This window comes from Rattus norvegicus, chromosome 9 (genome assembly GCF_036323735.1).
Source record: "Rattus norvegicus strain BN/NHsdMcwi chromosome 9, GRCr8, whole genome shotgun sequence".
In the NCBI taxonomy this organism is placed as follows: Eukaryota; Metazoa; Chordata; class Mammalia; order Rodentia; family Muridae; genus Rattus; species Rattus norvegicus.
The window spans coordinates 25,929,523-26,217,880 of record NC_086027.1 but is presented as its reverse complement, the minus strand read 5'-3'; the positions used below and the strand labels follow the sequence as shown (position 1 = coordinate 26,217,880).

Sequence of the window (288,358 nt, the reverse complement as noted above, 5' to 3'; positions counted from 1 at the left end):
AACCTACTCCCATAAGCTATGAACGCACACACACACACACACACACACACACACACACCCCACATGCACACATATACTCACACATACACAAGCATACATGGACATATACACACAGGCACACACACACGCACACACACACACACACACACACACACACACACAAATGCACACATACACTCACACATACACATGCGCCAGGAAGCAAACTTTACCAGAGGGACCTTTGACTGACAAAATCCAAAATAAATTTTACATGCCATTTAAAAGTATATATATAATCTTAAACCACAAAGAGCATTTAAACCTATCCTGACATATACTGTAATTTCTATTACTTTTTCAGAGAGAGGGAAACAAGCACTTAATTTAGTTTTTACTGTCCTATTTATTATTGAGTAAAACATTTGTTATGTGAAGCAAGAGCTTCAGCATCTCTTGATTCAAAAATGCACATTGTGATGATAAGCTCTACTGTTGGCAATTTACAGACATAGCCTCTGCTTTCCATCTGGTTCACCAGGGAGCTTTAGAGCTGGATTTCCAGAGAAAACTTCCCATGAACACTCAGTACCGGAGATTCAGTTTAGGAAGACACAGATTGAACTTATGCTTGAATGAGCATAAGTCTATAGTCATGGTTGCCCCTTCCCTCTCAGCCTTTTCTCAGGACCAAATGAAGAAACAGGATTGAAACATTTTTATTTAATCCTTAAATGCTGTTTATTTCAACCTATGTGTTATGGTGTCTAAATAGGTTTTATTTATAAAGCACATAAAACTCTTGATTTCTACTTTGTTACAAGGTGTTATTTGAAATAGCTTGTACATATTTAATCATTTAATGTTCAAATTGAGGGAGTGAGGAAAGCAATAATCATTCACACTTTATAAATAAGAGAACTGGGGTGTAGATTGAGTAAGTAGCTTGCCCCAAACTGTCACAGTTTGCCTGGAAATTGCCCAGTGATTGAGCTGATGTGGGGAAGCACAGACACAAAGGCTAAGACCTAAAATGTTTGAAAAATCTCCAGGGCGGATCCTGTAAATCTACCAGTAGAGGATCAGGCATAAATTGCAATCTCAGAGTAGGCCAGTCCTCCCTGTTTTGACCAGCATCCCATGCTTTAAAGATCTATCTCCCAAGCATATCTTCCACCTGGAAGCATGCTACCACATGTCTCAGAGAGTTTCCAGGAAGCAGTAATGTAACCCAGGGCAACTGCCTTTTAGATCATTCAAATCCCATGGTGTGGATCTGACCTTGCCTCAAACAATAACATAAATTAAATAAAAAAAAAACAATAGCAAGAGTACTTGAAAGGTCAAAGATAAATGTTTGATCATTAAAGATCATTAAATTTCTCAGTGCCAGAAAGAAAGACACAAAAGTAACTCTAAGTCATAATCAAATGTCAGCATCAAAACCAGGAAGAAAAATGAAGTCAGTAGACCTGGCTGCTCAAAATGAAGGTGTGGTCAGGGCCATGTTACTCAAGTAGACGGCTGACCTTATGCAAGTGTATTTTCATGACTTTGTAGCTATTATATTTTAAGACATGAGTCATATACTGATATTCCTAAAGCCAATGAGAAATATTGCAACTTGCAGACAGGTTCAAGAATATAGCATTATAATAATTAAAAGAAACAGAAGAAACAGCCTAGTCCATTGCTGAGCAAGTGCTGACGTTGCCTTTGTTGTTTCCAGTGTGGGTCTTGTTCTCATCCTTGCTTCCAGTGGATTTCTTTACCTTTGTTTAACATTAATAGAAACTGAACATTCCCTGAAGATTCTAATTATGCAATGACAAAAGTAAAGCCTGAAAGCCTGAAACCTGATTTCTATGTGAGTCAACAGATACGTCATTTTTATGGTTCTCAGATTAGTTAGTCTCCAGGAGATCTACTTCCCTTCTCTAGAAGATGCTTGCAACTCACAAAGAGGGCATCTATTTCAGTTCCTTTTCACCACCAAGATTTGAAGACCATCATAAAAAAGAGGGCAGAAAGATTAGAAGATCCAGAGCTCAGGAAAAACAAGAGTCCTTCTGGATTGAGAGGACAGCAGGTTTGTGAACTCACCACAGCTTACATTTGCCTCAAATAGACTTGCACAGGATGCATCCAGTTAACCTTCCAACAAAAAGTGGGAGGAGATTATTAGCCCTGGTTTCTAACTGAGGAGCAATGATGGCTTCTTAGGGAAGGGAAAGTCAGTCTTAGTGATGAGCCCTCTGCTTGGTTGTCCATGGTGTAGTGGATGATTACAAACCTGTGAGTCCATAAACAGAAAAAAAAACTGGAGAGGAGTTACAAGAAGAGAGAAAAACAGAAGACACAAACTTAGGAGAGGTCACGGGCTATTATCTGAAAGGAGTTAAGAGGAGAAGTGGTTGTAAATATGATCAAAGTACATTATATGCATGTATGAAGTAGACAAAATTCAGGCCAGAGAGATGGCTCAATGGTTAAGTACACTTGACGCAATTAAAGAGGACCTTGGTTCGGTTCCCCACATGCAAATCATAATTGTCTATTACTTAAGTTCCAGGGGATCCCTCTTCTGGCTTCCACAGACACTCCATACTGCTGGTACACATATATGCTTGCAGTCACATAAGCATTCATACATATAATTTAAAAAAAGAAAAATTCTCTCCCTTTTGTTCAGTATTTTTGCTAATATCATCCCTGTTGGGTCCTGGGATGCTATTGTTGATGCCAAGAGTTGCTTGCTGACATGAGGCTGGTATATCTGTCCTCTGAGAGGATGTGCCAGAGCCTGACTGATACAGATGTGGATGTGGATGCATGTAGCCAATCATCACACTAAGCACGTGGACCCCAATGGAGGAGTTAGGGGAAAGACTGAAGGAGCTGAAGAGTTTTTCAACCCCATAGGAAGAACAACAATATCAACCAACCAGACCCTCCAAAGCTCCCAGACACTAAACCATCAACAAAAGAGTACACTTGGAGAGACCTGTGGCTCCAGCTCCAGCAGAGGATTACCTTATCTGGAATCAATGGGAGGGGAACCCCTTCCTCCTGTGGAGGCTACATGGCCCATCTAGGGAAATACTAGGGCGCTGAGGGGGGAGAGGGTTAGGGTGGCAGGAGTACCCTCATAAAAGCAGGGGGAAAGGAAAAAGGATAGGGGATTTAACTTGGAAGGGGGATAACATTTGAAATGTAAATAAATAAAATAACTAATAAAAATTTTAAGTAAAAAAAAAGTCAAAATCCAAAACAGTCATTTTAATTCATGCCTCAAGAAAGTAAAGAACCCTCCCATTGAAAACACCTCAGGACAAAGAACAAAAGTCACTTTTGTAAAAGGTTTGGAACAGTAGGAATTACCAGGTAAGACAGATGGGAATGAGGAAGGCAAAATGTAAGGAAAGAGAGGTGACATTTGCAAACTGTGACCCACTTGAACATTGGTTTTAATCAGTAGGGTAATTATGCAAAAACCAAACCTCAGGGATTATAGTGTAGGGGATTCTAGAACAAGCTCAATGTAATCTGAAACATGAAAGGGCTGCATCCTCAGAGACACAGCTCAGACTGTAAAAAAAAAAAAATAAAGTTTTGGTTTTTTAATTGGGTTTGCCTAAGCCATGTCCTAGACTCCTGAGAGGCCTTATATGCAAGTATTCAGGCTACTTTTGCCCTGGGGGTCCACAGGCACAAGGAGTAAGGGTGAACCAGGAGTAATATGGAAACAGGATGCAATCCTTTCATTGAATAAAAACACAAACAATAGTGTTTAGCATACTATAAGGTACAATGGGAAATTTAAGATATAAATACAAAATTGGAAACTATAGAAAAATTATTATGAACTTGAAAACACTTGCCTCTTGAGAAATTACACACAAAATAACTAAAGGTTAACTTCTAAAAAGCCCTAACCATAGCTTATCAGGATTGCAATGCTGGAATCTGGGGACAATGCAAACACTGAGGCGATAGTAAGCATCTACTGGAGAAATATTATGAATCAAAAGAATATCCTGGGGCTGAGAAGATGACCCAATTGTATGATAAAGTGCTTTGCATAAGCATGAAAATCAGAATTCAAATCCCAGCTCTCATGTGAAAGCCAGGAAGGATGCTTAGAATGCAAGAACCTGAGAGGCAGATGCAAGATGCTCTCTGAGGCATACTGACCAGCTAATTTATTGTTGAGCTCTGGGTTGCATGAGAGATGCTGTCTCAAAAAATAAAGTGAAGAATGAATTGAGGAAAACATCTCAATGTCAGCCTGGGGCCCACACACACATGAACAACTGTATTCACGCACATCTGTGTCCCACACCCACCCTCTCAACATGTACATGTATACAGATATACACACACAGTGGATATGCTATTTGTCTTTTGTGTGGATTTTCAAATGATATCCTTGCAAAAGACAATGCCCGATGGATATCTATTATAATATTCATTCATATATATTTTGGTAAGATTACATTATAAGAAAAAAGACTGTTTATAATTCCTGGCAGTCACACTGACCAGGGAAGCAAGTAGGTAATTTTCCAACCTTTGTTCTCTCTCCTCTCCTCCATATTCTATCCCCTAGTCTCATCCTGGGGTTCTCTCCCCTTTCCCTCTGCCCTCATACAGATCCTCTCCTACAGCCTCCCTCACCACACCATCTTTGTCTGAGTCACCAATGTCACACAAGCATTCCCTGGGAACATGCCAGACACACCAGCCAGGGAAAGAGACAGGCAGTCTTTGAATCTTACTTCTCTTCCTGCCCCTCCAGAACTGATCTGTCTCCCAGTCTCATCCCTAGCTCTGTAGTAGTCTATCATCTGTGGCCACTCCCCATCACTGTCCCAAATCAGAGGTCCTAAAATGGAAATAATAACTCATACGTTATTCATTTTGATGGCATACCCTGATTTCCTCCTGCAGAACACTCCTCAGTGCCTCACTTCCTAGCTCATTTCCATCTCTTAAGTATCAGTATCTAATACGAAGAAAGACATTCATCCATTAGAAGTCCAAAGAGGCCACTCCTGGCAGGATTTCAGAAGCATTCCATAACACAAAACCACTACACTCTCCTATGAGCCAGAAAAGAAAAAGAAAGAAAGAAACCAACAAAAACAAAAAACAAAAAACAAAAAATAAAAAACAAAAAACAAAGCAGACATTAAGGATCCATATAGCCCCCAACAAAACAAGACCAGAAATCGCCACTTAGAATTACAATCATCCCAAATCCACATGGCTAAATGGCAGTATAAAAACACAAACAATAACATCCAAGCAAGTATGTCTCCACTAAAGGCAAGGACTACTATAGTAGTCCCTAAGAAAGGCAGTAGAGCTGAAGCAAAAGATAAGGACATCAAAACAGATTTATCAATGTGTTAGAAGTCTTCAAGAGGAAATTAACAATTCCTTAAGAAATGTATGGAAACCTAAGTGTTGTTGCAAAAATATAAAAAATAAAAAAATGTATTGGTGTCTTTTAACTCATTAGGTTTGGCACCACGGTGCCCCAAGATATCTGACTGATAAACTCTGCCAAGACAGGGTGATCAGCCCTTCAAAATCTACACTTCAAGAGTCTGTCAGTTGATTTTGGGCCAGAAGGCTGAAGACTTTGTGCTTACATGTTGCTAACAGGGGACTGTGCTAGTGGAGATTTGTCTCTACAACCTCTCAGTTCTAGAAGCCATGTTAGGTTTCCTATGTGTATAGATATTTGGTCATTCTCAGATTTCTGACGGGGTTGAAGACTGATTATAGTCTCATAGCCTATCAGGCTGTTTAACTCTAAATATATATTTTATTAGATAGTTATCAGATAGTATACAAGCTAGCCAATATATAGATAGATAGATAGATAGATAGATAGATAGATAGATAGATAGATAGATAGATAGATAGATAGATAGATAGATTTTGAGCCTTTCTTAAGCTGGAATGGATATCTAAATGTTCTGTTTAACTGATATAGTGATGGACTGGGTGTTGAATATATCTTATGCTTTACAAATTGTAGAATGGTAATAATCGTACTCAATTTATATATAAGTGAAAAGGCTTTTTAACTGGACAAAAAGGGGGAAATGTTGTGGTTTGCCCTGGAGTTATCTGTATTTTGATGTTAATTCCACTGCCCCAAGGACAGCTGCCTAGTCACATACTCAGGAATCGGGTGACTTCACCAGAAACTTCTCCCCATTGAATTTGTAATATACAGGTGAGGGGCAGGTACAGGATAAAATGAGGGCTGTCATTGGAGGAAAAGGAAGGATGGGTGGGAGAGAAGTTGGAAGGAAGAGAAGGAGTCTGGAACAGAAGGCAGAGAGGAGAGGGAGAGAGAGAAGCCGTGGCAGGACAATATGGCGGGTGACATTAAGATTCCACGCTGTACCTTTGCAGGTTGTTACAAATGTTCTTAAGGGATGGATGGTACTGGGCTTTGTATGTTAGTATCTTACCAATTGGGTCAAAGATTATTGTGTTGTGTGTTCTTTTATGTGATGGTTTGAGTGTAGGAAAGTGTGTGGCGGCAGGAGACACTGGGCCACCAGAGAGTTGGGATGTGTTTCCACCAAGATATCTTGGAGACATCTTGAGGCACCGCAGTGCCAAGCCTAATGAGGTAAAAGACACTGATACTTTTTTATTTTTTATATTTTTACAACAACACCTAAGTGAGGAGGAAGAAATGAAGAAACTAGTTCAAGACATGCACATGGAAATGGAATCAATAAAGAAAACTGAGAGAAAGCTGGAAATCGAAATTTGAGGAACTTGAACAGGTGACTCAGAGTCAAGACTCAGCAACAAAATACAAGTAAAAAGGGGAATCTCCGGCATTAAAGACAAGATAGAAGAAGTGCATATTGTGGTAAAAAAAAAAAAAAACAAGCAAACAAAAATCTTTAAAAGTTTCAGCACAAACATCCAAGGAACTACTATGAAAAGACCAAATCTATGAATAGTTGGAATAGAGGAATGAGAAGAAAAACAAACGAACAAACAAAGAAACCAAACTACATTTTCAGTGGAGACTTTAAATGTCAGAAAGGCCTGGGCTACAAACTCTAAGAGACTGTGGGACAGTGAAAGGCACCCTGGTTCCTGGTTGAGGAAGCTTGAACCCCCAAGACCCTGATGGGATGGTAGGCATTTCATTTGACTCCTAGGAAACCAGGCTGGTCGCTAGCCTTCAGCCCTCCATAAATTTCTGGACATCATTCGCATATGGGCAATGTCCCAAGCTCCTCTACATGTGGACGACATAACCACAGGTCACATTAGCTCAAGACAGACTCCATTATAACAAGGTACCTGAAGGCTTAGCCAATAACCTTTCCTTCCCAGACACTCCTCCCTACAAAAGATATTTAATCTCAGGCCCACTCTGAGAAGTAGGGTACGGTTTTACTCATCTACTTTCTGCCATGACAATAAACATGGACTGAACTAAAAAATATCATCCTGAGTGAGGTAACCCAATCACAGAAAAACACACATGGTATGTACTCATTGATAATTAGATATTAGCTCCAATGCTCGAATTACCCAAGATACACAGACCACATGAAACTCAAGAAGGATGACCAAAATGCAGATGTTTCATGCCTTCTTTAAAAGGAGAACAAGAACACCCTTAGGAGGGGATAGGGAGGCAAAGTTTAGAACAGAGACTGAAGGAACGGCCATTCAGAGCCTGCCCCACATGTGGCCCATACATATACAGCCACCAAACTAGATAAGATGGATGAAGCAAAGAAGTACAGGCTGACAGGAACTGGATGTAGATCTCTCCTGAGAGACACAGCCAGAATATGGCAAATACATAGGCCAGCAGCAAACCACTGAACTGAGAACAGGACCCCCGTTGAAGGAATCAGAGAAAGGACTGAAAGAGCTGAAAGGGCTTGAGACCCCATATGAGCAACAATGCAAACCAACCAGAGCTTCCAGGGACTAAGTCACTACCCAAGGACTGTACATGGACTGGTCCTGGGTTCCAAATTCATAGGTAGCAATGAATAGCCTAGTAGGGGCACCAGTGGAAGGGGAAGCCCTTGGTCCTGCCAAGGCTGGACCCCCAATGAATGGGATTGTTGGGGGAAGGGCGGTAACCGGGGTGGGGTGGATGAGGAGGGGAACACCCATGTAGAAGGGGAGGTGTAGGGGCTAGGGTGATGTTGGCCCTGGAAACCGGGAAAGGGAATAACATTTGAAACGTAAATAAGAAATACCCAATTTAATAAAGATGGAAGAAAAAAATTTAACAAAGAACAAAAACAAAAAACAAAACACGGATTATCTCTTTTCATCGGGATCTGTCATGGGGAGCCACAGAGAAGGCCTTTGCTTCAGAGCCGCCTTCTAATCTCTCAAAGAAAGCCTCCCTGTGCTCCCAGCAGAGACCACCAAGCTCAAGCTTGCTGCTGTCCAACCAAGGTCTCCCCAGACCCACCACCCAACCCTTGTGGGACCAGCCTTTGCTTCCCTCCTCTGTCCGCAGGCCCTAGACTAGATCCAGCGCTCAGACTCCACTCCATTCTCAGCTCTTCTGCATCATCCCAGAAGCTCCTGGATGCCCAAGCGGTTGAGAACAAGACTGCCTCGGCCTCCTTGCAGGCCCAGGGACCCGTGAGCCAGCTCTGGCTGTGTCCCGAACTTAAACTGTGCTTCCCTGCCCCCAGAGAGATGTTCCAAGGCTTTTCACAGCCTGGCACCTGCCCTGCAATGACATGGGGTAAACTCAGTAAATGGCTCAGCCTGTGGAGGAGCTGATGAGGGAACCCACAACTAACCTACAAGAAACCACAGATGCCAGCCCAGTCTATTATACCCAGCAGAACTTTGAATCACAATAAATGGAGAAAGACATTCCATAATAAAATCAAATTTAATCAGAATCCATCCATTAATACAGCCCTACAGAAGGCACTAGAAGGAGCACTTAACATGAAGAGGCTAACTACAACCAAGAAAACAGAGAATGAATAGATAGTATCAGGTAGAAAAATCAAAAGAAAAGAGAAGGAAAGATCCACACTAAAATAACGGAAAGCAATAACCACTGTTCATTAATAAGCCTCAACATCAATAGCTTCAATTCCAGAAAACAAAATAAAACCACAGAATAACAGAATGGGTTTGGATAGACTATCCATCCCTCTACTGCATCCAAGAAACACATTAACATAACGGATAGACATCACCTCAGGGCAAAAGAATGAAAAACGTATTGCAAGCAAATGGACCTGGGAAGCAAGCTGCTGTAGCTCTCTTCATATCTGTCAAAATATACTTCAAACCAAAATGAATCAGAAGTGATAAGGAAGGACAATACATACTCATCAAAGAAAAAGTCCACCAAAGGATATTGCAGTTTTAATATCTCTGTACCAAACACAAGGATTCAAAATTTCATAAAAGAATCACTACCATAGCTTAAATCACATATTGACTCCCACACACTGCTTGCTACTGAGTGACTTCAATAACCCCTCCTTGTCAATATACAAGTCACCCAGAAACAATTAACCAGAGAGATGCTGGAGCTCAGTGAAATCATAAACCGTATAAACCTAACAATTATTTATAGCACATTTTCCCCAAGCACTGAAGAATACACATCCTTTTCAGCACCTTATGCAACTCTCTCCAAATTTGACATGATAGTTGAACACAAATGACTGTAAATAGATTCAAGAACAGTGAAATAACACCCTACATCCTATCTGACTACCACAGTTTAAAGCTAGGTATCAACAACAACAACAACAACAAAAACCAACAAGAAGTTCACAGAAACTGAACAACTCACCAGTGAATTTAAAAATGGGTCAAGAAAGGGAGCTGGGGATTTAGCTCAGTGGTAGAGCGCTTACCTAGGAAGCGCAAGGCCCTGGGTTCGGTCCCCAGCTCCGGAAAAAAAAAAAAAAAAAAGAACCAAAAAACAAACAAACAAACAAAAATGGGTCAAGAAAGTAACTTAAAACTTTCTAAAGTTGAATGAAAATAAGAGCACAACGTAGCTAAGTTTGTTTGACAAAATGAACATGGTTCTAAGAGGCAAGTTCATAGCCCTAAGTGTCTACAGATAGATGATAGATAGATAGATAGATAGATAGATAGATAGATAGATAGATAGATAGATAGATAGATAGAGATTAGATATATTTAGATAGGTGTAGATATAGGTGACATAGATACAGACATAGTCATAGACATAGATATAGATATAGATATATAGATATATGTGAAGAAATCTCATATAGTAGTAACTTAACAGTACACTTGATAGATCTGAAACAGAAAGAAATCATACCAAGAATAGTTGTTGGCTGAAAAAACGTCAAGCTCAAAACTAAAATCAATAAATTAGGAACAAACAAAAACCAGTACTACAAATCAGTGAAACAGAATTAGTTCTTTGAGAAAATGAAGACAATCGATAAACCCTGGCCAAACTGACTCAAAGACAGAGGGAGAAGGTCTAACTTAACGAAATTAGAAAAGACAAGACATAACAGACACAAAGGAAATCCAGAGAAAGGATTCATATCCTATGTATCATAAGGACATACTTCAAAAGCCTGCAATACAATATTGGAAAACCTAAAAGGAATGGCTAATTTCCTCGATATATACCACCAACCATAGCTAAATGAGGATGAGATAGCAATTTAAACACACTATAACCCCTAGTGAAATGGAAACAGTAATTAAAAGTCTCCCAACCAAATATTAAAGCCCAGGGCCAGATGGTTTTAGTGCAGAATTCTACCAGACTTTCAAAGAAAGGTTAACCCTAATATAACTCGAATTATTTTAAAACATTGCCCAATTCTTATTATGAGGCTACCATGAACCCCAAACCACAGTAATACCCAGTAAAGAAAGAAAATTATAGATTCTTTCTCTCATGACTGTGGTTACGAAATTTTCTCAATAAAATACTTACAAACAGAATCTAAGAATATATCAAGAAGATCATCCACCACTATCAAGCAGATTTCATTCTACAGATGCAGGGATAGCATAAATCAACATGTGTGAATCGTCAGAGTAGTCCACCATATAAACAGACTGGAAGAAAAAAAATATGATCATTTCATTAGACGCAGAAAGTGACTTTGACACAATTTGATTCCATTCATAATAAAAGTCCTGGAAAGTATGAAGACAAAGGACTCCACTAAAATCAAGATCAGGACAAGGGTTTCCCATTTTTTCCATACCTATTCTATATAGTACTTAGCAAAATAGCATTTAGTTTATCATTTTAAAAAATTTAAGGTGTGTAGGTGCATGAGTGCATGTTTTAGTATGTTTGCATCTCTGTCTCTCTCTGTCTCTCTCTGTCTCTTTCTCTGTCTCTCTGTCTCTCTGTCTCTCTGTCTCTGTCTCTCTCTGTCTCTGTCTCTGTCTCTCTCTCTCTCTCTCTGTGTGTGTGTGTGTGTGTGTGTGTGTGTGTGTGTTTCTGTGTACCATGTCCATGCAAGTGTCCTCAGAGGCTGAAGAAGTTATGATACTCTGTAACTGGATCTACAGGCAGTTGTGAATCACGTGAAACTGAAATTCTGGAAACTGAATCCAGTTTCTCTTGAAGACAAGCAAGTGCCCTTAACCATTAGGCCATCTCTCCAGGACCCAACATACTCTCTCTTGCTCTCTTGCACTAGCTGCACAGGTCTCTACACAATCTAGAATTGGGCTTCCTGGCTCTATTGTTATAAATTGTGAACTCTACTTACAGCCTTCTTTTCATAGTATGAATTCAGCAGTTCAAGTAATGCCTTGTTTCATATCAATAATCCCTCTTTTGTTTTTCTTCACTTAGAGAACTAGGTGGGTGATAAAATTATCTCGTCTTTTTTTCTATCCTGTGGAATGATGGAAAGTGCTATTAGAATTAAATAATCTAGTAAAAACATGGGTAGAGTCACAGTAGTTAATCTTCACAATATAGAAAGTTACAAAATTAAAAAGATAGATGTGCCATTTGTCCCTAGTAATTTCATCACCTGTAGCAGTTGATATTTCAATATCACTCTCTAGGCATTTGAAAATGGCAAGATGTCTTAGCTCTGTGTCTACAAACCAGGACTGCACCTCTTTAACATGTTAAATATCGTGTTAACTATTTTGATCATCGATTTGTAAGCCACTGTGTGACAGTAACTGAGGGACTTTCATGCATGAGATTTTGAGCTATGCATAAGGCATGATGTTTGATGATGGTGCTGCATCTGGCCAGATGGTGTTGCCATGGTACCCTTTCTCTTTGAGATGTAGCCAGAGAGTGCATTACATAACAAAAGACTGGTGTCCCAGCACTTGGGTTGGCAAAAGTTGTCTAGGATTTTCAAGTTTTTATGTTCTGATAGATAAAGCCCTTTTAGGTCCCTGCATTGCCCAAGAACACATTATACATTTAAGCAATTCTATTATCATGTGCTATAGGTTTAAATGAATTAATGTAAGAAATAACATTAAAATAAAACATGACGAATATCCATTATGGATAAATGATACTTATGTGGATGTAACAACGTCTTAAAATGAACACATCCTTGCATCTGGAGAAATAGCTCAGCCATTAAGAGTAACTGTTTTTCTAGAGGATCTGAGTTTGGTTTCCAACATCTATATCAAGTAATTCAACACCTCTATAACGCTTTGATTCCAGAGCATCTGACACCCTGTTCTAGTCTCCTTGAGCACCAGGACACATACATCATGCAATCACCTGCACACACTCATAAATATGGGAAAAAATCAATAAATGATGGAAGATACCATTGTGGAATTGTGTGTGTAATATATATGTAATATAAACACATGATAAATATGACAACACATAATATAAAATACATTATGCATTTACATATTATATATTAACATTATATATACTATATAAGCAGTATATAATATATTGCTTTACTTTATTAATGTATAATATTTTAAAATTTCTATATTATTGTTGGTTCTTACAAAAGTGTATGAATCCCCTTACAGGGGATGTGAAATACTTAGGTATTAACAACTCAAGAAATCAATCACCATAGATAAGGTTGAGGACAAAGGTAGAGAATGATTTTCATACCAGAACCATGGTATGAAACCCAAACATGGCTATGGCAGGCTTGCCCAGACCTACCTAGCAGTAGCTTGACCACAGGCAGATGAATGCAGCACCTACCAATGGCACTGTAGCAAGTGATAACAGAGTATAGATAGTAAAATCAAATATCATTCTACATTTCTGTTAGAATTCTCATAGACTAATTAAAATTGAAATCTAAAGGGAGTGGGCTCCAATATCAGTCTCTTAGTCATCACAGGAAGACAGAGCACAGATATAGATAGATGGTCACAGACACATAAACTTTGCATGTTTTGAGGGTTCATCATCATTAATAATACCTACCATGTATTAGGCCAAGAGCATTCAACAGTGAATGAAATAAATATGCTACCTCCCTAAAACTAACAACTCTATATAGTGAAGACAAAGCAAGATAGCATTGAAAAAGTACTTGTTAAGCACAAGGCATCCTGTGAAGTTTTCGTGTATATTGCCTTAGTAGGTAATTGGATAGCACCAATTCGATATCATTTTTCTTTCCATTTATTCTTTTCTCATATAATCCATCTTGACAACAACCTCCCCTCCCTCTACTCCTTCCAGTTGCCCTTGTCTCCACCTTCCCTTTCCCCCGATCCACAGTTCCTCCATTTCCTTTCAGAAAACAGCAGCCCTTCCAGGGATATCAACCAAACAACATAACAAGATACAATAAGACTAGGCACAAGTCTTCATATCAAGGCAGGCCAAGGCAAACTAGTAGGAGAAACAGGATTCTGAGAGTATCAGAAGGGTCAGAGAAACCCCCGCTCCTACTGATAAGAATTCCACAAAAACCCCAAGCTAAAAAATACTCCACAGCATATATGTAGACATCCTATCTCAAACCCTTACAGGTTTTGAGATTGCCCCTTTGGTCTCTCTGAAGTCCAATAAACCCTCTTTAATTGATTTGCTGAGCCATGTGGTCCTGGTGTCTTTGGCCTCTCTGGCTCTTAACCATAATTGAATGACAGAACTGGGGCAGGAATAAAGGACTGCAGACTAAAGCATCAAGATCAGTATGTAAGAGGACAGCATGCAGAGGAAGACTGGAAACTCTGCTTCACCTGGCCTTCATCTAATGAACTAAGTGCTACAACACCATTCAAGACCCAGTAAAGAAAAGCTGTTGCCTCTTAGCCAAAAGAATGGAATGTACCTCTAAGTCTAGCCAAAAGAATGAAATGTACCTCTGAACAATGATGTCCCGTTGTCTACTCACTTAAGAATTAGCCCAGTTAAGCCAATAATGCAGCTAAGGGACTACCTTGATAAAGTCAGGTTCACTTTTAAGTCATAATAAAGAGGTAGGGGGAATAATTAGCTTTTAAAGAGATATTGTATTTTTCCACACCAGAACTCGACTAAACTTTTCCTTCCCATCATATGGTTGCCTGCCGCCAGGTGGTTGCCCACCGTTCTATCTCAACTCAAATGGTATGTTTTTTTTTCTTCCTTCCTTCCTTCTGTCTTCCATTTGCTTCTGAGAAGCTGCTGAGACTGTTGACGGACCTGCCCTGAGGTGCTTCTTCTAAAAGCCAAAGAAATTGGCTGTGAGCTTCTCTTTGAGTCCATTCTTAAATCCTTTTATTGCTGAATCTAATAATCCCAAGAGGGGAACTCAGTTTCTGTGGTATCAAGCACATGTGTGCGAAAAGCCTGAGAAGCACATGTGCAATCAGGCTGGTTCTGTGCAAAGGTCTTATGAAAGACCGTGTCTTCATTGCCCATTACTTCTGAGGGCTCCATTCCCATAGATCACTAGCTCACACTTACTGTCAGAAGTGACTTCTGTCTCTTAACAAGCTGTCCATATTTCTATCAGTATGGTTTTTTCCTTTTTCTTCCCCTTATCATTTTTTTAGATACCAATCAAAAGCCAGAGAATGCTTTCCTTGACACTCTTGGATTTCTCATGGTTTCTACATGGCTTTCTCTCCATGTCCCTCATCCTGGAGGCAGGAATATTTTTTTAATTTATTTATTTATTTTAATTAATTTGTACACTTTGCATACTGTTTGTGCCCCCTTAGTCTCCTCTCACACAGTCCTCCCCCGGACCTCCTCTGCTTTTCCTCTGAGAAGGTCCCCTGGGTATCCCCAAACTCTGACACATCAAGTCTCTGCAGGGCTAGGCATATTGTCTCCCACTGAGGCCAGACAAGGCAGCCCAGTCAGGTGAGCATAGCGAGCCAACAGCCTTAGGATAGTACTCACTCCAATTGTTGGGGGATCTAAAAGAAGACCAAGCTGCACATCTGCTTCATATGTGCAGGGTGCCTAGGTCCAGGATGTGTATGTTCATCAGTGGAGATATGGAACCTGAAAAGGCCACCTGGGGTAGCCAGGCAAGAACTTTAATGAAGGGATAGGGACACTAACACACCCACAAAACTTTCAACCCAAAATCCATCTGTGTACAAGCAATGCAGGGGAGGGGGATGTAGGAGAGACTGATGGAATGGCCAATCAATGACTGGCCCAACTTGAGACACATCCCATGGGAAGCACCAATACCTGATACTATTCATGATACTGTTTTGCTTGCAAACAGTAGATTAGCATGACTATTGTCAGAGAGGCTCTACCCAGCAGCTGACTAAAACAGATGCAGAGACCCACAGTCTAATGTTGGATGGAGGTTGGGTACTCTTATGTAAGAGTTGGGGGAAGAATCGAAGGTCCTGAAGGGGATAAGAATGCCAAAGGCAACCATGATTTCTATTTTGTCCACCATTCTTAAATTCTTTATTAATGAGACTAAGGACTCAACAGAAAAATCTCGAATTTCCCTGGTAGCATAAGTTACTTTTGCCCCATTCATGGATGCTACTAACAATATCAAAATGAATATTCTTAGGCATCCTTTGTGCAATGAAATAAGCCTTTCCAGACATGCAATGACTAACTCAAGAAGAAGGTATTGCATTGATGTTAACAAAGTCCATTCCAATGAACAGCACAGCATAGCAGTCTCCAATGAGATTTTCAGTCTCTCCCATCCCCCTGCAATAACTGCTCTAATCACGGTTTCTTTTTTCTTCCAAGAACCTAAGCAAGACATGACACATATTGTCTTAATTGGGTTTTTTCTAGATATTCATGAGCTTGAGTGAGTCCACTTACAATCATTAGCAACTAAAATTTCTAATTTTCTCTTCAACTATCTATAAGACCACTTCTACTGCAACCTAAAATAAGTTTGGTCTGTTCTACTTGAACTAAACAATATGATGTTTGTTATGCCTATGGACACGATAAAGACATGATTATAGTCAAGAAAATGAAGAATTTCATCATGTGACATAGCCTGTAGAAAGAATATTTAGCCTTAAATATTGTCTTATTTTGTCTTAGGGAGCGTCCATTATGGAGTGTCTCCATTTCATGAACTACTGTCATACTATGTAGCAATCTATTATTCCTGCAGATGTATAGTCTTCTATCTTTGACCCATATGTCCCTCTCTCCTCATCTGACACTTTAATTTCCTCTGCCATGGTGGCTACTGTTGGACTGTTTCTGTGTATTTAAAAACAAAATTCACAAATAATTGAGATCATACGGTGTTTTTCTTTCAGTGCTCATCTACTCCAGTTGTTACGATGTCTGCTACTTTAACATGTGCAATCACAAATGTCAGGAAGTCTCTCTTGCTAAAGGCTAAATTGCGTGCTACATTTTCATGACTTATTCATCAGCAATACTTGGACTGAGTCCATAGGGAGATGGTTAGATCATATAGTGGTCATATTTTTAATTATTTAGAAACTAGCATATGATTTAGCATCATAGGTGTTCCAGATCATATTGCCAACAGAGTGTAATAAATCAATATATAATATGGAATGTGTGATGTGTGATATGCGACATATAATAATATAGATATAATATATAATACGTATAATAGTTATGTTGTCCACTTTCTTGCCCGATCTCTCTTTCTCTCTGTCTGTCTCTCCCTCTCTCTCTCTCCCTCTCCCTCTCTCTCTCTCTCTCTCTCTCTCTCTCTCTCTCCCTCTCTCTCTCTCTCTCATAGACAGAGATAAAGATAGATGAAGTGTGGGTGTATATGTGTGTGTAAGAGTGGAGAGAGACAGAGAGAGAGGTCATACTTCCCCATGGTTTGTATTTCTATTCTCTGTTGGTTAGAGATATATAGCAGGATCCAGTCCTGGAGAAAGAGAAAGGGGTGAAGCAACTAGGAGACAAAAGAAAGGAAGCTGTCACCTCCCATTACCTACAGCACTCCCTGCAGCATTGCCAATGAGAGAAAGACAAAAGAGAATGCCCAAATCAGATGGGAACTTGATAGTGACTTAAGAGTGGACTGGATTGTCTGCGTCAGGACTACTTGGTAAATTAATATAAACAGGAATCATCTATTCATGACGAACCCAATTTATTGATGTAGAGGAAAGTAGAAGAAACAGCTCCACTGAACAGCTGTGAATGATGACTAGAGGTGCGTCCTATGGATCCTGTTTCTTTGGGCACTGTTAGATATGCTTGGTCTGGAAGCTTCTGGGAGGACATGGTGGCATTTCCTGTTACCATGATGTCTTCTACTGCTTGTCCCCATGTAATTCATCAAGTTTTCTTTGTGACCTTTAAACTGATGCCACCAGAAGAATAACGGCTCCTGACGGCTGCCTGTAGCAAAATGGGCTTTGTGTTTGTGCCACATTGAAATGGGCCTCTCTAGAAAATAACTCATATGTTGTATACTATTTTGTTAATATTGCCTCAACTGTGGTTTTTTCCTTTTTAATTAGCATTCATTAATTATACAAAAGAGCACTTACTTTTTGTTATCTTTTTTAACTTGAGTATTTCTTCTTTACATTTCGATTGTTATTCCCTTTCGTGATTTCCGGGCCAACATCCCCCCATTACCGCCCTCCCCCCATTACCGCCCACCCCCATTACCGCCCTCCCCCCAGTACAGCCCTCCCCCCATTACCGCCCTCCCCACAACAATCACGTTCACTGGGGGTTCAGTCTTAGCAGGACCAAGGGCTTCCCCCTTCCACTAGTGCTCTTACTAGGCTATTCATTGCTACCTCTGAGGTTGGAGCCCAGGGTCAGTCCATGTATAGTCTTTGGGTAGTGGCTTAGTCCCTGGAAGCTCTGGTTGCTTGACATTGTTGTTCATATGGGGTCTCGAGCCCCTTCAAGCTCTTCCAGTCCTTTCTCTGATTCCTTCAACGGGGGTCCTGTTCTCAGTTCAGTGGTTTACTCCTGTGGTTTATTCGCCTCTGTATTGCTGTATTCTGGCTGTGTCTCTCAGGAGAGATCTACATCCAGTTCCTGTCGGCCTGCACTTCTTTGCTTCATCCATCTTATCAAGTTTGGTGGCTGTATATGTATGGGCCACATCTGGGGCAGGCTCTGAATGGGTGTTCCTTCTGCCTCTGTTTTAAACTTTGCCTCTCTATTCCCTGCCAAGGGTATTCTTGTTCTCCTTTTAAAGAAGGAGTGAAGCATTCACATTTTGATCATCCCTCTTGAGTTTCATGTGTTCTGTGCATCTAGGGCAATTCAAGCATTTGGGCTAATAGCCACTTATCAATGAGTGCATACCATGTGTGTTTTTCTGTGATTGGGTTACCTCACTCAGGATGATATTTCCAGTTCCATCCATTTGCCTATGAATTTCATAAAGTCATTGTTTTTGATAGCTGAGTAATATTCCATTGTGTAGATGTACCACATTTTCTGTATCCATTCAAGAGCACTTACTTTAAAAATAAAATTTACCTCTCATTTTCCATTTGTGCTTTTTGTATTATAATCTTTTATTTACTTATTTCAATGCATTCATATATAGCATATTCATGTATTCATGGAGGTCATAGGATCATTAGCAGTAGCAACTCTTTTCTTCTAACACGTGAACTGAATTAAAGTCGTGAGGCTTGGAGGAAACCATGCTGACCCACTGAACCATCCTGAAGTCACCCACTAATTAGTGGCTATTTATTAAGGATATGTCCCTTAAAGCAGCATTTATGTGTTGTATGAGTTATTTTATTTTTATTCTTGCTTTCTCCCCTTTGATTTTTTTTTATACCAGCCAATGTTCTCTAACACTTAGAAGAAAATTTTAGGCCTTTGTATATCTTTTCATTTCTTTCAAAATATTTTCATTATTCATTTTATTGTTACAGTGATTTTGATCTAATGAAATAGAATACTAAATTACTTTAGGCAATAGACATCATTGATTCTTGACAGTCAAGGCATTCTGCCCATGGACTTCAAATTGGTCCTGTGTATTTTTAAGTGAGATTTTCACTTAAATTCACAATACTAGAAAAACATGTGCACATGTTTGTATTTAGTCTGGTGCCAAGAAACAGAACAATGAGAGAAGCACACGCGGCCTTAGTATTGGCAGAATGTCAGAGCTTAACCAATGGCAGGGAAACTGCCTTCTGTCACCGAGCTCAGCTTATTCTCTGTGGCATTATTTTCTGTGACTTTTGCAAATTTTGTCTAGTGATAGATTTAGGTTCATAATCTTTGACTACAAATATGAAGGTGAACATGGTAAGATGATATGGCAGAAAATAATTTAGATGTCTCTAATTTTGAACATCTTACATCAGTAACTGTCTCTTGTAAATTATATTCTCCACTATTAATAGAGAAAGAAGCAAAGCCCTCATGTGGCTACCATACCTCACTATTGGGGGTCAGATCGACTTCTTTTATGGATTAGGCACTTTAATTCTTAAAAATTGTAATAGAAACACTGAAGTGTAGCTATTCATAGTTGATGGCTTCTGGCAGAGGTCAGGGGAAGGAAGGACTAAGTTTTCTTTAAGGGGCAGGCCACTAGGAGTTTGGTCATGGTCCAGTGAGTATATAGGCAATCCAATTTAGACTTCTTATTTTTTCTTCTCCTTCTTTGTCGTCTTCTCCTTCTTTGTCTTCTTCTTCTTCTTCTTCTTCTTCTTCTTCTTCTTCTTCTTCTTCTTCTTCTTCTTCTTCTCCTTCTCCTTCTCCTCCTCCTCCTCCTCTCCCTCCTCCTCCCCCTTCTCCTTCTCCTTTCCTTCTCCTTCTCCTTTCCTTTTCCTTCTCCTTTTCTTTTCTTCTTTTCTTCTTCTTTGGTTTATGGTAGGTCACAAGTTTGGGGTGTGGACCTTGGAGGACTGAGAATTGAACATGGTCAAGGTATAGTATGTGAAATTTCCAAATAATCAAAAATATTATGACTAAAAGATTAGTAACTTTATAATATATGCATATTGGCATAGACTCATAGATAAGTCTCTCAAAGCCACTGTATCTGATTACAAATGCCCCAGAAGTCTCAACTGTTTTGCTTTCCCCCTCTTCCACATCGTTACTTCAGGGTAAAAGTTGCAGCTTGTTTCTGATTGCATCTAACAATGTTGGTTTTGCTTATATTCTTCTTGGTGTATTTATTCTCAGTAAGAGAAATTTTATCTGGGTTTAGCTCGCTATGGAAAAGCATTTACCCATCCCACACTGTTGAACCTCATTACCTATGCTAGAGGCAGATATTGCTTGTAGGGGTTCTAATGAGGTTAGTGGTAGAAAATCTACTTAGAGTAGATATTTGTTTGCATACGAAGCATGTCCTCAAATACTCTGGGGCATATTAAGTCTATATATAATGAACTACATTTTACATTCCACAGTATGTAATTCAGAAAATGCTACTCACAGCATACCCTAGAAACTCAAAGAAGCCAAAAGTTTTGCTTCAGATATGCTGGAAGAGAGTGAAGGGCTTGGATACAGAGACTCTGTCCTCAACATCAAAATTATTTTCCTTGGCTTTAAACCTATAAATACACTGTCATAGTGCAGAAAACATGGCTGAACATAAGTCGTTGTCTGGGATTCTAAGGTGGCTAGGACTGTAATGATAATCTAATCTACATTTACACCCCATTGGTTTTCCTTCTCGGTGAGCCTGCTTCTCACACAGACTTCAAGTTGTAGTTATCCTGTACAATAAATACTTGGATGGATGTTACTATAGAATTGATATCTTGATCACAGGGCATGGATTACAGAAGCAAGCAGCTTTGGGTTACCCCTATAACACAAGAAATACAGTCATTTTTGCCAACTCCAGAAAAATTTGAAATTTTGGAAGTGTTAGGAATTTCTGCTGCATACAGAGGTCCCTCAAATGGCCAGCTTACTAACAACTGATCTCACAGAAAGCAGGGATCTCTTTAAGGATTGAAATCCTGTAAGCTGGCAACCACTTACCAAGACCCTGCAGCTCTGAGAACCCTCTCTAAAGGCAAGCTGGAAATCTGGACCAGGACCATGTTTGTGGTGCCAACCTCATTACTACCAGGAAGGAAGAAGCTTCTCAAACAAAAGGAAGAGAATAAGATTCATACCAATTGCAGAAGAAGGAGAAAATAAATTTTAAAAAGCTGTCATGCTTTTTAATAACAAGCAAATTACTTTGGACCTTGAAAACGTTTAAGTTTGAGAGTTTAAAGACTGCTCGTCTATATAAACCTTCAAAACAGCCCAACACCCTGTTCTACTGAGAAATTTCAATGGCTCTCTTTTTGTTTTTGTTTTTGTTTTTCACTCCAATAAGGACAAGAACTAGATATCTACAGTTAACAAAATCAGAAATGAATTTTGTTGGAAAGAACATCTTCTACAGAAGCTAGTTAGCAGTATGTAGTATTACCATAGCTTAACTATAATTCTAGAAATATTAATTTCATAGTCATGAAATTCTAGTAGTTGCTTCCATCCAGCTATCTGGCTTCTGTTTTCAGTGACACTAATGTGACTCCTGCTGCTATGTACCCAGCTATACTTCGTGTTGGGAAATATGAAGTTTGTGCTACTTCAAGATATCTTCAGAAGTTGCCCCATGTTTGAGACTGTCATCTGAAATGGTCATGGCTACCACAAATGGGGCTATTGATCATCCTCACTAAGGCTTTGTGACCTGCTGGATTCAGTACAGGAACACAATGACTAAAGTGGCTAAACTAGTCTTTGAGTCTTTGTTTCCTTCTGTCTTCGTCTGAAGAACATATTGAAGGATACTTTTATCCTCTCCCTGCTATTCGGCTTGTCTGTGCTATTTCTTAGATATCCAGAAAGGTAATCCATTAGTGTGCACAAATGGAAGAACTTAACTTGTATAATATAACACCTTTCTGAAGTTTCCCTATTACAACTGGACTACATCAAATCCCTTTGTTTGCAACAGCTAGCTTCTAAGGTCTTCCCCCGAGAGAACAAGGGCTATGTCCTATTCTCTGCCAAGATGCTAGACAAAGAGGTGTCAGCAGTCAGGGAAATTGCTTGAACAAAGCAATTCAGAGACCAGAGTTTAAGTAGATTGGAGAGAACCTGTTGTGTAACAGTTTTCTCTGAGATTGAAATATTCCATTCTGCAGGGCGGATGTTCCTAAGGAAAAAAAAATAAAGAACTCAAAATACCTTCAGGAAGTCCCTGAAACTGAGCAGATTCACTATGCCTTTTCCCTCCCAAGAGTGAACAACAAAGAATGTTGACAGTCACTCTCAGACAAAACAAGGTACAAAATGGATTCTCAGATAAACTGGGCTACAAAGAAAAAGCTGAGATCAAGCCAGCTTTCTAAAAGATGCAAAAACTAGGTGGAATGTCTGTAAGATGCTTAGGCTAATGGAATCACTTGGAAAGGACACTCTTTAGATGACTACAGGCTGTGCACTGTGCTCCAAATTTCAGCTTTTATTTTCATGCTTGGGAAGGGGGTACTTTGATTGTATGGCTACCTCTTAGTAATCTCTTCTCCTATAAGTAACCTCCATACATAGCCCTGTAAATAACCCAAATAAAACTCATTAGTTCACCAAAGTTAGATTTTGGTGGTATGCATTCTTTAATCTGTGGTAAGCTAGGTAGGTTACCACTCAAGCTGGCTTGAGTAGACATGTGTTATATCTCCCCAAGAAAAGTCTCATCACACAACAACCAATACCTTAAAATGTTTCTACTCTTTTATTAATCTTTTCCCTAATTTACTTATTCATTGGAAAAAAGTGAACCTGCTATCTTGATTTTGGTTGAATTTATTTCTGTTTTTCCAAATTTACCACTAATATCTGTATAAATGAAATATCTTTCAGGTAGACTAATGCTACCTTTTAAAGAAGGTGTCTGCAAGAATTACACTCAAATCATAAAAACATGTTAAGAATTATATTTGTCATCTCTGACAGGAATTTCTCTCACATTACCAACAAAAATGTAATGTTCCAATCTTAGGTTAGAACCATGAATACTTTTTGTAGTTTTCTTAAATATTTAGTTCTTAATACATCTTGAATACTTATTCAAGCTACATGATTTTATTGGAAGCTTTCGATTGTAAAATTGAGTCCTTTTCATGGTCACATTGCTGCAAGCAAAATCCTTCTAAATGATCCAAAATTAAATGTAAATTTGTTTCTAGCTGAAACAAATTGACAGGTGAATGCATAGGGATGAGTTCCACCCCTTTCTTGCCACCAGTGAGGATTAATGAAGACAGTCCTTGGTTTTCTAGGACTCTGAAAAATTTTAAATCCAGTGGATATTTAAAGTTATTTACAGCTCTAGTTGGGAGTGGAAACTGGAGGAATGGACCCTAACAATGCACAGACTAAAATGTCAAACAATAGGTAACTTTATGGACTGGAGAGATGGTTTAGCGGTTAAGAGCACTGACTGCTCTTCCAAAAGTCCTGAGTTCAAATCCCAGCAACCACATGGTGGCTCACAACCATCTGCAATGAGATCCAATGCCCTTTTCTGATGTGTCTGAAGACAGCTACAGTGTACTCATATATAATAAATAAATCTTTTAAAAAATAGGTACCTTTATTCAGAGCATCAGATGGTTTGTACCCTGAGGATTAAGAAGGTCATAGGAAGAGAGAGTGTATAAATTCAACACATATAATCAGATGTACAAGCAAAAACATGTTTTTGCATACACATAAAAATAAATAACAGTAGCCAGTTGTGATGAATAATCTAAAGTAAACTCATTCCTGTTCCATTACACCTAGGAAATGCACAAAAGCACACTCCAAGAACAATTCCATGTTTTGAAGCAAATGAAGTCACATAATTCTTGTATTGTTTTCTTGGAGTTTTCTCACAACCACTCAGTATTTCCCTAGCACAGCTTTCATCTTGGACCATGTTCTAACACTAGGTCTCTAATTTTATAGCATTTTTCTTACAATTCTGAAGATTAAAGACGAATTACCACTTTATTAATTTCAGAATTGTGGCAGAAAACATATATCTTGACATCCAATTCAATTCTGTTCAACATAGAACTGTGTGTATGAAAAAACAGCTGTTTCCACACTGGTCCTTTTAAGTCTTTTTACATGTAGATAAAACAATTGTTTTGATGTGCTCTTGAATTCGGTTTGCCAGAATTTTATTGAGTATTTTTGCATCGATATTCATAAGGGAAATTGGTCTGAAGTTCTCTTTCTTTGTTGTGTCTTTGTGTGGTTTAGGTATAAGAGTAATTGTGGCTTCATAGAAGGAATTCGGTAGTGCTCCATCTGTTTCAATTTTGTGGAATAGTTTGGATAATATTGGTATGAGGTCTTCTATGAAGGTTTGATAGAATTCTGCACTAAACCCGTCTGGACCTGGGCTCTTTTTGGTTGGGAGACCTTTAATGACTGCTTCTATTTCCTTAGGAGTTATGGGGTTGTTTAACTGGTTTATCTGTTCCTGATTTAACTTCGATACCTGGTATCTGTCTAGGAAATTGTCCATTTCCTGAAGATTTTCAAGTTTTGTTGAATATAGGTTTTTATAGTAAGATCTGATGATTTTTTGAATTTCCTCTGAATCTGTAGTTATGTCTCCCTTTTCATTTCTGATTTTGTTAATTTGGACGCACTCTCTGTGTCCTCTCGTTAGTCTGGCTAAGGGTTTATCTATCTTGTTGATTTTCTCAAAGAACCAACTTTTGGTTCTGTTGATTCTTTCTATGGTCCTTTTTGTTTCTACTTGGTTGATTTCAGCTCTGAGTTTGATTATTTCCTGCCTTCTACTCCTCCTGGGTGTATTTGCTTCTTTTTGTTCTAGAGCTTTTAGGTGTGCTGTCAAGCTGCTGACATATGCTCTTTCTTGTTTCTTTCCGCAGGCACTCAGCGCTATGAGTTTTCCTCTTAGCACAGCTTTCATTGTGTCCCATAAGTTTGGGTATGTTGTATCTTCATTTTCATTAAGTTCTAAAAAGTTTTTAATTTCTTTCTTTATTTCTTCCTTGACCAGGTTATCATTGAGTAGAGCATTGTTCAATTTCCAAGTATATGTGGGCATTCTTCCCTTATTGTTATTGAAGACCAGTTTTAGGCCGTGGTGGTCCGATAGCACGCATGGGATTATTTCTATCTTTCTGTACCTGTTGAGGCCCGTTTTTTGACCAATTATATGGTCAATTTTGGAGAAAGTACCATGAGGAGCGGAGAAGAAGGTATATCCTTTTGCTTTAGGATAGAATGTTCTATAAATATCTGTTAAGTCCATTTGGCTCATGACTTCTCTTAGTCTGTCGACATCACTGTTTAATTTCTGTTTCCATGATCTGTCCATTGATGAGAGTGGTGTGTTGAAATCTCCCACTATTATTGTGTGAGGTGCAATGTGTGCTTTGAGCTTTAGTAAGGTTTCTTTTACGTATGTAGGTGCCCTTGTATTTGGGGCATAGATATTTAGGATTGAGAGTTCATCTTGGTGGATTTTTCCTTTGATGAATATGAAGTGTCCTTCCTTATCTTTTTTGATGACTTTTAGTTGGAAATTGATTTTATTTGATATTAGAATGGCTACTCCAGCTTGCTTCTTCTGACCATTTGCTTGGAAAGTTGTTTTCCAGCCTTTCACTCTGAGGTAGTGTCTGTCTTTGTCTCTGAGGTGTGTTTCCTGTAGGCAGCAGAATGCAGGGTCCTCGTTGTGTATCCAGTTTGTTAATCTATGTCTTTTTATTGGGGAGTTGAGGCCAATGATATTGAGAGATATTAAGGAATAGTGATTATTGCTTCCCGTTATATTCATATTTGGATGTGAGGTTATGTTTGTGTGCTTTCATTCTCTTTGTTTTGTTGCCAAGACGATTAGTTTCTTGCTTCTTCTAGGGTATAGCTTGCCTCCTTATGTTGGGCTTTACCATTTATTATCCTTTGTAGTGCTGGATTTGTGGAAAGATATTGTGTAAATTTGGTTTTGTCATGGAATATCTTGGTTTCTCCATCAATGTTAATTGAGAGTTTTGCTGGATACAGTAACCTGGGCTGGCATTTGTGTTCTCTTAGGGTCTGTATAACATCAGTCCAGGATCTTCTGGACTTCATAGTTTCTGGCGAGAAGTCTGGTGTGATTCTGATAGATCTCCCTTTATATGTTACTTGACCTTTTTCCCTTACTGCTTTTAATATTCTTTCTTTATTTTGTTCGTTTGGTGTTTTGACAATCAAAACAATCATCCACCATGATCAAGTAGGCTTCATCCCAGGCATGCAGGGATGGTTTAATATACGGAAAACCATCAACGTGATCCATTATATAAACAAACTGAAAGAACAAAACCACATGATCATTTCATTAGATGCTGAGAAAGCATTTGACAAAATTCAACACCCCTTCATGATAAAAGTCCTGGAAAGAATAGGAATTCAAGGCCCATACCTAAACATAGTAAAAGCCATATACAGCAAACCAGTTGCTAACATTAAACTAAATGGAGAGAAACTTGAAGCAATCCCACTAAAATCAGGGACTAGACAAGGCTGCCCACTCTCTCCCTACTTATTCAATGTAGTTCTTGAAGTTCTAGCCAGAGCAATCAGACAACAAAAGGAGATCAAGGGGATACAGATCGGAAAAGAAGAAGTCAAAATATCACTATTTGCACATGATATGATAGTTTATTTAAGTGATCCCAAAAGTTCCACCAGAGAACTACTAAAGCTGATAAACAACTTCAGCAAAGTGGCTGGGTATAAAATTAACTCAAATCAGTAGCCTTCCTCTACACAAAAGAGAAACAAGCCGAGAAAGAAATTAGGGAAACGACACCCTTCATAATAGACCCAAATAATATAAAGTACCTCGGTGTGACTTTATCCAAGCAAGTAAAAGATCTGTACAATAAGAACTTCAAGACACTGAAGAAAGAAATTGAAGAAGACCTCAGAAGATGGAAAGATCTCCCATGCTCATGGATTGGCAGGATTAATATAGTAAAAATGGCCATTTTACCAAAAGCGATCTACAGATTCAATGCAATCCCCATCAAAATACCAATCCAATTCTTCAAAGAGTTAGACAGAACAATTTGCAAATTCATCTGGAATAACAAAAAACCCAGGATAGCTAAAACTATCCTCAACAATAAAAGGACTTCAGGGGGAATCACTATCCCTGAACTCAAGCAGTATTACAGAGCAATAGTGATAAAAACTGCATGGTATTGGTACAGAGACAGACAGATAGACCAATGGAATAGAATTGAAGACCCAGAAATGAACCCACACACCTATGGGCAGTTGATTTTTGACAAAGGAGCCAAAACCATCCAATGGAAAAAAGATAGCATTTTCAGCAAATGGTGCTGGTTCAACTGGAGGTCAACATGTAGAAGAATGCAGATCGATCCATGCTTATCACCCTGTACAAAGCTTAAGTCCAAGTGGATCAAGGACCTCCACATCAAACCTGATACCCTCAAACTAATAGAAGAAAAACTAAGGAAGCATCTGGAACACATGGGCACTGGAAAAAATTTCCTGAACAAAACACCAATGGCTTATGCTCTAAGATCAAGAATCGACAAATGGGATCTCATAAAACTGCAAAGCTTCTTTAAGGCAAAGGACACTGTGGTTAGGACAAAACAGCAACCAACAGATTGGGAAAAGATCTTTACCAATCCTACAACAGATAGAGGCCTTATATCCAAAATATACAAAGAACTCAAGAAGTTAGACCGCAGGGAAACAAATAACCCTATTAAATAATGGGGTTCAGAGCTAAACAAAGAATTCACAGCTGAGGAATGCCAAATGGCTGAGAAACACCTAAAGAAATGTTCAACATCTTTAGTCATAAGGGAAATGCAAATCAAAACAACCCTGAGATTTCACCTCACACCAGTGAGAATGGCTAAGATCAAAAACTCAGGTGACAGCAGATGCTGGCGAGGATGTGGAGAAAGAGGAACACTCCTCCATTGTTGGTGGGATTGCAGACTGGTAAAACCATTCTGGAAATCAGTCTGGATGTTCCTCAGAAAATTGGACATTGAACTGCCTGAGGATCCAGCTATACCTCTCTTGGGCATATACCCAAAAGATGCCTCAACATATAAAAGAGACACGTGCTCCACTATGTTCATCGCAGCCTTATTTATAATAGCCAGGAAATGGAAAGAACCCAGATGCCCTTCAACAGAGGAATGGATACAGAAAATGTGGTACATCTACACAATGGAATATTACTCAGCTATCAAAAACAACGACTTTATGAAATTCGTAGGCAAATGGTTGGAACTGGAAAATATCATCCTGAGTGAGCTAACCCAATCACAGAAAGACATACATGGTATGCACTCATTGATAAGTGGCTATTAGCCCAAATGCTTGAATTACCCTAGATCCCTAGAACAAACAAAACTCGAGACGGATGATCAAAATGTGAATGTTTCACTCCTTCTTTAAATGAGGAAAAAGAATACCCTTGGCTGGGAAGGGAGAGGCAAAGATTAAAACAGAGACTGAAGGAACACCCATTCAGAGCCTGCCCCACAGGTGGCCCATACATATACAGCCACCCAATTGGACAAGATGGATGAAGCAAAGAAGTGCAGAACGACAGGAGCCGGATGTAGATCGCTCCTGAGAGACACAGCCAGAATACAGCAAATACAGAGGCGAATGCCAGCAGCAAACCACTGAACTGAGAATAGGTCCCCGTTGAAGGAATCAGAGAAAGAACTGGAAGAGCTTGAAGGGGCTCGAGACCCCAAAAGTACAACAATGTCAAGCAACCAGAGCTTCCAGGGACTAAGCCACTACCCAAAGACTCTACATGGACTGACACTGGGCTCCAACCTCATAGGTAGCAATGAATATCCTAGTAAGAGCACCAGTGGAAGGGGAAGCCCTGGGTCCTGCTAAGACTGAACCCCCAGTGAACTAGACTATGGGGGGAGGGCGGCAATGGGGGGAGGGTTGGGAGGGGGACACCCATAAGGAAGGGGAGGGGGGAGGGTGATGTTTGCCCGGAAACCGGGAAAGGGAATAACACTTGAAATGTATATAAGAAATACTCAAGTTAATAAAAAAATTAAAAAAAAACAATTGTAATATCTTATTTTACAGTGTCTATTGTATATCAAGTCTATGCTATATATATTGTAATTATTGTTTCATCAAAACTTTATAAAATCTTACAATTTGAATTATACTGATATTCTTGTTGGGCAATAAAGAAATTATTGGAATCAAATAAATCACTTAAAGTTATCATCCTGCAACTTTCATGATCCGTGTTAAACTCAGTCCATCCTCACATGAAAGTCCAGGCTGGAACAGCACCAAACCAGGAAATTGTGTCGATGTGTTGGATATCTCAGTAGTCTTTGAAAATTTCAAGGTTAATTAAAAATAATTAAAAATCTGGCTTCATTCAGTGAAAAACATTTTTCCATATCTAAGGTTTATACTTTATAACTGGACTCCATCTGGAATTTGGCTTTTCAGTTTCATTTACTCATGATCAATTATGATCTACAAATATTAGATAAAAAATCTAGACATAAATTATTGATTAAATTAGAATTATTCAAAGAATATAATCAAATCTCACTGCCCCATCCCATCCTAACCAGGAAATAAATCATCTCTTTTTCCAGTGTACCCACATTTTATATGATACCTGCCTTTTAGTCATTTAGTAGCTATCTGAATCTATATATTTGCAATACTGTAGTCACCAAATGAGCTTGAGATCCAATTGTGAGTGGTTGGTTGTTCCTGGAACAGTCATACCACTAGTGCATCAGACGATGTATCTTGTCTGTTAAGTCAATACTGTTGAATATTGACTCACTTTATGCCCAGCAGATGTGTAACACCTTCCAATGCTTCCAATATTAGTTGGCCAGATGCTTCCAGATCACTCTCAGCTTGGTTTCTCCATGCCTAATATTCAAAGAGGGCATTGCCTTTAGCAATAGGCTATGGTAAACAACCAAGAGCAATGACCACACCATTTATTATTTGGGGATTCTATGGCAGATCTCTGTCAAATATGTCATATATTTATCTCCCAAAATGAGGCTAAATTTAGTTAATATTTTTAAGGAGACTTTCTGATCCATGGTAATAATATATAAGCAAACTTTTATAATAAATAAAGTTTGAAACCCTTGGATAAATATTTATCTTAAATTTACCTAGATTTATATTGAGAAATCATTCAATAGAGAATAATATTATAAACTTTTAACTCTACTTTTGTATCATTTTTAGTTATATCACTCCAATTTTATTGATTATAAAAACATACATTTTCATTAAAGTAAAGGATAAAATAGTGGTTTCCAGAGCCTATAAAGTATGGGGAGAAGGAAAAGATGGACACACAATATTTAGCAATATAGGGACACTGTTGGATATGAGTTCTATGGTCTCTGACATAATAAAACAACTATAAATGAGAAAAATAATGCATATCTCAGGATAGCTAGTAAAGACTATTTTTAATATTCATACTACAAATGATACATATTTGTGATGATAATTATTGTTTCTGATTATTAGTAAGCTATTCATATATCAAAACATCACACTCTATGTTATAAATGTATTCTGTTATTATTAATCAAAAATAAAAAGCAATTTTTAAAATGTCAACCATTTAATGGTTCTTTTTTTATATTAATTATTTAATGCATGAGTCAACTTTTACTAATATGGTACAATATATATTCATGCTAGTTTTACATTCATTATATACTTTGTATGAGTAAAGTGTTTCAGTTATGTCTAGGTTCCAATCGTATTACCGTACTGACATGCTAAAGACCTCTGTGCCAAGTTGACACGGCTGTAGAACATTTTGGAAGAGGGAATCTCAATTGAAAAACTTCCCCCAATAGATTAACCTGTATAAGCAAGATTATATTGTCCCTTTTTAAAAAAAAGTAGAGAATGGGTGTGGGAAAGCCCAGCTCACTGGTGATGGTGCCCCTGATGGGCTGGTGGTTCTTGGTACCATAAGAAAGCAGGTTGGGAAAGTCAGAAAAGCAAGTCAGTAAGCAGCCTTGCTTCAGTTCCCAACTCCAAGTTCCTGTAGCTTTGATTCCCCTAGTGATGGAGTACGACCTGATAGTTGCAAAGTGGAATAAACTCTCTCCTTCCCCAGGTAGATATTTTTGGCAGTATAGCAAAAGAACAATCATCCAAACTGATTTCAGATTTATTTCCCCATGTTTGCCCTCTCCTCTGAGCAAATTGAATTTCATGGCATATCCCATACACTGCCTTCTTTTGTCTGCTTGTCTTCTGCACAATTCTTTAATAATCAACCTGCACACTCTTGTCACTGTTAAAATATTTCTTTTTCAAGAACCAAGGGAAATGTCATCTCCTTGTTCCTCAGAGGAGCTCCAACCCTCAGCACTCTACCTTCTTCTTTTCATGGCGCTCTTGTGAGATTCCAGGCATCTCTTAACCGATTTGCTTATCTTTCTACATATGTATCAATTTATCATGTCTCAAGCTTCTAGGGAGAAGAGACCATATCCTACTTACCTTTGAAACCTCAAAACCTTGAACAGCTTGAACAAAAAGATATCGTAAATATTTTTCATAACTTCATCTTTTCTAGCGTGTGAAATGTAGCATAATTTCATTCCCATGTGTGTGGGGAACTCATATGAGTTCTAATTCCATGATCAGATATTTACCATCAACAGGTGCATAGCCTTTAGGACCAATGCACTGCAGAATTCTTTAATTCATTGAAATGAAACAGTTGTACTCTTTGGTAGCCATCATTACAATTTAGTTTCTCTGTTTGGCATTAAGAAGAGAGAGACCTGTTTTGGAGAGTCAGACACTCCGAAGCGCTACCCAAGGATGCATTTGCTAAAACTACCACACGATGTGCGTGCAATAGCTTTAATACCCCACATATTATCTTCTTTTAAAATCTGCTTCACTGTGTGTGTGTGTGTTAGAGAGAGACAGAGAGAGAGAGAGAGAGAGAGAGAGAGAGAGAGAGAGAGAGAGATTTAACATGTGTATTTCCAAGCACATGGCTGCCTGTTTAGCACTGGGGAAAAAGAAGATAGGGAGCATGCCCATGAAATGTTCCTTGTGATTCATAATAATGCATCCTACCCTGTGTCATTCCCCAAGCAATCACTAATGCAAGGTCTATCCATATTATTTCATTTGGCTTTGACTTTTGCAGTCAATACAGAATGAAGGAATTAGGAATACAACCATGCTATTATGCATCTCAGTAAGAATCTCCAAAATCCCGTCTTGCTACACCCTATTATGTTCACCTTTTATATTTAATTATTTGTTCATAGGATCCTCTATTTACCCCTGTGTTATTTTCCTAATAGAGCCTCACACACAGCCTGTAAATCAGAAATCTACCCCTGCGCTATCTTTGGAGATCCAAACTTCTAGATGTGTTCATACCTCTCAGAAAGGAAGGGTTTGAAAAGATAAAACCTGAAATATGTAGAGAAAGAAAGTCAGTCTTTGGACGCTCAATTCCTAATGTGTTCGAGTGCTCTGCCCTTGCCTTTCTTGCTTGATTCCATTACACAGGACACAGTGAGGCCTCTGTCACCCTGTCTTCTAATTGATCTCAGTACCTCTGTAATGTAACCCTATTTCCCATTTCTTCCCACAATTCATCAGCTCAAGCAAATGTTTTCAGTCTCCTAAGTGAGTTCCCTCAAGCAGACTTCGCCCATTGTCGCTGGCCCTGACTCATCCCCTCATGTCCTTGCATTAGGTCTTTATGGGAACCATAATGCTACCACTCACACATGGAGCAAAGAAAGTGTATGATGATTCAGCTAAAACAAGTTTTATTTGGGAATGTTCTTTCCTGCTCAACTCATTTTTTGTCAACAACTATTTTTCCCCCAGATTCATTTTGAATTATTTTCCTTACCTATTCCAGCTATAATTTGATTGACTATCCTTTGTATGTGCTCTCATTACAACTTTTGTTGGCCCTATTATTATATAGCATTATTCATTCATTATATAATATATGTTGTATAAAATATATACATTAATATATAATATATTCAATATATTGTATAAAGTGTATACAATATAATGATGTATACCATTATATAGTCATTAAATTTGTGGTAAAGTGTTGTAGTCACAGGACACTCTTCTGTGGCTTATAAGGACTCAAGTGCTTGAAAAATACTTCTATGAGATGGTCAATTAATTGCATTTCAACATCAGTGCAGCTCTCTGTTTTTCTTTAAAATAGATATAAAACTCCCATGGTGAGCAGAGTCAGGGATTGACAGTCTCTTCATGGCCAGCTTCCAACTTCTCCCAAATTATTCTACCCTGAAAACTGACAGATAATAATGTGAGGAGACTATATTATGAGAGTGGGCTTAGTGTTTTAAATTAGAAGAATAGTTATCAGATTATTTTTAAAGGACTCATGTCCTTATTTTTTTTCATGACTTGAAACTAAGTAGCATCTGTACTAGATACTTTTCTGTTGCTGTGATAAACCCCATAACCAAAAGCAACTTAAGGAAGAGGGGGTTTACAACTCCAGAGAGAAAGAGTCTACAATGGTGGAGAAAGTATGGCATGGCAACAGGAGCAGGAAGCTGGCTGGTTTTCATCTATACACAAAAAGCAGAGAAGGATACTAGAAAGTAATATGGGGTTATACATCCTCAAACCAGGCACCAAGGGCATACTTCCTCCTGTAGTCTCCATAGCATCCCCAAACAGAGCCACCAACTGGACATCAAATGTGCAAATATATGAACGAATAGGATACATTTATTATTCAAGCCATGAAAGTATCCAACCTTATTTTACCTTTACTTAACAAAAATATTGACATGTTAATTTACAAACTTACTTCTTCACGTTACCTCCAACCATTTATTAAACCTCAAAAGGTAATTTGTGACATTCCAAGCTAATGATGACATTAATAATATATTAATGACATGTATCATGCAAGAGAACCTTATACCATTTTGGAGGATTTCATCTGGTCAATGAGCTAAGACCGCAATTTCACTAAACTGATTAATTATACATGCCCCTTGTCCTCTAATTAAACCTACGTCATAGTCCAGTTTCCTATAGAAGTGCTCTGGGTCATGGAACTTGTATTCGTTTCTGTTCAAAATGTTAACAAATGAATAAAATTCTCTTCCCTGGAAAAATGAAACTTAACATTTTATATTTACAGGATTTAAAACATAACTCTGTGGCTTAGAATGATTAATCTGACTCAAACTTACACTCCTAAAAAAGTGCTCTGCTTGAACAAGTCACTTCCCCTTTGAGATTTCAATTTTTCATCTGCAAAAAAGAAGGGGTTTGAAGCAGATGATGGTTGAAGTTTCTTTCATCTCCAAGACTCCATGAATCTGTGACTTTATAAAATGTCCCTTGCAGGGATTCTGAAAAAAAAAATAATGTTTTTGAAATAATTTAAGACCTAAGGATGAAAGGTTTTATGCTCATGCCAAAAACTATTTTTATTAAATGAAGCATGCCAGGGAAATCTGTTGTGCCCGGGGACAGCTGCTGTCGGTGGCATTCCCCAGTGTTGTCTGTGTCCAACACAGTTCCAGAAACAGAAAGAGGAACAAGAAAACCACCAGGAGGCCAGAAACCACAGTGAGTGGAGAGGAAAAGCATTCCTGAAATTCAAATCCCATAGCAACAGCACACATGTGCACATATGCAAACTTGCCCTAGTGGTCTTATTAATGACCTTTCACACGCATACTTATGTAAGTGATTGTCCAGCCACTAATTTTTATTTCAAGACTACTTATATGTTATTAATCTATTTTTTCTGATTTTGCCTCTGTTCATAGACAATCAAAAATCACAGTTGATGCATAATTAGCTTGTGACTAAGTAGCAGGTCTATAATTCATAGCCAGTGTTTTTCAACCACAATTTATTGTTTTAACTTTTTTTACATTATTGCCTCTCATTAATTACTGAATTCAAATAATGTAGCTGCTTATTTAACAAAAGACCTCAATGTTTTCATTTCAAGTGTTAAATGAAGGTTATAACCTAGTATATGTGTATTAAGATATTATACAGTAATACTGCAAGAGCAGGTATGAATTGTTCCTCACCATGAGTTTTAAAAGACATTTACTTTTGTGTGTGTGTGTGTGTGTGTGTGTGTGTGTGTATGTGTGTGCGCGCGCGCGCGTGTGAGTGCAGTACACAAGATGGCCAGAAGTGGGCACTATATTGCCTAGAGGTGAAATTATAGATGGTTGTGAGCAGGCAAACCTGAGTGTTGCCTAATGCTGCTTTTGCTCTGAGTTTATGGGCGTAAATATTAAAAAATATAACGTTTGAAATACATTCATAAGATATACAAAAAATTAAATGTTTGCATTTACTTGCCTGATTCTTCGAATTTAACCTAAATGATAACGATAATTTTGCTGGAATTTATCTTGGCATTACAGAGTATCCTCCCAGAATGAAATGAACAGTTCATTCTCCTATTATAAATACTGCCTCAAACTCTTACTATAGGATTTAAGAAAAATAAAAAGGAAATGATTATGTTAGAAATTGATTAATAAGTGTGAGCTTGTAAAGTTTTGAATAAATTAAAATTGTGAAAATGGCCATATTACATATAGTGAGCACTTTGTCAATAAAAGAAAGACTGGACATACATTTGCAACTTTGTTTCTGGCACAAAAGAACCCGTCAAACTCAATACTTACCAGGAAATAGATGAGCATACAAATCTTTAAGTGATTTTATGAGTTTTGAACTGACCCTTTTGCCAGTGCTCATTCTATATTAATATTATTGTCCGTATTTTTGCATGGACATACACTGTGATAGCAAGGAATTCTATGTCCATCGGCAATGTCATTTCATCATGGAATAGATATTGTCCGCATACGGAAGTACTCATGCTTGTAAAGAGCAGTTATAAGCTTTGAAAGAGATACATTTCAGTTTGGGCACAGGTACTATTTATTAGAATGAACGTTTTCGAAAAACAACATCAAAGGAAGAGATTTTCCAAGAGGAGAGATTGTATTATGTGGAGAAGGAGAAAGGGGGAAAAAGAATAATGGAGATGGTTATTATGGAAATAGGAGGACTTTCAGGGAGGAAGAATCCAGCTAGAGGAGGGTAGGAAATGGTAGAGGGTAGCAGAGAGAAGGGCTTACAAAGCAGTATCTGAAGATACATGTGTGAAAAAGCCATAACAAAACATGTTATTTTGTATGGTAACTTGAACAGTAACAAAGAGATCTACTGGGAAGGGTGCTGTCTAACAGAATGAGCACAAAGCAAGCTAAAGTACTTTAAAGGGAAGGAGTCCCGCAGACAGGAGCTTCCCTGGGAACAACTTTTCCTCCGGACAAATACCCATTAATCACCTAAAAATAACAGCTGTCAACTTGTAAATATTAACCTAAAAGATGGTATACAGGGAGGGACAGAGGGATTTATGTACATTTCTGAACACATTTTCTTATTTTTTCCACATTTAAAATAATTTCTAACATCAAATATATTACCTACTCTCAAGTTTAAACAGACAACGCTGAGTGTTTATCAAATAGGTTCTCAATTAGCTAACATATATTGATATATAATAATCTGTAATGATATAATATATTAGGAAGTAATCTGAACTGAATAGCATCCATGTAATAAATATTGAAAGTGGAGAAACTTCCCTGAAAAACTAAGAAAGGGCTGATGGACACTGAGGGAAACAGGCCAACTGCTCCTCTTCCAAGCAGAATTTCCTATAAGAAGGTGGAAATGATGAAAGAAAAAGATCAGCATACAAAAATGTGAAAATGCAAGATAATTTGATAAAAGTCCAGGATTTGAGTTAGTAAAAATCCAGCATCGACCTGAAGACAGAAGACAGGGAATAATGTAGACATGGAATTCCTGTTTAAGACACGCGAATCCGGATTCCCAAGGTTACTGACACTTGAAACAAGGGCTGCTACAGCAGGAGCTTTTCCACGTGTAACAAGAGAGCAGAGGGGATGATGTGGAAGCAGGGAAAAGAGACCAGAAATGTGGGAGAGAAGGCAGGGAAGTTGGTGGGTTGGAAAGATTTTTTAAAAATGAAAGAAGAGTATGCTTGAGACTCTCATACTGTATTAACTTCTGGTGAGACATCCTTGTCAATACTCGCCCCCCTGCTCACACACAGCCAGTGGGAAGGAGTGCAGTCAGACACTGTCTCCTGGACGTGGCATGGCTCTTACACTTCTGCTATCACAGCAGCTGAGGTACAGCTGCAGAAGATCAAGCCAATCAGAATCCCAGCAGAGATGGGGTAATGGCCCCACTCCTACCAGCAGACCTATTGGTGGGAAGTAGAAGATGATGGAATGATAGTTCCTTTGGAGTGTGGCTATAGTAGGTCAATCTGCTTTATTAGATGACTCCGTCCATTCACATACAGCACATACGGGCAGCACTAACTAGATATACCATTGGTATTTTAAGCACACACACACACACACACACACACACATACACACACACACACACACACAATGTTGGGAGGAAGGTGAGTTGGGAAAATATGGTGGGAGTTGGAGGGATAGCTGTGGGTATGACCATCATACATTGTATCCATGTATTCAATTCTCAAAGAAAAAATAAATTCTGCTAACTTTAAAACATTTAAAAATATTTTTCAACTTTCTGAATATCTAGTGAAATTTATGAACAAAATTACATTAAAAATCAAAATCCTGTGTAATAGAAAATCATAACAATGGCCTTTGATAATGTTTAAACATTAAGTTGTATGCTAGTTTTCAAAAGGCTCATCATGGGATTGCAATCACATCTATTATGAATATCATTCTCAGGTGTCTTTTAAATGACCATACGATTAAATGCATTAAAACGTGTTGATCTTTTTAGTTTGAGTAATTAGAATCTATTAAAAAAAACTTAAAATTGTTTATGGGCTTAGTCAGAGATGACGCTGTGGCAAATGGAGACAGTCTGACAGCTTTTATTCTGTGCTAGTTAGTGGTATTCTCCGCCACCACTTAATTAGTGGCCCAAACTTCCTGAAACCTCGAGAGCTAATATTATGCAAATTATGAAATCAACAATATTCAGTGTGTCCTTAAAATCATGTCTGCGTTGGAAGAAGGTTGCTGTTAGTGACCCTGCCGCCATGGTATTTAATTACTGCTAGTGTTTGGGGATTTCTGGTGCTGCTGCTGTTAATTTCGCTACACTGTAGCCTGGCATCCTTCCGTCCTCAACACCAGCAAGCTTGTTTCAGTTTGCCCATCCTTCCTGTTTCTTTAAACCAGAGATTTGGGTGAAGCATCTGTATTGGTTGAAATGATAAGTAACTTCATCTCTGTGAGATTCCCCACTGAGCTAACAGCACAATCTTTTAGGCCCTTGCACATTAAGTGGCATTCTTGGAGGATATACTGGCTTTTACAGATATTTCAGAGCACAGCTTTTAAATGACAAATCGCCTTCAATAACTTCACCTTCCCATGAATAAAGTCACTCAAATGTAAGAGCATCCGTTTCATATGCTGATTCTGTTTCATCTATTCCCCAGCTATGCTTAGCGCCATTGAATAATATTCATTAAACAAATAACGAAATGTCAATTTTATGGGAAAAAAGGAAGAAGAAGCATCACAAACTGCAAACCACATTTATTTCAGATTTGGGGATTTCCATAAAATGTGTTGATCTAAAATTCACATGTGTTTTGAGCAACCAAATGTGCTTAGAGGGATGAAAATTAGTACAGATCAAAGGGGCTCCACCTTCCTAACAAGACACATGAAATATGGCCTTCTAAAACTGATAGTTTTCTTTTATATTTTATCATATCTATGAGCATCTCCCTTGCTGATGACAATGCAACATATCCACTCCAAAATTTGACTTTAAAATAAAATGCAATATTGTTGGTCTACGTTTCCATTTATGCAGTTAATCAGGCTGTCTGTGATAAAATGAAGCTTATAGTATTACTGAGGCATAAGTTGTTTACCGTGTCGATGGGATGCCTGGATTATATCCCTTATCTGAAATGTAACTGCTCAAGTTCTGCCATATAACCATTCTGTTTGGAATGTAGATACATACATGCTATCATTGACTTTGTCTTGATTGGATAACTCATAACACCTGGATTCTGTAATAAACCGCAGTTACCGTCACCACTAACAAATTCTTTTTGGATAGTGACAGCTTTTCCCTTTGTCTCATCGCTTTGTGGGTTTGGGAATGACACACTTCTGGATTTGGATCCAGGCTCTGCCATCTAGTGGCTGTTAAGACCTTAGAGAAGCCATTCTTTTTCTAGCCTCAAGTCATCAAGCTAATAATGCTAGTTAATACTATTGTGCACCCAGGACTTCTGTAACTATCAAATTAAATAAGCTAGGGTCTGTAGAGACTTTGGCTCCTAAGAAGGTCCCCATAAGCAGTCATTAGTGTGACCAACATCCTTAACATTGTTACTGACAACTTGATTTATCAAATTTGATTTTTTAATTACTGAGAAATACGGTTACAGGTTTGAACATACGTCAGAGGGTTATTTTAAAAGTAGATAACATAAAATATCAGTATGGGTGATCAGATTGCTAAAGTATTGAATAGCCCCCAAGGAATAAATAATGAGAGAAGGTCACACGAAGTTAGGAGGTTTGCTCGTCTCAGGTTAGTCCTATCCTGAACCAGTATTGTATGACATCATGATGTGAGGAACAGGCACAGGAACAGGAGGAGAGGGTGTTTAATGGGAGAGCTGGCAGATGCTCCGTGTCCACCATTTCATTGTTGTAAATTTCTCACTGTGGCACCTTGGTTTTCAAGTCCACTTTGAACAAATGGTGCTATAACATTTAATTTCAACAATATAATTTCACCAGTGTGGTAACTAAAGATTTATCATGCAAAAGGGAAGCTTCATATTTTTTTTATCTTTTAGAAAACAACAAATAAACCACACGTAGAGGTATGTACTTGGCTCAGTGGCTTCGCAGGCTCAGGGTGGAGGATCCCATGAGCCCAGAAGTTCAAGGCAAGCATAGGCAGCAGAGAAAGGCCCTGCCTCAGAGACAAACAACACGATACGAGGGACAAAAGAACCCCAAAGCAACAAGTTATAAGTCAAATTTTCATATTTGTGAAACAACAAATCTCCTAGACTGCATGAAATTATTAAGTATGTTTATATGATATAAAAGTAAGCACAAAACTGTCCAGGGAAATCAAAGAGCACTGATGGGGGGAGGAAGTCTTTTCATAATACATTATGTATATGAATATATAAATGTCCCTCTGAAACCCATACAATGTATATGAATATACACCTATTAGAAAGAATATTGACATTTTTAAAAGCCATAAAGGATGTACAGTGGAAATGATTTATTTCTTTTCACAGGTGTTAAATTTTCTCTACAGATGTTCTCTCACCTTATTAGTCTGAAGCTCACTCAAGATTGAAATAAGAAACACTAACGGAGAAACTACAAACACCACTTTTCATTTACATAATTTTGCTGTCCCCTGCTCATAGCAGGCATGGACATTTAGTTCATTTGTGTTGGTCTAGAAGATACCTACCCGCCCTTTTCCTTTCACATCTAAATGCCCATTCTGTCATGCCATTTCTGACTGAAGAATATAAGGAAAAAACAGCAAATTGGAAAAAGAATTTAAATGTAATGTAGAAATAAACCTTCAGCCTAGAACCTGCAGACTAAATTCAGCCTGATTGTTGTAAATAAATTCTGAGTTAAGGATAAATTTTCCTTTTGTAAACTGACAGAAAAAAAGATTTAAAGTATGCCTTGTGAAAATTGGCATGAAATTCAAATGTAAACATCCATAATTAAAGATGTATCAGAGCGGGAGTATACTAGTGTTTTGCACACTGCCCATAGCTATTTGGTGCTGTAGCACAGCTGGGAAATTGTGACAGTGTCCATAGTTGGCATCCTGGTGCTTAGCACGGGTGTGTATTTCACAGCAAATCACCCGAACACAGCCGCACTGCCACAACACCTCCCCTACCATGCACAAGTCGGCATCACTCGCTTCATTGTTTGGGATCAGGAGGAACAGAAAGAAGAAAGTAGATGATACATTGTAGTGTTAGGTGCAACGTGTGGATTAACTCACTGTCGACTTTGACAGTCAAAAAAAAAAAAAACTTTTAGAATCAATGGTGCCGAACAGATATTAAAAGAATAAAATGTCAACAATTCCAAGTTAAGTTACACCACATCTCTGAAAGACAGGGATCAGGATGAGCAGGGATGTTGAAGCGATGGTCTCTTCACAACAGACTCTCCAGGAAATAAAAGGCAGAGATGAGGCCACAGCTAAACGCCTCAGCAGCTCCGAGGCGATCTGCATCCCTGTGCTGACATATGAATCACTAGGATTATGACCGTTGAAAACACAAATAGAGGGAGTAATTAAAATTATTAACCTCTGAAATTACTTCTTTTGTTTTTTGAGATTATAATTATATCACTTCTCCCTTGACTTTTCTCCCTTCAAATACTACCATATACACCAGCCTTTTTTTTTTCAAATTCATGGCCTTTTTATTTCTTTCATTAAATATATATTCATATATTATATTATATTATAATAGTGTGTTATATAGTATATATTAATTATATTGTATATCATACGGTATTATTGTTATGTATTATAAATTATATGTTATATTTTATATAGTTATATTTTATATTATATGCTTTATATTTTACTTTATTTTTTATATTATATATATACATATATGTTCAGTCCACATAATGTAAATTACATTATGTTTTTAATGCTGACCCTTTGGTATTGGAAAGCCAACTTTAAGAACCAGAGGGTCAGGGAGCTTGCTATGAGACTGTGTCTCCTAGAAATAGCTGACACTACCCAAGTAGTCACATAGACATTAGTGCCTGAACATGCGCTGAGCAAAGGTAACATCAATAGATGTGCAAACAGCAGGAAAGACTAGGAAGCCTCAACCCTATGCAAAGAACATAGACACTGAAGGAGAGTGCTGGAGAGTGAGAGAAATGGTTTTCCCCGGGGAGAAGCACAGCAGTCATTTCTAATTTCTTGGCAAGAGTAATTTCTCAAAGTAGTGAAAGGAATAGAATGGTCCCAGTAGTCAGTTTAAGAATGAGGGAAATCATTATGGTGAGTTTTCTAGGCTCTTATGAAGTAAGATGTGACCCACATCTGTCCATTATTGTTCGAGAAGCTTGGGGGACAGTTCAACAGGAATGACCCATGGACATTTATCAACATCTGTGCAAAAATAAAAGTTAACTGAGGATATTTTCAAACAAAGCTGAGAAAACACCAATCCAATACCACCTAGTGTATCATCTAATAGGGTGGTGAGATTAAGTGTGTAACGCCAGAGTCTTTGCTGTTTACAAGTTTGCAAAGTTTACAGAAATGTTAGCTGTTTAAAACCTGAACTATTCACCCTATTAGTTATCAGCAGTAACAAGGCAGAAAATATGTGAATGTCTGCTGGGCTAGTAATGAAATGGTAATGTTGATAATAATGTTGAGTCAGTAATGCAGTTAGTAAAAGTATCATGGGCTTAACCATTGTGTGAGCTTGAGATCAGCTCCCAGACTAAATGTTCTCTCAACACTTATTCTTAACACAGTTATAAAACACTAAAAACTTTTGATACTGGGTTGGTGATATTTTCCTTGCCAACTCAGCAATACTCCTTAATGAGAAATAAGAAAGAATAACACTTACTTTAAAATATATTTTATTAATCATTCCCACAAAAATATTTTTTGTTTGGATCACACAGTAGAAAATGCATGGGCCTTGTGTTATCAAAAGTTAAAACAATCATCCAGTCTTCATTTTCACACAAGTTGATAGTGGCTTAAAGTACAGTTCTGCACTAAAACAAAGTTTCAGTAGAAATCTCCTCGCAATGATGAAAACATCTAGAAATTTTTGTGTTTCACAATCCAGTTACCCACTCAACCAAAATACCTTCTCATAAACTCCTATTGGAAGTGACTAATTTGCATGGTAGCTCATGTTACAAGTCAAGTATCAACACAGGTATCAAATAGACTCTAGCTATGTCTTCCAAGGCGCCAATATGTTGAACAAATTCATATGTTTTACACATTGAGTTTAAACAGTGTGTAAGAGAATATTTCCTAGATTAATTAAGCAAAACCTAATTCAAGATAAACATTGATGAGCATTTGCTACCAAGGTGATAAATCAGAACACTAAATCCGAACCTAGGGGTGTTTTCAAAGCATCGCTATAAGAAATTACCACCAGATTGATAATTTTACAGTGTCGCAATTGAAGAGATTGCAAGATTATGATAGGTCATCTAAACATATATGTTGAAGCTAAATAATTAAAACTTTTTAAAGGAGAGTATAGGAGGGAAATAAGAGTCATGACAACATGATCCATGACATGACAGATAACATGACATGACATGACAGATAACATGAATCAGAGGGCATATAAGCACGGGGAAAGGTACTGGACAGAGGAAGAGTAGTTAGAGACGGGAAGGGTAAAACAGGCGAGGAGTGGGCAAAGATGGCCAAGAGCAAAGTATGTATCTCTGTGACATAGTGAGATCCATTATTTACCATGGTAAAGCAGAGCATAGACATCTTTGTTTTGTTCTGCTACTTAAAAACATATAATACCCTCAATTTTACCTGGGACACCCGTGATCTGTGCTCTACACACCAAGAAACAACATTCATTCTACAAGAAAAACAACTTCATGTAGAAAGTCGAAAAGCAAAAACAAACAAAATCTCAAAATATGCCTGAGAATGCATCGCTTTGTCCCACCGTGCTTTTCTAGGAGTCTGTGTGTGTGCTTACATTTGGGAACAGTGTTTGCCTATTCCACAACATTAACAGCAGCAGAAACACAAAACTAAGCCAAATATGTAATAAGGGCATAGTTGAATGAATGAAAGAAATCCATTCGGCATAAAATTACAAAGAAAAGCATTATTGGTTGTGCACTTGATGATTTCATCAGGCATAAATATTATATCGAGACAAGAAATATAATTAGAACTGGCTTTATGGAATTGATTGCATTCTGTGGGGACAGTAAAAGAAACAATAAAAAGCAATGAGAAAAATGGCCAATCTATGAATAGAGCTCCAGAAACATTGCTCAGAAATGTGAAGCAGTCTTCACCTACAAAGGAAGCCCAATTTCTGTAATACTACCTCACCTTTACGATGTGCAGTCCTCAGAAGTGGCAAGCTTTTCATTTGCCGAGGGAAATTATAATTGTTCGATAAGTCTTTGAGAACTGTGCTGGATGAACTTGGCCTCCAAGTTCATAGTCTCATACTGGCTCATTGCTTCAAGAATCTTCTTTTGTTAGTCATTCTCTTGAATTTACACACTGGCTATAATGAACTTTGTTTGGATCTCAAAAATTACCAAGAAAGGAACCAGTTACTGGAAATATACAGGAATGATAAGCACTAAGCCCAAGATGAGCCATCATCACCACAAAAGCTGCAGCTGTTGGCAAAGAAGGAGAGAATGCCAAAGATGGTGGAGAACACAGGTGTGATCACAAACTGGTACAGGAACCATATCATGGGCCACAAGAACTAAACATTCAAAGTCAAAGGACATCTGTACTTCTGTCATCTTTCTTAGATTTGTCTAGACATATGTCATTTGAGGAGACTGAATCAATTATGTAGCTATTTCATTACTGCACATTACTACTACCTGCCATTTTTCCCAGAACTGAAGATTTACATTGAATAGGCATTGGCTCCATTAAGCCCAACCCAATGTGTTACTTAGCCCTTGCTGCCTATCACCACAGAGGCTATGAGCAGAGACAGGAACGGAATCTTTACGTGCCACTCACTTAGAGAAATAGAAATCTAAGAAGAGAAAATAGCAAGCTAATGCCTTAAAAAAACTACCTTCTATGTCATCTACAACCAGATAATTATATAGATAGATGGCAGTGGAAAGAAAGCTAGCCAACCACTCTGGAGCATAGTCCTGCTTTTCTGGTCAGATGGTCTACCATATTTCTGAGAGTGGTGATATCCATGTCTCCTTTGCACTAAGCCATTGTTCAGTGATGCATGGGCTCATGCACTCCTCAAACCCTTGAGTCTATTTACTTTCTACTAGTGTCAGCCTTGTACCCCTTCAAGAACATCTGTGTTGGTTTAATTCAAAACAAGCAAACTATAAATAGCATGTGTGGTGTGTCCATAACATATAACATATGTGTAGGTGTATGTGCAGATTTCTTTGTAAAATATAGAGTACAAATGTGATTGATAAAGTATAACCCTTTCTTTTTCCTGTCTTATGTGAAAAGTAAGCATAGATTTCTTTAGTACACTAAAGACTGCAACAAATTTTCAGTCAGTTCAGCAAAGGAGAGATCCTTTCCAAAAGATGATTTTGACAGAAAGAAATTCCATTACAATTTTTGTGTGTATTGATTTTCCTGTGTCAGCAATATAACTAAATATCCATTCTTAGTCTATGTGTTTTGTCTACTTACATAAGAATAGTTATGTGAAATTCATTTTTAAATGTTCCCATTTTAATATGAGTTGATGTTGCTTGAAATGCTTTTCCTAACTGAAAGAGTAAACTATCTTCCAAAGGTCAACACAGAATTCCTCTGCTTGATTGACAGGCTAACGGCCAAATGTTTGAATGTCAAACTTTGTCTGAGTTTGTCTGTTGTCTAAAGTCATTTATTTTACACTATTTCTGAAGAAATCTGTTTTCTCCAGTGCAAAAGCTCTATTTGAAGCAAAGCCACAGATTTTGTATAGGTTTGCCTGAACCAGGACTCGAGGTCTTCCATTTCTTCTACTTCTGTGCCCTAAAGAGACAAAATCATTAGAAGTGGCTGGGCGAAAAATCACAGGTTGGGCAGTGGAGAGATTGCTATATTTAATAATATGTGCCCTGTTTCCTGAAGAGTTTGACTTCAAGAACTCATAGGGCAGCTCATAAGCACCTGTAACTCCAGCTTTTGGGAATCTGATTGCCCTCTTCTGGCCATCACAGGCTACTGCACACACATGGCAGCAAGTAGACACACACCAAAATATTTCTAATATATTAAGTCAAAAACCATTTTAGAGGAGTTGGAGGGAAAAGGGGAGAGGAAAATGACATAACTATATATGCATATATACCAAGCTATCTACGCGTGCATATCAAGGTATTTGTGCATATATAATTATTAAAATCTGTAACTGTTTCTTCCGTCATCAACAGTGAATTTAATCCTTTTAACAATATGTAGTAGTATCAGAAAGAAAGTACTCAGAAAACAGTCACAAGTTTTAGGGGCAATGATATTCCCTGCATAGAAAGGGTTGAACTGCGGGAACACTGTGCCTGGGTATAAGTAATAATGTCACTAGTTACAAAACAAAATAAATAGTAAAATGGTGGAAAAAATCTGAACTGTTTTTACAATAATTACATACTTTTATTTCCATAGTATCAATGATCCTATGTTCTTCCCCACTGGGTTAGAGCTGTCTGTCTAGCCTCCTCTCTTTGCTTTTGAATGAGGGCATTTATAACCAATGTCACAGCAATCTGAACATGAATGATGATACTTCATAAGGAAATAGTATGGAGCTTGGCTCCATCTAACACAGAACACCTCTTTAACATAGACAGATACCTACTTCAGTTCAAGCAATGCCCTTGCTAACTTGGATTTCAAGGTTCAAATGGAGAGCCTCATCAGTTGAAAAGTCCTCCTTTTCAGGGTGAAAATGGCACATGTATACGCACAAGAATCCCATCATAAAGGAGAAAACATCTCTCTGGACGTGGTGAACACCACTGATGGCCTAGTTTGCTACACAGTATAACTTTATCTGAATATGCACGTTTATGAAAAACCATGTATAGTTTTGTTGGCGGTATGTCAAAAATGTACCCATGAGTTCATCCAGGAAAACAAAATATATTATACAGTAGTTCAAATAAAATTCTCTTAGAATTCCAGGGAAGGAAAGTGAGTTCTATCATAAAGTTATAAAGGAGAGGAAGAAAAATGTTGAAAATAAATTATTTTGAATCTAAAACCGAATGACTTCTATTGTGTTCTTGCAATCTGGGATGCACTCAGCCCTTGCTATCATACACAAGTCACCAGCGAGGAAAAACAAAGGTAGACTGAGATTCAAGCAGGGACCAACAGTTGCAGTTGGTTAACATCTGGGAAATTAACAAATTAGTGCCATAACTCAAACTCCAAAGTGTCCTGAGGTCAAAGCTGGAGGAAAGTATTCAAGCATCTAATTCAACCCCATTGCTTTATCCTGGCTTACAGATATAAGCTGGAGTTTACTTGCATGGAATGGTTGGGCCAAAGCGAAACAGTAGTGGTGCAGGTCTAGATGCTGATCCTTAAGGGAAAACTACATTTGATTGACTGGTATCTTTTCCAGAACATTACTCACTTTCTACCTTACGAAAAATCATAGTTCAGGGGACAAGAAGATGAGTCATTAAAGGAAGAGCTTGTTGGGGCTTGTGTGATAATCTGAGTCTAAATGTTACCCTACTGGAGAGAGAGAGAAAGCCAGAGAGATGGAGAGACACACAGACAGAGATAGAGAGAGAGACAGAGATAGACAGAGACAGACAGAGACAGAGAGAGAGGCAGACAGACACAGAGAGAGACAGACAGAGACAGAGAGACAAAGAGAGTCAGAAAGCAAAACAAAGAGACATGCAATGTGTGTGAGAGAGAGAGGGGAAAAAAGAAGAGAGAGAGAGAGAGAGAGAGAGAGAGAGAAAGAGAGAGAGAAACACCAGGTGTAGTAGCTTGTATCTCCAACCCAATCATTGGTAAGTAAGAAATAGATAGATCTCAGAAGTTCACTACTCATTCAGTCTATCTCAGTCAGGTTCAGTGAGAGATCTTGTCTCAAAAAATTAGGGTAATGGCCAGCTAAAGAAGGCATTTGGCGGGCTGGGGATTTGGCTCAGTGGTAGAGCGCTTACCTAGGAAGCGCAAGGCCCAGGGTTCGGTCCCCAGCTCCGAAAAAAAAGAACCAAAAAAAAAAAAAAAAGAAGGCATTTGGCATTGACTTCTAGACTGCAAACACACACACACACACACACACACACACACACACACACACAATTCTGTAAAAATATTTATGCTCATAACTCATGAGTCCGCTTGTTCTTCCCTCCTTTTAAAATATCTAGCTGAATAGTTGCTATGAAGTTTAGTTTGTGTGTTAAGTATTTAGATGAGCTCCAAGGATCTGCCTACCTTCAAACCTCCCAAATCTGAGATTACAGACATTTGTAGCCATACTCACATTTTGTGTGAGTGATGCACATTTGAACTCAGGTCAACAGCTAATGCTCTTACCCACTGAGCCTTCTCCCCAGCTCCAGATCCTATTCAAATCTCGATAAAGACAAGATATTTGTAGAGACTCCTTTTATCAGTAAATTCTCTCATGTGCTTTCCAAAAGAATATGTTGTATATCATTTATATCATTTAAATAAACAGACTTTCTATCCTAATATAAAACTTTGCAACAATGACAAAAAGGAAATTAAAATGAATCAATTTTTCCCTTTTATTCACCTCAGAAAGCAGGATCTCCTAGAACAAAAAGCTTTGTGCAGAAAAATCTGCTCAGAGGTTACTGTTAAGATACAAAATATCCAAACATTCACATCCATAGTGCCATGCTTCTTCCTAGAGAAATATTGGTCTAAAGCAAGACACACCCAAGATAAACTTCACACGTGACAGCAAGCTCGGGGATGAAGCTGGCCCCATTCCCAGCCCAGTAAGAGTCCAGGCTGGCCTAAGCCAATTACCGTGCCATCATTTCTCTTACCAGTGATTCATTTAGACATCGGCATGGGAAATAATGCTTGCGAGGAAGTCCGTTAGGAGCCTTCTCAGAAAGGCTTCTTTACCTCGTGAAGAGCCATACAGGCTGAAGCAGTTCCTCCTTCCTCTGAACCTTGTTTTATCGGCGTGTCTTGCTGGGAAGCAAACACCAGCTCAAAATGCCAATCCACAAAGAGCAAGAGGATCTGGATTCCTAACAACGCCTTTGAATTTCTGAAGCAACTAGTGCTGTAACTGCCATTCCTTGTACTATTCTCTTGAGTATGTGAGATTATTAATTGAGCCAGCCATAGCTGGAGACATCCAAAATACTGAAGATCAGAATTGTCTCATAGATGTAGATAGATATAGACGTAAATAATCATATATCTCATATATGTATCTCATATATATATATGTCATATATACATGTCTCGTGTGTGTGTGTGTGTGTGTGTGTGTGTGTAAAACAAACCCAAACAATAGGTGTTGATAATCTTAGGAACAAACATTCCTTGAAACCACCACTGAAGACTAGAGTTTCATAAAGCTCATGGCCAGATGGGTCCTGGTTAAGCAAGTCCTGGTTGAACTGTCCGAAGGGGGTCAAATGTTAGTGTAAGTACACAGCCGGGAGTTGGAGTGGGCAAGGCAAGAGAATATAGAATGATAAGAGACTTTGCTTCCTGGTTCTTGCATCCATTGCCTCTTTTGAGACCCATAGCTACACTGTGTCAGAGAATCTCCCAAAGAAAATTAGGTAGCAGTCTGAGAAATGTAGCAAAAGAGATAGCTGCCACTCTACCCAAGCCGGCACACCTCCCTGATGTGTTCCTCCAAGCTTGCGTCCCTTTCAGCTGCGTGGCTAGGAAATGACCTTGAACATCACCAGTTGGAAGCAAATGAACATAGAAGCATGCGGCCAACCAAAAATATCCAGAGTAAATATTAACTTCCAGCACCATATAAAACTCTGCTTTGTAACTGACGAGATTTTGGAGGCTTCTTATAATTGCTACTGTTACAGGATTAGCTCAGCAGAGCTGCAGCATTCTGGTGAGTGTTCACCCTGAGTAAGTGGGTTAATGGGATTCCGGTTTACAAATAGGGAAAAGCGAGCATCTGAGAATCGAGTATCTCACCTAGAACAACCAGGAAGTGAGTTCAGGAAACATTCTGTGTCCCCTTTCCACAAAGAAAACACCACATACATTTCAATCTGCCTCTCAGTCTTGAAAACTAATATTGACCAACACATTTAAAACAAATGAAGGCTGTGTGAATTAAACATTATTGATTATCGTGTTGTTACTAATATACCTCTAAATACAATTGCTTTTAGCTTTCTACTAAGATTTATTTTTAAACATGCTTATAAGAATTATCATGTGACTGGCATCTACTGATGTTTTTAGTTTTCTATAGATTGATCATTTGCAACATTCTTCTCTCTTACATACAATTTGTCTTTCTAATAAATCCCTGATAGCTTTTAGTGTTAGGTCCTCAAAAGTATCAAAATTAGGGAAAAGGAGGCTCTTTCTTCTTGTTGTAAACATTTTTCCTAATAAAAATTGATACATTTTGCCATATTTGTAAAAAAAAAAGCAGTTTGAAAAATCACTTCAAAGGCCGGGTTTTTTACTGTGGAATTCTGGTTACAAATTAGCAAGAAAAATGGACTACTGTGCTCTCTTTGGTACTATACTAAGACAGGATGCATTAATGTAAACCGTTTGTGTTAATATGAACTACTGATTTAACATAGAAACAAAGAACATACCTGTAGAATACACACACACACACACACACACACACACACACATATTCTGAGAGAAGCTAAAAAGAATTGTAATCAGAAAGTAAACAGCCAAATCTTTGTTTCTGATATGATTTTTAAAACAACACAAGCAAAACAAAAATATTCAAGACCACTAGAAAAGGTATCAAAGGTATCGAAATTTAGGACCAGTAGTGAAAAGACATAAGGTGAGGCTAGAGCATCTTATAAAATTATGAAGTAATGAATGCTTTTCTGAAAGAGAGAAAAGGGGCCCCCTATAAGAATAGGGTATGTCAAATGTATACAGGAGTCAAGGGGGACACTGAAAGTGTGGTCAACAGCTAAACTCAGAATAATCCAAACAATCAAACTGTCTATAATTATAATGCAAAGTATAAAAAATCTATAGGTTAATATTGAAGTAAATAGTATAGTAATGTAAAATAGACCTGTATCCTGCACAGAAGAATTTCAAAGGATTTGAATACCCAACTTTAAGGCAGAAGGAGGCAGAGCTAGCTCTCCAGCCCTCTAGTGTAGATGCATGTATGAATTTCAAAAATATAGTATGGAATATAGTTAGTTTCACAATGAAGAATGTTGACAGACAAGGTCAGGCAAGCAGTTGGGTTCACATTAAGAGTCTCATTGAACACACCCTGGATAGGATACAGAACTGGCATTTTGCCACTGTGTTCTTCCTTCATTAAACTCCATCTCTTCCTGAGAAAAAAATACCCTATAATTCCAATTAGGGAAAAATCGTAAAAAGACCCCATGAATTCTCTCCTCCAAACATTCCAGGTGATCAATCAAAAGCAAGGACTCTCTGAGACACTGTCACAACTAAAAGAGACCAAAGGGAACACGGCCACTAAATGTAATGTGGATTTGCAGGCAGAATCCCGGGATGGAAAAGGAATATGAGTTAGAAACTGAAGAAATCTAAGTAAGTGTTTATTCAATTAATAACGAAGCGAAGTTAGTTCGGTAATTATATCAAATATGCTGTACTGATACAGTAACCATGGAAGAAGTTATACAATGGTTAGATTCAATGTCCTGTACTTTCTAAAACTTTCTGCAATCAAAGTGTCATATTAATTTTGTCACCATCATTTTCATCATCAAATTATAAATAGAAATGTTTTAATGCCATTTTGATCTTTTATCTGTGCCTGCGCCTTTATCTTCCCAGGTGACGTCATACTGTATATAATTTTCACTTAACGGTGGGTAAATGTGTTTCCACAAAAAGTAATTCTACATGATGTGTAACCTACCTATAAGTCATTTTGGCAAGCCATTATACTTTACACTTTTAGCCAATTACATACTGTAATCTTTTCCCCCAAATTATGATGAATCTATTAGGCAAGGAAATTATCGGGAGTGCAGAGAGAAAGTGGAGATGAAATAATTAGGACATACTTGGGTATTGTGAGAAGTGACATGGATATGTACTGTGGGCGAGAGGGCAAACATGATAACCCAAACAGAAAATACTATTCAGGTACCAGTCCCAGCTTCAGTAATGACTCTCAGTGTGTCACCTGAAGTCCCCTAATCTCCCTACTCTCTAGGGTCCTTGTTTATAAAATGGAATAGGGAACTTATTCAACAAGCCCTTTCCCAAATCTTGCCATTATATTTCTAAGACAGTTTCTTAGAAGATTTCATACAAAGAATATGACCAAGTATATTTAACATAATAACGATACTGAAGAAAATCGTTGCTATTTTAATACATATTGTTTAAGATTTGTTCATTTTATGTGTATATAAGTGGATTTGCATATGTGTGTACACATGCATGTGCACCATATGTATATCCGGTGCCTGTGGGGGTCAGAAGAGGCTGATGGCTTCCATGGAACCAGAATTAAGGAAGGTTTGGGAGTCACCGGATGGGTGCTGGAAACCGATCCCGGGGGTTCTGCAACAACAACTTCTCTGAACTCCTAAGTCATCTCTTCAACCCTGATGTAAAACCAAAAGTTTCGAATCCCGTGGCACCAATGGAACACATTATAAATGGTATTATAATCTGATAGTTGAAAACAAACAAACGAAAAAACAAAAAGGCTTCCCACTGGAGGAGAGAGGGTGTGGCAAACGCTTGAGTTCAGCTGAACACAGGTGGCTAACAAAATAACCTTCCTAGAAAATTAGAAAGGCCTTAGATTTGAAGAGGGTTGTAGCTTGGACTGGCTATTGAACCACCAAGGATATTTCAGAAGCTATTTACCTAAAGAGACATCAAGATCATTTTTAGTTTTATAAAACTGGAATCTTTATGTAATCTTATTTACACAATCCTATAGATTCTGGTCCATAAATGGTATCTTTACTCCTAAACTAGGCTTTTTTTTTTTCTGCCTTAGCTGAGGGATCACTTCTAATAAAGAAAAACAAATGGATAAATAAAGTGCCTCTTTAGAAGATAAGCCAGTTAGCTGTTTGTATTCTGAGATGTGCACCCTTCTAAGCATCCAAAGGAAAATGGGTCCCTGGTTGTTACTAAGAAAGCGAGCACAAAACATCCATTGAGACTCTGTCTTCTTTATGGAAGTCATTCCGAACTGGGGAAAGCAGTTCACAATCAAATTGCACAATTTGTTCTCAGCATTTCTTCGTCTTTTTGTTTATTTGATTTTGTGTTTTTCCCACACAAGAACGTACGAGTGCCCCGGCAGGTTTAAAACTACACATGCATGTTTGACATTGATCTGGCCCGCTGGCTGGTGGGAGTTTCTGGCCTGGACATTTTGGAGCAGGGGGGAATTTTCTTTCTCCTTGATGGAGACTTAAGTGTTTTCTGTAAGATCTGAAGTATGTTGCCCCCTGCCCACCTAGAGCCTGCTGTGTCTCTGAAACTTTTGCTTCTGAAATTCGCCTGACGAAAGAAAATAAGCCTAAACTGTATGTCCTGAAGTGGCTATGATAAGTAGGCAGACAGTTGGTGGGTTAAGGGTGTGTGTGTTGGGGGAGGGGGAGAGGGTAAGATAAAGAGAGGATGCAGAAGCCAATATTAGGTCCTGAATCCTCAGAGAACATGTGTGTAACACTTAGGAAGAAGTCACACACACACACACACACACACACACACACACACACACACACACACAAAATCAATGTTTCCTTCCCAACCTCCAGAGCAAGGGAAGGATCGGTAGAGCCCCAAGCACCAGCATAGACTGGGGTTTCTGGCAGACCTCAGCTCAGGGGACCAGTGTGTGGTCAGGCAGCCTGGAAAGTGTTGCAAGGAAAGCCCTTGCATGCTTTGTGGAATGTTAAAAATGCAGCATCATCCTCTCTGCTCCCTTTTCTTTGGCCAAAAGACAGAATTCGAGGGCACGGGGCATTAAGAGGAGCTTGAAATCTGCCCCCTGGAGGAGGCGTGGAGCCACTCCCTCCTGGGTTCTGATGGCCCCTGCTCCAATGGGCCAGCAGCGCCTTCACCCTGTACGTCTCCCATTCATTCCAGCCAGGAGGACAAGGAAAACAAAACTCTAAAAATAACTGTCAGCATCTTAAAAAGAGAAAAGCTTCGCTGTCACCACCACCCCCCTTCTTCTACTCCCGCCCTCTCTCCGCGCCACGGGGCACATGTCTGCTTCTTACAACACCGCGAGGCACATGGTCCCAGTTAGACACCGAACCCCATCGCGACCGAGAGGAAATCCACCTCTGTGGGACGCTCCGCACAGAACCGCCACCTCCAGCGAGGGAGGCCGGGGGACTGCAGCGGCGACATGAAGAAGGGCTAGAGCGAGGGGACGCGGCTCATGCGGTGAGAGGCAGCGCGCGCGGCCAGCCAGGGCGCGGGGAGGCCGGGGACACCGGGGGGGCCCGCCACTCCCCGCAGCGCCCGCCGTCCGGCCCCCACGCGCGCTCCCGAGACTTGCCGGCCTTGCTGCAACTTGCTGCAGTGTTTGAAAGAGTAGTAAGAGCGCATGGAGGTGGGGCCGGGGGAAGACCGGGCGGAGCGGTTGCGGGGTGTGCGCGGGGAGGGGGCGGGGAGGAGGCGGCGGCAGAGGGGGGTGCCGGAGGGGGGGCTGATCCCTGGAGGGAATGGGATGGGGGAGAGAGGGGTAGCCCCAGCGCTTACACATGTCACATGTGCTTTTTAAGACGGCCGGGAGCGCCTGCGAGCTGGATCTGGTGGAGGATGCTGCGGCAGGTGCTTCGCAGAGGGCTCCAGTCATTCTGCCACAGGCTGGGCTTATGCGTGAGCCGGCACCCGGTCTTTTTCCTCACCGTGCCGGCAGTCCTGACCATCACCTTCGGCCTCAGCGCGCTCAACCGCTTCCAGACCGAGAGCGACCTGGAGCGCCTGGTTGCTCCCAGCCACAGCCTGGCCAAGATCGAGCGCAGCCTAGCCAGCAGCCTTTTCCCCCTGGACCAGTCCAAAAGCCAGCTCTATTCGGACTTACACACCCCTGGGAGGTATGGCAGGGTGATCCTCCTCTCCCCACCCGGGGACAATATTTTGCTCCAGGCTGAGGGGATCCTGCAGACCCACCGAGCCGTGATGGAAATGAAGGTGAACCACAAGGGCTATAATTATACTTTTTCCCATCTGTGTGTGTTGAGAAATCAGGATAAGAAATGCGTGCTGGATGATATTATTTCAGTGCTAGAGGATCTCAGGCAGGCTGCCGTCTCCAATAAGACAACAGCCAGGGTGCAAGTAAGGTATCCCAACACTAAATTAAAGGTATGCTCCTCCTGCATGCTTCAGCCACTTAAAAGAGGCGGCACTTCATTTCTTGCCCTAAACAAGCAAAGAAAATGCAGAGGTCTCATCCTTAAGGCTCAGAAGCTAAGGCTTCTTTCATTTCTGGAGGGGTGGAACGGAAATGATGGGCATCCGAGCAAAGAAAATGGGCAACAAATGGTATGACTAGATAAGAAGAAATTCAAAGCCAAATCAAATGCCCAAAAAAAGAAAAAAAAAAAAGAAAAGAAAAAACAAACAAAAAAAACAAAAGAAAAAGAGAAAAAACAAAAGTTTCTGAGACCCTGCAGTTACATCTTTGTTCAGGGTTAATAAATCAGTGGATGGAAGGGGGTGGGGGGTCCTGAACAACTGGGGGATTTCTTCTCATAATGGGGCTCAATGTATTTCTTATTACTGATTACACATCCACCTGGTATCATGTCCATCTTTTCTCATCTTCAGCCTGGCTTGATTTTTGACTGGGATAGTCATGGAATTTTGCAGCCCTGTGGATTATGTCTGTGGGTTATGAATGTGTCAGGGATTCCAGGAACTCTGTGTGTGTGTGTGTGTGTGTGTGTGTGTGTGTGTGTGTGTGTGTGTGTGTGTTTGCATAGTAAAGGAAGTGGGGGGATTTCTATGAATTTGAAGAGGGATGTGTGTTTAGTGGATAGGTTAGTTTACCTAGTAAGCCCTTCCTTCCCCATAAAATACCCCAAACACAAAGAAGATTGATTCTAGCTGCCAAGCAACAAAAATGGAAGGGGAAAAGTCTACCATCAGAAGAAAGTACAAGGCGCTTCAACATTACATGGAGTCAGCTCTTTGGACTCTCAAGTAAAATTGTGACACTCAATGAGATTCCTAAACTCGTTCTACACGGTCAGGTCTAAGATGGTGCAGCCAACGAGGTCTGCAGGTGACATGAAGTCTCAGGGACAAATGTGACTTCCAAAGGACTCACTGCACCATTTGTGTGCTTGACCCTATGTGTACTCAAAAGCTACCCCTCCAAGAGCTCTCAAGACAGGCATTGCTCTAGAAGAAACATAAGAGTGTGGGGCCGTACGTGCTCCCTTATGGAGATAACAGAACAGAAAAGACCTCTGCAGAACATCAAAATTCACATTTATTGATTTTTACAGGTCACCAGTATATAGATTCAAATAACTTCTTCAGGACATCTAAGAGACATTTCTCATTTCCTGACTAAGTGACAATTTAGTAGTTAGAAAACAATTTTTAAAAAGACAAGCCTTGCCTCTTTTGAGCTTGACACTTTGTTTTCTGGGATCCGGTTGCTGACACTGGTCTTAGCTGTACCAAGTTGAGCAGCCCTCAGAGGTCTAGGGAACACAGACAGATGAGTCAGTAGCTTTAATTGGGTGAGGGGCTTGCCTGCTTTGTGTGCACTGGTGGAGCATGATGGGTATCTGTGATTGGGCAGCATGCTTTCCATTTTCCCAGCCTTTGCCATCACCATTACCACCTGCTAAGGAATGGATGTGGTGGAGAGGTAGTCTTTCTCCCCTGTAGTCCTACCCCAGTTCTGCCTGGTGTCAATCACATACAGAAACATTTGCAGCTGTGTCCTACTCACCCTTCAGCTTGTTTTTCCTATCGAGTCAAGTTCGCAGGTCATTAATGTACAGAATTAGTTGGACCTCAAGGGCCTTGATTCAGCAGAACTCTCCAAGGGGAAGAGTGCGGTCCAATCAGCAACTGCAGGCATTTTGTTTGTGTGGCGAGATCATCTTGACACTCACAATACAAATCTCTCTGGTATATTCCTTCTATTCACCTAACAGTTATTAGCTGTGCCCGTGTGACGTGTTGTGTAGTCTTCTAGGCATGAAAGACGCAACAGGCAAGGTAAATATTCTTACAGTGAGTTTCAAGGTAGTAGATGTCTGGATTGTCATTCACCAAGACAAGGGTAACGTGCCAGCAGGGGCTCTGCAGTTGTTGGGTACACGCTTGAACAGTGACGCCACGCTGACTTCATCTTCCACCTACACCTTCTGACTGACTAGTTGGTTGATAGACAATTAGTTCGGACTCTATGAGTAATCAGAAAGGAATGATGTAATTCATTACAAAGTTTGCTGAGTAATAAAATTAGTCTGTTACCCATAGAAGGAACAAAGCTATTACATATGGACCAGCATTCTTATTTATCAATATTCCATCGTTAGTCTTTCCTCAAATGTGCTGGCTTGAATCTAAAATCATGGCTTCAATGAGGAGGTCTTTAAGCTATTTTAGGGTAAACTTTCTGAAGGCTAGACGTAATCTCACAGGTGCTCATGCAGTATGAAATACAACTTCAAAACTGCCACAGAAACCTAGAATTCTGCCACAGAGACTCTGGGAATCTCAGGTACAGAACTTTCTAGGAGAGAACGAAATGAGCTGGCCTTCTGTTTTGTTCGGGTGTTATTTTTCAAATGCTTTTACTTTGTGTGTGGCAATATCTGTCAGGTTGCATCTCCATGCTGTTTGGTACTCAAAGTTTGATAGGTGTTGTTGCTAAGGATGAGAGGTGAAACTTCATACGTAGATTTTAGGTCTTTAATTCATTTTACTCCGCTCTGTTTTGAGAGGATCCCCACCTCTATCCAATACAAAAAAACTTATGTGCTGGGACAGCCCATCAGAGAAGAATCACACATTTAATGAAATATCAAAATAAATAGTAATACCGAATAGCGTGAATTGGGATCGTCAGTCATTTAGCTTGAAAGGGGTGGTATGTGAGACCTGGGAGATGGCTTGAGGTTGAGTAAGCACTGACTGACAGAGAGAAGTGGTTAAAGACCTCAGTTAGGATGGTCGAAGTATTAAAGCAGCTGGCTCATCCTGAATTCAGAAAGGTTTAGATCTGGTGAGCGTCATAATCCTGATGACGTGATCCAGACAAACTTGGGGGTCACATAAAATTGGCCCAAATGGAAAAAATCCACCTAGGAGATCAAACATACCCAATGTGACAAAAGTGCCTCTTGGCCCAGAATACTACAGAGGTAATCACATGGATCCAGGCTTTCAAAATCTAGGCATAAAAAGTTGCAAAGTCAGAAACACATTCTGCCATCTTTTTTTTTTTTTTTCGGTTATAACTGCACATTTATTGAATTCCACCAATTTTGGAGGAACGATATTTTTAAATTTTTTAATTAGATATATTTCTTTACTTACATTTCAAACTTTATTCCCCATCCTTATTTCCTTCCTTAAGCCCCCATTCCCTTCCCTCTCCCTTCCCCATATGTGTATCCCCTATACATCCCCCTTATTGTTCACCACTATTCCCCTGCACTGCCCCTGGAACATTTTCTTTATTGTTTTTTTTCCCTTTTTTTTTCTTTTTTTTGAGATTATATTTGTGCTTTTCTTTTTTTTAATTTTTTTTTAATTTATTTAATACGTAATAATAATTCTTTGGTTTCCCAGTAAACATCCCCCTCCCCCCTCCCCTTCCTTATGGGTGTTCCCCTTCCAACCCTCCCCCCATTGCCGCCCTCCCCCCAACAGTCTAGTTCACTGGGGGTTCAGTCTTAGCAGGACCCTGGGCTTCCCCTTCCACTGGTGCTCTTACTAGGGTATTCATTGCTACCTATGAGGTCAGAGTCCAGGGTCAGTCCATGTATAGTCTTTAGGTAGTGGCTTAGTCCCTGGAAGCTCTGGTTGCTTGGCATTGTTGTACTTTTGGGGTCTCGAGCCCCTTCAAGCTCTTCCAGTTCTTTCTCTGATTCCTTCAACGGGGGTCCTATTCTCAGTTTAGTGGTTTGCTGCTTCTGCCATCTTGTTATGAATTCTATAATCTGTACTTCGTACTGATCTTCGTGGCACAGCTTCAAAGGATGACAAGGATCATGTATTATTTCCTTTGTGCAATCCTTTTCTCCCAACATTGATACTTTCATAAAGACAATATTTACAGCAAATGCTGAGTGATTATTCTCTCAAATAATTGATGCATTCATCCGATGTCACAAAATTTATTATTAATCTTTGTGGTACGCTTCCGTTCTAAAGATATTATATATATACATATATATATTTCTCTAAAATGTTTTTACCTCAGTAATTGAAATACTCATTTTTAACACACACACACAGAGAGAGAGAGAGAGAGAGAGAGAGAGAGAGAGAGAGAGAGATGAGCAAATACAACAGTTAATGTACTACATTAGATAAAGTAGAACAATGTGGCCACACTGTAGTTAAGTAAAATTTTTGTATATTTCCAAAGCATTCTGCTTTTTTTTTAAAAATGAAATGGATACTCAGGCCCTGTAGTTATGGGCTGTTCTAGATTGTAATAAATGTTTCCATTATCATTTGGGTACCTTGGGTGGTGACAGATAATGTTTCCCTGCTTCTTGGACAAGTCTTCATAGTTTCACCTTTCTCAGTGTGGAAGTGGCAATTCTCACTGAGCCCAAACCCCTGACAATGAAAGCAGACATAGTGTAGAGAAAGCAGGTGAAGTGGACCTATATCCACTTTAAAGAGAAGTAAGACAGGTTGGATCTCTCTGCAGCACGTTCTTCCCATTAAATCGCACTGACTTCCACACATCTGGACACATTTTAAAATCAGTATTACATCAGTATACCACATTTATAAACAGGAGCAAGATCGGCATTCGTAATCATTAATAGAAGACACTGCTTCTTAAGTACATCGTCCATGTTTGGAAGATATTACAGTTAATTATATTGTTCTGATCTTGGTGGAAGGGGGATTAGAGCCAACTGGAACAGCTATGGTCAGCATCTAAATTCATCCTAAGATTATATATATAATATATATATATATACATTTTCATATATTTTGATTCAAGTTTAACTTACTAATTCTGCCTTTCAATAGGAAAAAATGCAACTATATTGAACATTGTGCTCATAAAGGTCTCCAGATGTTACCTTCACACTGTGCCATTTCACTTATATAAAGTTTTAAATTGCATTCCCACTTCCCAGGGAAAGACCAAGTTGCTTCAGTGATTTCCTTGAGCTCTTCAAGCTAGTGTGTATATTCAGGGTCAGAGTTAAACTCGGGTCTCTCTGGCTGCAAAACCTAAACACAACACACTATTGGTCTTCTCGACACATCCCCTTCTCTTATATTGGACTCTATAATAACATTAGCCTTTCTTACAAAAGAAGGAGCAGGAGGAGAAGCAGGAATAGGAGAGGCAGGTTTTCATACCATTTCCCTTGCAGACTGGGAATGACTGGCACAGGTGAAACTCCAGTCAGGGCAAACACCTGCTATCTACCTAATATGGCAGCTGCTACAAGTTTAGCAAATTCCTCTTTGGCCTATGACTTCTCCATTGATATCCTTTTCCCTCAGTGCAGAACAAAAGAGAGTCCGGCTCTAAGATCAGCTGAAAGTAAGAAAGCTGAAAGGAACCCAAGGTTTTGAGCCAGGGTCTTATGTGTCAAGGAAGCTTCAGCTTTCTTGGCTTGCCCTGGCACTAAGGGAGTGGGAGAGAAGTATTGATAAGAGAGCATGAGCTCATTCGATGCACTTTAAATTGAGAGATATTCAGGAAAGACCTGCGTTCCTGTGTTAATTCTTTAAAGACAAGTTAGTGGCTGACTGATCTCACCATCCATTTTGGAGTCAGCATTTTTTTTAATATGGAAAATTGACAGAGCCAGACCAAGAAATGGCATGAATTTTTGTCAGCAATCGAAGTTCTCTTATTGGTGTTAAGCAACATTCCTATGCATAGCATGTGTTACCCCAATGGATTTAGAGTAGATTTGGATGATGCTATTGAAAAACATTGACCCTGGCTCCCTAATAAAATTACTACATCTGAATCCCAGCTACCAAACCAGAAATTTATTTGTTCATTAATCTGTGCATACACAGATTATACTCAAACTTCCTCAGTATTGGGGCCTGCTGCTTGCTTGTTGGCTGCATTAAAGACCGACTTTAAATCAAATTAAATTATATTTCTATGTGCTTCTTCATATTGCTGTTTTTAATCCACTGTGCTTTTATAAGAATAAGTTTAATTAGCATGCAAAGTATTAGATTTCATTATGGCACTTCAGAAAAGTCTGTTTATGTGGGTGCTTTTCTCTGCTTCGCTCCCCTGTGACCCCATCTACCCTCTTGTGCTCTTACACCTTCAGTAGTCTCCTTCCTACTCTGCCACATATGCCTGCTGTACCCCACTCCCTCAATAAAGCCTCCCAAGTCCCCGGTCTAGTTTCATCGTCTGTAACATAGCCCCACCCTCTTATAAAATCTTCGTGTGAGAGGAATAAGATCCCTGTCTTTCTGAGTCTGAGTCACCTTGCTTAACAGGGTATTTTAAAGGAAGATATTAAAAGGCATTTGCGCTCCTACATCCTTCTTCTCATTTTCTTACTCTTGACTGATCTGAGAAGGCATTCCTTAAGGTTTCAAGACACCAAAGGCTAGGAATAGAGGAGGGATTGGAAGTCAGGGTGATGTGACAAATGTGTAAGAAGAGACTAATACCTCCCATCCCCTTAGAAAAGACTCCCATCCCTCTTCTGCTACCTTAAGACATACGATAAGTTTTCTCTTTCCACTTCAATTTAAAAATTTTTATTTCAGCTAGGCTTTAAAATACATTTGGGTAACATCTGGCATTTTTAACCTACCGGCTATTGCATCGTGATTAGGACACACTGAATTTAATTCCATTTCAGAATTAATCAGCGTATGTTCAGGACTTATTTTAGTTACGTTCAGACATTTATGAGTATGTTCAATATAAGCGTTTTGAAGAGGACATCTGTAAATAGCAAACTTCTAGGGTACCCCTCCGAACCATCAACTTCCCTTCCATTTTTTCTCTGTATGCACTTCGGAGTTAGAGATGATCCTGTCTTAGTTCTAGGATGGGCCTCAATTCTTCTAACTCACAACTGTCATGAATTTATTTTAGATCAAAAACATTTAACAGAAAATGGGGCAGTGGAGGAGACCACCAAGGAAATGTGTGGCAGATTATTGAGTAACCGTTCTATCTTGAAAAGCCCTCGCCTCCATCGCGTATGCTTGAGCCAGTCACTGGCTGAAATGTAAAACTGATTACAGCCATTCAGCAAACCCTGAAAACATTGAAATTAGATTTAACCCTTTTTAAAGGGAGCATTTTGCAAGCTCTTTTTGCAGGAAATGCACAGCCATCTCAATGCTGAGCTCCTGTCTCCTACATACATTAACAGCATCAGAGAACACAACACATACGTAGGAACAAGAATGTCTGAGAGAGGCGATACATAAAATCCCGTCAGGATGCGTTGTGGTTAATGCTGTCTTAATGGGGTATGGTAATCTGTGAGCTTTCAGATGGGATTATTATGGGTTCCTGAACATAATCAAGACTCATTTTTCTGATGTGCTGAGCAATCCAGGCCTCTGAAAGGTTCTTAACGAGCAGCATTCCAAAAAGAATGATCTGTGCTTAGGTAAAGGCTATGGATTAGAACAGCCAGGTTTCCTCTCAGGAGCTCCCAGCACAATGAGAGAACTCACCTATGGTCCTCTGACTCACTTCTGCTGTCACAAAAACTGCAGCCAGAGTGAGCTCTCTGAGTTCAAAAGTTGTAGATTTAACAAGCCCTGAAGAGAACCTTAGGACTTTTTTAATATTCATTATTCCATAAACAATGTGGGTTAACTATTTATGTAGCACTTATACTGTGTGAGCTATTTAAGTCTTCTTTAGATTATCGAAAGCATATAAATAAAAAGGAAGCATAAGAAAATGCACAGGAAGATGTGTGATGTTCTGTAAACACAGAGTGCCGTTTTATACACAGAACTTGAGAGAAAGGATTTCGTTACTGGCCAGGGATCCTTGATTCATAAAGATTCTAAGACAAGGCTTGGGGTCCTGGGAAGCCAGAAATGTTTTTCAAGTATTCTCAGAGCTTCAGAACGCCCCTGATGAATATGTGAATATTTTGGACAGGTGTAGGTATCCCAAGATGTTTAGAATTTAGCATCCAGCTTTATACCACTCTTTGAGCAGTAGCAGGATCTTTCAATGACTTCGAGAATAATATTGCTTGATTCAGTAGTTGGTATTGAACATGTTGATGTGGGTGAGGTATGTGTTACATCATGTGGATAAAATCTAAAACCGTTCAAATACATGTTCACCCCGGTACATACTGTGTCTTTTCAGTGTCAGGCACTGTGTTGCCCACCGTGAGTTTAGCAGGAAGCAAATCAGATGTGGTGCTGGCTGCCTGAGAGAGACAACATTACACATATAACTCATAACTGCGCTTTACTGTGGGTGAAAAGTACGTGACATTGTAGCGATAGGTATCAAGTCCTGTGGCACTGAAAACTACTTTCCGAAGAAATGACTGAGCTGAACTGTGAAGTGTAAGAGGGAGTTTTCATGAAAAGTGTGGCATAGATGGTAGAGACAAACACTTGACTGCGAGATCATGATACTTTAGAAGCACTGAACAAAAGCTTCTTCCATGACTGGGAGTGACCAAGCGACAGCTAAGAAGGTGTTAGGGACATAGTTATAATTTTTGGAGATGGGTTTGTGGACCCCGGGAATACCTATGTATATATACTAACTCTACCTTCATTAAAATTATGACTTGAGGTCCATTTCAGCCTTTCTATAACTCGATTTCCTCGTAATAACCTATGCCTCTTGGTATTAAATACATAAACTGAGTTGGGAGTACCTTTATGAGTGCTTCAGAAAGTACAGTTGTCACCCGGGGATATTGATAAATATGCATCTTCTGCTTCAGAGAGCAACTTAAGACTGCTAATTCACAGAGGTGCTAGTGTTTCTCTTCTAAGAAGCATAGCTCTGGGAAGGAAAGGCATAGTGTACTTCCTGTGGAAAGTGCTGGGACCCCTGTAAATTCTTAGCAAGCGCCATCATTATCCAGAAGACAGGTAGAGTTTGCTAAGTGGCTTTCTTGAGAAGCAATTTTCAAAAGAAGCAACCCTCTTGATTTCTTCTCTAGAAGTTTACAGTTGCTCTCTCTGACTGGAGGCCTCACTATTGCCCTAGGATGTGAAGTGTGACTGGGAGCTCTTGTGCCTTTCGCTCTGTGAATCTGGACCTGCCTACAGCTCATCATCCTGAATGTGACCTTTGACTGAGAATAAGAAAAGTGGGAAAAAGACAGTGTCAGACCTAGGACGCTGTGTACACCTAGGTCTGAAAATACCGTGAGGCTTTTATTCATATGACATCCTCAAAGAGCTAGCCTTAGCCACTCTGCCAGTTCCTGTCTCCTGCAATATTATGGCTCTTTGCATCATAACAGCTCACTTTGCGATATGTTTTTCATATTATGATTTTTCCTCATCAAAAAAATCATATTATGATTTTTTCTCATCCATCCAAAGAACTACCGTATTTATCCATATGTGTGAATTTATCATAGTTTTGTCATTTTGCTACTTACCCAAACTCAGAGACTCAGCCTTCTATGATTAACTCTTCTGTCTGCCTCTCACAGCTTGCCTAGTTATATACACTATATTAACTGACTATCTGACTTCAAAACTCATGAGCTCAGCAAGCCCTCAAAGTATCAGGACATTTCTTTTTTTTTTTTTTTCTTTTATTTTTCTTCTTTTTTTTCTTCTTTTTTTTTATTAACTTGACTATTTCTTATTTACATTTCGAGTGTTATTCCCTTTCCTGGTTTCCAGGCAAACATCCCCCTAGTCCCTCCCCCTCCCCTTCTTTATGGGTGTTCCCCTCCCCATCCTCCCCCCATTGCCGCCCTCCCCCCAACAATCTAGTTCACTGGGGGTTCAGTCTTAGCAGGACCCAGGGCTTCCCCTTCCACTGGTGCTCTTACTAGGATATTCATTGCTTCCTATGAGGTCAGAGTCCAGGGTCAGTCCATGTATAGTCTTTAGGTAGTGGCTTAGTCCCTTAAAGCTCCTAAAAGTAATCTGTATCAGCCTTGAATCCTGAGGTAGTAAACTCTTTATCCAGGAGTGTCTGGGGCACTATGGCCTTAAATATCTCCTCTAGATTCTATATGAGATAACCAAGGTTGAGGACCAACATCTCCTTCTCAAGCTTCCTTTCCTCTTCATAATAACAACCTCCACCTTTGGTCTTCATTGCCTTTGGCCTACTGGACTTCTGTCTCTGCTTCTGTCTTAATGACTTCTCAGACAAACTAGCCTGTGTAACATGGTTCTATGCCTCTCACAAATGTATGCTCTCTTAAGCACTACACAAAAGAGTCTGTTAAAAAGAAACTCCCATCTCCTGGCTATGCCTACTGTACCTGTCTGTAGTGACGCCTCCAACCTCACTTGCAGCATCAGATCACATTGAATCATATGGCGGTAAGAAAGCAAAGCCTCAAACTTTCCTGTTTTCCTTACTTCCCTCAGATTGTTTCTTTAGCTTGGACTATCTTACTTTCACAGGGTCAAAATTACACATGTCCCTGAAATGCTAAGTCCCTAGCTAGCCATCTTCCCCACTATGGAACATTGCTAAGATATTTAGATGCATAAAGCACTTTTATGTACTTTTGGGAATTCTCATCTCTATCTAATTTGCATTATGGGCTTAAAGTGAGTCTGTATGTGCCTAGTGAACTAATAGGGTTAGAAAGCCTCTTTATATAAATTAATTTGCCTGGAAGAATCTAGTCAAAATGGAAGTTCCCACGCCAAGCCCTCGGGGAAGTTTATAATAAAACAGGGAAGAGCTCATCCAGGTCAAGCTAACATCCTGTAGCTATGGGTGAGCTCTGAAGAGAGATTCTACCTAAAGCACATTGAAAATGACCTTCGGGAGTGATTGCAACGTACACAAAGAACAAACAGCATAGTTTTAGATTTGGGAAGAATGCCAGAAAGAGAGAGGGAAAGAAATACCTTCCCATTCATCTATGTGGTTTCAGCTCCAGGGAGGCTGGAAAGAACAATACATGGTCATAACATTAGATAAAGTTGCCAAATTTAGCAAATAAAAATGCAGGGAAACTTACTAAATTTTAGAGAAAAACTTAATAGGCACTTACGGTAAGTACCATGTAGTTTGAATTTATAGAACCATATTTGGGGTACTGGGTTGCCAGAACCAACTCTAACTTTTGCATGAAAGGGTTAAAGCCCCTGCTATGGAAGCAGGAATGCATGCCCGGCTATTTTATACCTGGCATTGCAAGAAAGTAGGCCACTCTGGACCTTCCCATTGGTTCAGATGAAGAGCTGATTTTTTTTTCTTTTCTTTCCTTTGTGGTTTTGGTTTTGGTTTTGGTTTTGGTTTTGGTTTTATTAGTGATCACTGTCCAGGGAATTACAAAGGTAACTGTAACTGGAAATGAATAAAAGATATTCCCCAAATCTCCAGAAATGCACATATAAAAGTCTGAAAGGACCAGAGTCCTATTCAGTTAGGAAAGTGAGCAAATGAAAGCTAACTTTTAATCTGACCTCATTTACATAGTCTGGCCTCAGAAAACCCATTACCTTTATTGTTCTACTAATACTGAGAGACTTTACTGAGTGAAAAATACCACTTAGCCAAAATACCTTTTATCATATGTTTTAACTTTTAAACCTTTTGCCAAAACAAAGGTGATACATGTTCTGATTATGATTATCATATACATATATTATGATTATATATATATATGTATATATATATATATATATATATATATATATATACCATTTAAAATGGGTTTCCTTTCCTTGGAACTATAAATGTTTTAAGGTTAGAAGTCAGATCTTGCTCATATATGTAGCCTCTCCACATTATTGAAAGAGAGTCATATATATATGAAATATTTCATACAATGAAATAAATGGAAATATATTTTTAAAAAGGGGATTCTCGTTGACCGCTGACTTGAGTTCCCTGGAACTGTCTAATAGTGTTTACCTTTTTTTGCCAGTACTATCCTAATAGTCAATGTGGAACCCTCTGTGGCACTCATTGCTCGTGGCAAAAGTCCAGCTTGTTATTTCTCTCCTACCAGGATTCACCTTCCCATGCAATGGGAATGTATATAAATGTATAAGCTACATAAATGTAGAGAGTGAACTTATCTGAAGCACAGATTGCATAACAGGTCACAAAGACAGAGAAGATAGGACCCATAACAGGGTTACAAGGACAGAGCATATAGCCTTGGGGACAGATGCCTTGCTAGAGCTCCCTGGGGGCCTTAGAGAAGGTCAGCGTCTGAACTAGTTTCATGACCCCCTTTCGTAGATAGTACACCCTCTCTCAGGGAGTAGCACAAAAGGCTAATATTAGCAACCTGACACTTGTTTTCATTTCATCCTTTTCAACCATATTTTATTATTATTATTTTAAGGATTGTTTTTAAAGGAAGTGGATTTCTTCTAGGTTGTGAAACTTGACACCATGTTCTCTAAAAAATACCTTGTCCAGGTTTCTTTTTCTAAGTAATATTTAAGTATTATACTCTCAGAGCGAGTTTGCCTTCTGCACTGATGTTATTTTTCTATCAGGCAAGCCCCTGATAGAATAGTTTAGTAATTAACAGCTACTCTGCTAAGTGATCATCACTCCCTAACTTTCCCTGGGCTCAATACTTTGATTGTTTACTGAATGCCTTAAAGTTGTTTATACCTGGCAATATAGTCTACCCAAAACAATGAAGTCTAAAGCAGCAGTTGCTTTTATCGAGCCAATTCTTTGTCTTCAGGAATTAAAATAGGGAACCAATTGAAACTTGAATCCCCCTCCTAATTTTTTGTTTGTCTGTTTGCTTGTTTATGTGAATTGGAGTCTTGTAGTCCAGCCCAGCCTTCAACGCATTAGGGAACAGAGAATGGCCTTGAACTTCTAACTCCCCTGGTTTCATGAGTGTAGTAACCGTAGGCATGCACCACCATACCCAGACTCCCAGAGTAGTATCTAAAATAATGAAGGAAAAAAATGAGAATCGAGCAAACTTACGTTTGATTTCATTCTTAACACTGTGTAACTTTGAATGTGTTACTCGACCTCTTTGTCCTTTCATTCTTCTGTGTAAAAACAAACAAAAAAATTAATCCCCACTAATACCTACCCTTCAGTTGAACTTCTAACACCTAGTACTTTCTTGGTCGGCTTTAATATTTTTAATTAATTATTTTATTTATTTACATCCCAAATGTTGCCCACCTACCGTTCCCCCCTCCAAGAGTTCTTCATCCCATGCCTCCCTAAACTGCCAACCAAAGAGCATCACTGGCTGGTCGAGCCCATGGCGCAAATGCAGCAGAGTAAACGTTTTCATTTACATAAACTTGAAATTACAGTATCATGGGAATATAAGAGAACCAAATGGTAAGCCATTCACCATCCCATTCACCAAGCCGATTTTTAAAAATCAAGTTTTAGCAATGAAATACAGTTGTTATCATAGAGGAAACACGTTTGATCCTATTTATTTCCACAGATTCTGTAAATGTATTTGTCATATTGTCTTACTGATTGCACAAAAGTTCAGTTGATATTACTACTCCTCACTGAGGAACACTTCTGTCTCTCTCTGTGTGTGTGTGTGTGTGTGTGTGTGTGTGTTTGTTTGTTTCATCCTTACCAAGCATAAGAAAGCAAGCAAAATAGTCTGCCTCATCATTAGGAGCCTTAGACACAGAGCGTTTTTATCTGACTTAGAAGGCTGCTTTTGTAAGTGTAACTTTTTTGTGAACGTGAAATAGAAATATAGGTCAATAGACTCTGGGGTAGCATTATCCCAGAAGAAACCTTTGATAGAAATTTGGAGGACCTAAGTTATTTATAAACCATCTTGAAACGCTATATATCTTTAAGGACCACATCCAAAATTAAGCCTCTAAGAGTACCTTGTGGCTTATCAAACCAAGAGTTAGTTTCCACTACTTTGGTGAAACTTAATAACTCTTGAGAGAAACACTTTAGACACTCTACAGTGAACTGATACCTATAGCCTCTCCCCAGGTCCATTAAGTCAGAATCTATGGAGAAAGAGCTGGACACTGGTATTTCCACATTCTTAAATGATTCTAGCAGGCCATCAGATTGGGAGCCTTAGACCTAACAAAGATTCTGACATTTTTTCCAGATCTTTAGCAGACAAAGTAGGAGAATTAAAATCATCAGTGAGCTGGGCAGTGATGGAGCCATCTTTAAACTTGGCACTCCAGGGGATGAGACGAAACAAGCAGATCTGAGAGTTTGAGGCCAGCCTGATCAACAAGAGTACCAGGACAGCCAGGGCCATACAAAGAAACTCTATCTTGAAAAGTCAAAAGTGTGTGTGTGTGTGTGTGTGTGTGTGTGTGTGTGTGTGTGTGTGTGTGTGTGTGTTGGCGGTGGAGGAAGCATTAGTGAGGGTCTTTATATCCATCTTGGGGTTTCACAATGGGGAATGAATTCCCTGAACATACTGGTACCTTTCCCTTCTAGGTAAGCTGCCTGCCCAGGATCTGTGTATCTAATGGAGGTGACTTTATCCTCTTCTATACTTACCTAATCTGAAATTTCCTGAGCAAAATGGAACATCTCAATCAATTGGTCATGCGCCAAAGATATCCTGAATTGCTTATCTCTGGGAAAATAGATCATTTATACTATGGAAGACGTGCGTATTTAATAGATTTATACAAGGAGATTAATTTTTAAAGCTATGGTTGTACGGTAAATATTTACTGCCATGGTGGTATATGTAAGTGTGATAATTCTTGAAGTTCATGGGAGTAATAACACCAGAGCTCGAAGAGGACCTTTGGTTTTTATTTCATTGCTATTATCTCCCCAACTTAAATAAAGATCATCTAAATCATACAGAGCCTGAGGTGACTAGTGCCTGCCAGTTAGAAACAAATTTGCAAACACTGTCCACTTTTAAAGCCAACTTTATTCAGAACATCGGACAGTTTATACTCTGAGGGTTGAGAGGAGTCACATGAGTAAAGTGTATCCTGTCCACGCTTAATCAGTGCTTTTGCTACTCTGATAGAAGAAAAAGAAATGTTTGTCCAGTGAAAGGTTAGATGGATTAACTCTTAGCATTTTTAATTTACGCTTTGAGTATGGGACGCTTCATAGTAAGAATTTAAATGGGACAAGAGTGGAGCTCAGTTGGTTACACACTTTCCCAGTAAGCACAAAGCTCTGGGAACAATCTCCAGCATCATGTGAGCAAGCTTGTGTGTGCCTATAACTCTAGCCCTTGGGAGTAATGGCAGGAGGACTCGAGGTTCAAAGTCATCCTACGAATATAGCAAGGAATAGCAATGTATTATGTACTTAGCAAGCTTTAGTAGTGTACGTATGTACGTAGCAGTCCTGGAGTACATGAGACCTTGTTTCAAAATAGATAAAAAAAAAAAAGAAGTTCCACCAATTTCTATTTAAATGGGATTTAGTAGAAAAATCTTCAACCAATTCATACATCTTTTTTTTCCCTCCTTGTCTGTGACAACAGTCATAGAATTCTTCCTTCAGTACATTTACTCTTTGAGACGCATAGCTAACGCATATAGGTGCCCTGGCTTCACCAGGAAGCGTCACCAGGAGGCTCATGGTTGCAAGTCAACCCCTCTTAAAACAGCATTAACAGGATGTCTAATTAAAGAAGAAGTATGTTCATTAATCTGTAATGAATATTTAAAGTACTTCAACTACATAGGAGCCATAACAATCTAAGTGCTTTCTTTGAGTCACTATAATGCCTTTCCATTAGCTTTGCAATGGACTCACAAATCACACCCTCACTCTCTTATTATTTTTAAATGAAAGTTCTAAATCACTTGATACATGGGTGAGTGGATGTTTAGCCAGAAAAGCCGAGCAGCGTAGGGTTCGCGGCAGGCTGTTGTGCATGGCATGCATTCATACATATTAAGTACTTTATTTTTGACAAAATGACAAAATCAATGAAACTGCATGCACATCCACATTATATTTTTCAGGTATATATATATATATATATATATATATATATATATATATATATATATATATATCCTTTTCTCCGGGTTACACTTTCAAAATGTTAAGTAGCTGTGATTACTTGAAGAAACATTGGCAACATAGCTTTTTAAATATATGTAAAATTCCTCCATTATTGTCTCCCTAGGAAATATCTCTCTACAAGGAAATTATATTCATCATATTTATTTAAAACAAGTATTTCTAATGATTCTTTCTCCAGGAGAGAGAAGGACCCCGATCATAGCCATGTTTTTTCCCTAGATTAAGGACTTTGTTGTTTGATGACATTCGCCCCCATACTAACCTCTCTTGTTCTATAGTCCCCCGTAGTTAAGAAGTAGTTTTTGCTTTTATTACTCTTTACTAGACTCCACATATGAGGGAAAGTGTGTGATACCTGTCTCTGTGAGTTTGGCTCACATCCCGTGGCATAATGGTCTCTGGAGAGATCTGGTTTTCTGCAAACAATACATTTCCTTCTTGAACAATCCTCTACTTGTTGGAACTTGTAATTGTATTTTCTCATCATTCTCTTCTCTGCCCAGAGAGTCTATTACCCGCGGGCCTCAGCCTTAGCCTCTTGCTCACCTTTGTTTCCGTTCTTTAAGGAGGAAGCTTTTAAGTTCGGCACAATGCTGAGTAGGCTAAGACTTAAACGCGTGTGGTGTGTTGTTATAAAGCAATCAGAATTCTTTTCCCTGCTCTGAACTTTCCTGTCCCTGCATTTATTTCAATGAATAGCTCCTCTGACTAGAGACTTATTCTACACTTACACTGTTAGACGTTCGGTATTTGGTGTTAGTATCTGGATATAGCCATAAGTTATAGGCTTTTTCAAGAAATAACACAGTCTAGTCAGGAAGGAAAATGCATAAATGGGAGTTTAGCAACTCAACTCTGGAGCTTCAGTATAAGAGACTAATTCAGAATGATCCAGAACTCTGAGGAACACAGGTCTGAGGTTAATCCAAAATAATTCAGACTGTGAGAAACACAGAGCTGATGGATCTTCAGTTTCAACTTCCTCAAGAGCTTTTCTCGCAAACTGGTTTTCGTGAAAGGATATTGCTGGTGGGGACAAACACCCACAGAGGCTTATTTCCATTGGTAATGAATGTTTTCCTTTCAAAAAATGTATTCAATACAATTGAGGTCAGTGGAAATCTGTTCCCTCCCTGTAACCAGAGAAATATTTGCTATGATCATTCTTTCTGACGGTTCTGAAGTCAGCAAAAAAAATCAATAATTTTAAAGATAGAAAAATGAATAAAAAAGGTGGAAGTTTTTGTGGGTGTAGGCCACGGAATATGAAGTTAAAAAGCACAAAGGTCATTAATCATCCACAGGACATGGCTAGAAGATTGTTTCACAGGGAAACTGTCTATGAGCTCCCCAAATCATCCAACCTTTGTCCTTTCTCCCACATTATGGGGTAACTGTTTAACTCTCCAAATTGAATCATGTATACAAAGTGTCTTTTATAAATTATGAAACATTCATGATGGAGGTGGAGAAACCATGAAGTTTCAAGTTTGAACATTTTAAAAAAGGACAGAGCATAAGGAGTGAATTTTTAGGTTGTTTTATATAACACCTGGTTTCAAACCCGTTTCTTAAGGTCCACTTGAATGGTAAATCATCATTTTATTCCCACTCAAAAAAAAATGAATCATTTCCATAATTTTAATTAAAGGTCACATTAATTAGCCTTTATTAAAAAATGGCTAAAATTTTTCTACCAACAATATCACGTTTGAGTAACTGAAAGTTTTTGTAATGTATTTTTCAGAGAATTAATGTTTATAAATCATAAGTCTCTGAGCCTCTGAATTAAGAAACAAATGGAAGAAATGTGCAGATGTTCATATAGATTCCTTGTATGCATTAACTGTGAGTAGTACATTAAATAACCTGTCATCACAGGTAGGAAACACAGACATTCTTACTTAACTGTCATATGACTCAGTTCTATTTTTAACAAGTCTCCGGAATTCAGTTCTCTGTAATAGATATCTACTTGCTTCCTTTAACGCAAGCATAGTAAGACTATAGGTAGTGAGTCTCTTTCATTAGATATTTTGAAGGCAGAACTATCCATTCAATCATGATGAATGACTCTGTGTAATGGCAGTGTGTGTTCCTGTGGACCAAGTACTCCATGCCATTTGTATCACGGCCTGTTCTAGATAAGCATGCCTGAATCAACTTAGTTATGTCTCACCACTATATTCTCGTTTTTCATAATGGGAAACTGAGGCACAAAGAGTCAAGTAATTGATCAAAGTCTACTAAAGTGGATAGAGCCAGTAATCTCATTCATTCTTATCATTACTGGCCATGGACCATGACACCAGTCTCTCAGTTTTTCCGTGGGCTGCTCACACCATCTATAGCTATTCCTAATGGTTTCATAGAAAACTCAAATTAGAAGCTGAAAAGTATTCACCAGATCATTAAACTCTCTCATCCCTAGAACTAATAAAACTATGTTCCCTATAGCCCCCTTTCCAGAAGTAATTTAGTCATTTTTATTAAGTGAAATTTATGTGCACCCTATTTAATTGATCGACTTTCTGTCACTTTCCTTGGAATACTCTTCCACAGAACTAATAAACCTGACTAATAACAGGACACTTCATTATTATAAAACCATTTCTCTTTATTATGATTTTTTATTGTTCCTCTTTCCATTAACAGTATAGAAAGACCTTAAATAATTCTTCTTATTCTAATAAGTCATGCTGATGTCTCACTTTGTAAAGGCCAGAAATCAGAGTCCAATGTGATTTTGTAGTATATTAGCCATTAAAAACAAGGATGCATTCAATGTAGCTTTGTGAACACTCCTTTGTAACACTCAGAGAAATTGACATCCAAATCTGTTAGTGTCCATCATTTTTGAAGGTATGCTGACTAACATTTATGGAGTCCTTTCTTTGTGCAGGATAATAATAGGTTGTGTGTTGTCAAACCAATATGAAGTAGAAGCCCAAACAGCGAGGAATTTATGATCTAATTGACCTGTCTTTCACATAGATACAAAGCATCTAAAATACGATAAATGCCCAACAATGGAAGTAGACATTGCTGTGCTGTCTATATTGTCTACTGTTGATAGAGAGGTTAGTGGGCAAGTGATCATTTTACTATTCCCAAAGGCCTTTAAGACAATGGGGGATTTGAGCTGGTTCCAAAAACAAGCACTAGAATCAAGACAGAAAACTAGAAAGAAAGCATTTTGGTAGGGAGAGCAATATTTACAGCATTCCTCCTTGGGTGGTAAAGCAATATTTTCATCTTCAGTAGACAAAACAGGAGGGTGGTTTCATTTTGTGAAGCTATGTTCAGTCAATGAATGAGCCATAGAAAGCCTTCAAGTAGAAGTGTGCCTTCATTTAAGTGATCTCAAATATTATGTAAGTTCTTTATTCAGGATAGGGTTTCCTAACCTTTATTGATTTTTGGAACCGAAAACGTCTTCCTCTGAGGGAGATCTAGCAGGGTCTCTGCCACTTCCCATTAGATGCTGGTAATATTTCCTTTCTGCCCCAACTTGGGACAAGCTAAAACAAATCAAAAGATTCTGCCAAATGTTCTCTGAGGTGTGAAATAGCCACCTGCTGAGCCCCTCCATTTTCATCCTTTAAACTCTCAGGGAATCCATTCCCACAGATCTTGCTCCTTCTATAAGGCAGACCATCAGAAAAGTGCTTCTGGTCCCTAACCTAAATCTCTCATTTTGCTAGTATGGTCAATTACTTTGTCAGTGGTCTCAGAGGTGCCTACCAGGAAGCCTGACACCACTCTAGGCAGAATATCGAAGATGTCCAGTGAAAGCCACTGAGAAATACTCACAAACACGTCTTTCCCACTGCAGAAAACCTCTCTAGGCTTCATCACTTGTCAACACTGTACTCCTGTTTAGATTGAAAACCGATTTCAATTGTAAATTCTGCTGGTGAGGGATGCTCAGTGCCATGGAAGCAGCAAGGTTTCCTGGATGGAAAATAATTCATCTTCCTTACTTTAGAGAGGGAGAAACAGTGAGTCATGATGTTAAATCCACAATGTAGTATTCCAAGCCTGGTCACGGACAGTAAGGATAGAAAGGTGTACTAAATCACAGAGGCCTTCCCACCACCTAAAAGAAGCCATGAAAGGAGCCCTATTTACTAACTTGATTCTCCCCAGTTTGGGAGCACACACAAGGCAGGTCGTCCTGGGAGAGCCTCAGAAAAACCAGCTAAGAAGAGGACATCCTTCATACACATTCGAGATGTTGGCAGACTTGTGTCACTTGTGCATGTGGCTCATTTTCTTCCAATGAAATATTTTGACCTCTCTAGAAACCACTTTTCCCCGGGAACCAGAAGGTGAGCAGGAAAGAGGGAACCAACCATCTGTCCAAGTGTAGTCCAAGCATCTGATTGGCTGCTTGGTGACAGATATTTCTCCTTGGAGTTTCTCTTTTCACATTTGGCTTTTTTTTATTGCATAATCCATTTCAGTCCAAATCATCCTTGTATCTCTTCAAGCTTGTCTAGGGTATCATGTGATTGTATAAACTCCTCAGTTTCACTGACAGCCTGCTTTGGGTGTTCATTATCAGGATTTTAGGTAACTAGTATTCTTAGAATGTCTATTTTTATGCTTTGAAAAGAGGTTCTGTTCTCATCAGAATGGTCATTTTCCATAACAATAAATTATCTCCTCCACACATGGCAAGGTCCTTATGTGTTGTAATATATGTATATTTCTGTCTTCGTCTCCTAAGGGTGCTCTAATAAAGTCAGAAGAGGGAGAGAGAGCGGTTTAAATAAGCACAATTTATCTCTTTCAGTTCTGCACATTGACAAGTCTAAGATCAATGTAATGAGAAATCCTTGCCTCTTGATGGCCCACTTTTTGGTCTGTAGACCAGTCTCTCTCCTTCTCCCTCTCCCTCTCCCTCTCCCTGTCCCTCTACCTCTCCCTGTCCCTCTACCTCTCCCTGTCCCTCTCCCTCTCCCTCTCCCTCTCCCTCTCCCTCTCCCTGTCCCTCTACCTCTCCCTCTTCCTCTCCCTCTCCCTCTCCCTCTCCCTCTCCCTGTCCCTCTACCTCTCCCTGTCCCTCTACCTCTCCCTGTCCCTCTACCTCTCCCTCTCCCTCTCCCTCTCCCTCTCCCTGTCCCTCTACCTCTCCCTCTCCCTCTCCCGCTCCCTCTCCCTCTCCCTCTCCCTCTCCCTGTCTTTCACATAGATACAAAGCATCTAAAATACGATAAATGCCCAACAACGGAAGTAGACATTGCTGTACTGTCTATATTGTCTACTGTTGATAGAGAGGTTAGTGGGCAAGTGATCATTTTACTATTCCCAAAGGCCTTTAAGACGATGGGGGATTTGAGCTGGTTCCAAAAACAAGCACTAGAATCAAGACAGAAAACTAGAAAGAAAGCATTTCAAAGAAAGAGCATCTCCCTCTCCCTCTCCCTCTCCCTCTCCCTCTCCCTCTCCCTCTCCCTCTCCCTACTCCCCTCTCTGTATCCTCACACAGTGGAAGGGGTTAAAACAAGCCCCTGTGACCTAATCCCCTCTCAGGGACCCACCTCCACAAACATCGCATGGTTATTAGATTTTCAACCTACCCTTGGGGAGAGCAAAACATTCAGTCTACTGTAGGTCAGTCTAAGCAAGGCCCATTGCTTGTCTGTTCGTAGTGACAACCTATCAACATAAGTAAGCTTAAATCATGTATGTTTTGTGACCAACTTATTTGAACAGATAACTATGATACAAAAATCAAAGCAAACATTTCTGTTGGTCAGACTTTTCATTTTTATCTTTACCTCTACTGGGAGTCAATGTAGAACAAAAAAAGTAACAAAATTCTCCACACAATCAAGGCAATATGCTATCAAGGTAATTCAAGCTTCTATGTGATAATTAAATTCTTTATCTAGGGGATTTTTGCCCCCTCCCAGAACATCTATGTGGATACACCACCACCACAACCACCACCACCACCACCACCACCACCACCACCACCACCAACAACAACAACAACAACAACAACAACAACAACATTGACAAAACTAATTTCTCACCTGGAAACTCTCTAGGTGTAGTTTGTACAAATCTAATCCATCAGAAACAAAAATAAAGAGCATTGCAGTCATTTGAGCAGATCAGAAAGAGGGAGCATTCAAGCAAACAAAATCTTCAATTTCAGAACAATTGTTCAACTCTTTTTTTTTTCAATTAAAAGAACAAAGAATGTAAAGAATCCCAGTTACGGGACCCATGAGCCATGAAACTCAATATTCAGGCTCTGATAATGAATCCCTGACACTACAAGCAACATTCAGCTTCTGGTATTGGTGCTCAGGGGGATTTATGAGCATCTGCAAGATTCTCTCCTTTAGAAGTTAGGAATATAGAAAGTGTAGATTCTTTAATACACAGGTGTCTTTAGCACACCCCAAAGGACAGCATTTAATTCGTTTTATGTTGCTTCCTCTGGAATCTTCTTTGAATTTTATTTCATTTGAAAAGTTGACAGGTTGTATCATACACCAGATATTCTCTTGCATATGTTATGTGTAACCGATAATTCTAGGACTTTCAAATGTCAGAACAATTGAGAAATGTATGATAAATTTAGAAATACACAATGAAATAAAAATAGAAATTTCAGGAGAAGACTGAAATAAACATCCCGAGAGAAAATGTAGTCAGAACAGTTAAACATGACAATATTGAGCATTACAGCTAAAAACAAAAGGTTAAAAAATTACCCCATACTATTAATTGCATATATGTTTAATTGATTTCAAGTGGAATCAAGAGTTCAGAACATGCTTAACATTTTCATATCTGTCAGAATCTCATCCAAAGGAGATTGGGAGCACAGCCCCAGTTTTGTAGTAATGGGGCTTCCAAACAAAGTTCTCACCTTGAATAAATTTGTTCTGTAAGGGAGGACCTCAGAAATTGTGCCTCGACTTAGGGCACTGACTGCTATTCCAGAGGGCCCCTGTTCAATTCCTAGCACTCACATGAAGGCTCATAACTGTAACTTCAATTACAGGGAGTCTCGGCACCCTCTTCCGGCCTCAATGAGCACTGCACCCACAGGGTGCATCATCTCATATGCAAGTTAAACACCCTCACGCATTAAATAAATAAATAAATAAATAAATAAATAAATAAATAAATAAATAAATAAATAAATAAAAGTAGTCTGTAGAGAATCAGCTCCAAAAGAAATGATCATGGAATTAGGAGTTAAAGCCAGATAAATTTTTGGAAGGTAACGACTCAAGAAGACAAGCGCAAAAAATGCTTAATCAGAAAAAAAAGATAGTTTATGGCATTCTGAACTAAGCTAGTTAAAAGAAGGTCAACTTTAGGGTTGTTTTCTGGTTTAATTTTTCTAATAATATATTTGTTTCATAAAACTATTTCATTTTGGAAAGTGACTACATACCTCTTCAAGTTTCCATTTTTAATGTTTTTTTTAATGTATTATTCAAACAAATTGTGAGTTCATGAAACTCAATCAGAACATATCGACCACTAAGGATATGGCTTCTTGTTATTGTTATTGTTGTTGTTGCTGTTGTTGTTGCTTGAAATGATGTCATACTATGTAGTCCTGGACTGCCTGGTATTCACTCACTATCTAGAAGACAAGCTTCAAACTCGAAGCATGTGTTACAATTGCATGCATGCACCACTCTGCCTAACTCCATAGCTAACATCACAGTATTTAAGCATCTTAATGCATGTAGACATTCATCCAATATACACTGTAGTGATAATGTCCTCTTTACCAAAATCTATCACAGATTCCATTTCAATGAGATTTAAAACCACTATGATAAGCAGTGTGACCAAAATTAACTTAGGGAACAAATGGTTTGTTTTATTTTAGAGTCTACATTACATCATGAAGACAAATTCAGGGCAGGAAGTCAAGGAAGGAACACAGAAGCAGGATCCAAGAAGAGACTGTGAAAGGATGCTGCTTCGTGGCTTGATGCCCGCGGCTTACTCAGCCTAATTTTCTAGACAGTCCATCGCTACCGCTCCATACATAACACCACCCACAGTGGGCTGGGTTCCCCTATATCAGTATTAGTCAATGGAATACCTTATGGTCTTGCCTACCAGCAATCTGGTGAGTGCATTCTGTTGGGTGAGTTTCCTTCTTTCCAAGTCACTCTAGCAAAACTCTAACCAACACAAACCCTGAAGGAAATGAAAATGCAATTGATCCAACCACCACTCTTTGAGCTTCAGTAATTGATGGGCAAAATCCTCATCTGTGGAAACACATTGACTGAGGATCGCCTTCTGACCTTGTGATGGTGGATAAAAGACCGAGGAACTAGATGTATCCTTGAAGGGTGTATCCCCAATGACCTACTACTGAAAACCTGATGATACTTTACAGTTATTACAGCTTAAATATTTTAAATGGGGTCACTTCCAGATTAGAGGAGGTAATGGATTCAAACTATGGTAAGGCAATGGCCAAAGGAAATATTCTAACTGTAGATGTTGTTAGTAAAATTTATCACCCCCCAAAAAAAGGTATTTTTAGAAATATGACATACACCTGTCTCCTCTAGATGATTTGGATGTGGGGCTGACTGGAGTCAGAGGGTGAAATCTTTAGAATCCTCCTCTTCATAACTGATAGAAGCAGGGATGGTATGCAAAGTTGACAACTTATAACACCATGGCTAAGATGGTAATGGCATATTACCAGGTCCAGGGAAATGCAGCCATGCATCTATGAGAAATAGCATATATCCTGTAATTTGGGGAGTTGTGTAGTCTTTTAAAGGTTTAATGTGGAAAGCTGAAGGTACAAATTTTGTTCAAAAACACTGCTTAAAACCACAATGCTTCATTCTAACAATACTATTGCAGTGAAGTCCACTGACAAGTTAGCTAACACAATTTGGTTTGAGCAGAAATTGTAGACATAATACAAATTTGTAGTATAATACAAAGGAATCTGTGAGCAAATAAGTATGGCTGTGTCCCATTAAGATTTTATTTTTATAAATGGAGGAGGGGCTGATTTTATAGATAGGTTTTAATTTGTTGACACTTGGTTTATATTTTTAAAAGAAGAAAATGAGTATTGTTTTTGAAATGAATGATTCTTTTTTTAAAAGAAAAGAGTATAAAATTTCTATTGATTCTGATGAATAATTCTTACATGCTTCTACTGGGTGTCATATTTCACCAGCCACAAAGTTGGTTTCTGTGTCTATCTAGCTTTTCTTTCTATTCAGAATGCACACTCTATAACTAAACTTTAACAATAAAAATCCAACCTTCATAGGGTTGACCACTTTGTATTAGGTAATCAGCCAGCACAGGTAGGATGGGGTAGGGATGCTCATTCCTGGGAGAGGCTTATTCTCCCATTCTCAGAAGTCATACATATAACAATACTAATCAAAGGGGGAAAGGCTATTAATTTGAGAATGAGGAAGGGCATAGAAGGGGGATGGCGAGAAAAAAAAGTGAATTGAAAAGTTAATGTAATTATATTTTATTTACAAATGTAAAAACAATTATTTTAAAAGAAAAGCCCAATTCTACAAAAAAAACATTGACAAATGCAGGCTGTTATTCCATATCTGTGTCCAGTTGAGAAGTCATTTGTATGCCATAAAGAGGAATACTTCATAATGACACAAAAATACCCTCGTGGTAATGTATTAAAACTTCCTGGAAGAAAATGTCAACTTTTTCCTTCTTTGTGTATAAAGTTTTTTTCAGCTGCCTAGAGATACAAACACAAAATTTAAAACATTAATGAAACTACATAAAATACCAGCATTCAGCTACCATGGAGAAAGGAATGTACAAGAGTTTTACAGGTCTCTGTAAGAAGACACAGCGAGGAAAAACAGGGACCCTACTCTATTCCCTCCACAAATCCCTTCAGCTTTACACAATACATCTCATCTACTGTAGGCAATTTTTACTGTGGACTTTGGATCTAGGGTGTAAGCCTAAGAAGACTGTTTCTGCCTCTGTGATGAGTGGCACATCTTCCTTAGATCTTTTGGAGCCCTATATAACTACTACTATCCTCATAAGTTTCATTCCCACCCACCACCTACCAGAAGGCAGAGAACCTCAACTTTATATATAGTCAGCATCTGGAAGCACCTTTTCATTTATGAATATCATTATGAGCTAAGCACCTATTTTGGGTGACATTTCTTACAGTTGATTTACATGAACCAGCAACCACAAGCGTTTGAACTAAGAGTGATGATATTCTTAGATTTGAGATCTTATCCCCTTCTTGCTGTTCAGATCAACACCTTGTGGCAAGCCTGTAGAATAAGCTGTTCTGTTAATGACATAAACTATAACTAAGGAAATTCACATAGAGGGAAGGTGTGCATGAGGGGTTGCTTGTGAATGAGGTGAGTGAGGAAGTGGACCATTAATGTTCCAAGTCCTCACCTTCTGAGTGTGAAAGTAAAAAGATGCCATTTGTCACCATAAAATGAATAATTAAATAGTTGTATGTAGTGTAGTGAGAGTGATATTTATCATATGGGTGGGTTTTCCTCTCAGGTTGGCTTTAAGACATTGCTTATGTTGTGACTGTAAAAAAAAAAAGAACAGTTCACACCAGTAAAATTAAATTAAATTGAATTTTAAGATAAGTACTATGGGGAGCTATGGGATGAATAGGATGAACGTAGAGAAGTTTGGAAGGGCCTCTGTGCGTCCATCTATGTTAAAGCTCCACTCATACCTTCCTAGCAATGGATGTGTTTGATATGTTTATCTCTCCGGACCTTTTCTAATAAGACTGTGTTTCTTTCACCCTACTCTAGTATTTGTTACCCTGTAGTATCAACTTAGTCACTGCCTTAGAGTTTATATAACTGTGATAAAACATATAACCTGTGGCAGGAAGGGTTTGTTTCATCTTACCATGTATAGTAATCATCCAGAGAAGTTAGGGCAGGAACTCAAGACAGAAATTGGGAGTCAAGAAATAAAGCAGAAGCCATTGAGGGATGTTGGTAACTAGCTTGCTCGTCCATGGTTTGCTCAGCCTGTTTTCACTTAGCACCCAGGACTACCAGCCTAGAGATAGTACTACACAAGCTTGCGTGCGTGCACACACACACACACACACACACACACACACCACACACACACACACACAAGCAGTGATGATTTGGGCTCTCCCATATCAAACAATCAATCAATCATCAATTAAGAACATCCACTACAAGCTTGTCTACAGACTTCGCAAAATACGGTGGAGACATTTTCTCATGAGAGTCTCCGTCTCCTGAAATGACTCTAACTTGCATCCAGTTGATGTAAAACTAGCCAAGATACTTTCTGTCCTGTATATTGTAGGAAATCAACAATTGTGTTTGGCATATCTGCTGAGGAGCTAGACCCACCACCACTGACAGGCGTCATTCTAGTTTTCTGTGAAGTTCTATTTCTCTCTGGCTACTAGTTTATGGTAAAAATTAAGCCAATAAGAAAAGTCAGGCATCTGATTAAAGTGATGGATTTTTCCATCAGTTGTTTCTAATTAAGCACTTTGTGGATGAATACATTTCTTAAGTTCCCACCGTATGAGATACCTACCCAATGTTTTGAATTAAGCAAGACCTAGAAAACACAGAACTGGGAGGCAAGAAGAGAAGGAAATTGAAGTACAGTTGGTGGACAGGATGTCTCCAAAGATCAGTCCACCAAGCACCCTCTAGAAAAGCAAATTGGGTCACAGAATTGGTTGGAAAGGGGAACTGGGAGGATCCTGGTCCATTGCTCTGTCCAGAGTGCTGAGCTGTTATTCTGTAGCGTCTTTCAGTCTGTCTAATGGATTCACCTTTTTAATGAGTTGCAGGATGGGGATGTCTTTCTCCAGCCCTGAATTGGATTTTACATTTTTGTTCACTTTGCAAAGAGGGCCACTGTACTATTCAGTATTCTGTTGCATGCAATATATTGCTGTAGGATCATTTTATATTAACAATAATTTCATGGATTTGTTTCTCAAAGGGCACAAAGGAGGAGATTAGCATAAATCTAACTCCATATTTAAGAACTTCTCCCTTATTTACTCTGCACGCTGAAGATGTGATGGAGACGTTGTTATTCCCATGTAGACGTCCACTATTTGGAGGTCATGATTTATACTTCAACTTCAAATTCAGATATCTTTTCTGGATACTTTATAAGATTAAGAAAAGGCACAAGCCTTTCATTAGAAATAAGTTTTTCTCCCATCACTGAATCACAAATGATTAATATGTTGATCAAAAATGCCAAGGACATTTTTAAAAGCACAGAGGTAAATTATATGCAGCTTTGGCTGTCATTAATCTATGATAAAAATGAAGAGAATATCAGTAGAACAACTTAATAGGGAGTGTTCTAAGAGTGGTAAGCTGATATGGATACTTGTGTAAATCTCTTCCATTTAAATTGGTGCTGGAGAAAGATTTTAGCATATCCCATAGAGTGGGTGTGCAGCACATCCTTTGATAGCCTTACCACGGTTACTTTATTTAGCTGACACTTGGCAAGAATTAGATTTCAAGATGTTTGAAGTGAATTCTCTGATACGACTCAAGAGCTAATGTCCTATATTGCTGATAGATGTATTGGCCACATTTCTTGTTGCTGTGACAAAATAGCAGACTCACCACGACTTCTGGGAAGGAGTGGGCTTTTGTGCTCAGAGCTTGGGGGCACAGTCCATCATGTTAAGTAATGTGGGCAACAGGAGTTGAGGCAGTTGTATCTAGAGTCAGGAAGCAGAGAGAGATGCTCAGTTTGCTTTTCTCCTTTTACTCAATCTAGGACCTGGCCTATGGAATGGTGCTACTCATATTCAAAGTGAGTCCTCTCTGCTCTGTTAGTGCTTTCTTGAAACACCCTCATATTCACATTTAGAAGTTCATTGCCATGGTGATTTTAACTCTAGTCACGATGACATGAAAATTAACCCTCACATCATAGGAGGTAAATTTGGAAATGGAGAAAAATCAGAAAAGACATGGTTGATACACCATTATAAATGTTGTGAGTCTGATTGGGTTCTTTCTGGATTGACACCTGATTAGTTTATATATCCCATGCTATGCTATGAATCAGTTTCCCACTAAGCTGAACTGCTACTGCTATAGAAATGAGTTTTAAAACAAAACCCGTCTCACCGTAATCTGTAGAAGTTGGTAACTAGTAAGTAAGACGTTAGCTGTCATATTTATTCTGTTACTACAAAAGAAAAAAAATACCACAACCAAAACTAACTCATCAAGGAAGAGCTTACTCAATCTCACAGTCAGCCATTCAGAAAAATCCAAGCAGGAACTCAAGGCAGGACACTGGAGGTGGGAACTGATGGAGACACCATGGAATATCATCCCTTACTAGCTTGCTCCTCGTGGTTTGTTCACCCTACCTTCTTACAGTACCCAGAACGACCAGCCAAGGGCTGCAAGACTTACGGTGAGACCTCCCATATTAATCGAAAGTCAAGAGAATGCTTCGTAGGCGTTTATATACCACAAAACAACAAGATTACCTCCTTGATATATAAATTTGATAGTAACTGTAGATATTAGGTTTTATGAGAATCTGCTCAATGTTTTTGTGCTGCCCAGTTTTATGTCAACTTGGCATAAGGTAGAGTCATTTGGGAAGAGAGAATGTCAACTGAGTAAACGGTTCTCCTCTATAAGTCAGCCTTTCCAAAAAGAACCCTAGTCACCCACAAAATATAACCAACAGTCATCAAGTTGGGCTTCATGAAATTACAAAGCTCCTACACTATGAAAGAAATTTCTAAATGACTAAAGAGACAGCCTACAGAATGGGGGAAAAGCCCTTGCCAGACACCCCAATTAAAAAATGGGCTAAGCAACTTAACTGAGAATTCTCAGAAGAAACACACCACAAATCAAATACCTAATAAGTATTTTTGAAGAGGTTCTTCATGCTTAGCCATCAAGAAAATGTAAATTAAAAAACCTTGAGATTTCATCTTATCCCAGTCAGACTGACTATGATTAAGAAATCAAAAGGTAATAAATGCTGGCAAGGGTGTGGGAAAAGGGGCACACTCGTGTACTGTAGATTGGAGTGCATCCACTATGGAAATCAATGTGAAACTTCCTCCAAAAACTAGAAATAGATCTATCGTATGACTCAACTGTACCACTCCTAGGCATATTCTCAAGCACTCTACATTCTACTACAAAGACACAGACTCACCCACATCCATAGCTACTCTGTTCACAATAGGACATGAAAATAACCTAGATGTCCATTAAATGGTGAGCAGATAATAAAAGTATCGTACTTATGTACAATGGAATTTCACTCATCTGTAAAGGAAATGAAATATGAAATTTGCAGGTAAATAGATGGAACTGCAAAACATAGTGAACGAGAAAACTCAGACCAGAAAGACAAATGCCCCATGTTCTCAATCATAATTGATCCTAGTGTTAAATCTTTAGATGTTTGTGTTTGACATGGAATATTTGTAAACATAGAAAACAGAAAGAAACAATTAGTGCAGTGGGGGAGACAAATATCAAGGGAAGGATAATAAACACAGGGAGATAGGAAGGGGAAAGTGAGTGTGAGGGACTTTTAGATGTAGGGCAGGGATAACTAACACTAAGATGTGGTAAATGATACAGGCAGAGGAGCAGGAGAAGGGAAGAAGGAACTTTGATTGAAAAAGTGGCTGGATCAGATTGTACTACAGGCATGCTGGGGGCATAGTCTTGATTGGTAATTGATGTAGAAAGGTACAGTTTACTCTTAGTAATGACATTCTTAGACGGGTTCTCATAGGTTGTGTAGCATAAGAAAGAGAGGTAGAAGATATAAAGACAGAGAAAAACAGACATGCATACATGTACAGATGGGGTGGGATCCCAAAGACCTTTTGCTCCCTTGCATTGGAAATATGATAACAAAATGCCTTTTCAAAATATTTTTTATTGGGTTGGGGATTTAGTTCAGTGGTAGAGTGTTTGCCTAGCAAGCGCAAGGCCCTGGGTTCGGTCAGGGAAGGTGATTCCTCCAGTTGTTCTTTTATTGTTAAGAATTGTTTTTGCTATTCTAGTTTTTTTGAGTTTTTTGTTTTGTGGTTTGTGGTTTTTGTTTAGTTTTTGTTTTGTTTTGCCTTTCCAGATAAATTTGAGAATTGCTTTTTCCATGTTTTTTAAAGAATTGTGTCGGGATTTTGATGGGGATTGCACTGAATCTGTAGATTGCCGATCCATGAACATGGGAGATCTCGCCATTTTCTGAGATCTTCGATTTCTTTCTTGAGAGACTTGAAGTTATTGTCATACAGATCTTTCACTTGTTTGGTTAGAGTCACTGCGAGAGAGAGAGAGAGAGAGAGAGAGAGAGAGAGAGAGAGAGAGAGAGAGACCCCTGTAAACACCAAGCCACTGCTAGTAGTTCAGCATCCATCTGCATTAGTCACACTGCGACCATTTCCTTCTCTCTAATAGTGATGACAAAGTAAACCTTGCATGATAACCTCCTTCTCCTGTTTTCCTTTATGGTTTTTCCCTACTAATCATACATCTCTAAATAATTTGTTCAATTTCATGAACGGGGTTCTATGACATGCCTCCCTTGCTGTGTCAGTGACTCAACTATGTGTTTGAGTCAACCATGTTCTTCTGTTTAGCTTTAACATAGGTTTTTTTCTTTGCTGCAGCATTTTTGGTATTGAGTTGTAGCTTCATAACTTATTCTTTCTTCTGTTTCTGAGCTTTTATGTTCTTTATTCTTTGAATATCTATCTCCTCGCTCCCCACCCCACCTCCTCTGTTTGTGTGCACATGCATGTGTGTGTGTATGTGTGTGTGTGTATGTGTGTGTGTGCGTGTGTGTGTCTGTATGTCTGTCTCTGTTTCTATATCTTCTACCTAACCTTCTTATACTACAAAACCCAGGAGAACTCGTCTGACGATGACATTACTATTAGTAACCTGTGCCTTTCTACATGAATTACCAACCAAGACTGTGCCACCAGCATGCCTGTAGGATAATCTGATCTGGCCACTTTTTAAATTGAACTTCCTTCTTCCCAGTTGACTCCAGGGTGTATCAACTTGATAATAGAAATCAACTAGGACAGTCAGTCTCCCTGGTTATGTTCTCATGTGAGAAATGAAAGCTCTGTCACTCTTTGTAAGAGCCTTTTTCAGGTGTAGCTTGAAGAAGCCCAGATATGCTAGGCCTTCCATAATTCTATGGCATATAAACTTCTCTTCTCATTTAAAAGAAAACCAAGTAAAAATCACAACGCAAGCACTATTTTTCATTTATGCTTTAAGTTTCCCACTTTAAGTTACTATCCAACCCTTCCCTGATATTCCAAAGCCAAAACAAAAATCAACCTTTATATACCTATGAGTTACCTGTAAGAAACTCATTTTCCTCTTTTTTATAAAGCTGATACTATACCTTATTATCACCAAGATTCTGATATGCTGCTTATTCTCTGTGGATTCATTAATATCACTATGGATAAGTCAGTGTTTCTTCAGGGTCTTTTTAGAATATCATTTGAGCAATTAATCCAGATTAGAAGATGTTTATAATTTAAAGTCACTGTTTACCAATGATTTTATCACCTTCTGATCTATTCCCAGCTTCAATCCTCAATCCATATATTCCTCACCTCTCACAGTTTTTGTAGTTTTTGTGCATGTATGTGTATATGGGGTCCATAAATATACTTACATGTGTGTACACATGCATGTTGAAGCCAGAGGTCAACCTCAGGTATCATTATTAAAAAACTCTTCATCTTGGTTTTTGAGACAGGGTCTCTCATTGTCCTAGAGTTTGTCAAGTAAGTCGGGGTGGCTTGGCAGTGAGTTCCAGGGATTTGCTTGCTACCTTTTCCTCAGCTCCTGAATTGTAAACATATTTGTCCTTTTAAATGTGTTCTTGAGGGGGGAGGGTGTTGAATATAGGTCCTCATGCTTGCAGGGTAAGAACTCTACCAACTGAGCTACTCTCTGCCCTCACATCTTTATCATAGGAAAGAAACAAAAGACCGAAACCACAATCTGCATCTTTAGTTTTGCATTTACTCAGCCATTAAGAATTACATTGCTAGTCAAACAACTGAGATCATTTCATCTCTAAGCTTAACCCAAGGAAGGAATAACCACACAAAACAAGCCTGAGCAGCGAAGAGCAATTTACTATACTTTTAGCACATGGCCATTTGTTTTAAGTTTTGCCACTGAACACAATTCTCATAGATCCACATTGTCCTTAAAATGTCTGTTGTTTTGTCCTTTGGCCTTCCTTTTGTTAAGTGTCAAGATCACTGGAAACCATGGGTCAATAGGTTCTAAGGTTGTCCTGCTCTCTCTCCCTCAGTGGAACTGCTTATTTTTGCACAGTAAGAACAATGTTCTTAGAACATTTCTAACCTTTGGCCTTCTGTTTTCGGTCCTCCAGTTTTATGACAACATTTTCTTGTTCAATGTTCTAAATTTCCCATTCTAAAGGTCACAGTGTCTTGTCTAAGCACAAGCTTGATGAAAATGAAATTTTTAAAAAGAGGTGAAGACAGCTGTCTGTATATACTTTGTTTATGAAGACAGAACCCTGGCTTCTGGAGTCTTGCTTAGTAATTAACTGACCCTCAGACTCCTTCACTAATCATTTTCATTCACCTGCCTGTCCTACTTCCATTTCCTTTTGCTCAGTCCAAATACTCTGGCAAAAGTAGCTTAGAGTATGGGTTTACTTTGTATCAAAACTCCAGGTAACAATCTAACTGTAGGAAAGACATGGCAAGAACCTGGACCAGCTAGTCACATCCAGAGTCAAGAGCAGAAACAAATGAATCCAGTCATGCCTATCAATCAATTCACATTTTCTACTCTTCCATAGTCCTGGAAGATATTATCCATAGTCCAATCCCAGATATTATCCATAATGGGCTGGATCTCCCCACAATATTTAATGTAATCAAGACAGTCTCCTACAGAAATGACCACAGGCTAACCTGATCTAAACCATCTCTCCATAAATGCTCTTTCAGGGTGTCAAGTTGACAATTCCACATTGTGTCGAGTTGACAATTAAAACTATCACATTTCTATAACCGTCAGTGTGACTTCTTTGTATAATCTCTTCCTTCTGCCAATTTTGTTTCTTTCATTATCTTGGTTTAGCCATCTCTTTCCTTACATGTGAAGTTTTAATGTCTCAGGAACCAAAACCAATTGTTGTGCCATGTTTCTCATATCAATTTTGACCCATTAACATTAAACTGACATTGCAAGATTTGGAGAAAGATAGCCTAGGGAAGTAATCCTCAAAACTCAAGTGTACATCTGCTAAAGACACAATTATTCAATAACGATGTTGAAGGATGGTAAGGCGGACTGTTTCAGGCAGCATGTCATGAACAGATATTGGGACCCCAGTAGGACGGTGAACAGTAACAGAAGAAAGACTAAAATCAGTTCCAAGTATTATATAGGAAAGTGGGGATTTATAAGTCAAGGAATAGAAGAAAGGGTTTTTCAGTAAAAACCACAAAGAGGAATGTTGGGTGCCTAACTAAACTGACCTGATCAGATTCTTGCCAATCAGTCATCGTCACAAGAGAAAGTTGAGAATGGAGAACCGAACCAGATATTCAAGATGATCGTATGTTGAGAAGAGGGCTTCCTGGATCAACTGACTTTGATACATTCTTTAAAATTTGCATGTAGGGCATTTTTAAAACTCTAATAATTGTATGCATTAGCATAGATGACCAAAATACATGCTCTGCTTTTAAAAGTTGCTCAGAACAGAAGTTGGAATACAATTCTTTCAAGGAGAAGATCTTTGCCCACCTCAAACTCATCTGACAGTGTAATAAACCAGTTCTCACTGAGCTCATCCCCTGAATTTCTGATTCAGAGAATTGAAAGTTAGTGAATTTAATATCATATTAGGTTTTTCAGGTCATGTTAAAGCTGTTAATCCAGAGAACACACTTCGTTATGCAGTGGATTAAATACAGGATTTTGATCATGCTAGACAAGCCTTCTACCATTGAGCTATACTCTATCCTAAAGGGTACCATCTGAAGACCACTACATTAGAAATATCTGCATTCTATGGAATATTCATATTTCCAGTTCATAGTGAACCCATCCTCATGCATTTCTATTGTAAATGAAGGAGTTTAAACTGTTGCTGTGGATTTGTGTACTGTCATCATGCAAGCAAACATTTTTATGGCCCATTCTAGGAATAAGGCATGGTGACCGAATGCATTTCTCTGCAACATGATGAAGTTCTTACTTATCTACCGTAGAGATAATATAGGAAAGCAATGTGACATAAGGGAGGAAAGCAAATAGTTTATATTTTGTACTTGAAATGCATGTAGAGTCATAGAACATTCTGGTAAAATAGTTAGAATTTCATGAGAAATTCATCTCCTCCTTTTTTTCGGAGTGATCTATAAATTCAGATCCCTTGTAAGGCCAAAGGGTACTGAAGAGAATGGTGCTCAGCTTTCCCTGTTAAAGAACAGTGCTCAGCTTTCACTCTCATATACCAGATACCATCAACCAGAATTCTTTTATTATGCACTGTTCAAGACATATCATCTCTTAATCGTCATGTGAAGAGTGAGGTGGTTAGGAAGTAAATGCAACACTTTCATCGACTGCAAAAAGAACTGGGTCTGATAAGGGATGTAGCCTGTGGCAATCAACTCGGGAGTAATGGAGCTGCTGACAGATGCAGAAAAGTTGCAATGTGATTCAGGCATAGATGAACAAAACCGCACCAAAACAGAAAGGCTGTAACTCTGAGAACATCACCACTCCTACTTCTGCACTCTCTCTCTCTGTATTTCTGAAATGTTTCTGTGTAAGACTTCCAAGTTCTATTTAAATATTTACACTCTAAATCCACAGGATCCTAAAACACAAAGAGTATTTGAATATTTTCCTACCAGTCAACTGTGTTTCATGAAAGTATTAGCCAAATTGTTCCCATATAACCTTCACTTTTCCAGAGGAGGAAGCATGCAGTAGTAATCTGTTGTACATAGCTTTATTCTACTGCCTTTTGCTTCAGGAGGGGCCATGCACTACCAGCCCCTCCCAGCTTCCTTTGAATCCACAGATAAAACACACACATACACACACACAGACTCACACACACACACACACACACGCGCGCGCACACACACACAGTTTGTTCCTTTACAACTTCCTTCTTGGCACAATTGCTGGGTGTTACTGTCTCCCACCTGGAAAAGCATGCACTTACCAATTTATTACCTCTGTCTCTCCATCTGTCCTAAATATCAGTGACTAGTCCCTCCTAGGCCCTGCCAAACATCCATGACCACCTACTTGTAGCAACCACAGGCCCAAGCTCCCTCCCACCCCACCCCACAAGACCTCCATGGTTGCTGTGTTCTTCATCTTCTGAAGCACGGCAGAAAACTCCTCCCCACTTCCTTGGGTCTCCTTTTCCTCCTGGGACCTGGAAGTCCCACCTGTACCTTCCACTCAGCCCTTGGCCCCAGCTTTCTTTACTGACAAATCAAGAACCAATAGGGGAACAAGACCTCAGCATAAGAACTGCGTCAATCAGTAATCATTAGTTATTATTTTTTACATCTATTCTCTCATTTTGGTCTCTCATGATGAAGTCCCACATCCCAGCTCTGACAACCGCATGTAGTTACCTGGCAATGACTACTCTTATTCATCTCTCTTTATCTACACATGTCATTATTGAGGGATCAACCTGCAGAGTTAGAACCTTCTTTGGTAAGCTAGGTGCACCTGTTTGTATGAAATAAACACATATCAGTCGTGTAATTGAAATGGAAAATAGCGCAGCTACCTTTAGTCAGAACTCTACAACATTCTGAAGTTCCTTCTATTTTTCAGTGTTTCCTTAAAAAGTCAGTATCTGTTATGATTCAAAGCACTCATCATGTCTGACTTTTCAAAATCTGTCTATTTAGTGGGTAGCCACTTCCAATAAAATGGTTTCTCCTGCAGGCGATCTTGATTATGGGGAAAATGCATCATTCAATTATTCATGTCCACCAGCATCTTTTAACAGTGAATTCTCAGATAATGTTGTTAAAACACTTAGTAAAATTTTCAGAGACAAATAAGAGATGAAGGCAAAATTACAGCTATCAGTACAAAGGTGGAGTTCAGAGAAGGCATGTAAATATGCCTGAAGTCATTCTAATTATCAATTTGATATAAAATATTAATTACATGGACCCCATCTGTCTTCTGGAAACCTTCATTGATACAGTCTGTGAAGAGGCTCAGGCCTGGGAACTACATTGTGGTTTGCAGTAGAAGTCTACACAACCCACAGTGAATCCAAAGTAAATGATGGAGACCTGCACCACTCAATGAAGAGGAATAGCCAATGTAGTGTCTCTGGAGACATTTGTTGCTGGGAGTTTGAATGGAGGCAGGTACTCACAGAGCTGATCTTGAAAGTCAGAAATACAATACAGCACTAGGCTGCAAAGGTGACCACACAGGGAGGAAAGAACCCAAAATACTGCATTCCCCTACCCCACAGGCCCTAGTACTGCCCCAGTACACTGAGATCTCTCCACACTAAAGTTGACAGATTCGGGGTTGGGGATTTGGCTCAGAGGTAGAGCGCTTGCCTAGCAAACGCAAGGCCCTGGGTTCGGTCCCCAGCTCCGAAAAAAAGAAAAGGAAAAAAAAAAGATGACAGATTCCCTGGATGATACCATTCCAGCCCTGCAAGTGCAGGTTGGTGGGATTTGCATAACAATGGAAGACAGTTTTTGCACAGTACCTTCTGAGAAATGCTTCCCAGTGATGACTGGCAGCAAGTTTCCAACTTTGAAATTCCATATGCTTATTGAAAGCTAACTGGTTTCCTTCTGTACCAGACAGTTACCTTTTCTATTCAGAAAAACAAACAACACACAAAGAAAATACTTTCAGCTAATGAGTCAATGATGACTCTGTTTAATAGATAACTCTTGATAGAATACTCTATAACAGACAATTTTATATTTATAAAATCACTCCTTTGTTCTGCTTTCAAGGCCTTCCCAGTAAGGACAGAAACAAAAGTCTTTAAAATGGCATATAATACATAGAAATGTTTCCTCTGAAGTTTCAGGCTATTTTCTGTGTCATTTCTATGATATTTCTATGTATTATATAGAAATGACACAGAAAATAGCCTGAAACTTCAGAGGAAATATTTCTTTTAGCTCGTGTTTACCAAAAATATAGATTATTTATAACTTTGTTGACTATCCCACACAGGAAGTCCTCAGACCAAAAAATAAATGATTTATATCATTGGGTTTTATAAAAGTGCTAGAGCATTAATGTTCATATTAATCCAACTTGATAATCTGTTTTATTCTCATAGAAAATGTATTAAGTTGTCAAATTGTTCTCCACACAATATGCTATTGTTTTGTAAACAAGAGATCATTTTATTAATTCTTTAATGCTTAATTTTACTTCTGTCTTCCAAATTGTTTTCATGTTGCGAGGTTCAAATTTTCAAAGTATTCCCTCTCATCACAAACACATATGCACACATGTATACAAACATTGAAAGATCCAGAGACAGAGATTGCCAATTCTCATTGAAAATCTATCATAGACTCAAATATCTCTAAATAAACAAGCTACCCATTTGCAAGTAATTCTTACACATCCCAGACCTAATCTAACACCATTCTTTTTTCAACAATAGCTCCAGCTTTCAAGATTCATTGCCATGAAAAAAGAAATCTGTGAAATCACTTCTACCAATACTCTTTATGTTGTACCAAGGAGAATATGCTATTTTTTGAATATTCATTTTATTTTAACTATTTTTTACTATCTAAGATAACTTTTTTCAGTATCTGTTGTTATTCTATGCAGTATCTGTTGTTACTATATGCTGAGCACAGGATTGTGAGAAGTCCTTCCTTCTGTACAAAATAGTACAGTCAAGGACAGAATTATGTCCTTCTAATGAAATGCAAATTTCTCATTAAAAGGCAACTCCTTCCTCTCAGAAGGTTTTATAGGATACAACGTAAATGTGACTGGTGGGAATTCCTTATGAAGAGTCCTGAAAGAATATTCCAATTGGAGACAATGTAGGATCCAAGTTACTTTCATTTTAATGAATTAGAAAATGTGAGTGCATTTTCTAGTCCAGAGCCAAGAAACAATTATTCTGAGATAGCTCATCACATGTTAGCCAATGAGCTGACATCAAACTCCATTTCCTTTTTGTTTAATCTCTTTTCCCATCCTTTGCTTAGTATACTTATGGGTGAACTAGTTCATTAATGGAGACTACGAGCCAATGCTAAGTGGCAACATTATTTTGTTATAAATTTTCTCAGTATTATGTGTCTTACTCCTGTGAGAGACTTTCACAGCAACCACTACCCCTGGATAATTATACTCTCAGATGGTAATATGTCTTAGTTTTCACTTAAAAAATAATCACTAAGGCCAGGCTGGTAAGCTAAGACTCAGGAGGCTGAGGAAAGAGGAACCCATGTTTGAGCCCATGTGAGCTACATTGTGAGACTTATCTCAGAAGCAAAATAAAATGTTGGGCTTAGAATGTAGCTCAATGACGGAGTACCTGTCAACCATATGTGAGAACTTGAGTTAAATACCAAACATTTATAAAAATAAAATAATTATTCATAATCCAATTAAAGACAGGAAGACACTCTCAAGGGCTCTGTTACAATAGGCATAAGGACTACTGCAATGGCATTTTGTAATAGGGAAGTGAGGGTAAATTAGCTTTACATAGGATGAGGAAACTGTGGGTTTATGTCTATAATCATGGAGCAGGTTAATGGGTGAGAGATTATTAGGAAAAACATTAGGAGCAGATGGCAATTCTACCTTAACCAAACTATCAGGAACTATGTTGACAAGGCTGTGATCAGACATTATCCATGGATGATGCAGGATCAACACCTCAATCTCATTTTGAGGGTCAGGAGTTCTGACTAAATCTTTCTAAAACAGAATTTATAAGGAAATACACAAAGGGCCTGAAAAGAAATTCAAGGCTGGATTAAAGTTTGTTAAAGTCAGGAATCTGTGTAACTTTCCCCTCTTGGAAAATAGTAGGCCTGTTTTCTACTTCTCTTACTTTTTGTTTATAAGGACCAAATGAGTCATAGGCCGACCCACAGATAACTAACAAAGCCCACTGTTCTGAATGTCTGAGTCCGAGGTGGTTACTTGAGATATCAAGATTCTGGGTTTGAAGCACCGTGAACATATGGAGCAGTTAAGAATTGGCAATGTGTCTTAGCTATTTTTCCATTGCTGTAAAGGGACACCAGGACCAAGGTAACTCGTGTACTTTTTTTTAAAATCCTTTAATTGGCAATTTGCTTTGCAGTTTTAGAGGGTGAGTCCATAACCACAGTGGTGAGCATGGTAGCAGGAGGACAGGCATAATGCTAGAGCAATTTACATGTTGAGACAACAATCATGAGTCAGAGAGTAGGGGGGCGGGGAATGCCTGGCATATGTTTTCAAAACCCACCCCGACTGACATACCTCCCCCAACAAGGCCACACCTCTTAATCCTTCCCAAACAGTTCTATCAACTGTGAACCAAGCATCCAAATACATAAACCTATAGGGCTATTCTCATTCAAACCACCACACAGAGATAATTTGAGACATTCTCTGGTTTGTAGTTTGATGATGTCATTGGGAGTCCTGGTAAATGCCTCTCACATATCATACAGCAGCAGACATGAAAGCTAACTGCACGTGATTTGTTTTGATAGTGCTTTTGGATTTTATATCGCGTCCTTCAACTTCAGCTTATGGAACTTTGAAAAATGGGAAGTTTTAAGTTCAGTGTTGTTGTTGCCCCAAGTTAAGAATATATAAGTAAAATGAAAACATTTTTTTAAAAATTATATCAAGATAGGAAACTAGAATTTAAACTAGCTCCAATAATGGGTGAACTGAATCTTAAGGAAATGAACAGTACTATGATGTCTTACTGACAAGAAACTGCTATAATTGATTTGTGAAACTACCAGACTAGCTTGGTCATTCAGACTTATAATTCTAATTGCTTAGAAGGATGAGCTTGAGGGATAATAGGGACCAAGCTGCTTAGAGGCCACAGGCAAAGTCCAAGGCCTGAGTGGGCAAACAGAGTGATATTTGTCTCAAAAGACAAAATACAAGGAAGGAAAGGGGAAAAACCAAAGACAGAGATGGTGTTGGAAGAAGAGAGGAGGATGGTAGAAAGAGGAGGCAAGGGGAGACAGACAGGAGGGAGACTCTCTGAAAGTCAATCCTAATTCTTTCAGTTATCTGGTTTGAATTTTGATTTTCAGTTATGGCAGTTTATTAAAGCCTTGGCTAATATAACCAAGTTTTTCCAATTCTCTCCTGATAGATAAACAGGTTATTATTTAATTAGTGAATAGCTATCTTTCTATAAAAGCAAAAGCAGTCATATAGAGTTCCTGAATTCTGTAGGGACTAGGTTTTAACTTCATTCACAAATATATTCTTGACTAAATTATACAAAAGAAAAAGGTTGTTTTGGGGTGCGTGTGTGTGTGTGTGTGTGTGTGTGTGTGTGTGTGTGTGTGTGTGTGTGTGTGTGTGTTTCCTAGAATGCAAAACTTCCAAGAAGCAGCCACACCTCAATCAGTGAAGCTGTTCAAGCTCTAATCTTCATGGTCAGCAATGATTAACTGTTTTGCTTGAATCTCAACAGACATCTTTGCAAATCCATCAGCCATTCTTGTATCTTTGGTAACTCTAGCAAGTCTGCTCATTTTAGAGTTCCGAGATTCTTGCTTTTCACGTTACACGTCAGAGTATTTCCCATGCGTCTCTTACGGCTCAGAGCTCTCCAGGGCTATCCAGAGGAAAAGCAAACAAACAAATAACACTAAGTAGGTAGAGACTTAGAAAGGTTGAGAACAAAGGTCCTATCAATAAGACATTTATTTAGTTATGTGAATGCAATGTTTGCAATAGTAGCTAGAATTGTAAATAATAAAATGATGCAGAATATATCAAATTTCCATTCCCCGAATAACCACCAGGTTTCTGAGAAATAAAGGTGGTTCCATTCAACTTCTTCCTCTTTGGTAGGATACTAAGAATTGAAGCTGGTGCTCATCCTCTCTAAGCAAGGGCTCTGCTACTTAGCTATGCTTGCAGCCCCGTTTTATTTGTCCTTCTTGTCCTTCTTGTTTCTCACATATTCAAGAACTCTATTCATTGGGCTTCTTAAACATCCCTTTACTAACTCATTTTCTCTTTTGTTTCTTGGCACTTGCCTAAGTTAGGGCTTATCTCTAAAGCAGGATATCTGCTGTGAGCAATTCATCCATGTTCTTATTATTACTATTAGTGTAAAAATTTCAACGTAATCTCATGGAGACAACTGCACATACATTGCAAACCACTGTTCACGCTGCTTCTAAGAGAACTTCTCGAACATGCATCTCATTACACAGCAGAAGATTTTCAGTGGCAAACATTACTTAGGAAGGTGCCGAAGTGTCAGTGGCTGGGCGGGGGAGGGGGGTGAAGGACCTCACTGCTGGTCAGCTTCAGGAGGCCTGTCTTTGGAAGCACACTCAGTGTTCCAGTATAAGCAACTCTGATGAGATCCAGGCAACTGCCAGCTCCAGTTCTGGGGGAGTGTTGTTTGGGGTACACACTATCACTGGTATTTTTAACAATGCATTGACATAGAATTCGAAAGGCCTCCCCCTAAATACCTGCTTATGTAACTAATTACAATGGCTTCAAATAGCCCTGAGCTTTCAGTCAAAGCAAACACCCACTTGCAGAGTGAAAGTGCCTCTGTGTAAATGAAGAATGTTAGATTGTTTTCTTTATATAATCTCTTTAAAGAGGAGAACCTCTCTTCCTATTCCTAAGGGTAACACTGTCACCTTGAATTGCCTGAGTTCTTGCAATATCTAAGGGAATTACTTATCTGGTACTCAGAGTAAAAAGATAATGTATTTAGGAACGACGGGCCACATCAAGTGCCTGTCAAAGAGTTTTTGCTGTACCAACTGCTTTGTAAAAGCACTTCTTCATCAGAAGCGTTGAGAACGAAGTCTTTTGTATTTGCAATTCTTACTTTGTATTTTTCAAAAGCCCACTGTACTCTAAGCAAGTCATTGTAATTACTATATCTACTAATAACGGACATGATGCTGCACATTAAATTTATACAATGCAGTCCATACTCTGCTCTTGGCATTCAAATATTCTATGTCTGTATTATGTCACAGAATATAAGAGAGAGCATTAAATATATGCAGCAATGGACTATTGTGCTCAAACATGTATAAGGAAAGTTTGCCGCAGAGTATCTTGATGAAATGTATTCTTCTGAATAATCTAGTATAGTTGAAATCATGAAGTTTCAAACACAAGGTGAAATATTCTGTTCACTTCTCGACTTCAGCATACTGTGTCTTATAAATGAAATTAAACATAAATATTTTTTAAGACAAGAGCTCCCTATACCAGCAGCCTTCCTGTGGGTCACAAACCCTTTGTGAGTTGAATGACCCTTTCACAGGAGTTGCCTAGCAGATATCCTGCATGTCGGATATTTACATTATGATTCATAACAGTAGCAAAATTTCAGTCATGAAGTAGCAACAAAAATAATGTTATGGTTAGGGATTGCCACAACATGAGGAACTGAATTAAAGGGCCGCAGCATTAGGAAGGCTGAGAGTCACTGCTCTTACATAGTTCTGAGTGCCCCAGAACTTACTATGCAGACCAGGCTGGCCTTGAATTTATGATCTCCTGACTCAATTAAAATCTCCTGCTTGATACAAAGGTGAATGCTTGCAGCCAACCATTGAACTGAGAACGGGGTCCCCATTGGAAGAGTTAGAGAAAGAATTGAAGGAACTGAAGGGGTTTGCAACCCCCTAAGAACAACAATTCCAACCAACCAGAGCTCCTAGGACCTAAACCATCATCCAAAGAGTACACATGGACAGACCCATGGCTCCAGTTGTAAATGTAACAGAGGATGGCCTTGCTGGGTACCAATGGGAGGAGAAGCCAGTCCTTCCAAGGCTGGACCCCAGTGTAGGAAATGTCAGGGTGGAGAGGCAAGAAGGGGTGGGTGGTTGGGTGGGGGAAAAGGGATAACATTTGAAATGTAAACTTAAAAATCCAGTAAAAAAAACTGCTTGGATTAAAGGTATGTGCTACCATGCCCAGCAAGGTAGATAGGTAGGTAGGTAGGTAGGTAGGTAGGTAGGTAGGTAGGTAGGTAGGTTGATTTCCATATACATGGAAACCATGAGAAGCTCCTTTACGCCTCAGCTAATACTTTTAGTTAGAAGACTATTTGTTAGGGGGACTTTCAATTACAGAACACTCCAATAGGGGAGGCTTTTAGTTACAGGACCCTCCAGTAAGAAGAATTAGCTATCTGATCCCCTATTGGTGGGAAGGGGGACTTTTAGTTACAGGACCCTCCAGTGGGGGGGACGTTCTTACAACCGTGGAGTCAAGTTTGGATTTTCCATCTTGACCTCTGGCTTCCAGAGCCTACTGTAGACTGCAGACATTGCCTCCCTGTGGAACCTGTCACACCCTGAAGTCCCATCTGCTTAGCCCCTGAAAGAAAGCAGATGGCAACCCTGACAGGTAGCTCCGAAGCTAAGTCCCAAGGGATCCTGGGATCCCTGCCATAACGGAGGAGAAACCCCCAGCTCTCTGAGCTTAGTTGCATCAGCTCAGATAACAAATTGTCTTCCAGGTTTGAGAGAGTCCCTGTCCAGGTGGTCACCCGAAGTATTTACAGGGACATTTGAGCTGTCTTCTTTGTGTTTCTCTTTTAAAAAACCTGAAACATACTGTCTGTCCTGCAAACTTTTCTGTGACCTAGAAGCAAGCTCTGTGTGATATGAAAACCACATCTCCAGGACAGCGTCAGGAATGATCTGGATCTTTTATTCCCTGCTTTAGCTGAATATACTCTCCTTAAAGAACCCTGGGATCATCCTTTGTTTGTATTGCAAGCTGGCGCTGATGAAAGGATTTTGGTGTCAAGGGCCATGGTCTGGTTTAATTTATTTTATTAAGACCAGTAAATCACCCAACCACCAGTTTCATTTCTTTTATTTTTTTTTACTTGAGTATTTCTTATTTACATTTCGAGTGTTATTCCCTTTCCCGGTTTACGGGCCAACATCCCCCTAATCCCTCCCCCTCCCCTTCTTTATGGGTGATCCCCGCCTCATCCTCCCCCATTGCCGCCCTCCCCCAACAATCACGTTCACTGGGGGTTCAGTCTTAGCAGGACCCAGGGCTTCCCCCTCCACTGGTGCTCTTACTAGGATATTCAATGCTACCTATGAGGTCAGAGTCCAGGGTCAGTCCATGTATAGTCCTTAGGTAGTGGCTTAGTCCCTGGAAGATCTGGTTGCTTGGCGTTGTTGTTCATATGGGGTCTTGAGCCCCTTCAAGCTCTTCCAGTTCTTTCTCTGATTCTTTCAACGGGGGTCCTATTCTCAGTTCAGTGGTTTGCTGCTGGCATTCGCCTCTGTATTTGTTGTATTCTTGCTGTGTCTCTCAGGAGAGATCTACATCCGGTTCCTGTCTGCCTCAACCACCAGTTTCTAATTAGACAACAACTATTTATACAGCTTGTATAAAATAAGACACAGGATGCTAGCCCTCTTCAAATACCAAACTTGACTTTGCTAAAGAGCCTTGTGAGCCCTCTATCTCCAGCTTACAGGTGAAGAAGAAGAAGCAGAGCATGTGAACGAAGTTGAAAAAGCCAGAGTAGTAAGTAACACATGATCAAACGAGCATCTCAGGCAAAATCAATTGAATTTTAAAAGCATATCACTCTTTCCAGTGGCATTGCCTGTGAGGACAAAGTGGCCTGCCTTCACCATTACAACCATGTCTGGGGACCTCTATAGTATACAGTGTGGACCTTCTGAGGAACAGGGAAGAGACCTTAGCCCATTTCCTAGCACTTTATAAAAGCAGGTTTGGAAGAAAATTTTTATTAGTTAATTTACATATTTACTCACTTTACATTCCCACTCAAAGTCCCTTTTCCTCCCAGTCCCACTGCCTCACATGGTCTATCCTTCCATTCCCCTCCCCTTCACCTCTGAGAATGGGGAAATACCCCCTGGGTATCAACCCATGCTAGCATGTCAAGTTGCTGCAGAACTAAGTATGCCCCCTCCCACTGAGGCCATCAAGAACTCTTTATGCTGAAGTCTTATCCTTTAAAAAGAACAGTGATAATTTGTTGAAGAGAAGTATTGATTGTCATGTTATGAGAAATTAAGCCACGAGAACTTAAAAGCAAACAGAGGGAGGTTTCATTGATCAAAGTGTTGGCAGCAACCCCTGTGAGCTAGGACGGTGGTTACATCAGGATGACACAGTGAGGGGGAATATTTCTGTGCTACTAGAACGAGAAGGAGTGTAAATGTGTAGAGTGAGGGCGATAAAGCCCCCATGGCTACGGTGAAGGTTGGGCTGCTCACTATCTGCCTTGTTTTGATTATTACTTTCACAAGACCTGATTCCGCTCTGATGCCTGCCTAGCTTAGCATTTTCACCCACCGCACAGAAACCTAAATAAATTCAGTATGAAAGCGTTAGGGTTATCCAACCACGTATGCTTCCTTCCATCTGTTAAAAGCACTTGGATTTTTAAAGCTAAAATATTTTCTAAGGAACCGTCTAGATCTATAACCAAAAGAAAGGTTATAATTTGTGAATGTTAACTGTAAAACCTCACAAGGATAGAAAACAAAGCAAAAAGGGGGGTTATTTCATGACCTGGTCTCATTGGAGCAACAACATTACATGAAACTTTATCATTCTTTACTAATGCTAGTAAGCTGTTATTTCACATAATTTAATGTATTTCTGAAATAGGTCCCAGCTTAGCTTGGTTTACTACATCATAGAAGTGACTACAAGGAGAATGCAAACTAACTTTAGAGTTAGCCTTGAATAAAAACATCCAGAAAGACATTTGATTTACCTGCAAAGAAATAAAAAAAGAGTAATTATTTCTTAAAACTTTAATAAGTTTTGGTTCATCTCTTGTAATGAAGCAAAATATCATTTTTTAAAACCCACATGCACTTTGCTCTAGAGTGGTTTTTATATTTTCTTTATAATATTTATTTTCCTAAGGCGTCGAGGAATTCCTCCTTTGGATAACATTTAAGACTACTTCCAAAATACACCTCACCAGACCAGAAAATGTTAACACAGTTGCAAAGCTAAGCCATTACAGTCTCATTCCCCATGCTGAGAAAAATATTATTTAGCTCCCACATGGAGCTGCAAGATAAGAGAATACTTTCTTCCTTGCCTTTATCAAATGACATTCAATTATTTTCATAATTGAGGCAGGAAGTGGTGGTCATAGTAATGATCAATTGTAAGGCTCTCATTAGGATGTGTATCACAGACTGTAGTTTCAAAGCATGCCTGTCCTCTGGGAAACATGCCCGTCCTCTGGGAGATTAAAAAGAAAAGGTAATTCGGTGGAGATAAATTGGACTTAAGCAAGGGTCTCACCCTTTCACACCCTTTCTCTAGCATTTTGCTGACAGAGCTCAATAATTATCTCACATTGTGTATTTAAGGGAGCTAACTTCCAGGTAGCAGAAGGATACATTCAAAGGGGGAAATGTAAGACCAAGGGGATGAAGGTTCTGAGCTAGTTAGAGAGAGGACAAAGAGAGAGGGGGAAAGGAGAAAACATAAACAATGATGGAAAAACAATAAAACATGGAGATCTGAATTGAGTTGGTGAAGACCCAAGAGTGGTACATTTGTTCATCAGGGGGAAAAGGCACAACCACAGCTGTGATAAAGGCTGTATTCTTGACTTCACGTTCTCTCACATATTATTTCTTTGACCTAAGGAAAGGTACAATCTGCATTCCCTGGTCCCATTAAACTCATAAGTTTTATATATATACATATATATACATATATATATATATTTTAAAAAGGTTTCATTGGATGTATAGTTGATACATTTTAAAATGAAATAAAAATTAGGAAACTGCATTTTCTTTCCAAAATGCTAACATCGATTCTAGATTACATAAGCCTATGTCATATTGGCTAGTGATCTTATTTAATTTCATAATCCTAGATTCTTATAGCTTTTGAGATAATCTGAGAAAATGTGTAAGCCATATTTTATTTTGCAGGATGGTCTGTATATGGGAACTGCTCACAAGATAAATATTATGAGACCAAAGGAACAAAAAGGAAGGGACAGAGCCTTGGGATGATGTACGCATAACTCAAAAACTCAATACAAAGGTGACATAGAGCCATCAAATTCATGAGATTTGTGTTTTGTTAAGAAAGCACTCTTCAGCCAAGTGCAAGGGCAGTTCAGCTCAGGGATTAAGTATATTGAGATTCCACCTGACCCTTAATACCAGACTGTTGACATTTACCTGTAGCCTTAAGCAGAATGCATTACTAATGCCTCAGTGGGGCAAAAACACAGTCCATTATGAAGAAGGCTGAGGTATCCCCATGAGTTCATTACCTATAACTTGATTATAGGGATGAGGGCGTTCTCCTACCTCCTCCACTGCCATTCTCTTCTATATGAAACATGGTGAAGTGTCACAGTCACTTTATCCTTCTCATTCCAGTCTACCCCTAGACTCTGTTTCAACGACCCATTTTTCTCTGTTTCTTTTGTAAATTAGTTGGGGGGGGGCTATAGTTTTCAAGATAATAGAAAATAGCCTACGAATGAAACAAAAGTGGACTGGAAGTTTGTACCAAGTGCCAGCCAGTGCTTCTCTTTAGAATGCTGATACGAGTGTGCAAGACTTTAAATGAGTCCTACTGAGTATCTGTGATTTCGAAGCAGGCATGCTTACTTGGGTTCTTTAGCACTCTTTTCTGCACTTATGTCTCATTCTTTTGTGACTGTATTTATGTGCTCTACGCATTTAACAAAAACATGGAAGAAAATGCATGTTCCTGTATTTGTCTTAATCTTGATTTTATACTCAGCGACCTACCTTCTCAGACACTTAATACAGATATGTTTAATGTGGGAGAGTGGAGGGAAATCTATATAATTGCCAACAACTCCTACACCTCTAAGTGGCAAAGTTTTTCTAAAACGCCCTTAACACTCCATAAGGGGTTCTTTGGGAAAAAAACACAGGTGTGGAGACATTTATTTTCAGAATACTGTGTATTCCAGAAGAGGTTTAAAAATAGCTTCCTAAGGCTCACAAATGTTAGGTAATGTGCTTTAGAGGAAGCTGTGAGGAATATAAAATGTGCATATGGACAGATGTATGTGGTATGTATGTCATCTTTCCTCCCTGGTACACAACCCCATCTCTGATGCACTCCAGATGTTCAGGGTTTTTTTTATCTTACAATCAAAGAAAGCTTTGGAGGGCAGAACTGCCTACTTCACTATCAATCCCACCTCAGCCCCCACATTGCAAATTTCAGTCATTCTGGAAGTTCCAGAAATACAATGTACTTACAGTCCTGTGCAGGCCTTTATGCGTACTGTTGTTCCCCATGTGTGTTCCCCATCGTTACTCTGGCTTCACAGTTTTGATAAAAGTCTTCAGAGGTCATGTGATTCTTTCTTAACATTCATTCCCTAGGAATGTTATGCTAACTGATGTCAGATAGGTAGCTAGAGAGATGATAGATGATAGATTAGATAAATAAATAGACAGATGATATATAAATACATACATGACAGATGATAGATAGATAGATAGATAGATAGATAGATAGATAGATAGATAGATAGATAGATGATAGATAGATAGATAGATAGATAGATGATAGATAGATAGATAGATAGATAGATAGATAGATAGATAGATAGATAGATGATAGATAGAGATAGATAAGAGATAACATAGATGACAGGTAGATATATACATACACACAGATGTACATACATGATGATAGATAGACAGACAAAAGACTGATAGATGATAGATAGAGGATAGATAATCCTACCTACTTATCACTCCCACCTTATTCTTCTACTCTAGCCAATAGCCACAGTCTCTGAATTAACTAACTGTACAACTAACTGTACTATTCACTACTCTATTCTGTGCTCACTGGATATATGAACAAAACTCTGCCTTATTATCTGTTTCTACCCATGTGTATCATCCTTAGATACCCAGATGTGTTCACTATACTGGGGTCTAATTGTAAATGTCTCCAATGCTTGATTTTTTTCTGCTTTTCCTAACTTTCTTATTGCTTAGATAATGCTTTTTATAAAGCAGTTTTTATAAAAATATATCAACATTGTTCCACTTTTCCTTTTCTCTCTCCAGTTCTTCTCATGTTCCCCCTTGCTTACTTTCAAATTCATGGACTCTTTTTCTTTAATTGTTATACATACATACATATATACATACACACATACATAATACATACATATACACATAATGCATACATACACACATATAGAATCCTTATTAAGCCCATGTAATGAGTTGTTTGTATGTGGATATAATCATTACTGATCACTTGGTGTTGGATAATTAATTAAGGGTCTCATCCCTTTGGAAAAGTAGTTCTCTCCCCTAGAATTTTTTAAATGCCTATAGCTCTTTGTTTAAGGATGGGCCCCATGAGATTGCCACATTCTGTTAGCATGCCTGTTGATGTTCTCCCTGTTTGGGTCTTGTTCAGGCAGCCATATTGTTGAGGTATCATGGGTGAATATGACCTGTCATTTCTAATAGCCACAGTCTCACAGTTGACATCCTGATACTTTGATTCTTATTATATTTCTGCCCCCCTTTCTGTGATTTTTCTCAGTCTTACATGTATAAGTTGTATTATAGATATATTTATTCAAATCCATGATCAACTGTTCTCTAAATTTTGACCAATTGTAGTTTTCAGTGCTGGTTCTTGTTATTTGAAAAGAGAAGCTTCTTTGATGAGGAGTGTGAGCTACGCTTATCTGTGGGTTAAAGGATAAGTATTTAGAGTGCAATTTGGAATTACGCTGATCTCGTAAAGTAAATGCTATAAGTTCACCTCTAAAACCTATGAGCTCAATAGCCTTGGGTAGTTGGGTACATTTCTAGTACCAGGCATGGTTTCTCTCCTGTTTAGGGAGTATTAAATCCAATTAGACAGTTACTGTTTATCGCCATGATATTAATGCCACTATTGAGTCATCAGGAATAGCTTACCAAACTGGTCAATACCATGATTCAGAGTAGGTAGGACTCCTTGTTGATTCCCTCTTTTGTCAGCTTATATGGTAACTTCTGGAAATATAAATGTTAGTCCTTGCCAGGATTTTAGGGAAGATGAAGCTCAGACCATTTATCTAAAGTGCATAGTGTTTTCAGCAACAGGGGCTTATCTTCATCCGTGTAGAGAATGTTCTTAACTCTACACTAAGGTTTTCCCCTGCAGATCGTCAATATGGCCTGTTTTTCAACTCAGGAGCTGATAACCTAAGTGCCACATTCATCATAAGGCCTGTGGTTATAAACAGAGCCTTTGAAGGGGAAACATTCTTAATCCAAAGAAAGGTTATGATGGTGAGACTTTCAATACTTCTACAAAAAGAAATAGCTCGACCTAGGGACTTGTAGTATTCCTCGAGAATTCACTTAAGTGGCAACCAACTTCCTTACTGAAGGTCAGCAACAAAGCTTTCTACTGTTTGATGTCAAATACTTGTCTTTGAGTAGCCGTTACAATTCCCTTATGAACAACTTAGCTAAACATAATAATATTGTTTTTAATGGAAAATTGGGTGATAAGATCTCTAATATGAGCTATAGAGAAACAACATACTAATTTTCATGGCATTATGAGTAAAGTTGGACGTTTTCTCCTTGAGATCTTAGGTTCCTTGATAAAGAATGTATAAATGGGTTTGAAAAACAATTGTTTGAGTTTAAAAAAATAGAGTTGGAATGATGCAAATATGGTGATTGCTAGAAGAAGAGACATCAAGGGAGGAAGAGAGAAAACAAGAAGATTTAGTTATGGAACAGCAAACAAGATGGACCAGATTTGAATGGCAGGAGAGGGAGCCTCTAGAGACAAGGGATTCAGAAAGCCCAGAGTGTCTCAAGAGCATGACCAGGCTTTGGCCAGTATGTGAAAGAAAAAGAGATAGAGAAAAGCAAAAGCACAACACAGAAAAACTCAGATGCCCTTGTGCTGATAGTGGAAGGCTGCAAGTGACTGCATCACATGGGGTAATAGTGTTTTAGGAAACATGAGTACACTATCTCACTAAAGGGATAATTGTTCTTCTGGTCTTCTTAGCATGATTTAGATAAATTGGACTTCCCAAGGGGTGGTGTCTTGCAACTCCAGGTAATTTACAGACCCCAGCTGGAAAAACTGTTCAGGCAGGAGACAGTGGTGTATAATGTTTTAATCTTTGCAACATGTTTCTATCCAGGACATGATATATGGTTTTTATTCTTTTGATCAGCAGAAAATAGCTTTTCCTCAACGGGGCTCAACAGAGCTCTGATATTCATCATCAGCTGCCATGAAGGCTACTGTAAAGTTTGCTTCTAAAGGACTGGGTCCTTAAAATGAGTTGAAAATAGGAAATAGTCACCAGTAATTTCCAGTATGAAAGCCCAAAGTTGCAGTTTCAAAGCTGTTCATTGGAAGAAATTAGCATCTAAACTAGAAATTTAATCGCACATTGACTTTCCCTTATAGGTCGTGGCATTTAGTAGAAGAATGCTAGCATGTCTGAGATGGGGCTAGGGATACAGCTCAGTGATTATACACTTGCCTAGCATGTGTAAGACTGTAAGTCCAATGAACCTTTCACACACACACACGCGCACACACACGCGCGTGGGCGCATACACACACACACACACACACACACACACACACACACACACACAGTCAGAGCTCTTCTGATACCTCAACTCTTCATCCAAAACAAAAGTGAAATGAAATTTGGCTTTTGGTTCAGAACAAAATGGCACTGTTCTTTTGTTCTTTTTGGGGCCCTTCTCCTCCCTGTATCTGTCTCCTGTTCTTATCAACATAACTCACATTAAATACAGGTGATAACTCTATTTCTATTCTGTTTATAAATTTATGCGAACATTCTTACAAACAGGAAAATCTCAATGCGTGCATGCTATTGTGTACTGAGCAAACAAATATGGTAGAGGTGATATGATAAGGATCTGAAGAACAAACGACATTTCCTACCTAAGAAGTTTATTAGTTCCATTTGTGTTATTGGTGATTTACATCCTGAAGAAAGAGGACAAATTTCTTTATGTTGTTATTTAAGGCATCTCTCTGGAGATTACTTAAGAGAAAATAAAGGAATGACTTTGTTAAATTTAGAAAGAGATAACAACCTCTTGTTGCTATGGAAATGAGCACAGGTTGTGTTGTCCTCCCATTCCTCCTATTTTCCTCTTATCACAATAAAGCATACTGGTCTAGCTTGTTTTGTTGTGTCTGATGGCTTCACCACCGAGGAATCATTTGGTTCCTGTTGCTGTGGTAAATGCCATGACCAAAAGCACCTTGGGAAGAAAATGACTTCAGCTTCAGTTGTAGCCCATCATGAAAAGCAGTCAGGGCCAAATTCAAGGAAAGAAGGTGGAGGTAGGAACTGATACAGAGGCTATGGAGGAGTGCTGTTTATTGGCTTGTTCAGCTGCTTTTTTATAAATCCTTTCTTAGAAAACCACTAGTCCAGGAGTGGCATTACTGCCCAGCCATCTGGGTTCTCCCACATCAATCAATATCCTGAAAGTGGCCTGTGGATTTGTATGCAATTTGTATACAAGAAAATGCACCTATCTGATGGTGGCATTTTTCTCAATTGAGATTCATCTTCCCAAATGACCTTAGCTTGTGTCAAGTTGGGAAAACAAAATCACAAACAGGACATTTTTTAATGAAGAGTACAGCAGAACTTCAGAGATAATATAAGCCAAAATTTTTGCCCCACTTGAAGGAGAGAAAGGTCAGAGAATCCAGTCAGCGGCTCCTGTCTTACTGTAGCAAAAGTAGAAATTAAATCCCTATGACTTGATTCTGTGCCTGTGTTCTTGACAGCACATTTCAGACACCTGCTGGGAGGAGGAAATAAATTTAAATGACTAAGTGAATAAACAATATTATGTAAATACTCCATGTGTTGCATATTAATAAGCACAATCCCCAACCCTCTCATAACTCTAATCATATCTTATATTAACATATTTGACCCTCACAAGACCTTAAAATTCTTATTTCATGAGCTATAGAAATTATCCCTGAAAGCATAGTCATCAATTGTCATTTTAAGCACTATTAAATCTTATGCCCAGGAAACTTAAGACAACTGTACTCTTGGTCAAGGGTTGTGGCAGGGACCCTAAGCATTATGGGTGGCCTCTGGAGTCTTTTCATATAACCACTATCTTGCACATTCTCTCTTCTAAGTGCATTTAATAATTATCCCAAAATATGCACATGTGTTATGAATATAAGTGTTAGAGCCAGAAACAAGAATGAAGCCATTGGCAGTGCTACTGACGTGAGGCTGTGCATTCTTGTTTTACTTGCCTACTCTCTTTCTGACTCATCCTCTCATCGATGCCTTGAAGTCATATCAGTATAACCGGTCCTCATAGACTGGTGGAAGAGTTGCCAAGCACAACACAAATCAAGACCTTAAGTCTCTGTCACTTGAATTAAATCAATCCTACCAAGCTCGGTTCGCCACTTGTGCTCGCACACTGGGTTAAACTTATTTTACGTCCTGGTTGGCTAACATTTTTGTTTTAGTTCAGCAGCACAGAAACCCTGTGTTTAATTATTTTTAACTTCCCTCTCTGAAAAACAATACAAAATACTACATTTTCTGAACTTCAAATGGCATAAGGAATCACAGCTATTCTCTCTTAGGGGCATTTTAATGCTTTAGAGACCTCATCTAGAAAATGATTTTTTATTATTATTCTTTAATCAAATACCTTGTAGGAAGTTGTTTTCTCCTTATTTGCTTATCACTTCCAAATATGAAACCAAAATAAATAACAGATTCATTTAGTCCTATTTTATACTTACATTTTTACAAGGGGGGATGAATAAAAAAAATATGTTAGGAAACAAATATGGAAGCGTTATTTATACAAATAAACAAAATCTCATCATTCTTTTTGAAAAATGCCACTAGCTCCTTCATATGCAGGAAAACTTTCTTTACAGTAATAAAAGGCAGTTGACCATCTAAAGGTTTATAATATCCTCACAAAGTCTGACTCATTGAAAATCAATACAATCAGGTTGGAGAGATGGCTCAGTGGTTACGAGCACTGCCTGCTCTTCCAGAGGACCTGAGATCAATTCCCAGCAATCACATGGTGGCTCACAACCATCTGTTATGGGATCAGATGTCCTCTTCTGTTGTGTCTGAAGACAGTGACAGTGTCTTCATATACATAAAATAGATTAAATCTTTAAAAAAAGAAAATCAATGCAATCACAAATTATCTGAATGTTAACCTAGCATCTAATGAAGCAAAATCCTGGCTTGTTTCCTTATAATTTCAAAGCACCACTGAGTAATTTTTGCCCAGCCCAGTTGTCTACAACATGAATATCTCCATATTATCTTAGCTCTGTGAGAACATATTCTCTTATTTTAACTCTGAGTTTAATTTCCTCTTCTCTGGAGAGGTGTGGACTGGCTGGAAGTGATTTAAGGGCTACAAAGTAGTAGGTTTCCAAACAATCTGAGGGATCCAGGGATCTTACTGCATTGCTGTTATTGAGCAGACGCTGATGGCTCTGAGACAGCATTGTGACCAGTCATTTTATTGATTCACCTTGCAACAATTTACCTACTGGAGACAACCTAAGCTGGCATTTTTCTTACACTGCACTCAGAATCTGAAATGCTGCAAGATTTCCTAACTGATTGTTTTGCTTCAGAGTCATCCTGACCCCCAAACTCTTCCTCCATAGTGAATGAGTTTAAGAATTCAAAACAAGTACATTAAGTCTTTAACCTGAGTAAACCAATGTTTTCACACTAAACTACCAACCCATCCCCTTGATGAGACAATGTGGAAGGACTCCAGCTGTCTCTCCAGCCTAATGTCTGGTCTCACCCCTCCTTTCTGTTCTTTGAGCATCCTGTCCTTTATCATCAGACCCTAATGCATGCAAATTCTTCTCCTTCCTGGCTGTCTTGCACTCACTGAGGGTCTGTCTATTGACTAGTGACTTACTGTCCTGCATGTGCCTCAAGCACAGCAAAAGCTGCAGGGGAAATGATATAAGAAATGAAGAAGATTGGAAAGTGGATAATAAAGGGGTACAACATTTGAAACATAAATAAATAAAATAACCAATAAAAAGTGGATAACATTGTTTCAAATTGTCCAATTTTTGCAAAATAGTCTCTAAAATGCCATGTGAATAGTAATTTACACATGAAAGTCTATTCCCTCAGTTAAGAAATTTTATGCAGAGAATAGGCTTGTTTGAAGCTCCAGGAAGTTATTAGTAAACAAACCAGAAAAGGTCCTAGCTCTCAGCTTTTCTGTGTTCTAACTGAAGAGACAGAAAAGGAGCAATTGAGTGACTCTATACAACCATCTCAGATAGAAATCCTTAGCAGGAAGCACATAAAATAGGACAGTGCAATGGTCTGAAATGACCTGTCTTTCGGGAACAGGGCACCTGATTTGAATTATATGATTTATATAATTTTTATAGCCTAGACCTTCATAACTGGAAGTAGTCTTGGCTTTAAGAAGAATATAGGAAAATATTCAAAGCAAGGAGCACACCAGACACAAACATCATGGGGTGGAAATTAACTTGATGTGTTCATGGAGGAAGAGGAGCATGGGGAAGGAAGAAGAAGAGACAAAAGAGACAGGAGAACAGTAGGCAAGATCAGAAGACATTTCTATCTGTGGCTATGCATTGCTCTGCAGGCTTGGGAAAGAGCCCATGTTGCAGACCTAGTGCAAGTGCAAACCAGTGGAGGGTTTTAGGCATAGAAATGATGTGGTATCATTTGCAATTGGATGAGTAGGCTCTGGCTATGATATGGAGAGTTGAAAGAGGAACAGCAGAATCAGACCATGATACAGCCAGAGAACTGATGTTATCTTGTGTTGTAGACATGGCAGTTGATCTCAGACCAGCACAGAAGTAGAGCAGCACTGAACTCAACATGCTACCAGCATTCTGCTATTAAAAAATCTAAGATGTATTTCTATGATAACTTAAGAGAGATTTATACCCATGAAAACTTCAAAATTTGTATGAGAAATTACTATGATAAACAAGGAAACTGAGTCATATTACAGGCAATACTTTATGTGTCAGGCTGCCTTCCATAAAGAGGAAGACATTGGAAAGGGAGACTACAGGTGAAATAAGTTCTGATACCTCAAGCAAGGGGGTTTCTCTGCTCTGACTCCAGGAAGGTCTAGAAAGGATTAGACTTGGCATCTGAAGATCTCAGTAGGAACTCAGGGTTATGCCTTTTCTAAATGTCTGGGTTGACTTATCTAGTAAATAAAACAGCTCTGCCTATAACTAGTTAGCTCTTAACCTGGTGCTGAAACAACCAATCCATTGCTCTAATAGTTGTAAGAACATCATTTCTGAAATTCAAGCCTCTTCAAACTCTTCATATAAGTAGAGTTTTGTTGTTTTTGTTGTTGTTGTTGTTGTTCTTGTTCTTGTTCTTGTTCTTGTTGTTGGTAGAACAAGAGAGCTGAAAACTTAACTTTGATATCCTACAATCATCACTCCACATGCTTACATCTCCTAATAAAGATAAGAAAACTGAAGACAACACAGACAATGGATCAGGTGGAAGGTTCCCAATTAGAATGAGTTGTATGCTACAACTTGAGTCAAATGATCTTCTGAGCAATTCTTTGCACTAACCTTACTGAACGTCTTACCACTCCAAGGAAGTCCTCTACAAGACATAAATATTTGCTGTATTCATTCTTAGTTTCTTCTACTTATAAGTATCTAATGATGGATAAGAAGAAAAATTATTTGCTACTCTTATCCAATAGTAATATGAACTCATGCCCGTAATATGTTTGGTTTAGTTTCTAAGGACTACAGTGGGATAAGTTAGCTGATTCACCAGCATGCACATGTTGTAACCATCGAATGGAATTTTGATTCAGGATATGAAAACACCTCATTTATATTGTGCAAGTACATAGCTTTAAACATGGGCCAGAAATTCATTCTTATTTACTTAAATACAACAGGGACAGGGAGACACAATGAAGGTGTATCTTTTATAAGATGTTTATTATTTAAAATGGAAATTAGGCAACTTCAAAGGGAAGGTTAGCAGCTGGTCAGACTCAGAAAAGTGAATTTTTTAAAAAAATCTACACATCTTTAATTATTTTACTTTTGTTCTCTCATACAATGAGCATCTGCCTTGTCCACTATAATCTCCAAGGGAGATCTGAGAAACTCTCTGTACTGCTGCTGCTAAAGTTCCCCAGAAGTTTCTTTAATGACAGAGATGAGTTAAGGTACACATAGCAGCACATTCTTAAATGATACAGGGCTTTGGGGATAAGGGCTCTCTCAGATAATCAGATGCATAAGTTTAAATAAAGATAGAATTTAAGAAAAAGTCAAACCAAAACATTATGTCAATTTTTAGATAAGAATATACCAAATAAATGAACATTTTTTTGTAAATGCAAACTAAATCCACACCATTCAGTTCTGGGACAAATTCGCATCTCCCTTTGCAAAGCTTGCCAACCCTCTTTGCAAGAGCCAACCTATTCAAACAAGGAAACTTAAAGCTAAACTTGTAGCTTGGCTTTTTTTACTCATTATTTAATGTATATAGGTGTTTGCCCTGCAGGTAAGTTTGTGCACTAAGCAAGTGTCTGGTGCCCATAGAGACAAGATTATTAGTCATATCCCTTGGAATTGGGGTTACAGACGGTCATAAGCTGCCTTCTGTGTTCTGGGAATTGAACCATAGTCCATAGGAAGAACAGTCAGTGCTCTGAATCACTGACCCCTCTCACCAACCCCGGTTTAGTTTTATAAAGAAAAGAAATACCATTCTTTTGAAGATCCCATGGATGCCGTAGATACACCAAGGGAGAACTCTCAAATTAAACTGATGTTAAGAAATAAGTTGTTCATTTGGGTTTGTTCAGGTTTCTTAATGTGATTATAGCTATTGTAATAATTACCTTGTAGGGACAGATACATATTGTGACTGTGATATTGTTTCTTTCCAATGTTTGATCACTCTTCATGTGGCATTTGTAATCTCTAAACATCTAAACCCTTCATCTTTGCAATACACAGTAGGGTTACTTATGTGCAGGCTAAAAGCAAAATGCAAGTAAGTGTTTCACATCTAGGTGTCTGGATTAAACAAAGCCATGATAATTATCTCATGTGCTAGCTAGAGGCCCAGCAGTTCCAAGTAATCTCTTATGGTTAACACACTGATCAGTGTGCTACTCCTGCTCTTTGGAGACAAACATTCTTTGCTAAGAATCAACTCTTTTTTCACCCTTGAGAGATCACCTCTTCTGACTTCATTCACGTACGAACAACGTACAGCATGAACTTTCATGATGGCATCTCACACATTGCCAACAGCATATTTCCAGTCCTATAAGTCATTCTGGAGCCTGTCTTTGGGCTCAACATTCTATCAACCATCATCATTGAAGTATGGAGACAATTGTGACAAAAAATGAAATTTCCAAATAGATTAAAATCTTGCAACGGCCATCAAGGAGCACCCTCACAGGATGAGAATAGCTGGTAATTCTGTGTCTATCCATGTGTGCTTAAAGGAGAAATGGCCTCTTTGTCCAGTTCCTAGAATGTTGACAGTCCCTCAAGGCCAACTTTGAAGCTGAGACACCATTCGGTGAGACTACCTGAAAAGTTTATCAGCCTCATTTTGAAATTTATTTTTAGGAAAAGATAAGTGTGAGACATAGTCAGATGTGTGTGGGGATATTGTACAGGCCCAGCAAGTGCCCGTATCACATGCAGGAAGTATTTCAATCGCACACTAGCTATTCCAGAGGCATTTATCACATTCAAAACTGCTCATTTAACTTCAGTAGTATAAGGAAGTAAGGGTTTTCAAATCTGGGTATTGGTGCGTAACTTAGTTCTGGAATGCTTGGCATATTTACATGTAGGGTGATTGTCTTAATGTTTGAGGCTTAAAGACTATTATAATTTAAAAGGAAAACACCTGGGGCAGGCAAACTGTGAAGCTCAGAAAGTGCTGAGGAGGAGACTGAGAAGTGAAGGACGAGAAAGGCATGCCTTTGAAGCCAGCATATAGACCAGGCACATGGTGGGCAAGCAGGCACATGGCAGGAAAATAAGGTTTTAGAGAAGGTAATGGATCCAAAGTATCAGGGAAAAGGCTTAGCTAGATTCTGGCCTGAACCTTAAAGAAATAGGCAGAAAAGGGATAAAGGATACACAATCCCTTTCTGCCTCATGCCTCAGGAGGGACACCCTCATGGTGTCTCACAAGGATGGGGCTGGGGCCAAGAGCCCTGAGGGAGGAAAGTGTAGCATCTTATTGAAGAAATTTTTATTCTATGTCATTAACATGACCTAGGGTGAGCCTTGACACATGCTCTACTTACAGCTAAACATCGATCACAAACTTGATCTACCATTAAGGAATGCGACTACGTTGCTATAAAATAAAATGTTAGGAACGAGAACATTTGATAATCCAAACTTATGAGCCCCTTTCCTACACATGTGGCAACTGTGATGTAGCTTTGCAACACTCTTTCCACCCTCTTTATTCCTGTTCGTCATGCAGGGTCTCCCATGTAGCTCCAAAAGGTTGCGACTAAATGCCTGACTTTCCTCTCCACCCACATCAGTTCCACAATCACCAACCTTCCTTGTGCTTCTTCACTTAGAATAAGAAACTGTCCCTTGGAATGTGCATCCTTCTGGTAACTGAAGTTTCCCCTCTTTCTGTTTTCAAGGATGGGAGGAACAGTTTTATTGGACACCAGCTGGGCGGGGTAGTGGAAGTGCCAAACAGCAAAGACCAGCGGGTCAAGTCAGCCAGAGCCATTCAAATCACCTACTACCTCCAGACCTATGGTTCTGCCACTCAAGACCTCATAGGGGAGAAGTGGGAGAATGAGTTCTGTCAGCTTATGAGGAAGCTCCAGGATGAGCACCAAGACCTCCAACTGTACTCTCTGGCATCTTTTAGCCTGTGGAGAGACTTTCATAAGACCAGCATCCTGACCAGAAGCAAGGTCCTGGTGAGCCTCGTGCTGATCCTGACCACAGCCACCCTGTCCAGCTCCATGAAGGACTGCTTGCGCAGTAAGCCCTTCCTGGGCCTCCTGGGGGTGCTCACGGTATGCATTTCCATCGCCACTGCAGCCGGGATCTTCTTCATCACTGATGGGAAGTACAACTCCACCCTGCTGGGAATCCCTTTCTTCGCCATGGGTAACTATCCATCCTTGTGGTAATCGGATTCTTGCCGGTTTGGGGCAAGGTAGTACATTTCTTGGCTTCTCAGGTGGATATGATTTAGTTTTGCTTTGGTATGTCTGTGTGTGACTGTGTATTATTTTCCTTGGGGGTTTGTGTTCGTTTTGCCTTTTTGAGGCCTTCAAAGGACATCGTAGAATAACCAAACCATCCTTCCCTTTAAGCTAAGGATGTCAAAAGTCTTTAGATTGCACAATATGGAATTTCTCTACTCAGTTTCCTCATTGCCGATAAATTAGAAGTATCCGATATAAAAATAAGGAGAGTTGTTGCTTATTGCAAACATAATTTTGTGCTACCAATCATAGCCATCTTCATGGATGGTGACAGGACAGTTAATAACTGTGACAAATGAATAGTCTAAGGACAACTTATATGTCATAATCTCAAATATCTTCTAAAATAAACTCAAATTCAGTTAATAGTTTTGCCCAGAACCTACTTGATAATTTTACCTGTATAAAAAAATTAAAAATAATAAAACCTGCCTAATGCCACTTAGATATATTATCCAGTTTATATGTTTATCTCTGATGGAAATATCATCCTTAGGATTATTAATTTTCTCCCAGCCAGACATAAATGATGTCATGACTATTAAAAAATGGTGTGTGTATGCATGCATATGTATGGTGTAACATGTATGGATATTTACTGGGAACAAACATGAGCAAGGACTCAGTGACAGAGTGAATATGTCTTATTGATAAAGATATTTGTGGTATTCACAAGGTTCTGTTCTATGCGGGGTAATCATGTATAACAATTCCTAAACTGAACCGCTAAGTGCTGAACTGACAGGGGCAAGGTATCCATAAGCTACAACGATTGACTTTTCATGAACTAGCTTAAAATCATTTGTAAAAAAGTTCCACTATTCAGATGCTAAATACACAGCCATATACATAGAAAACTTTCTCTGTGGCTCAAGTACCTTTTTGTTTTTTTTAACTTTCACAAACATGTTTGTAAATAACAGAAGGCATGCAAATTATACAAACTGACATCAGATGTCTGTGTTCGGAATCCAGCTTCATTATAGTTTAATGAGCTGGCTCATTTATCTAAACATAATCTTGCATAAAATACCAATAGGTCTTCAAATGATTGTTTTTAACATAACATGACATAATTCAAAATAATAGTTGAAAGTAAATGCTAAACAAATATCAACAAGTTTTAGCAGGTAACATTGTGTGACAACTCAGTGAATTCCACAGCGATAAGGAAACAACTTTGGCTTCGTGGAATTGAGTCTTAAAATTTTTGCATCGCATTGCGAATGAATATTCGTTAACTAACAAAATAACCTTTGCACAAAACATGCAAAATGTTTTCCCATTAGTGATAACGATGAGTCAGAGACTGGATCATTTGTACGTTTTATTCCTTTGTAAATATTCAAGTTTCTTCTTGACTTGACAAATGACACGAAATTTCTCAAAATTATACAATAAAACTCACAAATAAAACAAGACTTTGTCAAGCCTAACCAAAACCAGTAGCACCTTAATTGTGGGATAGAAAGATATTTTTCAGAAAAAGGATAGGATTATCCATTCTATAAAAATAAGGTTAAAAAAAAAAACACTACCTGGTGCTAGATTGTAATGTCAGCTCTACAAGGGCAGTGGGCTGTTTATTTTCCTAATAGCAAGAACACTGAAAACCATAGTGCTAGAAAAGTCCAGACCTATAGCACACACTTTGTGCCTATCTGCTAACCTTTGCCATCACAAATCAACTCTGGACACTGTGGACATAGAGTGTAAGAAGACAGGTCAGGGGTATCCATGGTACTGCTGCAGATCTGAGGGAAGTGTGCCACTGTTCTCTGAAGGAAAAGCAATAAAAACCCACAAGTATGTGTTCAAACATTCTGCTTTATCAAGATCAAGATTCCGTTTTCATTCCGATTTTTTGTTTATGTTGTATGTTACACTGAATACTCAGGAGCGTCAATTCTGAATCTTCATGTGAAAATGAAGATTGGGGTTATTTATATTAAATTTAAAGATGCTTCAGCCTTATTCACCATTCATTGAATATAGGATTTTGTCATCCCTCCAACCTCTAACCAGATAGAGACAGACAGAGGGAAAGATAGACACACAGAGACAGAGAGAAGGTGACTGACTAATGATTAGGAAAATCACATGACCTTGCACCCAGAGCATCAAACAAGCAAAACTAGGAGTCACAGAAAACACATGGTTGCCAAGGGGTCGAAGGAGAATGTGATGTTAAATATAAATAAATACTGTTTGTCAAATGCCTATTTGCCTGTGGAATGCACAACATTGGTTGATGCAAACCCTTTGGTGAATTAGTGTTCATGAATGTACAGACTCCAAAATCAATAGTATGTGGGAGGGAGCACAGCCAACACTTCTTGTAAACCTCTATTCCTGTCCTGGTCTTCTTTCTGTTACTGCGATAAAGCATGAACAAAAGCAACTTGGCGGGAGAAGAGTTTATTTGACTCACACTTTCACAGTATAATCCATCATGAGAGACATCGAGGCAGGAACCTGGAGGCAGGAACTTAATCCGAAAACATGGAGAAGTGCTGCGTACTCCTTTGCTCTTTAAACTAACATCCAGCTACTTTGCTTACACCTCTCAGAACCACATGACTAAGGAGATCCCCCCAACCACGTATTGGGCACTCGTACATCCATCATTAATTTAAAAATACCCACCGCAGACTTACGCCAATCTGATGGGAGAATGATCTTAACTGAGGTTCCGTCTTCCCCAACGACACAAATTTGTGTCAAGTTGACAAAGTAGAAAACAAAAAAACCTTTTTTGTCTATTTTATATAGCTGTATAATTTATTCTATTTTATATAGAAAAAATGAGTATAGACAATTTTACTATCTTCTTGGAAAGATTTTGTATGCCAAGATTCAAAACCCTGCACCCTTATCAAAGCTGATTTCCAGAGCTGTATATTGCCATTTGTGGTGTCTGTTCTGTAAACCAAAGAGGCACATATCAGGAGACCTTTAACCTTGTGTCTTTCTTTTGTATTCATTATGTATTTTTGATCCATTTGATGGCCCTAGTGTCATTACAGAGACACATAAAATATATCTAAATATCCCTCCTTTTTAAAAGTCGGTTCCTGATTTTATACTTTTTCCTGAGGCTCCCTTGAGCTTTATTTGTCATGTTACATATTCCATATTTGGCTTTAAAGGTGACTATAGGTACAGAGTCTCTCAACACTCAGCAAATCCAGACTTAGAATGCACTTCTCAAACTGCCTGAAATGATTCAAGCTGCCTTATCAGTTGATATTTACTGACTACAATACAACTCAAGGTATTTAGAATTAGTGCCAAAGGCTTTGAATTAAATTATTGTAAATCCATTCCTTATCCTCATAAATTTTATATATAGGTCCAAGAGAAGAGAGAGATGGGACAAGAAAATGAAGAAATGCAAACCTTGCCATACTGTGGAAAAATAAAGCCAAATGTCAAAGTAGAATGGCATGCTTGGTAAAGAGCATTGGTGGTCAGCAGCAGGTAGGGAAACGTTACTGAGAACAAAACTTAAAGTAGGAATCTAAGTGAGAATTAAAAACAAGCAATATAGAAATTGAGGAAAGTTCTTCTGCAAAGAGACGGGAATCTGAGAAGAAGAGGGGATGGCTGGAGTAGAATGGACAGCAGACTGAGGAGAAGGGCTAGAAAGGGTACAAGGAGAGTCTACAGGGCACTGAACAGCTAATACTTCAAATTTTAAGTAGGGGAGAGAGAATACGATGTGAAGCATTCTGAGACAAAAGTGTGTGCTCCGATAGTTGCATAAGTCAGTCTGCGGGAGAGCAAGAATAAGGAAAAAGGTTATCACAAGGCCAGTCTTGCAACAGGGACAGCCTAACATAGCATCAGAACAGTGACAGTGGAGAAAAATGAATTCAACTCAGAATACGTACCTACAAGTCAAAGTGACAGGATTTGCTGAAGGACTGGGTGTGTTCTATAGGAGAAAGGGGTGTCAAGGGCACCTTCAAGGCTTACAGAGTGAATAATTAATAGATTACGGCTACCCTTGAGTGTGCTTAGATGGTCTTGGGAGAGATGAGTCGTGTGTTGAGGGGACAGTAGTCAAAAGTTTAGGTTTGTATCTGCTAAGTCGATGCCATCCATTAGGCATCCAACTTTGGAAATGTAGATAGGACTAGGTGTGTAAACCTGTGTGGAGACCAGGTTCAGAGGTTGGGGCTGTTGGAGTTGTCTTTGCATTAAGAATACTAAATAGTCTGAAAATCTGCTAAGTTCAACTAGAAAGGTGATCATAGATGACATTAAATGACTTTGGCTCAAATCTGAAGCACTCTAATATTTTCCAACAAGAAAGATGGGATGATCCAGAAAAGGAACAATAAAAATCATTAGACAATGGAACAGGACTGGAAACCAAAAAGAATAGTGTCCCGGAAGCAAAGTAAAGATATCTGTGAAGGAGCATGATACCAAACATGTAAGAGATTCTAAAGCCTTATGTCCAGTGAGAACTGAGAAGTGGCCTTTGATTCATCAATCTAAAGGTCAGGCCTGGGTGTCTTTGACAAGCACTGCTTTAGGTAATGTTGTGAGTGAAAAGGTCATTTAAAGATGGTCAATGGGGGTCAAAAGGTAAATACAATGAATAAGAATGGTGCAAGCTATCGTAGTATTATTTGTTTTAATTTGAGAGTAAAGACATTTATGTATGTCAGGACATGGTCAAAAGATGGAAAATGTACTAGTGAAGAAATGAAGAATAACAGAAATTATGAAAAGAATGTAATTGAGCAGAGAAGGTTTTGCATCTGGAGCCTCATTAGCTTTATATAAGACCACACCCAGGACAGAAGAATACATAGCTAGACTTATATGAGTGGAAGCTTGCATGTGAAGGCTTTGTTCTGTGGCTTCAACCTTGTCAGTAAATTATTATGGAAATCGGCAGCTGAGAATAACCATTAGAAGGGAGTATTGGGTTTTTTGTTTTGTTTTGTTTTGTTTTTTGAAAATAAAAGAAATGTGAAACAGTCACTTAAAAATGTTGGGGCTAAATTTTAAGTTTTGGGAATTGCTAGCTCGGAGTGCTAGGAACCAATCACATTTGTGTTCTTGGTTTTAGTAAACCAATCAGTGAGTGAGTGTGCTGAACTTGTAAGCACCCCAGCCACACCAATAGCTGGAGGAAGAAGTTGAATTTGATCAGAAAAAAAATTAAAGCACAAAACTTTGTGATACTGTGGCATTATATTGTCATCTGCAACGTCCATGCTTGAGAACAACATAGTTGGTTTACAAAAAAATAATAAAAATGAAAGGCCAATTTTTTGTTGGGTCACACTCATAGCAAGCTATCTTGGAGCATGCGCACACATTGAACAGAGCTTGACTAAAGCAGTGTTCATCTTGTTCACATGACTGGTACCCAATCTTGGATCTCTGAAGGATGGTTTCATTTTGGACCGTTGGCCTGAGCATCTAAATAGGTTCTTACCAGTATGATGTTCTCTGAATTGTTAGACTACTTATATGAGATCAAGGAACTCCTACAAAACATTTTTCAAGAAAGCTACTCAGAAAGTACAAGTCTAGTTGGCATGCCAAATTTGCATCATATCAGAACTATCATATGTTCTTGGGTGCAGGCAGGGTTCAAGAATGGGACAGTAGAACTCCATGTGTTAAGGATATCATTGGTAGAATTACATTTCAGGAGGGTGTTTACAACAGGAGTTACTATTCTAGCCATTCTTAGGAAATATGGAGCAAGAAACAAAGTAGAATCTAGAGATGCTTGATACAAAAGCATTCTCATTTCGGAATACATCATTCTGAAATTATTAACTGAATTATTAACAAACCATTAACAAAATGTAGCAACAGTTCCTGGGATCTGTAAATAACTTGAAACACACTATAGGTGATTTGTTCAATATGTAATACGCACTGCAGAAGTATGTTGCTTTCAGAAAGGACAAAGGAGAAAAACATCCATGACCCCCATGAGGATGAAGAAAGATACTTGTAATTCCCTCAATCACAGTAGTACAGAAACAGAGGAGGAAGAATAGAACCATCTTCAGAAAGCAATTCTTAGAAGCAGTGTACATACACAGGAGCAGCCAGTTTTCATTAAAGCAAGGCTCTAGAGATATCAAGATCTTGGTGATGGAATTATGTCTTCAAGAGCACTTTTTTGGAGATTGGAAGTAATGAGAAAATGGTCAGAGCAGGAACTATGTCGAACTGTATGGGAATATGACTCCCAAGGAGAGAACTGAGTCTTTTGCACCATGTTCAGTACTCAGTTAGGAGAAATGAATGACCAATAGTAGTAGTGGTTCCATAACAGCTTCCCATCTAATCAAATTAAAAGATCTTCAAGCTCCAGAAACTGTTCTCTCTTCATTTCTTGTCTCTTCCTCCTCTCTATCCTTCTCTTTCCCACCATCACCTCATCTCCTCTTCCTCATCTGCCCCTCTTTTTTCAACTTCTTCCTCTTCTTCCATTTCATCATCCCTCCTCCCTTTCCTGCTCCCCTCTTCCTCTCTTCTCTGTCTTCTTGCCTTCTATATCCTATAAGACATTTTCCATACATAACGTTTGTATTTAAGGTGTTCCTGGCCACTCAATGCAAGATCATGAGCATTTCCTAGCTCCTTCTGCCTCAGTGCTTTTTGGAATTCATCATTTTTAAGTATGTACCATTTAACTTATTCTTTATCTGCTTCCCCTCACCAGAATGCAAATTCCTGCAAAATATGCATTTACCTTGTACCATTCCAATACCTCCTGTGATGACAAGCAGCGTCTGATGTAGAATAGACTTGATAAACATACGTACATATAATGATCAAACGGCCTATCAGTGTTTTCAGATAGGTTTGGATGTATTAGAGAATCATTAAACCAAAGTAATGTGTCATGGGAATCATTTATATTTCATCAAGTAAAAAGGAGAACAGAAAGGATGGGAAATGTAAAAACAAAACTGCTACATATGGTGCTTCAGTGACATATTTTTCTTTGATTTCATAGATACATATGTATACAAAAGATCATGATGCAAAATGAATTTCATAACATAGGTTACTGTCAATATTGTCTTAAAAGACAGTATAGTGCTTGGGTGAGTAATATTGGTAAAAGAGACACATGGAAGAACGCATGAGAGTTGCAAGTAGTACCTGGTCTTGTTGGGAGTAGACTTAAGAGAGGACTGTTTTACCTTTAACATGCTTGTGTCACATGCTACATGGCATCTGACTTAGAATTTTCCCTCTGGAGAATGCAACCATGACTACTTGGCATCATTACTATTGTCTAAGGTACTCACAGTGGGATTTATGAACACTGAGTTGCCATGGTCCACCCTTAGCATGAGGAGGATCCTAAAAAGGAGGGGAAGGGGAGTGGCACTGATCCAATAATGACTAGATGTCAATAGTGAATGCAGGCTATCAGTTCAAGTGTTCTCTCTTTACCAGAGGATTCTCATCATTCTTCCTTCTTTTTCTTTTTCTTTTTTTAACATATGCCTTCTTTTCATTCTTTTGCCTTCTCCTGACCAGAGAGCCTGAACCCAGTCTTTTAATTATTAAAGCTACACTTTCGAGACTTTGAACAATGTTGGTTTTAAGAAATCCTTAAATTTACATAAATGTTATGAAGCCAAGATCATTAATCCCAGCCCCTGCTTCCTTAAAACAGAAACTAAACACAAAGAAAAAGACCATTTCCTTATAGTCTTATACAGCCTTTCCTACTTTTATATAAGAACAAAAAGGTGACAGACTACTAAGGTAAAAACAATTTCTTACAAAGTTTTAAGATGTATGCAAATAAAGCAGCCAGCTCTCTCTCTCTAATACCTCTCTAGGCATCGTCATCTCCAATCCTTCAAGTAACCAAGAGAACAAAGCACTAACTTTTTATGTGCTTCTGCATCATCTTTTAATTCTCTGATCTTTGATTCCTTATTCTAGCAATTCCATTGCCTTGCGTGCTCTCCAGATACTTGTTTCTAAATCATACATAAGCCTCCTTCTACAGACAAACCCATCTATCACTTGTTTTGTATAGATTCTTCCTTCTTTTCTTTTCCATGACTTTTCTCCTTGAGACCTTTAACTCTCTATCCTTGATGTCCCCAAGTTCACCCTGGCTAATTAATGAAGCAGTCATTGGACCGGAGAGTACATGTATCTCCTCAAAATTCCAAGTTCCAGGCCAAGTCTGGCAATGAATTATTTCTACAAAGGACCATGTAAGCTTTAATGGCTTCTGTGGTTATATTGTCTAGATCCCTTCCCATGACCCTAAAGGCCAAACGGAAGGCCTGTTCCTTGTCCTTCGAAACCTCATGGCTACCTCTCTTCTTCATTCTTGAAAACTGTATCTGTTTCATATACTATGGACTGATTAGCTCACAGTAATGGAGGAAATATAGTCCCCAGAAATATTGAACATAAACACATAGATCAGCTTCAGGGCAACAGCAAGCAGTAGCATACATGGGGATCAAAGGTCTGGTGATTTTCCAGGAGCAGGAATGGTGTCACACCGCCCCTTATATAGCCATTCTGGACCAGCATTTATTCATTCTTGGCTTTCTCAGAGTTGAAAGTTTTGTTTGTTTCTTGAGCTAGATGTCTTAATATGTCCCACATGCTATTATTTATTTCTAATTTCCTTACATTGTTCTCAGTTCTTTTCTAGCTTTGGCATGGCCCCCATGAGTTCATTTCAATGAGTAAAGGCACTATCATAGTTTCCTTTCTATTTTCTATAATGAGATACATTGACAAAAGCCAACACAGGAGAAGGGATTTATTTTAGTTATTTTAGTTCACAATCCCAGGTTATAGTCCATTTCAGAGAGAAAGTCGGAGCAATAGGAACTTTAGACTGCCAGTAGTATCATATCCACACTGAATAACAGAAAGAGATGAGGACAAGCATACTTACTTGCTTGCTTAAGCTCAGCTCAGTTTCTGATACCTGACCCCCACCTACAACCTAGGAATTGGTGCCACCCACAGTGAACTGGGTCTTCCCACATTTATGAGAAATTTCTCACAGCCACGCTTTATGCCAACCCAATGTAGATAATCCTTCATTAAGACTCTCTTCCCAGCAGATTCTAGGTCATGTCAGGTTGACAATTAAAACTACCCATCACATTCACTTTTCTCTTTTGTTAGACCTTTTAAAGAGAGAGAGAGAAGATCTTAGCATAACAAGTCATTGAAGCTTACATCAAATATTGGAGGTAGCATTGAATAGTATGTACTCAGTGTATAATGCTATCCAAAACTAATTATACTTATAAGCTGACTCTTGATTCCTTAAGGTTTTATATACTCTATAGCAGTGGTTCTCAATCTTCCTAGGGCTACAACCGTTTAATACAGCTCCTCACTTTGTGGTGACCTCTAACCTGCTTTTTAACTATTGTGAATTATAATGTAAATGTCTGATATGCAGGGTATCTGATATATGAGCCCAGTGAGGGGATCATTTAACCCCCTAAGGGGTTGTGACCCACAGGTTGAGAACTGATGCTCTGAAATCATCCTCTACCTTTGAATATGTTTTTCATTAAAGTAGTTGTTGGAGTACTGAAAAGAATTTAAAAACGAAGAATGCTGTTAAATAGCACAATTTTACTCAGAGTAAGAACCATGTAGACCAGTTCTGAAGAACTTAATTTGAGACCAGTTGATATATTAAGTTACACTCTTTAAGTGAAAATAGGTGTAAATATTCCTCTCACTGCTCAATTTGTAGTGCTTCTATTTTTAGTGTTTAGATTAGATGGCAATTCCTGATTGGAGAGTAAGCAGATAGGGAAATGAGTAGAGCAGCAATTTATCCACATTGCAGAATGACAGATATGCCAGAGAGCTTAAAGTCTCCCAACTTGGGCATCTGAGCAGTCCTCAAATACACGTCCATCAAACACAGCCTCAACCATCCTCGTTAATTATAGTTGACTTGGATGTCAAGTCAGAATGTTCCAAGAAAAATATTTCTGACATAGGGCAACTGTAATTGCCAAGCAGAACGTGATTTTCTGCAGAGCTGCCTCAGAGTACGCGTTGCCGTTCACACTCTGGAAACAGCAAGCTGAGAATACAATAAAGCTTACGTCATTGCTTTTCCGATGGAAAAATGAAGCCCTTGGCAGGTAAAATTTACTCTAAAAGTGAATTCTTATTACCTATATAAATTTGAGTCTTAAGCCAGAGTTTTCATGCCTTTTCATCTAATACAAGAAAAATGTACCATAGGAGAAAAAAGAAATATACCATATGTTTATTTGGGGACCCTAAAGAACTACGTCTAAGAATTGAGGCACCTTTGAGCAAGTGATTCCAGCCGATTTTCTGAAAGTGTTTACTTGTACGTGTGTCAAGTATCTGTTTATCAGATTTGTTGATTACTTGGTATTTTTACTTTTTTATTCTCTCTGTGTCTCTCTGTGTCTCTCTGTCTCTGTCTCTGTCTCTGTCTCTGTCTCTGTCTTCCCCGCCCCCTCTCTCTCATGATTAGTATTGTAACACATACATGTATATATAAATACAACCTCCTGAGCTGAGTCCTTCTGGTGCTTACAGATGACCAGTTGGGGATTGGATTACCAATTACCAGCCTCATCCCTAAAGAAGACGAGTCCTCCTTCTCTCAGCACCCTATCAGACCTCCCTATTCTCTTGGGCCCCTAAGTCTCTCCAGGGTTAGGTACATCTTCTCTGGCTGAACCCAGACCCGGCAGTCCTCTTCTGTGTATGTGTTGGGGGCCTCATATCAGCTGGTGTATGCTGTCTATTTGGTGGCTTCGTGTCTGGGAGATCCTGGGGGTCCAGGTTAATTGGGATTGCTGGTCCTCGTATAGGGTCATCCTCCTCTTCAGCTTCTTCCAGCTTTTCCCTAAATCAGCCACAGGGATCACTAACTTCTATCCATTGATTAGGTATAAATATATCTTCTGTCCATTGATTAGATATAAATATATGCAATTAATTTCAGCTGCTTGTTGGGCAGTCAGTATAGGCCCCTGTTTGTAAACACACCATAGCATCAGTAATAGTGTCAGGCCTTGGATCCTACTCCTGAACTGGATCCCATTTTGGCCCTGGCACTGGACCTCCTTTCCTAAGGCTCTTCTCCATTTTGTGTGCCTTCAGTTCTTTCAGACAGGAACAATTCTGGGTCAGAGTTTTTGAGTATGGGATGGCAACACCATCCCTCTACTTGATGCCCTGTCTTTCTACTGGAGGTGGGCTTTACAAGTTCCCTCCCCCCACTGTAGGGCATTTCATCTAGGGTTCCTCCCTTTAAATCCTGAGAGTCTCTCACTTCCCACATCTCTGGTATAGACTAGAGGGTCCCCTCACCTCCTACCTTCCATGGTTACTTGTTTCAATTCCTTCTGCTGGCCTTCAGGACTTCAGTCCTTTTCCCCCCACCCAATACCTGATCATGTTCCCCTCTTCCCCTCCCTGCCCCCTTTCCCACTGAGGACCCTCCCCCATCCCTCTCCTAAGACTGCTTTCTTCTTCCTCCCAAGTGGAATGGAGGCATCCTCACTTGGGCCCTTCAGCTTGTTAGCCTTCTTGAGTTCTATGGCTTGTACCCTGTGAATTCTGTACTTTTTGGCTAATATCCACTTATTAGTAAGTACATACCATGCATATCCTTTTGGGTCTGAGTTGCCTCACTCAGGATGATATTTTCTAGTTCCATCCATTTGCCTGCAAAACTCACTATGTCCTCATTCTTAGTAGCTGAGGAGTATTCCATTGTGTAAATGAACCACATTTTCTATATTCATTCCTCTGTTGTGGGACATCTGGGTTCTTTCCAGATTCTGGCTATCATAAATAAGGCTGCGATGAACATAGTGGAATGCATGCCCCTGTGGCATGGTGAGGCATCTTTTGGCTATATGCTGGGCCTTCAGGTAGATCTATTTCCAATTTTCTGAGGAACCATCAGACTCTTTTCCAGAGTGGTTTTACCAGTTTGCAATTCCACTAACAGTGAAAGAGTGTTCTTCTTTCTATACATGCTCGCCATCCTGTGCTGTCACTTGAGTTTTGATCTTAGCATTATGAGTGGTGCAAGACGGAATCTCGGGGTCATTTTGATTTGCATTTTCCTGATGACTAAGGACTTTGAACAATTCTTTAAATGCTCAGCAATTCAAGATTCCTCTGTTATAAATTCTACTTAGAGAGACCCCGTTCCTGTTTCGAATACCACATTTTTGATTGGGATGTTTGGTTTCTTGGTGGCTAGCTTCTCGAGTTCTTCATATATTTTAGACATTAGCTGTCTGTTAGATGTGGGGTTAGTGAAGTTTTTTCCCCAATCTGTAGGTTACATGATTTGTCTCATTGGCTATGTCCTTTGCCTTACAGAAGCTTTCGAGTTTCATAAGGTCCTATTTATCAATTTTTGATCTTAGAGCCAGAGCCATTCGAGTTCTGTTCAGGAATTTTCCCCAGTGCCATGAGTTCGAGACTCTTTCCCACTTTCTCTTCTATTAGGTTCAGTGTATCTGGTTTTATGTTGAGATCCTTGATTCACTTGGGCTTGAGCTTGCCTCTTATAAGGGTTACAGGAGATAAAGTCTCCTGATTGCAAGAAAGATGGTGTGAGAGGGTGCTAAGAGATTTGTTTATGGCATAATATTTAGTTCTACTCCTTCCCAGAGTCTGTCTTATAGATCAGGATAATGATACATTGGCAAAATTGTCAATGTTATAACACCATTCACCAAGTTGACAAGAGATAAAAATGTTAGCGATGAACTTGCGTTTCAGTAATCTCTAAGCATTGAACTACATATGAGTCCTAACAAAACTTGCTTTCTGCGCACAGTGTGTAAAACACTAGTTATTACGCAGAAGGCTTTGTGATGCTGTAAACCACAGCAAGGGGACATCTTATAAATATTCTGGGTCTCAAAAAATACTGCAAAATTCCTTCTTTGTTGTCTCCCAGATTCATCCTTGTTCTTCCTCCTAAATCTCTCTCCATAGTGGAGAGCTGTCCCCCTTGCTGGACTCTACCCTTTAGTGCCGCTTATCAGCGTCTGACTGAATCAGTAGAGCTTGCTATGACCTAAGCAAAGTTTCTGTTGAGACTGGGAGACAATCTTCCTTTACTCTTCCAATACTGATCAAATATATTCAGTCTTCAGTGTGTGATCCCTTCCCTGTTTCAAATGGTCTGGGGGTTCTTCCTCATTATGGAGTTCTTCCTCTCCCCATAATCTCCCAGTGACAGTTTTCTCTGAGTTATGTTATTTCAGTTGCCACTGAAATCTGTTACGTTATTTCTTTAGCCACTCAAATTATGAATTATACTGTAAAAAATCAAAAACATAAACAAACAAAAAAACCCACAACAACAACAACCAAAAAAAAAAAGAGTACCAAATATCACAGTACGAGTTTTGAATCTTGATAACTCCCTCCGTCCCTATTTCAACACTGATAGCAAGAGCTGTAATTAAACAACTCAGCCCTGCTGTGTTCTAATGACTGCCTGGCCCAGGGACAGTGGTTCATCTGAGGAGGCTAATGAGTTCTGTTTGCCTCTGTATGGCTTCTAACTTCAAGCACATTTACATTCCTTGCTGTGGTCAAATGAAAACTTTTATGTCGCCATGCACAGGCTGGTTCCTGTCTATTAATGTTATTTCTTTCTTTTTTTGAGAAATTTCTGGTACATTTTATTTATTCTAATTTTCAGGGTTCCATATATATATATATATATATACATATATATATATATATGGAGATATATATATATATCTCCAACTCAGAAATGGCTATTGGTTTCCTTTTCTGCTTTCTCTGCACGCTTGTTTACATGTCTATTTCTAACTCTCCTGCTGAGTTTCAAAGCCTACATTAAGGGAGAGAGACTATTTTTGTATCCCCAGGCAGGAGAAGAGGGTTGAGCATTGTGTGGGAGGTATTTTAAAGTTATGCTGTACTGCCTGAATGGAGGGCTGCTTCGCCGTTTGACCCACTATGTATCCTGGGCCTCACCCTGGAGTTCCCAGAACAGTCGTGTTGGTTCTGTTTAAAATATCATGCCATACTTTCTATCTTTTATTTCTCCTGATCCTTGCTCTAGAATAGTGATTCACTTCTAGGCACTGTATGACTGACCCTCTCTCCTTCAACCTCTGGCTTTTCTTTTGGTCTGGTCAATGGCAGACACAAGAGGAAGGCAAAGAGAGTCAAAGAGCTCTTTGTCCAGCTCCTGCCTGCCTTGCTGCAGCCCTGTTTCATTGACACTAACTCTGTAGAGGAAGTCAGACTCTCTCTCTCTCTTATCCCCAACTCTCACTGATCCTTGGTCAAACTGTTCAGAGCATTTACTTCATAGGACTTAATACTCCTAATAACTTCTTGTTCTTGATAATATTAAGATGCCAACATCCTTCATTTATTTGTTTTGCCATTGGCTCTGAGCGTATCTACATAAATAGTTCTTTAATATTCAGTGGTGTAATCAGACCATCTAAAGGATTTCTATGCCCTGCCAAGCCTTGCAAATTTTGCCTAGCTACGACCGAGAACCCCAGTATTGAAAAGATAGGTATTAGCCCAGGATACCTCAAGACCAAGTTCTTAGCACAATAGGGATAGAAGAGTAAGAGACAAAGACAAAAAATTGAGTACGAGAGAGGGGGAGCAGGGATATTAGGGGAGGGGGACAAAGCACTGCCTCTGGATAAAGAAGAGACAGGTATGGCCCATAGGAAAATGGCAGTTTATAAAGGGAAAAGGGAAAACACCATGTCAGGATGAAATGTTTAATTTTAACTGGGCATGTTAATTAGGCGAGCCAAAGGGGGGCTTTTGATTGCTGGACTTCAAAACTTTAAAAGCCAGAACTTGATAGTCAGCCTCAGGAGGAGGAGACTGTGGACAAGTAAGAGAACAGAAGTTGGGGGCTAGCTTTAAGAATGCAATGTAATGGTTTTTAGCATAGCAGAGGGAATCGGGAAAAGGGCAGGGGCTGCAATAGAGCCAAGTTCGCCATGCATAGCTGGCTAGGGTATCTTTGAGTATTCTCTTAGATTTGAAGTCGTTCCCAGAAGCCCATACACTTACTCTAGCTGTTGTCAAGCAAATGTCAGGGGCAAGGGATGGCACTCACTACCAAATCACATCCTGACCATCAGCAGCCTGACGGTGGACATTGTCCAGCATGTGATCACAGGCCCTTGTCAGTTTCAAGTTCACAACCCCCTTAATTCGTGGCACATTAGATCTCCCTTCAGAGACCAGGATGCAGTCACGATTCACTTCACCCACCTTCACAGTTCCTGGGATACGCTTTCCCTAATAAGTTGAGATTCCGATGCCAAAGCTTCCATGCAGACTTCATTTTAATTTTTAAATCTGTCTCTGCTATTGTGATAAATGTGTTCCATGAGGAAAAAGGGTGAAAAATAAAATACTTTAATCCGTTTGTGTCTTTATCATCAGTCTTAGTAAACGTTGAGGCAGTCATTAATAGCAACCATCTTCTCTAAGAAGTAAGGATGAGGGACGATCCCTCAGAGAACACTGGGTCCCGGGGGGTGGGGGTCACTTTTAGATCGTGGTGGTTATTTTCTTCCTTATACCTAGTTCAAGCTAAAAGTAGATGGATATAAAAATGTTGTCTTTAAAGTCAGAATTTCCAGATATATATATATACTGTCTGTCCTTGTTTTGTGCCATGATTCCTGTGCTTCTGCAGATAAAAATAGCGCTGGCACTGAGTCCTGGCCCTCAGCTCTGGAGGCTTCTCTCTGTGTTGTCCACCCTGATCCTGAAGGCCTCTCAGTATTGCAGCTTTCCAAGTATTTTGTTCTTATTGAGTATATGTGCTTCATTCTACACAAAGCCATTCATTCTCCATCCTCGCAGTTGACACAAATCCGTCCACCAACCTTTGCATTACCATTAATGCTGTTTTCTGCTGTCCCCAGAGAGAAGGCTTTAACTTTTATTTTCTTCTTTAATTATCTTATTTTTGAGATTATACTCACATCATTTTCCCCTTCCCTTTTCTCCACCCAAACACTCCCATATACCCCTTCTTTGCTCTCTTACAAAGTCATGGCCTCTTTTTATATTAATTGCTGTTACATGCAAATATATATTCCTAAATATGTAAGTGCATCCTGCTAAGGCTATATAACGTTATTTGTTGGTATGGTAGGTTTTTTTAAATTTGCTTTTACCTTTTTAAAAAAACAATGCACTTTTGGTATTGGAAGATGGAGAAGCACCATATGAAACAGTAGTCAATGAATATAGCCTTTGCCCATGTCAATTGATGCTAAGATAAACATATAAACATAGAGAAGTAAAACAGCTGAGATGTCTTCATCTGTACTATTCTTATGCTACTTTCACATTTAATGAGAAATCAAGAATCTCTATGCATGTAGACAATGTACAAAATCTTTATCCATCTTATCTTTGATAATATTAATATGTCAATGCACATGAGACTCCAGCTCAGTGGAAGAAATATTATGAGTGCTATAGCAGCCTCTGGAGGGCCATTCTAGGCACATTCTGCTCCCTGCAATCACTGGTATGCTGGCTTTTACAATGGCCACCTTTAGCTTTTTTCGATCTTCACTACCTATCTACCTTATTATATATATGTAACTGCACAGTATTGTCTCTTGTATATTCTGACACCTTCCATGATAGATGAATTATAGAGTCAGCCTAGGTGTTCATTGAAGGGGTGATTCGTTAATCTGCTCTAAACTCCATAGTGGGTGCCTGTGCACTCCTCATTACCAGCACAAATGTTTCAAATTCAAGAAGGAAAAACACACATGCAGCCTTATTTCTAACATGCCCTAAGTGACTCAATGGCTGGGCCACTCCCAAACTTACATGTTGCTAGCACCTCCCCTCCAATATTCCTGACTTATTACTTACTAAAATCCATATGTCATATCTGCTACTCCAGACCCAGTTGAGCAAGACTAAATGGAATCCTCAGGCTATATTTAAAGATACCATTTATATTTAATAAAATATATTCTTGTTTATAAAATTTAGTATACACCATATATTTGATATTTATGTGTAAGAGACCATGAATGTGAGGAGGATTTAGAGAAGGCAAGAGAGAGAGGAGGAAATACTTATCTATGAAGTTTTAAGAAAATATATCCCATGGGTTAGGGTGGGCACTATAATGTGTACTGTGATCTTTAAATTAAAAACAAAATTCTGGGGACTAGTGCTATGATAAAAATAGATATAGAGGGGTACTTTAAACTGGTAACACAGTCCATTTACCATAAAAATAGAAAATATTCCTCAAGTAATGAACAGTTATTGAATTTGGCTATGGATTTGGTTTATATCTTATGTTAATTGAGTTCCCAAATTACATGGGAATTTGCACATCTGCATGTAAGACATCACTGGTCCCTGCCCCAAGTTGGCTCTAATTGGGGCGGCTAATGACTGGGCAGGAGGGACTTAAGATTTCTCAGGCAAGGGACCACAGGAAGTAGGAATTTTTAGAATCTCAATGCTAGAGAAGCAGAAATGTCAAACCTAAGAGCTGCAGGAGAGAAAGCTTACAATCACGTAAGAATCAGGAAAAAGTTGCCCCAGGGGCCGCTCCCTGGAGAGGACTCATTCCCTCTCCCTTAGTAGCCCTTAATTATCTACAGTTCTTCACCCATAATCATGGCCTGGTGCAATTTCCCCAATCCACGTTGGTATGTCCATTAGTGGTATCATTTTTCAGGTCTTGTTTAAGTGACCATACTATTGAGATTTCACAGGAGCACCTTCCCTATCACATATAAAAACACGATATCATAGCAGACAAACTAATCTTAGGCCCCTTTGCTGTGTTTATGCCCCATCTCAAGTGATGTTTTCTGGTACTTGAGAGTAGTTGTATGTGTATCCATTGGGTGTGGGCACCAAGGATCAATTGTGCTCTCCATTTTGACCAGTTGTGGCTTTCTGTAATGGCCCTTGTCTGCTACAAAAAGCAAGTTCTTTGATGACAATTGAAAACTACATTCACCTGTGAGAAGGAAGATTGTTTGTAATGCAGTTAGAAGCTGTACTGTTTAGGGAAGCAGCAGCAGGAGGTTCTCATCTGTGGGCTTCACCAGACATGATGTGATGTAGCAGTGCTGGTTATGAATGTCCACCTACTGAGCTGTGCTTATGTCTGAGTAGATGGCTGTCACTCAACCCTGGATATGAGTGCCACTATTGCCCCTTTCAGAATCTCTTATCATTGTTGCGTTTCGTAGACATTACAGAGCTGGATAGGACTGCTGATAGCTTTATTCTCAGAGAATACTCAGCTTCTGATACTCAGAGAGGTAATCTTCAAGGTAGTAGCTTCCAGGTCAATGTAAGCTTAATCCCTCCAAGTCCTCTTTCTGAAGTGTGTAGTATCTTCAGAAATATGGTCTCACCTTTGGCTTCTGAGAGGCAACAAAGGGCTATGCCAATACTTTGTATTAAGAGAGGGGTAATCTCTTAGATTCCTCGGACAAAAAGGAGGCTTCTGAAGTCTGACATTGGTTGATTTGTTATTCTATACCTCTTTGGTAGACTATTATTACCCCAAATGGCATAACTCATTTTACATATATAAGATATATACAATATGTATATAATATGACTCATATGTACTATATAATATTAATAATATTAATATAATATATTTATATACATTTCTATTATACATATATGTAATTTAACTAAGAGCAAAATAATATGATTCCCTATGACTTTTTCTAACATCTTTAGTGTTATTTATCCCCCCTCTCCCTTTCTCCCTCTCTGTACCCTCCCTTTAAACAACTTTCATTTCAAGAACACAGTGGTTTGATTTACTCTGTAGTAGAATCTGATGAGCCCAGATCTATAGAAACCACATATAGTTCCACTAAGAACAGGAAGCCCAGTGAGTTCATGGCAGTAAAACATACAGTGTCTTGTAAAGCAGCTCCAGACAGGTAGGGATAGTGACATACTAATCTATTCAAAGGGCCCTGAATTCCAGGGTCTCAGGCTCAGGGCTGCTAACTGATATGAATTAGATGCTCTCCCAGGACAGTAAGGGCTGGTAGGGAGCTGTCTGCAGGGGAATATATGTACTGTCTGAAAGAGGACATTCAGGTTTCCTTCCTAAACACAGCACAAATCTGACACTTCTGGAAGCCAGATTTTTGTGGCCGGAAAATCAGAGCACTAACAAGGCACTAAGGATGAATACTTTACATGCATTAATCAAATTATTTCTCACAAAAAATAATACATGAAAATCATTAGGAATCAAGACAATGATATATCAAAGATAGTTAATGACTACCGAAGATTTAACAAATGAGAGGATGTGGCAGCTGGATGCAAATTAAATGGCTCTGGTTCCATCTACATTATCTGTCCTCAGCACACTGTCTCTTCACATCATTAAAAGTAGCTAATTACTTAGAATGATTAAAGGTCACTAATAAACACAACTCTTACCATCTGCCACATACTTTCAAATCTCGGATACTGCTCTCCTTTCAAAAACAGAAAAAGAGAACATATAATTTGTATTAACAGTATTATGCTTTAATAATAAGCCACACTAGTATACCGATATATATACAATTACTAAGTTCAATATATGCCAAAATTTACCATGATTTCTCTAAGAAATAACTTTGGGGCCGGAGATATTACTCAGCACTTAAAAGCACTTGATGCTCATGTAAAGATATGGATCCAGTTCCCATCACCCATGTCAGGTGCTTACAACCTCGTGCAACTTCAGCTCCAAGGGATCCACTACTCTCTTTGGACCTTCAGGGTACACACACACACACACACACACACACACACACACACACACACACATACCTGCTAGGCATATATTTATACAGGCAGAAACACTCATACACATAAAACTAAACTGTAAAAGAAACAAAATAAATGTTGAAAATCTAACAAGCTGAAAAGGAAAAAAAACAAAACTCAGCATGAGATGATGCTATCACAAGTTTTCGTCATAATGTATACTCTGTGGATATGGCGTCTTCCAAGTGGCATCTTTTAAATGAAAATCTTGCCACTAAAATGACAGCCTTTGTTTCTTTAAATTAAAAATGAAAAAAATAGGGCATAGCAACGGAAACTCATCTGAGGATGGGTTCCCAGCGTAAATCGCTGTATCAGCATGATCTTCATTTAATTAAAATGAGTTTTTCACCTTCTTCCAAAAGATGTATTCAAGTGGGAAAATTAAATATGGATATTTATGTTATGAACTGTGCTTTTCATTATTTTTAACTAATCATGTTAAAATATTTTAAGGCTAAATAAATGGCTCTCATACAGTGGCTGGCTGTCTATGCACATGCTTTACTGCGGCAAATAGTTTATTACCAGCTAGAAATACTAGACCATCCTCGCTCACTACTCCACAAATTTCCATCTGTGTCTTAACATCTGTCTTCATATCATTTATAGATCTTAGCATGTTCTTTTCTTTGTGCTGTGATCCCCTTTTCAGTGTTTATCCATGGCATTGAGAGCCAAGCCTCAGCATAGTGACTTTCTCAATTACATCGGCTAAAAGCAACAATAAGAAAGAGAGCTAAGCAGACAGAAGGCAGGACTCTGACCCTTGCAAGTCGGCTTCTTGAGATAATTCCAAAGACTCACAGGAAATAATGCTCGTTGAACAAAAGTCATTTCTTGGAGGAAATGGAGGTTGGAGAGAGAGAGAGCACTTGGTAAGACATTTGCCAGGCAAGCATGAAGATATGAATCCGCTCCCTGGCACTCACTGAAAACATTCAGCGCAACGCAAACACTTCTAATAATTGCAATAGGAACGAAGACGGTTTCCTCCAGCTTTCTGGCCAGTTAATCTAGCCAAACTAGTGACCTTCAGGTCACGGATACCTATTTCATCAAACAAGGTGAATAGTGACTTAGGAAAATACTCAAGTGGGGATGGAGGGTGGAAAAGAGTGTTTGCACACAAAGAGAAATGGAGAGAGAATGAATGAATGAATGAATGAATGAATGAATGAATGAATGAATCTGTCTGGATTATCTGAGGAAGAGTCTCTGGGGATGAGAAAGCCCAGCCCCTGCTGGAAAGTTCAGGTTAGAGGGCTGGGTAAGCCACCTTGTAACAGATACTGAGGGATGGTGGGAGAACCTGAAGGCCAGGTTTGCTTTGATGAGTTAAGTGGGTACCTCAAGCACTCATCCCTGGTTTTTGTTAATAATAAATGAATAAGGGGTGACACAATCTTCTACGACTACTTCCTGCTGACCTTGGGGAGTTGTTATTGGAGTCTCAAAAAGCTGGAATATTGGCCAAGTTCAGAAAAAGCAGGCTGTTTCACTGGCTAGCTGTTCAGACTCTGTGGGAAAATCTGGGGATAGAAGAGTGCAGGCCCAGTTGAAGCAATCTCTTAGGCTGGACCACCTGGGTAGCTGTTTGGAGGGGTCCTGGACACAGATTTTGAGGAAACACCTGGATTTGACAGGGTGTTGGAACAGATTTCAGACAGAAGATAAAGTTAAGGAGTTTAGGGAGAAAGGTTTTTTTGGGGGGGTTATACATTTGGAACCTTTAGGTCCATGGTCTTGGTAGTTGGGGGAGTCCCAAAACCAGGGAGAGGGGGAGGAATCCCACCTTCGTTAATAGCCAATCCGTGGGGAACCTCAGACTATTGATTGACAGGAGTATTTACCTGGAGTTTAACTCATGAGAGTTGGATTCAAGTTTATAAGAATCTGCTTTTTAAGTTTGTAAAAACTTGTAGACATGTCAGTATTACAATTGTTTGTAACCTGTACTAAAACTCAATATAATAGAGAAGACAATAGACTCCTATGTTTGTGTCATAGTAAGTTTTAGAAAGGATTTTGAGGTTTTAAAAACAACTCTTTAAGGCAAGCTCAGGGAAGACAGAAACCTTCCATGGACAAGAAGAAGCAAAAGACCACTTAATCTTGATTTTCAGTATGACTACAAACTGTGCAAGAGGGGTTTCTTTCCTCTATCCAGAAGACTAAATGGATATCCATTTAGCACAATGAGAAGCACTTTTAAGTCGATACTTAAAGGGAACTTAAATCTCGAGCTTGTGACTATGACAATTGTGAATTTTATAGTAGAAGGCTTTGCCAGAGTTAGAGTAATAATTTATCAAAACTCCATAGATTAATGTTAAAGCTCTGAACTTTGAAGTCTGAATACAACAGTAGCATACTGAAGGGAAGAAATCTGAAGCATTTTTTATTCCTTCTATATGCCTTAAATCACTTTCTTATCACCATTTAAGTTTTCATGTCCGCCAACCTTCATTTACCAACCTTAAAACACCTTCTTGGATCCTCAATCGCTCTCTTACACTCTCTTAAATCTTCACAGAGGGATGAATGCAGGGAGAGAAAAAGCAGAAAGAGAGGGTACAGACAGACAGACAGAAAGACAGAAAGACAGACTAAAATGTCTGGAATATATAGGTAAGAACCTCTGGGGGAAGGGAAGCTCCACCCTGGGGCTGGAAAGTTCAGGGTAGAGGACTAAGTATGCCAGCTGTACCTTGTAAAAGGGGTTGAGAGATGCTGGAAGTGGACCAGGTCTACTTTGATATGTTAAACAGGCACTTCAGCTGCTTGTCCAGTGTCTAAAACCCAACAACCATTAAAATGAGTAAGAGTAGAATGAGTAGGAACCAAGGCATACCCTTGAAGTATTTAGAAACTTGGAAGGAAAAGGAAGTTGTTTTCACTAACAAAGGTGAGCCTCAGTAAGAACTGATCCAAGGGCAGCCTCCTGAAGTCATGATGACTCCCTGCTACCAAAAGCTGTGTATGTGGAGACGTACAATCAGGAGAGACACAAGTAGGTTCATTGCAGGAGATTTTAAGTGAGTCAAACCAAATTCAAGCTTAGGGCAGACCCACCTTTCCCCCTGAAAACATCCCCCCTGATTTTAGCAAACAGTCATTGGAGACAAAACTGCATCCACATAATGAGCAAAGAAACGGTAGAACACACACACACACACACACACACACACACACACACACACACACACACACACACAAAATATAAGAAACTAAGGCAAGCAACATGCAAGTAATGAAACTACCAAGTGTGCTGTCCGCCCCAGGAAACAGAAAATGCCAAAGCCTGCCTCAGAAATGTTACAAATGCCATGACCCCAAGATTACAGAAATGGAAGGAATAGAAACAGAGAAAATCAGGGGAGCTGGGGAGACCGCAAAAAGAAAGCTGTCAGAGCCCACAGAACAATGAGAAGAAGAAATGTAACATTATTAGGAAAATGAACTATTTTGGAAGCAACAAAATGTAATATAAGCTTTAGTGGAAATACATTCAAAACGACTGACAAGGAAATCACACGAGAAAGACAAAAGAGGAAAGGAACTGGAGAAGTGATTGTTAGCACAGAGACAAACACATTGGCACAACAAGATGTGATTCTCAAGGAAGGAGGAAAACAGGAAATCAAAGTACCACCCCAACTGTAGGTTTCTTACAAGCATTAGGAATAAAAATACAAGATGTACCTGAGACATCTCAGAATGGAGCACATGTGACTGTCACCTACATAGGAAACACTTTCTTTTAAGTGCAGCTATAAAAAGAAGAATCAAAATAAAACTCTGTTGAGAAGCTACGGTAAAACTGCTCTAGCTAGAACCAAAAGTCACCAGTGCTGAGATTCATAACAGAATGTCGTTATTGTGCCTCATAAAGGTATGAGTGAATTGTGCGTGTGTGTGTGTGTGTGTGTGCGTGTGTGTGTGTACTTGTGTGCACACATATGTGTATTTACATTATATCTATGCATATACAAATATATACACATACATACACAAATAACTAGCAAAATTAAGGAGGAGAAAGAGGCAACAAGACCTATCGTTCTGTTATGGGAACAGATAGATATTAATTAACATTGAAATATGAATTTAAAATGATATTCTGCTCTTTCAGTTTTTCATAAGTTTATCATTCTGACTTTGAGTTTTCACTTAGAAACTATAGTGTTAAGTAGAATTATATGCATATTTTAGTGATTTGTTTTGAGCAACTTTATTTAAAGAACATGACAACAATCTACCATTGCTGGGGAAATTTAGTAGTCATCATTGACAGTAGACAAATGCATTCAAAATGATTGGAGAAAATCATGTTACCAAATTTATTCTCTTTGGGAGAATTCCTTAGTGAAAGAATGGAGGCGGGGCTTTAAGCAAGATGAGCAGTTTTGGAGAAAAGAAGGTTAAAGGTCAGAGAACAGGACTAAAACTGAGGGGAAATAATGAATTGATCTCTGTAGATACCAACATGAGGCATCCTTTTCACAATAAAATAAATCCTGTAGCATGTGGACATGCTTACAAAACATGATTTTGTCTGGTTTGGTATAGTGCGTGAGTGTGTGTGTATGTGTGTGTGTGTGTGTGTGTGTGTGTGTGTGTGTGTGTTGGAGTGGATGTGTGTGTGTGTGTTTGTGTGTTGGAGTGGATGTGTGTGTGTGTGTGTGTGTGTGTGTGTGTGTGTGTGTGTGTGTGTTGGGGATGGATGTGGGTGTGAGGGTGGGTATGTATATATATTTAAGACTAAAAGTCATAGATTTAGCTTTGCTCTATGTGCAGGTCCTGGGAATCTTTTTGTCTGGTTTAACATTCCTGTATTTAAAAATAGAGGCATTTTCATCTCTGACTTAATATTTCTATGTGTAAAAATAGAATCATTTCCTTTTCTGTGTTTGGTATTTAAAACTTATTGAGATTTTTGCTTTTACAGGAAGTGCTATTGTTTTATTAGGGTTTATATAACCTAACCGAGCTTTTAAATTCTTAATGGAAATACAAACTTTTTTTGTAACTTACCTGCTCATATTCTTTTCTATTTACGTGGGGTATGTTCTGTAAATTGTGAATTTGCAACAATCTCCTTATATAAGCTAAACATCTCTGAATGTATTGATGAAGTGATATTTTAACAGACTACCTGCCACATGGGATAGAATTCACTTCCCATTTCCCATGTGGGAGTTGAGATCTGTGAAGGCTGAAAGGAATTCATGCTTTGCTCCAGGGAAGGTAGAATTGTGCCTTTGGCCTTACTCATGAGAAGGAAATAGAAGTAAACTTGTTTCCTAGCTGAACTTTGCTTAAGCAAGGCTTCCCGGGAGTTTATTATCTCCATTCACAAACTGAGCCAAGGGAATGAAAGGATGTCTCAGGAAGCACTTGTCCACAGGAAATACTCAAAGGAATTTTGTAGCGATGTGCTCTATAACGGTCTCTAAATGACATTGCCAACCTGAAGGTCAGGCCAGGTGAAGCACCCTAGTCCCATAATGCCCTAACAGCAGCAAGCAAACAAAGAGAGTTTGGAAGACTTCCTTTAAGAGCAGGGATGGACCTTCGGCTCCAGCCACATATGTAGCAGAGGATAAACTTGTTGAGCATCAATGGGAGTAGAGTCCCTTGGTCCTGTCAAGGCTCCATGCCCCCGGGCAGGGGACTATTAGGGAGAGGAGGTGGGAGGGATTAGGTGGGGGAAGCACCCTCATAGAAGCAGTGGGGAGAATGGGATAGAGGGTTATCATCAGGAAACCAGGAAAGGGGATAACATTTAAAATGTAAATAAAAAATATCCAATAAAAGAAAAAAAGAATTAAAAAAAAACCACCAATGTTGGCAGTGTTGCCCATCTCTCCTGACGTTTGTCTTGTGTGCGAATGGCCTGAGATGCACAGGTAAAGTTGAAGCATATGACACTGTGAGTGTTCAGAGGAAAAGGCATCTCTGTGCTAAGAACAGTTCATTAGCCTGGCTCAAGAAGATGTCTGGTTTAGCTCAAGGATGGGAGGAGTAACACAATAGGGACAGGCACCTACTGATGCAACAGGGAGGCTTGCTTGGATACATGCATGAAGTTGCCCTTCATGGGGGTGAAGCACTAAAGGCAGATCCACTAAACAAAAGAGATGGCCCCAAAACCAAGTGGGATAAACAGCTAGGAAGCCACCAGGAGATGATTGGTCCATGGAGCAAAAATGCTATAACACAAATGTTAAGAAACCAGGAAGGAAAATGTTAGCATTTGTATAAACACCCGCCTGACATCAGGATAAAGCATTAATTAGTGTTAGAAGCCTTAATGGAAAACACTCCCCTAGCGAATTAGTCATTCATTTACTTATTCAATAACTATATAATTATCCCACATTCTGTGACAAAATATGTTCCAAGGGGCATATGGTGGAAACAAGATATACCCAGTAACTTCAATAAATAGAGTACAGAATAAAGGCTATGGTACAATAAAAAAGTTGTAGATTTGTTTGTTTGCTTGATTACTTGTTTTGTGTCTATGTGTATGTGATGAACTGATATTTTAAATCTTTTTATTGTTTGATAATTTCATATATATATATATATATATATATATATATCATGTTTTGATCAAATTCATCCCCATTATCTCTCTCCTAATTCCTTCCCTTTCTCATGACTTTCCCCTCCCAACTTCATGTGCTCTTTTGATAAATCCACTGAGTTCACTTAGTGCGGCTGTATGTACAGGGAAGTAGGACCATCTCTAGAAGCATGGTCAGCCTCTCAGGGACCACATCTCTGAAAGAAACTGACTCTCTCCCACAACAGCTATCAGTTCCGAAGAGTTCCTCAGTTATGGTTGGGGCTTCATGAACCCCATGAAAAGCCTTTGGCTTTTACTTACTTCATTTGGAAGAGGAGCTACAAAGATTGTTAAAAGAGAATTTTTAAAGTGTTCCTTAGCTAAAATTGTAAGAGGTGAAGGCCTCCTTGACAAGATGAACCAATTCTCTTTATTTAATACTATTGAGTGCACAGTACCTTGAATGGTACCTAGTAATTTTAAATACTATAGCTCGCTTGTAAAAATGTGCTAAGTATAAAATACATCAAATTTCGGGTGGTTTTTGGCTAATACTTTTATATCTATCAGCCAACTTTCCTCCCTGCCAATAATTTTTGGTCAGCAAATAACAACATCCCCATATTGGTCCACATTAAACATAATTATTAAGAAAGAAATCTGCATGGAAATTGATATTATGCCTTCTGAGATCAAGTGTTGTAATAGATTATTATAGTGTTCTTAACTAGAGGCAGTTTATTCCCACATACAATATTTGAAAACAGTTCTGATTGCTGTGGAAGGAAAATTGGTAAGCAGGAAAACAGCTTTGAATGCATCCAAGAGCCCCAAGCAAAGAAATGCCCATCCTCAAATGCCAGTATGTTAGGTTGAGAAAGCCTGGGTTTTCAGAGGCAAAGGCTCTGAATATATAGTCTTACCTTTGAAATTAGACTCATAGATCCCAGAGTCCATGTTTAATTACCAGGAATATATTCAGTTCCTTGAAAGAATGAAATATCATAGGAAGCACAGAGGGGGAAACAGCCTAGTCCTGGAAACAAGAACACAAAAAGGATTAACCATTGCCTGATGCTAGAACAAGAACAAATATTGATCCAACATTTTCCTCGATTTTCTTCCAGAATGGAGCTGGTTAAAATTAACAAATGCAAACTGGCTGTCCCTGGCATGTCTCCTAATAGATCTCTTATTGTTGATGCCCCTTTATTCCACTTCTGTTTTCTCATCACTAAGGACTCCCATTAATTCATTTTCTTCAATATCCTCCACGTTCTTCAAGTTTCCCATGCCTTATTCTCAATAACCACTTCAGAAAGCCCAGGAAAAAAATATCGATAGTTGCTCATAGGTTTTGTGCTATTGCTCCATGACTATGTTTTTTTTTAAAAAAATGAAAATACTTAAAGTAAGTGATGGAAGGTGCGGAGAATTTAAGTGAGGGGCACTCAAAGTCCACCTTGATCTGGTCTGTATTTTTAGATTGGCTTCATAGGTAAGTAACTCCTATAACTGTCCTGTGTTGGTAGCCCTGTGTACTTGTTTAAATATTACAAGTATTATTACCAGGATTGGTGTTCACCATTAGCTAGAGTTAATCTCTGGCAGTACATCAATGAACTCCTAAGGCATTGTCACACTAATACATGCATAAGTGCATACATATTCTTGAAAGCCTAGCCTTAGTGTAGACCCTGTCCCAAATCCCTCAATCATCCCCCACAATGTTATTATCTGGACCCACTAGTGCCTCCCCCTTCCTTACCTCTACTGTTTAAAGGGTCCAATAGAGTTTTAGTTATATCTTCAGCCACAACTATTGCCCTACACTTACTGCCAAACTTTTAGTGCAAATGGAGCATCTTTGTGGGTCCTAATAAGTTAAGTGTGAGTAAGAGATTCTCCTTAAGAATGCTGGACTTGGGGGTTGGGGATTTAGCTCAGCAGAAGAGCGCTTGCCTAGGGAGCGCAAGGCCCTAGGTTCGGTCCACAGCTCCGGAAAAAAAAAAAAAAAAACGTTAAACAAATTAGCTCATGGACCAAGAATGCTGGACATGTTTCAAGAAACACTGAGAATCCCAAATATTATCCTCAAATTTAGCCTCCCACAGTAATCCTTACTAAAGGCCTAAAAGTTAATTAATTGTATTAATTAATTAATAATAACCATAGATCCATCTACTTGAGAAAAATGAGTTACAGTAAAATAACTCTTGAAAGAATATGGCCATTCTGCAAGTGTCCATTTCAAATTCACACTAGAAATACAGTGTTAGAAATAATTGTACAAGCTAAACACATCTCATAAGGATAAAAAATATAATATGCACATGGGTTAAAAAAAAGAGGAAATGAGCAACATAAAACAAGAGGTATGATTAGAAGAGTTCTAAAGCCTGTAATGAAATCATCACCCAGATTCATGATTCTGAAATGCATCACTCAACATGTGAGCAACAAAATCTGTTAAAAGACATTCCTTTAATTTCAAGTTTCTATAAATACTTTAGAATTGAGATCATTATTATATAAAACTCTAACAAACCCAAAAAGAGCTGAAAATAATTCCAAGTCTCACCTTCTAGACTAATTACATCACCATGTAATCTAGACATTTCTTACTCTTTTTGTAGATATCTTGGTTAAATGGATGGATGGATGGATGGAAGGATGGATGGATGGATGGACAGACAGATGGATGGTAGATGGATAATGGATGGATGGAAGGATGGATGGATGGATGGATAGATATTTAGATGAAATATTTGAGAGATTACAAACTGAAGTTATTATGGATATTTGGACATATTTGTTTTAATATATGTTTTAAAAGATAAAACATTTGAAACAGGGGTTGGGGGTTTAGCTCAGTGGTAGAGCGCTTGCCTAGCAAGTGCAAGGCCCTGGGTTCGGTCCCCAGCTCCGAAAAAAGAAAAAAGAAAAAAAGCGTTTGAAACAAAAGTATCTACTATAAAGCCCAAAACACCTAGTAAAGATAATTTCTAAAATTTTTATGGACAAGAAAAAATGGGTAAAAATATTAAGAGAACAGAGATTTTTCAAAGTAAGTGCTTCCTCTTCGAGACCACCCTCAATTCTTCTTCACTGCAAAATATTTTTTAAACTAGCACATATTACCATAACCTTATAGTGCCCTCTCCCAGCTCCCAAACCTTGCTGTCATATGCCCTTTGGCAAACATGTACATTTAAGCGAATCCAAGCCAATCACCATCCCTTCACTAAGTTCATAGACAGTCCTCAGTTCTGTGATGCATTTAATAATGTTCCCTGTCGGTTTCCTCTACCGAGCAATGACAACTTAACACATACACGCCATATCTAGCCCACAAGTATCCCTCTGCTCATCTTGTTTTAATGAATCTTCATTGAAAGCAATGGTCAATGTTCAGATTACTGTGTCCATGCCTCTGTAAAATGGAAACCATGGTTAGGGTTCCCTCTTGCCTAGTGTGTTCCTCCTAGGTTGGTGATTGATCTTCCTTTTATGTGGTTATCACAGATCCTTCCCAATGTAGTTCATTTTTCTGTCTGTGACAAACAGAACATCCTGTTCTCCAGAGCCTTCTCCTGGTTACCCTAAATCTGTAGACTTCTCCTCTCCCTGATAGTGTCCCTTAGGTAACACACTGGGGACCCTCAGTTCTGTGATGGGGATTCTGTATACAAATTGCATGTCTTTCTGTTTAGATGATATTGATTATTAAAGAAACAAGATATCTGTAAATGTTAAAGCTTTTTGTTAGGGTAGCTTTGATGAACAACAATCATAACATCTCCCCTCCCATCAGGCCTGGAGAGAAGTCTCAGAGATTAAGATCAAGTACCACTCCAGCAGAGGACCTAAGTCTGGTTCCCAGCACCAAGAAATGACAGCTCACAACACAACTCCAGGGGAATCCAATACCTCTTGCTGCTTTAAGCATCTGTACTCACATGCATATTCCCTCATACAAGCCAACAGAGATATTATGAGAATGACAAATTTTAATCTTTCTGCAGAGCAAAAAGACTGTTCTTTCTTAAATATTGGCATTTTCCTGTCTTCGTGTCTGCTGCAGTGTTGAAGCCATTTGACTGTAGGTTTTACAGGTCCCTTTCTCCATCTCTCCAAACCCTGTTCCACTTAAGTTTCAGGCTCAGAATGGACACCAGCATTTTTCTGTTATTTTATTAAGATTTATGCTGCACACACAGGATGCCATTTGAATTTGAAGGACACAAATATTCTTACAAAGGGCCTTCTTTTAATTTCAGCAAGTATACCTTCATATCCTGGAGAGTGCCTCGTTGCCTCTTGTACAGCTCACCTGATCTGAGTTCAGGAATTCAATCTCTTTGCTTGCCTTCCTTATGAGTTCCAGGAATGCTTCTGACGAGTCCCTGTTCTCATCCGTGTCACGCCTTCTCCACGCTTTGATAATCTGGGTTTCCAATGTCAAGACTTTCTTCAGATCTCCTGTGAATGGCTGTGTGCCAGGTGTTTGGACACCACTTCCCAAGTTCTGTGCGTGGATCTAAGTTTAGGTAGCAGGCTTCATGGTGGCGTCATCTGATTGATACTGTTGTACCTCTTGGGCTCGTCAGTTTCTCTAAGGCACTGCTATTTGAGCCTGACTTTGGAATTGGAAACTTCAATACTTCGGGTCACTTAAAGGTTTGTTAAAACAAAGCTTGAGTCAGGACTCATGGCTGAGAATTTGCAGGTTTAGTTTTTATGCGTTGCTAGTGTGGCATGTCCTAAGGTACACGTCAGGAAGCGCTTGTCTTGAAAGCACCCATTCCCTTTATGCCCTCCCTTATACTGTTTCCTCTACACATTCCTCTTTGCCAATTATTCAACCAGTAGTGTTGCTCCGATGTCTTTGCTTCTAGATTAAATATAATAAAATAATCTTTGTGCTTTTGTTGAGGCCCCAGTGGAAGGACAGCATAAATATAGGCACCCAATCTGCTGTCTTTGGAATCACCCTCCTTTCTTAAGCCAGAAGAAAACCAACTCAAAGACCGTGGACATCACTGTGGGCACATAGGAGTCTTCCCTCTTCCAGCACTGAACCCACTGTTTGAGACAGTGTTCTTCTCTTTAGGGACCAGCATGAGCAACTGAAGGTTTTAGAAAGCGAGTTGCGATGATTTTCTCACTTTCCTTTGTTTTGATCTCTACTTGACAGTATTTTATTCCTAGTATTGTTTGGGGTGTGAGACTGTTCCTATTCCATTGAGGTTAAGTTCTTTGTCATTAATTTGTTCTTAATATTGCTAATTTCAAAGGAGATTAGAGTAGAAAATTGCATTGTGCCAACTTTAATTGGAGATTTCCACTCTGGGGATTTAAAGTTTACTGAATTTTTATTTATACTGGCTTGAAGTAAAATGATAATTACCCATTTGGAAATTCCTCAGACTCTCTGAAAAAGAAACTTCCTAGTACCTATATAGTCCTATTTAATTTCTTTTTCTATTTTTTAAAGTTTCATGCTGGTGACATTTAATACATATTTAATGTAATTACTTAAGATTCAAGTCTTCTAACTTTTTCATTTAAATGTTTGAGAATTTCATGTGTGGATGCTACCTCACTTCCACATTCCTCTCTTTTCCCTTCCAATTCTCCTCCATGCCTCCTCCAGTCCCTCTCAAATTCATGACCACTCCTTTAATTATTAGAGTTACATATGAACTTGTCTCTACAGAATCAAGTCTATCCTACTGAATCCATTAGTGTTTTTCATATGTACATGTGCCCTGAGCTGAGGGGGACTGCATAACCTAGCAAGAAGCTAAACCCTAAAAAAAATCCTGATTCTCTATATTCAGTAACCACTAATTGCCTATAGCTGTGCCATATGGTGGGACCTTGTAAAATTTCCCCATCCTCAACTTTACTACTTATTGAATTTTAACAGAATTTTTGTTTGTTGACATACATCTACGACAAGTAGTGATTGCATTGTTTGTTTCCTGTTGTTTGTGACAATGATCTCACACTAACTCAGACTGGTCTAGTAATTGTTCAATTGCTCAGGCTGGCCTTGAACTCCAAGCCTCAGCTACCCCAGGACCTGGGTTAGTCGTAAGCTATCATGTCTGGCTCAATTTAACGGAAAAGGGCAAAAACCTAATTCTTTAGGATAGATAGCAAAGGATACAGAGAGAAACCCTGAAAGACTCAAAGTATCCCACCCACCCCCCAAATTTTAACAAATAAAAAAATGGCATAAAGTGTTTATTTCCCAAGTCTCATTACAGGTAAACAGTTGTCTCATAAATAAAAATACCACAAAAAAAAAGTGTTCTGACAGGTTTCAATTAAAAATCACTCTAATTTAACACATGCTCAGAACATTGAGAGTTGCTCACTAAAGCACCCAGATTGATAGACGTTACTCCAAAGCCCCATTTTTCTTTATATTTAAAATGGTTAGCCATTAGTGCTCCATCAGGAAAACCTGAACAGCAACAAGAGGAAATTGTTTACCAGTGAATGACTGACGGGAGTGCATTTATAAACAACAGTTAGTCACTGTTACCAGCCCTGCAGAAAGTATTTCATCAAGTCCAAAAGAGAGATGTGAGCGTGCTGTTGATAATTCTTTACAAGGCTGCCCAATACAGCACTAACATACTGCACAGGAAATAAAAAGCAATTTTGATTGAACTTGGAGTAGAGTGTGTTCAGCTAATTACGGAAAAGTTACTGCTGCTCTCAAGCAATCAAATAAACTATTCGGCGGCGTGCAGAGCTTATGGTGTTGACATAACTACGACATGATTAAACCACTCGGTTATCTTTTTCCAAAACTGCTTTGCATAAAAGCGCTATTCTAGGTACTGGAAGTGAGATGATTTGTGTATGTTTCAGATGCTTAGAACTGTCTATCAATATTTCTTCTCCAAAGTAAACAAATAAAAACTCTCCAAGGAGTGGGATCCAGTGTTATCTTTAGCCCATGGTGAGCACTTATATGTCCACCATGATTCCCCAGCCCTTTAGTAGCTGTAGTGTATCAGATCCATGTGATTAACTCTGACCAATGTCTATGCCTCTTATAGACAAAGCTATGGGCAGCCATGAGCGATTCCTGCCCTGCTGTGCTACAGCAAAATGGAGTCTTCCATAACTGAAGACATCTTCCTTTGATTATTTATTCTTCAAATAAGACAAATGAGGTTTATCCCCTGAACATATTTGCAAGTGTGGTATATGATATTTCAAACCGAAGTCATGATATCATACAACAACTATCTAGAACCCATCCTCTCAACCTATTCTATCTTTCATGGAAGCTTTATATCTACCAGGGGGCAAAAGTCTGTGCCCCCTGGCCCATATTTCTAGTTCAGCACTGCTTTCATCTTTGCATCTGTAAGTTTGACTACTTTAGATGCCTGTTAGAGGATTCCTGCATTGTTTCCCTTCGTGACTTTGGTTTTACTTAAAGGAGATGTCCAGGTTCATCCATACAGTCAACTGCGTAAGCACTCCATATGCTATGTTTCAAAGATGAATGATATCCACTTGCCTATGTACATCAGGTTTATATTAAATTTCTGTCCCCACTTGGCACCTAAAAACCAAGCTCATATGAACAGGGGAGTGTAGGTATCTCTCGAGTACTAATTTTCTTTCATGTTAGTGCAGAACTGAGATTGCCAAATAGCATGAAAGGTCTACTTCTAAGTTTCCCGTAAGATCACATGAGCAGCGTACCATGTTCTCTTCATATTTTATATTCCTACCCATAGTTAACAATGCTCTTTACATCCCTGCAAACGCACTCCTAATGTCTACCTTCGTGCATGGTCAATGCTTTTACAGTGTTGTCTTATTTCCTTGCTTGGTTCATTAGTAGTAGTTCTCCTACTTTAGAATTCACAGCACATTTTAAACTACTGCAGTCTGCTTCCGGCAGGAGAGTTATACTACCTCACATACAGTCTAACCATACACAGAACGCTCCACTTTTGGCAATCTTGGCCTTGCTATTGTGTTGGTCCTGCCCTTTACTTGTTAAGAAGCCGACTTCATGTGATCATTTTTATAAGCAGCCAATTTTCTTTGAAAAGTATGTATGTTAGGAAAAACTCTTCAGTATTTGTCCATATAACTCCTATTCTTCAATCCTGTTTAAAATCATATAATTCCTTCAGTTGTCATTTTTTTCTTCTAGTCAAGGACCTGTTCTAGTTTCACCATATTGCTGTGACAAAAAGCATATGATCAAAGCAACTTGGAGAGAAAATAGTTTATTTTACATTACATATGTCACAGTACATCAAGGGGAGTTGAGCAGAAACTCAATCAGGACTGCAGCAGAAACTGTAGAGGATTGTTACCTACCTGCTCTGTCCTTGGCTCAGCTAGCTTTCTTATACACCCAAGCCCACCTTCCTAGGAATGACTCTGCCCACGGTGGGCTTAGCCTCCCACATCAATTTACCAATGTGACAATTTCCTACAGTCACTGGCCTCAGGTCAATCTGATCAGGGAAACTATTTCATTGACGTTCCCTCTTCCTAGATTGTTTACGTTGACAATAAAATCTAACCAGCTCACCTTCTCCTAACGTCATCTGTAAAATTTTTATGTATACCTTTATTTCTGTAACTTTTTTAGGCCACATAATTCTAGAATGGCAGATTTTTTCTTTTCTTTGTTTATCTTCAAGTGAATCAATGATTTTTTCACTGTTTTTTCATTTTTCTAATAAATTATTGTCTGTCATTTTAATTTTTTCTTTTGTTTGAAAAATACCTTCATTTCTTTTATAGCTCATAAGATTTTCTTTGTTACTAGTTCTGACTACTTTAACAACGTATTTTTGTGTAGTTTTCTTTCTGGTTCCTGCATTTGTGTGTATTGGAACATTTGGTTCATAACTTACATTTTTCATCAAATTTTGGCCATTGTGTCTTCAAGTACTTTTCTTCTTTGCTTTTCTATTCCAGAGCCCTAATAGCATATTATATAATTCAGGTTGTGCTCACTGCTCACTACTCATGAACAATGAGAACAACATGTGATTATTAAGTAATACGAACACCCCACATCTACTACAATTTAACCTTACTTTTAATTTCCTTTGAGATAATGTCTCCTAGCATAGCTCAGTGTGACCTTGACTTTTTGCACCTTGGTCTCCTGGAACTTGTGGTGACAGGAAAATACCATCATTTTCAGCAGGGTTTAGCCTATTATGTAATGCATTTTTCCATTTCCCTTCATGTCTGGTAATATTTTAGTAGATGCCAAAGATTGTCTTAGTATTACTATAATTATTTCAAAGATTTATATAAAGATGACACTTATTTGCCAAAATTCTTTTATTCTTTCGATTTTGCATTAGTATTGTTAGGTAAAATCAGACACAGTGCCTGTAGACCACATGTACTTCAGGATAACTATGAATGTTGCAGAACATACTTGTCTTTAACATCATACTGTCAAAAATATCAAAAGACAGTACAACCCCAATAGAGCTCACCATTTCTCCCTATGATGCATGACCTTTACACCATGGCTTACAGTTTCCCAGCATGATTGGTGGTTAATAGACTTTATCCATGAGCATTGAACACAGGTTCAATCCTCTCTATAGCTTTCGAATGTTCCCATCCCCCAATTAAAGGTGACTTCCTTGCAAGTATTTGTTAATACCCTGTAGATTCTCAGACTCCATTCTGAATAGCTATTTGAACTCTCCAGTATTTTGTTTTGCAAATGCTAGCCAGCAGGACACCCCCATATTCTAAGTAACTCCTCAATTCAAGGAGTAAGCACAACTCTACCTGGGTTTTTCCCCTCTGTACTGTGGTCTCTCAAGGTGGTATGGTGCAAGTAATAGGATTCCCACCATTTGCCCTCAAGAATCATTCATTACCTAGCATTACTAATGTCTAGACACAAAGAATAATTTTTCTAGTTTTCCAGTATGGGAGTTTCGTGGTGGGGTCTGTTTCAGATGAAGAGGAGAATGGGAAATGTGGTCCTTGTTATTATCTTGGCCAGAAGTAGATGTCTAAACCACTTGCAAGCCTTACATTTATTTGTTACTACAGTATAAGCCACTTCAGCCTGATTAATTAACTTCAGCCTGGCATACCTATCTACAGTAAAAATACCACAAAGTGTCTTAAGAAAAATTAATTTATACCCTATAGTTTCTCAACTTGTTACAAAAAGATAATAGATTTTCTGTTAAAATTTAGAGAGAATATTATCTAAAGTGTAATGAATTCAATGGTATGATTTTGAACATACCATTTGGAATTGTTTCTTTCAGCCAAGAGTGGACAGATCTGCTCAGAATTTATATGCTCAGATCTATTTCTAAATCTAAATGGCAGAAATCTACTCATTCTTGCACCCAAGAAACTAGTTGGATCAACTGTCATGCTCAAAGACCAAGCACGAAAATCAAGGGAAGACATTCTCACATGTTCAGCAATTGTTGAGACTGTGTCCAGGGCGATCAGCCAGAGCACCGCCCCTTCCCATGGAGCTTGGGCTTTTTCACAGTATGACCTCTTGTTCAAATGTAACCCAAGAGAGAGAAGGCCAGATGGAATCTGTATTACGTTTTCTAATAATCTGGCATGAAGTGCTACACACTGTTGCTTCTCCTACGTTTTTCTTTTGTTTGTTTAGTTGTTTGGATGGCTGTTATTTTGTTTTGATGTGTGATTATCCTGGTTTTTTATCTGGATGTTTATTTATCTTTTTGCTTTGATGTCGGTTTAGGTTTTTTGAAACGGGGTTTTTAGGTGTAGCCCTGGCTGTCCTGGAACTTACTCTGTAGACCAGGCTGCCCTCAGACTCAGAGATCCACCTGCCCCTCCTTCCCAAGTAAGTGCTAGTTAAAGGAGTACAGCCCTACACCCAGCTATCCATTTTGTCATCACAGTCGCCTATCCAAAGTCAGGAAGATAAGACTCAATCTACATGTTAGAGAAAGGAACTAGAAGGAAGTGTAAAGACATCGTCACCATGGCAATTCTGGGAAAATTCAATCCACTACATTCAATCCACTGCCAATACTGATAGTACTAATTGTCTATCAGGTACTTAGGAATGCCATGTTGCAGTACCAATATAAACGTTGCCTATTCCGAAGATGTCTGACTCTCTTTAGTATCTAAGATGGTTTCTATATGCTTAGCCCAGGGAGTGGCACTATCTGGAAATGTGGTATTGTTGGAGGAAGTGTGTCGCTGGGCATGTGCTTTAAGATCCTCATTCTAGCTAACTGGAATTCAGTCTTCTCCTAGCAGCCTTCAGATGAAGATGTAGAACTCTCAGCTCCTCCTGCACCAGGCCTGCCTGGATGCTGCCATGCTTCCACCTCAATGATAATGGACTGAACCTTTAGACCTGTAAGCCAGTCCCAATTAAATATTGTCTTTCTAAGAGTTGCCTTGGTCATGGTGTCTCTTCACAACAATGAAACCCGAAGACAGTATCGGTTTTGGTATTCATGTCTACTGTTTCACAGGACACAGATTCTCTGAAAGCATAATTTATACCTTTGTCATTCATTCAACTATAGCAATAACTCTTCACAGAACAGGTTAACACCAGCATGACATGAATAAAACATTGGACTCATTCCAACGGAAAACACATAAAGTAAAAACTGCATGTGTTTTTTCAACTAATTCTAATTCATTCACAAACTTCTAAGTACTAAGTGGTTTTCGATTATAAAATGAAATAGACTATGTCAAAATTGAAGGAGTTATTGGATTGAGTTCTAGCTTTTCCTAAATGTTGAATTGGGATGTAAATTTGTACACAGAATTCGAGAGGAAACACACATTCAAAAGGGGCTGCTGTGTTGAGTTCATACAGCTTCCTGGATCCCCAGCTCTTGTATTTCATTTTGTCAGACAGCATTCAAAATTAAATGAAGGTTCCAGCTTGGAACAGATAAGTTATGTAACTAGTAAGCTAAATAGCCAGTGTTTTCCTGGGAAATTATTTAGGCTGTAAGTCACATCAGGACATTACCAAATTATTTCAATGGAATACATACAAATCACTGTGGATAAAATAATCATGGCCTTGCTTATTATCCTTTTATGTCCTCTAATTCTAATGTCTCAGGGACTAGCCTGATTTTAATCTAAATGCATTTGTGCTAGAATGTTTCCTTTAAGAATGTCTTGAGCAGGAGGGCAACATGTAGAAGAATGCAGATCGATCCATGCTTATCACCCTGTACAAAGCTTAAGTCCAAGTGGATCAAGGACCTCCACATCAAACCAGACACACTCAAACTAATAGAAGAAAAACTAGGGAAGCATCTGGAACACATGGGCACTGGAAAAAATTTCCTGAACAAAACACCAATGGCTTATGCTCTAAGATCAAGAATCGACAAATGGGATCTCATAAAACTGCAAAGCTTCTGTAAGGCAAAGGACACTGTGGTTAGGACAAAACGACAACCAACAGATTGGGAAAAGATCTTTACCAGTCCTATAACAGATAGAGGCCTTATATCCAAAATATACAAAGAACTCAAGAAGTTAAACCGCAGGGAAACAAATAACCCTATTAAAAAATGGGGTTCAGAGCTAAACAAAGAATTCACAGCTGAGGAATGCCGAATGGCTGAGAAACACCTAAAGAAATGTTCAACATCTTTAGTCATAAGGGAAATGCAAATCAAAACAACCCTGAGATTTCACCTCACACCAGTGAGAATGGCTAAGATCAAAAACTCAGGTGACAGCAGATGCTGGCGAGGATGTGGAGAAAGAGGAACACTCCTCCATTGTTGGTGGGATTGCAGACTGGTAAAACCATTCTGGAAATCAGTCTGGAGGTTCCTCAGAAAATTGGACATTGAACTGCCTGAGGATCCAGCCATACCTCTCTTGGGCATATACCCAAAAGATGCCTCAACATATAAAAGAGACACGTGCTCCACTATGTTCATCGCAGCCTTATTTATAATAGCCAGAAACTGGAAAGAACCCAGATGCCCTTCAACAGAGGAATGGATACAGAAAATGTGGTACATCTACACAATGGAATATTACTCAGCTATCAAAAACAACGAGTTTATGAAATTCGTAGGCAAATGGTTGGAACTGGAAAATATCATCCTGAGTGAGCTAACCCACTCACAGAAAGACATACATGGTATGCACTCATTGATAAGTGGCTATTAGCCCAAATGCTTGAATTACCCTAGATCCCTAGAACAAAGGAAACTCAAGACGGATGATCAAAATGTGAATGCTTCACTCCTTCTTTAAATGAGGAAAAAGAATACCCTTGGCAGGGAAGGGAGAGGCAAAGATTAAAACAGAGACTGAAGGAACACCCATTCAGAGCCTGCCCCACATGTGGCCCATACATATACAGCCACCCAATTAGACAAGATGGATGAAGCAAAGAAGTGCAGACCGACAGGAGCCGGATGTCGATCGCTCCTGAGAGACACAGCCAGAATACAGCAAATACAGAGGCGAATGCCAGCAGCAAACCACTGAACTGAGAATAGGTCCCCCGTTGAAGGAATCAGAGAAAGAACTGGAAGAGCTTGAAGGTGCTCGAGACCCCAAAAGTACAACAATGTCAAGGAACCAGAGCTTCCAGGGACTAAGCCACTACCTAAAGACTATACATGGACTGACCCTGGACTCTGACCCCATAGGTAGCAATGAATATCCTAGTAAGAGCACCAGTGGAAGGGGAAGCCCTGGGTCCTGCTAAGACTGAACCCCCAGTGAACTAGACTATGCGGGGAGGGTGGCAATGGGGGGAGGTTTGGGAGGGGAACACCCACAAGGAAGAGGAGGGGGGAGGGTGATGTCTGTCCGGAAACCGGGAAAGGGAATAACACTTGAAATGTATATAAGAAATACTCAAGATAATAAAAAAAAAAAAAAAGAATGTCTTGAGCATCTAGTGCAGTAGGAAATCCAGTCTGTCCAGATGCCTTAATGAAGGGGTGGTTTCATTTTCCCATAACCAGTATAAGAACTGTAAAGTGGTTTCTTCTTTGATAAAAGTTCATTCTAACTCAAGACAAATCCAGAACTTGTGTGTAGTTAGATCTTTCAATAAAATTTTATCTAAAAGGGTTGCTCTTTCTACACTAATATATGAAATAAACCTATGGCTCTCAATTTTAAAGTTCTGTGTGTTTGTATGTGTGTGTTTATTCATATGTATGTGTACATATTTATTCTACAGTTCTTTATTTTTTATCTTTTGAAGTTAAAACATACTTAAATTACTTCCCCCATTTTACTTTTCTTCTCCAACTCCTCCTGTGTAGCTCCCACTGTTCTCTTTCACATTTATGACCACTTTTTATTGTTATGATACACACCCTTATGTGCATGTATATGTGTAAATATATGTGGATATATGTATAGATATAATCTCAGTTCATATAATGTAACCTGAGTGTATATGATTTCTAAGCATCTACCTGTGCCAGGTACTTTTATAGACACTATGAATAAAAGGAATGAGCATCTCCTGGAGAAATACATATTTCATATTGATGGACTCACAGAAAATAATTACAGAGAGATTGGATCCCTAAGCCAGGAAGAGATCGATGAGACACTGTTGCAGGATTGCAGACTAGGAAACAATTAATTGCCCTTTGTTGGAACATCACTGTGGAAATTTACATTTGAACAGATGTGGAATATCAATGTTCTTAGAAATGTAGGTTGGGAAACAGTAGCTGATTCAGTAAAGTGCTTTGGCATCTAATTTCTATCTCCACAACTTGTGTTAAAATGTTGGCTGTGATGATCTGTGCTTGTACTCCCAGCACTAGAGAAGAAAAGGTAGGGGGATCTCTGAAGATTTTTTGCCAGCCAGCTTAGCTTAGTTATTGAGTTCCAGGACACTGAGAAGTCTTTTCTTAAAAAGAAAGAGAGAGCGAGAGCGAGAGCGAGAGCGAGAGCGAGAGCGAGAGCGAGAGCGAGAGCGAGAGCGAGAGAGAACCTAGGTTGGCCCAGGGAGTGACATATTAGAAGGAGGTGTGGCCTTTTGGAGTAGGCCTGGCCTCGTTGGAGGAAGTATGTCACTATGGGTGTGGGCAATGAGACCCTCCTCCTAACACTGTAAGAGATAGTCTTCTCCTAGCAGCCTTCAGATGAAGATGTAGAACTCTCAGCTCCTCCTGCACCATGCCTGCCTGGACACTGTCATGCTCCCACCTTGATGATAATGAACTGATCCTTAGAACCTGTAAGCCAGCCCCAATTACGTGCTGTCTTTATAAGAGTTTCCTTGGTCATGGTGTAAAAACCTAACTAAGACACTAGGCTAAACTCTGCCCCCTGCCCCACAAACACGTATACACAGGTGCATACACAACGGTTTGTCAATGAACTAAAAACAAACTACATAACTAACACAGCCATTCAGTTTCATTAGCCCATTCTTAGATTTTTCTATCTAGTTCATTCCAATCCTTTTCAATCCATGCTCATGATTAGCCTTTTAGATCTACTGCATCTCACTCTTCAGCAATGAGACTATGGCATAACAGACATCTCGCTTTGTCCCTGTTCTAAACATCTTTCTTTGACATTCAGTGCCATTTGCCAATTTCTAGCTAGGAACTTTCTGATAATGTTACATGTTCGCATTTGGGGTTTTTGGTATGCTACATAATATTTCAAACTCCTTTCCCCCTTTTCATCTTGTGCGTCTTTCCCAAGATTGTTATAACATGGAGGGTCATCATCCATGGTATTTAGCGTTCATTGTCACAAGACTCTTCCATTCTTCAGTTTTCTGGCAGACTAGTCACTGGTCAAATATTCTATCAGGATATAAATCAGTATCTCTGGGAGATAAAAGAAGATCCAGATTAAATCAAAAGGGAAAAAATTCACTTCCTTGTTTGGGATAGGACTACTTTTAGTTACTTGTTAAATAATTCTGGAGTGAAAACTCTATCATAGTTTGTATAATTTGTCCCCAAATAAAAGTTGGAGGGCAGCTAGCAGATTCTTAATCACATATTGAATACTTTTCTATCAGAAATAAATGCAGGAACTCTCCTAAGGACAGAAACTTGGGCAGCTCCACATGGATATGATTCTGGCTTTGCATATGTTCTCTGTGCTAGTCATGAGTGAGTGTTGAGACTACCGAGCAAATTAAGAAGCCCTCACTGTCTTGTGGATGAGAGAAATGGAAAACAGAGCAATGCGTTCATAGGAATGTAAAGCCAGTGGATCCAGACTTAACAACCTCCCAATCAACAGAGCTTTAACTCTGCCACCTACCTGAAAAGCAGTTTTAGGTATATATTGAAATACCACCAAAGTGCCAAAGGAGATTGCATGGAAAAACAATAAAAAATTGTTTCCCTTTGATATTAGCATTCCGAGCTGCATAGGATCTCAGTGGACCATCTGTTTTATTGCTCATCCCCCCAAAATCTCAGGATTCAAGACCCCCCAAATCCCTTCAAACTTAGCACTGATTTCTCAAAACTTATTGCAAATGATTCTTTCCTCCTTTTCTACTTTCCATACCTTTGGGATATTTCCCCTTGAAAAGATATTATCTCTTAACCCTTCTAATAAAAATCAATCTAGCTGACTGTGACTTTCCCAGATAGCTTTCTCCTCTATCCCTTTGATCCAGGAAACTTATATTAAAAAGTGTCCAAAAGAAAAGTGAGGACAACACAGAAAAAATATTAAAGCAAGTTGAAGAGGGGGAAGGTAGAAAGAGAGAAGACTCTAGTGAACACATGGATACGCCAATGTATGTCTGTCCTCTGATGGAGAAACTAAAACTGATATGGAACCTAAAATCAGTGTCCAGTTAATGATCATACAAACACAAATGCTGTGCACTGTAACTCTCTAAATATTACATGTACAAGTTCTATAAAGTTACCACAGTGATGTAAAACACCAACCAGAATCCATGACTTCCTCTCATCAGCAGTGCTGTAAGCCTAGGGACCATGGTCGCTACAAACTAGACTTTGATTTCCCTATGGTCCAGCCGCTTTTAGCTCTTATTGAAAAATCAAACGAAGGATACTGTGCCTGACCTCATCCCTCTGCAGTGCCACACTATATTATTCACTCCCATTTTTATCAGAACTACTTGGAGTTTTCTCTTTTCAACTGAGTGTGATGGGAAGTTTGCTCCCATCACTCCACCGACAATATTGATAAGGGCAGCAATGAGCTCCACTTAACCAGATCCAATGAACTGATGTGTTTAGGATACCTTCATTTACCTTTGGGACTCACAGTTTTCTGAATGTTTTCCTCCAACCCAGACTGTTACTTCCCATTCTCCTTGTTTTTCTTCATCTCTCCAGCTTTTAAAAACTAGCCTTTCCTCTTCCTCCTCAGTTCCTGTGTGACATCTAGTCCTTGATAGTCCATATATTTTGTGACATCTCCCACATTTAGAACTTGGTTTCTTGTCTCCATCCCTAGACATATCTATATAACAAAATATGTTTTTTATCCATTCTCCTCTACATTTCTCCACTCTGGTGATATTTCTGTCATTATTCAAAACCCAATGTCCTGAGTCTTGATCCCACCCACCTTTGCTTCTCCGTGTGGAAGCCAGTGACTGTAAAGCCAGTGATTCATAACACATTGCAACATTTCACCTTCAATCCCTTCGGAGGCTTGTCAAATTCATTATCACCACTGTAGGTTAGTTACTGCATTGATTAAGATCTATGAGGAAAAGACTGTTCATTCTGGTCTTTGAGGTAGATTTTGATGAAAGGGATATTGACAGAAGAAAGAGCAGAATGTGTGAAATCACAATTGATCCACAACCAGGGCCACTAGTTGAGTTGATTGAAGACAGACTGGCTAATTGGGCTGATATATCTGCAGTGCTGCTCTGTGGGGGTGAAAGGAAGGGGCTGGGAATGGGTAGGGGGGATTGCACAGAAAGCCAAATTCCTAATGCCTGTCAGTAATTGTGACCATGAGTAAAGGACACAGTCATCCATACTGATTCCTCAAACACAGTCAGTAAAGTAATTTCACAGATACTTTCTCCCTCCCACAGACTCACTGCTTGTGGCTCTTCGTGTCCTCCCAGGCAACTTGTGGATGCAATCACACCAATGAAGCTTCTGGGCAGAGAGCAGGTGGAGGCAGCTGGAGGGCACACAGAGAGTGTAGAGGACACTGGTAGAGGCTGGAAAGCCTCCCCTAGGTGATCGTATCTGTTACTACCCTTACCTTATTGTGGCCCAGCCACAGAGACTTGCCAGGTGTTTATTAAATCTTAATGCTAACCACTCTATTCATACTTCTCTTTATTCTCAACCTTAATCTCCCTTCTCATCATTCCAATCTCCTCTTTCCTATTTCTTCTGCATAGTCTCACTTTGACAACTTATCTAAATGGGCCAGAGGTCAACCCATCCACAGAAATCACTGCCCTCAACTTCTGACATTGTCACACACCTTTCATCGTCTCAGAAACACAAAGCTATGGCTCTGGTCACCTATACTATCTTGCGCATTCTCTTATCCATTTTCTTAAATAAGAATTGAATTTTTCAAGAACACGGAGGCATTGTTACCTTTCTGTGAAGCCCTCAAGAGGGGACAAGCCCAGCCATTGCACACAGGAACACATTGACTGGAAGATGGCTGCGGTTGCAGTTTCAGAGGACACATCACAGAGAAGCTGGATTACAGATCAGAGACCAGTCAGGCACATGCAGAACCTCAGGCAAGGGCACTACTGTTGAAGGAATGAAGTCCAAAAGCACTTGAGGGATATAAATCAAAGGTACCTGTATGCCAACACTTATAAGAATATTTGAAATTATGAAGCCCAGAAGACAAAGATGACATTTTGAAATCAGACTGAGTCAAAAGAACATAGAGTAGACCAAGATTTAAACTGATATTTGAACAACAGACAGTAGACTAGAATTACCTTTAGGGCACCGAGGAAGAACTACCAATATAAACTTAGGTAGCCGACAAGGGAGAAAAGAAGGTCTCTCATTTATAGATAAAATAGTGGATTTTTCAGACTAAATAGGCTTAATAGGAATAAATTAATATAAAACATAGCTTATGAATAATTATTCAAAAGAAGAAAGTGATCTCAAAGGTATTATGTTAATCAATTAAAACAAATATGGGTATAAAATTGCATGAACTTCTTGAAAATTAGTAGACACTGACTATAAAAAACAATAACAAAATTTATTGCAGAGCTCAAAATATCAAGATTGAACTAAAAGTTGTGGAAGTGCTTACATGTAAATGAGAAGTATCATCAATATAAAATATTCTTTTTTATAAAATATTCTTTAATTGAAGGGAAAGTAAATTATTGATACATTTTAGATACCTTTGAATTAAACTTGCAAATTAACATTCCAAGAATAGTCCTAAATAAATGTTTACATATAATTTTTAAACTACTGGAAAATATTTGAGGAAAACAGTAAAAATAAGGTCAAAATATAATTTAAAATTTTAAAGACAAGACAAATTAGATGTACCAAGTAAGAGGACACAAATAATTAAAATATTTAAGTAATCACAATGTAGATTATGTGAACCATCCTTGTAAAACTGTCTGATTGTATCATTTTAAAATGTAGTTATAGGAGCTGGACAGCCCAGTGGTTAAAAGCACTTTGCTGCCCTTGCTGAAGACCTGCGTTCAATTCCCAGAACCCACAGGAGAGCTCACAACTATCTGTAACTCCAATGTCAAGGGATCTGAATCTTTTGGCCTCTGAGGGCACCTGTACAGACATGGTACATGGCATATATCATCAGACAAGCACACATGCATATTAGTAGAGAGAAAGGGGAAGCGCTATAAACTGTTTAAGACACATACTGTCTTAGTTAAGATTTCCATTGCTTTTTTTTTTATTAACTTGAGTATTTCTTAAAAAAAAAAGATTTCCATTGCTATAAAGAGACAGCATGATGAAGGCAACTTTTACAAAAGACAACATTTACTTGGGGCCAACTTAATGGTTCTGAGGTTCAGTCCATTATCATCATGTCAGGAAGTATGGCAGCATCTCGACAACCATGGTGCTGGAGGAGGTGAGAGTTCTATATCTTATACAGAAGACAGCTAGGAGAAGACTGGCTTCTAGGAAGCTAGGAGAGGGTCTCAAATCCCAGCCCAAAGTGGCACACTTCCTCCAATAAAGCCATAGCAACTCCAAAAGGGCACATCTCCTAACAGTGCCAGTCTCTGGGCTAAGCATACTCAAACCAGCACACACACTAAACGCAAGGATAGGGAAAAAATGATTGTAAGATGTTAAAAATTACACATCAGCAAATGATACCCATACCAAAGTACATAATGCTATACTGATATCAGGGCGGGATGACAACATCCAATACAGAAGTTTTATTAGTGAAGATGAGTGTTCCCACATCCTGACTAAGGGCCCCTCTCTATCAGAAAGGTCAGTGTTCTGGTGTGTGATTTTTCTGTGCATTCACGTAAAATCTGGAGACGCATTTTTCTCTGCTCATCCAACTTCCTTGCTGACTCTCTCAAATGCTTACTGAAACCCAACAGTCAGAGAAAGCAAAATAGGCGAAAGATTGTTTCCCTCCTCCTTCCCCTGTAGGGCATGTTCCATTAAGAAAATGTGTGCTTCCTATTGAAAGTCCGAGCAATGTCTGAGAGGAAAGATAGGCAGCATTAAACTCTAGTTTGCTGGGGAATTAGAAGCCCTGCTTTCTATTATCTAATTCTAATTACCTAATTCAGGTCTAAAGACCTGAACTTTCAGATCTAAGTGCGTGCCTATTATTAGGGACACATTTACTTCTCAAGTGTGACAAGAGCAATAGAAAGAGATCTTCAGCTCAAAATTGCTGTCATAGAAGCTGGACTGGTATATACCAGTGTGTGCTTGTGTGTGTCCTTGTGTGTGTGTGTGTGTGTGTTCTTGTGTGTGTATATGTATATTTATCCTATTTACTTTTGGCATCTCACTCGAAATCCTTAAGATTATAAAAGACAACTCAACATACTTAAGGGTTATTACAACCTAGAAAACTATTTGGAGGGAGAGGGACTCACTAAGTCCCACCCTAGGATAACAGCCTCTCAGTAATTGATGGCTGCTGGGGCACAGTCAGTTTTCTTTAAAAGTGTAGTCCCTGATGACCTACCTATGCTCCAGTAGACGATTCCCATGTACATACAGGCAGCACTAAATAGACTGAATAAATTTTTAAAACATCACAAGCAGTTGAAAAGGAGAGAATGAGTGACTGGCTTAACTAAAACACATTGTATACATGTATGAAATGAAGGGGATTGCAACCCCATAAGAACAGCAATGACAACCAACCAGAGCTCCCAGGGACTAAACCCCCAACCAAAGAGTACACATGGATAGACCCATGGCTCCAGCTGCATATGTAGCTGAGGATGGCTTTGTTGGGCACCAATGGGAGGAGAAGCCCTTGGTCCTGCCAGTGTAAGGGAATGTCAGGGTGGGTAGGCAGGAAGGGTTGGGTGGTTGAATGGGGGGACACTCTCATAGAAAAAGGGGGGGATGGGATAGGGAGTTTATGGACAGGAAACTGGGAAAGGGGACAACATTTGAAATGTAAATATAAAATCCAATTAAAAATGTTTTATTCTTTTAAATTCATCAACCAAACAGTTCTGTCTGTCCCTTTCAAGGTAGCTATTCTGAGGCAACCAGTAGGTGGCAGGAATGGTGCTATTGTTTGCAATATGCTGGCAGCTCCTCAGCTGGAATCCCTTTGCATTCTCAACTGTGCTATTTTGAACATCTTTGAGGGTGGAAATGCTCCATCCCTTGAGAGTGTGCCTGGTTTTATATGAGCAGTACTGAGTCATTCAGAGCCAGAGCCCATGAACCAGAGGAATGGACAAAGTTATGTAACTATGTGTTCTTCAGAGGAGGTGGGCTGTTAGACAGAGAGCCTGGACTAGGGAGTTTCCTACCCTGAAACAGAAGAAGCTCAAGGCTGTGATTGTTACTGCACTGATGTGATTGCTAGATGGGACATCACTACAACTTCAGCTGTCTACTGTCCTGAAATGTGAAGTATTACAATTAGTGTCTAGCTGTCTGAGAACACCCATAGAACTGTAGATTTTTATAGTATGTTTTATTTTATTGATTTTTCTAAATTAAGCTTTTTGACTGATATAATATTTTAATCACTAATGTTTAAGTCAGGATATATATCTATATCCTGGTTCTGGTTCTCTGGATACAAAATAAATTAATCCCAGAAGATACCCTCAAATACCAGAGTTATTATTTAACTCTATCTGAAACTAAGTACACCGAATGACTCCCCTTCCACACTTATCCCTTTCTCCTTCTAATTTTCCAAGTCCCCAGTAACTACCATTCACTAACCTGTGAGATTAGCTTTCAGACATATGAACGGAAGCAGGTAGACTGTCTGTGCCCTGCTTATTTGATTTCCTGTCATAGTCTACAGCCCCACAGTGTTGTGAGTGATAGGATTTCATTGTTTTCAAATGGCAAAACAGTATTCTTTTAAGTTACTACGCTACATTTTCTAGTTAATGGATGTCTATGGTGTCCACATTCTTTTGTTAATTGACATTTATGGTGTGTCTGTCTCTGGACCCCAATGTATGAATATATGTATTCATATTAATATTAATTAACACTTAAAGAAAAACACTCAATCTAACCTATATTAACCCCTTTACTATAGATTTTATAAATATTAATTCCTTAGATTGAATACTATCCCTGAGGTAGGTTATGGTATTAACTTCACTTTACAAATGAGCAAAATGAAGACATATAACCTCTTCAAGGTCAAGCAGTCTCGAAGGTCAAACATCCTACTTTACTAGGCTAGCTTGACTTGCTTCCCACTCAGTTCAAACTCCCAAGCACTTAACATTTTTTGGGGCATGTGTTTTTCAACTTTATGGCTTTGCCTCGGATAGGCCAGACTATTACAAGTTGGGTTCTGGTAGCAACCTTTGACTCCCAGGTTATTTTGTTCTACCTAATCTCTGTGTGTCCACACAGTTTCTGTCAAGTAGAATAGGTATGTTAAGTCAAGATTCATTTGGTATTGGAAATTAGGAGCTAGAAATCATTAGGAAGACAAGAAGAATGGTCAACAATGTGGTTCAATAAATAAGGAGGGCAAACCAGCTTCACCCACCCAGCTACCCCACTCCAAATTGCTCTCCTGTGACTGTAAATGTGGAAGCATCTCTCTCTGAAACATCACAAGTACTTTCTCTGTTTTTCTCCTCCCTCATCAAATCTCATGGGTGTCCATCATTGGAAGACTAAGTTCTCAAACCTGCTAGCAAGGACTCTGGAAAATGTAGTTCCTCTGTACAGCCGTGGAGCTGCAAGAGGGAACCAAAAGAAAGGAGAGTGAAGCTAAATGGCTGATAGTGGGGTACACTAAGAATCAGGCAAGGTTTGCTCCAAAACAATGTTTTGTGGCTGTCTCTGCAGATCATATACTAGAAGCCATGTGTGTTCGACTCAGTGTCAGGGAGCCAGGGTTTATTAGTGATCTGCTGTGGACCAACCCAGAAAAAGATGCTACAAAAGATTTTAACCCTGCAACCTCTCCAATACTGCAATATTGATTTGCCTGTTAGTATGGAGTGACCCATTCCTTTCCTCTTAAGATAGACACAGGATCATATATGTCCTGAAACTAAACAGGAGTAAAGAGGAAAAAAAAACCAGCAACATGTATATACACTGTTTCCTCCTTGACTTGTTCTCCTAGTGTCTCTACTTTGAAGCTATATCTTCCAAAACACGCAAACAAATGAGCACAATAAAGTAGCCAAGGAAAATGTCGATTTCACTCACTTTTAAAGGCTTTACAAGTAAAAGCTTTAAGTATTTATGGTTTTAATTTTAGGCTAGATGCAGTACAGTGACCTAGAAAGGCTAATGCTTTGTGATATAAAGCCTGAAAAATATTCAGCTGAACAATTCTGGGGAACTCCCTTTGGAAATTAAAGGAAAATCATTTGTTAAATTGCTTCTCTCTTTCTTCATGATTTTTTTTTAGAAAGTCATCCAGTAGGAGGAAGTACATGAGTAATGGGGAGCCCAAGCTGGCTGAACCTAATGCTTCTTTCCAAATTATAGAACAGAACACTGGGAACATATGGGTAATTTAAACTCAGTATTCAGGTCAGTTACTACCACTACATGGTCAATGAAACTATAATGACATTCAAGATGCAGTAGAAATGCCTCCAAGTTTCCCTCCTGTGATAGTGTTTAGTATGTTCTCTATGGTCATGTCTGAATTTAAGATTAAAGAGTAACAGAAAGTCTATGAACAAATCTATTTCTGCTATCCAATAAGGACCCTTTCCAGAAAATACTTATAATCACACTTTTCAGTTCTAGGGCATATGACAATACAGGCAGTTGTAAGCCACCTGTCATAGGTGCTGGGGTCAAACTTGCCAAGAGCTACATGTTCTTAACCACCGAGCTATCTGTCCAGCCCACATGAGGTTTCTTGATTTTTTTAAAACACATCATTCTTAGACACTTTCACACTAATAATTCCCTCTGCCTACAGTGTTCTCCTGTTGATTCAGTAACCTCCATAAACCTGCTTGGACCACCTCCATTTTAAACTCGGAGGCTACCCTAATAGCCTTACATGTTAAGACATGTTGTTACATACTTTGCATCACATCAGTTCCCTGGGTTGGTTGTTACCTTTTTGTTTTTAACATCATCTTCAGGACAATCAGGGTCTTTGTCTAATTAATGAATCTCAGATACTTAGCACAGTACCTGGGGCATAACACTACATTTTTAAGAACAGCGAATGATTGAAGGAAGTAATGCAGTACTCTATCTACTTACAGAACTTGACTGAGGCTAAGAAAAGGGTTGTCAGATGAAAAGCCCAAAGGCTTGTCTTGAAATTCTGAATTTGTCATTGCTGTCTGTCTTTAGACCAATCTGTAAAGCTTTTCTTTGTCATGTTCTGTATCTCTCAGAGGATGATCAGGCTCTATTTACAGAGCTTATTTTTAATCATGTTTGAGGGAACCTTTGAAAGACTAAGAGTTTGTGATTCTGGTAACACATAATTTATCATAAACTGAACATTGTTGCTGTTCATGTGGTTCATTGGTTGGTTTTGGAAACATTATCTCTCTATTATGTAGTTATGGCTGATTTGAACTCACTTTGTAGACCAGGCTGTCCTCAAACTCACAAACCTTGACCTGCTTCCACCTCCAAAGTGCTGAAATTAAAGGTGTGAGTCACCATTCTCAGTTCGAACTCTTTAACATTAAGCAAAGGAGTTCTCAGCTAGGCATGGTGGGACATCTGCATTACCAGCTCTTAGGATATCAAGATAGGAGGATTACCATGAGTTCCAGGCCAGCCTAGGTAACCTTGTCTAAAAATTTAATTAATTAACAAATTAAATATAAGAAACAATTGAATTCTCAGGCATTATAATGATGTGTATCCAATAAAAGCCATGGCAAACAGTCCGTCTACAAGTGCCAAGTACTATGAGAAATACTTTCAAAGTCTAATTCAAAATCTTCTTGTCTTCTACTGTTTCCTCCAGCTCACCTTGAATGACCCTTTAAAATAAATCCAATCAGGTTAGTTCCACACTTCAAATTCCCTAGGGTCTTTTCTTCTCACTCAGCTTCTCAAAAGACCATAAAGTCATTATGAGGTCTCATAAAGACCTCAGCTTCTCAGCAGATAGGAACCAAGATCAATCGTCTCCTTTGACAACTCCATGCCTGCTGTGCCAACATTTCTAGCTCTTTCTCTACTTCCCCCAAACATGTTCTTAACCTGGGGGCTTTGATTTCCTGTTTCCTCTAGTGAGATTTGTTCCCTTTCATAGTTGCATGTCTGTGTCGCCGCCCTCCCTATTTAAGTGCTGCCTGTCAAGTTATGTAGTTTCTCCTTTCCACACCACTGGCATACTCTAACATCATCTTCTTTCGTCATTGGCTTTCTTTCCTTCCACGCACTTATCACCCCCTAATGTAAGACTTCCTGTCTATATTCATTAATTACTGGCCTCATACCTTAACAGTCAACAACATCAATTAGAGCTAGAATGCTTCCTTCTCCATTGCTGTCGGTGTCATAGCATCTAAAATGACACCTGGCACCTAATTAGCAATGGAAATGTTTGTCAGACACATGAGTGAACGAAAAGCTGAGGAGCACATGCTAATGAACGTGTCTGAAGTCAGAGCTACTGAACTAGGATTTGCAAGTGCATGGATTCTGGTTAATTCCTAGCCATGCTGTCCCAGCCTTTGGGCTCTCCCATGATGCAATATGTACTGAAGAGAATGTGTACGTTAGCCGTGGTATGATCCAAACTAGAGCTGACAGAAAGAACAATGTGAGCCGCAGGATGATACTCCTCTAGAGTCCATGCAGGCTTCTGAGCAATGAAGCGCCCTGTGGCATATTCTCATTTTAAAGACTCCAACACATTAATTCCTTCCCTGAGTTGTGCTCACCATGAAAGCTCTCCAAATACAACTTAAAGCTAAAAAGAAGCAGTACAGAGACCAGATAGTTCCCAGCCGATTTGACAGTTTCGTTTGTTTTAACCCAAGAATGGAAATGTTTGGTATGTGGAACTACATAAAAGAATATTAGCTTATTTTGTGATGAAATTCCTTTTAAAAATCTAATTTCTTGATCTGTGACTAAACAACTTACTGGAAATGAAATACTCAATCAGAAATATCAAATAAACAAATGACATATTTTCAATCGAATTTGCCTTGCTATTGTGAATATAACCTTATTTAATTTTATACATCAGTGGAATGAAACATTCAAAAATTTAATAATGTAATACATATCCAATAACTGTAGGGACTTTATAAAATCCTGTAACTTTGAAATTTTATTTAAACTCCCTCTCTCCTCAAAGTTGACACAGGTTTTGCCATCAAATATGAATAATATCCCTCACCAGGAGCTGAAGATAACAGAATCAGAGGGGGTGAGGGAGTGAATGAATGTATAAATTTAGAATTCTGCAGAGAAAGACTTCTGAAGCTCTGCCCCGGCACTTTCAATTCAATCCCAAACACTTTTGAAGGGAGTTTATGAAACATATTTAAGAATAATTTTGAAAAGGGACTCAAAGAACATACTAGGCAAACTTAACTCCTTGTGTTAATCATGTAAATATGTGCCCCCCTCTCTCTGTCTCTCTCTGTCTCTGTCTCTGTTTCTCTCTTTGTCTCTCACTCTCTCTGTCTCTCTCTGTCTCTCTGTCTCTCTGTCTCTCTGTCTCTCTGTCTCTCTGTCTCTCTGTCTCTCTGTCTCTGTCTCTGTCTCTCTCTGTATGTGTGTGTGCATATGTGTGTGTATACAAACATCTATAAAGTCACTAGGTTTATATATGCAGTATTTGTGCTGGAAATCAAATATAACATTGTTGACCTAATATCTGGAAAGTTTATACAAATAGAATACAGTGCCTTTAGGAGGAACTTGATAACATGGGTATGTTTGCACATAATATACATTAATGTTTTAAGTGAGGCAGAGCTCTTGCTGCTTTACAAAGAATGTGTAAAGATAGCATCTTATGTGTTTGCAGATATCGGTCAGCTCACCAGTTGGCCATTTGGGTTTTGGTGTCTGATAACCAAAATAAATGCCTAGTGGTTTAGAAAAAAAATGGTGTAAAAGTTGGTTGTTTAAAATTGAGAAGAAAGAAGGCAAAATTATATTTGTCGTTTTAGATAAAGCATTTTATATCATCAATGATGATTGGCTTCAATGAGTTGTACAGAGAATAAATTTATGTCAACTTCTGCAATAACAAACCATGGTTTTTCAGAACAGTACTTGGTCAGCTTGTGTCTTCCCTGACTACCTAACAAGTCAAAACTCAACCACATAGAGGTTTAATTGAATCTAGACTATCTAAAGTATCTATTAGCCATTTGCTGCATTTCACATTTTTCTGGTTCCTTATTGACATTCAGGATCAGGGTAAAGTCCATTCAGTACACAATACTCACTTTGAAAAGCACCCAAATTAAAATTATCTAAGGCAACCCTTAAAAAATGTTTGTGAACCCCAAAACTCTCTTGAGATAATGTTTAATTACACACTAGAGAACTACAAAGAAGATCTAAGAATAAATATAGTATATTTCTCTGCTTGTTCTTTAAAATGCATCTGAAGTTTTTTACAGCATCTCTGGATCTCATAGCAAGGAAATGCCTTCTTATTTCTGTGTATTTAGTTGGACTCTTGAGCTGTCACTGCAGGCATCAACCTCCCCTGGCTTATTATTATAACATATGGGTCTTTCTTTGCTCAATCACCGAGTTTTAGCAGGTGAGGCTCTTAGAAAGACAATATCCATCTCTTGCTTCCTGGACATAATCAAATAGTGAAGAACGTACTAAAGACATGTTCTTTACTATAAGTGAGGCCTGGAACATGCATAGAAAGTGTATCATGAATACTCTACATTGATTACTCATCAAAACTTTGTTCCACTATAATATTCTGTAGTTTCATATACATCAATTTAATCCTTACAGTAAAACTATATGCTGGATGATGATGTTGCTCCTACTTTATAAAGTCAGAGAGATAAGGTAACCTGTCAAATGATACACCCAGGACCTGGGTTAGGTTTCAAATTCAAGCAGTTTGTCCTCAAAGCCCAGGCTCTTTGGTTGGTTTTTTTGCTGTTGTTATTGGTTATATGAAAATATATAGCCATATTCTATTTATTTTAAATCATTTTTTATTCACTTCACATCCCAATATTATTCCCTCTCTCCTCCCAGTGTGCCCTCATGCAAGTCCTTTCCCCATTCCACCTTCCCCTTCTCTTTTGAGAAGGGGAAGCTCCACTCTGGGTGTAACCCCCTCACACTAACACCCCTCAGAGCCCATCCCTCAGGATGGGCTATTTAAAGGAGGTGATGCACCATGACTTTGAAAGGTCAAGCACTCTATCAGGTGCTTCAGGCTCTTCTTCTCTCTTTTCTTCCTGATACATGCAGTATTCGTGTACTGCTTTTCTTCATTAGGCCTCTCTACGGCAATGTTTCTGCCTTGCCACAGCATTTAAAATAGTTAATTGAGCTGACGACACAGACTGAAAACCCTGAAACCATGAGCCAAAATAAGTCATTGTTCTTGCAATATTATTTGAGGTCAGATTCTTCACTTGTGTCCAGGCATGAAAGTGAGGTGACACGGACTCTGAGAAAAGTTTCAAAAACATGCACCAAACCAATTATAACTATGGCTAAGTCCCACAAAGTTTTAAAGGTTTATTTACTAGATTACACGTGCTCCCAAAGTGACTGTATAATGCTGCAGTGTTTGTGCAGTGACTATTAAATATTATATAGTGTTCCATCAACAAGATTTGCTGGATCAAGAAATTGTAAGGAGTTGCTCAACTCAACATATTCTAGGCTCGAGGTCACAGCTACTCTAGCTTCCCCTCCTCCTAGGAAGCCCAGGGGCCTTGGGATTTTGTTTTGAAACTAAAAAAGGGGAAGAAACTGAGATTCAAGCCTACCAAGTCCATCTGGCCTTAAATGGAGCAAAATTCAGACAATCTTACAACTACAGAGTAGAAGGGACTCTGGAAATGGGAAGACAGGCACAAAAGTCTCATCTCCAATTTTCAAACAAACTAATTAGTCCTAAACTAATCATCCAATATGGGATCCTACTGCAGACAACTGAATTTTATAATTTAAGAGAAGTATCTCCGAAATGCTTGACCTAACACCTAGAACCTCAGTATTGGACCTGTACTGGGAATAAGAGAGTATTCCTAAGAGGAATAAGGGTTATCTTGTCAACATGACTAACCCAACCAGTCAGCTTTTGTAGAGCCCTGCTGAGGAACTAGGATTTGGAGAGACAATAGATAAATAAGAATAAGAAAGGGGTTTTATTCTTAAAGTTCCTCAGAGAAACATTACAGTGAATGGTTGTTTTACCAGAAAAGTTGAATCAAGAGAGAAAGATATTAAACTCCATTCCAACATGCTGGCTGTTTGGTGCCTTGAAACATGTGAGTAAGGAAACTTTGATTGTCTATAGATCATGTGGACTGGAAACACCAAAGAAAATCTGGAAATTGGCTTAGAAATGTTAGGTTTAAGATTTTCAATCAAGGACTGGGTAGGTGTTTCAGTGGCTAAAATTCTTGCTATATAAGCATGAAGACATCAGATCAGATGCCCATGACTCTTGTGAATAGCCAAGCATGATGACAAACATCCTTAATTCCTAAACTGGGGGGCATAGTGATATGCAGCTTCCAGTCTGTCTAACTAGCCAGGTAGCCAAATCAGTGAGGGTACGTTCAGTGATAGATTCTGTCTCCAAAATAGAGTGAGAGAAAAAGGCATAGACACCTGTAAAGCCTCTACACGCACACAGAGGCAAGTATGCCACTTTCAAATATGGGCAAACTTGACAAACTAAAGCACCATGTAAGCATGCGCATACACACGTGCACTTTTTATCTGGAAGTAAAAGAACATTCACTAAAAAGGAAAATGTAGAACCTAGAACAAAGGCCCAGGGTAGAAATAGAGAAAGGACATTCAAAAGGTCAACTAAGATTCATTGTCTGAGAGAGAAGAGGATGCTGAGAGGGAAAGTAATGGAAGGTAGGAGAGACCTGGCTTCATTTTAACTGGAAATATGTTAAAATTAAATTATATATGTACTACACACACACATAGAGAGAGAGATAAAGTTAATTATAAAATTACCAATATAGCATTTTATATAAGAAATACAAACATACCTAAGTTGTTATATTGCAAGTATTATATTATTATATGTTAACAAGGAGCACTTTCTATGCTATGTGGAAGTCTACATGTGAGAAATCCTTATATGAAGCACTAGACTGCCCAGTGTGTACACTAGAATCTTTTCAGTGAATGGGTCACTGTGCCTTTAGATCTCAATTTCCCCAAATTATGATACTATCTGTTATTTTAAAGCTTCTTTACAAAACTTGAGAGTACTCATAGCATAGTATCTGGAACACTTCCCTGGCCCTGCAAACATGAGGTTTATTATTATCCTTCTGTTGATGCTCCAGCATTATGCTATTAGAAGCTAAAACTGAAGGAAGAATATATGCTTATTCAAAGAACACACAGCCTAAATGAGCTCGAGGATCTATTTTCTTTTTTAAACTTATTCACACATGAAAATGTGTTCTTAAAGTACAGAGTGTCTTAAAATCAAGTAAAGGATATATTTCATAACGTCCCAAGCAGTAGTGATTGTATAATTACTGTTTCTCCTCCTGATATCACTACTAGAAGTGTGCTTTTATTCATGTGCTTAGCTCTTAGTCTTTAGCCATCATTTAAAATGCTTGACTTTTGTTGTACATTCTTGATGCTACGTTTTCTCATGCAGAAATTCTTCCAAAAATAGACAGCATTGGCGAAAGTACCACATTCATGTTTATGTCCCATCGGGACTCTATTGACTTTTGCCTGTACTGCAATAAGAATTTAAAATTAAATTAAAAAATACCACTCATCCCAAGGACAATGGGGCTGATTACAGCAAGACTGTTAACCATTTCAAGACATGGATGTAACCCCTCCTTGCTTGTGATAAACAGAGATGGCAGGGCACTCAGACCCTTTGCTTAATGACCTAAGTAGTTGGCTAATAAACTGTCTTAGATAAAACCAGAGTCGAATAAATCCAAATACACTTAACAAATGGCATGAAGTAAGAGTATTTGTCAGGGGTTGGGGATTTAGCTCAGTGGTAGAGCGCTTGCCTAGGAAGCGCAAGGCCCTGGGTTCGGTCCCCAGCTCCGAAAAAAAAAGAAAAAAGAAAAAAAAGAATATTTGTCTAAATATTCCATATTGCACATCTACTCTCTCTCTCTCTCTCCCTCTTCCCTCCCTCCCCCCTCTCCTGTCACTTAAGAAGAATTCCCCAGAACAAACTCATCAGATCCTTGGAGCATTCTTGTTCAAACTCTTGCTCTCATCCCCAGCTCTTGTTTCTAGTCGTTTATCACTTACTTCATAGGAAGAATGTAATGACTGTGCCTTTCCCAAATCTTTCTAGAATCCACATGGAAGGATCCAGTAAGCAAATTTTTTTTTACAATGATGGACCAAAATAAATTGTGACTAATGGACACAATGAACAGCTATCTTGGCTCACTGTAAATCCTCTAGTAAATCCCTGGTGGTATCCCTGTGCACACGCGCACACACACACACCTACACACACACACACACACACACACACACACACACACACACACTAAAGGTCACCATTTCCTAGGTAAGAACAAATAGTACATGTCATGAATCAGTTCAGCAGATGTTGAAATCAATAGAGACCCATTGAAAGACCAAGTGAAACTTGCCTAGTAGGTTACCAGTGACACTAGATAGCTTAGAGATCAAGGTCTATAATTCACTTGTATACAGGGAAGAATATGATGTCCTCTTGGGAACTCAATCCACCTTCCATAGAGGAGACATTCCCTTGCCCATGACTCTGTTATCACGTCTCCTCCCAGGACTCCTTCTTCCTCATACCTAACCAGAAGCCCATCCCGTGCTTCTGACTCTCAGCATCCTATATCATAGATATGGCCACACTGAGGCAAGTATATTAAACATTTTATTGATTGCACATTTTAGATCCAAATTCCTTTCTCTTGTAACAGGAAATGCTATTTGTGACATACATATTTCCTATATGCCCGCTGTAAGAAACTTAAAGAGAGTTCCTATAAATAGTACTTTCTTATTCACAAAAAAAAACCTATAAAAATACCTCCTTTGATACATTTATTTGAGCATTTCTGTCTAGCCCTGTGGGGGACTCAACATGGAGAAAGATTGAAGCATCCTTCTGTAAGGAATTTACAGTTTTAGGACACCTACTAAGCCCTCCACATGATGCCATTAAATATTGTTGGTTATTTCTGCTAATAATGCTTTGTTAAACAGAGAGGAGGAAACGGGTGACATTATATTCAAAGGGAAAATCAAATTGCACTTGCTTTTGCCCAAGTTTCTCAGCTGGTGGAATCCAGTATAGAATATGTCCTGAGTTATTCAACTAAGTACTGTTCTGCTTACCTAAATATTTACATCTTTTTAAATATTGGAGCCAGAAAAGATAATACAGAAATGTATAACCGAAATTCAGTGTAGTTGTGTCTTATGGGAACTTTCCCTTACAAACACCTAAACATTAGCATTAGAACATCTGATAAATATTTCATTGACTACATTAGTTCCTATTTGGGGCTGATATCTAAAGTATGCAAAAGAAACATTTCTAGAATTGGTCTAGTAATGTGAACTTGTTTATGCTCAAACGTTAAGCTGGTGCCAAAGTAGCACCTGGAAGATATGTTTCAATGAGTGTCTGTGTATTAACAAAGCATACATAGCTCTCACCAATGCTTCTTTGGTGTACAAAATTTAAAACTTAAAGTATTTGCTTCAATGTATTAAGCCATGGGGATATGTGCCAAGGATGCCCAGAAATACAACAGCCTTATGCACACAGTTGCGTAAGATTTGTTGTGAATTTCCATGTTGCAGAGAGACACATTTTGATCACCTGCTATCCTTTACCATTTCAAAATCATCCATGCTTACCCCGATGTATAGCTTCTCCTCCTTATTTCTCCTCCCTCTTTTCTTTCTGGAAAAAAAATCAAAAATAAATCAAGAACAAAAAGCAAAAACATATTATTTCCTAGCAGCTGACTTAGGCATTGACCCAGTTTCAAACACAGGTCACAGCAGCCAGTGGGTTAGCCAAGATTAAGTTCAGTGTGAAGACCTCATACCGTGTTCCTTGCTTCACAGCGAGTGCAACATAAATGAGAGTTACAGGTGAACTGAGGAGCCAGCTGTAGGTTCATTCATTTTGCCAACCCTGGTCAGCTGGGCATCCTACAGGGACATGAAAAGCAGACTCCTTGGGGTATATGACATGCAACCACAAGCAAACAGATGTGACAGGGAGCAGGACTGTCCCATGACCTACACTGACATGCTGTGAGCGTGTGCACAGATTACCTACACAATAACATCAGAGCATGGCAGGCTCTGTTTCCAGGCAATGATTGAATGCTCTCGTGGCAGCCTGGAGTTCACCTCTGGAAACTCACAATTTCACATATGTGGACATCTAAGGAACCACAGTGTCATGAGTTAAAACACAGAAGTGATACCAAGGAGACTTTTTTTTTAGTTTGTGTTTTTACCTACCAGCTACTGCAAGGTGAAAGTGTTGAAGTTACTTTCTCTTCAAAATAGGAGAGAACTCAACATGCTTGCAAGGTTGAGGAGGGAGAAGTACCAGGTACTACCACAGACGTATCCTTTTTGGTCTATCTGACACACCTCCTTCTGTGACTTCATTAACTATGTGTAAAATTAAAAGTAATAACTTTCCACCTGGGTGTGGGAAAGATTTGGCATTCAGTCATCCATTTTAATGTGTATAAGTAGATCTTTTCTATTCTGCTAGATCTTCTTCCAGAGATTAAATCCTACATTCAAAACAGCATTTTCTTTGTAGAAGGTGAACTGTCTTTTCTGTGTTGATTACATTCCCTACCAAATTTTTCATTTTGTACTGTTTTTAAGAAAATTTTTCTGTAATTGGGTACTTATATAAAACAATCTTAATTAAAACTGTCTAGTTGTTAAAATGAAGTATTAGGTACCAAATTGTGACTTTAATAATAATTATTATTATAATAATTATAATAATATTTCATTCTAAATACAGCCTCATTTAGAGCTCTGCTATTTAAAGATCTTCAGCACACCAAAAATGTAACAAGCTTTAGCTCAAATCTTGTTTTAACGTAGAAATTTCCACTATCGTGTGATGAACACATGGTGAGTTCTCATACTTCACCTCTCCACCACACCGCTGTAATACTGGGCTCGTACCATTGCTCATCAGCATCGGCAACATAGTTATCCATTATCACCTGCACCAAGTGCTACGTCAGTCAAAGATAGGGCAAAGATGATGAATGGAACTCACAAGCAGGTGTGATAGGAAGGATTAATGCAAATGGAAAATACAGCACATTAGGCTACCTGCAGTCACGTGCTATATAATTACATGTAATTCAATAACAGGCAGCTACGCAGAGCTAAGGCAAAGACAAAGGGATACATCATCAGAGTCGAAGTATACAAGAAGGTAATGTTGAAGGAAGAATGCTTTCATTTTTCATACGATTTCTTTATGTACCCACAGGCTGCCCTTGTGTTCATTGCATAGCCCAGTAGTACCTAGAAATCATGGCCCCCATGCCTCAGCCTCCCAGTTTTGGAATGATAGACTTGTGAAACCATATTGAAATTCCCCCTGGTCTGAGTTAATGCAAATACTATGAAAAGTTAAAGAAAACACAAAAAGCAACTCCAACTGTTTTCTTTCCTTGGAAGTTTAGAGAGAACTTTTTTTTTCATTTCTCTCTAACACCCCTATTTAGAGTAATAAGTTTCAGAGCCAGCCCCGCAAACTATTCCTTCCTAAAGTGAGTGAAGGCCTTTTCATTCATCTCTGACACAGACTACTCCTTTCAAAATTACTCACAAGGGCTTTCTTTACTGGTGTCAGATCTTTTCTTTAAAACTCAGCCACTGGGAATCTTTAAGGATGTGGGTGCTTGGGAAACTCACTATTTAGAAAACAGAAACCACTGGACAGGGTGATCCCTCCTAACCCCACAAGGGATGCAAGTTATTTTCGGTGAAGAACAGGAAATAAAACAAGCACTATAAACACGGTTTGAGATGTTGTTCACAGCAACAAGATAAAAATCTACTAAAACTTTAAACAAGCCTCAGAGTCTGTCACTTCTGTGTACATGGGATAAAAAAAACAACAACAAGTTTTAAACATTGACTTTTCATTTGTTACCCAATAATATTGTTGGGAAGGGAATCTGGCCAGCATGAAGAGCATCATTTGGAGCAAGCTAGAACTGTGGCAACAGAGTCAAGAATAAACATATACCTTGTCTCTTCTTTATTTCTCAAAGGTCAAAGGAACTGCCACTTCCGACTGTTATTCCCTAGTCTCTCACATTTGCCCTATGTAATGAGCTAATAAAAAAAGGAACAGCCACATAAATAGCCTGCTCCCATAACTCCTTCTTCGTTACAGAGTAAGTATGTCGTAGAAAAGAAAGGATGCATAATTACAGTGAGCTCAGGATGTGAGTAGCTGAACTTATCTCTTTAGAGAAGTCCCTGGAAACGAGTCTTCCAGCACCTGGAAACCTTGTGAATCGCTGGTCCCCAAAGAAGCTGAGGTGGGCATAGCTTCTGCCTGAGGAGGTGACTCCAGTCCCAAGGGGCTCTCTGTGTGGTCTATTGAGAGGAAGTTCACAACTCACAAAAATAAACTCTGAGTAAAAAAGGAGTGTTTCGAGTATTCTCTAACTATATAGATAATAACTAACAGGCGATGATATTAATCACAGTGTAAGGTCAGACACTGTGTATATGTATCTGCCTGTATGTACACATATATGCTATAACCCCCTATGAAAGGTTCTTTATAATTACATTTGCAATATTGAGGTCAGAACGTCTTTCAAGTGCCCTTTGAAAAGAAGGGTGAGTTGAGCTCCAACACCTTCGTAGACAGTGGTATTTTGTGTTCATTAGGCTTGACAGGATGAGGAAAATGGATGAGAGCTTCTAACGCGTGATTCCCAGCAACCTTTCCTGCCAGCCCCCAGGTAAAGCTGCAGCCTCTGCACAACAGAGTGCTCATTACTGTGCAATGCTCCCACCATCGATCCCCAGAAAGTGTTCTTTTCTGAAGAATGATGAGATTAAAAAGAAGGAAAAAAAAACTGTCGTGTGCAACTGAGAGCGAGTCAGAAAACAAGCGCTAATAAATTGTCTCTGAGTCAGAATGAGAGAAGGTGCAGTAGGTGCAAATGTCCTGAGGAGGGGAGACTGACTAAAAGTAAGCCAATGCAGACAGACATGGACTCTCCAAATCTCCACTGACTTTCTGGTTGTCCCCACAGGCCATGCATTCAGAGAGGTGAGACAGGGGGGAAGTGAAGTAGCTGGGATGGTTCTGTCATTCTGTAGGGATACAGGCCTCTCTAAAGGAGACCTGCAAAGAGAGGAGAAGCATACACTTCACTTCACCAGCCTGGATGGTGAGCATATATTAAGGAGCTTTCATAGCCAAGGAATCTAAGAGTAACCAGGAGAAATCCCTTAACTACAGATGGAGCTGTGGACATTCATCACAACAAACAGTATTTTCATAAATGTGAAGTAGGAGATAAGGGTCCTCCTCATGAAAATATTTGTGGGTGCCTCCTTTTTCTCGGTACTACAATATAGCAGACACCACATCTAAAATCTGTGTTTACTCAGCCTTAACAGCCAGAAGGAGACAGCCCTCCTATCAAGAAAGAAGCAGGTAGAGAAAAAGACAGGCAGAGGGAGAGAGAAGCAAACAGATGCTGGAAGATGGGTGGGGAGGTTTAGGGGGATACAAAGAAAGTATGGAAGGGTGGATAAAACGATGGATTGATGGGTGGATGGATGGGTGGGTGGGTGGATGGATGGATGGATGGATGGATGGATGGGTGGATGGATGGATGGATGGGTGTGTGGATGGATGGATGGGTGGATGGATTGATGGATGATGGATGGATGGATGGATGGATGGATGGATGGGTGTGTGGATGGATGGGTGGATGGATGGATGATGGATGGATGGATGAGTGGGTGGATGGATGGATGGATGGGTGGGTGGGTGGATGGATGGGTGGATGGATGGATGGATGGATGGATGGATGGATGGATGGATGGGTGTGTGGATGGATGGATGGATGGGTGTGTGGATGGATGGATGGATGGATGGATGGATGGATGAATGGATGGATGGATGGATGGGTGGGTGGGTGGGTGGATGGATGGGTGTGTGGATGGATGGATGGGTGGATGGATGGATTGATGGATGATGGATGGATGGATGGATGGATGGATGGATGGGTGTGTGGATGGATGGGTGGATGGATGGATGATGGATGGATGGATGAGTGGATGGATGGGTGGATGGATGGATGGATGGGTGGGTGGATGGATGGGTGGATGGATGGATGGATGGATGGATGGATGGATGGATGGGTGTGTGGATGGATGGATGGATGGATGATGGATGGATGGAAAGGTGGGTGGTAGATGAACAGAGAAATACTATTTACAAACATAATAGCAAAAGTCAAGCTAAAACAAGAGGCACAAAAGTGATCGCTAAATACTATTACACAAAGAGGTCTAGGAAGTCTCTGAGAAGACAAGATTTGAACAGATAGTTTGAATGGATTGTGTAAGAGGAAAAGAGAGAACAATTCCTTATCCTCAAAGGGTTGTACTTGTGTTTCTTGCTTGAACACATAGTGCCATTTTCTTTCTGGTAAGATTTGGAAAAACCCATTGAGAATTCCATAGTAACCTAAGAGTGAGTTCTCCTGAGCTGCCGGTTATAGAATACATTTCCTATGCCATACACTGTGCAACATAAGGCACCTGCCTTATTTCTTATAATGTGCACATGGTTGTAAGGGAGACATCATGGTCCCTAGTCTATATTCACATGGTATAAATACACAATACTGGCAAAACACTTATACACAATCTAAAATCAAAAAATACAAAAGTGAAAACTCTATTTCTTAAACCACACAAAGGAATCTATCAAATATTTTCTCCTTTAAAATTTAAATATTTTAAAGCTTTTTTCTATAATGGATGTATTTAACTAATGGCTATGAATTTCATTAATTTTCCAAGTTATTATATTCATCCCCTCACCCCTATGTCTCTGTCCAGCACCAGCCCATAAGATTTGGAACTTAAGAGAAGACTGTGAACTTTATAAAATAAATATCAAATATGCACAAGGCCAATAAATATCAGATATGTACAAGGGCTCAGAAATGTAAAATAAATATCTAAATGAACAAGATTGGGTGGCAGAAACTATCAAAAAAACATGTCAGCAATAGTGGTATATGTATCAGCCAAGGGATCATGATAGGATTCCTAGATGTAACTGCGAATAAGATCAACAAAGATTGTCAGTATTTAAGCATGAACCCAGTGACAATTCTGACACCTGATAGGAGTCCCAATGTCTCAGAGCAAGGGCTCCCTCCTATACGTCCTTGAATCACTCCTATTGTAGGGGAGCCAAGTCTGCAGGGAAGACATTGGCTGATGAAAAGTGTGCATAGGGTTTATTGTAGAGAGCAGACAGCCAAGAGGATGAGAGGGGATTGAAACTCAGCCCAGGGTCTGCCTGCCAAACCATATGTTCCGTGAGGGGTTATATCCACCAGAGAAAGTGCTGAGTCTCTCAGCCCTCTTGGCAAGGCACGAACCAATGCAACCTCAACCACCTTGTGGATTTGCTCATTCTAACTCCTCCAAAGGAGCCATTTGTGTTGGTAGGGTTACTGGTGAAGAAAAGCAAAGACGGGTATTCAGAGTGGAAGTGAGTGAAGAGAGAAATGGGGTGAGATAGAAAAGAGTTGGAAGGGCAAGTCAGAAAATCAAGTTCGAGCAAGGCATTAAGAAAGTTGCTGTTTGTTTTGTTTTAACCCATAAGTTTTCTGACTCCTTCCAATAACTATCTTGAAAGGAATACCTCAAAACCAACAGCCTTTTGATAACAAAAAGTTGAGTTCAGTAATAACTGTAATTCAGCATTCCTTCAGGAGGAAAAATGCCTGACAGAAATAATACTAGAGTGAGAAGGTTTGTGTTGCCTAATATTTTCCAGGATGTCAGAGCATAGTCAGTCCAATGATTCTTAGGTCTCTGGTAAAGTAAATCATTATGTCAGTGACAGTGTGGAGATAAAGAGGCTCATTATCTCAGGAATTCAGGCAGCAGCAGGAGTGAGAGACCGAGATAGAGACAGACAGACGGATCATCTAGGGTCAAAATACGCCCTCTAGAAAAGTATATCTCTACCAGGTCCTCCCCAATAGCCCATTAAGTTAAGGACCTATCAATGTATGTATCAAAGCAAATAGTACTCAAGTGGTCTATTAACTTTTAAATATCCCACCTCCGAACTAGTGTTCTAGGGATCAAGCTTTTAAACACGAGCTTTGAGAAAGCAATTAAAAATTAAAATGTAATAAGATTGAGCTTTGGGTAAAAGCTAGCTGCAAATTATCAACTTCATTGAGGTCAAAATCTATTCCACTCTCATATCTAGTTTTAGATGGAAAGATAGGATGCCCTCTGACATCTGGAAAGCAGTGTGTTTACAGACGGACAACCACAGAGATGCGCTTTTCCTAATGGCTCAGCTGAAGAACCAGCCATCACATTCATGTTTTAAACAGGAAATTAGAATGGGCCTATATTGCAGCCAATTAAATAGACTTATCAAAATCTTTTGAATTATATTTAAGTTAATATATCAACAAATAATAAGAGAATCTCATCTTGCTCTAAGGAAGCTTTGGGCATGTTACCATAGCTCATGTGGTCTTAAATACAGGTAAAAATGTGGGGTTCTAAAAGAGGGAAAAATGCATTTGTGGATGGAAAAACATCAAATTAAAGCAGAGATTCAGTTTTGTCTTAACTCATTTATCCCTCCCACAAAGAAAAATGCTAATTTGCATAATGTAATAAACACCAATTTTTTGTCTTGGGGGCACTGGAACTAGAGTATGGTCTCAAAGTAGCATGACTTAAATCTAGTATATGCCTATGATATTTAGTTTGGCTGGTCCTTTTTTACCACTGTCTCAGTTTAGCGTTTCTGGCAGACAATTTTAGACTTTGTCTCAGCCTGCAAAGCCAACAGTGTGGTAAATGGAATCACCCTTCAGTGATCATCTATCCTCCCTTCTTCTTCCTATATCTCAAGAACAATCAGCTAAAACTATTTAGCTGTACTTAGGAGGTCCCCGACATCTTGTCTTTCCTTTCCTTTGACTCTTGGGTGGTAGCCATCATTCTGTAAGGAATCCAATTTTAGCTAAAGGCCAATGTCTCAATCTGTGGGCTAATTCTTCACAGTGCTTAACTTGTTCTTCTGGGCTCATGTCTTTGTAATATCTTTTTTTTATATGATTTCAGCGTGGAAATCTTTATAGATATTATTTCCCAAACTAAGACAATTCTAAGGGTATGCACAATTTATTGTGTGGATAAAAGTTTTTTCAAACTGTTACTATTTATACATGTGTCCCCCTTGTGTGTTTCTTTGTGTGTGTGTGTGTGTGTGTGTGTGTGTGTGTGTGTGTGTGCATGTGCGTGCGTGTGTGAAGGCAAGTGCAGAAGGTATAAGAGAGTGTTAGGTATTTTTCTTCTATCACATTTTGCTTATTTCTTTGAGGCATATTCTCTCAATGTACCTGTGGCTCGTGACTTCTCATATGTCTTGACAGCCAGAAAGCTCTGGTAATTGCGCTGCCTCTACCACTGTCAGAGCTAGGGTTGTCAGTGTTTGCAGAATATGCTGTTTGTTCCATGAGTGCTGGGATCTGAGCTCTGACCTTCATGACTGTGTAGCAAATGTTCTTAACCACTGAGCCATATTTCCAGATATAATGGCTGCTTTTATGTCAACTTGACATAAAATAGAGTCATCAGAGCGAAGGAAGCCTCAACTCAAAAGCACCTCTATCAGATCCTACTATAAAGCATTTTCTTAATTAATAGTCAAGGCACTCTTCCATGGCCTCTGTTTCAGCTCCAGCCTCCAGGTTTCTGCTCTGCTTGAGTTCCTGTTCCCACTGCATTTGGTGACAAAGTGTTATCTGGAATTGTGAGCAAGATAAACCCTTGCCAGATTGCTTTTGGCCATGTTTTTTCATCACAGCAATAGAAACCCGAAGACAAGTTGGTAACAGGAGTGGGGTGTTGCTGTTACAGACATGACCATGTTCTTTTAGGGTGGATTGTGGAAGTACTTTGGAAATTTGGACTAGAAAGTCATTGAGGGTTGAGAGTTCAGTGAGGTATTCTGCTGGCTTGGAAAATAACAATGCTAAGAGCAGTGCAGATGATGTTGTCCTGGCTTGTAAAGTTTCTAAGGGGAGCAAAGACTGTACCTGGCCTTATCTTTGGTTGAATTAAATGTGATTGATGAAATAGATGTGACTAACAAAATACCAGAACTACAAAAATGAGACCTTAGTTGGTTTTTTGGGTTTTTTTTTTTTTTGGTGTTTTTTTTTCCGGAGCTGGGGACCAAACCCAGGGCCTTGCACTTGCTAGGCAAGCACTCTACCACTGAGCCAAATCCCCAACCCGAAACCTTAGTTTTGTTGTGATACTTGGGGCTGGTCAGCTAGAGCTGAGAAATCAATGGTGGTTAAGAAAAGACCAGCATTGACAAGGTGAAATATTCTGGAAAGTATTTCCTGAGAGTTAGAGCACAAAATCTGTGTCCCATACTTGGCCAAGTGTGTACCTTGAGCTGGCAGCTGCATTTGGCAGTATGAGTCAACCAGAGGGATCTGGTTTTGAAAGGGTGAAGGGGTCATGGAGAGTAGCTGAGATTTAACGCTGTGTGGCAGGGTTGGATTCCCTGAAGAGAGCCCAGGAAAGTCTACTGGTGTAAGGGAAAGCCAGTTGTAGCAAGGGATCCCAGCAATTTTGGAGATGCCAGTTCTAAGGGATGACCACCAAGAACAGCAACAGCAATGAAATGAAGCCAGTTGGAGCCTAGAAGACACGATGTGTGTGCTACAGAGGGCAGAGCTAAAGGAGCTACCCAAGACCTTAGGGGGAGCGCATTGGATTTTAAATTATTTATGCATTTGGAGTTTAGTATCAGTTTGTTCATAATGTGACTGAACCCTGATTCTTCCCTTTTAAAGAAGGTATTAATTTTGATTTTTATAGGAGCCCACATCCGAAAGACTTTAAACTTTTAAACACCAATTTGGGATTTTTAAAAATATTAGACATTTTAAAGAGACGAAACTTTGAATGAGTTTGAATGTGTAAGAACTCTGGGAGTTTTAAAGTAATTTATGTTTTATATTGTGGTGCTAATATTAATGTCCCATCTTGGTGATAAATGAGAAAGCAAAAGTTCTTAGTGAAAAGTGCTGGATTTGTGTGTCAAGGTGCCAAGGGGTCAGTCGTACTCACTGGTTTATGTCAACTTGGCACGAACTACCCTCGTCAGAAAGGAAGGAGCTTCAGTTGAGAAGATGCTTCTAATGATGAACTGTTATGTGGAACAGTGAGTGAACTAAAACCCTCCACTCTTTGCAGGTTGTTTCATTAAACAATAGAAACCCCAACACACCAGCCCTGGAGGAAGTTTTTAAATGAAATCATTGATTGACTCTAGAACACCTATAGAACGATGACTTTCTTTTTTTAAATATTTTATTAGATATATTTCTTTACTTACATTTCAAATGTTACTCCGCTTGCCAGTTTCCTGACCATAAGCCCCCCATCCCCTCCCTCTCCTCCTCCCCCATAAGGGTATTCCCCCTATACATACCCGTAACTGCCCCCCCATACTCCCCTGCACTGGGGTCCAACCTTGGCAGGACCAAGGGCTTCCCCTTCCACTGATGCCCCAACAAGGCTATTCTCTGCTACATATGCATTTGGAGCCCTGAGTCAGTCCATGTACAGTCTTTCTGTAGTGGTTTAGTCCCTGGAAGCTCTCGTTGGTTGGCGTTGTTGTTTTTATGGAGTTGCAAGCTCCTTCAACTCTTTCAGTCCTTCCTCTAATTTCCCCCAAGAGGGTCCTGTTCTCAGTTCAGTGGCTTACTGCTAGCATTGACCTCTGTATTGGACATGCTCTGGATGTGTCTCTCAGGAGAGGTCTATATCCAGTCCCTTTCAGCATGCATTTTTTAGCTTCATCAATCTTATCTAGTTTTGGTGGCTGTATATATATGGGCCACATGTGGGGCAGGCTCTGAATGGCCGTTCCTTGAGTTGCTGCTCTAAACTTTGCTTCCATATCCCTTTCTATGGATATTTTCCCTTTTTAAGAAGGAGTGGGAGCATCCACATTTTGGTCATCCTTCTTCTTGAGCTCTCTGTGGTCTGTGGGTTGCATCTTGGGTAATTCAAGCTTTTTGGCTAATATCCACTTATCAATGAATGCATATACCAAGTGTGTTTTTCTGTAATTGGGTTACATCACTCAGGATGATATTTTCTAGTTCATTCCATTTGCCTATGAATTTCATGAAGTCATTGTTTTTGATAGCTGAATAGTTCTCCATTGTGTAGAGGTACCAGATGTTTTTTAATTCATTCCTCTGTTGAAGGGCATCTGGGTTCTTTCCAGATTCTGGCTATTATAAATAAGGCTGCTATGAACATAGTGGAGCATGTGTCTTTGTTGTATGTTGGAGCATCTTTTGGGTATATGCCCAGGAGTGATATAGCTGGGTCCTCAGGTAGGGGAATGTCCAATTTTCTGAAGAACCTCCAGACTGATCGCCAGAGTGGTTGTACCAGTTTGCAATCCCACCAACAATGGAGGAGTGTTCCTCTTTCTCCACATCCTCGCCAGCATCTGCTGTCACCTGAGTTTTTTATCTTACCCATTCTGACTGGCATGAGGTGGAATCTCAGGGTTGTTTTGATTTTCATTTCCCTGATGACTAAGGATGTTGAACATTTCTTTAGGTGCCTTTTGTCCATTCTTTAATCCTCAGCTGAGAATGTTTTGTTTAGCCCTGTACCCCATTTTTAGTAGGGTTATTTGGCTCTCTGGAGTCCAACTCTTGAGTTCTTTGTACATTTTGGATATTAGTCCTCTATCGGGTGTAGGATTGGTAAAGATCTTTTCCCAATCTGTTGGTTGCTGTTTTGTCCTAATGACAGTGTCTTTTGCCTTACAGAAGCTTCACAGTATTATGTGGTCCCAGTTGTCGATTCTTGATCTTAGAGCATGAGCCATTGGTGTTTCATTCAGAAATTTTTCCCCAGTGCCCATTTTTTCTTCTATTTGTTTGAGTGTATCTGGTTTGATGTGGAGGTCCTTGATCCACTTTGACTTAAGTTTTGTACATGGTGATAAGGATGGATCGATTTGCATTCTTCTACGTGCCGACCTCCAGTTGAACCAGCACCAGTTGTTGAAATTGCTATCTTTCTTTCATTGGATGGTTTTAACTCCTTTGTCAAAGATCAAATGACCATAGGTATGTGGTTTCATTTCTGGGTCTTCAATTCTGTTCCACTGATCTATCTGCCTGTCTCTGTCCCAATACTATACAATTTTTATGACTATTGCTCTGTAATACTGGTTGAAGTCAGGGATGGTGATTCCCCCAGAATTTCTTTAATTGTTGAGTATGGTTTTCACTATTCTGAGTTTTTTGTTATTCCAACTGAATTTGCAAATCTCTCTCTCTATCTCTATAAGGAATTGAGTAGGGATTTTGATGGGAGTTGCATTGAATCTGTAGATTGCTTTTGGCAAAATGGCCATCTTTACTATATTAATCCTGCCAATCTATGAGCATGAGATCTTTCCATCTTCTGAGATCTTCCTCAATTTCTTTCTTCAGAGACTTGAAGTTTTGTTATACAGATCTTTCACTTGTTTGGTTAAAGTCACACCAAGATATTTTATATTATTTAGGACTATTGTTAAGGGTGTCATTTCCTTAATTTCTTTCTCAGCCTGTTTATCCTTTGAGTAGAGGAAGGCTACTGATTTGTTTGAGTTAATTGTATACCCGAAACTTTGCAGAAGTTCTTTATCAGGTTTAGTAGTTCTCTGGTGGCACTTTTGGAATCACTTAAGTATACTATCATATCATCTGAAAATAGTGATATTTTGATTTTTTTTCCCTTCCAATTTGTATCCCTTTGACCTCCTTTCACTGTCTGATTGCTCTGGCTAGGATTCCGAGTACTATATTGAATAAGTAGGGAGAGAGTGGGCAGCCTTGTCTAGTCCCTGATTTTAGTGGGATTGCTTCAAGTTTCTTCCCATTTTGTTTGATGTTAGCAACTGGTTTGCTGTATATTGCTTTTACTATGTGTATATATGGGCCTTGAATTTCTGATCGTTCCAGGACTTTTATCATGAAGGGGTGTTGAATTTTGTCAAATGCTTTCTCAGCATCTAATGAAATGATCATGTGGTTCTTATCTTTGAGGTTGTTTATATAGTGGACTACATTGATGGGAGAAATGGCTCAGCCATTAAAGGCTAGGCTCACAACCAAAAATATAAGAATAATGACTTTCAATTTGTAACTTAAGTCTGTCCTCCTCCAAAGAACAAATTCATGCTTCCAACTTTTCCACTTTAATGTCTAATTAAGAGGCTCAGAATCAACCCTGGAGAATATACAATGATTATTCCTCTCACTCAATATACTTCCTTTTATCCCCGCCTTCAGCTTCAATACCAACCCTACAGTTGAGGAAATTGCCACACTAAAGATTGGGGGGAAATCACAGAGTTGGTTTTGGCTCCCCACATTGCTATCTCCATCCCATCCATCTGTGTGTTTGTTATAGTCAGACTTTATGTAACCTTCTGTGCTCTTAAATATGAGCCATTACGATTTCTTGTTTAGAGTACAACACCAACTATCTGTATGAATAGAGTTAGGAGACAGCTAAACAAACTTTCTACATCTTGCCATGTGTCATAGAAAGATCTCCATAGGATCATGAGTTTAAACACTTAGTCCCAAGAAAGTGTCTCTATTTTGGCACACTTTAGAACTCTAGGGAAGCAGAATCTAGTTAGAAGGAGTGGGTTTCTTAGTGAGGAGAGTTGAGGCATATAGCCCATAGCCAATATCTCTCTCTCTCTCTCTCTCTCTCTCTCTCTCTCTCTCTCTCTCTCTCTCTTTCTCCCTCTCTCTCTCACTCTCTTGCTCTCCTAAGAGGTGAGCAACCTTTTACCATGTCACATCCTTCAGCTACTGTTGAGCCACCAACCACCATGAAACTGCCTAGATGGTGAGCCTAATTGATGGACTATAAGTCCTCACATCATACACCAAAATAAACCACTCTTCTATCATTTCTAGCCAGATACTTGATCACAGTGATGAGAAAAGTAGCCAGTATAGACAATTAATACCAAGAAGTGGTGGCATTGCTGTGAACAACTTGACTTTGTATTCTGTAGACCCCCCTAGAGCTGGTTTGGGGAGGAATGTAGAAGAATTTGAAACTCCTAATCATACTAACATTTCTAGATTTCTCTAAGCAGAGCTCTGATAGAGCGTAAAAGACCAGACTGACAAGAGAAATACAGATAGTGGCAATGAAAGTCATAATTAACATTCATTAGGAGTTGGACTAGGGACCATTCATGCTATATGCTAAGCAATGAATCTCAAACCATTCCACCTTTACATTAATGAGGCTGAATGTAAGAATAATTGATGAATTTGTCAGATGTTGGAAGTTTCAAAGCAGAGCATCATTCAGGCATTTGGCTTAATTATTGTTCACTGAATTTACCAACTTTACAGTGAAAAGGAGCAATGACATTTAAAAAAAACTGTTGTGTTTGGTAAAGAAGGGAGTGTGAACAGAGTGTAGTTAGTGAGGTAAGGAGATGGACCCCCCCCCCCAAAAAAAACAAGGAAAGGACTGATGTAAACTGCATGATTATGAAAGTGATTGGCATGATTAAAGGAAACCTTGTTCTCTAGGGTAGAACAATGGAACAGGTAGTCTGAGAGGAAAACATCACCCATCAAAGGTTCCAGCCTGTAAAAATGCAAATTATCATAACAGGAGAGATCCTAAAGTCAGAAAGCCACCATAAGAATTCCCAAACAGCTGACTAGAGAATATTTCCCAGGTGCAGTCAGGAAAGAAAATCGTTACAACTATAGCAGAAGGTAGCCAGGTGACACCTCAAGAAAACAGCAGGACTTAGTGGCAGGGTCCACATGGTACACATCACAAAGAAATACAGGACCAAGACTGACAGCAGGTCACAGGGGTGAACGTATTGAGGGCTCCAATTATTATTTAGGGATTCCTTTTATAGGCTTAAGAAAAGAGTTTAGTTGCTAAGGGGCAGAGGGTGGATGGTTCTTTATTTTGATTGGCAGGGCTTAGCTTATGTGAGCCTTTGCTTACTACACAGTATTCTTCCCCTAATAGGGCTGAATTTAATCATATGCATACCCAACTATGTATAATTATAAGGTATCAAATAGAATACTATGCCTAAAAATTCACTAAGATGACATATTTTGCCTTCATTCAGATGTATTTAAAACTAGTCTAGGTCAGAATGGCCTCTTACCATCATACCCAGGCATTAGTAGAGCACATTAATGGAATCTATGTTTGATTCATGTTAAGTGGAGGAGAAAGTTATTCCATTGTTCACAGTCAGATGTGTATTCATGGATGCAGTTGTGTTGGGTACTCAGTTGCTAACATGTTTCTAGGCACACTCTTCAGAATGGAAGTGTATATAGATAGCATTTCTAGGTAAGGGTCTCAGTTCTAGATACAATTTTAGAAGATATATATGTATATGTATATGATGTATATGTATATTATGCATAGGTGTAGGTGTAGATATATGTGTATGTGAATGTTATATAATTTTAGAAGTTAAGTGTATGTCAGATTGCTGAACTACTACTCAATCTTATATGTTTAAATTGCAAAATATTAAGAGCAGGCAGCTTGTAAGTTTTGTTTTCTGTAAAAATCTATCAGTAGGAGGTAAATATAAGCATAAAATAACAATTTTTGATTGGATAAATATATATTTCCATTGGATGTGAGTTGGAGCCAGCTATTATAAAAATAGTACTTACTGAATAAATATAGGCAAAGTTTAAATAATTCTGGTATAAACAGTCTAGATTTAAGAAGGTCAGGATTGTTACCCTGCCTTCACGGTATCAAAATTCAAGATCCCTTCCACCTTGTTGCTCTCTCCGGCTACTCGGGTCCCTCTAATCTGAAGTTCTGTGACTCACACTCTATCCATGCTCCAGACAGAAGGTCAAAGAAAATCAAATGTAACCTTTTCAGTACTCATCCCATTTAAATTATGTTCATCACATGGTCACACCTTATCATAAGACAGGACAAAATATACAAGCCATTGAGCCAAGATCAAAACCAGGCTTCTATTATTTACTGAAGAAAGAGGGAAATAAGAAAAGAAAGCCAACAATTCCTCAAATAAGATTCAAGTGATCTTTTTGTTTTCCTCCATTTAGAATTTTAAATGGGAAGAATGTCTTTTTATGAAGGAAAACACTGAAACTGCCCTATGGAATGACTCCCCTATATATGTCAAACCTAAGTGTTGCTATGGCTGGCCAACCACAAATATCGCACAAATAGTACAGCGTTAACTTACTTCTAGTCCTGTTTCATGAAGTTGTGAAGAATATTCTTGCACTAATGGTTTAGGGCAATGGCTGTCCTGATTCTCATTCAATCTTTGATATTTGGTTTTCACACAGTATTTTCCCTCAAGCTGCATTGTTTCTAATGTAGAACTGAGAAACTCATTGCAAAGTACTTTCAATGTCAGGTTCACACGTCAAAATGCAAAGGCATTCTTCATTCTGGCTTTACTATGGGGATTTTTAATCAATGGTCTTTCTGTTGCTTTCACCAGTTCCTTTCTTCTTCCTCTTTCTTTTATCCTTAAAACGTACTAAAAAGTACAAATCTTAAGAGATTGAAGAGTGTCTTTCTGGTGTGTGTATGAAGTTTCTCAGTTTTAAATGTCCATGAATGTCCTCTGCATCTTCTACTGGAGGGTATGTCATAGCTTGCTTTCTACAGCTCTGATAAACACTGTTATTAAAAATAACATGGAGAGGAAAGGCCTTGCTTCCTATTTTGGGCTACAGTCCATGTAGGGAAGGCAGGGTAGGAACCCAAGGCAGGAAACTAGAGGCAGGAACTGAAGTAGAGACCAGGAAGGAATGCTGCTTACTGGATTGCTTCTCAGGACTTGCTCAGGTTACTTTTATAGACAATCCAGAACCTCCTGCCCAAGAATGACACTGCCAATAGTAGGCTATGCTATTCCACAAAAATCAGTGTGATGAAGGTAATTCCTTAAATCAGATTTCTTCTCCCCAGATATGTCTCCAAGCCTGGCCATCTTCAAGAAACTAAAATGGAATTCTCTTTTAGACTTCCAAGATGGCTATATACACATACCGTGTAACCATTTTTAAACATGTGGAGCTTTGAACCCTCTTTTTCCAGCAAATGAATCGCTTTGTGTTTGACAGAATTTATAACAGAATAAAGATAGTAGAGTCAAGATTGTCTAAAAGAAGATGGATTAAAAGACATCAGGACTAGCATGATGGAGCTTAGAGCTTTCTCTGCTATCAAGCACCTGACTACCTACTATGTGCGTGGTCTATGTGTATAAGAGTCACTCAAGATTTCTCCAACTGTCTGACTTTTGCTATATGGGCTGTGTAGGGTTATTGATGACACACTAGATTTCAAATTAGGGCCAAAATATGACTTTGAGAAATTTATCCAACTTCTCTATGTCATGAAAATATAGGTAGAAACAACTACATCTTTGATTCTCAACCTTTGCTAAGATGTTGTTGCTTAAAACAGCACCACAGATAATAGTAGTACCAATTGGATCATTGAAAATGTATTTTGTGTACAGTAAATCTTACTTTGCAATGTGGCTTTAGATTATAGAAGGAATCTCTACCAGATAAAAAGAAAACAACAGGACTTTATTCAGTGATTTGTTTTGATCCACTGAGGCTTTTTTGCTAAAATATTTATGGAGCTCCAATCAAGGGCACTATAAATTCAAAGGGATTTCATTGTCTTTCCAATTGCTGTCTTCAATATAAGCACTTACAATTTGGACAAATTTATCATTTCAGATCAGTTTCAGACAGTATAACAGTAACTTCCACTATAAATCCTCAATCTTCTATCCCATTAGCCACCATCAAATAGACTTATTAAACAAGAAAGCAGGCTACTACTGTGCTCCTAACATTCTAGAGAGAGGAAAAAGAGAAGAGGTGAGTGGAAGATTGTTCCAAGGGGTTTCTATTTCTGTACCTTTATAATAGCGGATGGAAAGGAAAAACAATTAGAAGAGACATATCTCCTTAAATGCCACCTGTGGGTGGTGGAGAGGAAGGCTTTTTCTTGCTCTTACTCAAAATAGACCCACCTACTAGCTAGAGACATCCAGTGTCCACATGGAAGTTGAGGGTGGTTTGTGAGGATTCCCACAAAGAGGGTCAACAGTCTATCCCTCCAGCCTCACCAGCATATGGTGCTTTAGTTTGAATTGGAAGTGCCCCTGACAGACTTGTGTTTCGAATGTTTGCTCACCAGCTGGCAACACTATTTTGAGAGGCTGTGGAACCTTCAGGAGGTAGAGCCCAGCTGGCAAAAGTAGGTCACTTACAGATGAGGCCTAGCCCTAGTCTCAGCCTCACTCACTCACTGTTCTACCACTATGTGAGGAACTTTTGCCACGTGCTCACAAATCATGAGCTAGCTCTCTTATGCTGTCTCCCCTCACAATGAACTAAAATCTTGCAAAACTTTAAACCAAAACAAAACTTTCTTCCCAGGGCTGCAATAGGCTTGAATAGGTTTGGCTCCCATAGACTCGTGTGTTTGAATGCTTGACCCACAGGGAGCACTATTAGGAGGTGTGTCCTTGTTGGAGGAAGTGCGTCACTGTGGGGGCAGAGTTTGAAGTCTCCTATGCTCAAGCTCTGCCCAGTGTGGAATTGGAGCCTTCAACTGGCTGCCCTCAGATCAAGATGTAGAACTCTCAGCTCCTCCAGCACTGTGTCTGCCTGGATGCTGCCAGGCTCCTGCCACAATGATAATGGACTGAACCTCTGAAACTGTAAGCCAGCCCCAATTAAATGTTGTCTTTTATAATAGCTTCTGTGGTTATAGTGTTTCATCACAGCAATGAGAACCCAAAGACATCTGGAAAGATGGCTCAGAAGTAAAGAGCACTTGCTGTTCTTGCAAAGGAATGAAGTTTAGTTCCCAGAACCCATGTTGTTAGCTCACAGTGGCTTACCATTCCAGTTCCAGTGAATCCAATGTTCTCTCTTGGCCTTAATAAGCACTTATGCGGTGTTGGGGATTTAGCTCAGCGGTAGAGCGCTTGCCTAGCGAGCACAAGGCCCTGGGTTCGGTCCCCAGCTCCGGAAAAAAAAAAAAAGCACCTATGCATGTACATACGTGCACACACATGCACGCACACACACATGCACATGCACACATACTTATAAAATATAAACCTTTGAAAATAAAAGTAACTAAAATGTTTCCTGCCTTGAATTGCTTCTACAAGATATTGTGGTTACCTGAAGTACAAGTCACTTGTACCTCTGCTTTTCTGAATGGAATGTAACCTTGTCTGGTATATTTTGCCTTAACAGTTTGTGGTTCATTAATCCCTTTGTTCTTTCAGAAGAGAGGCACAACCTGCTAGGCTCCTCTCTTGAGGACTCACAGACCTCAGAATTATAATCAGGTTTCTGTTGCTGTGATAAAACACCATTATAAAAACGCAACTTAGTGGGGAGTAGGTTTATATTAGCTTATATTTCCACATTACAATTTATCACCCAGGGATGTGAAGGCAGGAACCCAAGATAAGAACCAGAGTTAAGAAATGAAGTGGAGACCAGTGATGGGTACTGCCTGCTGATGGCTTTCTAAGCCTGCTTTCTTACAGCACCCAGGACCACCATCCCAGGGATAGCACCTCTCACTGTAAGACAGGCTCTCCCACATCAATCATGAATTGAGAAAATTCTCTAGAGAGTTGCCCACAGATAAATTTGGTGGGGAGGTTTGCTTAATTGAGACTTACTCTTCCCAAACTACTCTAGCTTGTGTCAGTTTGACCTGAACTTTGTCAGCACACGCAGGAAACCAGAGGAAGATGTTTCCACCTACACTATGCTTTAATCCCTTGCGAGTTTGGTCCTACCAAATGCATCAGCTCTCTGGAGCTCAAAGACCTGAAGCTAACACTGATCTGTTTACTCACACTCAGCCTAACACTAGCATACATCCTCACCACACTCTTTCGTGTCCACCATGTCCTGGAATAAACCTCAGATCCTGTAGCTCAGAAACCTTGCAGGTTCATAAAGACAAGTTGAGAGCATCGCCAGGCACCTGACTCCAAAATCTCTCACCTTTTCTGTAGCTTCACACTCAATGGTTTCCTTCAGATTGTTACTATTTCTTTGCCAGTCAGGTAATCTCCTGATGCTTTGTGCTTCTTTCGCTGAATAAAGGACAAACCTAAGGATACAGGAAAAGCCCATTGGTGTTTTAATCAACACAGTAATTACAAATGCCAAGCCTGTAATTGACTGACAAATTATTTACAAATAGCATTATGATTCCAACTTTTTGTTGCAATTTTCTTATATGCAAGATAATCTCCTTTGATTTGGATACCAGTCTCTTCTGCCAACTCAGAAGCTTTTGTAATGCCCACGCTTTGACTTCAGAACAGAAAAAACTGTCACTGCTCCATGAAAGCTGCCTAGGACTTTCAAAGCCAGTGCGTATTTCTCCACCCACACTCAGTTGACCTCCATGAATTTTTTTCTCCACTTTGGTAAACACTTAAATTCTGACTAGACTTCAACAATGTTAGCTCTTATAGTATAAGCCTCATTATAAATCAACATACTTAGTATAAATAATGCCGACAGACTAAATATATCAAATGTATCACGTTCTTCAATAAGTACTTAAAGATTTAACATTAGCCTCTGAAATCCATATTGATTTCAATAGATCTGGAGGCTGGGACAACCCATTTCTGCTTTTACTTTTTAAGCAAAGAGATCTTTTCTGTGGACTAGCCACTATAGACTTTGCAATATGGCTAATCACCACCTGAGGCAAATGTACTTTTTTGTTTCAAATTTGAACTGAATTCTAATAAAAACAGACGCCATTTATTTTGGAAATTTTTTAAAAGTTGATGAATGTAAACAGAAAAAGAAAGTTGTCTTTGCTTTTGTTGTTGTTGTTTCTGTGAAGAAACAGCATGACCAAGGCAGCTTTTATAAAGGCAAACAAATAATTGGGCTGGCCTTACAGTTTCAAAGGTTCAGTCCACTATCATCATGATGGGAAGCATGACATCATGCAGGCTCACTTGGTGGTAGAGGGGCTGAGAGGTCTACATCTTGATCCAAAGGCAGCCAGAAAGAGACTCTTTTCTACACGGTGTAGAGCCTAAACATCAGAGCCTCAAAGCTCACCCCACAGTGACACACTTCCTCCAAGTAGGCCACACCCATTCAAACAAAGCCACACCTCCTACTAGTGACACTCCCCAGAGCTAAGCATATTCAAATCACCACAAAACTTAAGATAAATAATGAATCATACCCACATCCTCAGCAGACTGGTCTTGAGGAAGTAGGTCTTTTTTTTTTCTTTTTATTCCATGCCGTGTGTGTGTGTGTGTGTGTGTGTGTGTGTGTGTGTGTGTGTGAATATGTACCTGTGAGTTTATGTACATGTGTGTGTACATGCACTTGGAGGCCAGAGATATTGTGCATCACCTTAGAGTTTGAGACATATTCTCTCCCTGAACCTGAGTCTCACCATGATGCCTGGCCAGCAAGTTTCAGGAAGCCTCATTTCTGCCTCCTCTACTCTGGAATTATAGAAGTATGCTGTACCTGGCTTCTGTGTGGGGACCTACACTCAGGTCATAACACTCAGACTGTAAGCACATTGTATACTTCCAGACCTCTTCTTTTTCTATTTTATTGCCTTCTGAGAATTCTGCAAAGAAACAGAATCAACCTGATGTGGAAAATGCTACATGCATTCACTATACAAACATTAAACAAATCTATTAGGATATCTACCTAAGAGCTAAGAGATGCTTATTATATGCAATTCTTCTGTTTGGTTGCAGAGCTGAGAAGTCTCTAATATGTCTTCAACAAATTGTAGATCCAGGAAAGCTAGTCTGAGTGTAGTCCTACCTTGACATTTAGATAGAGAGCAAATTCCTCCTCATTTTAAGCTTTTCCTATTTAGGGCTCAACCACATTGAATGAGTCCCAACTAGGCTGAAGGCAACATACTCAGTCTAATGATTTAATCTCATTCTGAAACACTCAAGAAAAAGTGTAACCAATACCTGGGTACTCTGTGGCCCAGTTATATTGACATACAGAATTATTCATCACATGATACTAAGAAAATATCTTACATGTCCACTGAAAGAAACATACAATACACTGTTGAGAATAAGTAAAATAAATGTCATCCAGAAGATATTCTATGGACATAATATTTAGCATTCAGATATGTGAGCATATTTACTATGTTGTCTTGATATCTCCATTACTATTCATGTTTTTATATGGCATAGACAGAACCCTAGGCAGGAACACATGTATCCATGTGTTATGGGAAGTGATAGGGAATCAGTGGCATGTGAGCGCTCATGAATACGAATATTCAGAAACAATCAGAGCAGCAACATAGATAAAGGGCATTTCAATATGGAATCAGGAAATAGCTGGCATCAGAATTTCTCAAGTAATCGATAAAAATGCAAGTCTAAGTTACCACTCAATCTACCAAAAAGTTGGAATGAATAACTTCTGTAGTTCCAGTCCTCCTCAAGCATGTCATAGTTTAAAAATATCTACTAATAATCTTTCCTCTATAATAATTTAAAAAAAAACTATAGAGTTAAAATGAGTGATTGGCAGTTAGCGGCTCCTGAGCTACTCTCCTTTGGGGACATGGCTGTGGATGGCTTTGCACTCACAAGTAATTGCAGAGAGTTACTAATAGCAGTTTTTAAAGGACATGAAGTTGGCAGCAGGAAGGCATGAGGAGAGCTAGAGGAGTTGGAAGGAGGAAGAAGTGGGTGGATATGATCAATGTGCATTGTATAAATGTAAAAAGACTTTCAACGAACAAAAAAATACTATTATTAACTCAGGGGAAATTGCAAAAGAGGGGGCAAAAACATTGTAAGAGGAAAGGAATGGGACATTTCAAAAATATGGTTTCCTGAGCAAGACCAGCTTAAGGACAATACCAATTGCTATGTCAATGTGGACAGATGAAGATTCGTATTATTCTTACCTCTAGATGAAGAGCTACAGTTGCTCAATGGCTGTTGAGGAAATGAGAATCAATCAGTTTCCTCAATGGACAAGCTCCCACATTGGTTGTCCAGTTCCAAGGGGTCAGCCCTAGAATATGCATACAGGAAATGTGCCGAATGGATTCTGTAGAGTGAATATAAATGCTCGTGGTGTGTGTGTGTGTGTGTGTGTGTGTGTGTGTGTGTGTGTGTGTGTGTGTGTGTGTGTACGCACGGGCACACACAACAGGAATAATTAAAGAAGATCATATATGTGGGAGAGAGAGACATACAAGTTAGAGAGAAGGATTAAAGAATCAGAGTAATGAGATGTAGTGTTCTTGTAGCAAGTCCTCAAAATATCAGATTGAAACTTTATTTTAAGGAAAAAATGAAAGTGACTCGTGGGGTAAAGAAAGAACCCAAAGGCCAAATTATATATATAAAATTTTAAATACAAAAACGTGTTAGTGGTAAGGAAAGAACTTAGGCTCTCGCGCTTCTATACATTAGGCCCACCATTCACAGTAACATGCTTTTTTCAAAGAGGCTTCTTCCCTTGTACCTCTGCCAATCTGGCCAGATTCACACATTTCTTCTCCACAGAGTGTTGGGGATCAAATACCCTTGTCATCTGATCAAGTCCCAGCTCATGACCCTAGTGCAATGCCTTCGCTCTCCGTTTCCTGCATGCTGTTCTTTGACCTCTCCGTAGCGTGGGAAAGGGTGGAACAGAAAAGAGCAGAACATTGCTTCTGTTCAGAGAAACGAAAATGGGATAGCTGCTCCATTAAAGGAATGAGTAAGCTATTTTCTTGGCAGAGAAGAGACAAGAAACACTACCCCAGTAGGAAGTAGCATGAAAGAAAATCATGGAACATATGCCACCAGGGTCCTCCATTAATAAAAAATCTACTCAAGCTAAGTGGGAGGAAGGAAACGTTCAGTTCCAGAGAAGAACTGAGTTAATTATTGCATATTGGTGAAACACTGTGTGTGTGTGTGTGTGTGTGTGTGTGTGTGTGTGTGTGTGTGTGTTTGCTGAGTCTGAAATTTAGCTTGCTGCTGGGAAATAAAGAACATTTTTAAAGGACAGAGGCTTCCAAACTTATGCTGATAGATGATAAAATGTAAGACTTTAAATACAACCAAAGACTATGCCCTAAAATTCTTGATACATCCCTAACTGCAGAAATTTGTAACTGCATTTGAGACACTTCCCATGCATGGCATCTCTTAACTCAATCAATATTAATATCTCAACATGGAATTTAGTGCAAGGAATCAAGTATAAAATATGCTGGGAGCTAAGAGAAGAAGTTCTGGAGGAACTCAAAGTGGGAAAGTTGGGACCCAGAGGGTAGATGTTGTGTCTCTATTGTCCAGGAGGCAGAGCCTTATATTTGTTTTTATGGCTTTGGACCTACTGCCACAACTGGTTTTGGATTTGGGACCATGACTCGAGATAACACCATGGCTAATGTTCATACAACTATCAAGTCCATAGCCACTGGTGTGGTGCAAAACTCCGCCCAAATTGTCAAGGAGGAAGAAAGGCACTTCTTTCCATTTTACAGCTCCCCACTCTCAAACTGCTTTATGCCTTCTCCATGGCACATGACCTGGAGCCAGCTGCATGATAGCATGGAAAGCAGAGCTTCAAGATCATCTCCTTCAGACAGTCCAGCACCAGGTACAGAGGAACAGGTGCTGAGAGGAAAGACAAATGGCAAACATTCAATCTATTGACAGGATATAGAAATTAGCCTTCTGGAGGCTCAACAAACTAGGAGTAGAAAGAGGCAAAATGCATATAAGAAGAAACTCTTTATTCATTCTGGATCTAATGGCAGGGAATATGGGAGTGTTGGGATAGTAATTTTACCTTGAGAATGACTAGTAAATTGGAGTTTGTATCTTGTTGGAAGATGCCCCAACTTTCAAAAAAATCATTTTTAGGTGCATATTATGATCTGGAAGACAACCCAGTTAGGACAAACACCTCTCTTTTTTTTAATTTTTTGTTAGATATATTTCTTTACTTACATTTCAAATGTTATTCCCCTTCCCAGTTTCCTGTCCATAAGCCCCCATTCCTTCCCCTCACCCTCCCCCTTATGGGAACCCTCCCTATATATCCCCCCTTACTGCTCTTGCACTGGGGAGTCAACCTTGGCAGGACCAAGGACTTCCCCTTCCACTGGTGCCCCAACAAGGCTATTCTCTACTACATATGCAGTTGGAGCCCTGGGTCAGTCCATGTACAGTCTTTCGGGAGTGGTTTAGTCCCTAGAAGCTCTGGTTGGTTGGCATTGTTTTTATGGGGTTGCAAGCTCCTTCACCTCTTTCAATACTTCCTCTAATACCCCCCAAGGGGGTCCTGTTCTCAGCTCGGTGGTTTGCTGCTAGCATTGACCTCTGTATTGGACATGCTCTGGATGTGTCTCTCAAGAGAGATCTACATCCAGTCCCTTTCAGCATGCATTTCTTAGCTTCATCATTCTTAGCTAGTTTTGGTGGCTGTATATATATGGGCCACATGTGGGGCAGGCTCTGAATGGCCATTCCTTGAGTCACTGCTCTAAACTTTGACTCCATATCCCCTCCTATGAATATTTTCCCCCTTTTAAGAAGGAGTGGGAGCATCCGCATTTTGGTCATCCTTCTTCTTGAGCTTCCTGTGGTCTGTGGATTGCATCTTGGGTAATTTGAGCTTTTTGGCTAATATCCACTTATCAATGAGTGTATACCAAGTGTGTTTTTCTGTGATTGAGTTACCTCACTGAGGATGATATTGTCCAGTTCCATCCATTTGTCTATGAATTTCATGAATTCATTTCTTTTGATAGGTGAGAGGTAGTTCTCCATTGTGTAGATGTACCACATTTTCTGTATCCATTCCTCTGTTGAAGGGCATCTGGGTTCTTTCCAGCTTCTGGTTATTACAAATAAGGCTGCTATGAACATAGTGGAGCACGTGTCTTTGTTGTATGTTGGACCATCTTTTGGGTATATGCCCAGGAGAGGTATAGCTGGGTCCTCAGGGACAAACGCTTTTCACTACAGTGAATGTTATTCATAGATGTAAGAGACAGTTCAATTCCCTATATTTTCAACTGACTAAGCATGGTAGAGCTACAGACATTTAGTCAACAAGGGTTCACATGTAAACTTGGACTTTTCCACAATGACTGTTATGAGTACTTTTTTAAAAAAAAAGAAAGCAGGAACATTCGATTCCCAGTACCCGTGTGGCAGTCCAGAACTGTCAGTAACTCCAAGTTCAGGGAGACTGACACCTGCTTCTGGCCTCCATGGATACCAACACACAAATGGTGGTGCACAAACATACATGCAACCAAGCAACCAAACAAACAAACCTGTGTACTTAAAATAAATGTAAAAGACCAAAGAGCAAGAAAAATGATGTTAAAATAATAATAAAAATTAATAATAAAGAACTTTACTAAAATTCAAAGATACTATCAACGTCACTTTTAGTAAAATCTTATGTACCCTGCATGGAAACTTTATGACTTAGGTACTACTGATGAATGTTCATTTCAAGAGGGGCAGTAATGAAGCACAGATACAAATGCTTTGCACAGAAGAGAGGACTAGAAATAACTGTAGAACTCAGCCAGGATGATAGGAAGCCGAGCTTTTACCAAACCTAAATTGTCAAACTATGACTAAAATAGTAAAGGCCGATGCTGGGGATGCAGACAGAGAGGCAGTTTGTGTAAGATGCCTTATCCAGAGATTATTTTTCCCCAGTTTCCCCATGTGGTAGGCATTTGCTACATATTATTAATATGCTACATCTGGGCCAAACAAAGTATTTAAGTAAGTATCTGCCTGACACTATCCAGCATGCATGGCTTTGTAGAGTCCATTGTCTCTAAGTAATTTATGTGTGTTCTTTGTGGTGTTTAAAGTGCCTCAAATCACTGTGCTGGTCTCTATCTCAGGATTACACTTCATTTCCACAGTCCCTTTGACCATCATTATTAAAGTAGCATTAAGGCTGTATATTACGGTGAACAAGTCATTCTAAACATAAATAATGGTTTTAATTTCGGTACCCATACATTCACACCCACTGTATACTGGGCCCCCTGCTAGATGTTCCACATTTAATTTGTGCAGTATTTTTGAGGGGAAGGTTTTGAGTCAAAGGAACCACTGTGTCTTTTCTATGCATATCTCTGTTATTATGTTATTATTCACATGTTGTAATCTCAAACAGATCGTTAGCCACCTGCAGTTTCAGATTTTAGATTCACTCTGATGGAAAAAAAGGGGTTACTAAAATATATATTTGTTTCAATGATGAAGTCAGTAAGAAAGATTAGTCTGAAGTGCTTGAATTTAGACTCACGGCATAATTATATCTGACCAAAAGCCTTAATGAGTTTAATTTTCCCCTTTGGGTAAAAATGTTGGCATTTCTTCAAGAGGATAGAGGCAGACATCAGGGTGAGATCACCAGAGCATGGGTTATATGAGCTGTAGTATAATTTCACTTCTATGGTTCAGTAAAAGTGGTATCCAGGAAAACGACTAGTTTTGCCTTCACTGTGGACACGTGGATATTCAGAAAGCACTCCCCCAAGTAGGATGATACTAAGTTAATGTTAACAAGCCCATTCACTGAATTAATTACTAAGCACACAAGAGCAGAAACAGCTGTGTCTCCTGGAAAAAAAATAGTCCCAGAATCAGATTCTAAGCAAAAGAAATCCCAAACTCCAAACCATGACTCATACCAAATGGGCATCAGCTAGAGGGCAAGGATGGGGGTGCAAAACGAGAATTAATAATGAGAAGTTGTATGCCCAATGCTTACTCTGATAATAGTAACTTGACCCTTGAGGAATGTCATAAACCTTGGTTTCCAGCCTCCTTAACTAGGAGACTCCCTCTCAGGGCTCCTCATGCAGGTTCTGGCCAACATATGGTTCCAATGACAACTTGGTTTTCACGGATTTTCTTCTTTACTATTATTGTCTGCTTTGTAGGCCACTCTAAGACCTACCTAGAACTCAGGCACTATTCTGCATTGTAGTTATTTTGCAGTGTTAATTCCAATCAGATTCATGCAAGAGTCATTAAATGTCTGCTTATATAAACTCTCTCCATATCTCAAATTGACAAAGGAAAGACTTGGCTTCAGGTAAAGGCAAGGAGTCCAGGATCCCCTATAGCTTACTACCACTTACTTTCCTAGGTATAGGAACTCTGAAAGCCAACTCCTGGCAAGCCATGTACTATCTCTTATGGCCTCATTACCTCCTGGAACATTTCAGGCAGGTCCCTGTTCCATTGTATTCACCAACGTCTTCAATTTTGGGGGCCATCTTTCAAATGCAATCTTCATGGCAAGTGTCCTGGAGAGCGTTTTATGGCTATGACCAAACACCATGACCAAAACACAAGTTTCAGGGAGGGGGCTAGCTAATCACCATATGCTTTCTCATTGCTGTTGGTCACCAGAGGAAGTCAGGACAAGAACTCAGACATGGCAGGAACCAGAGAGGCACTACTTACTGGCCTGCTCCCCCTGGCTTGCTCAGCCTGCCTTCTTATAGAACTCAAGAGTTCCACCCCAGGAATGGCAACACCTACCAGGGACTGAGCCTTTCCACATGAATCACTAGTTGAGAAGATGCCTTACAGCTGGATCTCCTGAAGGCATTTCCTCAACTGAGGCTCCTTCCTCTGTGGTGACTCTAGCTTGTGTCAGGTTAACACATAAAACCATCCGGTACAGCAATTCTACTGACTACCCAATTTAGAGTCCTCTCAGCTGGGCTTGTAGGGTATGTTCAGTTTAGTTCAATGGCAGGGTTCATACCTACCATGTAGGAATCCCCAGGCTCTGTCCCCAACACAGCAGAAACAAAATATTTAGCAGTTGCATTTTGGAATGTTTCTTCCCTCTTAATCCTTTCTCTACTGTCCATATTGATCAAGAGGGAGGAAAGTCAAATTGCAGGGCTGAAAAAGATGTACTTTCTGCCCAAGTGCATGCACAGAAATTGTGTATGGAGATATTTTGCTTAAATGCTATGGGTATTTGTTAGTGTACTGACAAGACCTCTCGCCCTGAGCTACAAGGATGCCAAGAAAATTCTTTTTAGTGAATCCCAGGGGCAAAAGTTCATTTTGTAATGTTAATTGGAATGGAAGCAATGAATGTGTTTCTTCCTTGGCAATTGGAAACAAAGGAAAACAACTGTTTTTCTTTTGTATTCTCGAGTGTGTAGAGGTTACTTATGAGCAAAGGAAACTGGCTCAAGACATATTTACAATTCCCATCAGAGGAAAAAGGAATACCAAGGAAGATTAGAACATGAATTTACTTCTGTGGAACCAAAAGAATCCAGAGTAAGAAAAGTTAATTTAAAATGTTTACTTTTTTTTAATTGGCTGTTTTTAAATTGACTGCTCTGAAAGAAAAAGGAAAACACTGGCCAATCAATCTTCCGGTTGAACTCATCACTAATATCTGCCATTTTTTGTTTTAAATAGTTGGTTTATTTTTTCATCTATAGGTGTGTATAGGTGTGCATAGGTGTGTACAGGTGTCTATAGGTATGCGCATGCATGTGCACACGTGCACGCGCGCACGCGCGCACACACACATACACACACGCAGAAGCACAATGAAGTGCAGTTGCCCACAGAAGTCAGCAGAGGGCATCAGTCTTGGAGGTACACTTAAAGGAAGTGTAAGCCACTTATGTGAGCTCTGAAAAGACCAAACTCTCTTCCTTAGCAAGATCAGAAAATGCTGTGGACCACTGAGCCCTCTCTGCGGCCCTAGCCATGGCATTATCAACCTGAGCTTCACCTACGAGTTCTAGAATCCTTACTTTCAAGCTCCCTTTGCCATGGGAGCTTATATGCTTTCATGCCACCTCCAAATGACCCACAATGCCGACGCCTGTATCCCTGGGTTAACGTTTTAAACGCTTCTTTCTTTCTTAACTAGAGGTCTTCAACTAACCAAACTGTAAACCTCTCAAAGTAGAAATAACCTTTTCTGTCTTACCATTCAGCATTCAGAACATGAGTCATGCTGACTTAATGCCTGTTCAACTTGATTTTTTTAAAAAAAAATGTGTTCATCGAACATGTAAATGAAAAGTTTGCAAAGGGAGAACTTTCGTGCACTTGATGAGGAGTCTGAGGGCAGTTTTACTGTGGCTGTTCTGGTTCTAAAGCCATTGAATCCCACGTGTTATCACTGCCCTAAGTTATGGATATTAGTCAGGTTAAAAAAACTACAGCACCTACTCTAACTTTGAATGCTCCTTGTTCAAATTGCCTTGCTGTTGTCACCATTGTTGTCTTCGTAGGTTGTGGTTGTTCTGTCGTCGTCATTGTTGTGTGTGCCCGCGAGTGAGCACATGTGATATGATTGATGGAGTAGAGATCAGAAGACAACTCTTGGCGTCAGTTCTCTCCTGCCCCTTCTTATGTGTGTTCTCCCTATTGGCCTCATGCCTCCAGACTGGCACTGCAAAGAGCTTCATCCCCTGAGCCCTCTCACTGCCGTCCTCACACCGGTTCTTTATCTCCACTTAGTTCTTAAAGGACAGAGGAAGATTTAAAACCGCAGGGAGAAGATGAGGAGAAAGAAGACAAATTTTGGAAGATTCAGAAGTGTTTAATAAGAGTCACAAAAAGTGATGCCATCTTTGAAACACCAAGATTCCATTATGCTGAGTGTCCTTGAGGTCTCTCTCCCTGCACTCACCTGCCATGCAATCTGCCACGAAGCCGTGCTCTCTCTCTCCCACCTGACTCCTCTCGTGGGAAAGCTAAATTGGCTTAAATCATGTGGGAGTATTATAAATACTGTTTAGTGATGAGAATAAATTGGTTCAAATCACATAGGTACTTCACTAAGTGCAGACTGATGAGAAAGTTTGGCTGTGTAGTAATTTATAAACAAAATGAAGGAGGTTACCTGGAATGCAGAGTTTCTGTGTTTCAGATCTTCAAAGTAAAAGAGAAAACTCTTTAAATTTTTTATTTTTATTTCCTTGAATGCGTATGGTGTGTTCGCCTGCCTACATCTGTCTATACACCACTTGCGTTCTCGGTGCCCACAAAGGCCAGAAGAGGGCATCAGATCTCGAGGAACTGGAGTTATGGATGGTTGCGAGTTACCATATGGGTGCTGGGAATGGAACTCAGGTCTCCTGAAATAGCAGCCTTCACCCTTAACCACTTACCCTTCTCTCCATCCTGAGGAGAAGACGTTTAAATATTTTTTCTGAAACTAATCTTAGCAGGATGGCAAAACCAAACAAGACACAGCATGAATGAAAACAAGCCAAAGCCATTTATGCAAAGCATCGCCAAGACTCCAGAAAGTACCAGCCAAGAAAACCCATATATAAAAGTATTATATATAAAAGTATTATATATAAAGGTATTATATATCAAGCAAAGGGGGTTTATACTACACATAGCAGCATCTGGTGTGGATTATGGTAACATCTAAATTAATCTGTATGCTATATCAATAAAATAAGGGTCAAATACTCATGACCTTCTCCACACAGACACTAAAGGCATCTGGACATTCCAACCACCTTTCATAATTTAAAAATGAAACAAAGGAAATGCACCACACACTCCGAAGGGAAGGGAACTTGTAGGCCAGTGAGCTGACTCAGCATGAACCTTTCCCTTTCCACATTTGTGAAAGGAGAAAACTATCTCCCACAAATTGTTCTCTCTTCTCCACATGAGTGCTGTGGTAAGCATGTCTCTGTGTGTCTCTGACTCTCTCTCTCTCTCTCTTTCCCTCTCTCTCTCCCTCTCTCTCTCTCCTCAGTGAATGGATGGATAAATAAATAAATAAATATATAAATAAATAAATAAATAAATAAATGTAATTAAAGGTTTAATTAAGGAGAACACCCTTAATTCAATGACAGGTATCCATATGAAAACCAGAGGCATACTGACTGTTCTCTAAAGGTCAGGATCAGAGCATGGATAGATGTGTTCACCGCTTCTAGCCATGGGCTTTTTAATGTTTTTTCTACACACGAACCTTTTTCACCCATAAAATTTTTTGGTAATTCTGAGTACAGAGACATTCACAATGAGTTGGCAAATCAAACATTTGCTAACCAAAAAAAAAAGTTGAAATAAATCTATTTTAACACAATTTATTGGTATTTATATTTTATTACTTATTAAAGACAAAAACAAATATACAACTAATAAGATGGGTGTGATTTTTAACAATTAATCTTGTTTGTTAATTTTTTTATACTAAAAGACACAGTCTCTTCATTCATCGGACATGACCAACTTTTTGATTTTATAATCACCAATGCCGACATACCAGTTTTCACAAATGCATAGTGTGATAGTTTGTATATGCTTGGCCCAGGGACTGGCACTATTTGGAGGTGTGGCCTTGTTGGAGTAGGTGTGTCACTGTTGGCGTGGGATTTAAGACTACTCCTAGTTGCCTGGAAACCACTCTTCCACTAGCAGCCTTCAAATGAAGACATAGAACTCTCATCTCCTCCTGCACTGTGTCTGCCTGGATGCTGCCAAGTTCCCACCTGGATGATAATGGACTGAATCTCTGAACCTGTAAGCCAGCCCCAATTAAATGTTGCCTTTATAAGAGTTGTCTTAGTCATGGTGTCTATTTCAGCAGTAAAACTGTAACTAAGACACATAGTAAAAAAAGAAAAAAGAAAAAGAAAAAAAAGGAAAAATGTATGTTTAGAGCCATTTCGGAAATTCTGCTTTAATACTAACCCAAAACTTATTTAATGACTTTGTATGGAAATCAAGTTATCAAACTAACAACTCACTGACGTCCATGTTGGTACCTGCAGTCAGTGCTGTGGCTGGGGCCCATGTGGATGTCCATGGTCCATGCTGCAGTCAGAAACCATGTGCAAGTGCTTGAGCTCTGCTGCTATTGACTCTTATGGGCAAGGAAGTCTTTTGTACTGACATTGATGATAATTAAGCATCTTCTCTGACAACCTCAACCCCACTTAATAAAGGAGGAGGAGGAAGAGGAAGAGGAGGAGGAGGAGAAGGGGAGGAGAAGGGGGAGGAGGAGTAGAAAAGGAAAGAAGAAAAGAAGGAAGAGGAGGAGGGAGAAGAGGAGGAAACAGTCTAGAAAGGAAGCTATTGAAGACAGTTCTCAGAAATTGTGATAAAGATGCTGAAGTGTTGCTCTTCACGATTGATGGCTTTTGGTGGGATGATGTGGGGAAGGACTAACATTTCTTTAAGGGGCTGACTACTGAGTGTTTGACCATGCTCCAATGATAATATGGGAAATACCAAATGGAATCTGTGTACTTTTTTTCTTTTGTTCCCTTTCTTGGGGGAGGGAACAAGAGTGGACTGGGAGGAGTGGTTAGTATGATTGGGGTGCACTGTAGAAAATTTCCAAATAATAAAAATATCATGTTAAATTAAGTTCAGAAATAAATGCAAGTGTAACTTTTTAAAATTTTTGAAATTATGATTTAATTACATTTCTTCCCTCCATTTCCTTCTTTCAAATCCTCCTATCTTCACCTCCCCAATCTCCTCCAAATCCATGGCCTCTTTTTTCACTAATTGGTGTTGCATGCATGTGTGTGTGTGTGTGTGTGTGTGTGTGTGTGTGTGTGTGTGTGTGTTCCTAAATGTAGCCTGCTTACTCCATATTATGTAACTTTACTTGTATGTATGTATAAAACAGTGAGCCCTGAAAACATACATCTATACAAATGGAACATTTCAACACAATAAAATCCATTGATAATGCTACTGTTTAATGCTGAGGAGAATCAGTAGAGCAATGCTCAAAGTATTGGCTTTCCATGATTAAATTCTTATTTGTTTCTGTAAGACTGTAACTAGAAGCATTAACATTCCTCGCATACAGAGTTGACTGGTTTTAGGCAGCATTTGTTGGCACTGCCTTCGGGCATGTGTGCCACAAAGTTCACACGCTGTACCCAGAACTGAGGCTGAGGTGAAATCCTATGGCAAACTGGGAAAGCTTTGCTACGCTACATTTGCTTCAATCCATTGCACCTCTGTTAGGAAGTTTGATTCTTCCTGGCTTTATTCTCTTTGATGTTGTATTATTTTTTTCATCCTTGCATCCAGAAACGTTTTATTTTTACCAAGTTTTACAGAACTCCCATATTCAGTTAACTTATGTAGGGCCTTTCAGGTTTTAGCCAGGGTCTTTAGGCAAGAAAATAAAGAGTATCTATATCAGAGGGGTGAATTTAAACTATCTTTATGTGACTGTGACATACTTTTTGCAGAAAAATTTAAAGAATATACTGAAAAGTCTTTGAAACCCATTAAAAAAAGTTCATCATGGAGTTGGGGATTTAGCTCAGTGGTAGAGCGCTTGCCTAGCAAGCGCAAGGACCTGGGTTTGTTCCCCAGCTCCAAAAAAAAGAAAAAGGAAAAAAAAGTTCATCATAAGTTTTCAGGATGCAATATCAATACATGAAAAGCTATGTTTTATGATAACGATATATAATACCAAATGAGAATAAGAAAATAATTCCACTTATTGGGATATTAAAAAGAATAAAATGTGCCAAAATGAATTCATCAAAAGAAGTATACAACATCCTCTCTATAAACTAAAAACAAAACCAAAAAAAAGAAACAAACAAAAACTTTGATCAATGAAATTAAAATATAAATAAGCAGAAAGTGTTTCATGTTTATAGACCAGAAGATCATATTGTTAATATGATAATTGATCTATGGGTTCAGTGCAATTTTTACCAGACAAAGTCATCTTAAATTCCTTATAGAATGGCAAGTGTCTCGAGCTAGCCCAAACCATCTTGAATGAATGAAATGAGTTAGAAAAATTATGCTTTTAGATTTCAAGTTTTACTATAAAATCAAAGTAATCAGAGCTAGAGAGATAGCTCCATGGTTGAGTTTTGATGCCTTTCCAGAGGAAGCAAGTTGACTCCTAGCATAGACATTAGGTGGTTCTCAACCCCTGTGCTCGCAGCTCTGGGAGACAGATGATGCCGTCTTCAGGCCTCCTCAGTCGAATGGACTCACATGCACATACCCCTGCTTCTACATTGCTTCTCTGTTGCTGTGATACAACATCAATCAAGACAAAGATGGGGAAAGACAGGGTTTATTTCATCTTGCAGGTTACACTTCCTCATAGAGAGATGCCGAGGCAGGAACTGAAGCTTAAAGCAGGAACCACAGAGGAATGTTACTTACTGGCTTGCCTTGCTCACAAGGTCACATTCAGCCATCTTTCTTACATAGGCCAGGCTCACCTGCCTAAAAGGTGGAATCACAGAGTGCTCTGGGCATGCCTATATCAAATAGTGGTTAAGAAAAGAACCTAAAAACATCCACCACAGACCAGTCAGATGGGATTTCTTCAGTTGGGGTTCCCTCTTCCTAGGCGTGTCAACATAATAACCGTGATTAGCCATCACACCCTACACATACACCTAATACCAGATAAACTAAACATTTAAACAAGCATACTGTAAATTATGGTCATGGAGATGTGATGGTTCTGGCACAAAGATAGATATATAAATCAATGAAATTGAATGGAGAGTGTAACAATAAGGCCTTACATTTATAATCAGTTGATTTTTTATTAAAAAAGAAAAATATAAGAAGGAAAAAACATAGATAATCCAATTTGGGAGAGAAGTCCTGCAACCAATGTAGCTGGAACAATTGGATATGCACATACAGAAAAACTAAACTGGCTCCCTTGCTCCAACTCTAAAAAGCATCAAAATAAAAATAGATTATACAGCATGCTGTTTTGTGCCTGTAATCCCAACTACTGGGAGGTAAAGGCAGGATTCAGTGCAGCCTGTTTTACATAGTGAGTTCCAGCCAACCCAGGGCTGTGTAGTGAAACCCTGTCTCAAAACACAAAAATCTATTATAAACATATATGTAAAAGCATAAACATATATCATAAAACTGATAGAGCAGAGTAAAAGCAACTCATAGAGACCTTGGCTAGGCAAAGTGTTCTTAGATCACAGAAAAAAGAAAAGGCAGGGGCAAATTGGACTTATCAAAATTTTTATATTTCAAAGTTCCAACCAAGATATTCAAAAGAATGTGAGAACATACTTACAGAGAACATATATGCTGGGGATATGTTTTAATCCAAAGCGATTTTATAACTCAATGATAGAGCATTGACTTAGTATGTATAATACTGGGCTTAATTTCTATTAGGTAGATGATAGAGAAACATGTTAAAATGTGGTACAATAGTTTGTATATGCTCAGTCCAGGGAATGGCACTATTAGAAGGTATTGGAGTAGGCATAGCCTTGTTGGGGTAAGTGCATTACTGTGAGTGTTGGGGTTTAAAAGCCTCATCCTAGCTGCTGGGAAGCCAGTACTCTGCTAGCAACCTTCAGATAATTATGCAGAACTCTTAAGCTATTCCTGAACTATAGCTGGCTGGATGCTGCCATGCTCCCTCCTTAATGATAATGGACTAAACCTCTGAAACTGTAAGTCACCCCAATTGAATGTTCTTTAGAAGAGTTGCCTTGCTTATAGTGTTTGTTCACAGCAGTCAAACCCTAACTAAGACAGAAGTTGGTACCAGGGACTGGGGCATTGCTGTGATAGGCCTGACAATGCTTTTGTTTGGAAGAATGTGGTTTGGGGGACTTTGGATTTGGAAAGCCATGGAATGCTTTAAGTGGGGCTTAATGAACCATCCTAGTAGGAATATGGAAGACTTGTTGCTGTGAGTGATTTGAACTGTGCAGACCTGTCCCAAGTGGTTTCAGTGGAGAAGAACTTCATGATGTGGCCAAGAGACTGTTTTGGTGGTATTTGGGTGAAGAACATGGCTGCTTTTTGCCCTTGGCTGATGAGTCTGCCTGAGGCTAAGGTGAAGTGACTCAGATTATTTGCATTGGCAAAGGAAGTCTCAGAAACTCCCATCATAGACTGTTCTTTGGTTAAGTCTCATGAAGAGTGTTTTGAATAAGCACTGCAAGCCTCAAAAGGAAAAATATAAAATCTATGGTTTGAGTATTAAAGGGGCACCAGGAATTTAAATGGAGCTGAATCCTATGTTCAAGGATATTATATTGAATTGAGAGAATGAAGAACTTGGGGCAAGATCCCACCCAGCTAAATTTAGGTCCAGGCATGGTGCTATATACCTTTAATCCCAGGAGACAAAGCCAAACAGATCTCTGATTTCAAGGCCAATCTGGGACAGAGAAAGTTCTAGGTGAAGAAAACCTTAACTCCAGTTGTGGTGGTACTTGCATTTAATCCCAGGAGACAGACCCGTGCAGATCTGAGTTCAAGATCAATCCACAGAGCAAATCGAGGACAGCCAAGTTTAGGCAGTGAAGGAGTTGGAAAACAGGAAGCTAGTGCTAATGTAAGAGAACAAGGAGGGTATATTCCAGCTCCTGCAAGCAGCAAAACTCAGCAGCTTGGGCCATGCGTCTCTGGCTTTATAGTCAAGAGGAGAGGAGACTACTGGGACAGTTGATGCTGTTAGCTGGAGCTAAGAAATTGGTGGTGATTAAGAAGAAACCAGCATCACTGGGATAAAATTTTCTGAGAAGTGTTTTCCAACAGCACAAAGAAGCTGTATTCCAGAGACAGCCAAGGTTGTACCCCATGCTTACACTGAACTTGATACAAGACACCCAGATGGTACTGGTTTTGAAGGCATGAAGGAGTCATGAAGAGCAACTGAGGCTTGGCACCATGAGAAGCTGTTGAAGACCATTGGTGAAGGTGCAGCCTCAGTTACAGTTGATGGCCTAGGACTGAAGGGGTCACGCAAATGATCTGAGGCTTGGCACTATGAAGAGAGCCTAGGAGAGGCTATTGGTGAAGCCTAGTTACAGAAGAAGTCCTCAGTGTATTGGAGATGCCAGTACTATGGGATGATCACCAAGAGCAGCAGCAGCAGTGGAGTAGATCAACCTGAGCTTAGAGTGCTACAGAGAGCAGAGCTGGAGAAGTGAGCGAGCCCTTTGGAGGAGCCCAGAAGATCATGTGTAGATCCCAGACATTGAAACAAGAAGATGTAACATTTAAGTTTCCTTGGAAACCCCAAGATTTTCCAGGTGCCAGAACCATAGGATATCTGCTGAGGAAAGCTGATAACAGGAAGTGAAACAGCCCAGAGGAAAGTTTGTTGCAGTCAACCTGAGTGCAAAAAAATGTTGGAGATCTGAAGATTGCTTTGACATCAGAACTGGAGATGCAGAGTTTGGAGTTTGCCTAGCTGGTTTTCTGTCTTGCTTTGGGGATGACAGTTAAGTGATTGAATGAAACTCAGGAGAGACTTTGAACTTTGGACTTTTAACACTGTTAAAACTGCTATAGACTATAGGGCTTTAGAAGTTGGACTAAATGTAATTATTATGCTATGTTTAGGTATTGCCCCCATAGACTCATATGTTCGAACAAGCCTATGGGTGCCAGGGAGTGGAATGTGATGGTTTATATATGCTCAGCCAAGGGAGTAGCACTATTAGAAGGTGTGGCCCTGTTGGAGTAGGTGTGGTCTTGTTGAGGTGGGTGTGTCATTGTGGGTGTGGGCTTTAAGACCCTCATCCTAGCTGTCTGGAAGCCAGTATTCTGCTAGCAACCTTCAGATGAAGATGTAGAACTCTCAAGCTCTTCCTGAACTATAGCTGGCTGGATGCTGCCATGTTCTCTCCTTAATGATACTGGAGTAAACCCCTGAACCTGTAAGTCAGCCCCAATGAAATGTTCTTTATAAAAGTTGCCACGTGGTGTCTGTTCATAGCAATAAAACCCTAACTAAGACAAGTGGGAAATAAATTTTAATCTACTTTCCATACTTAGCAAATTTAAATTTACCCATAAAACATTCTATCAGTGCTACCCTCCACAAATGTTCCTTTTCTACCTGAGCAACACTCCTGGGGCCTGGGGGGGAAGCACAAAGCAAGACATAGTCTCAGTCTCACTGTTGCGTATGGCTACGGATAGAATGCTAGGTGAGTGTCATCTGAATTACTTCCAAGGAAGGCCTAAGGGACCTGGAGAAAGTATTGAGCCCCAACATCTGAAGGATGTGCATGTGGCAAAATAGTTGGCACACAAACATTCGATTGAAAGCAAATATTGGAAACTTCAGAATGACCCATTTCCGCTCTAAATGTGGAAGAGTATCCCAACTTTTAGACATGAATGGGTCATGACATACCATCTGGGAGGACATAAAAGCTGTACATGCTCCTGAGGGGAAGGTTGAATGTGTTCTCAGATAGTACCACAAGTCTCATATGGTCAGTTCTTAGTTTATACTTGTCTATTCATTTCCTGTTTCCTTTGAGAGGTGAGATAGGTTATGGGATATGCTCATGCTGGAATCTCAGAAAGTGTCAAAGAGAAAGTATCATAATCTGTCGATGTCCTTTTTATAACATTTGGAGGCCCTGTGTTGCTTCTAGTCAACCATAGGTGAAAAACATGGACTTGGTTTGTTTTAGTCTATAATTGCTGAAAGTCCTAGAGTTTGCATATAATTCTCAACAGGGAGAATCTTTAGATCATTTTCCTAGGCTTTGTCATGGTCACATGGCTAATATCATCCTTTCCTGAAGTTCAGTTTGCTGTCTTGTAGTAGCTTCCTGGCAAGGTTGTCATCTGACTCTTTTTTAAAAAAAATAAAAATTTTGTATTTATTTATTTTATGTATATAAGTATGCTGTAGCTGTCCTCAGACACACCAGAAGAGGGCACTAGATTTCATTACAGATGATTGTGAGCCACCATGTGGTTGCTGGGAATTGAACTCAGGACCTCTGGAAGAGCAGTCAGTGCTCTTAACGGCTGAGCCATCTCTCCAGCCCTGACTCTTTCTTATTACTGTTTGTTTGTTTGTTTGTTTGTTTGTTTGTTTTAATGAATCCCTGACAAATAGAAATTGCTGGGACAGAGTCCATGAGGATTTTCAAATCAGAAAGAAGAAATATTTACCACAGGGAGTCTAGGAGGAGTTGCCATGAAATAAATAAACTTGAAATACATTATATACATTACACAAGTCTCAAAAATAAAAAATATTATATTTTTAAGAAAATTCACTCTGAGAGCTTAATACGTATTCTGATGTGTTAGTATAATTAACCATCATGTCTGTAGATATGTTCAAGAATGAATGTTAAAAGTATAGGTTAGTACCCTATGACCATGTAGCTTACAGCTCTCAAATGAATACTAGACAGCCAATAAAAATTAAAATGCCAGCTAACATGAGTTGAGCAGCTGTTTACAATGTTCTAAGGGCTGTAACAAACTGTTATGTAGCCTTTCTTAATTGTTCTTAAGAGCACTGAAACAGCATAGAACGTTCTTTCTGAAGGTCACCATCAAGTTAGGAAAAAATTTGGGGCTAGAATTTGGGTTTAAACACTCTAAATTGATCTTGATACCCCTTTACTACATTGTTTTCTGTCCCCACCCTTTATTTCCTCTCTTTCTACCTTTGGGAATTAACATCAAATACTTTTCACACGTCTTTGGCCTATAATCTCATATTGCCATAAATCCAACATAAGCAGTGGACTTAGCTGCAGGCCATGGTGTCATACGTGAGAAAACTTTAATGACAAAAGTGCCTTTTCAATGGACAATGAAACCTGTATTGGCAGAGGTGAATGCAGGTACCAATACCCATCACTTCTGTAGGAGTAAAACTGATTTGCTCTGTGAGCCAAACAAGAGCTCCAAGTCTGGAAGGTCCCTGACAACTTGACTCCTGCCTGAGAAGACCAGCTCTATGGACTTATCCTAGGCAGCAGTGCACATGGAAATACCTCAATGAAACCCATTGTTTATTATTTTCTCCACAACTAACTTCTAAAGAAAAAAAATTTTAAAAAAATTAAAAATCTAAACCTACTTTAGGCCTGGATCAAATTCAATTTTCTTTCTTTGGAAATTAATGCCCAGTATGTTCTGATGTGTCTGTTGATAAACTAAAGTAAAACATGGCTAAAAAGCAGACTTATGGAAAGGACAGACCTCAAGAAGCAGGCAAAAAAGTGCCTTTCTGTTGAGACAAAAAACCTGCATGCTGCAGGATATTTGATCACTCTGTGAAGCCCAGGATTCTGTTACCTGTTTCTAGTTGTGGTGTGGCTCTGCCCTTAGTACAAACCTTTAATCCCTCTGGCTACAATATAGACATGCCTTTAGTACACACCTTTAATACCTAACGATGAAGGTAAAGTCAGTTTGTGGAAGGAAGCAGCCATGTTTGAAAGTGATGCCTATATTAGCCCAAATCCTTGAATTACCCTAGATGCACAGAACACATGAAACTCAAGACGGATGATCAAAATGTGAAAGCTTCACTCCTTCTTTAAAAGGGGAACAAGAATACCCTTGACAGGGAATAGAGAGGCAAAGATTAAAACAGACACAGAAGGAAACACCCATTCAGAGCCTGCCCCACATGTGGCCCATACATATACAGCCACCCAATTAGACAAGATGGATGAAGCAAAGAAGTGTAGGCCGACAGGAGCTGGATGTAGATCTCTCCTGAGAGACACAGCCAGAATACAGCAAATACAGAGGCGAATGCCAGGAGTAAACCACTGAACTGAGAACAGGACCCCCATTGAAGGAATCAGAGAAAGAACTGGAAGAGCTTAAAGGGGCTCGTGACCCCTTATGATCAACAAGGTCAAGCAACTAGAGTTTCCAGGGACTAAGCCACTACCTAAAGGCTATGCATGGACTGACCCTGGACTCTGACCTCATAGGTAGCAATGAATATCCTAGTAAGAGCACCAGTGGAAGGGGAAGACCTTGGTCCTGCTAAGACTTCAACCCCCAGTGAACGTGATTGTTGGGGGGAGGGCGGTAATGGGGGGAGGATGGGGAGGGGAACACCCATATAGAAGGGGAGGGGGAATGGTTAGGGGGATGTTGGCCCGGAAACCGGGAAAGGGAATAACAATTGAAATGTAAATAAGAAATACTCAAGTTAATAAAAAAAAGAAAGAAAGAAAGAAAGTGATGCCTAATTGAGTGGCAGACAAAGTGACAAATCAGAGAAAGATTTAAAAGAATAGGATGTGCCCAACTCCCATGAGGAAAGAGAGAAAAGAGAAGCTACTTAAGAGAGCACAGAGAGATAAAGAAGAAGAAAGCTGTTTTACCAGGACAGTTGTTCATAGAGAGGCTGCAGAGAGAACAAGCTAGACGTAGGTGAAGACAGAACGAGCCAGAACGAGAGTGAAAAGGAGCAGGAAGACCAGAACATATTGTCTAAGTCAGTATGAGGTCAAGCAGGAGAGATAATTCAGGAGAAACTGAGAGAAGCCAGATTGATTCAGTCAGCTTAGAGAGGAGTTGGATCCAGAAGAGATGACTAGATAAGATTGTGTGGAGACTAGAAGCTTCCAAGACGAGTCCTAAGTTAGTGGACAAAGGCAATAAGCCTCCAAGATGACAATCACCCAGTCAAATAAAAGTTACATTTACACTTGCACTTGACTGAGATTCTGCCATAGCTCAACACTGTTATTAGCAGTAGCTAACATTTACGAGCACTAGCGATGTGCCGGGTATTTTTACTGAGTTGTGTGTTAGATTCATTCTTAGCACACCAATGCTTCTAAAGTTACTTCTCTTCTCTTTCTCTGCAGTTTAGAAAGGGAATCACAAAGTAGCCTGTATGCCCAAGGCCACACATCTGATAGATCAGGAAGGGAACTTAAAAAGAGGAAGCCATGTGGTAAAAAATTTGGAGGAAGCCCTCCAAATTGTATTACCTCCTAATTATTGATGCATAAAAAATGATGACTCCTCTATGAATTGCTTAATAAGTAATGGCAGCTACTTCACCTACATTCCAGGAAATATCCTAGAGACATTGAAGCCATTACTCACTTAATATTAACATCAACTCTTAAATTTTTCCAGAGGAGGAAAATGAAGGATTGAGAAGTTAAAATAACTCTCCCCAATTACATGTAGTGAGGAAGTCGGGACCATATCTTTTAAGTCACTAAACACATATCCTTTTCCTTTTCCTTTTCCTTTTCCTTTTCCTTTTCCTTTTTTAGGGCTGTATACGAAAGGAGAGGATATAGATGTGGTATACTTTAGAAAGACTTTCTCCAATAAAGTTAATTCATCCATAAAAGGAAAAACCAGAAGGGAAGTTCTGGTTCATTAAATTTAATGATTGTTCAAATGACCAGAGCCACGTCAGGCATGAGCTTCCTGGTTAGATGAATTTCCATAGCATTTTCCCATTCTATTCAGAGGAGATTGCAGCCACACACTCTCACTCTTTCTTCACTGAGAGAAAATGTTGAGAGAGAGAGAGAGAGAGAGAGAGAGAGAGAGAGAGAGAGAGAGAGGAAGAAGAAGAAGAAGAAGAAGAAGAAGAAGAAGAAGAAGAAGAAGAAGAAGAAGAAGAAGAAGAAGAAGAAGAAGAAGAAAGACGAAGAAAGGAAGAAAGAAAGGAAGGAAGAAATAAGGGAAGGAAGAAAGAAAGAAAGAAAGAAAGAAAGGAAGGAAGGAAGGAAGGAAGGAAGGAAGGAAGGAAGGAAGAAGAGATCGAGGGAGGAGGGAGGGGAGAAGGAGGGCAGGCAAGCCTTCTGGAAGGTCTCCAACACATTTATCCTCTGCAGCATCATGTTTCTATGGAGCATCCATGTGTAGCTCAGAAACTTTTCTCTCTTGAATAATATATAATAGAAACTGGAATGGATGCATAATTTAAATTTGCCAAGTAAGATGCCTTTCATTTCAAATACATTTTCTAATTATTAGATCGGACATTTTTAAGCACTCTGTAGCATTTGGTGTTACAGGAATCCTAAGTCATCATCAGTTTTACTCTTTATATGATAAAAGATCCCTAAAGCCAGCAATTAATGAACTGTTAAATTCAGACATATGGATGTGATATGATTTTCAAATGGGACAAATAGCGGTTATTAAACTTCAAAGTGATGGCATTTTTTGTGTCGTCTTAGTGGAAGACACTCAGGAAATAACCTTTAAATGAATAACTTAGATTTTTTTTAATCAGTTTCTGTACTTTAAATGTCATTAGCTCAATAAACGCTAACATTGCTTTAATTTCTCATTTCTCTGGTTCTTTCTTATTTCCTATGGAAAATGACCCCTTACTCAAGGTCTTGGTTTTTTAAAATGTATGTTTGCATTTGCCCTGCAAACTACCAGTGTGTCCCTCTTAGCCACTGTATGATTTTGAGTTTTCTGCCCCACTTTCAGTCCCACCAGCAACTGGTCTCTTTTTCCTAAAGCATTGAGTTCTTGGTTCCAGTTAACTCCCAGTGTCCTTCCATTATAATGCCCATGGGACGCTCCTCTGGAAAGATCTACCCCCTTCACATAGGTTCTCTTTTCAGAGGACAAAACTAAAACATTACTTCCCTGGGCAAGCCCTGCCTCTTCCCAGTGGTGTGGTTTGCATATGTCAATCCTCCTGGGCTTGATGTTCCTGGTAGTAACTCCTACACTCAAAGAAAACAGCTTATAAAGATATAATAAACCTTTAATATATTTTGTTTCCACAAAATAAAATTCATGACAACATATTATGTCCTCGAGGCAAAGACCACCAAATATATCTGGATAATTTTACAAATCTACGTTGATCAGGTGATGGTAGTGAGGAAAACCTCATATCACTAGACATGGGAACTTTTGAGAAAGAAGGTATTTGAATAGACTCACTTCATTGTTTTTGCAAGCATTATAGGATTTGAAAGAGTAAATTAAAGAAGTATGCTACTATGAAGAGGGGATAACTCTCTGCTGTTATCTTGATTGTTCTTATACCTAGAGGTAGAGAATGACAGAGCAGTGCTAAGCTGTGGTTAGGAATGAACCACAATCACTCCCCTTCAGAGAGGGCATTTGGACATTTTTATACTTTGGAAATACTGCCTTGTTTGTATTCATCTCTGATCATAGATGGGTTTATTTTACCTAGTCTATCAAATCAAGATAGTAGCCATTCCTGATGCTGCTTTATGAGATAATTGTCAAGAGGACAACACTAAGCCCAGTTTTGAGCACCAGACCAAGTCATGGGAGGACCAACGCCTGCTTGCCAGAACCCACTTGTCTGGCCTTCTATTTTGCATGCAGAACAACAATGTGTACTCATTTTGTAGAACTTGGAAGGTGTAGAGGGTACAGAGAAGAAAGGAAAAGTCCCACAACGTGTTCTCTAAGTTGGGAGAATGGAGTCTTCATGGAAGCTGTTTCTAGAGAGAAAAAAGCTGGAGAGTTCCAGAGCTCCCGGCCAGCTTAGCTGTAACAGAACAGCTACCCACAACAAAGAAAGATAAAGAAGTCAGCATGGATTCCAGCTCCAAAGATTTGGCACATTCCTGATGGCAAGCATCAGCACCAGCATCAGCACCAGCATCAACACTAGCATCAGCACCAGCATCATCACTGTTGTGCCAGGAACCTTTCATGAACCCCAAAAAGATCACTAAGGAACCAAACCCAATGCAATAGCTCAAACATAGGCCACACCACCATCTCCGATGCGGAATTGGAGAGGGCCCCAAGCCCAGCTTTTGGCAAGCATTTATCGATGCAAGAAGGGGATATCTTACCTGGCACACACCTGATTGGAGGTGTGGGGGCATTATGGCCTTTAACATAATTGGCTGGTGCTGGAAGCCAAACCATAAACTGAATTTCTGCCTTGTCCTGACTGGTGGTTTTCAGGAAGTAAAGTGTCAGAGGTGGGCTTGTAACCTGGGAGTTCAGAAACTGATGCTAGGTACTGGCTTGTTAGTTTACTTGGGTTCAACCTTAGGTCAAGTTCTCTAAAATGGAGTCTGGACCCAAAAGATTTTTGTCTCTCATTCCTCCCTTTCTCTGGTGACTAGAAGGCCCAATCATTGGGCTTCCTGAAATTATTATTATTATATTTTATAGGGGGTCAGTATTGTCATTGTCCAGTCCTTGTGGTGTCCCTGGGTCTTGGGTAGGGGCCCCAACAGTAGGAGACAGGAGGAGAGTCCTGAGGTTGTTTCTTTCTTTTGGTCAGGGTCATCTTCAACTTCAAACAGGTGTGGTGAATCCATGCTATAATCCCATTGACCTTTAGGGTGATGGGTGTGGTCAAGATGATAACATAGGGACCTTTTAAAGAAACTCTAATGACCCCTACCTGGAGGGGGACCTGATTCATAGAGAGCATGAAGTTTAGGCGAAACATGTTTATGAGCTCATCGGACACCTTTGATATAGTCTAGCAATTGGCAATCCTCGAACTCAGTGATGACCTCTACCTGTATGTTAAGAACAGTGGGGGGTGGTATTCTAGACATGATTTTAAAAGGTGTGAGTCTAATCTGATAAGAGGAGTTTTGTACCCGGTAGAGAGCGAATGGGAAAGAGAATTATTCAGTCATTATCAGTCTCTTAGGTCAATTTAGTTAAGGTCTCTTTTAGGGTTTTGTTCATTCTCTCTACCTCTCCTGAACTCTGGGGTCTATATATACAATAAAGTTTCTAACCAATTCCCAGAATATTGGCTGGGTTCTGACTTCCCTGAGACACAAAAACTGGTCCATTTTCTGACTCTATCATCTGAGGAAACCCATACCTTGGCAGTGTGTACTCTAAGAGCTTCTTTGTCACTGTAGTTGCAGTTTTTATGTTTGGTGAGGCAAGCCTCTGTCCAACCTGAAAAGGTATCTATAAACATCAGTAAATATTTATATTGGGGTTGTGGGGTTTTTGTTTGTTTGTTTTTGTTTTTTTTAAGCTGGCAGGCTTTACAGCTTTTAACAATCTTAGCTATCTTTGGCATCTCAAATCTTGATATTAGCATGTCATATCAAGTCTTGCATTCTCCACACATCCTTGTGGGAAGAGTGGTGGGTCTTCTGAAGTATGTCCAGTATCATTTCTTCTGGAACAATGAGTTTGCAGTACACTGGCCTCTCCTATCTGTACTTAGGGTGGTCAGGAAGCAAAGGATCCCCTGGATGTAGGGAAGTCAAGGGCAAGAGAGATTGTTGCCCTCTGAAACTAAGACCTTTCCTCTCTGGTGTCCTGAGTAGTGGATGATGGCCAGCTTTTTAGGCCCCCATAGAGCTCTTAGCAGAGAGAGGATTTCCTCTTTATTTTTGATAGTTTTTCCTTCGCCATCAGAAGGCCTCTCCCCCTATAAATAGCTATGCACATGAGTGGTAGTAAAGGCATTTTGCCTTTTCCCAGCTCTAACGCCTTGGTCAGAAATACCAGTTCAGCTTTCTGAAACGACACTCCTGCCAGGAGTGGCTCTGCCCATACAATCTTGGTGTTTAAGACCACTGCTGCCCAAGTACACTTCTGTCTGTCCTGGATGAGGCTGTTGCCATTAGTGAACAATGTTACCTTTGCATCCACAAGGGGGTATCCTGAAGATCTGCTCAGATTCCATGGATGTGGGCCAAATGTCTGAGAAGTGACCCACTGAGGTCTAGGTCAGGCAGCAGAGTATCTGAGCTTAAGGCAGCTGGGAGCTGAAAAGTAAACCTGGAGGCATTTAAGAGGAGAGACTAGTAATGAGTCATTCTGGAATTGATCATGGTCAGGCTTTGGCCCAATGATGATGTGCAAATAGGAGGGCCAGCATCTGGCAACTGGGTCTCAGATCTCTCATCCATGAAGAGATAGAGAGGCTTAGTCCCTTCTAGCAACCCCAAAGCTGGTGTGGAAATTTTTTTTCTGGCCTCTGAAAGCCACCTCTGACCTTCTCTTGATATGTATTTCCTAGATTTAGGGAAGTCACCTGTGGCGGCAGAGTAAGGCCTGCTTAGTGGAAATTTCTCCAGGGCTTCCAAGAGGTCCTGAGTCTTCTTTAGACATTCTTGTTTGGTTTGTGCTGCCACCAAGAGGTCATTTATAAACTCTCGAAGATACTTTATCTTCAGATTTTAGCAAGACACAATGTTAAGCTCTATTGCCAACAGGTTACCCTGGGCATCTTTTAAGGCCATGGTTTGATTAGGCCCCTCCCCCACACCCTTTGTGGCATTCTCTGGCCCAGTGTCCTTCTTTCTTATAATAAGCCTGTTGGTTTTTTTCTAAGCAGGGTCATTGTAAGTCCTTAGGGCCACCCTTAGCTCTTTTTCTCAAAGCCATTTGTTTTAGACATCTACACAGGTAGGCCACTGGCCTGGTGCCAGGGCCTGAGTAAGCACATTGGTTTCTAGAAGCCATTTGTTTCAGACGTCTCCTACAGTCCTCTGGTTTGGCCATGAATGCCAACAGGATCTTTGCCAAGTCATGAGTTTGTTGCCTTTGCTCTTTCACCTGTCTTTCCTGCACTTTCTCTTTTATTAAACATTTTTCTGCCATTATCATTAAGTCTCTCAGACCTTTTTCTCTTAACCTCTCAACCCTCCGGAGTTTTTTCTCAGTATCTGGTGCTGTCTGACTGATAAAAGATAGAGCTACTGCAGCTTTCTCTTTGGAATGTCTCTATGACCCTTTCTAAGAAAGCTGCGGAACTTTATTTCTCTGACTAATACCTTATTTATATCTGGCCAAATTGATAAGCTGTCTTACAGCTGCTTTGAGATCAGCTAACAGAGACTGGCAGTAAGATGTAGAGTTTCTCTTTATCTTTAGTGGTGTTGAAATCCCAATCTGGGTAGGTAAAGGAAAAGTCAGCATCAATAGCTGTGTGGTGAGTTCTCCATGGCTTTCCCTGTAGGGCCAGGAACAAGCTTCCTGGCCTCTGTCCGGATTTTTTTTTCTCTCTCTCTTTTTCTGTGATGAAGAGAACCTGCAAAAGCTACTGACAGTCTCCCAAGTGGGCTGGTGGGTGAAGAAGACTGTCTCCAAGAGATTAATTACTGAAAAGGAGAAATTCTGAGTTCTCCTGTTGTAAAGGTCTCTAATGACAAACGACCAATAGTGATGGGGTTGTTTTGCTTGACCATCAACAGGGCCTGCTGGGCACAAGGGTAGGACAACAGATTCAGGCTCAGGAGGCAACCCCCTGCAGCTTCTTTTCTCTCAGCAGGCCCCCCCCTCCTTCACCTGCTGTGGGGCTGCCCATGGCAGAGCTGGTATTCTGCCTGAGGGCTTGAATAAGAAGGCACTGCCTGTTGTCTGGGGAGAAAAAGGTTTTCTAGTGGTAACAAACTATCCTCTAGTTTAAACATAGTGGAGTTGAAGGCATCTGTCCCATGTTAAACATCCATCAGAAAGTCACCCTGTAACATAGACAACAAAGAAAAAGACACAAGAAAAATTACAAACACTGCACTGCAATATGCCACCTTAAAATCAACTTTAAGGTGGTGCTCATATATAAGAAAATAAAATCGTCCCTTCCTCTATCAGGAACAAAAGTAACCAGATTGGTGAGTGTTCTCATCAAGCCAAGCCCACGCCTACCCCAGACCAAGACTCAGAATGTCTTCTGGTCCTGTATAGCTGTGGTCCATTAACACATCTTCCTTAACCGCCTCTGGCCACAGACACAGACTTAAGGTCTTTTTTCAGAACAGAATAACAGATGTGGCACCACTCAGAGTTAATGAACAGACAAAGGCACAGACAGGAATAAACACATAGACAGAATCACAGACTCAGACATAACCAGTATTGAGATGCTCCAGGTCAGGTCCTGGAGGCCTGGAAGTTCCCAGCTAATGCACCAAAAAGCTGTGCCAGAAAATGTCTGAGAACCTCAAAAGGACAAGGAACCAAATCCGAGGCAATCACATGAGGGTCTCTTTATTCAAGCTTGGGCTCGGGCCACACCACTATCTCTGATGCAGGAGAATGGAAGGAGGCCCCAAGCCCAGTTTTATGCAAGCATTTATACATGTAAGAAGGCGGTAGCTAGCCTGGTATACATCTGATTGGGGGATGGGGGAGCATTATGGCCTTTAATATAATTGGCTGGTGCTTTCTTCCTGATTCGTGATTGTTAGGAATTGAAGTGTCAGGGGTAGGCTTGTAACCTGGGAGTGCAATTTGTTTGGGGAATTAACCAGGAAATTGGTGCTAGACACAGGTCTTATTGGGGAGTAGACTGGAAACTGGTGCTAGGTATTGGCCTGTTAATAAGGTCAGGTTCTCTAAAATGGAGTCTAAACACAAAAGATTTGGTCTCTCAGCACCAGCATCAGGACCAGCATCAGCACCAGCATGAGTGTAAAAATCAGCACAATGGTTTTCCTTTAAGCAAAGTGTTTCACAGGACCCAAGTGTATGTGCGCAAAGTCCTCCTAGGAGAACTTCATTTCTATCCCATCTTACAGATTAGGGAGCTAAAACAAGAAAAGGGAAAAAGAATAACAAAGTCATAAGACTAAGACATGAGGGATCTGTGACAAACTCATTAGTCTGGTGTGGAGACAATTATACAACAGTTACAATGCCAATTAATATTACTTACATAATTTTACCAGTGAAGTATGAAAGACCCTTTGGCTATTAAGAATCAATAGGTTGCCGCAGATCCCGGCCCACAGCAGCTCTCTGCTCCCAAATCCCGTGGGAGAGAGACCTCACTGCCTGGCCAGGTGGGCACTCCCGAGGCTGCAGAGCGGAGGAGACCAACAACACTGACCACCCCTGCCCACATCCCGGGCCAAGAGGAAACTGTATAAGGCCTCAGGGTTCCCGTAGGGGAGGGCCCAGGAGCGGCAGGACCCCTGCGCCTGAGACACCACCGGAACCTGAAGGAAACAGACCGGATAAACAGTTCTCTGCACCCAAATCCCGTGGGAGGGAGAGCTAAACCTTCAGAGAGGCAGACACACCTGGGAAACCAGAAGAGACTGCACTCTGCACACATCTCTGACGCCAGAGGAAAACACCAAACGCCATCTGGAACCCTAGTGCACGGAAGCTCCCGGAAAGGGCAGCGCAGATCTTCCTGGTTGCTGCCGCCGCAGAGAGCTCGTGGGCAGCACCCCGAGAGCAAACTTGAGCCTTGGGACCACGGGTAAGACCAACTTTTCTGCTGCAAGTGACCTGCCTGGTGAACTCAAGACACAGGCCCATAGGAACAGGTGAAGACCTGTAGAGAGGAAAAACTACACGCCCAAAAGCAGAACACTCTGTCCCCATAACTGGCTGAAAGAAAACAGGAAAACAGGTCTACAACACTCCTGACACACAGGCTTATAGGACAGTCTAGCCACTGTCAGAAATAGCAGAACAAAGTAACACTAGAGATAATCTGATGGCGAGAGGCAAGCGCAGGAACGCAAGCAACAGAAACCAAGACTACATGGCATCATCGAAGCCCAATTCTCCCACCAAAATAAACATGGAATATCCAAACACACCAGAAAAGCAAGATCTAGTTTCAAAATCATATTTGATCATGATGCTGGAGGACTTCAAGAAAGACGTGAAGAACTCCCTTAGAGAAACACAGGAAAACATTAATAAATAAGTAGAGGCCTACAGAGAGGAATCGAAAAAATCCCTGAAAGAATTCCAGGAAAACACAATCAAACAGTTGAAGGAATTAAAAATGGAAATAGAAGCAATCAAGAAAGAACACATGGAAACAACCCTGGATATAGAAAATCAAAAGAAGAGACAAGGAGCTGTAGATACAAGCTTCACCAACAGAATACAAGAGATGGAAGAGAGAATCTCAGGAGCAGAAGATTCCATAGAAATCATTGACTCAACTGTCAAAGATAATGTAAAGCAGAAAAAGCTACTGGTCCAAAACATACAGGAAATCCAGGACTCAATGAGAAGATCAAACCTAAGGATAATAGGTATAGAAGAGAGTGAAGACTCCCAGCTCAAAGGACCAGTAAATATCTTCAACAAAATCATAGAAGAAAACTTCCCTAACCTAAAAAAAGAGATACCCATAGACATACAAGAAGCCTACAGAACTCCAAATAGACTGGACCAGAAAAGAAACACCTCCCGTCACATAATAGTCAAAACACCAAACGCACAAAATAAAGAAAGAATATTAAAAGCAGTAAGGGAAAAAGGTCAAGTAACATATAAAGGCAGACCTATCAGAATCACACCAGACTTCTCGCCAGAAACTATGAAGGCCAGAAGATCCTGGACTGATGTCATACAGACCCTAAGAGAACACAAATGCCAGCCCAGGTTACTGTATCCTGCAAAACTCTCAATTAACATAGATGGAGAAACCAAGATATTCCATGACAAAACCAAATTTACACAATATCTTTCTACAAATCCAGCACTACAAAGGATAATAAATGGTAAAGCCCAACATAAGAAGGCAAGCTATACCCTAGAAGAAGCAAGAAACTAATCGTCTTGGCAACAAAACAAAGAGAATGAAAGCACACAAACATAACCTCACATCCAAATATGAATATAACAGGAAGCAATAATCACTATTCCTTAATATCTCTCAACATCAATGGCCTCAACTCCCCAATAAAAAGACATAGATTAACAAACTGGATACGCAACGAGGACCCTGCATTCTGCTGCCTACAGGAAACACACCTCAGAGACAAAGACAGACACTACCTCAGAGTGAAAGGCTGGAAAACAACTTTCCAAGCAAATAGTCGGAAGAAGCAAGCTGGAGTTGCCATTCTAATATCAGATAAAATCAATTTTCAACTAAAAGTCATCAAAAAAGATAAGGAAGGACACTTCATATTCATCAAAGGAAAAATCCACCAAGATGAACTCTCAATCCTAAATATCTATGCCCCAAATACAAGGGCACCTACATATGTAAAAGAAACCTTACTAAAGCTCAAAACACACATTGCACCTCACACAATAATAGTGGGAGATTTCAACACCCCACTCTCATCAATGGACAGATCATGGAAACAGAAATTAAACAGAGACGTAGACAGACTAAGAGAAGTCATGAGCCAAATGGACTTAACAGATATTTATAGAACATTCTATCCTAAAGCAAAAGGATATACCTTCTTCTCAGCTCCTCATGGTACTTTCTCCAAAATTGACCATATAATTGGTCAAAAAACGGGCCTCAACAGGTACAGAAAGATAGAAATAATCCCATGCGTGCTATCAGACCACCACGGCCTAAAACTGGTCTTCAATAACAATAAGGGAAGAATGCCCACATATACGTGGAAATTGAACAATGCTCTACTCAATGATAACCTGGTCAAGGAAGAAATAAAGAAAGAAATTAAAGACTTTTTAGAATTTAATGAAAATGAAAGTACAATATACTCAAACTTATGGGACACAATGAAAGCTGTGCTAAGAGGAAAACTCATAGCGCTGAGTGCCTGCAGAAAGAGCATATGTCAGCAGCTTGACAGCACACCTAAAAGCTCTAGAGCAAAAAGAAGCAAATACACCCAGGAGGAGTAGAAGGCAGGAAATAATCAAACTCAGAGCTGAAATCAACCAAGTAAAAACAAATAGGACCATAGAAAGAATCAACAGAAACAAAAGTTGGTTCTTTGAAAAAATCAACAAGATAGATAAACCCTTAGCCAGACTAACGAGAGGACCCAGAGAGTGTGTCCAAATTAACAAAATCAGAAATGAAAAGGGAGACATAACTACAGATTCAGAGGAAATTCAAAAAAATCATCAGATCTTACTATAAAAGCCTGTATTCAACAAAACTTGAAAATCTACAGGAAATGGACAATTTCCTAGACAGATACCACGTACCGAAGTTAAATCAGGAACAGATAAACCAGTTAAACAACCCCATAACTCCTAAGGAAATAGAAGCAGTCATTAAAAGTCTCCCAACCAAAAAGAGCCCAGGTCCAGACGGGTTTAGTGCAGAATTCTATCAAACCTTCATAGAAGACCTCATACCAATATTATCCAAACTATTCCACAAAATTGAAACAGATGGATCACTCCCGAATTCCTTCTATGAAGCCACAATTACTCTTATACCTAAACCACACAAAGACACAACAAAGAAAGAGAACTTCAGACCAATTTCCCTTATGAATATCGACGCAAAAATACTCAATAAAATTCTGGCAAACCGAATCCAAGAGCACATCAAAACAATCATCCACCATGACCAAGTAGGCTTCATCCCAGGCATGCAGGGATGGTTTAATATACGGAAAACCATCAACGTGATCCATTATATAAACAAACTGAAAGAACAAAACCACATGATCATTTCATTAGATGCTGAGAAAGCATTTGACAAAATTCAACACCCCTTCATGATAAAAGTCCTGGAAAGAATAGGAATTGAAGGCCCATACCTAAACATAGTAAAAGCCATATACAGCAAACCAGCTGCTAACATTAAACTAAAGGGAGAGAAACTTGAAGCAATCCCACTAAAATCAGGGACTAGACAAGGCTGCCCACTCTCTCCCTACTTATTCAATATAGTTCTTGAAGTTCTAGCCAGAGCAATCAGACAACAAAAGGAGGTCAAGGGGATACAGATCGGAAAAGAAAAAGTCAAAATATCACTATTTGCAGATGATATGATAGTTTATTTAAGTGATCCCAAAAGTTCCACCAGAGAACTACTAACGCTGATAAACAACTTCAGCAAAGTGGCTGGGTATAAAATTAACTCAAATAAATCAGTAGCCTTCCTCTACACAAAAGAGAAACTAGCCGAGAAAGAAATTAGTGAAACAACACCCTTCATAATAGACCCAAATAATATAAAGTACCTCGGTGTGACTTTAACCAAGCAAGTAAAAGGTCTGTACAATAAGAACTTCAAGACACTGAAGAAAGAAATTGAAGAAGACCTCAGAAGATGGAAAGATCTCCCATGCTCATGGATTGGCAGGATTAATATAGTAAAAATGGCCATTTTACCAAAAGCGATCTACAGATTCAATGCAATCCCCCTCAAAATACCAATCCAATTCTTCAAAGAGTTAGACAGAACAATTTGCAAATTCATCTGGAATAACAAAAAACCCAGGATAGCTAAAACTATCCTCAACAATAAAAGGACTTCAGGGGGAATCACTATCCCTGAACTCAAGCAGTATTACAGAGCAATAGTGATAAAAACTGCGTGGTATTGGTACAGAGACAGACAGATAGACCAATGGAATAGAATTGAAGACCCAGAAATGAACCCACACACCTATGGTCACTTGATTTTTGACAAAGGAGCCAAAACCATCCAATGGAAAAAAGATAGCATTTTCAGCAAATGGTGCTGGTTCAACTGGAGGTCAACATGTAGAAGAATGCAGATTGATCCATGCTTATCACCCTGTACAAAGCTTAAGTCCAAGTGGATCAAGGACCTCCACATCAAACCAGACACACTCAAACTAATAGAAGAAAAACTAGGGAAGCATCTGGAACACATGGGCACTGGAAAAAATTTCCTGAACAAAACACCAATGGCTTACGCTCTAAGATCAAGAATCGACAAATGGGATCTCATAAAACTGCAAAGCTTCTGTAAGGCAAAGGACACTGTGGTTAGGACAAATCGGCAACCAACAGATTGGGAAAAGATCTTTACCAATCCTACAACAGATAGAGGCCTTATATCCAAAATATACAAAGAACTCAAGAAGTTAGACCGCAGGGAGACAAATAACCCTATTAAAAAATGGGGTTCAGAGCTAAACAAAGAATTCACAGCTGAGGAATGCCGAATGGCTGAGAAACACCTAAAGAAATATTCAACATCTTTAGTCATAAGGGAAATGCAAATCAAAACAACCCTGAGATTACACCTCACACCAGTGAGAATAGCTAAGATCAAAAACTCAGGTGACAGCAGATGCTGGCGAGGATGCGGAGAAAGAGGAACACTCCTCCATTGTTGGTGGGATTGCAGACTGGTACAACCATTCTGGAAATCAGTCTGGAGGTTCCTCAGAAAATTGGACATTGAACTGCCTGAGGATCCAGCTATACCTCTCTTGGGCATATACCCAAAAGATGCCCCAACATATAAAAAAGACACGTGCTCCACTATGTTCATCGCAGCCTTATTTATAATAGCCAGAAACTGGAAAGAACCCAGATGCCCTTCAACAGAGGAATGGATACAGAAAATGTGGTACATCTACACAATGGAATATTATTCAGCTATCAAAAACAACGGCTTTATGAAATTCGTAGGCAAATGGTTGGAACTGGAAAATATCATCCTGAGTGAGCTAACCCAATCACAGAAAGACATACAGGGTATGCACTCACTGATAAGTGGCTATTAGCCCAAATGCTTGAATTACCCTAGATGCCTAGAACAAATGAAACTCAAGACGGATGATCAAAATGTGAATGCTTCACTCCTTCTCTAAAAGGGGAACAAGAATACCCTTGGCAGGGAAGAGAGAGGCAAAGATTAAAACAGAGACTGAAGGAACACCCATTCAGAGCCTGCCCCACATGTGGCCCATACATATACAGCCACCCAATTAGACAAGATGGATGAAGCAAAGAAGTGCAGACCGACAGGAGCCGGATGTAGATCGCTCCTGAGAGACACAGCCAGAATACAGCAAATACAGAGGTGAATGCCAGCAGCAAACCACTGAACTGAGAATAGGACCCCCGTTGAAGGAATCAGAGAAAGAACTGGAAGAGCTTGAAGGGGCTCGAGACCCCATATGTACAACAATGCCAAGCAACCAGAGCTTCCAGGGACTAAGCCACTACCTAAAGACTATACATGGACTGACCCTGGACTCTGACCTCATAGGTAGCAATGAATATCCTAGTAAGAGCACCAGTGGAAGGGGAAGCCCTGGGTCCTGTTAAGACTGAACCCCCAGTGAACTAGACTGTTGGGGGGGGAGGGCGGCAATGGGGGGAGGGTTGGGAGGGGAACACCCATAAGGAAGGGGAGGGGGGAGGGGGATATTTGCCCGGAAACCAAAGAATTATTATTAAGTATTAAATAAATTTAAAAAAATAAATAAATAAATAAATAAGAGAATCAATAGGTTTCAGAATGACCCTTTCCAGATGCACACACATGCATCTACATACACACATGCAATGTGATATATAGAAAACATATATATATATATGTGTGTATATATATATATACTAGATTTAAGCAACGTTTATAACAATAGAACTCTAAATAATCTAAACTGATTAAATGTGAACTGTAAAACGAGACTGTTTTTCTCTTATACATTAAGATACATATAAAAGATCAGATATGAACAAAACAACAGTTCTAAAAAGTACATGAGACTGTTAAGTTTCTACTTTTATTATTAGAGACTTAATGAAAGCCATTAACCTCCTTTCTCATGGAAGGAATGAGTATTTTTCAAATTCATTCTGATTTCCTCTGTTCTTTGTACTATAATGCCAGTTTCGCCATAACCTCTGTGTCATTCATGCTAGGACAATGACATTCCAGGAGAAATCAGGTACTACTTTTTAAAAATGTCAAAGTCAGATAATGGTGACACATACCTTTGATCCCAGTACCGGGGAGACAGAGAAAGCCAGATCTCTGTGAGTTCAAGGCCAGCCTGGTCTACAGGAGAGTTCCAAGACAGCTAGGGTTACAGAGAAACCCTGTCTCAGAAAACAAAAACAAACGAACAAAAACAATGTCACTCAAATGTCTCTGGTTAAACCAGCACATGTCCCCGGCTATGGCAGCCTGAAGAATTCCTGCCCAATTGCATTCTACCTCATGTCTTCTGAGTTTATATACGCACGCACCAGGTGTTTAAAAGCCTTGTACCTCTTTTCTGAGCTGAGTAATCTTGATGATAGCATATTTATTCTAGATGACAGTTAATGAAAATTTAAATATGTATTAATCACCATTGTGAGGTCACATCATGGGGATGACAAAATCGCCTTTAAATACCACCACTTTGGTTGAAGTGAATTACAATTACATCCCTTTTAGCTTGGTTTATTTTGCGATTGCATTAGTCAGGGATCTTTAGAGTCACAGGACTTATGGAATATCTCTATATATCAAGGGAATTGTAATGACTTACAGTCTGTAGTCCAACCATAAGCCAACAATTGGCAGCTATGAATGGGAAGTACCAGAAATCTAGTAGTTTCTCAGTCCCTCAAGGTTAGCTGTTTGGCCTGGTCTTTCACCTGTATAAGCTGGAATCCTGAAAAGAAGTAGTTCCAGCAGATGTGCTGGCAAGTAAGTGCAAGCAGATGAAGAGAAGTTGAGTCTTCCTTCTTTCAATGTCCTTATGTAGGCCTTCGGTGGAAGGTATGGCCCAGATTATAGGTGTGTACAACCCTGCCAAGATCTGCTTTGCCCCAGGCTCAACTTGAACTCAGAGATCTGCTTTCCTCAGTCTCCTGAGATTGAAGATGTATACTACCTTGCCTGGGCCTAAGCTTTTCATGGTCACTGTGCCTCAAGATTTCTATGTCAAGATCTGAGTCAGGAGCCTCTGTCTTTCAACCTCAAGATCAGGATCACAATGTGCCCTCCATTTTTGAATTGTAGTTCATTCCAGATATAGTCAAGCTGATAACTAGGAATGGCCATTTCAGTGATCGTTTAGTGGAGTTCCTACATGGCAGCTATGCTCTCTGCCCAGCACACCAGCTGTGTTGTCTTTCTTCTTCCTCTTCTTCTCCTGGCAAATATCCTTTTCCCTCCTCCTTCCTTTCTGTCCCTAACCCCGGAATCCTAAAAGGTCTACCTCGGTCTGCCTTGCCCATCCATTGGCTACCAACAACTTTATTTACCAATCAGAACCAACTGGGGGCAGGTCCCTTCAGTGTCTTATGTGCAGATTCTTGCACAAACAATTTTGGGAACCCAAATTACATAATATAAACAGCAGCATTAGGCCAAACCCACTGCGCTAGGTCACAGTTTTATATTAGCTAAAATAATTATTAATTTATATTAAGTTTTTCAACATAGATCTGTTAAACAGATGTTGACCCTGGTCAGTTCAGTTTCACAAATATTTAGTAAATGCCTATTATTTTTTACGTTTTTATTGGGTATTTTTTATTTACATTTCAAATGTTATCCCCTTTCCCAGTTTTATGTCCATAAAACCCCTATCCCATGTCCACTCACCCTGCTTCTGTGAGGGTGTTCCCCCACCCACCCTGACATTCCCCTACACTGGGACATCTAGCCGTGATAGGATCAAGGGCTTCTCCTCCCATTGGTGCCCAGCAAGGCCACCCTTTGCTACGTATGCAGCTGGAGACACTGGTTTGTCCATGTGTACTTTTTGGTTGGTGGTTTAGTTCCTGGGAGCTCTGCTTGGTTGGTATTGTTGTTTGTATGGGGTTGCAAACCCCTTCAGCTCTTTCAATCCTTTCTCTAACTCCTCCACTGGGGACCCCATTCTCAGTTCAATGGTTGGCTGTGAGCATTCGCCTCTGTATTTGTCATGCTCTGGCAGAGGCTCTCAGGAGACAGCTATATCAGGCTCCTGTCAGCATTTACTTCTTGGCATCAGCAATAGTGTCTGGGTTTGGTATCTGTATATGGGCTGGATCCTCAGGTGAGGCAGTCTCTGGATGGCCTTTCCTTCAGTCTCTGCTCCAAACTTTGTTTCCATATATCCTCCTGCAAATATTTTGTTCCCCCTTCTAAGAAGGACTGAGACATCTGCACTTTGGTCATCCTTCTTCTTGAGATTCATGTGGTCTGTGGATTGTATCTTGAGTAATCAGAGCTTTTGGGCTAATATTCATGTATTAGTGAGGTAACCCAATCACAGTAAATGCCTACTCTATTCCAAACAGTTTTTTAATATAAAAGTGAAAAGGACAAGTGCTCACTCATGCCCCAGCCCTGACCATGAGAAATGAGCTACAATGGACATTCTCAGTTGAGTATAATGAGAAATCTGACATTTTGTATCAGATTATAGGCTGGCCAGCTGGGGTGAAGTGAGCTATAGGAAGGTACTAAAAATTAAATCAGATTTAGCTATTAAGATTCTTCTGGAAGTCACATTAAGAACTGCACATGGGAGGCAGAGGCAGGCAGATAGATCTCTGTGAGTTAGAGGCCAGTCTGATCTGTATAGCCAGTTCCATGCCACCCAGGATACACAGAAAGACCCTATCTCTTAGTGTATATTGGGTTACCTCACTGATAAGTGGATATTAGTCCAAAAGCTTGGATTACCCAAGATACAATCCACAGACCACATGAAGCTCAAGAAGAAGGATGATCAAAGTACAGATGTTTCAGTCCTTCTTAGAAGGGGGAACAAAATATTCACAAAGCAAACAAAGAAACAAAACACAGAAATGGAGGCCCACCTACTGCCATGTGGTGTTGGCAGACAAGAAGACAGCCAGAGGCCACCCAGCTACATTGTAGTGGCCACCAGCAGTGGGAGCCACTACAATGTGCAAGTATGTGGTAGACAGATGAACAGTTTGAGCATTAGGAAAAGAGATAGAACTGGGAAGTCAAGAGTGGAGAGGAGCAGCCTATTGAGAGTAGCCACCCCTACCATCCAAGGCCATAGTGAAGTCTCAGCCCATACTGCCACCAAGGGCTATGTATGGCCCATGGACATGCAGCAAAGGGGGTCTATGTCAATGTCCGTGGCTCATATTACCACTAAAGACCATGTGGATGTCCCTGGTGTGGGCAACCACCTGGGACCACATACATAGATGTTCAAGGGTTGGACAGAGTGACCCTGTCCTTCCTTGGCTTCAGCACTTGGCAGAGCAGGCTCTGCACCTCACCTGTGCAGCCCAGTAGAACTGGCCGTCATGGTGGGGATATGGGGGAGCAGGCCTCAAGGACATGAGAGTGAGGAAGCTGCCCCTACCCCTCGCTGGTTGCATCCTGGGGTGACCTAGCTGGGTAGTGCTGCAGAGCTTGTCCTGGTCATGTGGATGCAGGAAAGCTAGTAGGCTGGCCAACTAAGCTACCACCGAGACGCGGATCCAGGCCTTCGAGTTGGTCCACCCCAAAATCTATCTCTTCTATGAACTGCTGCAACGTGGGAATGGGCCAGTTCTGCAGGTCCAAAGCTTCAGGGTCTCCATGACACAGAGCTACAACAGAATATCCCAGAGTCCTTCTGAGGTTCCAGTATTGATGCGGTAACAGCAGCCAAAGGCTTTGAGGCAGACCAATGACTCGTTGCAAAGAATGTTTGCAAGTAAAGATGTGGAGACCAAAAGTGGAACTCGCTGTGATACACTACGGCTTCCAGATGTACAGCTTTGAGTTGTTTTCTATGATCTGTTTAGTTTTGTTTTATTTATTTATTTTATTGCAGGGCAGAGTTGGGGAGGTTGCAAGGGCAGAGAGATGTAGCTGGACTTTTGGTTCCCTTTTTCTACCACACTACTCCACCTTTGACCTTTCCAACCTTTCAGTACTATGTAAGAGAAACAAAAGGATATATATTCCCAAGGAAGTGTTCAAGAACCCCGAAAGACCACTCAGGAGCTGATCTGCATCTGCTGCAATCACACCGGGGTCTTTATTCAAGCTAGCTCAGGCTTAACTCATCACTAACACACAGGATGGTTCTGATAGAGAAAAAGCCCTGGACAGTCATCAGAACATGGTTTTATAGAAAATGGCAAGTGAGGGGTGAGTGTTTCAAGCCTAGCAAGCATCTAATTAGCATGATTGGCTGGTGCTAGGAGCCAACCCACAAACTTAATTTCTGCTTTCCTTCTGATTGGTGCTTGTTGGGCAGAGGGTGGGCTTGTAACCTTGATGTGTATATTTGGTGGAAATTAACCTGGAAACTGACGCTAAATGCTGGATTTGTTGGGGGAGAATAACCTAGAGATGACACAGGTCTTGTTGGGGATAATTTGGAAACTGTAGCTAAGTACCGACCTGTTAGTTTACTTGAATTTAAACTTAGTTCTCGTTTTGTAAAATGAAGTCTTTAAAATTTGGTCTCTCAGCTAGAGAGAGAAGGGGACATCAATATTGTGAGACTATTTCCTACTGATTAGGGGCATTCAGTTCCATAGGGCAAATTAGGTCTTCATCATCAGGTTACTCCAGCCAACCAACAACCAGCAAACAGCAACACCTGGAGGAGCAACAGAAGTCACAGCCGTTCTAGGTGCTCTCACATTTACATACCCTCTGAAGAGGACCCAGAATTCCAAAGGTCACACACTTAGAGAGAAACTCTGCAGCTTGCAAAAAGCATGCCCCTGCTAGAGCACGAGGCAAATCATAGTCAACTGTTGTAGACGATCTGAAGTAGCCCCATATCTCACACCTAGGATTACAACAAAAACATAGTCCATAACATTCCTATGTTTTTAAAGAAACCAAAGTTCTCACTGCAGGAAATAGATATGAAGAGATGGGGAGACGAACGGGATTGGGAAACATGTTATAAAACTCACAAAGAATCAATGAAAAGATTTTTGATAGACAAATAAAATCACCAATTAAAGAGTGAGTAAATGTTGTCACCTAGTAAGTGAAATATAACTCACAACTGTCATGAATTACCTACATTTTCTCAGCTGCTTGGCCGTTTTAATTGGGGTTTTATCCTTTCATTCGTCTTCCACTGATTTCCTTGACATCAGGCTGTTACAATTCTAACCTCAATATAAAATAAAATGTCATCTTTCTGTGTACGCTTAGAGGTGAATTTTTACAAGCTTAATTATTGAAAGAGTAGCTGTCATAGTTAAGTTTCCTATTGCTGTGATAAAATACCACGACCAGAGCAGCTTAGAGAGGAAAGAGTCCATTTCATCCTACATGCCCAGGCCATACTCCATTACTGAGGGAAGTCAGGGTATAACTCAAGACAGGAACCTGCAAGCAATAACAGAAGCAAGATTCACAAAGTAGCCAGGTTTACTGAGTAGCTCCTCATGGGCTGCTTGGCCTGCCTTCTTTTAATATCTAGGGCTTTGGGCCCAAAGGTGGCACTTCTCCCCGGTGAACTGGGCCCATTACAGCAAAGGTTTTCATTAGTAATCAAGACAATACTTCATCGGAGACAATCTATGTAAGACTTTTCTCCTCTCTTCCCATGTAAGTCTAGGTTTATATCAGGTTTACCAAAAAAAAAAAAAAACAACAACAAAAAACAGAAGAAATAACTGCTAAGGAAGAGGGCAAAGTTTTGTTTAAAGCTTAAAGCATGTCATAGTTGTATAGTTGTGTTGCTTTCAACCTCTGGTTTCATGTCTCTTATATAGAGATGATGTTCTCGTGCCCTGCTAAGAGTTAAACATGTTCCAGAAAGGAGATCAACGAACTGATCTTTCCAAGGCAAATGTAGAGACTTCTAACCCTACCAATGATTAAAATAACTGAAAACATACATAAGGTGCTCTCTAAAACATATCACATAGAGAATGATATTGTTGATCCAATCAAACTGAACTCCTATTGAAATTATTTTCATTTAGTTGGTTGGGTCTGAAGAGATTGTCTTGGAATAGAAATGTCATCTATAACAGCTAGAGATACTGCTCATTGTTTAAAAGCATAGAATACTCTTAAACAGGACCTACTCATATGACAGCTCACAAACATCTATAGTTCCAGTTCTAGGGGCCTTAACAACTTCCTTTTTACCTAGTCAGATAAGAAGCACACATATATTGAACAGATATGAAAAGCACTCATATGCATAAAATAAAAATAATCTTTTCAAAACTGGCATCTGTAAAAGAAATCTTAGATTTATAAGAGAATAATATTGTTTTGTAGAAAAGCCATTTTATGTTTTACTCCATCAATATGGTATGCAATCATAGTTTCTTGGGGAGTGTTTACTTGAGGTTCAGATGAGAGTGTATAGTTCTCGTCCCCATCACATTAAAGACTGAGATCAGCTGTGTTTGGTAACGGTCTTTCTTGCTTGTCTCATTGCTATCACTAAATATCTAAAAAGAAGCAATTTAACAAAAGAAAGATTCATCTGGACTTACAGTTCAAGATGGGATATACTCATTATAGTAGAGAGGTTATGGCTGCAGGAGCGTGAGACATCCAATCACATCACATCCACACTCAGGAATTAGTGACCAGACAAGCAGGAATTGGCTACCAAGCATAAAGACCTAACTCCAGTTCCTCAATTGCCAAGCAAGGCTACAGTTCCCAAAGGTTCTCTACCCTTCCAAAGGACCAGCAGTAGCTAGGGGTGAGGGTACAAACATGGAAACACAGGGAGAACATTTCACATTCATACCACAATGATAGCTACTTTTTTTAATACTGAAATATTTACTTTAGCACTCCTTCACTGATATGACCAAAAATAGGACCAAGTGGTCAACTTTACACATACTTCATTGCAAATAGAAGAACTGTAGGGATCTGTGATTTGCCCCAGACCCAAATAGTTTGCAAGAGCAAAAAGCATTTATTCTGCAGAGATCCAGTATTCAGGGGTCTACCATACATCCAGTCAAAGACAGATGTGTAAGCTTTGTAGGGTCAATTTAAAGCAAGGCAAATGTAGAGAGTAGAGTTAGGATAGGATTGGGTGTCTTTTACCTTTCTTTCCCTTGATTGGTTGGCTCTATCTCCTTGAGATATGGGTGCCTTTGTGATTGGTTGAGGCTCTGGGAAATTTGGTGAGCTTTCCAGAACTTCTACCCCTTCCTCCCCACTCTCTCTGTGTATTTGCTTTTGTCTCCTCTCTCTTATTCTCTGTCTTTCTTCTGATACCCTCCCATCTCTCTGTATCTGTCTCCTGTATCTCTGTCTCTCCCATTCTCTGTCTCTGCCCCCTTCCCCTTCACACACACACACACACACACACACACACACACACACACACTGTATGATATGTGCATTCTAATTAGTCAGAAACATCATTGAAGTCATTCCTTAAATTAACTCTGGCCTTAGGTAAAGATGATTTTAGTGGGAAAGTGAGACAGACCTACTTCTACTCAGGACTGGGTTAGCAAAAAATAATAATAATAATAATTATTCAAAGTTCAGGCCATGTAATGAGGCAAGTCACACTTATATATTATCCATAGATCTTCATTTGAGATTACAGTGCCTTGGTCTTTGGGGTTACATTTGAAATGTGAGAACTTTCAAAGTAAGGGTAGAATTAAGAGGAATGAGAAATGATTTCATAAGCAGAAGAGAAAGTTGGAAGTTTTTTAGAGAAGTATTGTAGCACCAAAGTAGGGTCTAATGGAGTGCAGAAAACAAAACACACCAGGGTCAAAAAAAATGGGATGTTCATGGTTAACAAACCAGCTAGATAAGTCAACAGGCAAGCAAAAATAAATAATCCCAAATCCTAATTTAACTTTTGTAAGACCCCAATTCTATGTAGATGAATAGGTTACAGAGATAAAGATGCAAAAATAAATAAAACAAATATTATTAAATTATTAATAAATAATAATTAGATAAAATAATTATTAATAAATAATAAATAAGACAAAAATAATTATTCTAAATTGTTAATGGAAGTTTTCTGTATTGTAGGATACAAAATACAGTATAAACCATTATTGTGTCTTTAGAAATTTTTACTGGATATGTATCCTATTTTATGATCTGGAATGGGTGATTAAGTAGGTATGTGTGTGCATATTTTGCTTTTCTTAGACCAGTAATTCTCAATCAAGGGCAGTTTTGTTTCTAAAGGGTAGTTATCAATGTCTAGAGAAATTACTATCATGACTCTGGGTGTACTATTGAGAATGAATGGGTGCAGGAATGAGGCTAGACTTCCTACAGCATTTATGACAGTCCCCAAAACAAAGGATTGCTCAGAAAGAAGTTCTAATAGTTTCAGGATTGGTAATTCCTGATATTAAACAAACAAAAGCTTTACAAAGTACTCATGTCTCCATGTCATAAGTTCTACTTATATTATTTAATACTTCTTGGAAAATTTAATACAGTGTGTTTTGGTTGTATTCCCACTAAGCCCCCCATCTCTTCCCAGTTTCTCATCCCCTTCTCTTCGCACCCAACTGTGTGTCCTTTTTTCCCCATTAAGGTCAATGTGTACTACCCAAATATTGTTGAGTGTTTGGTCTTCCTTTGGAGCCCAGTCAACTCACCAAGGTCTATACTCCTAAGGAAACTGGCCCTCTCTTAGCAGCAAATAATTGTCAATAGCTCCTCAGCTAGGAGCAGAAATGCATGTCCGGTCCCACTCTACATTCTTGGGTTTGGTCCAGCTTCAGGTTGCACAGGTCTTGTGCATGTTGTCACATCTGCTGTGTGTTCATATGAGCAGCTGCCTGTTGGTTTAAACAATTTGTTTTTAAAGATTAAAAACTGAATGGGTTCCTGGATTGTCATAAAGGTAATATACACATGCACATGAGCACACATATCTTTATGATAACACATTCTACATAATTATATAATATGTATACACATATACAAATTCATATACATACACATGTGTGTATGTTTGTTCAAAGGCTGCTTCCACATATTATGTTTTCTCAAGGATTTACACTAGTAGTTTCTACCCCCACATCACTTTGAATTATTCTCTTCTTGATTATGTTTCTGCATCTTTATCAATACAGAAATATTAATGGTCTCATCATAGTGTCACTATTTTTTGCATGTACAGTTCCCTACTTAAAACAGGTATTTAGAAGCTGTGATGTCCCTCTGAGCATCATGTAGGTCAAAATGGCCTGAGACAACTTACATATTGAGAAAATTTGTTTATTGTTTGCCTTTACATCATATGGGTATTTAAAAGCCCTAGGTAAATGTATGTTGGGTTGTATCACATTAAACAGTATGCATTTCTTCAGGAGAGAACTTATACTGGTATAATATACATTACTGTTTAGAATTTATGATAAAAATATTTTTGAAGGCTTATCTATAGCCAAGAATTCAGTCGATGTCATTTGGTAAGAGCTAATTGGGCTGGAGTTATAACTCAGTGGGTAGAATTCCTTTCTAACATTAATAAGGCACTGGGTTTAATTCCCAGCACTCAATAGTGGTTCATGTGGCAAGTTCTAGCACTATTCAAGTGGTCATAGGAATGGTCATCCTTGGCCATATAGAGAATTGTACTACATGAGACTGTCTCAAAAATAAAACATGTTAATGGGTATGTGTATAAAATAATATTTTTCAGAATAAAGGTAACATATAATTCATTTTCCTAACTTTAAAGAATAGAAGTACCATGAGAAATTTTTGTTCCATGGCAAAATTGGTTTGTGGCTGAGGAATTAAATAAGAGAATGATGAGTCAGAGAAGATTTTAGGAAACAGAAAAGTGTCAGTATAACTGGGACCTTCAGATACGTCTCTGAGACAAAGAGGGTGAGCTGACCTTGAACAGACTAATGAACACAGAAAACAATGAGAGATGCAGAAAAAGGATGAACAATCCCCAGCTCCAAAAAAAAAAAAAAAAAGAACCAAAAAGAAAAAAAAAAGGATGAACAAAGGTGAGGAGAGATTGGTCATGGCCATTTTGTGAAGCCATGAACAATCAGCCATTGCTGGGACAGCCAATTAATTTGAGCTGCTAAGAAGTGACCAAATTGTGTGAGAGTCAGAAGAATGAGTTTCATATAAATACCCTATAAAATACCTACACAATACCTATGAATAAGATAAAGTATGTCATGTCCAGAGATCATATTTTCATTCTCTAATACATTTAAAGTGAATACATAAACCTAGCAGAACCATCAGCTTTGTGCCACACACAAAGACTTTTGTACTACATAAAGCAAAACCCTGTCCTACATAGGCTGCCTAATGCTCCATTAAAATGACCATTAGCAAAGGCAAGTCAAATTTAGCCTCAGTGCTCTGTGGCTTTTCCCTCCCTCGTGACTACAAAGAAAACTAATGTCCTCATTTCCAAAGACAGGTGCTCTAATTACAGTCTTATTTCAATGACCCTAACCACTATCATAATAGATTATGTTGTCAAGAGAGTAAGAAAGACTTCCTCTTGGTCAATGAGTCTTACAGAAGATATGAATGAACAACCATTGTTGTTTGTCTCATTAAGTGTTTTCCAATAACACAAGTGTTCAGCTTAAAGTTATATGTGTGAAATAATAGAAAACTATCTCCAAAAATATTTTAAGCCTGCCTTTTACGCATCTGCAGTTTTCATAACTCTTTCTACTTGTTAGGATAACATCTATCCAGACAGGAGACTCAGTAAAGACACCAAAAGCTTGATATTCGAGTCAAGAACTCTGTTGCTTAATTCCCTTGGTTAGTAGTAACCAATAATTAATAACAGTTCCCCAAAGAGAGACAATGTGCTTTGAAATATCAAAGATTAACATCATAGCTACTTAAATTTATACACCGCTAATGATCAAATAAATTCATGAAAGATGACTCATTAGCTAGCCATTTTAAAGGTTATCCACACTCAGTCTGCCACAAAGCACAACTGTTTTGGGAAGAGAGTCAACTCACATCTAACCAACTCACGCCTGGCTTGAGGGGGTAGCCTATGACTCTTCCTGGTGAACCCATGATGCTGTTTAGAATAAAGTACCTTTTGGGTTTCCAATTGGCCCCTTGGGTGATTTCCAGTTACACTCAATTTCCTGACTCTGTGCCCCCCCCAAAAAAGCTACCCTAGTTGGAAATTAAGTCTCAAATAAAAGGAAGAAAGGAAAGGAATGCTTGGGACCAAGTCACAAAGTCTACCACCAGTACAAACATGGAGCACTTAGAAAAGACTGTAGCAATTGCAATGTCTTCATTAAAGCACTAAGAGCTGAATTGTATATAGAGCTCATAATTAACTCTAGTATCTAGGTAACGTACAAGGTCCCTTGTCCAGATTTTTGTGAACTAGGTCATTCTGTGTCCTTAAATGTCATTGTTTTCTAATACATTTCTTAGAGAACAACCCAAGCACAGCTTGTATCTGCTTATAGGAAGAGTTCACGTTTGGGATTGCTATGCCTGCAACAGGGAAAAAAATAATCTATGAAGATTTCCACCCACTCATAAAGTGAACAGTTCATATATTCTAGGTGATGATTGACAGATCAAATTCAAGGAAGTGGAGGAAAGGGGGGAAATTACAAATATAGTCTAATATCTTTGCTTTCTTCTCCTGACAGTAAGGAAGTGATTCTTTCTTAGAAACCTGTCAGTTTCTTGAAAGTAACCAGACAGAGAGCACATGCCAAATTTTCAAGTAATATTTGTTGACTAAACCCTTTGCCTATTTACCCTTATGTACAATATACATACATATGCACACACACACACACACACACACACACACACACACACACACACACACACATATGTATATATACATGTATATATATGGGTACACAGAAATTTGTTAGAAAAAAATTCTTCATCCACATACATGCAACAAAGGTTTTTTTCTTTTTGTTTGTGAACAATGCATCTATTTTACTTTCTTAATCACATAATATTTTAATAATAGCACATTCCTTATCTACTTAAGTATGAATTAAAACAGAATTAGAACGTTACATTTAAAGTTGTTTTAACAGTCTATAATATTGTGTGCTGAAAACACTTTGTACATTTTGTATTTAACGTCCTTTTTTTTTTTTTTTTTTTTTTAGTTTTCAAACACTCTGTCCAAGTATCCTGTTTTATCTTTTACTTTTAAATATCGTTCTCACACCTTATCTCATCACAAAGGCAAAATGACTGCTCTGGAAGGAGAAAGTTAGTGCATGAAATCCTGAGTAGGTATTTCTTCAACTAGATTGAGTAATTAGTTCTGTGAACACCATCATCAAGACACTTGTTTAAAGCCAGTTTAATTTGAAGAGTAAAGTGATGCTTTCCTCCTGTTTGCTTCCATTTTTTTTAGAAGTGACTTCCATTTTGTTTTCCTGAAGAGCAACTACATTCTTCCTACAACTAGAAAATAAGAAAATGTGTGTCATTATGTAGAGAAATTTGAAATTAAGCACATTGGACAAATTTAAAGCAACAATGGGCAAACAAAATAGGGTGATTTATTTAATTTTGCATGAATGCAACATCTAAAGTATTTTACCTGTTGATGTACTCAAATTTCCCAGAGTCTGTGTTTGTCTTTTTTCAGTTTGGTGATTATGTCCCTCTTCTGAGCTCTGATTCATGGACTAAATTCGTACAGTGATGGAGATTTCCAGTAAATGATTTATATAGTTCGATCACTTTTTAGAGTATCAGAATGACAATCTGGTTAGCACCTGGTCATCATCCTTTACAATGTTAAGAAAGTATACTTTTCATTCTTTCCTGGTCTGGCAGAGAATAAAACAAAGAGGTAGTCTCTTTCTCGCAGTTCTTCTTTTTTTTTAAGTTTACTTTTTTCTTTTTTTAAATTTATTATTCATCTTATTTATTTACATTTTATTTTATTTATTTTTTTAATTTTTTTATTAACTTGAGTATTACTTTTTTTTCTTTTTCTTTTTTTTAAATTTATTTAATATGTAATAATAATTCTTTGGTTTCCGGGAAAACATCCCCCTCCCCCCTCCCCTTCCTTATGGGTGTTCCCCTCCCAACCATCCCCCCATTGCCGCCCTCCCCCCACCAGTCTAGTTCACTGGGGGTTCAGTCTTAGCAGGACCCAGGGCTTCCCCTTCCACTGGTGCTCTTACTAGGATATTCATTGCTACCTATGAGGTCAGAGTCCAGGGTCAGTCCATGCATAGTCTTTAGGTAGTGGCTTAGTCCCTGGAAGCTCTGGTTGCTTGGCATTGTTGTACATATGGGGTCTCGAGCCCCTTCAAGCTCTTCCAGTTCTTTCTCTGATTCCTTCAACGGGGGTCCTATTCTCAGTTCAGTGGTTTGCTGCTGGCATTCGCCTCTGTATTTGCTGTATTCTGGCTGTGTCTCTCAGGAGCGATCTACATCCGGCTCCTGTCGGTCTGCACTTCTTTGCTTCATCAATCTTGTCTAATTGGGTGGCTGTATATGTATGGGCCACATGTGGGGCAGGCTCTGAATGGGAGTTCCTTCAGTCTCTGTTTTAATCTTTGCCTCTCTCTTCTCTGCCAAGGATATTCTTGTTCCCCTTTTAGAGAAGGAGTGAAGCATTCACATTTTGATCATCCGTCTTGAGTTTCATTTGTTCTAGGCATCTAGGGTAATTCAAGCATTTGGGCTAATAGCCACTCATCAGTGAGTGCATACCATGTATGTCTTTCTGTGATTGGGTTAGCTCACTCAGGATGATATTTTCCAGTTCCAACCATTTGCCTACGAATTTCATAAAGTCGTTTTTTTTGATACCTGAGTAATATTCCATTGTGTAGATGTACCACATTTTCTGTATCCATTCCTCTGTTGAAGGGCATCTGGGTTCTTTCCAGCTTCTGGCTATTATAAATAAGGCTGCGATGAACATAGTGGAGCACGTGTCTTTTTTATATGTTGGGGCATCTTTTGGGTATATGCCCAAGAGAGGTATAGCTGGATCCTCAGGCAGTTCAATGTCCAATTTTCTGAGGAACCTCCAGACTGATTTCCAGAATGGTTGTACCAGTCTGCAATCCCACCAACAATGGAGGAGTGTTCCTCTTTCTCCGCATCCTCGCCAGCATCTGCTGTCACCTGAGTTTTTGATCTTAGCCATTCTCACTGGTGTGAGGTGAAATCTCAGGGTTGTTTTGATTTGCATTTCCCTTATGACTAAAGATGTTGAACATTTCTTTAGGTGTTTCTCAGCCATTCGGCATTCCTCAGCTGTGAATTCTTTGTTTAGCTCTGAACCCCATTTTTTAATAGGGTCATTTGTCTCCCTGCGGTCTAACTTCTTGAGTTCTTTGTATATTTTGGACATAAGGCATCTATCTGTTGTAGGATTGGTAAAGATCTTTTCCCAATCTGTTGGTTGCCGATTTGTTCTAACCACGGTGTCCTTTGCCTTACAGAAGCTTTGCAGTTTTATGAGATCCCATTTGTCGATTCTTGATCTTAGAGCATAAGCCATTGGTGTTTTGCTCAGGAAATTTTTTCCAGTACCCATGTGTTCCAGATGCTTCCCTAGTTTTTCTTCTATTAGTTTGAGTGTATCAGGTTTGATGTGGAGGTCCTTGATCCACTTGGACTTAAGCTTTGTACAGGGTGATAAGCATGGATCAATCTGCATTCTTCTACATGTTGACCTCCAGTTGAACCAGCACCATTTGCTGAAAATGCTATCTTTTTTCCATTGGATGGTTTTGGCTCCTTTGTCAAAAATCAAGTGACCATAGGTGTGTGGGTTCATTTCTGGATCTTCAATTCTATTCCATTGGTCTATCTGTCTGTCTCTGTACCAATACCATGCAGTTTTTATCACTATTGCTCTGTAATACTGCTTGAGTTCAGGGATAGTGATTCCCCCTGAAGTCCTTTTATTGTTGAGGATAGTTTTAGCTATCCTGGGTTTTTTGTTATTCCAGATGAATTTGCAAATTGTTCTGTCTAACTCTTTGAAGAATTGGATTGGTATTTTGATGAGGATTGCATTGAATCTGTAGATCGCTTTTGGTAAAATGGCCATTTTTACTATATTAATCCTGCCAATCCATGAGCATGGGAGATCTTTCCATCTTCTGAGGTCTTCTTCAGTTTCTTTCTTCAGTGTCTTGAAGTTCTTATTGTACAGATCTTTTACTTGCTTGGTTAAAGTCACACCGAGGTACTTTATATTATTTGGGTCTATTATGAAGGGTGTCATTTCCCTAATTTCTTTCTCGGCTTGTTTCTCTTTTGTGTAGAGGAAGGCTACTGATTTATTTGAGTTAATTTTATACCCAGCCACTTTGCTGAAGTTGTTTATCAGCGTTAGTAGTTCTCTGGTGGAACTTTTGGGATCACTTAAATAAACTATCATATCATCTGCAAATAGTGATATTTTGACTTCTTCTTTTCCGATCTGTATCCCCTTGACCTCCTTTTGTTGTCTGATTGCTCTGGCTAGAACTTCAAGAACTATATTGAATAAGTAGGGTGAGAGTGGGCAGCCTTGTCTAGTCCCTGATTTTAGTGGGATTGCTTCAAGTTTCTCTCCATTTAGTTTAATGTTAGCAACTGGTTTGCTGTATATGGCTTTTACTATGTTTAGGTATGGGCCTTCAATTCCTATTCTTTCCAGGTCTTTTATCATGAAGGGGTGTTGAATTTTGTCAACTGCTTTCTCAGCATCTAATGAAATGATCATGTGGTTTTGTTCTTTCAGTTTGTTTATATAATGGATCACGTTGATGGTTTTCCGTATATTAAACCATCCCTGCATGCCTGGGATGAAGCCTACTTGGTCATGGTGGATGATTGTTTTGATGTGCTCTTGGGTTCGGTTTGCCAGAATTTTATTGAGTATTTTTGCATCGATATTCATAAGGGAAATTGGTCTGAAGTTCTCTTTCTTTGTTGGGTCTTTGTGTGGTTTAGGTATAAGAGTAATTGTGGCTTCATAGAAGGAATTCGGGAGTGATCCATCTGTTTCAATTTTGTGGAATAGTTTGGATAATATTGGTATGAGGTCTTCTATGAAGGTTTGATAGAATTCTGCACTAAACCCGTCTGGACCTGGGCTCTTTTTGGTTGGGAGACCTTTAATGACTGCTTCTATTTCCTTAGGAGTTATGGGGTTGTTTAACTGGTTTATCTGTTCCTGATTTAACTTCCGTACCTGATATTTGTCTAGGAAATTGTCCATTTCCTGTAGATTTTCAAGTTTTGTTGAATATAGGCTTTTATAGTAAGATCTGATGATTTTTTGAATTTCCTCTGAATCTGTAGTTATGTCTCCCTTTTCATTTCTGATTTTGTTAATTTGGACACACTCTCTGGGTCCTCTCGTTAGTCTGGCTAAGGCTTTATCTATCTTGTTGATATTCTCAAAGAACCAACTTTTGGTTCTGTTGATTCTTTCTATGGTCCTTTTTTTTTCTACTTGGTTGATTTCAGCTCTGAGTTTGATTATTTCCTGCCTTCTACTCCTCCTGGGTGTATTTGCTTCTTTTTGCTCTAGAGCTTTTAGGTGTGCTGTCAAGCTGCTGACATATGCTCTTTCCTGTTTCTTTCTGCAGGCACTCAGCGCTATGAGTTTTCCTCTTAGCACAGCTTTCATTGTGTCCCATAAGTTTGGGTATGTTGTACCTTCATTTTCATTAAATTCTAAAAAGTTTTTAATTTCTTTCTTTATTTCTTCCTTGACCAGGTTATCATTGAGTAGAACATTGTTCAATTTCCACGTATATGTGGGCATTCTTCCCTTATTGTTATTGAAGACCAGTTTTAGGCCGTGGTGGTCTGATAGCACGCATGGGATTATTTCTATCTTTCTGTACCTGTTGAGGCCCGTTTTTTGACCAACTATATGGTCAATTTTGGAGAAAGTACCATGAGGAGCTGAGAATAAGGTATATCCTTTTGCTTTAGGATAGAATGTTCTATAAATATCTGTTAAGTCCATTTGGCTCATGACTTCTCTTAGTCTGTCTACGTCTCTGTTTAATTTCTGTTTCCATGATCTGTCCATTGATGAGAGTGGGGTGTTGAAATCTCCCACTATTATTGTGTGAGGTGCAATGTGTGTTTTGAGCTTTAGTAAGGTTTCTTTTACGTATGTAGGTGCCCTTGTATTTGGGGCATAGATATTTAGGATTGAGAGTTCATCTTGGTTGATTTTTCCTTTGATGAATATGAAGTGTCCTTCCTTATCTTTTTTGATGACTTTTAATTGAAAATTGATTTTATTTGATATTTGAATGGCTACTCCAGCTTGCTTCTTCTTACCATTTGCTTGGAAAGTTGTTTTCCAGCCTTTCACCCTGAGGTAGTGTCTGTCTTTGTCTCTGAGGTGTGTTTCCTGTAGGCAGCAGAATGCAGGGTCCTCGTTGCGTATCCAGTTTGTTAATCTATGTCTTTTTATTGGGGAGTTGAGGCCATTGATGTTGAGAGATATTAAGGAATAGTGATTATTGCTTCCTGTTATATTCATATTTGGATGTGAGGTTATGTTTGTGTGCTTTTCTTCTCTTTGTTTTGTTGCCAAGACAATTAGTTTCTTGCTTCTTCTAGGGCATAGCTTGCCTCCTTATGTTGGGCTTTACCCTTTATTATCCTTTGTAGTGCTGGATTTGTAGAAAGATATTGTGTAAATTTGGTTTTGTCATGGAATATCTTGGTTTCTCCATCTATGTTAATTGAGAGTTTTGCAGGATACAGTAACCTGGGCTGGCACTTGTGTTCTCTTAGGGTCTGTATGACATCTGTCCAGGATCTTCTGGCCTTCATAGTTTCTGGCGAAAAGTCTGGTGTGATTCTGATAGGTCTGCCTTTATATGTTACTTGACCTTTTTCCCTTACTGCTTTTAATATTCTTTCTTTATTTTGTGCGTTTGGTGTTTTGACTATTATGTGACGGGAGGTGTTTCTTTTCTGGTCCAGTCTATTTGGAGTTCTGTAGGCTTCTTGTATGCCTATGGGTATCTCTTTTTTTAGGTTAGGGAAGTTTTCTTCTATGATTTTGTTGAAGATATTTACTGGTCCTTTGAGCTGGGAGTCTTCACTCTCTTCTATACCTATTATTCTTAGGTTTGATCTTCTCATTGAGTCCTGGATTTCCTGTATGTTTTGGACCAGTAGCTTTTTCCGCTTTACATTATCTTTGACAGTTGAGTGAATGATTTCTAGGGAATCTTCTGCTCCCGAGATTCTCTCTTCCATCTCTTGTATTCTGTTGGTGAGGCTTCTATCTACAGCTCCTTGTCTCTTCTTTTGATTTTCTATATCCAGGGTTGTTTCCATGTGTTCTTTCTTGATTGCTTCTATTTCCATTTTTAATTCCTTCAACTGTTTGATTGTGTTTTCCTGGAATTCTTTCAGGCATTTTTGTGATTCTTCTCTGTAGGCTTCTACTTGCTCTCTAAGGGAGTTCTTCACGTCTTCCTTGAAGTCCTCCAGCATCATGATCAAATATGATTTTGAAACTAGATCTTGCTTTTCTGGTGTGTTTGGATATTCCATGTTTATTTTGGTGGGAGACTTGGGCTCCGATGATGCCACATAATCTTGGTTTCTGTTGCTTGGGTTCCTGCGCTTGCCTCCTGCCATCAGATTATCTCTAGTGTTACTTTGTTCTGCTATTTCTGACAGTAGCTAGACTGTCCTATAAGCCTGTGTGTCAGGAGTGCTGTAGACCTGTTTTCCTGTTTTCTTTCAGCCAGTTACGGGGACAGAGTGTTCTGCTTTCGGGCTTGTAGTTTTTCCTCTCTACAGGTCTTCAGCTGTTCCTGTGGGCCTGTGTCTTGAGTTCACCAGGCAGGTCACTTGCAGGGGAAAAGTTGTTCCTACCTGAGGTTCCGAGGCTCAAGTGTGCTCGTGGGGTACTGCCTAAGTCCTCTCCGAGGCGGCAACAACCGAGAAGATCTGCGCCGCTCTTTCCGGGAGCCTCCGTGCACCAGGGTTCCAGATGACGTTTGGTGTTTTCCTCTGGAGTCTGGATGTGCGCAGAGTGCAGTCTCTTCTGGTTTCCCAAGCGTGTCTGCCTCTCTGTAGGTTTAGCTCTCCCTCCCATGGGATTTGGGTGCAGAGAACTGTTTATCCGGTCTGTTTCCTTCAGGTTCCGGCGGTGTCTCAGGCGCAGGGGTCCTGCCGCTCCTGGGCCCTCCCCTGAGGTTCCAAGGCTCAAGTGTGCTCGTGGGGTACTGCCTAAGTCCTCTCCGTGGTGGCAGCAACCGAGAAGATCTGCGCCGCTCTTTCCGGGAGCCTCCGTGCACCAGGGTTCCAGATGGCGTTTGGTGTTTTCCTCTGGCGTCTGGATGTGCGCAGAGTGCAGTCTCTTCTGGTTTCCCAGGCGTGTCTGCCTCTCTGTAGGTTTAGCTCTCCCTCCCACGGGATTTGGGGGCAGAGAACTGTTTATCCGGTCTGTTTCCTTCAGGTTCCGGTGATGTCTAAGGCGCAGGGGTCCTGCCGCTCCTGGGCCCGCAACAAAGGTTTTTGTTCAGTAACCATGGAAACAAAAGCTTCTAAGGAGCCAAGAGGAAGCATTTGTGATAATCTCTGGGCCTGGAGGTCTTTTATGTGACCTAGGAAAGCCTTTTCATTTGCATCCAGTGTCTACTAATAAAATTCCTGGAGCTGGAAAGATGGCTCTGCAATTAAGAGAGCATAGTGCTCTTGCAGAAGACACAAGTTTAATTCCCAACACCCATATGATGTGGCTCACAACCACCTGTTTCAGGGTGTACGATGTCTCTGTTCACCATAAACACACATGCACACACACATATATTTTTAATTTACATTCTTAAGAGGGGGCTCAGAAGATGGCTCAGTGAATGAAGTGCCTGATGCTCAAGCAAAAATATCCTCATAACCTATTTAAATTCTGAGTGGGCATAGCAGTGCATCTATGATCTAGCATTGGAAGGGATCTCTAGGATAGGCTGGCTAGTGAGATATGCCTCACTGGTGAGCTCTGGGTTCAATTAAGAGATCCTGCCTCGAAAGAATAAGGTTGAAGAACTATCAAATAGGATCCTGACATCATCTTTAAGCTTGCACATGGATGTGTACCTACCCATGCATCCACAAGAAAGAAAAAATGGCCTAAATGATGAATCATATAAATTGATGTGACATGCTATCACATCTATCTAACAATGGTCAACCATTTAGTATCATCTAGTAATTCTATAAATCAACACCCAAATTCATTTAAAAGGACTGCGGATGTGTTAACCACACATACATTGCTATTTAAGAAGCAGATGACAGCTTCGACTCTTGACTGTTTATGGTTAATTTAGGAAGACTGTGCATGCAGAGAGAAAATGTCATATAGATACTACATTGTGTTTACAACTTTTTAGGTAAATGTAATAGATAGTAAATATTTTATTTCACATAGAATATCAGTAAATTCAGTCTTTACTTAAATGTGGACAGGGACCAAATATTTCCTCTAAGTTGCTAAGAAGAAAATCACACTACGCTGAAGAATAGAATATGTACATTTAATATCAATAATCTATATGAAATCCACTTGAACCATAGGAGGAAATAAAAGCAACTATTCTTTTTCTTTCTCTTAACATTAGGTCATGGAACTAAAGGAGTATTTGAGCTTCTGTCTGGATGGCGGAGAACCAAAGAGAATTTACCCTTCAAAGACAGGGTAGCAGACGCCTATTCTGATGTGATGGTCACCTACACCATGACCAGTTCCCTGTACTTCATCACGTTTGGTATGGGTGCCAGCCCCTTCACAAACATAGAGGCAGTGAAGATCTTCTGTCAGAATATGTGTGTCTCTATTCTATTGAACTACTTCTACATTTTCTCTTTCTTTGGCTCTTGCCTGGTCTTTGCTGGACAACTTGAGCAAAATCGATACCACAGCATCTTTTGCTGTAAGATCCCTTCTGCAGAATACCTGGACGGCAAGCCTGTGTGGTTCCAGACAGTAATGAGTGATGGGCACCAACAGACATCCCATCATGAGACAAACCCCTACCAGCACCATTTCATCCAGCACTTCCTCCGAGAACATTACAATGAGTGGATTACCAATATCTATGTGAAGCCATTTGTGGTCATCCTGTATCTCATTTATGCCTCTTTCTCCTTCATGGGGTGCTTGCAGATCAGTGATGGAGCCAGCATTATCAACCTACTAGCCAGTGACTCACCGAGTGTGTCCTATGCCATGGTTCAGCAAAAATATTTCAGCAACTATAGCCCTGTAATAGGATTCTACGTCTATGAACCCCTGGAGTACTGGAACAGCAGCGTCCAGGAGGATCTGCAGAGGCTCTGTAGTGGGTTCACTGCAGTGTCCTGGGTGGAACAGTACTACCAGTTTCTAAAAGCGAGCAACATCAGTGCCAATAACAAGACCGACTTCATCAGTGTCCTACAAAGCTCGTTTTTAAAAAAGCCAGAGTTTCAACACTTTCGGAATGATATCATTTTCTCCAGGGCTGGGGATGAAAACAACATCATCGCTTCTCGCTTATATCTGGTGGCCAGGACTAGCAGGGACAAGCAGAAGGAAGTCATCGAAGTTCTGGACAAGTTGAGGCCCCTGTCTCTCTCAAAGAGTATCCGGTTCATCGTGTTTAACCCTTCCTTTGTTTTCACAGACCATAATAGTCTGTCAGTCACTGTGCCTGTTCTGATCGCAGGCTTTGGGGTTCTCCTGGTGTTAGTCCTGACTTTCTTCCTAGTGATCCATCCTCTGGGAAATTTCTGGCTAATTCTTAGTGTCACCTCAATTGAGCTGGGCGTTCTGGGCTTAATGACATTGTGGAATGTCGACATGGATTGCATTTCTATCTTGTGCCTTATCTACACTTTAAATTTTGCCATTGACCACTGTGCACCACTGCTTTACACATTTGTACTAGCGACTGAGCACACCAGAACACAATGTATAAAAAGCTCCCTGCAAGAGCATGGGACAGCCATTTTGCAAAACATTACTTCTTTTCTTATTGGGTTGGTCCCCCTCCTCTTTGTGCCTTCAAACCTGACCTTCACACTGTTCAAATGCTTGCTGCTGACCGGGGGTTGCACGCTTCTGCACTGTTTTGTTATCTTACCTGTGTTCCTAACCTTTTTTCCTCCTTCCAAAAAGCACCACAAGAAAAAGAAACGTGCCAAACGAAAGGAGAGAGAGGAAATTGAATGCATAGAAATCCAAGAGAACCCAGACCATGTCACCACAGTCTGAGGGTGGAGACTTTTTCTTTTCCAGTGTTGCACAATGATGCAGGGCTAGTAAGGCTCAGACCTCAGCTGCTTGGGCTGGCCAGGGGTAACAAGGCAAGTCAGATCAAGAGTGTATTATTCATGACACATCCAAGGGTCTGCTTTTTTCAGAGAAAGAGATGATAAAATGAGGTGAAGTCCTATACAACCTTGTGCTCCATGAGAGATAATTTTCCAGACATTGATCTTAGAGTTTTTTCTGAGAAATGGATGGATTGGTGTGTTAAAATGGAAGGCTAAAATATCTAAAGATTCTTAGAAGAAATGGAGAAGGGAGTAAGTGGTCTCCAGATAGGGGGTAAGACAGAGAAAATGTCTAATTTGTCAAGTCACTTCATGTTTGCTTTTTGAACAGGTCAAGCAAAGGAAACTTATGCACATGGGAAGTACATATTTAATCCTGGCTAAACCAAAGGACTGGACCACCCAATCCACTTTGTGTGTACATATAAGTATACATCTACATGTACTTATATTTGTCTTTAGTGTGCATTGGTGTTTTGGTGAAAGAAAGTGTCCATTTTCAGGTAGGCTGGCCTCTCTCTAAAAGTCAAATCAGCTTTAGCCAAATATATAAGCTCATTAGAGAAGATGCAAAATATCTAATTGGCCACTTGAAATCAACTCAACTGTCTAGATAACAAGATTATTATGAACTGTTTGATAACAAAATAAACAGAAATTTGAATCCATTAAATTCTACATATCATGTTGTTGGTCACTGAGATCCTACCTTTTGAGATGACTTCACAAAAAAAAAAAAAACCCAAAAGGTATTTGAGTTAATTAGCATGTGAACAAATGTTTAAAATCTAAAATAGTTGAGATAGCTTGTCATTAGCCTTTAACATTTCTGTGCATTTACATGGAAGGCCAGCATGGCTGCTTTTGGATACCTCACTCACCTGAAAATGAGTACTTTAAGCACATTATTTTGGCGTACATCTGTAAGGATACACAGTGTATGTGAGAGATGAAAAGAAATAATGAGACACCCTATCATAGTTAAGCATTCTTATGTTAGATGGTGAAAATACTATGTCGCATATAACAGTTAACACAGGAAAAAGAAAATATCTGGGGAACTTAGTGAGTAAAATGGGTCATCTACCATTCACCATTTCAGCATCAAACAGTCCATAGTATAAGAAAAACTTGCAAACTCTATAGATTCTAGTGTGTTCCTTGGAATACGTTTGGAAGCATTAACCCAGACCATGGTCACAATGATGGTGGTCACCATAACCCCTACAGTGTCATTGTGTTGCTTGTTGGAGTACCGTTGTCTTCATTAACTAGAAAGTAAACTCCTATGGCAAGCACAGCTATCTACAGGTGCCATATTAACTGTGTGTCATTGTGCCTGGACTCTACATTTAAAAAAACAAGTACCGAGGTAAATGTTTCCATTGAGTTGGTGTTTAAAACTGTACCCCAGGCAGGTACCCAATCTGCTGGGTACTTACAAGGACTAAGGCTGCTATTCATGTTGGAGAACATTGCTAGAAAATTCCTTTTCCAGGCCAAATAGAGAACCTAAGGAACAATTTATTTCTGGGTAGAATAAAACAAATGCCTAATGATTACACATCCTGCTAACAAGTTCTTTTTCCTGAGGAAAATGTATAATCCCCACCAATTTGGGTTGTATAATTTAAAGGCATTAGCAATACTAATGCTTTAAAAGGCAAAGTACAACTAGAACTTTTAGAAATTTCCATTCCTGTTTCAGTTTTAGGAAATGATATTGATAGATAACAATGCTCTTCTAAATGATGCAAATTTTTAAATAGACATCATTTAAATAAAACTTTATTGAAATGGCTTTTGTTCTATTCTACCTTAAAGCCACTGTGTTTCAATGTCTCCCCTGATGTGGGTACAATAACTATAGAATTAAGGAGAGACCATAACTTGCCATAACCACATTTGGTGTTTTCACTGTATCTGTAAAGTCATGTGACAGGTAATGCCAGCCTTTCATCTCAAGAACTTCTGTGCTAGGGAGAACAGATGTTTGGACAGTTGGCCTCCGGGCCATGAGCTAATAGTTGAAGTTGAAGTTTCTGAGCAGATTTTGCAGTTGGAGAACAGAATTCCTCTTTCAAAGCTACTCATCACTTATGAAGATTGCTACCACTCACACCTGTTTATAAAGACAGCCACTAAGAAGCTGAGGATTCCATGTCGCTCTGTGTTCAGTGAAACTCCATCACTTCACCTATTTTTGATTTAAAGATAACTTACTTGAGATTTACAGTTACCCTAAACCATTTCAGATCCAAAAAAATAAACAACAACAACAAGATTGACAAGCTAACTGGCAAGCTTGCAAGTCGCCAAATACATGGCAGTACCACTGCATATTCTGCCAAAGCACTGATTTCGATGTCGCCCAAAGCACTTGGGTGGGGAAAGACTTGTTTATGTATTAGGTATTGTCGTCAAGGATCAGACTTGTAGGACAAACAGGAATTTCTCATTGTCCGACTGTCTAGAGGGGTGCATTTTAGAAGGGATGCTATCTTCTCCAGAACACGTGATTCTCTCTAAGGATGTGTAGCAATAATTAACTGAAATGAAATTTCATGCTCTGGAAGAGTTAATAGAATGCCCAAAATGCCTTGTCTTGGTCTTAGGAAATAATATAAGCCCAAAAGGATCTCCCCAAGCATCACGCAAACCTTCCAACCTCACTTTGAAGCAGACATCTCCAAGATTTCCTTCACTGAGTACCAACTACTAAAATATGAGATCATGATTTGCAGGAAACCCTCCAAGCTCAGCCTTTTCTGTTTGTGCATTCCTCTTTCTAGTATGTCAGGTTTTTACTTGCTTTGTCCATTGGGAAGTAGCAATGGCATTCAAGTAGGACTTTACTATCAAACAGAGGGCCATTCGAACCCTAGAAGAAATCAGTGGGGGAATCTTTTAGAATTGCGGAGTATTTTATTTACTTATTGTAATGTATTTTCCCTTGAAATGGGAGATTTTTAAAAACTTGTGAACCCCAGACCTTTTCTTGTTTAAACTGGACTGTGTTCCCCATCAGAATGTGAAACATTCCTTCTGTTTTATGTTCCATTTTCCTCAATGAGGAACTCACGTAAATTACCAGCCAAGATTTGTCTAAAAGTTCCATGGGCTAACCTACATCATGTGGAAGTCTGTTGAAAGAATAGAGATGTACATGTTTTCCGATGGGGTCTTGCAATGACTGTGAACCTCTTTGAAGGCTGTGCACGAGAACCCTATGACAGAGCTATTCTGAACTAAGTTTGTATCACATGAAAGTCTTTCTTCTAATTGATTTCTATCCATTTCCACAGGAAAAATAATTTATGTTTCATCTTGTATGGTGAAAGGAAGAAGTGTGATCCATGTAGCTCCTACGATGCTATAATAGCCATTCTTGTATGTCGAACTTGAGTGTAAGAGCTATGTCCTCCACTCTGTAATTATCCATTTGCACTTTACCATAACAAGCTAATCCTTCTAGACTTGTGATTCTAGCTGGGGATTAACTATTGCCATTCAGAATTGTGCGTATTTTTATATGTTGACTGTAAATATTGTCATTACAGTCAAATATTTTTATAATCAAATATTTATAAATGCATGGCACAGTGCACGCATGATTACTAGTATGTAGATTATTAAAGACACTATTTTCAGGGTTATTACACTTTTTATTAAAATTCTCATATCCTCTATCATGAATGCCTCATGGGGTTTTAGTTGCAAAGACCTAAAGTCCATAAAAAGAACTTCATGCTGAGGGAAGCAATCAGAAAATTGCTTTCTCACAGTGTCAACAACAGCCATCTACTCTAAGATGACTATTGGGAAAGCGCAGGGGCTAAGCCAGGTCTCTGGGTAAAGCACCAGGCAGAATCAGCATTAGGCAGTAATTAAATATGTCCTGGGCTTGCTAAGACAAGACAGAAGTTGCAGTACCTTAAAAATGGACCTGTGATGTTGTCTCCTGAGACTAGAGAATCCTATGATTTACTCCCACTTCCCAGAGAAGAGTCTGTGTTCAACCAGTTTCATTGCTCTTTACACAGCCCTTTCTTAATTATTTCAAAGGTGATCCAGAAAGCTTTCATTTCTTTCAAAGGAATTTCAAGATCACTTTCATTCAGCAACAAATTCTTTATTTTTTGGTTACAAAAAAAGCCAAAATAATAAACAGTTATGACGTTCCTTGGCATCAAGTCAAAACATCTATGGCTGAATTAGTATGCCCTTGCAGTCTCCTCATCTTAAATTTAAATACTAAATTCTGAATCATCTCTGTGGCACAGGTCCTTATGCCAACCTTTTTCCACACAGCACAAAAAATAATTACTTTTTTTACAGCTTTCTGTTTAATATGACTGCAGGGATAGTGACCAAAACAAGCTGCAAGGCCTCTTTCCAGGACATTCAGCACACAGGTGTTGCACATATATGTAGCCCTACTTCCATTTCTGTTTCAGATGACCCATGTTCATCAGATGTTCATCGGTGTGGTAGATAGGAGGGCAGGGGGGACTGCTCTGTGCTCCAAATGTTTGGGGATTTTGTCAGATGAAATTTGAATAAGATTGGAAGATACCGAAAGACATAAAGCTACGTCTAAGAAATCAAGATATCAGGGTATGGGTGTGGTAGGAAGACAGACATCATTACAGTCCTTACATACTAGACTTTATAAGTTAGAAAATAGCACAGAGAGTCAATCGGTGACTCAAAACCAGAGGTAGCAAATGTACCTACACGTAAATATATCTAACCCACTTGATCGTGTTCTTGTTTGTAAGACTCAGACTCAGGGTCTGCTTCTGGATTTCTAAGCATGACCAGATCCATTCTGTGAGTGAAAGCAAGAACCTGAAGGACTCTGAAAAGATTCTTCAAATAAACATTCAGGAAAGTTTTTTTTCAGGATACTGTAATACATATGATAATTTTGAACATATTTATGTACTTAATGCGGGCCTATGTCTGTTGCTGATGGAGAAGTCATTTTTTCTTCTTGTAAAGAGGGAAACAATTCAAAGAGAAAAATACATGCAACCCGTATTGGCAGTGTGCCTAGCTCTTTATGGACCATATCTTAGCTCTTCTACATCCTTAAAGGGGTTGTCAAGATAAAACCAGCTTAGGCTACACTGGGAACCTCTGTCAGTGAGGCATTTTTAATACAATAAAGTATTAAAAATTATAAGTGAGATCATTGACAAGTTGGCACTTTTATAAACTATAGGACTCCAGCTCTCTCACTCAAATGAATTTTCCCAGAGAAAGCTCCCACAGGTCACAGCAATTATAAAATCCTAAAAATTAAAGGAAGCCTTGATGACGTGGGAATTAGAATGTTTCACAGGCTCTGGGTGATTCTTGCTCCGTTTCTTGAGCTTAGACATTCGTAATTATTTTCCAGTTCGTTGTGTGACTCCTGGCATGCCTGATACAGCTTTCCTTCCCCCTTTGTTTTTTCAGTTACAAAACCACTACATTCTCTCCAGGGCTCTTTCAAACCAGTGGAGAAGTAAGAGTTTTAATGTTGTGGGAAGATTCCCTTGAAGAGTTTCCTGGAAAGTGTTAGGAGTGACCACCATGAATAAAAGATAAGTGGGGCTTATTATAACTGTGTCCCTTTCCAGGCCTGAATAGATTTAACTTGGATTCTTGGAAGAGATTGTTCATGGCACACTGTGAGAAGCATTCCATTAGCTAAGTGTAAGAAAGGAGTAGAATCTCCCACTGAAAATTGAAATCGCTTTCATCACCCAAGTCAGAGGGTTGCGGGGTCTTTATTGGTGGCCATACTGAGAGACCTTGAAAAGGAAATGGGTTGCTGTGGTTTTACAAGTCTTGGCACAATCTGCAGCATTTGTGTATAAATGATTCGGGATAGCCCAGCATCTTTCCTCCTCTGGCATAAAAGTCCGAATGACTGCAAACAGCCCCCGTCCCGCTCACCAGTGTGAGCATTCCAAAGTGTCTGCAGAGCTTATGCGGCAAGCTTCTCCTGTGTTCCCATTAATTATGCATATCCTTCCAGCAATAGACTTCCTTGCTCTTAAGGAGAAAATCTGTCGCCGTTTGAAAAGGACAGAGCTCTTGCTCAGCTACCTCACAGGGATATTTAAAGATAAAATGCCATGCAGCCTTTGACTAAACGGTGACACGCTATTATTTTATTGCCCGTTTACTCAGTAAATTCATACCCAGATAGTTGGAAGATGAACACCGTGTGCAGTTTTACCTGCGTGTGCCGTTTTCTATAGATATTCACTAATGCAGCGTCCCTTGGGAAAGTTGTTCAGTTATCTCTTCGTGGGCATCCCGGAGCATGAAAGTTGATGGAGAAAGAGTATTGGTTCAGAAACACTGTTGCCTAGGATTAACTTACAGACAGTGGCTCATCAGCAAGATGTGTCCTCGAATAGTCTGTGACTGGCTTCAATGAAAGGCCCATGTGCCCTCCTTTTCAGAGGATGGGAAAACATCGATTTGTGTCTTTATCTTATGTTAGGCAAATATGAAACAATAAAGATACTAGAATTACATCCTAAATTTTCCCCCCAGTGGCAAACTACTATTTTCCCCTCCACTAGGATTCTGAACCACTGACTACTTCAAATCAGTGAGGGGAAAACTGCTAGAAAGGATAGCTATCCCCTCACAAGTCAATAAACCATGGGTGTGACTGTAGAAACTGAGAGATTTATTTCTTTTCCTTTCCCAAAAGAAATGCCACAGGTTCCCAATCCTGTAGAGATACTATCTCTACAGAAAAAATGAAGAAGAAAGATAACACGTATGAAATTGTAAAGGTCTGGCATCCTAACAAAACAAATCCCATAGCGAAACACCATTGCCAGTTGCCTTTGTCGTAGAATGACTTTTTAATATAATATTCCTATTACATTTAGGTTCTTTGCATTCTTTTAGTGAAAATAACCTTATGTATCACCCCCGAGTTCCATTAAAGGATTAAAGACCTCTGTTCCAGAATTCTGCACATAGGGCTCTAACCCTAAAACTACCTTCTGGACAGAAACTTAAAGGGAAAAAAATGTACCAAAAAAGTGTGACTTAGTTATATTTCAGTGTCAAAATGTCTTCTCCCAAATTACAGACTGCCCAAATACACACCTTAGGTCTTACTGAGCATCAAATATTCCAACAGATATTATTAAAACGGTTCAAAATGTCATTTCCATGTTTTTCATTTTCTAAAATTTGGTTCATGGTCAAATTTATATGTGTTTCCGTTCTCAGTAAACAAAATACAACAATTTGAAACTGAGGTTTTTGTAACTATCAAGGAAATAAACAAGTGTGGTTCTCCATACTGAATGATTCTCGCACCTCCATGGGTAGGAATTGGTTGGCAAACATTTATTTTATTATTTTTTTCAGGTCTTAGTTGTACATTTATGTAATTACTTTAGTGAGATTTTTCAGGATCATATGACATAACAAACCTACACCTGAGGCATACAGTTAAAAAGTCTTAAGAAAAATAATAATGGAGTCTTTGCTGCTTGTGAACATTCTTCAGGCTTCCTTTAACTGTAGGACTGCTAGACAAACATTTATGAAGTTATTATTTTCACCTTGGACGTCAGCAACAGATAACTGCCCCCTTGCACGAAGGGGGCATTTATTTATATTTTTAAAGTCATAGCATATCCAAGATACTAACACCATGAAATTCCTCGTCTTAATTGCTCCTCCGGATTTTTTTTTTAATCATTCCAAATGCTATTAAAGTCAAGTCATTCCTACACTCACTGCATTGCCCTTGAGCTCTCATTGCAGATACTAAATGACATAACACCCAACTTATTCATCTAACCTCAGGGAGTCCGTTCAACTTCCTGTCTTTTAGGGGAAGGTTCTCTCATAGGCAAGTGTTAAATTTCCCAAACAACTCCTCTTGACTTCACAGTGTGATATACTATAACCTAGATGCTTATATATAAATACATATGTATGTATAGAAATACAGATGTGTGTGCTTTTAGTTTGTCATTTTGATTTGATTTGGTTGGGTTTTGTTGAGGCAGGGTTTCGTTGTGTAGCCCTGACTGGCCTTGAACTCACAGAGATTCCCTGCCTCTGTCTAGAGAGTTCTGGGATTAGCAGACCTAGCCAGGATTTTTATCCTTCCTGGAGATCTGTGTTTGTTATTTTAATGGCTTGGTTATATAATTGGAGATAGGGTCTTTCTATTTGGCTCCAGGTGACCTGGAGTATCCCCAGATGATCAGTGTGTGTCGCAGCCTGTGAACCTGTAACTCATAATGACCCTGCCTCCACCTTTCCCTCCTTCCCAAATTCTTGGATTATAGGTGTGCACCATAAATCTTGTTTTCTGTTTTTATTATTGTTTAACTTTTAAGGATATTATTTATTAAAAAAAGAACGCTATGGTATGCATCAGCTAGCCCTACATCATTAAGAAAACTCACCATCCAAAGCAAATTAGTATGTCTTGGCCGTGTTACGAGACATTTTTTATGAAATCCAAAGTCCATAAGCAGCTCTACAATATGGAAATTAGGAATCTATTACCAAAATAGCGCCAGTCATTGTACTAATTTCGAATCTGAAAGAATGTGTAAGCTGGCTGAAGTAAATTCTGCCCAAAATTTAGTGCATTATCTGGGCCAATTCTCTCTGAAGTTTATTGCATTGCAGTAAATCCCTGTAGCAACAGAAAGTCTAAAACTGCTTGGATTCATCACTTTTCTCACCATCTGAGAATACAACAATAAATCAGAGACTTGTCCCGAGGCAGTGAGCCGGCTTAGAAAAGAAAGTCCACCATGCCTCACAGGATTCGCCTCCACATCTGTGTGAAATTACAGGCTGTGGGCAATCACGCCTAAGTCAGTCAAATCAAGATTTTGAATTTTCGAGTTTCCAAGTCTGTTGGGTTCTGGAGAGTCATGTGGCTGTGGCATTATGAAGAATACGTAACTAACCCTCATCCACACGATTTAAGTGCACCAATCACAAAGTTAGAGCACACATCAAAGGCTATTCTCGGTACTGAGCCTCTTTGTCTTTGATAACAGCATTTTCAAAATTAGAGCCACGCCCGTGGGAAGGTCTTATTTTGGACAATTTCTAACATTTAGAAAGGAAAAAAAAAAACAAGGAGGCTTTTGTTTCTTTGATGAAATGACTTAATTTATTCATTAGCTGTTTTCCCACCAGTACTTAATATTTGAATTGCTAATTTACTTTTTCTTTTCTTTTGGGGTAAATTTTTTTTTTTCTCATAACAACTAAACTGCATTTCCTTTTGGGTAAGAATGAGTATGTCTGGCAAGAGGTGAAGTCAAATTTTAGCAAAATATAAGATGAATGGATATGTGAGCATGCTTGCAAGCACACGATTTAGAGAAATTCTGCTCAATGTTTCTTTGTGTGCATTAAGCAGAAATTCCCCACGCTTTGCCTTAGAAGCTGTAACACACAGGACATTCCCCTTAGAGATCATTTTATATATATATATATATATATATATATATATATATATATATATATATATACACACATATATACATATATACATATATGTATATACATATATATACATATATACATATATGTATATATATATACATATATATACATATATGTATATCACAACATTTTTAAAAGAAAAGAACCCTGTAGCTTCTCACTTGTGACCTAATGCAAAAAGTGAATTATTTTTAGCAAACTCGACCTCTCAAGTGATATACTTAGAATATATTTTTATTTCTTCTTTTCTGGATGATTCTGTCCTATAGCCAATTATACAGGAATAAGGCTTCAAATAAAGGACCCAGTTTTATGTTTATTCAATTTTCACTTCTGGTAAGTTGAAATGTAGCCTCCTAGAGCTTTACAGTGAGGTAGTTAAATATAATTCTTAAAACTCTGTACGAAAAATTTTTTTAAAAAATCTGGAAAAAAGATTTGGCTTGGTTTCTGCTTATTCATTTACTTCATAATTTTTAGAAACAAAAGGATTGTAAACGATCAGAAAAAAACTTAACATCTATAAATCTCTAAGAGAATTCAAGCTCCTATTCACTCCACGTGGCTAGGATCTCATTCATTTACTCTCCTTGTGACTTCTACCTTATCCATTTACTCAACAAATATTAGGGGTACCTGACATCTGAAGAGGAAAAAGCTCAGAAAAATACCAAATTAGATCTCCCAACTAGGTGAGTAGAAGAAATCTCTTTCCATGATATTTAAGGAAGCTGAGAAAGGAGTTGTGAACATCTATACTGAGTATGAGGTTAACATGTAGAGCCAGAAGAGGGAGAACAGGTTATGATCAGAAACATGTGGTTCCGTAGCACCACCCCTCAGGGTGGGGGCAGGTGCAATGGAAAACAGGAATCTATTGTGAGAATGCTGTATGTGGTTATCAGGATTTAAAAAGACTGTTTGAAGGAGACACTCCTAGGCTTGAAGTCAAGCCCTCACATAATTTAAACACAACAGTCATCACTTCTATATGTCTGTATTTTTTTATTCCCTGTTAAAGTCCAGAACTAAAAACTACAGCAACAGCCCATAAGTTCACATTTCTGTCACTAAGGATAGAGTGGTGGCAAGAGCCAGTTTATGGCAGCAGGTTTGAGGTCCCAGAAGCTCTCTGGTCACATCATATGTAACAGAAGGTCCTCAAAGTTGCAGCCCAGAGAGATGTAACTGGATAAACTAGACCCCAAATCCTCCAGGAAAAGCAACTTGATCATTACATAAAATTAGTCATCTAACAGAGTAGGGCTAATGATCCTGACTCAACAGAGAGTTTCAAGGAGTCCACCGTAACCAGCTCTGTGTTTCTATGATACGATGATGCATCTTTTCAACAGGAACATATGTAACAGTTGTCTGTACAAAGAAATCAGATGACATGCCATGAGAAATCACAGCACAATCTACCCCACCACATGAACACCCTCTTCTCAATGTAAAATTTAAGACCATGCATTGGCTTAAGTGCTTCAAATCACATTTATAATTTTGACTGCATTCATTTATTTTGCATGTAGAGCGTATTTATGTCACCCCATACTGTGTCATTTAGAGGACAATGTTTGGGAGTATTTTTTCCCATAGTCATGTGTGTCCTAGGACTTGAGTTCAGGTCATCAAGTTTGGTCACAAACAGTTATCTACTGAACCATTGTGCCAACCCTCAATCATTTCTTAAAATCACTTGCATGTGATTGACTTTTACATTGTTTTGAAAATCATGGTGAAATGTAATATATGTACATAATTTCAAAGGGTAGAAAGAACTCATTTGAATATTAATAACTTCTTTTTTATAGTTGGAGAACATTCGTCATAATCATTGGTATTCTGAGCAAAATAGCAACCCAAATTATTTCTTGTTGCCATAATAAAGGAAGCTATGGGGAGGACATTTTAACCTTTATATCGGAAATGAGCCTTTGCCAGTGATGTTAGAGTTATAGCTATGGCTGCAGCTGGCATGGGAAGGCTATCTTTCAGAATGTTTTAAAAAGGCCCTTAGTTTGTATAACTGGGATCGACAGAAAGGCCTCCAACCAAATAGTCTGAAGAAATGGAAGTCAGCAAATACACTGCAAGGGGTGATTTGAATAACGTCTGAATTAACACAGCTGATGACTTTCAAAGTCAGGTGGCAATCAGCATGACCTAGAGAAATTTTCCAAAGTCCTTCATGCCCTGACTGGATATCAAACCGATGAAGTCAGAAGCTATGGTGGACCTTCGGTCTTTTTTATAAGTACCCTAGCAAGTCCAATATGCAGCTGAATTCCAAAACTAGTGGCTTAGACCACAGATCAAAGACATCAATTCAGTGAACATTTAGGAAGTAACACTAAGCAAAGAAATCTTTTTAAAGTCACACACCAAGAATCACGATACAGATCTATCATCCCAGCCTTTAGGATACTGAGGCAGGATGATCGCAAATTTCTCAAAACCATTCTTTGTGACATAGCCAGACCCTGTTACAAAATGAAAATGCAGAATAATGGGTAGTATTCATTGTTTCAGTACAAACCAAAAATTTAAATTCCAAAGGACATACTCAAAGGTAAAGAGATGATTTCTAGTAGAGGCAAATCCAGCAGCAGTTCATCATCATTACCTTAAAACAGGGAAGCTTCCTCTGGGCAAGCCACGAGACAGAAAGCCAACAAAGTCATGGGAGCCAAAGGCAGACTGTGTTCCTGGATCTGGAACACAGTTTATCCTCAGGGTTTACTAGCAGAAGAATTAACAGTTTGGTATGAGAACCTATGAGCATGGTGCCGAAGAAGTTAGATTTCCTTTTGCGGACTCACTTGAGCAGCGCTTGTCACATCAACCTGGTGAAGAGATTCATTTCTGAGAGCTGTTATTACCTCTGAGAATGGTACTAAGAAATCTGTTACAAATGTGCCAAGAAGGTCTTCTATTATGAGTAAAAAAAATACATTACTTTGAACTAAGGCCCATAGTATGAAAGATGATAATTTTTTGAAAAGTTTGGTACAAAGGGTTTAGTTAGAAAGTGAAAGATACCAAGTAAAGCACAGGACTTGACTTAAACCTGATATCAATTAGCAATGGATACTCTCAACAAATAGATATGCAATGCTGTTTGTCACTTATGGGAAATTCATAGTTAACAATATGTCATATTTCAATTTGCTGAATCTGACAATCTAAGGCTCTGAGTGTGTGTCAGACGGGAGATAGGACCAGAAAGAATGGAGAAGAAAAGATATTATTAGGCTAACAAAAGGTTGTTTTTCATGTAGGATGGATAGAGGAAATTGAGCACATAGTAGCTTTAATGTAAAGTACAAGACACTCTTGTGTTGTTTTTCAATGAACACATACAAAAAAGCCATTTATACAAAGGAGCCATCGCTCAATTCAGTACAGCTGACAGCCAATATTAACCATCCCAGACTCCAAGCATACACTCCAGGCTTCAGAACAAAATTCAATCTTTACCTGTATATGGAACGCTTAGTATCAAATAAAACGCACAAAAATATAGTAATAGACCTAAGGAGGAATGCTAAGTAAACGAACCCCAGAGCACTGAAAATCTTTCTGCCCCAGCTTCATCAAAAATTGACATCAAAACCCTGAGTGTACTCAATGGTGGCAAAAGGTGATCCCTCTGAAGTGTTGTAGCAGCAGAAAATATTCCATTTCTCAAATGGATCGACCACAGAGCATCTTCACAGACCAGTGCCCATGTATTCAGGAAACAGTGTGTCATGCTTTACTAGAAAAGCTTGTCTGTGTCACTAGAGTAATGATAACTATACATTAGAAATTCAAAGGACTATGTATCCACAGGTCAGTGTGAAAATTGGCTATTTCCAAAATAACATCACTGCTTTCTAGATCTCACCCACACAGAGGAATAGACTGTTTATGGGTAAATATGTCATCGCTTGAGTAATCGTAATGGGAGCCTAGGCTTCATCAAAGATAACTCCAATCTGACTTCCCCTTTCTTCCAGTACAAGTTCAGAATGAAGAAAGTAAATAAATAGAAACCAAGTTGGGCCAGACCAAAAAGGGTAAAGTCTGAACAAAATTTACCAAGTGGCCAAATTTTCATATTTGTGAAAAGCATTGTAGTGGTATAACATATTTGGGAAGTCTTTGTCTCAACACGAATCAGTTTTCCCTTTGAGTAGTCTAACAAAGAGAGGAAAAGAGTTGCCTACAAGTGAGACGTGTGTGTGTTGAAGATGCTTGTGACCAGTACATAAACAATTTAAATCTTCTAATAAAAGCAACACTTGGAAATTTTAGTTCTCAGATCTCCAAGGGTCAAAATGCACATACCAAAAACAATAAAGAATTGTTACGGGGCATATCAATGATCTCCTGCAAATGTTTTAATAGTTTTTTGTTCATTTGCTAATAATTCATTATGACTAAATCTGTGAACACGTTTTTAATCACCACTGTTTATCTGTAATGTAATTACCCACTTGGATATTCCTAAAGCAAATGGGTTGGATCAACTAGTATGTTCTTACCCCTGTCATTTGTCTGCCTAGGTGTATTTATAACCTGTGCTTCATGAATAGCTCCTGACCTATGCGGGAAATAACAATATTCTGAGAATTTGAAAATATGAGTTTAGGAAAGAAGATCAGAAGCTAAGGGAAACATTGAGTGGTTGTGTAGAAATACTAATAAAAGAAGGGATGGTCCAGAAGTGACCTCCATTTCCTTCAGGTTAGGATGACAAAGTCTGAAAACACATGGCTATAATATCTAAATTAAGATAAGCAATGGGGGCTGGGGATTTAGCTCAGTGGTAGAGCGCTTACCTAGGAAGCGCAAGGCCCTAGGTTCGGTCCCCAGCTCCAAAAAAAAAAAAAAAAAAAAAAAAAAAAAGATAAGCAATGACATAAATCATGAAATAATATCAGAAGAGTATGTCTTGTCTACTGATTTCCAAGTTTATGTATATTTTCCTGTCTAAAGTGATCGAAATTCCTCAATTATTTTTAACTGAGTTGTTCTTTACTTCTCTTAATAGACACATTTATGCTTCTATTTCATATGACTATGCTAAGCTTGTACTCAGTCTTGGGGGAATGGAGAATTACTCTAGGGCGTTTCCTCTACCATTAAGTTGCCTGTGATCATTTGGAAGATGCTCACAAAGGAACCGGTCACAGTGATAAAACATGACTACATTGCCACTTGGTAAAGGAAGTGCACTTCAGGTGCCTTGGAAAGGGTGTTGGATCCACTCAGCACTCTGCAGACTTTAACGCCAAGTGAAGAACTAATGGTTAAGGGGAGACACCACTCAAATCTGCCTCCCACCTTCTTACTTCCTGTCTCTCTTCTTTTTAGATTATCCTAAGTATCCGATATACACCCATTTGAGAGGCTCTGTTTCCAGAGTGCAGAAAGTACTAGTGTGGTGAACCGCACAATAAACTTGGACGTCCCCTTGCCTGTGCATTCCTTCCTAGTAACATTAGCTTATAGTCAAGCATCCCTTAAATATTTATCAGTAGCTTAAATATTAACAAAAGCCATTGTCTCCTTTGGCAGCACAGGGATTGTATTCGCATCCTAGCTTGTCAATGGGGGAAAAGGAATATATTTGAAGCAGGCAAACATTAGCTTGCATCCACAACAGCAAGTGTAAGTGACTGCTCTCCTCCTGTACAAGAGGGAAAAGAAACTACCCTAAGCCATTTTCCTCTGGAATTTTTGAAATATGAACACAAGCACATGAAACTAGCCTGGTATATGGATGAAGAAAATACACCATCCCATGCTTGGGGTAATCCCTTCCTCCCTCTGAATGAATAATTTATTGGTATTGTACCTGCTGTTTCCAAGTGCACATTAATGATTTATTTCTTGGTCTTAAAAACAGATGCTCATAACTAAAGCACAGGTTCTAGAAGATTGTTAAGGAGTCTTCTGATGGTGAGAAGAATTAAAGTGAAAGTAGGTGATTTAAAGCCTCAGGTGGAAGAATGAATAGATGTTTCCTGTAGAAATTGTACCAGTTTTGTTTTCTGTTCTCAAAGAGAAATTTCTCTTCTTGTAAGTGTTCTGTCATGTCAAGCCTGTTTTGTTCCCCTTACCCTTAGCAAATTTGTTGTTAAATTCAAGAAGAATTCTGACGGAGACAGTGAGGAAAGCAGTTGTTCATTCAGGTTCTTAGAGCTTTTTCAGTCCTGCGTCTTAGTTATGAGGGTCTTGCCAAAACAACAGGTGTATGCGTTGATGAAGCAGCATTGACTTATTGTTTCCAAGTGCATTATTAATCATACATGGTTTCAGCATCTGGGAAGCCCCACGAACAAGAGATTACAGGTAACAGTGTCTTGGGATATGTGGTAACGTTCATTTCTACTGTTTTTGCTTCCACCTGGCTGTCCGCTGAAATTGCTATTTACCTTTTTACATGCTTGAATTTTGAAGCTGAGGTGATCTGAGCTGTCTCTCATACATACTGTGTGTTCCTTCCTACATAAGGAAATTGGCTTGTGGAGAACAGTGGATATGACAGACTACAATCATTTTCTTCTTGCATCTGCCTCTGCTTCTAAAACTGGGGGGGTGCCTGCTAGCCAACCGAGTGTGTTTCTACCTGAGAATCTTTCCCCTCCTGTACACATGGAGCTTGCATTCTGGGCTCTCCTTTTCTGTATCTGTTCCAGTCAACAGCTTCAAGGAAACATACAGGAGACACGGTGGGCAATGCTTGATTAAATATATCCGGAAATGAGCTAACCCTGAAACCTTTTCACTTATAAGCAAAACCGACTGAAAGGCTTTGACAAATGTTTTTGATGGATTTGGGTCTGAGACGTGAGTCTGTCATCTCATTAAATGTGCTGTCCTCATCCTCCAAGGTACCAATAGCAAACGCACATAATTGCAGGTTGCTCAAAAAGACTATTAGAAATGAAATAAACTTCAGTGGCTTGTAAAGAATGCTTAATGGCATATACTACTGTGTTTGGAACCTGGGTGTTCAGTCTGGAGTCATTGTCGTTGTGTTATTTGCTTCACAGCTTTGTCATTGCTGCCTCCCAGGTGGGAGTTTGGAACTGTTAACCCATTCAGCACATTTAACTCTTGGAAACACTATGTGTTAAGGTGGTATGAAACAAAGCCAGCGTTGCCAGGCAATACAGAAAAACACTGGAATGCAATAAAGAAATGTAGATACTACAGATGACTCCTTGACGCTACCTGGACCCTCATTTATTAATGGGGTACACAAGCTATTCTTGCATCTTGCCACGGTCAGACACTATGACGTCAACTCCATTCATGGCGGAAGTTTTAAGAGGCAAGGTATTTTTAAATGATGTGGTGATGTTCTAGGCGGCATTAAAGCTCTATATAGCGAATGTCTATATTCTTACTAGTCTAGAAAGAAAAGCAAAGATAAAATAAAATGTCCTCTCTTTCTTCCGGTTCAAGATTATTTTCATAGACAGTACAGCACACCAGCACACAGCACCCCTCTGGTACAAAAATGTTGGGAGAAAAGAAACTGGTGTCCTTCTGGAATCTTCTAAAGCATCAGTAACAAAAGGTAAATCTTTTAAGGTGGAGTGAGTAAAGTTTTTAAGGTGGAATGCCATTGTGTGAGTTTTATCTATGCTTTGTCTAAAAGATAGTTTTGGCTGGACTTAGAAGACTCAAAAGTTTCTCTACGCAGCCTCAATCATAAACTTTGCTTCAGCTGCGGCAGCTTGGATTCATTACCACTTAGTGGTAGCACTATTTAAACATGAATATTCCTAACATGAAAAGCTATTATAGGTATATATGGATTTATATAAAGGTTGATGACTATAACGCTTTTTTTATACTAGAAAAAAAAACATGTGAAAAGAAAAATCAATCTGATGAATGCTCTTAATTATTTTAACTTTTTTATTAGGTATTAAATGTTCATACAAATATTCTCTCTATAACTTACCAAGATTTATCAGCTTGTATAATTTTTATAATCAGAAGAGTCTGGTTTTCTAATTAAAGTTTTGTCAAAGAAAATGAAACCGCGTGGTCCTTTCCTCCTGAGGAAGCATGGACGCGTCAAAAATGGTGTCCAAGTTTTCTCTCCTCCTGCATGTGGTTCATAAAAGAGACTGCATGCAGACAACATACCTAGATCTCAGGGCTTGTTAAATCCCCACCAATATAGAAACAATGAGAATACACTACTATATCAACACACTAAAGCCAAAACCTCCACATCATTACATGCTTATTAGAATAAAGACAAGATTCATGTTTACTTGAAAGTTACTCTTGGCAGGTGGGGACATCCTTGTGGAGACGGGTGGGGAGGAGTCAGAGGGTGAACCAGGAGTGGGTATGAACTCTGGAGTGTAAAAAAAAAAAAGACTAAATAAAAATTTTTTAAAGTTACTCTTTGCTTCTCCCTAACTGGGCAAAATGCTAACAGCATGTCCCAAACATTTACCAGCTTTCCTCCCAACAATTGTTGGAAAACTCCACATCTAGCAAACCTTTGCTATTCCACTCCATATCCTAAAAGTGAAAATGTCCATACCAGTGAATTTTGGTATCCATGAGTCCTAGAATATTAGTTTCTTGTTGTCTTGCTGAGTCAAAGTCCCTAATAAAAGCAATCTAAGAAAGAAAATGCTTATTTCACCTCAAAGTTGCAAGGTATAGTCAGTTCATCATGGCTATGAAGCATGGAGGCAGCTGGTTGCAGTCAGAAATGAAAAGAGAGAGATAACAGAAACTGAGGAAATTCAAAAAATTATCAGATCCTACTACAAAAACCTATACTCAACAAAACTGGAAAATGTGGAGGAAATGGACAATTTTCTAGACAAATATCAGGTACCAAAGTTAAATCAGGATCAGATAAGACATATAAACAACCCCAGAACCCCTAAAGAAATAGAAGCATTCATTAAAAGCCTCCTAACCAAAAAATGCCCAGGACCAAATACATTTAGAGCAGAATTCTATCAGACCTTAAAAGAAAACCTAAGACCAATACTCTTAAAACTATTCCACATAATAGAAACAGAAGGAGCACTACCCAATTCATTCTATAAAGCCACAATTACGCTTATACCTAAACCACACAAAGACCCAAAAAGAAAGAGAACTTCAAACCAATTTCCCTTATGAATATTGACACAAAAATACTCAATAAAATTTTTGCAAACCGAATCCAAGAACACATCAAAACGATCATCCATCATGATCAAGTAGGCTTCATCCCAGAGATGCAAGGATGGTTCAATATATGGAAATCTAAGAACGGAATCCACTCTATTAAAAAAAAATCAAAGAAAAAGCCACATGATCATCTCATTAGCTAAGCATTTGACAAAATTCAACACCCCTTCATGATAAAAGTCCTGGAAAGATCAGGAATTCAAGGCCCATACCCAAACATAGTAATAGCAATATACAGCAAACCAGTAGCCAACATCAAACTAAGTGTAGAGAAACTTGAAGCAATCCCACTAAAATCAGGAACTAGACAAGGCTGCCCACTCTCTCCCTACTTATCCAATGTAGTACTCCAAGTCCCAACCACGGCAACCAGACAACCAAAGAAAGTCAAGTGAATACAAATTGGAAAGGCAAAAGTCAAAATATCACTAGTTGCAGATGGTTTGATAGTAAACTTAAGTGACCCCAAACGTTCCACCAGAGAACTCCTAAGCCTGACAAACAACTTCAGCAAAGTGGTTGAATATAAAATTAACTCAAATAAATCAGTAGCCTTCCTCTACTCAAAGGATAAACAGGCTGAGAAAGAAATGAGTGAAATGACACCCTTCACAATAGTCACAAATAATATAAAATACCTCAGTGTGACTCTAACCAAACAAGTGAAAGATCTGTATGACAAAAATTTCAATTCTCTGAAGAAAGAAATTGAAGATTTTAGAAGAGGGAAAGAACTCCCATGCTCATGGATTGGCAGGATTAATATAGAAAAAGGGCCATCTTGCCAAAAGCAAACTACAGATTCAATGCAATCCTCATCAAACTTCCAACTCAATTCTTCTTGACTTACAAAGAGCAATTTGCAAATTCAATTAGAATAACAAAAAACCCAGGATAGCAAAAACTAGTCTCAACAATAAAAAAACTTCTGGGGGAATCACCATCCCTATAGACCTCAAGCTTATTACAGAACAATAGTGATTAAAACTGGTATTGGTAGAGAGACAGGCAGGTAGATCAATGGAATAAAATTGAGGACCCAGAAATGAACCCACACACCTTTGGTCACTTGATCTTTGACAAAGGAGCTAAAAGCATCCAGTGGAAAAAAGATAGCCCTCACAGAATTCTCCCCACCGCCACCCATTTCCCCTGCTTTTCACCTCTGAGAGGGTGCTGCCCTCACTCCATGTATCCTCCCTCCCCCCTGGGTATGCATCAACTCTCTACAGCATTAGGCACGTGCTCTCCCACTGAAGCCAAATGGATGGAGCTGGAAATCATCCTGGGCGATGTGCCCCACACCATGCATGCATGGTCTGTACTCACTGATAGTGGATATTAGCCAAAAGGTACAGAATTCCCAAGATATATGCCACAGAGCCTAAGAGGTTGAACCAGAAGGAAGGCCCAAGTGAGGATGCTTAAATCCCACTTAGAAGGGGGAACAAAATAATAATGGGAGGCAGAGGGAGGGATAAGCAGGCAGGATCAGGTATGGAAGGGAAAAACAAGAGAGAGGCCCACAGGGCCAGGAGAATGAATAGAAATATGCAGCTGCTGAGGGTGGGGGTTTGGGGGAACCTCTAGAAAGTCCCAGAGACCTGGGATGGATTAGGATCCCATGACTCAATGTGGGTGACCTCAGCCGAAATTTCCAACAATGGGGATATGGAACCTAAAGAGACCACCTCCAGTAGTTAGACAGGGCTCCCCAGCGAAAGAATGGGGATACTAACCCACTTACAAAATTTTTGACTCAAAGTTGCTTCTGTCTAAAAGGAGTGCAGGGACAAAACTGGAGTAGAGACTAAACGAATGGCCATCTAGTGACGGCAGAACTGGGAATCCATCCCATGGGTGGGCACCGAACCCTGACACTTTCACTGTTCTTGCAGACAAGAACCTAGCATGTCTGTCCTCTGAGAGGCTCTACCAGCAGTTGGCTGAGACAGATGCAGCTATTGACAAGCATTGGACTGAGGTCAGGGACCCCTATGGAAGAGTTAGAGGAAGGACTGAAGGAGCTGAAGGGGATGGCACCCCATAGGAAGAACAACAGTGTCAACTAACCTGGACCCCTGGGAGCTCCCACAGACTAAGCCACCAGCCAAAGAACATACAGTAGCTGGTTTGAGCCCCCTACACATATGTACCAGAGCCTGGTTTCTTATACAACCCCAAACCATCTGCCTAGGTGTGTCTCCACCCACACACAGTATGCAGGCCCTGTCCCACATAAACCATCAATCAAAGCAATGCCTCGCAAACACACCAACAGCCCAATGTGAGGGAGGCAATTTCTCATCTGAGGCCCCCTCCTCCCAGGTGACTCTAGTTTCCATTAAGCTAACAAATATAAGCAGCTCATCGGGCCTCTGGAAAATTTGATACACACTTGACATTGACAATAAACGAGTGCCCACTTATTCATTACCACTTTAGTAAGAATTACCAAAAGGTAAGAATTGCTTTTCTTTCTTTTCCTTTAAAGAGCAGGGCATTATTGCCCTAACTGGAATAAAGTATAACATGAAGAAAGTTATCGTCTCCAGAATCTAATGAAGTCCAATGACCATTTTTAAATCAATCAGTTACAAGTATTTACAACAGAAAAACCCACATGTCTCAAAATATACAGAGATGAACGATTAGGTGTCATATCAGACTGCAAAGTCGGTTTTGTTTTGGTGAACAGGAGGGTTAATGAGTGGTTGGTAGGTAGTATCACTACTCGTCGTCTTTACGTAGGGAAGCAGGTTTGCGCCACCATGCCCGACTGGGTCGATAATTTAACGTTAAAAGAAAACTGAACAAGTTAATGAATATTAGTGTCCATGATAAACAAAGAGCTAAGCTCTCGGTCTCTGCCTTTACCATTGGCTTCACAAGCCCTGGGACTGTACAAAATTCTTTATACCTTAAGTAGTTCACACTTCCCAACACCAGCAGCCTGGATGTGAATGCTTGCAGACTACACTGGGAAGGTTGTATCCTAATATTTTAGAATGGATCCAATGTGTTCCTTGGGAGTTAGCACAAGTAAGCACACTGCTATTTGATAAAATTACAGTTAAAGTGGAGAAAGATGAATCTATTCATAAGCTGGACTGCAAGATGGATCAGTCTATAAAGTCTCTATTAAGCTAGCATGGAGACTTTACTCAAAGTCCCAGCCCCCACCAAAAGCTGGACACAGTGCCTCACATCTGAAACCGAAGTACTGTGTGTAAAGTGAGGTAGGGAGATTCTTGGATATCTTTGCCCAACCAGCCTGGCTGAATATATGAGAAGCCCTGAATCAAAAACAATGTTGAGCATGATTAAGAAAGGCATCTAATATTGACTGTTGGCCTTCACGTACACGAACACACACACACATGAACACGTACAGCCATCACAAATATGAACATGTACATACATCTCACACACAAAAAATAGTGCAGGAAAAAATTCAGTGAATAGCTAATTCATTGCAAAGGTAACTGTGGGGATCATGCTTTAATAAAAAGACTCATCCAGTAGAACAGGAAATGAATATATAAGAAATGTGTTCATACAGTCAAACTTCAAAAAGCATTTTAGATAATGTTCTTGAAACCTTGCTTGCAAATTCCTCAGGTTCTGCACACTCCAGGGCTGGAAAGCTGATAACATCAGTAAATGAGCAAAAATGAGTATTGCTACAGTGATGTGTCACCCGTATTCCCTAGAGTCAAATATTGTTTTACATCTCCATTGTCAATTCTGAACCACTGAAAAATGAAACATACAACTTGTGCTAAAGCAGGCAATGCTCCTAAACCTCAAAGAGAAAAAAGTTTTAGAGTGTAGGCTTAAACAGGCATGCATGAAAGAACTCGAATAAATTGGGCTGAGAAACGCAGAGGGAATTTGTCCAGAAACACGGGTGTAGAGGAACTGTTAGGAAAAACACTACAGAGAAGGGGTTGGCTAGCAGAGCTAGAGAAAGAAATGAGAAAGCAAGCTGAAGGCACATTTGTAGTATTAATAAGATATAAATAGGTCAATGCTATTTGGGGTGATTTGCAGCATCAGCCTGGGAGATGAGAATAGTTTCTCTATACCACTGAACTGGAGGAGGTTAGCCACTTTCAATGCCAAAACAGTTTGGGACAAATTGTGAGACTCAATAGTGAGAGGAAAGATTGGATGTGGGTAGATTAATACACATACAGAAATAGACAAAGGCTGGAGGAACTGGAACAGAGAAACAGTAGCAACGCGAGTTGGGAAGAACATAATAGAGCAGAACCAAGGAGCACAAAATATGTACTACTTGTCCATTCTCTGTTGGGTCCTCATGCTGATAGGTGCTCGAAGAGGCAGCCAATAGCATTTGTGCAGCCAGAAGATCAGGGTCATTATCCCACCGACTGAGGCAAACAGAGCATACTAAACAAGGATTCCAAATTTGTCAATGAAGAACCTTTCTTCAGAAATTGAATGCTTAGAGCAAAGGAGAACCACACCTCTAACCCAGGAGCCTGTCATTTTGCTGACTTTATTTCCAAAGCCTCCCATTCCCTGGAAAGTTTGGAAAATCGTTGGTGAATGCAAGCAGAGAGGCTTCTTTAAGACTCTAAGACTTAGAGGTTCTCTACCTTCCGAGTACTGAGACCCATTAATACCTTTCCTCACGTAGTGGTAAGCCTGAGACATAAAATTATTTCCATCCCTATTTTGTAACATAATATATTGAACCTGATATGCAGGATATCTGATATGCTACCTTTGTGAAAGTGTCATTCAGCCCCCAAAGGGGTCATGACCCACAGGTTGAGAACTGCTTAGAGTCTGTCTAGTTAAATGGCAACAGTTGTATTTGTCTGTAAAATGAATGAAAACTAATGGCATCTAAACCCCTGTCTTTTTATCTCTGGTCACTATCAGGATGCCTTCTAAAAATCCAGCTAAGGAAATTGTCATACTCAAACTCTTACTGACTGAACTATGACAGAAATGAAGACCCAGTCAGCTTCTCCTCTTTATTGTACAGTGTTTGTCACCCAACCCTCTACCCATTGCCACAATTCTTCCTCCAAGTATCGAGCCTCTTTTTGTATGTGTTCATGCACAGTGTACCCAACTGTTTGTGTCTGTGGGGGTCTGAAAGTTGAATCAACTTTCTTCTTCCACCGCCTTCTACTGTATTTATTAAGGCAAAGTCTCTCCCTGAACCCTGAACTTGACAGTGTGGGTTAATCTACCAAGGTGGTTTGTCCTGGAGACTCTGGTCTCTACCTCAAAGGTGCTGAAATTTCACACAGTCACCATACCCATCTTGCATTTATGGGGTTTCTGGGGGTGTGAACTCCAGTTGTCATGCTCAAAATTCTAGCCCTTTGCTTGCATACAACTTTTAGCAGAAGCATCAATTCCTGAAAAAGCAACACAGAGTCTCCTCATGTAATTGGTAGAGCATATGTAGCAGAGAATAGCCTTGTTGGGGCACCAGCGGAAGGGGAAGCCCTTGGTCCTGTCAAGATTGGACCCCCAGTGCAGGGGAACATTGGGGGGGCGGGGGATGGATGGGAGGAACACACTTATGGGGGAGGGGGAGGAGATAGTGGGCTTATGGACAGGAAGCAGGGAAAGGGAATAACATTGAAATGTAAATAGAGAAATATACCCAATTTAAAAAAAAGTAATTGGTAGAAAGTCTGCTTTATAGTGGTCCAAGTTTACTCCTCAGTTCAATTAGAATACATCTACCTGATGGTCCATGTAACAGATCCCCAGTTATTTGGAGAGAATCCTCTTGTTCTCTCTTTAGGATTTCTCATGGTAAATTGAAATATCCAGCCCATTTGACCTTTATGACCCATATGACGTGATCTCTAGACAACCCAGTACACTGGTCACCCTATGAATATGGCCAGATTCTTCAACAGAATTCTGGAAGCATCTTTCCCAGAACCAGACACAGAAGTTCTGCTGACATTTCACTAGCTTCTTATTCAGAGAGAGGATCACCCGCTTCATGGAGCCTTTGGTGACAGTAGCTGTCTCAGGAGCCACATTCATACTGTTGGGACTGGCAGGTATCATGAGCTCACAAGTAGACAAAGGTAGCTCACTTTTATTTTTCATGGCTTCTTTGATCGTTCTTTTGCTAATTAGACTTGGAGAACTCAATCCTTGGTGATCTACTAACAGGACTCAGAAAAGGAAAAGGCCTGGGTACCGGGCTACATGAGTTCCTGGCTTCTTAAGAAACCACAGAGATTCCCCACTGCAAGCTTCCCCAACTCAGAGTCTTGTGTGACCCCAAACATCTGAGCCATGAGTTCTTTCAGTTTCTACTGCTGAATCAGGAGTGACGCATTCGTCTAGTGAGGTAACTATGCTTGTTGTGTGGTCCTATTGCACTCTTTCACATTTGGCGAATCAATTCCTGATGCAAACAAATAATTCATTTCTAGGCTATAAATGGGGATTACCATGACACTGATTCCAACTTTGAGGTTTGTTTTGTGTTTACAAAGTCACAGCACATTCTACCAGTTTTCCTTAAAACAATGGTGTATTTTTTTTTCTTTCTGCTTTCAGAAGGGGCATAGTTATGTATCACAACCACATCTGAAACATAAAAATATATGTTCTAAAGTGTTTATTGTTTGACACCAATAATCATGTGCTATCTGTAAAAACTCCTTAAAAGGTTTTGTCTGGTATGGTTTTCTGAGAGATAAATGGGTCTTTTGAGAGTCTCAGACCTATGTGTATACCCTGACTCTGTAATTTGCAAGCTACAGATATTTGACTAGTTATCTATATTATATATATGATACAGATGATCAAAAGCATATTCAATACTTATTATAAATTATGAAGCCAGAGCTCAATGCCGGCTTATTTATTATTCCTTCTGTTATATAAATTCTTATCTCCAAATAGCTTTCAGCCTTGGGAAATGTCATCATTACATTTTACATGAAGCTAATTAAGTCTCTCCTGGCTCAGATGGCTATGGAATATTGAGAAACACTGTGCCCACTTATAGGACCCTTCATTCTTTACCAAGTCCATTCACAGCACCCCATATTGAGCCATTGTGTTTAGTCTTTCCTTCAGTTGTCCATGCTCAGCAATCTTTAGTTTAGCATCTAATCTATGGCAGGCTCTGAGATAAGCAGAGAGATATGAATGTTTTGTGGAAAGTTCTATGTACTTTGATAAGGAAAGACCAACGTGATTTTTTAAAGATTTATTTTGTGTATACATGCTCTATCTGCATGTATACACAGTGCTCCTAACCACTGAGTCATCTCTCCAGCCCCAGACCAACATAATTTTAAAGGTGGCAAATGGAATAGTAGGGTATTTATTTGAAGACTGTACCAAGCACAAAGAGAACAAAGGAAAGAACATTGACATCTATGTGAGTGGAGCAAGGATATGGGGATAAGGAAAATGTCATAAAAGGCATTTGCAGACTGGTGAGGAGAGAGACCTATCTGCCCTGTTTGTGATTACTCCTCATGAAGCCTGACAGAGGGTCAGTTATCTGTTCAGTTTCTGAGAGAAACTGAGGCACTGAGTTTTTCTAAAGCTTCAGAATTCAAAGGAGAAATTCTCTTTACCCAGAGGCCAAAAATCATGAGTCTTCTTACAGGGAAGGTCTGGGATCTATACTACAATCGAGGGTTGGTCAAGACAAACCTCTACTGTCTCTGACAGTGATGCTAGACTGACTGCTTCCATCCACTGACCACCGCCTGTCTTCTTCCACCAGGAGCAAAACCTTTCAGAGTAAGCACAGATTCCAACGTGACAAAATTATGTGCTCTCAAGGGTCATCTCCCCTGGCTGTGATAGAACCTGGTAGGCCACCACTGCCACTCTGTCACTCAAAAGACAGAAAACCATTCTCTGAATAGCTCCATCCTTCTCACCTGTGCCAACTTTGGGCTAGAGCTAAGCATATACTTACAGTCTTCCAAGAGATTTAAAAAATGTTTTCATTAAAAATTAGTGAGGATAGGACTAGGTTATATTTATAAATGGAGATGCTGACACGAAGAAGGGATCTAACTCTGAGAGAGATTGAATAACAGACAGGTTGGTTGTCTCTCCAGCTGGGCCAGCCAGCTCAGGGCCCCTCAAAGAGGATACAGGCATAGCTGATGGTAACTTGTCCTGTCAGCTTACAGACCCAGAAGCAGAATGTAAAAGGACAATAGGTGGTGGTGATCAACCCTAGCTAGAGTATGTCAAACCTACTTCAGGGACTTCCTCTCCTGGAGAGCATTACGGAAATATCTACACATATTCTTACATTGAACATATCTTATCATAGCAGTGTGAATTCTGGTAAAATGAGATTCTAAGAAAACACATTTCTCACTTGGACGTGCCATCCTCAGAGAGTCATAAGGACTGAATAACAGGGAGAGGAGATATACGTGCCTGATAGTCAGAGTTTGCTGCTACTCCGTTCTGCCCACACTTTGTCTTTTGCATGGGGTGTATCCGTGTTTCCTTGCTTGCCCTAATTACATGCTTGACTGCTTGCTTTACAGCCATCTGGCATCTGTTTAAGAGCACAAGGACAGACATGGTGTCTGAGAGGATTGTTCCTGGAGGAACCTGGAGACCTCTGTGTAACAAAGATACGACTTCATTCTGCCTTAAAATTCCTTACAGACCATTACCCAGTAGGGACCCCATGACAAATTCTAGTCCCCTTCAGAGCTTTTCTCATGAAGAATAATGGTGTGTCCCTGTGCCAGGCCCCCAAATCTACCTGTTCTCATTCAAGCAGAGACATGAAACCGAATTTTCTAGCTGTAATGTCCCAAGTACTTGAGAATGGAATCAGAATCAAAACTAACATTAATGTGTAATTAATATTTACTTCCTTGTTTTCTACTGAATTACAATGAAAGTTTGCATTCTAAAAAACTTTGTTCTCATTTCTCATTTCTTATTGCTATATTTCAAATTCTGTGCATCCATACCACCACTATCATATAGTCTTAGAATTAACCACATAATATTTGAGATTTGGAATATTTGCATTCATTTAAAATCTGCTAATACCAAAAAGCACTTGCTGACAGAAGCCTGATATAGCTATTCCCAGAGAGGCTCTGCCAGAACCTGATCAATACAGATGTGGATGCTCGCAGCCAACCATCAGACTGAGCACCACAACTCCAATGAAGGACTTAGGGGAAGGATTGAAGGAGCTGAAGGGGATTGCAACCTCATAGAAAGAACAACAATGTCAACTAACCAGGCTCCCCAGAGATCCCACCAACCAAAGACTACTCATGGAAGGACCCATGGCTCCAACTGCGTGTGTAGCAGAAGATTACCTTATCTAGCATCAATGGGAAGGGAGGCCTTTGGGTTCTGTGGAAGCTCGATGCCCCAGTGTAGGGGAATGCTAGGGCAGTGCAGTAGGAGTGGGCAGGTGGGTGGGGAAGCTCCCTCACAGAATTAGGGGGTAGGGAGATGGAAAAAGGGGGTTCCAGAGGGAAACCAGGAGAGGGATAACATTTGAAATGTAAATAAATAAAATAACCAATAAAAAATCTTCAATCTACCATTCACTTGAGTCTGAGGCATTAAGACACTTCCCTACCAATGCTTGCTCTTTCTTGGCCTTTCAAAATGTAAAGGCTAAGATTCAAAAATGGGTCGAGAAATAATTAGTTACAATTTGCTTCATCATGGATTCATTCATCAGATACTTAAGACATGTTCTCATACTTGTGTTCAGATGTTTGCACAAAATAATTAATCTGAAGTTCTGCCAGATACTTAATTAGTAAGTACTGTTGCTGCTATTATTTCTTCCATTCTTGAGAAAGGAAATTTTCATTACAAAAATGATATATTCTTGCCAATTTATGAATTTTACATTAGTCCATCAACTCACTTCCTTCTTTCCCACTTCTGTGGACCCCAGCTTTGTTACTGAGGAAATCAAAAATGGTTTATATGATAACTACTGAACCTGTTAGCTTTGATCATATTTCCAGAGTTAGGACTTAAACTGAATATCAGCATTCCATTAATTATATGAAACAATCTTCCCTCAGTCCCTTGAAATTATAAACCAAATCCATGTTCCCATAGTCTTATGGAAATGAAAAGGCAGAATTTTTGTTATTAACCAAGCAACAAACTTAAGTTACTTTGTTATATATCACGGATGATAAAATATTACATTTTATCAGTTCTTATTTAGTGAATAATGAGAAAAATAACTTCAAAATTTTGGGGTTCTCATTTCTTTTCCTTCTAATTTCATCTTTCCTGCCAATGTAAATGGTGCCAGCAAGAAGAGCTTTTGTTGTGGACCCAACCCAGACAGGAGATACACGAGACAAATATTACTTTATACCACTAAAACCTGGAGTGGATGTTGGGAAACAGTAGAATCTAAAATCAAAAAACGCGGAGCCCCAGCACTTAAGGCTAACAAGGGAAGTTTTTTGCTTTCCTCAAATGTGTTTCAGGATATTTGATCACACTGTGAACTCTTGAGATTGTGCTGGAAAAACTGTTTCCTGGTGTGGTGTGACTCAGCCCTAATGCACACCTTTAACCCAATAGCTTTCTGTGAGAAAGTAAAAAAAAAAAAAAAAAAAAAACAGGTAGAGTAAGAGCAAGCAGCAAGCAACCAATTAACACGGAGTGAACATAAGGAAACCCAAGAAAGAAAAATGATAGTCTTTGAGTTGAGAAGGAAAGGGGACTTCTTCTGGGATGTCAGTGGGGTAGGAGGGTCATCTGGATGCTTTCTGTTTCTTCTAGCTAACAGGTTTTTATCACAGCATCTAGCTCTGGAATCTTCATTTGGTAAATCAAATGTTTAGGTTTTTGTTTTGTTTCATTTATTTGAGTGAAGAAGATATTATTAAAACTCCATTTATATTTGCATTTTAATTCATAGACATACTTTAATGTCTCATCTTTCCTTTGACTGAACGATGTAGGTTTCCAAATGTTGAATTTGATTGCTAGTAGTAATTTCTGTTTGAGTTGAAAATAATACATATCCATTGCTGTCTACTAAAAGAAATGCATCAGTGTATCTGACAGTCTTCTTACTGTACAGCAGTAGTATCTTCAGTAGGTTTCAATGTGATGTTGAATTTGGATTTTTTTACTTGAATGGTTCACTTGTTTACTTTTAATGCATTTGTTTGTGTGTGCCAAAAAAAAAACACAATTACCCTTATTAGTCTCAAAGAAATGAATTGCTTCTGATCAAAGAGACAGACATAGAACAGTTTTCTCCAGGATGAATAAACTTGTATTTGGGTGTCTCCACTTTTGTAAACCCCCCCTTTTTTTAGAATAATTTTCACTCATTTGAAATATTTTTCCTGCCAAAAGAATTCAAGGGAATGGAAAGATAGCTCAGCAGATAAGGGTGCTTTTCATTTAGCTTGAAGTCTTAAATTTGATCCACAGAACCCGTACAGTAGTAATCAAGAACTGATTGCTACCAACTATCCTCTGACTGCCACAAGCACACAACATGTGCAACATGTACAGGCATACACACATGTACACATGCACACACATACACACATGTACACATGCACACATAAAATAAATAATTTCTTTTCCATTTTTTTCAAATTTAAAATTAATTTTGATTCTAGCTAAATATCTAGCAAATAGAACATTTTTAGAACTGTTATCAATTTGGTGATCCAAAGTTTTCATTTATTCTGTGATAATCAACCATAGCAAAGTAAAATTAAAAGAATGGAGGGTTTTTTCACAGTTTCCAGTCAGTTATTTTTCACCCTTAAGATAGGGCCATAGATATGAATATTTCCAGTTTATCCTAGATAGAAAAGCACTTGCTGAACACAAACACAGAGGACTTTCCCTATGTTCTGCCTTTAAACTTTGAAAAGATATGATTGGCAGACGGACTTAGGGTGAGCCACTTAAGATGATAAACTATCTATGAAAGTGACCTGAAAAATGTATTCATTCTTCCCTACAGCTCTCACGGACCCATGGAATCAAAGATGGTCCTGAGCCTTGAGAATGGGATTGACATTGACCAGAGAATCATGATTTAATGAAATCTGGATATTTGTATCCCAAAGGACACAAAGAATTAACTATCAGCTGCAAACACCCATGGCCACAATATCCAACAGTCTATGCCATATGTGACAATTTGTAACTAAATGTTTATGAATCCAGAGACCAAACCAAGCCATCTACTCTATGACAGGATTGGGGGAAAAAATGCATAGTCCCGATGCCCATTTCCCTGCAGGAACCTCCAGATCTTCTTACCAGAGAGGAGAAACTAGTTATTAATGAGTTTTCTTTAAAAGTATGTGTTGTTTTTGACCCACCTAATCCAAGATCCTTTGATGCTACAATCTCATTGTGCTATCAGTGACTGTGACAGGAAGGCATAGAACTGTGACCTTCCCGGACCACTGTGATTCCCTTGGTGAGTTACTTGTAAATTATTCTATGTATAGAAATTGCCAGTCAGGTATAGCTGTGCTTCAATCCCAGCACTCAGAAAGCAGCTCAATCTCTGTGAATTCAAAGCTAGCTTGGTCTACAGAGTACCAAGATAGCCAGAGCTTTACAGTGAGTCCTTGTCTTGGAAAAAAATAATAGAAAGA

General features: G+C 39.4%; 1 protein-coding gene across 3 annotated transcripts; it reads left to right on the top strand.

Annotated features, from left to right (window-relative positions):
• Positions 1 to 54,584: 54,584 nt before the first annotated feature.
• Ptchd4 (patched domain containing 4) lies at positions 54,585 to 266,486 on the top strand. 3 transcript variants are annotated; one of them, XM_008766914.4, is made up of 4 exons: positions 54,585 to 54,961; positions 55,303 to 55,888; positions 117,019 to 117,499; positions 255,293 to 266,486. In XM_008766914.4, exons 1-4 carry the CDS (start codon positions 54,957 to 54,959, stop codon positions 256,924 to 256,926), a joined length of 2,706 nt encoding a protein of 901 aa, XP_008765136.3. In that variant the 5' UTR covers positions 54,585 to 54,956; the 3' UTR covers positions 256,927 to 266,486. The 3 variants fall into 3 exon arrangements, with proteins under 3 accessions (XP_008765136.3, XP_008765138.3, XP_017452249.2); XM_008766916.4 differs by lacking the exon at positions 54,585 to 54,961 and having other exon boundaries at positions 55,289 to 55,714; XM_017596760.3 differs by lacking the exon at positions 54,585 to 54,961 and having other exon boundaries at positions 55,289 to 55,888.
• The last annotated feature ends 21,872 nt before the right edge of the window (positions 266,487 to 288,358 follow it).

Excerpts from the sequence above, each read along its gene's own strand:
- Ptchd4 (XM_017596760.3), top strand. The coding sequence starts at position 55,289 with ATGTGCTTTTTAAGACGGCCGGGAGCGCCTGCGAGCTGGATCTGGTGG. Across the intron at positions 55,889-117,018 it reads ATCCCAACACTAAATTAAAG|GATGGGAGGAACAGTTTTAT; the intron begins GTATGCTCCTCC and ends TCTGTTTTCAAG. Across the intron at positions 117,500-255,292 it reads AATCCCTTTCTTCGCCATGG|GTCATGGAACTAAAGGAGTA; the intron begins GTAACTATCCAT and ends TCTTAACATTAG.